Source organism: Sus scrofa, chromosome 1, assembly GCF_054392235.1.
Source record: "Sus scrofa isolate SSC_HxYL_T2T_F1_AM1 chromosome 1, Sscrofa_HxYL_maternal_Yorkshire_Landrace_v2.0, whole genome shotgun sequence".
Classification (NCBI taxonomy): Eukaryota; Metazoa; Chordata; class Mammalia; order Artiodactyla; family Suidae; genus Sus; species Sus scrofa.
In genome coordinates, this window is record NC_139383.1 from 151,118,624 (window position 1) to 151,377,416 (window position 258,793).

A 258,793-nucleotide genomic window follows, 5' to 3' on the forward strand; every position below is an offset into this window, starting at 1 on the left:
TTTAATCTTTAGCAAAGGCACCTGAGACTAAGTCAAAATCAACAAATATATGCTGAATGGATGAGTAGGTGGATGATGGATAAGTTAATAAGGACGGTATCTATTTGTTTAAGTTGTTATCTCTGGGGTTGTAGGGCAGTATATTTGATTTCAGATATACAAATAAAAGAGACTAGTCATGGCATAGTAAAGCAATGTTCTTTTTGGAATAGTAATAAATGATTAATAAAATTTATTATTTTTACATCAGTGTTGTATCTCTACCATTAGACTAACAAATCTGTAAGTTTCAAGAGGGCAGAGACTACATTTATAAATACAACTATGTCCACCAAATGAATTTGGAGCCCCACACTAATTTAGTATCATAATGTAGGAGCTCTCACTCACCATAGAGGGAAATCTATTACCCTGAGCTGCTTGCCAGAACCCCAGGAAGAAGCAGAGTTCCCTATCATAGGTCACACTTTGGGGTCAGGGTACCTAAATCCAACCTGGTTCTGCTGTGTGAGCCTCTCTTGGGTCTCAGTTTTCTTTCTGAAAATAGGGCTGGGCGTTCCTGTCATAGGAGTGGTGCTGGAGAGTAAATCAGATGACCAAGCACACTCAGCCCAGCTCAGAGGGCTCCACAAGTAACAGCCATCCCCATTCCCTCAGCAATCATCCTTCATAGCTCAATTTCATCTTACTGGTAATGATTTGTTGGTAATGACTGTACCTCTATGTACTTCTGAGTGGTCCCCAGGCCTTGTCTGATAAGCTCAAAGTAAACCTATAGGCAGTCTTAATAGAGAAACCTAATTAATTTCAGTTTTTAAAAAGTTAAGAGGGAATTCCTACTGTGGTGAAACAGGGTTGAAGGCATCTCTGCAGCACTGGAACACAGGTTTGATCCCTGGTCCATCACAGTGGATAAAGGATCTGGCACTGTTGGGAGTTCCTGTTATGGCTCAGCAGGTTAAGAACCTGACTAGTATCCATGAGGATACAGGTTCAATCCGGTGGCCTCTCTCAGTGGGTTAAGGATCTGGCATTGCCCTGAGCTGTGGTGTAGGTTGCAGACCCAGCTCGGATCCCATGTTGCTGTGGCTGTGGTATAGGCCGGCTGCTGCAGCTCCAAGTGGACCCCAAGCCTGGGAACTTCCATATGCCCAAGTGAGGCCCTGAAAAAAAAAAAAATCTGGCACTGTTGTAGCTGCATCATAGGTCACAACTGTGCCTCTATCTGATCCCTGGCTTGGGAACTCCATATGCTGCAGGGCAGTCGAAAAAAAGGAAAGAAAATTACAATGAGTTATTGTCTAAAAGAAGATACCATAAATAGAATAGACAGCCCAGAAATAAACCCACATATATATGGGTCAATTAATTTATGAGAACGGAGAAAGGATAGTTTCTTCAATAAATTGTATTGGGAAAAAAACTGGACAGCTACATACAAAAGAAGGAAACTGGAAGTTCAATGTGCTATCCATTGTGCCACAGAGTCACCCTCAAAAGAATGAAACTGGACCACTACCTTACACCATACATTAAAGTTAATTCAAGGGGAGTTCCCTGGTGGTCTAGTGGTTAGTACTCAGCCCTTTTGCCACTGTGAATTCAATCCCTGGCCTGGAAATTGAGATGCTGCATCAAGATGCTGCTCACTGTGGCAAAAAAAAAAAAAAAAAAGAAATGTTAACTCGAAATGGATTAAAGACTTGAACACAAGACCTGAAACCATAAAACTTACAGAAGAAAAGAGTAAGTTTCTTGACATGAATATTGATGATGATTTTTTTTTTTTTTGGATTTGAAACCAAAAGCAAAGACAACGAAAGCCAAAATAAACAAGTAAAACCACGTCAACCCAAAAAGATTCTGCACAATAAAGGAAATAAAGTAAAAACACAACCTATAGAATTGGAGAAAATATTGGCATATCATACATATGATAAGAGATACATATCCAAAATGTATTAAGAACTCGTACAATTCAAATAGCAAAAAAAAAAGTTCAGTTTTAAAATAGGCAGAAGATTTGAATAGACATTTTTTCAGAGAAGACACACAGATGGACAATAGATACATGGAAAGATGCTCAACATCACCAATCATAAGGAAAATGTAAATCAAAACTACAATGAGATGCCGCCTTACACCTATTAGAATGGCTATTATCAAAAAGACAAGAAATAGCAGGTGTTGGCGAGAGTATAGCATAAACAGAGCCTGTGATGGGAATGTAAATGGGTGCAGCCACTGTGGGGAAAACTATGGAGGTTCCTCAAAAAGTTAAAAATAGACCTACCATATTCTCTAGCAATTTCAATTCTTGGCAACAAAAACACTAATTTGAAAAAGTATATACACCTGTGTATTCATTGTAGCATTATTTACATGTGCCAAGATATAGAAACAATCTAAGTGTCCATGAATGAATGGATAAAGAAAATGTAACAGACACACGCACAGAGAGAGAGAGAGGAAAAAAAAACAGGTATTATTCAGCCGGGACAAAGAAGGAAATCTTGCCACCTTTGACAACTTGGGTGGACTTTTTTTTTTTCTTTTTTTTCTTTTTTTGTCTTTGCCTTTTCTTGAGCCGCTCCCGCCGTATATGGAGGTTCCCAGACTAGGGGTCTACTCAGAGCTGTAGCTACCGGCCTATGCCAGAGCCACAGCAACACGGGATCTGAGCCGCGTCTGCAACCTACACCACAGCTCACGGCAACGCTGGATCCTTAACCCACTGAGCAAGGCCAGGGATCAAACCCGCAACCTTGTGGTTCCTAGTCGGATTCGTTAACCACTGCGCCGTGATGGGAACTCCAGGGGTGGACTTTGAGGGCATCATACAAAGTGAAAAAAGTCAGAGAAAGACAAATGCCATGTGATCTCATTGATATATGGAACCTAAAACAAAACAAATCTCATAGATACAGAGAACAGACTGGTGCTTGTTAGAGGCAAGGGTGGGAAACGAGTGAAGTGGGTCAAAAAATACAAACTCCCAGTTATAAAATAAATGAGTCATGAGGATGTAATGTACAGCATGGTGACTATAGTTAATGATACAGTATTGCATATTTGAAAGTTGCTAAGAAAGTCTTAAAAATGCTCACCACACACACAAAAAATTTTTGCCATTGTGTATGATGATAGATGTTAACTAGACTTATAGTGGTCATTCTTTTGCAATATATTCAAATCATTATGTAGTACATTTGAAACTAATATGCTGTTTTATCATACCTCAACAACATATAATGTTAGACCTCAAGAGAAATAAATATATAAATAAGACAATTCCATAGACTTCAAGTCAAAAACCCCCATGTAATCCCTTAAAGCCCACCTCCTTTTGTCCATATTAAAATATCATTTTAGGAGTTCCTGTCGTGGTGCCGCAGAAACTAATCTGACTAGGAAACATAAGGTTGTGGGTTCGGTTCCTGGCCTCACTCAGGGGGTTAAGGATCTGGTGTTACTGTGAGCTGTGGTGTAGGTCGCAGACACAGCTCGGATCCAGCGTTGCTGTGGCTGCGGCGTAGGCTGGCGGCTGTAGCTCCAATTTGACCCCTAGCCTGGGAACCTCCGTATGCCATGAGTGCGGCCCTAAAAAGACAAAAATGAAATAAAATAAAATATCATATTACATTACATTATATCCCATAATAGTGTTTTTATAGGTACTGGAGTGTCTGAATACTTCAGATTGTCCCCCTTCTCCTGCCAATATGTCCCATAATAGTATAGTTCCAAGGATGGGATGGCAACTCTGCACCCTCTGCAGTGCCTGGTTCTACCCATGCCATAGCCCTCTGTTCCTAGAAACCACGTGTCTTTGCAGACAAGGATGGCACTAGAGGGCAGCACAGCCTCATGGACCCTTACTGGCTCCTTAAGCTCTAAAGGTTCAGGATTGCCTCCAAGTGCCAGAGATGTTTATCTCCAAGGACTACTCCTCAATAATGGCTCCTCCAGTACAGAAGATACTAGAAACAAAAGAGCCAAGCCCCTCTGGGCTGGAATTGGAGCTTTTCATCCCAGGGGAATGACTTGATGAGCATTCACATTAGCAATGTGCTCACCACCATGGAGACTGTGGGTGACAGACAGAGATCTCTGGCACCAGCAAAGTTGAGATGATTTGGAGTGGATGGTCTCAGTTCCTGGCAGCTTCACTTTCTATGCTGTCAAATCATCAAAAAAAATCACCAAAAAAAAAAAATTCATCCTCTTCCTCAATCTAAGCGGGAAAGGACATTGTTGACATATGGGGCATCCTTACAACATCCTCTCACCCAGCTGGCCTCTGAGAATAAGGCATTGCTCATTGCTTTATTATGTTGTCTAAAGCATGAATTCTCAGAAAATGTACATATATATACACACATATATACATACATACACATACAAATAAGGATACATATGTGTATGTATGTATATATACATAGCCAGTACACTTAACCGACAGAAGTTGGTGGTGGTTGAGCTTCATTATTGGAGTTTTCTGCTTTACCGCTCCATTTTACACTTTGCTCAGTGCAGTGATGTTGGTGATATTACCAAAGATGACAAAACAGTACATGCTAATCACTCAGAGTCACTTTGTCACCAGATATAGAAATGACTTTTTCAAATTCCAGCTATAATCCTCCCAAACCTCTCCTGAGGAAATGAATCATCATCACCAAACACAGAACTGACTGTTACTCTCCTTCAGTGACAAACAGGATCTGTCTTCTGCAGACCTCGTATGTGGTGGGCCTTGGCCTGGCTACAGTGCTTGCCACTCCCTTCCATTCCAGCCACCTGTAATCCTCTGGACCCTCTTTTCACTGACAGCACTGGTAGGAGACAAGTCTAGGTAGCTCTCCAAACCTATTGTAAGGAGAAACTGTTTTTCATTTCTGTAAAAATTTGAGGGCAGGACGGCTTCACTCCCTTCTTCCACAGCAAATTTCATCATGCCTCAAAGAGGAGGGTGGGCAGAAAGTCCATGAGTGGCAGCAAAGGGCCGGGAGAGCCAACCTACCCCAGGGTAGGTGGGCTGGGAGCCAACAACCATGCTTCACAACTACAGAGTAAAGGAAGACTCCTTTGCAAAGCAAGCTGAAGTTAAAAGGAAAGATATATGGTTCTTCAAAATGTCTGAGTCTAAGTAGGTCTCACATTCCATCCAATAGATGGCAGTAGCTACATATATATTTTTTTTAAATAAGCATCTAGAAGTCCAAGTTTCAGGAGAAAAAGATTACCAGTGAAATGAGATATAAAACCTTTCCATCCTCATCAAAAACTAAGTTCAACCCATCCTTCTTGAAGTAACATGGAATTAAAGCAAACAAACATCAAAAAAATAAAAAAGCAACCCACACCTACCTAAACACTACTAGATAGAATCAACACACAGCTCATTAATAATATGTTACAGGTTACAAGTATAACTAATAACTGATTTTGTGCTTTGTTTTGTGTGCTTTTTTATTAGGAGAATTAGAGGTTGTCCTGATTACTCTTGTCTGTTGACTTAGCTAGACTTCAGCTAGTGGTTGAAAATTTCTGTTTTCCACACACCAGCAGTCTTGAAGAAAAAAAAAAAAGGAAACCTCACAATTGCTTAAGCATTACCTAATTTATGGAGTTTATTACACTTGTGAGCATTACTTGTTTTCAAATTGAGAAAGCATTTATATTAAAAAGCAGTGCCTCTCTCTCCTTTGGGATTACACTTCACTTATTTGAGTTAGAGAAAAGTCAAGTAGATAATGTAATTTATCTCAATTGTAATTGCATTCTGATATTGATCAACTAGTAAAATATAAGCTTATGTTTGTGGTACTACAGAGAAAATACATTTCTGTAGCTCTTTCGAAAATTCTATTTCTATCCCCCAACTTTTTCTTCCTTTGCTCTATTCTTATCCATGATTTTCTCCATCTCTAGTATCATCATGCAGAGGAAAAAGGACGATCTATACCTGTTCCCCAGCAAACAGGTATTGCTTTGCATAAACAAACTGTGTCCCTCGGCAGCCACCCCAGGGAACTCACAGAGCCTCCTGGATATTTTATATTTTGGAGGGAAATGCAGAGACAGCTGTTAGACACTCGTAAACTGCTAGCTCAAAGTAAGTCAGCCTTAACATTATTTATTTTCTTCTGCTTACTTGAGATTTAATTTGCACTTCTTTTTCTAACTTCCAAAGATGTAAGTTCAGATGATCAATTTTAGGCCCTTCTTTTTTTAAATATATGCATTGAATGCTGTAAATTTTCCTCTAAGCAGTTTTCACTGCATTATAGAAATTTTGATAAGTTGTATTTTCATTTCATTCAAAATAATTATTTTAATTTCTCTTGAGATTTCTTCTTTGACCTGTGTGTTACTTTGAAGTGTGTTGTCAAATCTCCATGTAGTTGAGGTTTTGCAGCTACTTACTGTTACTGATATCTAGTTTATTTTATGCTCTGAAAGCAGACATTGTATGGTTCTTATTTGTTTAAATTTGTTAAGATGTATTTTATGGCCCCAAACATGGCCTATATATTGGTGAATATTCCGTTTGAGCTTGAGAAAACTGTCTAATATTGTGTTGTTGGACAAAGTAGTCTATAGATATCAATTAACATCCAGTTAACTAAGAGTATTGTTGAACACAACTATGTCCTTAATGATGTTCTGCCTGTTGAATCTGTCCTTTTCTGATAGAAAGATAGTAAAGTCTCCAGCTACAATGGGAGAGTCATTTACTTGTTCTCACAGTTCTATCAGTTTTGCTTCCAGTATTTGGATGCTCCATTGTTAGGCATATACATGCTAAGATTTGTTATGTCTTTTTGGACATAACATTTTTTTACGTAATGCCTGTCTTTATCTCTGAAGTCTAATTTATCTGCAATTAATATAGCTGCTCAGTCTTTTTTGATTAGTGTTACCATGGTATATCTTTCTCCATCTCTTTACTTTTAACCTATATACATCTTTATATTTAAAGTATATTTTTTGTAGACCATACATAAATGATTGCTTATTGACTCATTGGGATGAGCTCTGCCTTTTAGTTTGTATATTTTAGATCCATTTTCCTTCTCTCTAAAGAGCCACTTTTAACATTTTTTGTATGTCCTGTCTACTGGCAACAATTCCTTCCTTCTTTGTTTGTCTGAGAAAGTCTTTATTTCTCCTGCACTCTTAAAAGATAATTTTGCAGGGTACAGAATTGGTGACCTCACTTCTCTGATGGATCTGAAAAGAGTTGCTGTTTTTTTAGTTTGTTCAGTTCTTTGCTTGTTGTTAGAATGGATCAGTGACTTCTAAGTTCCTCACATTCAAGTCCTACACTCTTTTTTTAAATGTTATCTTTCTCTTATAAAAACAATGTAATTGATGGTCTACCCAGTTCACACATCTCCCCTGCCTCAGATTGTTCTATATGTGCAGAAGTAGTCTTTGGACAGCCCAACCCACACAAAGGGTGGGCACTAAGCTGAATGAGTCAGAAATTTCCACCCTAGGAACTGGGTTAGAGAAAGTCAGTCTCCCTGGGAGACTGTCTTTCATCTCCTTGTGAAGAGTAAAAAAAAGGAAATTGGTTTCCAGTTATTTTTCTAAAAATGAATGAATCATAGGACTTCCCTGGTAGTCTATTGGTTAAGATTTGACACTTTCACCACTGCAGCCAGGGTTCGGTCCCTGGTCTGGGAACTGAGATCCCACATCCAACTGCTGCTCACTATGGCTCCCCACTTTCTTGAAAAAGAATCAGAAAGTAAGAGTTGCAAGGCTCAGAATGATTTTCCTATTCTTGGGCCAGCACATCCTTATAATAGCCTCTCCTTTTCTACTCAGCTTCCCCAAGAAATATTTGTGCTGGATAAAGTAGTCTATAGATATTTCTATTTCTTATAACCAAGAAGTCAAATTCATTAGTCTGAATCTGTTCATAAGCTCAAGTGGGCATGAATACCACATTTCTGTATTGTCTAAGCTGGTGGCTCCAAGGTCTAGGTCTTCCCTAGCACCCAGACAATGGGAAAGCATCTGCTGCCAAGACCAGAGAAGTCAGGGTAGCCACACACACAATGCCAGGGAGCACCAACTGCATGAAGTTAATGGACGTAGTGAATACAAATTGTGTGGACATCACACAAACTGCTCTGGAAAGAAAGCAGAAAGACTGTTTCCTAGAAGAAAAAACTGTATCTAGAAGGAAACCAGAGACTCTGCCCAACTGCACAGGGACACATATCTAAGCAATTCTGAAGATAAGGAAGTGTAATTGCCCATGTCTTTTCCAAGTCTTCAGGGAAAAAAATATATATGTATATTAAAAATATATATTAAAAATATTAAAATATATGTATATATATTAAAATATATGTATATGTATAAATATATTTTAAATATAAAACATGTATATAGAATATGTATGAAAATATAAAAATATAAAATATTTTCTAAATATATAGGTAAAATCTATAAATTATAAAAATATAAATTTGATATATATAAATTATATATTTACTATGTATAAATTATAAAATATAAACTATAAATATAAAATACATGTGAAAATGTATATTTTAAAAATATATAAATATACATATGTAATGGCAGGTTACATGCAAGAAGAGAATTGCAATGAACTACAGGGAGGGAATATAAAGCATTTTGGAGTTTGAAGTCTCAGGAAAACATGAAGAGACTACAGGGTAAGTCTCTCAGTCCCACCAGGTTCTAGGCAACATTAATTTCTCCTCTTAGATCAGATACCATCATCCAGGAAAGGGAACGAGAAAGAGGCCAGTACATGGTGATGTCACCATGCAGGTTGTGGGACCTGCTCTCACCCAACCTCACCCCAGTGGCAGGATATTTAATTGAAACATTCATTTGTGTTTGGTCAATAAACAGTATTCCCTTCCTCCATTTTAATAGGAAGATGGGCCATGAGTCATCAAAAATGCTAGGAGGCTCTTCTCATTTCATAAGAACTACACACTCATTGGAAAGGTCATTCTTGGTATCTGAGAGGAGGTGGAGGCAGAGAAAAGAGCATTTATTAGTACTTCATTTTTCATGCTGGATAATTTCCATCATGTGGATATACCTCATTCTGTTTATCTTTTAATCACTTGATGTACATGTGGGTTGTTTCCAATTTTTGACTATTATGAATAACACTATTTTGAATATTCATGCAAAAATTTATATGGACATATGCTTTTATTTTTTCATTTTTCTTGTGTATATATCTGAAAGTAGAATTGGCAGGTCATACAGAAACTCTATGATTAACATTTTGAAAAACTACCAAATTATTTTCTGTACTATTTTAATTACACTGACAATGTATGAAGATTCCAGTTTCTCGGCATCCTTGCCAATACTGGTTTTTGTTTTCTTTTTTAATTTTAGCCAACCTAGTGGACACAAATAGGTATCTCATTGTGAATTTGATTTGCATTTCCTCAAAGAATACTGATTAATGCTGTTGAGAATCATGTTTTTATTGGTGACTTATGTATCTTCTTTGGAGAAATGTCTATTCAAATCCTTTCTTCATTTAAAAAATTAGACCGACCTTTTACAGTGGATTGTAAGCTTTCTTTATATATTCTGGACATAAGACTGTTACCAGGCATATGATTTGCAAATATATTCTCTCATTATGTGGGTAGTCTTTCCACTTTCTTGATGGTATACTTTGAAGCATAGAAGTTCTTATTTTTTGAAGTTAAAATTAGTTTAGGATTTATCATGTCAACTGAGAATAGAAATTGTTTTACTTTGTCCTGTCTACTCTGGACACTTACTGTTTTTTTAATTATAAGATAAATTTGCATGCTGCTTTTTAAACTGAAATATGGTTGATGTACAATATATAAATTACATGGGTACAATATACTGGTTCACAATTTTTAAAGGTTATACTCCATCTACAATTATTGTAAAATATTGGCTATATTCCCTGTGCCATACAATATATCCTTGTAACTTATTTTATACCTAATACTTTGTATCTCTTTATTCCCTTACCCATATCTTGCCCCTCCCTCCTTCTCTATCCTACTGGTAACCACTAGTATGTTCTCTATATCTGTGAGATTGTTTCTTTTTGTTAAATTCACTAGTTTGTTGCATTTTTTAGATTCCACGTATAAGTGATATCATACAGTATTTATTTGTCTTTCTCCCTCTGCCTCAATTAACTTGCTTGGCCTCCAAGGCCTTCCATGTTGTTGCAAATGGAAAAATTTCATTCTTTTTTATGGCTGAGTAGTATTCCATTGTTTACATATACCACAACTTCTTTATCATCATTCCATTGTTTACGTATACCACATCTTCCTTATTTATTCATCTGTTAATGGACACTTAGGTTGCTTCCACATCTTGCCAATCATCAATAATGCTGCTATGGAGGGAGAAAGAAAAAACCCCCAGAAAAACAGTTAAGTGATCATGAGATTCTCAGCCTCTAGGAAAAAGAATTTAGACTCTCGATGCTGAAGATGATGCAAGATATTGGAAATAAACTGGAGGCAAAGATGGATAACTTAGAGGAAACACTGAGAAAAGATAGATATAAAACTTAACAAGAAGAGATGCAAAATACAATACCTGAAATAAAAAATTCATAGAAGCAGCCAAGAGCAGAATACAGGAGGCAGAAGAACAAATAAGCGAGGCAGAGGACAGATTAGTGGAAATTCCGGATGCAGAAAAAAAAAAGAGAAAAAAGTTAGAAAACAAATGAAGAGAGTCTCAGAGAACTCTGGAACAACATTAAATGCACCAATATCTGTATTATAGGGGTACCAGAAGGAAAAGAGAGAGAGAGAGAAAGGAATAGAAAAATAATTGAAGAGATAATAGCCAAAAACTTCCATAACACGGGAAAGGAACCACTCACTCAAATTCAGGAAGCACAACAAGTACTGTATAAAATAAACCCAAGGAGGAACACCCTGAGACACATATTAATCAAACTGACCAGAATTAAAAACAAAGAGAAAATATTGAAAGCAGCTAGGGAAAAGAAACAAATGACATACAAGGGAACCCCAATAATATTATTGGCAGATTTTTCAGCAGAAACTCCGCAGGCCAGAAGGGAGGGGCATGATATACTTAATGTGAAGAAAGGGAAAAACCTCCAACCAAGATTACTTTACCCAGAAAGGCTCTCATTCAGATTTGAAGGAGAAATCCAAAGCTTCACAGAGAAGCAAAAGCTAAGAGAATTTAGCAACACTAAACCAGCTTTACAACAAATACTAAAGGAACATCTCTCAACAGAAAAGAAAAGGCCACAGCCAGAAACAAAAATACCACAAATGACAAGGCTCACCAGTAAAGGCATATATACAGTAAAGATACAAAATCATTGATGCACAATTATGCCACTAAAATCAGAAAGCATGAGAAGAGGAGGGTCCAAATGCAGGGCACTGGAGATGCACTTGCAATTAAGAGACCAACAACTTAAAACAATCTCATATATATATAGACTCATATTAAGACTTCAGAATAACTGCAAACAAAAAATCTAAAATTGATAAACACACAAATAAAAAATCAACTCAAATACAACACTAAAAATAGTCATCAAACCACGAAAGGAGAGAACAAGAGAAGAGGGGAAGAAAAAAGAGCAACAAAACCAAATCCAAAGCAATCAATAAAATGGCAATAAGAACATACATATCAATAATTACCTTAAATGTTAATGGACTAAATGCCCCAACCAAAAGACAGAGACTTGCTGAATGGATACAAAAACAAAACCCATATACATGCTGCCTTCAAGAGACCCACTTCACTTCTAGGGACACATACAAATTGAAAGTGAGAGGATGGAAGAAAATATTCTATGCAAATGGGAATCAAAAGAAAGCTGGAGTAGCAATACTCATATCAGACAAAATAGACTTTAAAATGAAGAATATTCTAAGGGACATGGAAGGTCATTACCTAATGATCAAAGCATCAATCCAAGGAGAAGCGATAACAATTTTAAATATCTACACACCCAACATAGGTTCACCACAATATATAAGGCAACTGCTAACAATCTTATTTCAAGGAGAAATCAACAATAACACAATAATAGTGGGGGACTTTAACACCCCACTTACAGCAATGGACAGGTCATCCAGACAGAAAATCAATAAGGAAACACAGGCACTGAATGAAGCATTAGACTAGATGGACTTAATAGATATTTATAGGACATTCCATCCAAAAGCAACAACACTCTTCTCAAGTGCACATGGAACATTCTCTAAGATGGATCACATCCTAGGCTATAGATCCAGCCTTGGCAACTTTAAGAAAATTGAAATCACATCAAGCATCTTTTCAGACCACAATGCTATACCACTGAAAATCAACAACAAGAAACAAACTGCAAAAAACACAAACACGTGGAGACTAAACAACATGCTACTAAACAACCAATGGATCACTGAAGAAATCAAAGAGGAAATTCAAAAATACCTGGAAGCAAATGGCAACAAAGATACAACCCTCCAAAACCTATGGGATGTAGCCAAAGCTTTTCTAAGAGGAAAGTTTATAGCAATACAAGCCCACCTCGGGAAACAAGAAAAAGCTCAAGTAAACAAGCTAACTTTACATCCAAAGAAGCTCCAGAGAGAAGAACAGACAAGACCTAAAGTTAGTAGAAGGAAAGAAATCATAAAGATCAGAGCAGAAATCAATGAACTAGAAACAAAGAAAACCATAGAAAAGATCAATGAAATGAAAAGCTGGTTCTTGGAAAAGATCAACAAATTGATAAACCCTTAGCCAGACTTATCAGGAAAAAAAGAGAGAGGATTCAAATCAATAAAATTAGAAATGAAAAAGGAGACGTAACAACACACATCACAGAAATACACAGGGTCATAAGAGACTGCTATATGCAACTATACGTCAATAAAACAAAAAACCCAGAAGAAATGGACAAATTCTTAGAAAAGTACAATCTTCCAAGACTAAACCAAGATACGACAAAAAAGATGAACCACCTAGTCACAAGTACTGAAATTGAAACTGTGATGAGAAAACTTCCAACAAACAAAAGTCCAGGACCAGATGGCTTCACAGGTGAATTCTATCAAACATTTAGAGAAGAGTTAATACCTATCCTTCTCTAATTATTTCAAAAAATTGCAGAGGAAGGGACACTCCCAAACTCATTCTATGAGGCCACCATCACCCGCATACCAAAACCAGACAAAGATACCCCCAAAAAAGAAAACTACAGGCCAATTACACTGATGAACATCGATGCAAAAATCCTCAACAAAATGCTAGCAAACCACATCCAACAATACATTACAAGGATTTGACATCATGACCAAGTGGGATTTATCCCAGGGATGCAAGTGTTCTTCAATATCCACAAATCAATCCATGTGATACACCACATTAACAAACTGAAGAATAAAAATCATATGATCCTCTCAGTAAACATGAAAAAGCCTTTGACAAAATCCAACACCCATTTCTTAGAAAAACCCTTCAGAAAGTGGGCATAGAAGGAACCTCCCTCAACATCATAAAGGCCATATATGACAAACCCACAGCTAACCTCATTCTCAATGGTGAAAAGCTGATAGAATTGCCGCTGAGATCAGGAACAAGACAAGGATGTCCACTCTCGCCACTACTCTTCAACGTAGTTTTGGAAGTCCTATCCATGGCAATCAGAGAAGTAAAAGAGATAAAGGCATCCAATTTGGAAAGGAAGAAGTAAAACCAGCACTATTTGCAGATGACATCATACTATACCTAGAGAATCCCAAAGACTCTACCACAAAACTGTTAGCGCTCATCCATGAATTTGGCAAAGTCACAGGATACAAAATTAACACACAGAAATTGACAGCATTTCTGTACACTAACAGTGAAAGATCAGCAAGAGAAATTAGGAAAGCAATCCCGTTTACCATCGCATCCAAAAGAATAAAATACCTAGGAGTAAACCTACCTAATGAGACACAAGATCTGTACTCTGAAAACTATAAGACACTGACGAAAGAAATCAAAGATGACACAAATAGGTGGAAAGACATACCATGCTCTTGGATTGGAAGAGTCAATATTATGAAAATGACTCTACTACCCAGGCAATCTATAGATTCAATGCAATCCCTATCAAATCACCAAGGACATTTTTCACAGACCTCGAACAAAATATTTTAAAGTTTGTTTGGAAGCACAACAGACCCAGAATAGCCAAAGACCTCCTGAAAAAGAAAAATGGAGCTGGAGGAACCTGGCTCCCTCACCTCAGACTACACTACAAACCTACAGTCATCAAAACCATATGGTCCTGGCACAAAGACAGAAATATAGATCAGTAGAACAGGATAGAAAGCCCCGAATTAGACCCACGCACCTACAGCCAACTAATCCATGACAAAGGAGGCAAGAAGATACAATGGAGAAAGGACAGCCCCTTCAATAAGTGGTGCTGAGAAAACTGGACAGCCACATGGAAAAGAATGAAATGAGAACACTCCCTAACACCATACACAAAAATAAACTCCAAATGGATTAAAGACGTAGATATAAGACCAGATACTATAAAACTCTTAGAGGAAAACATAGGCCAGACACTCTCCAACATAAACAACAGCAACATCTTCTCAGGTCCACCTCTTAGAGTAATGACAGTAAAAACAAAAATAAACAAATGGGACCTAATCAAACTGAAAAGTTTCTGCACAGCAAAGGAAACGCCAAACAAAACAAAAAGACAACCCACAGAATGGGAGAAAATCTTTGCAAATGAATTGACTGATGAGGGATTAATCTCCAAAATTTATAAACACCTCCCACTGCTCAATACCAAAGAAACAAAAAACCCCATCAAAAAATGGGCAGAAGTTCCAAACAGACAATTCTCCAAATAAGACATACGAATGGCCAAAAAACACATTAGAAAATGTTCAACATCCCTCATTATTAGAGAAATACAAATCAAAACCACTATGAGGTACCACCTTACCCCAGCCAGAATGGCCATCATCAAAAAGTCTACAGACAATAAGTGCTAGAGAGTGTATGGAGAAAAAGGAACCCTATTACACTGTTGGTGTGATTGTAAATTGGTGCAACCACTGTGGAAAACATTATGGAGATGCCTCAGAAAACTAAAAATACAACTACCTTTTGATCCAGCAATCCCACTCCTGGGCATCTATCCAGAGAACACCATGACTCGCAAAGACACATATACTCCAATGTTCATCGCAGCACTATATACAATAGCCAAGACATGGAAACAACCTCAATGTCCATTGACAGAGGAGTGGGTCTAGAAGATGTGGTACGTATACACAATGGGATATTACTCAGCCATTAAAGGGAGCAAAGTACCGGCATTTTTAGCAACATGGATGGACCTAAAAATTATCATGCTAAGGGAATTCAGTCAGACAATGAGACACCACTATGAAATGCTATTACTGATATGTGGAATCTGAAAAAAGGACAGAATGAATTTCTTTGCAGAACAGATACTGACTCACAGACTTTGAAAAACTTATGGTTTCCAAAGGAGACAGTTTGGGATGGGGGGGGGGGATGCACGGGGGTTGTGGGAAGGAAATCCTATAAAACTGCATTGTGATGATCATTGCACAACTATAAATGTAATAAATTCATTGAGTCATTAAAACAAAACAAAACGAAAAACAAATGATACCACCAATATGGCCACTGCAAGCTTCTAAAAAAAAAGAAAAAATGTTGCTATGAACACTGGGGTGCATGTATATTTTTGTATTCGTGTTCTTGTTTTTTTTCAGACATTTGCGTTGGGTGAGTCCCCACTGTGGTAAAGTAGTTGAAAAATCTGACTGCAGTGGCTCACGTCACTGCAGAGGTATGGGTTTTATCTCCAACCTGGAACAGTATTCTGAAGGATCTAGTTTTGCTGCAGCTGTGGCATGGGTCACAGCTCTGGCTCAGATTCCAGGAACTTCCATAGGCTGTATGGAAGTAGAATTTCTTGGTCATATTTCTTGACTAATTGTTCACACTATAACCTCCAGTAGAATATTGAATAGAAGTGGTGCTGTAAACATCCTTGTCTTGTGCATGATCTTAGGTGGAAGGCATTCAGTCATTCACCACTGAAAATGATTGTACCTGTAGGTTTTCCATAGGTCCCTTGGTTAGTTAAAGGGATTTGCATTCTATTCCTTATTTGTTGAATGCTTATTCAAGAAAGTCTGTTGGATTTTGTCAAATGCTTTTTCTGTATTTATTCAAATGATCATGTTGTTTTCATCCTTTATTCTATTAATGTGGTGTATTATATTGATTGACATTTTAAATTTTAAACCAGCATTATATTCTGGGGAAAATCTCATTGGTCATGGTGTATAATCCTTTTTATATATTGGTGGATCCAGATTGCTAATATTTTTGGAGGATTTTCATGTCAAAATTCTTGTGATGTCTTTGGTTTTTGTATCTGAATAATAATTGTCCTTGTTAAAATGAATAGGAAAAGTTTCCTTCTTTTTATTTATTTTCAAAGAGTTTCTGAGGGATAGGTATTATTCTTTGCATGTTTGGCAAAATTCACCAGTGAAGTCAACTAGGCCTGGAAATTTCTTTGTGAGAGGTTTTTAAATTACTAGTTCAATCTCTGTATTTTTTTACTAGATCTAGTCATATTTTCTATTTCTTCCTGAGTCAGTTTTGGCAGTTTGTGTCTTTCTAGGAATTTGTCCATTTCATCTAGTTTATCTAATTTATTGGCCTATAGTTTTCACAATATTCCTTTATAATGCTCTTTACTTCTGTAAGTTTTGTTCCTTATATTAAAACTTGAGTCTTCTCTCTTTTTTCTTGCTCAGTCTAGCTAATGGTTTGTAAATTAGATCTGTTTGTTTCACAGTGTTGTTCAAGAGTTCTATTTCCTTGTTGATCTACTCTCTGCTTTTTTGACCATTATTGAATGTGATGCTTCAAAAGAAGTCTCCAGCTATTGTTGGATTGTCTGTTTCTTCATTCTATTCTCTCAGTTTTGCTTCATGCACTTTAAGTTTTTGCTTTGGGGTCTTTCTTTCATATGTTTGCATATGTAGTTAATACTGTTATGCCTTCTTGAGGAATTAATGTTTTTGTCAGCATAAAATATACTTCTTTATAACAAGTTGTGTCTTAAAGTCTATTTTGTCTGTCATTGGCATAGACAGAGCACTATTTTGATTACTGCTTGCATTGTATATATTTTTCTTTCTTTTTTGTCTTTTTTTTTTTTTTTTTGCCTTTTTCTAGGGCCACTCCCGCGGCAAATGGAGGTTCCCAGGCTAGGGGTTGAATCCAAGCTGTAGCTGCTGGCCTATGCCAGAGCCACAGCAACGTGGGATCCGAGCCGCATCAGCAACCTACACCACAGCTCTTGGCAACACGGGATCCTTAACCCACTGAGTAAGGCCAGGGACTGAACCCACAACCTCATGGTTCCTATTGGATTCGTTAACCACTGCACCACGACAGGAACTCTGTTTTTTTGTTGTTGTCATCATCTTTTTTTTTTTTTTGCCTTTTTCTAGGGCCACTCCCGTGGCATAATGGAGGTTTCCAGGCTAGGGGTTGAATCGGAGCTGTAGCCACCAGCCTATGCCAGAGCCACAGCAACGCAGGATCTGAGCCATATCTGTGACCTACACCACAGCTCATGGCAACACTGGATCCTTAACACGCTGAACAAGGTCAGGGATCAAACCCACAACCTCATGGTTCCTAGTCAGATTTGTTAACCACTGCACCACAATGGGAACTCCATGCATTGTATATATTTTTCTATCCTTTCATTTTTAACCTGTTAGACCTTTTAAGTCTAAAATATCTTTTGTAGACAGAATAGAGTTAGGTTATATTTTTTTTAATTTTTCTTCCAGAGTCTGCCTTTTTTTTTTTTTTTTTTTTTTTGCTCAGTGTCTAATACATTTATATTTACTGTAATTACTAATAAGGTAAGGCTTATGTCTGCCATTTTACTATTTATTTTCTCTATGTTGTATATAATTTTTGTTTTGGTACTCTTTCTTACTGCCTTCTTTTATGTTAATATTTTCCAGGGTGCCATTTAAATCTCCTTATTGATGTTTTTGGGTTTTTGTTTGTTTGTTTGTTTGTTTCCTTTTTGGGACCACACCCACGGCATATGGAGGTTTCCAGACTGAGGGTGAAATCAGAGCTATAGCTGGCAGCCTATGCCACAGCCACAGCAACATCAGTTCTGAGCCATGTCTGTGACCTACACCACAGCTCACAGTAACGCCAGATCATTAACCTACTGAACAAGGCCAGGGATCAAACCCACAACCTCATGGTTTCTAGTCAGATTTGTTTCCACTCTGCCACAATGGGAACTCCTCCTTATTGATACTTTTACTGCATATTTTTAATCAGTTTTTGAGTGGTTAATAAATTGATTAACTTAAAACAATCTCATTCATATTAATATCAATATAATTTCAATTGCAGGCAAAAGGTTTGCTCCATTATAGCTCCATTCTCTCTTCCTTTGTGCGTTATTATCATATAAATTACATTTTATACATCAGAAGCTCATCAGCACAGTTTTATAATTGTTGCTTCATGAAGTTGTCATTTAAATCAGACAGGAGGAGTTCCCGTCGTGGCAAAGTGGTTAACGAAGCCAACTAGGAACCATGAGGTTGCGGGTTCGATCCCTGCCCTTGCTCAGTGGGTTAAGGATCTGGCGTTGCCATGAGCTGTGGTGTAGGTTGCAGACGCGGCTCAGATCCCGCATTGCTTGGCTCTGGAGTAGGCCGCTGGCTATGGCTCTGATTCGACCCCTAGCCTGGGAACCTCCGTATGCCGAGGGAGCAGCCCAAGAAGTGGCAAAAAGACAAAAAAAAAAAAATTAAAAAAAAAATAAATCAGACAGGAAAGGAAATGTTACAAAATCATATGGATTCAAGTTACTATCAAGGGTCCCTTAATTTTAACTGAAAGACTCCATTGTCATTTATTGTAGAGCAGATTTGCTAATGATGAACTCTCTGTTTTTATTTATCCATGGATGCTGTAATTTCTCCTTTATTTTTGAAGGATACTTTCTCTGTATATAGAAATGTTGATTGATATTCTTTTCTTTCAGCACTTTGAATATGTCACTTCACAGCTTCATTTTCCCATGGAGAGTCAGTCATTAACCTTACTGAGGATCACTGGTACCTGATGAATCATTTTTTTCTATCTCCAAAATTCTCTCTTTATCTTTTAACAACTTGACTGTGATATGTATAGTTGTAGATTTATTTCCGTTTATCTAATTTGACATTTTTGGGGTGTGTGCATAAGTGCTTTTTATTCAAATTTGTGAGTTTTTAACCATTATTTCCTCAGATATTCCTTCTACCCCTTTCTTTCTGTTCTCTCGGTAATTCTTATTGTGGATATGTTGGTATGCTTGATGGTGCCCCACAGGTTTTACAGCTCTGTTCAATTTTTTCCATTCTTTTATCTTTCCATTTCTCAGACCAGATAATTTAACTTGCCCAGTCTTCAAGTTCATTGATTCTGACACCTTAAACCTGAAGTTAAATTTCTCTAATGAATTTTTTCATTTAATTTATGGTATTTTTTCTTTCTAGAATTTCAATTTTGTCCTCTCTGTTGAGCTAGAAATTTGAGATTTGGTGAGAGACTATTCTCATACTTCCTTTTCATTATTTTTTCTTTTTAGGGCCACACCTATGACATATGGAGGTTCCCAGGCTAGGGGTCCAATCAGAGCTGCAGCCACCAGCCTAGCCACAGCCACAGAAGCACAGGATCAGAGCCACAGCTCATGGCAACACTGTATCCTTAACCCACTAAGCAAGGCCAGGGATGGAACCTGCATCCTCATGGTTCATTAACTGCTAAGCCATGACAGGAACTCCTCCTTTCATATTTAAACATGCTTTCCTTTAATTTTTTTTGAGCATATCTGTAATGGTTGATTTAAGGTTTTTGTTTAGTAAGTCTAGCTTTGGGGCTTCCTATTGACTGCTTTCTTCATGTATGAGTTGTACTTTCTTATTTCTTTGCATAACTTTGTATTTTTTGGTTGAAAACTGATCATTTTAAATAATATAATGTAGTAACTCTAGACATCATATTCTCCCCTCCCACACCCAAGTTTATTATTATTGTTGCTTGTTGCTGCTATTTGTTAATGTAGTGACTTGCATTCCTTGTAGTGTGCCAAGAATGTTGTATGCAAAGTGTCCTGTGTTGTGTGTGTAGGTTGGGGGGTATGGGGAGAAAAGTCTTCTTTCAATATCTGATAGTTTACAACTCTTTCTTAGCCTTCTCTAAAGGCCTCAAGGTCTTTCCCAAGCATGCACACATGCTTACACATTTTAGATCTCTGATAACAGGGTTTTTTTGGGTTTTTGGTTTTTAGGGCCACACCCACAGCATATGAAAGTTCCCGGGTTAGGGGCAGAATTGGAGCTACAGCTGCCGGCTAAGGCCACAGCCATAGCCACTGCATGGGGATCCGAGCTGCATCTGTGACCTACACCACAGTTCATGGCGACACTAGATTCCAGACCCACTGAGTGATGCCAGGGATCTAAACTACATCCTCATGGATACTAGTTGGTTTCGTTTCCACTGCACCACAGTGGGAACTCCAGAAGAGTTTTTTAAGACCCCTTTTGTCAAAATTCTGCCTGTCTGTGGTGCTGAATTGAAACACAGAGACAGAGTTTTGGGTAGAAGAGAAAAAATATTTTTATTGCTTTGCCAGGCAAAGGAGGCCACAGCAAGCTAGTGCCTTAAAGATGGTGCCCTCCACTGGGGAGAACTGCAGGAAGTTTTATAGTAAAAAGGAGAAAAACAGATTTTGGGATAAGAATCAGTGTTGAAGGCAAATATAAATTCTTCGTTCTTTGTGGGGGGTGGAATCTTTGGTCATCTAGGTTGGTGTCATGAGACCTTGGTAATCTTCTGGGTTATCACATCTGGATCTTTCCTAGAAATAAAAATACTTGAGAGAGGGGTATAGTGATTAGTGCTTAGGGGCAATGTAGGAAGGTCCCCAAAAGAAATATCATGTGCTTATAATTTGTGACTCACAGGCCGTTGTGCTCAGAGTGCCTATAGCTTGCCAGTGATTGTGTTTAGGGTACAATTAAGCCAGGGAGAAGAACAAGGAAGGACTCTAAGCATTTCAGTTTTTAACTAGTCATTTCTAAAAGAAGCATAAGGAATATAACTTTTCTCTTAGGAATATGAGGTGCCTACATCACTAAGGTGTCTTCTTCATTTTCCTGATTTTGATCTTTCTTTCAAGTTTTGACCAGGTTCTTTATGTACTAACTTGTATTGAAGTGTTGGGCAGTTGCAGTGTTAAGTAGTTGCTGCTGTTTGTTTTTGACAAATGTCCTGGGAATAGGATGTTCCCATAGAGCAAAACTCCAAGTCAGGTAAAATAACAATAATACCCTGAAAAATAGGGTTTTTCCAGGGAACTGTGAGACAAACCAAATAGTGACAATACTCTGAGGATGGGATTTTTAGGGAGCTCCAAACCTGTTCTCCTTCCTCCAATAGCCGCAAAGTTGCTGGCTTTGACAGCTACAGTGGTTGTAGGGTTGCTGGATTTCATGTTTACTGCCCAGCTGTGTGGAGGGAGAAGGGTTTAGATAGCATTACAAAGACACAAACTCTGCTGTTCTTACACATTTCCAGCAATTTTTCCTGAACAAACCCTCCTCATATTAATGCAAGACTCTGGTTAATTTTGAGTTCTTTTAAAGGTTGATTTTGACAGTTGTTGTCAGTGTGCTCATCACTCTTTTGGAGAGGTGCATTTGCAAAACGCCTCACTCTACCACTCCAGAAGTAAAATTTCAATTCGTTAAATTGTAAGAGAATAGAACCACAAAGCACATGCCTTTTACTTAATAAATGTGTGTTAAGCATCTAGTGTTTGCTGGACATTGGACTAGGTCCTGGAGATTTAAATGTGGGAAAGAAATAGTACTCTCAAATGTTCACCATTCACCAAAGAAATGAACACATGGATGGAGATAAGTGAGCTAAGAAAGGGATCAAATTTTCTCCTTCAGGACTAAAAGGGGTGTAATCTGGCCAGAGAATGTAGTAAAGGGGCTGACATGTCCACTTCTGTTTACACTTTGTGTAAGCCAGAGAAAGAGACCTATAGGGACACTGTGAACTTTGCCCACATTTTTGTAGTTTTTCACTTTATTTCTTTTTTTTTCACCTAGATGATAATAAAATTCTTAAAATTAAAAAGCCTACTATGTGCTTTGATCAGAAGAGCAGAAAAAGACCAGTAGATGTGGAAAAAGAAATTTATTCCATTGTTAGACTTAGGGGATACAGATACCTCAAGAATAAAGAGTAGGTGGTAGCAGCTGCAGAATAAAGATAGAAAGAGAGAAAAGATAATGGGTTTGATGCCCCAGGTGTCTTCAGTGGCAAACATGCTTAGGGACAGCCAGGGATGGGGATTTTGCTCCAGGGGCTTAACAGGCCAAGGTACCTGTGTTTCCCTGATTCAGAGGTCCATGTGTCATTTAATTTCATTTTAAAGTGATTTCCCTTCCAATTCAATATCGTAAAAAGGTGCAGGTTCCTTTGCCACAATTTGACAGAAAGTATGGGCTGTCCTTTCCTCAGTGCAAATTACATTGGGAGCATTAGAGAATGTCTCAAGGCCAGCTTAACCTAATAAACACCTCCTAGCAATAATACAAACGCTGTGGGTTTACCTAAGTGTTCCTATGGGAAGCTTCATTACTTTCCTCTAGGACGGTATCCAGTTTCCCTACCTGGAGGCTGTATTTGGTTTGGTGCAAGCTGAACTGATCCCCTCAGATCCCAAAACAAGCCGTAAGATGGAGACAGAATTTTGCAGACAGACAAAGAAATGCAAATACTACAGAAGGCACAAATTGGGGATAACCAAAGTCACAAAGTCAGTGCTGGAGTCTGTTTTGGAGGTGGTGTCTTAGTCCATTTGGGCTGCTGTAACAAAATATTAGAGACTAAGTGGCTTATAAATAACAGAAATTTCTGGAGTGCTGCAAAAATAATACCATTTGCAGCAACATGAATGGAACTACAGATTATCATACTAAGTGAAGCCTGAAACAGAAAGACAAAGTGCCATATGATATCATTTATATGTGGAATCTAAAATACAACACAAATCAACTTATTATGAAACAGAACAGACTCATAGACACAGAGCAGACTTGTGGTTACCAAGAGGTTGAGGTTTGGGGAGGGATGGAGTGGGAGTTTGGGATTAGCAGATGCAAACTATTATATAGGGAATGGATAAGCAACAAGGTCTTACTCTATAGCACAAGGAATTATATTCAATATCCTGAGATAAACTGTAATGGAAAAGAATATGAAAAAGAACACACACATATATATATACACACACACACATATACACAAAGATATGTGTAAAGAATGTGTATATACTACAAGAATGTATATATAAATATATATAGTTGAATCACTTTGCTGTACAGCAGAATTAACACAACATTGTAAATCAAAAATACCTCAATAACATTTTTTTAATTTTTAATTTTTATTTATTTTTAATTTAATTTTTTTATTACTTAATGAATTTTATTACATTTATAGGTGTAAAAATTTTTTTAAAAAAAGAAATTTCTGGAGTTCTGGAGGCTGGGATTCCAAGATCAGTGTGCCAGCACAGGCAGGTCCTGGTGTTTCAGATGCCAACCTCTTCCTGTGCCCTCACGTGGTGGAAAGGAAGGGAGGTCTCTTCAGCCTCTTTCATGAGGGCATTAATTTCATAATTAATGCAGAACACTCCCAAAGGCCCCCACTTCTTAATACCATCACATTGGGCTTTAGGTTTTGACACATAAATTTGGAGGGACACATTTAGATCATAGCAGGCAAAAACAAAAATAAAACTTTCCTTGAAGACAGCCCTCCCCCATTCTTCTACTGGAAAGCACACTATATTGCAAATGTCTTCATAGACCTCTCAGAGACTGTAATATAGACAGATGCTGCCAAATCAAAATTATGGATTCTCATTTCTCTTGAGTAAAACCCCATTTGTTATTTTAAATGAAGGAACACAATCTAAATTCATAAAATGTTTAATTTATGTAATTTTTAAGATGTATGGTTTTACACATTTCTAGTCCCCTCCGGGGCTATCAAGATTTGCCTTGATTTTTTTCTTTAAGCAAAATTCACTGCATAATAAGCCAGGTGATGTCGTGGTGACAAACAACGCCCAGATCTGCTCAGTTCGCACACAAAGGTTCCTGCTCATTTACATCACTCACATCACATGTTCTCCCAGCCCTGCGGGGGTTCGGCTCTGAGCTGTCATCATCCCCACTCTGGGACGTGGGCTGATGGAACAGCTGCCATCTGAAACATCGTCAACGATCACGACAGGGAAGAGTACGAAGCAGCTCCTCCTGGCTCTCAAAGCTTCCGCCTGTAAGTGACATTCATCATTGCTGCCTGCTTCTCATTAAGTAGGTGAGTCACAGGGAGAAACTGAATCTCAAAGAGGCCCTGGGTGTTGGGGAACAATGCACACCCAGCCTACCCCACACACCGTCACATGGTCTGTCCTGTGCCATTGCACACACTGGAGCTAGAGCTGCACAGCTAGACATGGACTTCCCCCACAGGTTTACAGTGCAGGAAAATACAAACAGGGCTCTGCAGAGACTTGTCCTCATACCTGGTGGGCGGGCAGAACCCAAAGTGGGTGGCCACCACGGCTAGTGGTCCAGCCCAGGAAGCTCCTTTGTCCCCATATGTCTGAGACTGCCCTCCTCCTCCCAGACACGTGGTAGCCCAGCTTGGGAAGCCTGTTCCACTCCCTCAGACTAAGAGGAAGTGGGAGTCCCAGCACCAGCAGACAAATCAAAAGACCGAAGACTAAAATATAACTGATTTGGAACCTCAGCCTGGAAAAGTAAGCCAGAACTTGAGAGCTAAACCTAAACAGGGTGACTGCCTGCTAAAATTTAAGGTTTAAATATGACCTGAGTCTCCTAACCCAATAGACAAAATGTCCAGGACACAATTAAAAAAATCATCTGTTATGCCAAGAACCATAAAAGTCACAACTTGAATGAGAAATGACAATAAATTGACATTAACACTGAGATGAATAAGATGTTGGAATTATCCAATAAGGATTTGTTTGTGTATTTTTTTTTTTTTTGTCTTTTGTCATTTTAGGGCCATACCACAACATATGAAGTTCCCAGTCCAGGGGTTGAGTTGGAGCTGCAACCGCCGGCCTACACCACAGACACAGCAAAGTGGGATCTGAGCCAGGTCTGCGACCTATACCACGGCTCATGGCAATGCTGGATCCTTACGCCACTGAGCAAGGCCAGGGACCAAACCCATGTCCTCATGGATACTAGTTGGGTTCATTAACCACCGAGCCACAATGGGAACTCTATGTTTGTGAATTTTTTAATTGAGGTATTATTAATTTACAATGTTGTGTTCATTTCTGCTATACAGCAATGTGATTCAATTACACACACACACACACACACACACACACACACACATTTCTTTTTATCCTTTTCCACTATGTTTTATCTCAGGATATTGAATATAGTCCCCTGTGTTATGCAGTAGGACCTTGTTGTTTATCCACTCTCTACATAAGAGTTTGCATCTACCAACTCCAAATTCCCAGTCCATCCCACTTTCCCCCACCTTGGTAACCACAAGTCTGTTCTCTATGTCTGTGCATCTGTTTCTATTTTGTAGATAGGTTCATTTGTGTCATATTTTAGATTCCACATATAAGTGATATCATATAGTATTTGTCTTTCTCTTTCTGTCATACTTCATTTAGTATAATAACTTTAGGTCCATCCATGTTACTATAAATGGCATTATTTCATTCTTTTTATGGCTGAGTAGTATTCCGTTGTATATATGCACCACATCTTTATCCATTCATCTGTCGATGGTCATACTGGTTGTTTCCATGTCTTGGCTGTTGTGAATAGTGCTGCTATGAACATAGAGGTGCATGTATCTTTTCAAATTAGAGTTTTTCTAGATATATGCCTAGGACTGGGATTGCTACATCATATGGTAGTTCTATTTTTAGTTTTTTGAGGAATCTCCATACTCCATAGTGACTACACCAACTTACACTGCCATCAATGTGGGAGGGTTTCCTTTTCTCCATACCCCTCCACATTTGCTATTTGTAGACTTTTTTATGATGGCCATTCTGCAATAAGGATTTTAAAATAGGTGCTGTAAAAATGCTTCAACAGTCAATAACAAAAATGATTACAAAATCTTAGCAAATAAGTAGAAATCACAAAAAAAGAACCAGGTGGAAATTAAAGAAGTGAAAAATATAATAGCAGAAAAAATTTAAAAACTCACTGGATGAGCTCAGCAGTAGGATGGTAATGAAAGGATAGAATCACTGAACTTGAGGAAATAATTTGCCCCATTTAAACAACCAATCTAAATGACAAGGAAAAATAGACTTCAAAAAATGAACTGAGTCTCAGAGATACATGGACTATTAAAAAAATTAACATTTCTGTCATTGGAGTACCAGAAAAAGAGGAAAAAGAAAAAGGATCCGAAAGAACTTATGGAGAAGTAATAACTGACAATTTCCCAAATTTGTTGATGCACACAAACCTATGGATTCAAGAAGGTGAACAGATCCCAAGCAGGATCAGCTGAAAGAAATCCATGCCATAAACAAAGCCAGAAATCTTGAAATCTTGAAAGGAGCTGAAAAGAAATGATGTGTTGTTACCTGGAGGGGAAAATATTACAATGACAGTCGAGCTCTCACCTGAAACAATGGAGCTAGAAAAATGTAGCACATTTTTCAAGCATTGAAAGGAAAAAAATTCAACCACAAACTATATCTGGGAACACTATCCTTTAGGAAAGAAAAAAAAATAAAAATATTTTCAGATGAAAGAAAACTAAAAGAATTTATTTGCTAGCAGACCTACCCTTACAGACTGGTTAAAGAAACTCATCAAAATGAAAGGAACTGATGAAAGAGGGAATCTCAGAGCATCAGGAAAGAATGAACAACAAAAATAACAGAAATGTGGGTTCAAACAAGAAACTAACCTTCTTCTCAAGGTTTTATAATTCATGTATTATCAATCATCAGTCATGTTTGGTTATTGAAATAATAATGTTAACACCACCTGATATTCAGGCCAGTGAAATTCAAAAGAGGATAAAGTAAAGAGATCTAGATAGCCCTGAAACTCCACAGTTAACACAAAGTAGTAAAATGTTGATACTAGTAGACTGTGACAAGTCACATATTTATATTTTATGCCCAGAGAAACCACTTTTTGAAAAAAAGCTGTACAAAGAAATATACTCAAAAATGCTGTATATACATCAAGACAGAATTTCAAAAACATTGTTCAAGTAACCCCATGGAGACAAGAAAAGAGAAAGAAAGGAAAAAGAACCAGTGAAACAAACACAAAACCAATAATGAAATGGCTGACTTAAGCATCAACATATAAATATAAATATTTACCTTTAATGTAAATGGTTTAAATACAGCCATAAAAGGAATTGGTAGAATAGATAAAAATAACATAATCCCTTTATATTTGTCTGGAAGAGACTCATTTCAAATATAGCATAGGTAGCTTGAATGAGTAAATGATTAAACATTTATCCATACCATGGATAACTATTCAGCAATTAAAAGGAACAATTGTAGATGTACACAATGACTTGAGTGGATCTCAAGAGAATTATTCTGCTCACAACATTGTAAATCAACTGCACTTCAAAAAAAAATTTTTTTTTTTTTTTTTGTCTTTTTGGCATTTCTTGGGCTGCTCCTGCAGCATATGGAGGTTCCCAGGCTAGGGGTCCAATCAGAGCTGTAGCCACCAGCCTATGCCAGAGCCACAACAACGTGGGATCCGAGCCACGTCTGCAACCTACACCACAGCTCACGACAACACCAGATCCTTAACCCACTGAGCAAGGGCAAGGATCAAACCTAAAACCTCATGGCTCCTAGTTGGATTCGTTAACCACTGCACCGTGACAGGAACTCCCCCAAAAAAATTTTTTAATGAAAAAAAAAAAGAAAAGAATTGTATTGCCTAAAAAAAATCCAGTCTCATATGCTACATACTGTATGATTCCATTTACATAATAGTTTTGAAATGACAATATTTTAGAAATGGAGAACAGAGGTTGCCAGGCGTTAGGGGCCCTATGGGGATGGGAAGGTGGAGAGTGAATGTGGTTATAAAACAACAACATGGGTGGTTCTAGTGATGATAAAATTTTTAGTATCTTGACGATGGCAGTGGATAAACAAATACACATAATAAAATTGTATGCAACTAAATACACACATACACAAATGAGTACAGCTAAAACCATGGAATTTGAAATAGACGGATTTTATCAATATCAATATCCTGGCTATTATCAATCCATTAACTTTGCAAAATATTAACATCAGGGAAAACTGGGAAAGTGAATAGGGGGTCTCTCTGTATTATTTCTTAAAACTGCATGTGAATCTATAATTATATTGATTAAATTTTCAATTGAAAGTAATTTGTAGGTTCAGTTGCTTTAAAGCACATGCATGTATGTGCAGGCATACCCCTAACCTCCTTCTCCCATCCCCCAGTAAAGCCCGCAATCTGCCCTTCTTATTGAAAGAGTATTTTCTTCCTGGGTATTCACACCTCTCATACTGTCCCTGCCCTCTCCTCTCAGGCATCTGTAGGAGTTTGAACAAAAAGAAGCCTCCAGGAAGCAGGCTTGACCCAAGGGTTTGGCCCCTTTTTTGTCCTCAGTTCTAGGTATGACTGATCCAGCCCTTTGGTTCTGAGTCAGCATGAATTGGCTCATTAAGTGCTGCAGTGTTAACACCACAGCACTGACTAAGCCCAAATTTGGCAAGCCAAGAGAGAAGAAGAGAACAGAGAGAGGAAAGCCAAGAAGCCCAGGAGGCAGGGTTGAGAATAAGGATTTAAAGCCAAAGCTGCACAAGGCAACTGAGCTGCTTTTACAGGTCTTTGAGGGCTGCTGGCTCCTTTCCTGGCAGCAGGAAACAACGGAAGGACCAACTGTTTGTTCAGTCACATCTTTGTGATTAATTATAAATTGTGTGCCGCAGGAACATATAGATGCCTTCCAGGACAAGCAGAAGGAAGACAGGTTTCCCCTGAGGCCACTGAAATTCTCCAGGAGTCTTAACAGGTTAGATCAGTGACTTGGTGTATACACAACTGTAGTGCAAGAACATCCCTAGGAGGATAGCATTGATATAAATCACCTTTATGCATTTGGTAATTTATTAATATTGACAGCCGTTATGGATATGATCTATTCAATCCACACTCCTTGATTAGGGCAGTATCCTCTGCAGTGTAGACATTGGTATAAGGCTGAGGACCTGGTCCTGGGAAACCACCACCAGACATAGGGGCTTCTCTAGGCTGATTCTGGCTGCAACCAGCACCTGTAAGGAGAAAGGAACAAGCAGATAAGGAGAAAAGGGAAGCATCATTGGCCTGTGAAATGGCATAATTCCTAATTTCCTCTCTATTTTTTTTTTTCTTTTTGCCATTTCTTGGGCCGCTCCCACGGCATATGGAGGTTCCCAGGCTAGGGGTCTAACTGGAGCTGTAGCCACTGGCCTACACCAGAGCTACAGGATGCCAGATCTGAGCCACATCTGCAACCTACACCACAGCTCACGGCAACACCAGATCCTTAACCCACTGAGCAAGGCCAGGGACCGAACCCGCAACCTCATGGTTCCTAGTCAGATTCGTTAACCACTGCACCACGACGGGAACTCTCTAGTTTCCTCTCTTTAAAACCTGTCTTGTTCTCCTGGCTTTTCTTGCCATTTCCGCCATCACTTTCATATCTACTCAGGCAGGACCCCATGGTCAGTCATTTTAAATCATTAGAATCTGTGGGATCTTACAAGTTTTGCTTTTCCAGCTTACCACCCTTTCCTTATCCAAGGATTTTGGAGGAAGTGACCAAAGCTCTGCTGTTTTGAGAGTTCCATGGTGGCCTAGCAGTTAAGGACCCAGTGTTGGATCAGCTAGGCTTCTATCCCTGACGCAGAAACTTCCTCGTGTCCAAGGCGTGGCCCCAAAAAGCACACACACAAAAAAATCTCTGCTGTTTTGATTCTCAGAATGTGTGCTTTGTTAATCTTTTCTTGATTTCGTTGTGCATGGCCTAAATGACTGCCCCAATCTTATGTCACCACCTCCAAGCCCCCAAGGATACACCTGCCTTTTCCCTTTTTTGTCGAATTTCCTGTCCTCCCAGTTTTGCAAAATGATCCACGACACCCAAGGAAAGAAAGCCTTCTCTCACTTCCCCTCTCTTCATCTCATATCACTTCTTATCTCTCTCATTCTTCCTTTTTCTTTCCTTTGCAGTCAGCCTCTACGTGGAGACCCAATCATCATTGCTCACATTGTTAGTCTCTCCCTTTCAGCCACAGCCTCCCCTTCCATTAACCACCAGACCAGGGTCCCTTGCAGCCTCCAACCCCTCAAACCTTGATTCCTTAGCCCTTGGAAGACAGTGTCCCCCTCCTTGCTCTGATGAAAAACTCTCCCCAGCATCTGTCACAGCAACATAAAAGCCATTCTCTGGCCTGGCTGTCTTAACCTGCCACTGCCTGGTGTCCACGTGCCTGAGCTTTCATGGACCTCTCCCTGGCCCTGCTTCCTGGGTGCTCTCCAGGCTCTCACACTTTTCAGATGAACTTGGCCTCTTCTCTATTATTTTATTTCTTCTTGCAGACCCCAGTTCATAAGCTCTTTTCAAGTTCTGTTTTTTGTGTTTTTTTTTTTTTTAATCTTTTTTTAGCTATTTCTTGGGCCGCTCCCGCGGCATATGGAGGTTCCCAGGCTAGGGGTTGAATCAGAGCTGTAGCCACTGGCCTACGCCAGAGCCATAGCAACTCGGGATCCGAGCAGTGTCTGCAACCTACACCACAGCTCAAGGCAACACCGGATCCTTAACCCACTGAGCAAGGGCAGGGATCGAACCCGCAACCTCATGGTTCCTAGTTGGATTCGTTAACCACTGTGCCACGACGGGAACTCCAGGAATTTCCCCTTTTCTGTGTGATCTTCCTTCACATCAGCTAGCAAAACTTCAGAGACGGCTGTAGACCTGGCTCCAGAGTCCGTGTCAGACTCTGGCCTCTGTCTCTGACCCAGTCCATTGTTCCCAGTTGTTTACTGAGCATCACCATCTGGATTGCTCTTTGGGAATGCAAGTCTTTGGTATCAAAGTCTGAACTTACTACCTTTCCTCCAAACTCTTTCTTACACTGTGAATCCTATTTCTGCTCCCATGACCAAATCCGGGGGTTGGGCACTCTGTCCCCTATATGTTCTTGGGGAGCACTGGGTCTTCATTACTCTAGTCCAGGCATCTAGGGCAAAGCCTAGTACATAGAAGTAGATGTTCAGTACATTTATGAATGATCCCTTGTCCTCAGCTGATCAGCTGTTAAGTCTTAGCAATGGGAATAGTTCACTTCCAACAATTCAGATAAATGTACAAAGGGCCTGGCTTGAGCTGGCAGCAATGCTGGAAATTGCAAGGATCAAAGAATTAAGTTGTGTAATCCTGTTCAGTTTGATACGATGATACCCGTAAGCATATTACAATGATTTTTAATATTTATTTTATTTCATATCCAGCCATTCTACCAAACTAGTTCTAGGCAAGTGATTCTCATGAGTTTTCTAGCCCTGTTATTTAGCAACAGTGGCCATTTACTTTCCTCTTTTGAATAATTATAGTTCTTATTTCTGTTTAATTTGTATTACATTTCAAATCATTTTTGAATCATAAAATAAACAAAAAAGTGCCCAGACTCTCAACCAGAGTGTCTCAACTGCTAAGAAAGCATCTCGAAGGGCAGATGTGACAATTCATTGATGTTTCTGTGGTGGGAAGCAGGTGTACATGAACTTTAGGTATCTAGACAGGCACCAGCTTTTTAAAAATGTCTTTTTAAGGGCTCCCTTCAAAACAGCAGTTAAGTCCCATCACCATTAACATTGTTAGGGAGTTCCCATTGTGGCTCAGTGGGTTAAAAACCCAACTAGTATCCATGAGGTTGCAGGTTCGATTCCTGGCCTCGCTCAGTAGGTTAAGGATCCAGTGTTGCCACAAGCTACAGTATAGGTCACAGACATGGCTTGGATCTGGCATTGCTATGCTGTGGTTTAGGCCAGCAGCTGCAGCTCCAATTTTACTCCTAGCTCTGGGAACTCCCATATGCCGTAGGTGCAGCCCTAAAAAGAAAAAAGTAAAATAAAATAAACACTGTTAGAAACAGTAACAATGTCCATTATGTACATTATTACCCAGTTGGATATTGTTATTGCCAGCAGATTTACATCCTCAAAGAAGGAAAGGTAAATGCAGCATCAGTGAGAACCATATAGGAACTGCATTTAGGAACCAGGATGGCTTAAGAAGGGATGCTCAGAGTCAAGCCCTCCAATCCAGGAGCCCTTCATTTCTAAGGGGACCCTAGAAATTACAGCTCCACATGGGAGGATGGCACCTAGTGGGTGCTCCCTTGGTTTCATTCATTTGTTCTGCAAAAACAAGCAAGCCATAAACCTAGAAAGATTTATTGTGATTATTCTGTAATCCCAGAGTAACATCAGCAGCACCATCTTTCTGTACAGAGGAAGAAACCACACTGTGGGATTTTTTTTTTTTAAGAATGAAATCATTAAAAACAAAAACTCCTGAAGGCCTTTCCAGCATGAAGATCAGCCACAGCAGCAAAAACTGCCAGGTACACTGCTTTGTTCCTAAGGAAAATGAAAACAGAGTGGGCAGGGTGGGTGTGGGGTACTGCTGACTCACACATTTTCTGCTTGCTCACTCAGGCATCCAGGCACAGAACCTGGAAACACTGGGGTCCTTGGTGGCCTCTGGCAAAACTGCTTTAATTCATTTGCTCTTTCTACAAGTAAGGCAACTACTGTATTCTAGGAACTGGGCTTGGTACAGTGATAACGAACACTAACACTACCCTTTTGAAGTTCTTAGTCTAGAGATAGTACAGATAAACAATTTTTAAAAAACGTATAAATTGGGAAACACATTTTCAAGGAAAAGAACAGGAGCTATAAGATGGCAATTAATATGGGCCATACTTTAAATCAGGTGAGCAGTAAAGGCCTCTCGCTAATATCCAATTGACAATCTGGGAGGAGGAAGCAGGGAGAGGGCATCATGGTCCAGGCAGCAGTAGTACAAAGGCCCCAGGGCAGAAAAGAGCTTTGCACATCAAAAAACTATAAGAAAGCCCAGGACTGCAGGGCAGCAAATGATAGGAAACAGGACAGGGCTGCGGGAGGGGAGGCAGCTGGCTGAGTCGTGCAGGGCTCTGGGGGCTTCACTGCAGGGTTTGGGTTTGGGTTGCTTGGTGGATTTTGTTTGTTTTAAGGGTAACAAGAGTATATGTGCCATAGTAGGAACAAACACTGAATTGCAGAAAACTGAAGAGTAGATGAGGGCAAAGAAATAGACAACCAACATGAGCTTATTTTTTGACGAGATCTTGCCTATAAAAGAATACAGAGCAAAAAGGTTGAGCAAGGATTCTTTTTTTAGTGGGGAAAGTTTGAACATACTTACAGACTGGGGCTGAGTCAGTAAAAATAAAATGAACGTGAATGGATGGCCTCTCTCCAGGGAGAAGGGAGTGTTTCTCAAAAAAGGCTACCAAACTCTGTGTGAGGAGCCCCTGGGAGGCTAGATAAAAATAAAAATCCCAGAGTTCCCTGTTCGCTCAGTGGGTTAAGGATCTGGTGTTAGAGTTCCAGCTGTGGTGCAGTGGGTTAAGAATCCATCTGCAGTGGTTCAGGTCGATATGGAGGAGTGGGCTCCATCCTCGACCTGGCACAATGGGTGAAAGGAGCCTTCATTGCCCAGCTGGGGCTTGCATTCAGTCCCTGGCTCATGAACTTCCATATTGTGCAGGTGTAGCCTTTTAAAAAAAGCATCTGGTGTTTTTACTGCTGTGGCATGGGTTCCTAGCCCAGGAACTTCTGCATGACAAGGGGGCAGTCAAAAAAATAAAAATAAAAATCCCTGGACAATACCCAACATTTGATAAATTTGATGAGAGTGATAAAGAAACAACAGTCATAAGTAATTCTAAGATCCCTGATTTGAGCGGCAGGATTGATGATGGAGTCAGTAATCAACACTGGGAATGAGGGACAGGAGCTAAGTTTGAATAGAAAATATCAGGAACCAGGGTTTGGATTCACTGAGCAAGATCTGAACCACAATGGAAACTGTAAATATGTATCAGGAGCTTGAGAGAGAGAGAGATGTGGGCTGGAGCTACAGATTTAGTGTAATTAAAGACAGAAGAGAATGTGTTTTAAAAGCTTTAAAACAATGAGGGGAAAGTACCATACACTATTCATTTAGAAATATTTTCACCCTGTTATCTAGCTCGCTATATAAAACCGAGTGAGCTCTTCCACGGTTTTGTCCAGCTCTTCCATGCCATCTGGATGGCAGCAGAACTAAGAGTGCCCAGCTCAGAGTTTGGAGCTGGATTTCTACAACTTTAGGAGCAGGGGAAAGTGCAGCCACAGTTGTGGGAGGGGAGGTGGGATCTGGCAAGGGTCGGATAAGATATATGGTCCCAGGCCAGCAGCCAAAGCCCAGGAGAAGTGGTTGTTTACCAGGACAAATGCAGAAGCCCACTTAGGGGACGGCTCTGGGGTTAGAACAAGGTCCCCAACCTCAGGCCCATGGATGGACTTTGAAAGTCCTTAAAGGTCTTAGAAAGATAAGCAAAACCAGGGATATCTGTGTAATTTTCCGGGAATATTTTTATATTTTACACATTCATATTTTATATTTTCAAAAGGTTCTTTTATTTAAAGCTTAAGGAACGCTGGAATGGGGGAAAGCTAGAACTTGGCTAGTGCACGGAGGGTTTCTGTCCCCACCTGCCTGGGCCCTCCTCCCCATATATACATCAGCCTTTTTTGGTTACCGACTGATTTCATATTTAAGCAACTTGTGAAGAGTCTGTTTATACAGATTTATGACTGGTTGGGGTTTTCTCAGACTTGAGTGAAAATGAAAGCTCTCAGTTCCTAGAGCTGAAAGCAGCTGTGGAAAGAAAAATTAATCTTTCCATTAAGATTTTTTTTTCAGGAGTTCCCTTGCGGCGCAGCAGGTTAAGGATCTGGTGTTGTCACTGCAGTAGCTTGGGTTGCTGCTGTGGCATGGGTTCAATCCCTGGGAACTTCCACATGCCGTGGGTGCAGCCAAAAAAAATTTTTTTTCAACATTTTCTACCAAGTTTGCCTTACTCTTAGTGGTTTTCTATTAAATGATAAAATATGAAAAAGTTATATCCAATTCTCAAACTGACAGGCTATACTATATTTCAGTTTTTCAGAAATGTCCTTAGAGAGAAGAATCAAAACAAAATTTTAATGATAGCTCCTTTTTGTAATTTTATTTTGTTTCTAAACTGCTTTATTGAAGTATATTTGACATATAAGAAGCTATAAATATTTATGCCTACAACTCGATGAATTTGGGGATAAGGATACCCCCCATGAAGCCATTATCAAGGCTATAAACATATCCACCTCTTCTCAATATTTCTTCCCATGTATTTAATATTACTATAAGTTTTTGAAGAAACAGCACTTAACATGAGATCTACTCTCTTAGCAACGGTTCAGTGTACAACACAGTATTGTTATCTACAGGCACTGTGCTATATAGTGAGTCTCCAGGACTTATTTATTTTGGAAAACTGAAACTTTTTAGCCCTTTTTCTTAATGAATTTATGAAAATTCTAATTTTATTCCATCACTAAAAAATGAACTGTTAGGGAGTTGCCATTGTGGCTCAGCGGTAACAAATCCAATAGTATCCATGAGAACTCCAGTTCAATCCTTGGCCTCGCTCAGTGGGTTAAGGATCCATTGAGGTAAGCTGTGGTGTCAGTTGCAGACCCGGATCGGATCTGGTGTTGCTGTGACTGTGGCCTAGGCAGGCAGCTGCAACTCCAATTCAACCCCTAGCCTGGAAACTCATATGCTGAGGGTATGGCCCTAAAAAAAAAAAAAATTTACAAATGACCAGAGAGGGAGTTCCCGTTGTGCCTCAGTGATTAATGAACCCAACTAGTACCCATGAGGTTGTAGGTTCAATCCCTGGCCTTGCTCAGTGGGTTAAGGATCCGGTGTTGCCGTGAGCCATGGTATAGGTGGCAGACACGGCTTGGATCTGACGTTGCTGTGTCTGTGGCGTAGGCCGGTGGCTATAGCTTCAATTAGACCCCTAGCCTGGGAACCTCCATATGCCACTGGAGCAGCCCTAGAAAATACAAAAGGCAAAAAAAAAAAAAAAAAAAAAAAAAAACAGAGAGGAAGTTCCCATCATGGCTCAGTGGTTAACAAACCTGACTAGTATCCATAAGGATGCCGGATCCATCCCTGGCCTCGCTTGGACATTGCCACGAGCTGTGGTGTAGGTCAAAGATGCAGCTCAGATCCAGCGTTGCTGTGGCTGTGGCTGAGGCCCGTGGCTACAGCTCTGATTTGACCCCTAGCCTTGGAACCTCTATATGCCTCAGGTGGGGCCCTAGAAAGACAAAAAAAAAAAAAATGACTGGTGAGGAGTTTCCTAGTGTCAGTAAGTTGAGGATCCAGTATTTTCACTGCTGTGTCTCATGTTCAATCCCTGGCCCAGGAACTTCCACATGCCACAGGTGCAGCAAAGAAAAACAAACAAACAAACAAAAAAACCCGGAGAATTAATAAATGCTTCAAAATATCAAATAGGTTGTTCTCCTGTTACCTCATATTTGGTACATGAAATATCTGCATTTTGGATATACCATCGAGCAGTTTTTGCCCAGCCCAGCTGTGGTACGTCACTGCCTGAGGAATTACTCCCAAGAGAAGAATTCATGGGCTGGCTCCCTTTATAAACACAAAAGTCATGCTGCAAACACTGAAAAGTCAATATGAATGCAATATGAATGCACAGCACCTTGTTTACAGTTTACAGTATAATTGCAAGCATTCTTTGGATCCAACACATTTGGATTTGAATGTTTTTACTGTTAGAATTGTGCTCCTGGTAAGTAAAAGCCTTATTAAATGGAGAGATTAACAATATTCCCTGGGGTATTGGGAGTCTGCTTCAAAAGCCACAGATATCACATAAGTATTTGAAAAAAAAAAAGTAAGTTTATTTTCTGGCACAAGTGTTATTCCTTAGCAACATCATTTACAAATATTTTCCATCAGTGCAATTTTGTAATCAAAGAGGTATTTTGAACTGTTTCCTAAGGTCTCACCTCACAGAGAGAAATAACATTAATTCATGTGTTTTGCTCATAAAAGTGCTATTCAATATGAGAAAAAAATACCTTTTAACTGAGAATAGTTCCACTTAGAATCATTTATTATTGGAAATTTGGGATGAAAATACACTTCTTTTTCTGGTAGAATAAAACAGAAATTATCCTATGAAACTAGAGATGCCTGTCCAATATAGCAGCCACTAGCCACATGTGGCTGTTTAAATTTAAATTACTTAAAATAAAAAGTAAATTAAAAATTCAGTTCCTTGGTCTCACTCACCACTTTTGAAGTGCTCAGTAGCCACCAGTGGCTCGTGCTGCTACGTTACACACTGCACAGACCATATCTACCATCTCAGCTCAATTTCTCAGTGCTGCTCTGGACATTAGATTTGACCTTGTGGCTCTACCCAGGTGGGCTACCTGGAAGGCTTGAGTTGTGTCACATTGCGGAGCCTCTACCAACTACACAATCAAGTTACCTGGGGAGTTTTTTCTTTATTTTATATTTTTAAAAATTTTATTGAAGTATAATTGATTTACAATGTTGCGTTAGGTTCTGCTGTATAGCAAGGTGGTATATAATATGTGTATATAATATCACATCTTCCTAATCCATTTTTCTTTTGATAGACACTTAAGTTGTTTCCATATCTTGGCTATTGTAAACAGCGCTGCAATGAACATCAGAGTGCGTGTATCTTTTTGAATTATGGTTTTCTCTGGATATGTGTCCAGGAATGAGATTGCTGGGTCATATGATAATTCTATTTTGGTTTTTTGAAGAACCGCCATACTATTCTCCAAAGTCCCTGACTTTCAATGGTTTGTCTTACAATGTTTTGGCTTTACCATGGTGCAGGAACTATACACAGTAGAAATTGTACTTTGCAGTTTGAATTTTGATCTTTCCTGGGCTAGTGATACATGGTGTGGCACTCCCTCATGCTGCTTGGGAGCAGCAGGGAGCCTAACCTTCCACTCAAACATTGAGAACACTTTATTAAACAGTAGGATTTGTGTTCGAAGATTTTGCCCAGCTGTACGCTAATGTAAGTGTTCTGAGCATATTTAAGGTAAGCTGGGCCAAGCTATGAAGTTCAAGTAGATTAGATACTGTAAGTGCATTTTCAACTTATAATGAGTTTATTGGGGCCATAACTTGGTGGGACAGCCACCAAGATAGACTAGTCAACCCTTGGTATTGAGAGGGATTGATTCTAGGATCCCCCACACCCACACAGCAGATACCCAAATCCAAGGATATTCAAGACTTTTATATAAAATGGCGTAGCATTTGCATATAACCTAGCACAGCCTCCCATATAATTTGTCATCTCTAGATTACTTATCATACCACATACAATGTAAATGCTATGTAAACAGTTGTCAGCACATGTGGCAAATTCAAGTTTTGCTTTGGAACTTTCTGGAATTTTTAGCTTTTTCTCCAATATTTTCTCTTTTTTTATTTTATTGAAGTATAGTTGATTTACAATGTTGTATTAATTTCTGCTCTAGGGAGAAGTGATTCAGTTATATATACAAACATACATATATTCTTTCACTTTATCATTATAGCTTATCTCAGGGTATTGGATATAGTTCTCTGTGTTATACAGTAGGATCTTGTTTATCCATCCTATATATAGTAGTTTTCATCTGCTAACCCCAACCTCCCACTCCAACCCTCCCCCAACCCCTCCCCTCTCCCTTGGCAACCACAGTCTGTTCTCTATGTTTATGAGCCATTTGTGTCATATTTTAAATTCCACATATAACTGATGTCATATGATATTTGTCTTTCTCTTTCTGACTTAATTCACTTAGTATGATAATCTCTAGGTGCATCCATGTTGCTTCCAATATTTTAGATCAGGGGTTGGCTGAATTAGCAGATGAAGAACGTGTGGATATGGAGGGCTGAATGTATATCCTGGGTCATAAAACAAACCTCAGTAAGTTTAAAAGAATCAAAATCATGCAGAGTTTATTCTCTGACCACAAAGAAATCCAACTAGAAGTCAGTAACAGAAAATTATGAGGCAAATCTCCTAAAATTTGGAAATTAAACAACATGCTTCTAAATAATCCATGGATGGAAGTTGAAGGCTCAGAGGAAGTTTTAAAAATACAAAGGACTGGGGGTTCCCTGGTGGCACAGCAGGTTAATGATCTGGTGTTGTCACTGCTGTGATTGGGTTGCTGCTATGGTGTGGGTTCAGTGCCTGGCTTTGGAACATCCACATGCCACAGGTGTGGCCAAAAAGAGAAAAAAAATACAGAGAAGGGAATGAAAATAAAAAGACAACATGTCAATATTTTTTGGCTGCCGCTGAGGTACTGCTGAGGGAAATTTATAATACTAAGTGAATTGAGAAAAAAAGTTCTCAAATCAATAATAGTAAGCTTCTGCCTCAAGAAATTAGAAAAAAATGAAAAACAAAATAAATCTAAAGCAAGCAGGAAAAAAGAAATATGAAAGAACCGAAATCAATGGAATTGAAAACAGAATGCAAGAGTCTGGGCTCATTGACATCATCCCTCTGATACACACCTCAGCTATCTGGGGCCAGTTAACTGTGCTTTTCCATCCTGAGTCCCCTTGGGGTATATCACTGGGGGTGGCTACAGTGACTGAGGGCTTTATGGTGGGAGTCCTGCCTCTATCCTGAGTTCCCTCAGGGCTCACCATCTGGGTGACTGAAATGTGATGACTGATAGCTGCAGCAGGCTCTGATTACTGATATGGCAGGCAACATTTTTTTCGTGGAAAGTGTGAGTACCAGTAAGTCATGTAGCACCTATTGTTTGCTATAGACCTTATAGTTTAGCAGCTAGAAAGAGAAAGCCCTGACCCCACCTTCAGAAAGGCCAAGGCCAAGTCCTATCTCCCTAGCCAACCTCATTCCCCAGCCCGGTGGTCTTGTAGTTGCACACTGGCCCTTGCAGAGGTGGCCTCCTGCTGTGGCAATTGTTGGCCAAGCCCTGGATTAGATGCATAGTCTTGTTCTGTGTCCTGGAGGATGAAAAATCACATCAAAAAGAAAGAGAAATAATTATACTCTGTGTTAAGTTCCAGAGGGAAATGACAGTGTGTCCCAAAAACAATGGGCCTCTTAAAGTCCCCAACAAGAAAGTAGAGTGTTCCTTGCTGTGAGGTGTTTCGAGGGGAAAACATAAAAACAAAAACTCTGGTCAAATAATTTTGGTCACTTCCAGCTAAAAAGATGTGAAGATTAACCTGAGGACATCTCAGGGCCCATGGTCAATGTCCTAGAGGGCTTCAAATGCCGGGGTCACCATTATCTGAGAGGATCTAACCCTGAGGTGATCCAGGGGCTGCTGGTGTGGAGAATGCAGTTGGGTTCCTCACATCTGGGCTTGGGATCACCACTCCAGTGGGAGGAGGCTGATGGTGTCAAGCCAACATAAGGTCTACATGCATTGATTGAACAGTAAATTTATTTGATTATTTAATTTTAGGACCACACCTGCGGCATATGGAATTTCCTGGGCCAGAAATTAAATCCAAACACTGAAGCTGGATCCTTTAATCCACTGTTCCTGGCAGGGGATGGAACCCTCCCCCTCTGCATTATGACACAAGCTGCTGCAGTTGGATTCTTAATCCACTGTGTAGAAACTTCTATAAATCACTCTCTCTCTCCTTTTTTTTTTTAACCAGCAACTTGAATGTTCATCCTGAGATGGAATATTGAAACACTGTGTTTGTCTGGCTTGTTTTCTGGGCTGTTTCTTTTGGTGGAAGGATACTAACTTTAGGGGGCAATGATACTGCCTTTGATTGGGATGGGACACACAGGGGTTACTGCAGCACACACATTACAAAACCAAGGTTAGTCAATACAATTAGGAGCAAAGTTCAGGGCAAACCTGTGTTCTCTATCTGGGAGGATAGCTGTGTTGTTTAAGTCAAAGATCAGAAAGATCCCTTCATCTTTGAAATCAGGGTCAGGCTCTGGAGCACACAGTGCCCTTTGCAAGCTGGCTGCCCTGATTCACTCCTCCAGCTTCATCAAATACTAGTGTCCCTCTTGCAGCCAGAGACAATGACTGCTTAGACTTGCCGGACTCTCTCCCACCTCCACGCCTCTTCACATGCTATTCTCGCGCCTACAGTGCCCTCCCGCCTCTCCTCTTCTTTGTAACTTGTCTCCAGTTTTCTGGGGCCAAGAAGTCTCCCCCGCCTCTCTGCTCTTTTGATCTTCCTCTCTGCTCTCACAGCAAGCCCAATGCTAACCTGCGTTCCTCTGAAAGATGAGATGGGATCTTTTAAATGTTGTCTCCCCAGCATCTAAAAGCGAATCTAGGGTAGAGTAGAAGATCAATAAATATATAGATGTGTGAATGCTCAAATACATTGTTTTCTCTATACTGGGGAAGTAGATCTCTTCAAAGATCTTTTCCTTCCTTGTTTGGAATGAATTACTGTGTTACTTTTATCATCAGAAAAGCATAATAATGTGACCATGTATTGCTTTTTCTAATCAGAGAAATTATTTTTAAACCAAAAATTTAAAAGGTAACCAATCACTGTAATCATTTATAACATTTTCAAAATTGGTCCTAAGACTGGATGATTATTTCAAGGTTTGTGGCATTTTTAATACTTAGGTTTCAAAATGTATTTTTCTAAAAACGAGAATAGGAATTCCTGTTGTGGCTCAGTGGGTTAAGAACCCGACTAGTATCCATGAGGATGTGAGCTTGATCCCACTTGCTCAGTGGGTTAAGGATCCAACATGGCTTCAAGTTATGATGTAGGCTGGCAGCTGCAGCTCTGATTCAACCCCTAGCCTGGGAACTTCCATATGCCACAGGTGCAGCTCTAAAAAAATATAAAAATAAAGACAAGAATATAAGAAATACTCTAGAGCACAGGGAACTATATCCAATCTCCTGGGATAGACCATGATGGAAAATAATTTTTTGTGTCTTTTTGGGGCTGCACCCATGGCATATGGAGGTTCCCAGGCTAGGGGTCAATTGGGGCTGCAGCTGCCAGTCTCCATCACAGCCAGAGCAACGCCAGATCCGAGCCTCATCTGTGACCTACACTGTAGCTTATGGCAATGCCAGATCCTTAATCCACTGAGCGGGGCCAGGGATCAAACCCATGTCCTCATGGATACGAGTCAGGTTATTTACCACTGAGCCACAATGGGAACTCTGGAAAATAATATTTTAAAAAAGGAAAAATAGAAATATTACAACTAAATCTTACTATATGACACAGCGTAAATGCATACCCACATAAATCTACCCTCTCTAACCTGAAATTTTCCTCATGGTCCTCACTGAGGATAAAGAATTTTGTTCCAAAAGCTGTTTTATTTTCTTTGAACACATCTTTTCTCTTTACTGTTCCATTTATGACATGTTCAAGTCACATCCTGGACAGTTCTTACCTATAAGGACTCTGAGAAGGTGCATGGTACTCGGGAATTTTGTGCTGTCAGGTAGATGTTAAACTTAGCCAACTGCTTTCTTAGAGTTTCTAAAATAAGTTTCTCTGATTACATCAACATCTTTTCACATGGCCTCATAGACTCATCTGCTGGCTCAAGAACAGACACCAGAATGACTTCCAGGATTTCGATGAAAAAGAACTCCAATTGCTCTGTTCTACAGAAGCTGCCACTGGCAGGCACAACCTCTATAATAAGGAACGTGGGCAAGGGTGGGCCCTGCTGAGTTGTCACTACAATGCCCCTTGAGGCAGTGATGCCTTTGTGGGCAGTCATTGCCTTGATTCAGTTCCCTCCTCTGAGATCTACTGATGTTTGACACTGTCACTGATTTAGACACACTGAGCTCTGTGCTTGCCCTGAACTTCACAAGTCACTGGGCACTGTAGCATTCAGGGAATAGCACCCTGAAGAGTAGTTTCTGTTTCTGGCAGTTCCATGATAGTTTTAGCATGAGTGTCGTGATATATCATTAACTTCTTGGCTTCTACTTAAAAATCCTCATCAGTACAAGCCAGCACAGCCAGGCCAGAAGTCACAACTCAGAGGGAGTACCAGCAGACACACCCTTCCCACATGCTTCTCTTGTCTGCTTTGTGAGCTGTTCCAGGCTGAATCCAGTGGAATTCTTTTGGGACTATTTCTGAAGGTGGAGAGAACATTAGACATCCAGCCTTCTCTCCTGGTTTCTGTGTCAGAGGCTGGTTGAGTTCTTTGGCAGAGGATCAAGGGACTGTTGTGCATTCTTCATAAGCTAAGATGACTGGGTGATGTCAGGGTTCATTCCTTGGGCACTGCTCTCAGCAATGTGCCAAACTCGATGGCCTCACCTGCTACTTCCTAAAATACATGCTGGGGACTCAGATCAGATTCTAGACTCTGGTCAAATCCAGTTAAAGTGACATTCCACATAATGCAAAACATCCCAAGATTTAGCTGCCAATCTAAAAGTGTATACATATTAGACACTATAGGATTTCAGTCCCCCAAGCTAATCTAGACAACACTTTGAGCTTCAGGAACTTCAAGACCTCATCCACTGGCATCACTCCCACATTTTACTTTATGCAAATTTTATGCTTACTTTTCTCTTTTTCTCCCATTGGGATATTTAATATTGGAGAAACTGTTTAGTCCTTATCAAACCAGTCTCCTGGAACCATGCCCCAATTATTCCCTTATTCCCTATTCTCCACCTGTACACGCAAAGGAGCTGACCTGACCGTTGCTGATCATGGCACCTCTGTCCTATGCCACTCATGGCCCTGTCACAAATGCAGCACCTGCCCCACCATGTACATGCCCTATGGAGATGCACCCTCCTTCTTCTCTCCCTCCAACAGTTCCAAGAACAATATAATAATTCATAATTCACAGTCATTGCACAGCTCCCTAGTACCATCTCCATGAGGCTGCATGAACAGAGTGGTCCTGATTCCAGGATCTCCTTCTAAACTGTAATGATTACTGCTTTCTTCACACCCCTTCTCCACTCAAAAATCTAGGCTTCTTAATTTCCACTGCTTAAATTTACATAATCATTTCATATCATGAGGGAAAAAATTAATATCTAATCATTTTGGACATAGATGTAATTTTTTTCTAGGGGCATTCTACTCTCTCTACAATAGCTTTACTGATTTAAGTACCTGGAGAAGCTCTGCTCTAAGGATGTTATATCTGTTCCTCTATAAATTATGTGCATATAATGCTTGCCCTTCAACTTAACTTGTTACTCTACATGATTTTTTTCCTTTTTTAAAAATTGAAGTACAGTTGATTTATAGTGTTGTGCAAATTTCTGCTGTACAGCAAAGTGACCCAGCCCTACATATACATACATTCCTTTTCTTGTATTATCTTCCATCGTGGTCTATCCTGAGAGACTGGATATAGTTACCTGTGCTATCAGTATGTTATCCTACATTATTGAATCATCAGCTTAAAATATTTTGAAGCTGTTTTTATCAGGTGCCTACATGTTTAGAACCAAGATAACAACTGGTGTGTTGAAATTTTTATCATTATTTAGTGACCTTTCCTATCTAATAATATATGAGTACTATTTAAGATCATAAGTATCAGTGGGGTTGGAGAGGGTCACAATGCAATGTGTCTTTTTTCCATTCTTATATTTCCAACTTTTACACATCCATGTGTTTTTCACTGTGGGTTTATTTTAGTTACATTTATTGACATTATAGACAGACTCGGATCTGTATAGCAGACAATGTCTTGTTTTGCACAGACTCATTATCAAATCAGAGTGTTTTGGGGGAATCTAATCTAACAAAACCTATTTTTATAGTCTCAGTTTATTATTTTAATTCTCTCCCATTTTTTCCATTATTTTAATTTATGTTTTACATTTGGAGGGATATTGATGTTTACTTTTCTTTCACTCCCCAAAAAGAAAGAACTTTAGCACACTTTCAAATATTTGAAACTCTTCACTCCTTATGTTGGTTATACCTGGATTTAAAATTCATAGTTATTATGGATGTATTTTTTTCTTTCTGTTTACTTTTTTTTTTTGGTTTTTAGGGCCACATTTTTGGCATATGGAGGCTCCCAGGCTAGGGGTCGAATCGGAGCTACAGCTGCTGGCCTAGACCACAGCCACAATGCTGGATCCTTAACCCGCTGAGCGAGGCCAGGCATTGAAACCTCATGGTTACTAGTCAGATTTGCCTCCTTTGCGCCACAACGGGAATTCCATCTTTGCTCTTATTTTTTAAAGACAACAATAAATTTTACTAATGTATGAAATCTTTTGTTCCCTCATATATCTCCTACAGCACCTCCTAGATTTTTCTTTCCACTTATACAAATACTTTACCCTTGTTTCCAATGCAGATCTTGTTTTGGCAAAACTTCTAAGGCCTTCTATGCCAGAGAATATCTTATCTGGTCTCCGAATTTATATGACCGCTTATTTGGATATAAAATTCTAGATTCTGGAGTTCCTGCTGTGATGCAATGGGTTAAGGATACAGCATTGTTTCAGCAGGGGCTCAGGTAGCAGCTGAGGCATGGGTTCGATCCCTGCCCCCAGGAACTTCCACATGCTGCAGATGTGACCAAAAAAATTAATAAATATAATTTTTAAATAAATAAAATTCTAGGCTCTAAGTTGTTTCCCTTGAATATGTTTAATACTCTACTTTATTGTATCCTTATATCTAGTTGATAGTGACAAATAAATCTTATATCAATCTGATTCTTGGGCTCAGCTGTGATTTGTTTTGTCTCTGAAGTCTTCTAATTTTTTTGCCTTTGATATCTTATGCTTTACTATAATGTGTCTGAATGTAAGCTTTTCTTTATCTTTCTTTGAGGGTACTCTATGAGGCCTTTGAAAGAGAGGTCTTTCATCTTTATTTAATTTGGGAAAATTTAATCTCTATTATTTCTTCAAATATTTTCTCATCTCCATTTATATTTTCTCTTTCTGGTACTCCTATTATCTGGATATTGACATTTCTATTTCTCTCCTCCATATATTTTTAAAAATTTTTTCGGTTCTCCCTCCGAGAAATTTCTTCAATCTGTCTTCTAATTCATTAAATCATTTCTCAGATGCATTCCAGTGAGTATATTCTTCAAGTACTATTTTTGATTCCTAATATTCCTGCCTGTTTTAAGACTTTTATTTTTCTGGTTTCTCATTTTTTGTCACTTAGTACGTTTATTGGGATAATTTGATTTATTTGTCCTCTTTTAATATTTCTACTTCTGACACAATCTATAGTTTTGAAATAATTGCGCTCCTCAAATGACTTCTTTTGGTGGAAGTACACTTAACATGAAAGTTTTAGCTAATCTGCCAGGCATTATAGAAAGTAAGACCCCATACCCCAACTTGCCTCAGCCCTGGTAAGGGAGTGAAATGTGTCCAGAGTGGAGAATTTTGAGTCCTAACCCTAATCTTTATCACTGTCCCCAGCAAGAAGTGCAGTTGGTTTTCTCGTAATCTTTCTACACTGGGTGGGGGGCGGGGGGGAGGGGTTTCTATAGTCATACCCTTTTGTCTTTTTTAGCCATACCTCCTGTCTTTGCTTATTGACGGCTCCCCCACAGCAGGGTCCAAAGGACACTTCCACTGATGTCTTTTCCGGGTGCTTGTTAAAAACGTGTTTTCCGGGCTCTGCTTCAGACTTACAAATCCAGACTCTGAGAGGATCCTGGGAAGCTGAATGTCAAACTATACAGGTGACTCTTACAGATGTTGACAATTCCATCATTGCCTATTCTTGCTATTAACTTTGCTCTCAGAAGCTTTGTTGAGAAAGTTGGAGGAGGATTTATAGTGTAGGACTAAACTGTATGACCGAAGTAAGGTTTGAAGGTGTTGATATCTTGTGTCTGTCCTATGCCTGGATGCCATTAGTATAAACAAGCAGAGGAAACCTGTGGAATGCACTTCTCCTGGAGTATTCAAAGGACATCAAGAATCTTAAATCTCATTTATTCCCATAATATTCTCTAGTGGGCAAATATAGTAATAGAACAAAAAGGAAAATAAAGCTTATTTTGTGTTGATGAATTATACTGTCTATGGAAGAATACAGTCAACCAAAAAGCTATCGAAGATCATAAAACTGGATTGTCATAAGAAAGCCTGGAGAACCTGGGACAGTGTTTGTGTAGTAGAAATGTTTGTCCTTGGTTCTTGATTCAAGCAGAAGCAGTTTACATTTACTACAAGAGTTTTCCTTGCAGCATTATGCGTTATATTCAAAGATAGAAAAGAACTCAGATGCCCATCAACAGTATGGTGGACTAGCAACATGTCCTACGTTTGCATTACATAACAATGGAAATTAACTACAGACCCGTGCCACAACAGGAATAAATCTCATAGTTTTGAGTGAAAGAAGGTTGACAGGCTTCTGATTCCATTTATACAAAGTTCAAAAAACAAAGAAAACTAAACTACAGTGTTAAGGAATTCAAACTTGACTGGCTCAAGTATAAAGAAATGCAAGAGAATTATCTCCATAAATGTCTTCTTTAGGTAAAAGAAAGGAGATTATGTCAAGTTTATATGTCACTCCTTACTGGCCAGGGAACTTGCCTGTTTACGCAAACAAGGGAGCTGAGGAAACTGTGTTTGGGCTTCATCAACAATTCTCACTGAAGGTCCTCCTTTCCTTGTATAATGGACGGCACAGGTTTGAAGTGAGCAATCAAAAATCTGCAAGGGTTTACTTATCACACCTCCCTCCTGAGGCCACATGTTTCTGAGAAAATGATTGATAGTGATTGTGGGTTGTTCTTCATGTGTACACATAACTTAATGTCACTTATGGGACTTAGGACTTTCTAACTTAACGTCCTCTTTCCCATCAATCATTCATAGGCTCGATTAATAGTTATGAGCATCTACCTAATGCCAGGCAGTTTTTCGGTGCTAGAGACATAGTATGTGGAAAAGACAAAGTTTCAACCTTCATAGAACTTGCAGTTTAGTAGGTGAGATGGGAAGATAAAAGGCAAATAATAAAAATTATTGATGTAATTTAAAGGAATGGTTAGACTAGGAAAAAAATGTACCAGGGAGACAAGGTAGAGGTAACAGTGTGTGTATGTAGGGGCGGCAGGGGTGGGGAATATGTTTTTTTTTTTTTATTTTTACAAGCTGGGGAAGGCCTCTATGAGGAGGTAATGTTCAAACAATGGAAATTTTCCATGATCTCCTTGCATATGCTATGATATGATTTTGTTCATTTGTTCACCATAGTCCATAGGGTTGTTCAAATAAACTGCTTATTTTTACTAGATCTACAGAGTGTGTATTATTCAGTCTCTGAATTAAGTGTGACTCTTATTTCATATTTGCCTTCAAACTAAGACCTGTGGGCCAGCTAGCTGTTTCCTTATGTCTACAAATGTACTTACTCTACAATGGCAGAGGTGAGTATTTGGGACAGAGGTCATACGGCCTAAAGCCTAAACTGTTTCTGTCAAGGCCTTTACAGAAAAAATTTTTTGGCACCTAGCTTAACTCATTGATTTTCAAATTTTATGCTATTTAAAGACATTGCTTTCCCTCTAAACACTGCGTTAGCTGCATTTAACTGGCTTTCATATGACCTACCATGTTACCATTCATTTCAAACAATTTTTTAATATTCAGTGTAGTTTGGAGTTCCCCTTGTGGCTCAGTGGATTAAGAACCTAACACGAGTATCCATGAGGATATGGGTTTGATCCCTGGCTTCACTCAGTGGGTTAAGGATCTGCAGTGTAGATTGCAAATGTGGCTCAGATCTGGCATTGCTGTTACTATGGCATAGGCTGGCAGCTGCAGCTCCGATTCAACCCCTAGCCCAGGAACCTCCATATGCCACAGGTGCGGCCCTAAAAAGAAAAAAATATGTACATTTAATGTGGTTTATCCTTTTATTCATGGGTTATTTAGAAGTGTGTTGTTTAATTGCCAAACTATTAAGGATTTGCCTATTTATCATTCTGTTCTTGAATTCTAGTTTAAACTCAAAGTGGTCAGAGAGCACACCTTAAATTTTTCTTTTGATCTGATTTATTTTTTATTATTTTATTATTTTATTATTTTATTTTACTTTGTTTTATTTTATTTTATTTTATTTTATTTTATTTTATTTTATTTTATTTTATTTTATTTTATTTTATTTTATTTTATTTTGTCTTTTCAGGGCTGCACCAAAGGCATATGGAAGTTCCCAGGCTAGGTGTCTAATCAGAGCTATAGTTACTGGCCTACGCCACAGCTCACGGCAACACCAGATCCTTAACCCACTGAGCGAGGCCAGGGATTAAACCCACAACATCATGGTCACTAGTCGGATTTGTTTCTGCTGTGCCAGGACAGGAACTCCCGATTTTTTTTTTAGACTTAATTTAGGGACCAGCATATGGTATATAAGTAACTGTTCCATGTGCACATAAAAAGAAAATTGATCAGCAGCTGTTAAGTGCAGTATTTTACATAGGTAAGTTAGATTAATTTTTTATCTTAATTTGGTTGCTCAAATATTTTATATCCTTGTTGTTGTTTTGTTTTTTGTTTTTTGTTTTTTTGTTTTTTTTTTGCTTTTTAGGGCCTCACCCACAGTATGTGGAGGTTCCCATGCTTGGGGTCCAATCAGAGCTATGGCTGCACGCCTATGCCACAGCCACAGCAATGCAGGATCCAAGCTGGATCTGAGACCTATACCACAGCTCACAGCAACACCAGATCCTTAACCCAGTGATAGAGGCCAGGAATCAAACCCATCACTTCATGGTTACTAGTCAGATTCATTTTCCCTGTGCCACAATGGGAACACCATATCCTTGTTGGTTTTTTGACTGCTATTTTAATGCTTATTGAGAGTGATGTATTAAAATCTCCAACTACTAATATATGATTTTTCAATCAATTTCTTCTAGTTCTGTTAAATTTTGTTTTATATATTTTGGAGTTATTAGGTACACGTAGGTGAAACAAGTGCAGAAAAATTTTAGGATGATTATCTATTTAGTTCATGTTTTTATTATTATGAAATGTTTCTGTTTTCTTCTAGTGATTTTTCTTGCCTCTTTCTATTTACATGATATAATTCTTTCTATGCTTTTACTTTCCATTTAACTGTGAACTTATATTTAAACTTCTTCTCTTACAAAGTAGCACATACTCAAGTCCTAGTTTTGTATCCAGTGTGAAAATCTCTGTCTTTAACTGGAATATTTAATTATTCATACATGATACAACTAAAAATAAATGGATTTAGGTCTCTGTTTTCTATTTAAACTATCTGTTCTTTGTTTTATATTTTTTGTCAGCAAGTTTCTTTTGTACTAGTCAAACTTTTGTTGTTATTCTATCTGTTGTCTCTATTAGCTATTCTCAAATATTTTGGTAGTTACCTAGAGATTTACAATGAATCCTTCTTTTACCAGTTAACCTTAAGGTAGTTATTTTCACCACCTTTTGAGCAATGCAAAAAAAAACTTTGCAACAATTTTAATTCATTTAATAGTCTCGTTTATTGTGTTATTGCTGTTGTATATTTTATTTTTATTTATCCCGCTTCAATCTGTGGATTGATAAGCTTTCAATAGTTAAAAGAAATTGTTGTTATTCTAGTTTTAAATATTCATTCTGCTTCATTTTTTCCACTTCTTTGCTGGAATTCACATTAAGCACAATGGTTGACTGTTTAGATTATTTGATTTCTTATTTCACATATATTTTATGCTCTCATCTTTATTTCCATTCTTCTTTTCTCTGTGCACTTTAGTTTGGATATATTTTATTGACCTATTTTTAGCGGCATTGTTCCTATCTTCTGCTATGTCTGGTTTCCTGCTAGATCCACCCAATAAGCTCTTGATTTTTGATATGATATTTTCACTTCTGCAATATGCATTTAATTTCTAGAAATATATATTCTAAAATATATATTTTATATTTTTATATTCTAATATACATATTAGAATATATAACTCTATAGTATAATATATATATTATAGAAAAAGTTTCAGGTCACTGTTGAAAATTTCCAACTTTTCATGTTGGTCTTTTCACCTCACATTAAAAAAAAAAAAAAGGTATTAATCATGGATGGTGCTCCTAGGCTTTTGGTTAAGAGACTGTAAAACTCCCATCTCCTCAAACCTGGAAATTTTGCCCTTTGTAAAAGATTCTGAAAGTAGCTATTATTTTACCCCATGTAGGGCCAAAATGTGGCCAATGTCATGAGGTTCAAAATCTAGGCCAATCATCTGTTTATTGCAGGCCTTTCTCTCTAACTGGAATTTTACACCATGAGACCATGGGAGATTCCATTCTGCCTTTCAGTTTCAGGTTTCTGGCCTCATACGCTGCCTCAGAAATCAGCCACTGTCCTATGAGGAAAACTAATATATATGTCAATTAAGTTGGATTTGCTAATTGTGTTATTCAAGTCTTCCATATGCTTATCAATTTTTAGTCTACTTGTTCATCTGCTACTAAAAGAAGTGTATTAACATATTCCACTCTGACTGTGGATTTGTCTGTTTATTTTTTAGTTGTGTCAGTTTTTGCTTTATATATTTTGAAACCATATTATTATATAATAAATATTTAGGTCAATTCTACCTTCCAGGTAACTTGAAATTTTCTTGTCAATGATGTATCCCTGTTTATCTCTATGTAGGGTTTTGCCCTTAAAGTTTTTCTTTGTATCCTTATATTTAAGATAATAGCACATAGTCAGGTTTTATTTTATTCAGCCTGACATATTTTTTCCTTTTCTGAAAAATTTAGTCCATTTCCATTTAATGTATTTACCTGCCAAATTATTTTTCTTCTTTTATTTTTCCATCTTTTATGTTTCTGTTTTCTCATTTTTCATGTATTATATTTAATTGATTAGTTTTATTATTGCATTTTTCACTCTAAATTTTGAAGTAGTTTTTTTCCCTACTATTCTGTAAGTACTGATACTGAAAGTAATAGTGCATCCTTGCTTTGTAACTTATTTTTTGTTTTTGTCATCTTTCTGGGCTCTGGCAGGATTGTGGAACACTTGAACTCCATTAACCCTCTCCAGACCTCTAAGTATCACTGTCATGTATTTTAATTCTATAAAGATTTCTAAATTCCACCAGATTTTGTTATTTTTTATCCATTCATCATCCATTTAAATTTGCCAGTTATATTTAAATCCTTCCTGAAGATACTAGGAATCCTTGGTGATCTTAATTAAATTTCCGACTTGCAATTTTTAAACTATCTTGGTTTACTTATGTTTGCCCTTATATGCAAGGTTTCATCCTTCTCAAAGCATGGGGCTTTTCAGTGACTCCAGCCATGATAGTTCTTGGATTCTAACTTTTGTCTAACTTTTGCCAAAGGGCTTACAAGTTTTTCAAAAGTGATGCTTATTTTTAGCCCCTTCTTCTGGTATTAAAAGCTCCCTGGCAAGAAGTTCCACATGCCAATTTCACCTCTCTATATTCCTGTTTATTCCCAGATACTTCTTGGCCTTCTGTTACCTTCAAGAATACACTCTTCCACTATAAAAGAATTTGAGGAGACTATGGAAAAGGGTTGGAGATTATTAGAGAGAGAGTGCTGCTAGAGGACTGCAGAGTGCTGCTTCCCTACTTCATCGTAAGTCAAGAGATGAAACTTGAGTCAACCATGTGGGGAGGGCAATGTGTCTCCTAGCCGTCTCACAGAGTGAACTGGTAGCTGATAGTTATGGGTGGGGTTATGTCCCTTCTGAAAACATACATTGAAGTCATAACCTCAGGACCTCAGTGTGTGATTTTGTTTGAAAAGAGGATCATTTCAGATGTACTTTGTTAAGATAAGGTGATACTGGAGTAGTGTGGTCCCCTAATCCAATATTACCACCGTCCGTATAAGATGATCAACTGAAGACATAGACACAGAGAGGGGGGGCCATGTGAAGACAGAGGCAATGACTAAATTATGCTGTCACCAGTAAAAGAACATCTGGGGCTACCAGATTCTCAAAGACTCAGGGAAGCCTATATACCCTTGGAGGCTTCAGAGAGAGCACCACACACTCAACACCTTGATTTCAGACTTTCAACCTCCAGAATCATGAGAAAATATTTGTGTGTTGTTTTAAGCCATTCAGCTTTTGGCACTTTATTCTGATATCCCTTGGAAACTAACACACTGATTTCTACTGAAAAATCTTAAAAGGGAAGCTGGTTGGCTAGCCACTCTGTGAGAAAGTGTGACTGGGTTGGATGACCTTCAGGCCTGTATTTCTTGGGAAAAAAATGGATAAACATTTCTCAGGGATTAGAAATGGGTCACACCTGACAAAAAGCTGGTGCAAGGTTATATCCTATCCAGGAGACCCACCAATATGTTAGGGGAACTCAACAACAGAGCAAAATCTCCAAATCTCAAGAACTAAAAAACAATAAACTGCAGAAGATATATTTGCCTGTATCAAAGTAGCTACAGGAGAGAGATCCTCAATGATGTGGATAAAGAGTCTCAAGCCAAACCACTAAAGTGTCCCTGAGATAGTCACTTTAAAAACTCCACATGTCTCAGGAAGCACTCATGCCACCTTGTAACAATATTAGGTAAGAATTCCCTACTTCTTTTTCTTGAGAGAAGTAAAAATTGAGATTTGAGAGGTAGAAGAAAGATCAGTAGAAGTTCAAGGTGATGAAGACAGAAGATGGAAACCACACCTCCTTTCCCAAGGCTGTCGGTCAGTCTTCAATAAACCTAAGTTGGAAGAAGAGGAGATTATGTCTCAACAATACAGTTTGGCATTTCTGATTGTTACCTTGGATCAGACATTTTAATTTTTTTTTTTTTTGTCTTTTTGTCTTTTCTAGGGCTGCACCTGCAGCATATAGAGGTTTCCAGGCTAGGGGTCTAATCAGAGCTGTAGCCACCAGCTTACTCCAGAGCCACAGCAACACAGGATACAAGCTGCATCCGCGACCTACACCACAGCTCACAACAATGCTGGATCCTTAACCCACTGAGCAAGGCCAGGGATCGAACACAAAATTTCATGGTTCCTAGTCGGATTCGCTAACCACTGAGTCACAATGGGAACTCTGAGACATTTTAATTATTAAACTGAGACTTTGGGGGGACTGGAGTGATCAAGGTATATTTTCTTACCTAAGAAGGACCTAAAGGGGGTGTTCCCATCGTGGCTCAGTGGTTAATGAATCCGACAAGGAACCATGAGGTCGTGGGTTAGATCCCTGGCCTTGCTCAGTGGGTTAAGGATCTGGCATTGCCGTGAGCTGTGATGTAGGTCGAAGACACAGCTCGGAACCCGCGTTGCTGTGGCTCTGGTGTAGGCCAGTGGCTACAGCTCCAATTAGACCCCTAGCCTGGGAACCTCCACATGCTGTGGTGTGGCCCTAGAAAAGGCAAAAAGACAAAAAAATAAAAAAAATAAAAAAATATGTTTCCTTCTTTGGCTGAATTGTCCTCCCCCACCCCACCCCCACCCCTGCACCCCAATTCATATATTGAAGCCCTAATATCCAGTACCTCAGGATGTAAATTTACTTGGTGATAGATCCTTTAAAGAGATGCTTAAGTTAAAATGAGACACTGGGAGTTCCCATCATGGCGCAGTGGTTAACGAATCCGACTAGGAACCATGAGGTTGTGGGTTCGGTCCCTGGCCTTGCTCAGTGGGTTAACGATCCGGCGTTGCCGTGAGTTGTGGTGTAGGTTGCAGACGCGGCTCAGATCCCGCGTTGCTGTGGCTCTGGCGTAGGCCAGTGGCTACAGCTCCGATTCGACCCCTAGCCTGGAAACCTCCATATGCCGCAGGAGCGGCCCAAGAAATAGCAACAACAACAACAACAACAACAACTACAACAACAACAACAACAACAACAAAAAAAAAATGAGACACTGGAGTTCTCTTGAGGTATGGTGCAGTGGGTTAAGTATTCAGCACTGTCACTCCAGTGGCTTGGGTTACTGCTGTGGTGTGGGTTCAATTCCTGGCCCAGGAACTTCCAAACTTCTATAGGCATGGGCAAAAAAAAAAAGATTCGCTATCCAATATGAATGATGTCCTCATAAGAAGAGGATATTTGGCAAATAGAGAAGCACCAAGGATGCACATGCATGGGGAAAAGACCCTGTAAGGACGTAGCAACAGGATGGCCATCTGCAAACAAAGAAAAAGAAAAAACCTGATGACACCCTGATCTTGAATTTCTAGTTTCCAGGACTGTGAGACAATACGTTTCTGCTATTTAAGCCACCTGGTCTGTGGTACTTTATTATGGCAGGCCTAGCAAACTAACATATCTTCCCGCGATACTCTATCCACATGGTCTGAATGACAGCTTCCATTGTCATTGAGATCTGATTCTCTTCATCACAGACCTACGGCAGGACACAGGCCAATCATGGCCCCAAGATATGGGTTTGGGACCCAAATTAGGACAATCAGAGATATTTTCTGTGATTTTTTTTTCAAACTGCAGCTGGGATAAAGGATCTCCAATTTCCTTTCAAAAATAGGTATCTAATCCATATACATTTTCCTCTCCATGATGGCATAGGACAAATGTTGTATTGCCATCAGGTGGCTTTTGCCTTTTTGAGGTCTCAAAGTTGTTCAGTCGTTCTTTGCTGTTGACAGATTAGGCATTCAGTACTAATTGTAGCCAGATCAGCCCAGTGAGGGTAATTTCATGTTATTGAGTCCATGCATAACCCCCACACTTGCTACATTGGCTGTTTGTTCATTAGTCCAGGGAGCAAGCACTGAGGTGGCCAAGGAAAAGAGGAAAAGCCTTTCCCACTGTGCTAGTTATCAGTTTGTTGCCTCAGCTCCACATTTACTCTTTTTGGTATGCTCTGTCAAATTGGACCTGGATCTTTTAAATTTCCTTTCTTCCTTCCTTCCTCCACTCCTTCCTTCCTTCTTTCCTTTCTCTTTCTTTCTTTCTCTCTTTCTTTCTATCTTTCTACCTTTCTTTCTTTCTTTCTTTCTGTTAAATTTTATGGCCACGTATGGAAGTTTCCAGGCCAGGTATTGATCCGAGCTACAGCAGCAATCTAAGCCACAGTTGTGGCAAGGTCGGATCCTTTAAACTACTATGCCTGCCTGGGATCAAACCAGTGCCTCCCCAGCAAACTGAGCCACTGCAGTTGGATTCTTAACCCACTGCACCACAGCAGGAATCCTCTGAATTTTCCTTCCTCCTTTCCTCCTTCCTTTCTTCCTTCCTTTCTTTCTTTTTTTTTCTCTCTCTCTTTCTTCCTTCCTTCCATTCTTTTGCTAGTTCGTACAGTATAAAGCTTTTCAGTAAAGGATACTGAAAAGGACATGGTTCTCAAGTGCTAACTTAGCGGGCTCCTGAAATGTGGGCAATTTCTCCATTGCCCAGTTCCTGCCATGCATTGTGATCGGCAGCCCAGTAACTTCATCAGCCTATTTTCCATTAGGTAGTGCCTCTGGTGGGATAACTTTCCTGAAGAGCAGAAAGTTCCATCAGCACAGCACCACAGCAGTTTCTCCACCATCCAGGGAACTATGGCTATGCCCTCTCCAACAGGGTCTGCCTTGTAACCTAGGGCCTCTTCCCTCAGCCCAGGGTCAGCAGATCTTCTCTTTATCTGCTATCCCTGTATCCTTTGGTCTTCTTTTCACTACTAATTAGTCAATCCCTTGTTATTCCAGTCTCTTATATAGTTAATATTTCTTTGCACTTTTAGGAATGTGAAGGGTTGAAACAACCCAGGCCTACTGAGTTGACCCATTCCTGCCCGGCAGGAAAAAATTTATAAAGAAATATTGCAAAAATCAGAAGGGATGAAGGGACAGCCTCTAGGTTAGGTTTCTGAGAACATTTCCCACAACCATTATCATAGACCTCACTTGCTAATGGAGATTTTATCCCTGCTAACCTGGACAAGACTATCTTTGCTGCAAATAGAAGGCTAATCCCTTTAGTAGGTGCACAGAAAGACAAAAGACTGAGAAATATAAGATTGTTTCAATTCCACATTGCGGCAGTAGAATTCAAAACCCTGGGATGTATCAAAGTGAAGGCAGGGTGTTCAAAAGAATTGGGGGCAGCTGCTAATGATTAACGTCAGATATTCCCTAAAATGGGTTATCGTTGTGTATAGGGATGAGGGGTGGGGGTGGGGAGTATCTGATAATTACCATTGAACTCACCCAAAGCTATTTGGTAAAAATTCAGGTTCCTGAGATTCATCTAAGACCTACTGAATCCCAGTCTATGGTGTTAAAGCTCTCCCATCCCCAAAGATTTTAATAAATTCCCTGGATTAGTCCAGTAGTAGAGGGTTTGAATTTCTGACTTTATAAATGCTCTGTTTTCCCTCAGATACTTTTTATTGCAAAATGATAAAGCCGAGGCAGAGTAATAGCAACTCATTGCCAGTGACAAGGTGAATGTGGAGCTACAACATGTAACAAGACCAGAATGCTAATTAGCAAGGCATGCCCTACAGGGTGGTCTTTGATATTCGCTAATCAATCACAACATCCATAAGAGAAAATGTAGGAGCAATTCATGAAGTGATTTAACTTAATCTGGATTGCAAAAGGAATTTGAAACTGGTGAACAAATACCAGGAAGATTCAAAAATCTTTCACCAAGTCCCAAGCTATAGTTAATTTCACAGACCCAGAGCCCCTTGAAAGAAATGGAGACCCTTAAGTAAGCAATTTCTGATAATATCACAGCTACAAACAGTGACTGTTCCTCCTAACATTTCCCACTCTGGGTTGCAGTCAGATACAAGGGCAACTGTGTGCTGGAGAAAAAGAGACCCAGGTCTTCCGTGGACACTTGGAACTAATACCGTGGCCCACTAAAAAGATAGGGAACTCTGAAAGTCAAAACGTGAAAAGAAAAAAAAAAAAAAAAAAGACTTGAGGCCTCTCCCTAGCTCTCAGTGGCTCATGAACACAAGCTAAAATTACTTTCCTACATCTTGAGAGAATAGTGGGACTAACCACCCTTAGCAATTGTCAGAATCCTTAATTGGCTCCCCAACCAGTGGAGCAAAGGCTATTATTGGATGAAAGACCAAGGGAAGCTATGGAGCTGCCTCTTTCCAATTAAACAGAAAAACATATCACTTTGAAAATGTCAAAGATCATACCACATTCAAAGTCTTGACATATATAGAAGTTGGTGATTCCTAGCAAATCTCCAGAGATCAAATACATCTTAATGATTGACAGCAGATTACTATAAATAGTGATTACAATTACAGTTGCTGCTCCAGGTATATTTTCTTTACCAGAACAAATACATAGTTCTTGGCTACAAGTACATAGTGATAGATCTGGAAGCTGATATTTTCTCTGTCTCAAGCACCAAAAAACATTGGAATAAATTCACTGTGTATGGCGGGAAGAGTGGGGATCCTTCTTTCCCTTACCTCAGGTCTACATATCTTCTACAACACCAGCACAACCTTCATAGGATTTGCTTATCTTATCATCTTCCAGGAAATCACCCTTGTCTGCTACATTGATGACATTATACCCAGAGAGACTGAAATCCTGGGAGTGGCAGATACCAAAGATGCTTGGGTAAGGCATAGAGGTAATAAAGAGAAAAATAATCCACCAAAATTTAGGGAGCTGACGCCTCAGTGACGTTTTCAAGGAGTCAGTGACTGAGGCATGTCTGAATATTCCTTCCAAAATGAAAGAAGGGTTTTTGTTCCTTGTACTTCCTACCACACTAAGAAAGACATAGAATGCTTGGAGCATCTCTGACTGGAGACCAAAACAATAGAATCCACAGCAGAAGTTATATTCCATAACTTGTCATAAGAAAATAATAATACATTCAGTGTGATTTCCCATAGTTTACATTTCTTTTAAGAATGATTTGTATAGAAACGGCTCCCTTCCTCCTCCACCTCATCCTCTTCCCAGTAACTAGCTGAAACTCTTGCATGTAAATTGGTATAGATAAATGATATTTCATGTAAAAAGGAAGGACTTTCCTGACATTTATCACCTGTAGGATGCTTGTTCTCAGTCAGAAACTGTAAGCCATGGTGAATCTGGAGTAGGCAGCAAATAATATTTATTTGCTATTCTGAAATTTTCCAATTAGCTTACTACATGGCCCTGAAAGAGACTAAATGCCAGATAAGGGACATTAAGTAGCTTCATGAACTGAATATCCACTGTGGACAATTATTTGATCTACCAAGCCATAAATTTGGCCATGCCCAACTGCACTCCAACATAAACTGGAAGCAGTTTATGTAAGATCAGAAGCCAGATAAATTAACCTGCCTGCTAACAATAGCTATGAACTCTGAACGTTAACAACAATAACATCAAAATGCCTGAGGGCTCTGGAGACTGAGCAAAGGTACATAAATTTGGAAAAAGAGCTGAAATTTGGAACAAGTGACCTGAAAGGAGACAGTTATCATTTTTTGCCACTTTACCCTGAGGGTAGCTAGAGTGAGGGAGATGGCAGTGTGGTGCAGGCAACAAAGGATAGAAAACTTGCTATCTTTTGGAAAGGAACCAATGAAAGGAGACCAAAGCAATCAGGGTCATCAGAGAATGAGGGGGAGCCTCATGATGAAAGGAGTCAGAGAAGAGGAATATCAAATTCCACGTTTAAACTCAGCCGTACTTTCTTGCTAATCCCTAAAACATGCATGGATGAAGCAAACTAAAAACTGTGTGCACATGCTCCTCACCTCAGGTATGACAACTTTCAGTTTGAGTCTACCCAAGTTAAATGCCTGCACTATTCAGAACAATATAACATAGAATCTTCACAACATGTCTTCCTAATATCCAGGATATAATATAAAACTATTTGATACGTGAAGTACCAGGAACATATGGCTTAGCCTCAGGGAAAAAGTAGTTGACAGATGCCACCCAGAGGTGACCCTAATATTATCAGACAAGGATTTAAAAACAGTGATTGTGCCTATGCTCAGTGAAGTAAAGGAAAATACACTTGCAATGAATGAAAAAAATAATAATATTTTTTAAAAAGAAAAGTACAGTATCTGAAATAAATTCACGGCATGGTTTGATAGCAGAATGGAGATGACAGAGTAAAAAGTCAATGAATCTGAAGATAAATCAACAGAAATTATCGGATATGAAGAAGAGAGATGAAAGAGATTGAAAAACAAATGGATAGAGTTTCAAAGACATGAAGGGCGATTTTAAAAGTCCTAATGTAAATAGAAAGATATCCAGTGCTCTTGAATTAGAAGAGTTAATATTGTTAAAATGAACATACAAGCCATCTACAGATTTAATGCTATTCCCTATCAAAATGACATTTTCCAGGGAACCAGAACAAATAATTCTAAAATTTATATGAAATCACAAAAGACTCTGAATTGCCAAAGCAATCTTAACAAAAAAAATGAACAAAGCTGGAGGTACAACCTCCCATATTTAAGACTATACTACAAAGCTATAATAATCAAACAACAGACAGACACATAGATCAATGGAAGAGAATAGAGAGACCAGAAATAAACACATGTACCTATTGTCAATTAAGGAGGCAAGAATATTCAATAGAGAAAAGATAGCTTTTTCTTTTCTTTCTCGCTCTCTGTCTTCTTTTCTTTACTTTTTTTCTTTCTCTCTCTCTCTCCCTCTTTTTTTTTTTTTTTTTTTCCGATTTTTAGGGCCATATCCATGGCATATGGAAGTTCCCAGGTTAGGGTCAAATTGGAGCTGCAGCAGCTGGCCTACACCACAGCCATAACAGCATGGGATCTGAGCCATGTCTGTGACCTACACCACAGCTCACAGCAACACCAGATCCTTAACCCACTGAGTGAGGCCAGGGATCAAACCTGAAAGCTCATGGATACTAGTGTTCAAGTTCTTGACCCACTGAGCCACAATAGGAATTCCAAGATAGACTTCTCAATGAGCAGTGCTGGAAAAACTGGACAGCCACATGTAAACCCATGAGCAACACAAGTGCCCACCAACATATGATTGGATTAAGAAGATTAAGTAAGCCTAGACACAGGTCCAGTCTGAGGCTCTGAAATAGTTGAGGTGCAATCTCACTCTACTCTCAAAATACAGATTTTTTTTCTTACCCTAATTTTGTACCTACTGATGCCAGTTGCAGCCTCAATGTCTCCTCTTGGTACTTGTTTCCAAATGCTGGTTGCTATGCATGTATCTTCTCAGCCCAGCATTGGAGGATTAAGAAGGATATTACGGTGCTTTCTTTTTTTTTTTTTTTTTTTTTGTCTTTTGTCTTTTTTGTTGTTGTTGTTGTTGTTATTGTTGCTATTTCTTGGGCCGCTCCCGCGGCATATGGAGGTTCCCAGGCTAGGGGTTGAATCGGAGCTGTAGCCACCGGCCTACGCCAGAGCCACAGCAACGCTGGATCCGAGCCGCGTCTGCAACCTACACCACAGCTCACGGCAACGCCGGATCGTTAACCCACTGAGCAAGGGCAGGGATCGAACCCGCAACCTCATGGTTCCTAGTTGGATTCGTTAACCACTGTGCCACGACGGGAACTCCTACGGTGCTTTCTTATAGTATTAATCTTAGGAACCCAGGCATGCCCAAATCCTGCCCTACCAATCTCTGTTACCTGAATACTACTCTTCTATTATGGTAATCAACCATGGAATCCTAACTAAAATAGAATCATAGCGTGTCTTTATTAACACACCTACATATTCCTCTAACTCTTAGAATAGATTCCAAAAAACGCTATATTAAAGCGTGAAGTTGAGACTATCATCCTTTATATGTAAACTACTGCCCAGGTTGTCTGCACACCCTGTCCTCACAGGAAAAGCCTGGTGGATGCTGCTGGGTCAGCCCTGGTCACACACAGACAGAGCCTGTGTGCTATATCTGGCCCTGTTAAGGGATCTGGGGTCTTATTCTCATCATTCCTTCCTATATTCCACTGTTTATCTTTCTAAAATAAACAGGACTTGATCATATACATAAAAACAGCAACAACAATAGAAATCTCTATTTAGTCTTTTTCCTAAATCAACCTAGTTTAAAAATGAGTTGTGTTTAATCAAGAAGGAAAAACTAGGCAGCTAAATTTCCGCTACAAGCAGACACTGAAGGATCCTCTGCTCTTGGACTACAGTGGAGCCTCTGGGTGGGGAGTGGGGGTGGGAGTAGGGTTATGGCAACCCCTTGGGACAGCCACCTGACCCCTTGGGGTCCCTCCTAACTGGGCTGGACACCTCTGGCCTGGGCGTTAGCGCTGAAGGTCTAGAGGCCAATCTATGGTATGAGGAAGGGAGTGAACCTGGAGTTTTGTAAATCAGCCTGGAGGAAAGTCCTGGAGCCCCTACAACCACAGTAGTGACTGCTTGGCATGTCAGTGAATTTGGGGTCCTGTAACTTTGACTAGAGACACGCTCCAGTTTGGAACTTCACAAGAGCACTATGTTTTGAAACCCGTAAAGACCTGGAAAAGAGCTCAGGTTCCTCATCCTTTCAAAAACATTACCCAGGCAGAAGTTTTTTTTTTTAAAAAAAGCCTCTCCTTTTTTTTTTTTGCAGGAGAGAAATTTTATTGGCAATTATCTCTTTCCTTGTTATACTACAGGGTGAAGCAGTGATTTTAAATAGTAAAAGCTGGTTTCTCTCCAAACTATTTTCACTGTGGATGGCAGGTCATTTCGAAACTTTTTTACAGAAGCGTAATACATTTATTAAACTGCTCACAGCTAATGCAGTTAAGATGTCTATAACCGCAGGGGCTTCACAACTTGCAGAACTACTTAACCAGGAAATGCTGGTAAAGGTGACTTCTATTAGTTTTAAAGCTAATAAGTCCAGTTTGAGCTGGTAACTTGGCCTCTGGTCAGCAGTCATTCAGTTTGAGAATTGTAGAAAATACTGCTGCCTCCCAGAATGTCCTGTTGAAATAACTGTGCCCTGAGCTTGGGCACAATGCAGCCTGCCGCAGTTCACTCCATTGCCTCAGCAGTCTCCTCACTGCCAAGGAAATGTCTTTGAAATGGTACTATATGTGGAAGCTGTCACCTTTGCGTTGGTTTTGGTTTGTTTGTTTTTCAGAAAACATCTGATTTACTGCAGCTAGTTGTGGAGTACATTGATCTTTTAGTTGTTCTAAGTCAATGCACGGGTCCCCCCTAACAGCCTACACGTAGTGATGTGGCTGGGATGCCACAGTGATAACATGTAAATGCTTGGAAAATCCCTGTGATCTTCATGGGTTTATGTTAGCAATCAGGGAGAGAAACTGAAGGGAGGGTGGGGAGCCACAAGGGTCTTCCAGAGCCAGGGGAAGCTGGGGTCACAATGCCCCTGCCAACACTCACTCCTGCAAAGGAACGGGCCCTGAGGGGTTGGGGGCCTTCAGTGGCTGCAGGTGGCATCTTTTCCTAGCAGGCCCCCCTTTTCAGAAGAAGTTTTATTTTTTGTGCACCTCAGCCAATTATGTGAATGAGTCTAATAGTGGGAAAAGCGTACTAGTTCTACAGGTTATCTTCTTAAAACAACACTGGTCATGATTTGACTTTTTTTTTATTCTTAAAGAAGAAGTGGTCAAAATTTATTAAAATAAAAATTTTTAAAAACCCACCCTGAGTTCAGTCCCTCTTACTGGTCAAGGCCCCATCATCCCAGCCTCTGGCCCCATCATCCAGCTCCTTTACACATACACAGCCTTAGACTTTTCCAACAAGTATTTATTAGTAGTCAAGCCATGATTCGGGATCCCAGGGTGGGAATCACCATGTACCCAGGTCCCCCTTCACCACCATGGGGAGAAAGATGGAGGACAGAGGAGGTGAGGGGGAGCCAGCTCAGATCTTCCCAGGAAACATGCCTTTTGCCTGACAGTCCTCCAGGCAGGAAATGGGGCAGAGGGACTTGCACACACACAGAGTCTTCACCCCCTTTAGCAGTCATTGCCTTCTCACAGCGGTGGAGGTCCAGGTAGTTCTGCCAGCAGTTCTCACTGGGGAAGCGGCTGTCAAAGGGAGAAATCTGATAGTTCTTGATTTTGGTCTTGATGTCTTCTTCAGTTTGGTCAAGCTATAAACAAGTAAGCATAAAAGCCTATGTAGAGTGAGATGGCTGGGACCCAAGAGGTTTCCCAAGTGAATGTATATATACCCGGGCACATGGAATAAGACACTGAGAGACAGAGCAGAGAAAAAGAGAGAATAATAACTTTTAACATATGATACACTGCCCTGCTAGTAAAAATAACCTAATGAGGGTCATACATATTTTTTTTGTTTTCATGTCTCATTACTGAAGTATAATGTTCATACTATGAAGTTCACTCATTTTAAGTGTACAATTACATGATTTTTAGTGAGCTAGTACAGGTGTGCAAACATCACCACCAAATAATTTTTAAAAAATTCTGTCACTCCACAAGGCTCTCTCATGTCTATTTGCAACCAATCCCTGCTCCCACTCCTAGCCCTAGGCAACGCCATATCCAAGCCATGTCTGCAACCTTCATGTCTGTCCCTTCAGTTTTGCCTTTTCTAGAAATTTTTTATAAACGGAATTCTACAATATACAGTTTTTTTCTTTTATCTCACTTCTGCCACTTTAGCAACAATGCTTTAACATTCATTCATGTTGTATGTACCAGTAATTTGTTCCTTTTTACATTGAGTAGCATTCTGTTGTACAGATATACCAATTGGTGGAAATTCACTTTGTTTCCTCTTGTGCTACTATGAATAATGTTGCATAAACATTCACATACAAGTCTGGGTGGGGATGCATGTTTTTATTTCTTATGGATGGAAACCTAGGAGCAGAATTGCTGGGTTATATGGTAAGCACATGTTTAACTTTTCAAGAAAGTTCCAAACTGCTTTCCAAAGTGGCTGAACCATTTTAAATACCCACCAGAAATGTTTCCACATCCTGGACACTTTATATTATTAGCCTTTGTGATTGTAGTCATCCTAGTAGGTGTGAGATGGTACCTCTTTGTGGTTTTTGAATATCCTGTGCTGTTAGACATTTGAATATTATATTTGGTGAAAGGGCTGTTCAAATATTTGGCCAATTTCAGAGTTCCAAACGTGGCGCAGTGGAAACGAATGCGACTAAGAACCATGAAGTTGAGGGTTCAATCCCTGGCCTTGCTCAATGGGTTAAGGATCCAGCATGGACGAGTTGTAGTACTTGGATATGGTGCTGCTGTGGCTGTGGCATAGGCCAGAAGCTGTAGCTCCAATTAGACCCCTAGCCTGGGAAACTCCATGTGCTGTGGGTGTGGTCCTAAGAAAAAAAAACTTGGCCAATTTCAAATTGGATTCTCTGTCCTCTTATTAGTGATTTGTAAGAGTTCTTTACAGGTTTTAAATATGTGCTTTATTGGGTATATAATTTGCAAATGTTGTCTCTAGTCTGTGGCTTCACTTTTCATTTTGCCAATGTTGAATTTTTTTTTTTTTGTCTTTTTTGTCTTTTCCAGGGCCACACCTGTGGCATATGGAGGTTCCCAGGCTAGGGGTCTAATCAGATCTGTAGCCACCGGCTTATGCCAGAGCCATGGCAATACCAAATCCAAGCCGCATCTGCAACCTACACCACAGCTCATGGCAACGCTAGATCCTTAACCCACCGAGTGAGGCCAGGGATTGAACCCACAACCTCATGGTTCCTAGTCGGATTCGTTAACCACTGAGCCATGAAGGGAACTCCTGCTAATGTTGAATTTTGATAAAATATTTTAAAATTTAATGACATTCAATTACTGTGTTTTTTTCTGTATTGTGCTTTTGGGGTCATCATATCAAAGATGTCTTTACCCATTTTGGGGACAAACTTTTTTCTCCTATGTTTTCTTCTAGAAGCTTTATAGTGTTAGCTCATAATTTAGGTCTATGATTCATTTTGAGTTAGTTTTTGTATATGGGATGAGGTAAGAGTATAAGTTCATATTTTGCCTATGTATATCCAATTGTCCCAAAATCATTAGATTAAAAGACTATGCTTTCCTCAATTGAATCGCTCCAGCACTTTTGCTGAAAATCAGTTGACTGTAAAAGTGAATTGATTTCTGGACTTTCTATTTTGATCCATCCATCTATATAAATCTATCCTTATATTAATAACCAAACTGTCTTGTTTACTTTAGCTTTACCATAAAATTTAAAACCAGGTAGTATACAAAAGAACAACCAAAAGAACCACTTTTCAAAAAATTATTTTGACTATCACAAATCCTTTGCATTTCCATATGAATTTTAGACAAATCTTGTTAATTCTGGTGTAAAAAAGTTTCATTGCATCCATAGATTGAGAGAATTGACATCTTAAGAAGATTGAATCTTTCAATCCATGATATATCTCTCCACTTATTTAGTTCTTGTTTAATTTCTTTTAGCAGTGTCTTATAGTTCCTAGTGTACCTGTCTTGCATTCCTTTTGTTAAATGTACCCTAGATATTTATTCACTGTGAATTTTAAAATCAGCATGCTAATTTCTACAAAATTCTGGGATTTTTAAAAATCACAATTGCATTGAATCTATACATTGATTTAAAAATAACTGACATCTTAAAAATGAGTCAACTAATCTGTAAAGATGGAATAAATTTCTATTTATTTAGAGGTCTTTAATTTCTTCCAGCAGTGTTTTATAATTTTTCATATTGAAGTTATATATCTCTTATTACATTTATTACTAAGTATTGTTGATTTTTCAATGGTATAATAAATAATATTTTTTTTAATTTTAATTTTCTAGTTTCTTGTTGCTAACAAAAAGCCCCATTGATTTTTATATATTGTCTGGGTTTCAAGCAATCTTGCTAAAGTCCTTACCAATTCTAAAAGTTGGTTTACAGGAGTTCCCGTCATGGCTCAGTGGTTAACGAATTGGACTAGGAACTATGACGTTGTGGGTTTGATCCCTGGCCTCGCTCAGTGGGTTAAGGATCCAGCATTGCTGAGAGCTGTGGTGAAGGTTGCAGACATGGCTCGGATCCCGAGTTGTGGCTGTGGTGTAGGCAGGTAGCTACAGCTCCGATTAGACCCCTAGCCTGGGAACCTCCATATGCTTCGGGTTCGGCCCTGAAAGGATAAAAGACAAAAAAATCAAATTAAATTTTTTAAAAAATTAAAAAATAAAAAAAGTTGGCTTACAGATTCATTTGGATTCTCTTTATTTATCAGAGTATATAATTTTGTCACCTATGAATAATAATAGTTTTACTTCTTCCTTCCTTTTTTGTTTTTTTTTTGGCTTTTTGTCTTTTCAGGGCTGCACTCGAGCATATGGAGGTTCCCAGGCCAGGGGTCCGACTGGAGCTGTAACTGCTGGCCTATGCCACAGGCACAGCAACACGAGATCCAAACCACGTCTGTGACCTACACCACAGCTCACGGCAATGCTGAATCCTTAACTCACTGAGCAAGGACAGGGATCGAACCCGCCACCTCATGGTTGCTAGTCAGATTTGTTTCTGCTGCACCACAATAGGAACTCCAATATTTCTTCCTTTCTAATTTGTATGCTTTCTATTTCTTTGTCTTGTCTTATTTCACTGGCTAGGACCTCTAGGAAAACAGAAATAATAAGAGTGAAAATCCTTGTCTTAATCATAATCTTGAAGGAATTTCCTAGTCTCTTGCCATCCAGGACAATTTTGGCTATAGCCCCTGACCAGTCAGCTAAGTCACTTGCTATTTCCCATGAGTCCATGTGTACCTATACCTTCTTTTTCCACTTAAAAATGGAAGACATACCACCCAAACCTCTACCCATTCAGAGGCTTTCCCCTACCTTTCATAATTTTTTCATTTTTCTGATCATTCCAACATAACAAGTTGACCCAGTGTGAATCAAGCTTAGATCTTTTTTCTTTGTTAGCTGGTCATAAGGAGTACTCTATTGGGTCAAAGTGTGAGTTAAGGGAGAGGGAACAGTATAACTGTGGTGAATAACATGAAGGTAGAGACAGATGTTCAACTTATTTGTAATGTTAGGATCTGCTTAAGCCTAATCCTGGATGTATCACTTCCACTGTTGTGATGAATTGATGCTAGTCCTACCTTATCTTATGACAACATTTTAAGAAAACATTATGGAAATAAAAGATGATCTGAATTTGAATGTTGAAAGGGGCCTTACTGTGAACTTGGAAAACTGGTCATCTCCAAATCATACCATACTAAAAACATTAGACATCAAAAATAAACAAAAATCTGGACTCCATGCTAAAAGACAAAGTTTTTTATAAAGGACAGAAAATCCAGCTGTCATCAGAACTTTTTTTTTTTTTTTTTTTTTTGGCTTTTTTAGGACGGAACCTGTGGCACATGGAAATTCCCAGGCTAGTGGTGGAATTGAAGCTGCAGCTGCCAGCCTACACCACAGCCACAGCAATGCCGGATCTGAGTTGCATCTGAGACCTACACCACAGCTCATGGCAATGCCAGATCCTTAACCCATTGAGCAAGGCCAGGAATAGAACCTGCATCCTCATAAATACTATTGTGCCAAAAACCAAAGAAATGTTAAGACTGACAGGGATTTGTCAAAAGGATACACAATTGGCTTGAGGGGCTCAAACTGACAAAATCTGGGAAAATTTGAGTGCCAAAAAGAATAGTGATGTAATGTATTATGTCATATTGAATAAAAAACGTAGCTTTGAATCCATCTTAGTACTAAAGAAAAGTGGTGGTTAGGAGGAAAAGTTCTTTACTGAAGAACACAACTAATAAATGTAGAAGGAATGGGAAAAATTATTATTGCATGATCACCAGTGTAAAGTTGATTCAGGCACTGGTCACTCATGGATGCTAAAACTAGTAGATAAAATATTGAAATATTTATTCAATTCTCAAAGTATCTCCACTCAGATTACTTATCAATACATACTAGTTGTCCACACTGAATGCCTGATTGATAATCCACCCCCCTTCCCTATTTTACTTCCTTACTTCTCTACCAATATTTTCTTGGAGGGGGGAGAGGAATCAGTTCCCAAAGAAACAGCTTTTGTATCAAAATCATTTTCTCAAGATTTGTTTCTGGGGAAACCCCAAATTAAGACAATTTCATCCATTCACCCATCCATTCATACACTGATTGAGCATTTATATTGTGCTAGGCACTGAGCCAAGTTCTTAGCAACATTTGGCCTCTTTATTCATCACATCATCATCTCCTTTATAGATGAAGATATTGAGGCTTAAAGAAGATAAGCAGCTGGCCCCAAATCACATAATGAGGACTGAGTACTGGAAGGGAGTGGTGGCCGGTCAGGTTGGTTGAGGCTCTCAGAAGCCCAGTTTTGAACTGAACAGTATGGAAAAGGAGATTTCTGTTAGGTAACAATTTAAGAATATTTTTCGTGTAACACTTTTAGAAAGCAATGAATAAAAGGGATGCCTTAACAATTAAGAAAACATTTCAATGAAAGATATTTTGAAATTCAAGAAATTTATCTTTGTTTTCTGGGAAAGCAGCAACACAAACACCACCTCCAGAGTTCCCTGGTGGCCTGACAGTTAAGGACTTGGTATTGTCACTGTTGTGGCTTGGGTTACTGCCATGTCTTGGGTTCTCAATACCTGGCACAGAAATTTCTGCAGGTCCTGGGCGAGGCAAAAACAAAACAAAACAAAAAGCCCATGAATATAAATATATATTTATATATAAACACACTAATGAATATAAATCCTAGCTTTGCTAGATTTTAGGTGTGGGACACGGGCAAGTTACTTATTTTAAGTCCAATTTCCTAATCCATAAAATAAGTAATACCGAAGATTGTTGTAAGAATCAGTAAGATTTATTTAAGCAACTAGCACTTAGTGGGTGCACAAATGAAATCTGTGGAAATAAACTCATTTCAGGAATTTGCATTAGGCACTGAAAATCGATGCAATCAGTATCATGCTTAGCAACATAAAATATTTTATGTCCTGAATAATATCTACACTACTATCTTAAAAAAACTTTTGTCTTTTTATGATAGCTTAATGTCAATGATAGTTTAATGTCACAAAACAAAAATAAAAACAACAACAAAAAGAAGGCAAGCTTTGTTTGAAGCAATACCAAAAAGTCCAATAGTAAATTTTATTATTTTGATAATTTTGTATTCTATTGTTAGTGTCAAGCAGAAATAAAAAAAATATTGCTTATCAATTGCAAACTATATTTATGGTTCTTCCCTTGACTGATATTTTCTTTAGTTGACATACCCTGAAGAAAAACAGTAAGTATAGTTGTCCGTACTATTTTTAATTACCAAGATTTTATTTAACCAATGCATTTCCTTGGATTTTAAAAAATTCTTAGAATTCCTATTAGAATCAGTATGATATGTATTTAAAAATGGTATTATACATATGAATTCAGTGAGAATGTAGCAACTGCTATTCAATAAAACTTCTCTTTTCCATCTACTCTCCAGTTGGGTAAGACAGGCAAATTGAGACTGAAATGACCACAGTCAAAGCAGGATTTAATGACTTCCAGGTTTTCGCTTGAATAGCTTAAGGCATCTTGGATATATGTGTGATTAGTGAAAATTGGTAGTTGAATAAATCATAGATAAGAGGATTCTATAGGTTATCTTGTTTACTATCTTAATTTTACACATAATAATACAAAGGTCCTGAAAGATTTAAAGGACATACCTTATTGCTTACTTATCAGAGTTCACAACTAAAATTTCTTATAATAAGTTAATTTGCCACATTTCTCTGTCTCCACTGAATATAGGCAGGCACCTCCTCACTTTTTTATCTATGATTGGCACAACTGAAAAGTGAAATATCCAAAGATACATTACTTTATCATACATTAGCTCATTTACTTTTTGAAGAATTAACAAGTTTTAGCCTCTAAGATACATACTGGGAACACAAAGCAAGCCAATAGCAACCTCTTCTTTCAAGGGACTTAAGGGGAGACAGAATAGGAAGCATGGCAGAATAGGAAGTATGTGAAAAGTGACATGATATGAAGAAGTGGCACAGAGGCATGAGCAACAACCCTGCTCAAAAAGATTAGAGAGGCTTCTCAGAGAAGGAGTCTGAACTCGTCTGTGAGACAAAACAACTGCAGGCAAAAGGGCCACAAATGACTTTTCAAGTGTGTAATACTTCCCCAGCAAGTGATCCCATCAAGGGTGTAGAAGGAAATGGGGCTGCGAGGCAGAGTCCATACCCAATGGGCCTTGTTCTTGGAGTTAGAACATTTTCTAGAAATCTATGAAGAGCCACTGATAGAGTCATGCAAGGGAGCAATGGGATTCGTATTTGTTTCTTTTAAAAACATTCCGGGAGTTCCCACTGTGGCTCAGTGGTTAACAAATCTGACTAGGAACTATGAGGTTGTGGGTTCGATCTCTGGCCTTGCTCAGTGGGTTAAGGATCTGGCGTTGCTGTGAGCAGACACAGCTTGGATCCTGAGTTGCTGTGGCTCTGGAGTAGGCTGGCGGCTATAGCTCCGATTAGACCCCCAGCCTGGGAACCTCCATATGCTGCAGCAGTGGCCCAAGAAATGGCAAAAAAAAAAAAAAAAAAAATCCATGATAAGGAGTTTCAGTAGGAAAGTACTGTAATAAGGAGTGTTGGGGATACAAGAATGAATAATATAATACGGCCCTGCCCTTCTAGAGCTTATATTCTGGTTCAAGTAAAATGGCAGCAGTGGGATAATACAGAAGGAAATGGATGTTACAATAATAATAATTACTGTATTACTACTACTAATAGTGCCTATTACCATATATTGAACATTTCCCATATACTAGGCACTAAACACATGTGCTGTCCCTTTTCACTCTTCATAGTAGCCCTATGAGGTCAGCACTATTGTTTTCCCTCCTTCACTGATGAGGAAACAGAGATTAATTGAATATTTATTTCAAGTTTCTATATCTGGTAAGTGGCAGAACTGGGATTTGCATGGGATAAAAAAGCTCACCTTTATTGAGCTTGTACTATGTACCCAGCATAAATGCTTTTATGTATATTAGCATTTAATCCTCGCAACAACCCAATTTTACAGATAAGAATACCAAATCACAGAGAGGTTTATGATCTTGCCTGGCATTTTTGTACTCACTAATAAATTGGGACCCCATGCTATTAACCACTTTGCTGCACTATCTAGTCCTAAAACCAATTCTTTTATAATTTGCCTCCTAACTGCCAGGAGAGTGGGAAAGAGGAAGCAATCTAGGATTACTAACATTATGATTAGGGAATGCCACAGATGGTAGAATCAACAATCAAGTCAAAGAATATAGGAAGAGCTGGTTTCATTCTCCCTTAACTACAGAAGTCTATCCAACTGCCTCCTTGATTTCTTCCTTTGGATATAAGGATACAAATTCAGCTGCAGTAAAAGGTATCTAGAATAACCATGGTGGATTATAGAAGACAGTAGGTATCTCACACCAACCTTTGAGCTGGTACACAAGCCTTGACCCAGGGAATCCTTTGGGACCCAACTTATTGCTCTATGATCCCTCCAACATAGCTCCCAACCATTTTAATTATCAGAAAGGGACAAAGGGAATGGAGGATCTCATTTCTTCCAGAGTATGATCTAGAGGTTGCTCACATTATTTTTGCTCACATTCCACTAGGCAGAACTTAGTGACATGGCCACACTTAGTTTATTATAGGCAGCAATGTATTTGGCTAGAAATTCCATTATCATGGAGAAGAGGAGAGTGCATATTAGGGGCCAACTAGCAATTAGTCTGTACTACAGACACATACGCATCTCAAAATTAACATTTGCATAACCCAATTCCTGCTGCTTTTCTAAAACCTGCTTCTCTCGACATTTCCAGTTAATGATGGAAAATTGGACAAATTCAGTAGTTCCATTGCAGACAGGTTGAATTTGGGGTGCCTGCAGAACATCTGGTACAGTTCTCCAATAAGGAGTTGAAGATATGTATCTGAAGTTGAGTAAGCTTAGTGTTCAAGACTCAGACTTGATTCCTGAATTATGTTAACTGATAGAGGAAAAGTAAAGGTAAGCAGTTATGTTGGAGACTGTCATGTGGCTGGTGAAGAGAACCAAAAGTGGAGAAGGTGAGCATTCTGCAGCAAAGACTTGAGGAAGAGTGGGTCACAGTAGGAGAGGATGGAAAATTCAGGGTGATGGAACCAAGGGGGCAGTCTCAAGCAGGTAGTGGGTTAAGTGTGGAAGGGTGCAAAGAGGTCAAATACTACAACTGAGAAGAACTTAACTTTTAAACTTGGCCATTATGCCATCACTGACATTAATACAAGTAATGCATATAGTAAAATGGGGGCTGGTGCTAAATTCCAGTAGCTGAAGAGAGACTTGGAATGAAATGGCAATGTGATAGCACTTTCAAAGAGAAAGGACAAAGTTAATAGAGGGAGAATTAATGAACAGCAGAGGGAATAACTGAGGGATTAAGAGTCTTAAGAAGCCCCCCCAACCCCATCTGCAAAATATATATATTAGCTGTAGAAAGGAAGACAAATGGCTCATACTTTGAGGAGATCAAGGGAGTACAAATTTGGGTAATCTGCAGGAATAAAGGTGAAGATGTGAAGGAATTAATGCTTGAAGTGTGTAATGCTAAACAATGATATATATAATGCTATTATCACCACTGTTATTACAAAGGACTAACATTTACTGAGCACTTAACCATATGCCAGGCAAATTCTTCAGGGAATTAATTTTGCTACAACAGTATTTCTTAAAATACTGAGAGCTACAGATAAACTGAAAGCTTAGTCTTTCTCAGTAGTTGAGTGGGCATGGCATTGGGGAAAATGGAGACCCCATTCTTGAAAGACACACAGACTTTCATGAGCACTGGGTCCCAGGGCAAAGCAAAGGCTCCATAGGAATCTGAGTCAAAACTGACTGCAGTTCTTGGAGGATCTCCTGGGAAAACAGGGGGTGACTGTGGCTTGCTGTGGGGGAAGGATATTGGCAGAAAAGTTCCTGGGAATATTCATCAGCAGTGCATTTCTCTAGAGGTGGCCATTTGGGGAAAATACGGCCCCACCCATCAGTGCTGAGAAGCCCCAGGACAAACAACAATCCAGGTGGGATCAAGCCCTGCCCCTCAGTAAACAGGCTGCCTAAAGACCCCCCAAGGCACACAACCCCTGCTAATCTCACCCAGACAAAGCCCCACCCACCAGAGGGATAGGAATCAGCCCCACCTTTCAGTGGTCAAGTACCAATCCCTCCCACTAGGAGGCCTAGAGCAAGCCCCCATACCAACTTCAGTCACAAGAGGGGCAGACACCAGAAGTAACAGAGGCCACAACTCTGTTTTTTCAAAAAGGACACCACAACAAAAACCTATAAAAATGAAAAGACAGGGAACTATAACTCAGATGAGGGAGAAAGAAAAAACCACAGAAAAACAGCTAAGTGATCATGAGATTCTCAGCCTCTAGGAAAAAGACTTTAGACAGTTGATGGTGAAGATGATGCAAGACATTGGAAATAAACTGGAGGCAAAGATGGATAATTTATAGGAAACACTGAGCAAAGAGATATAAGATATAAAACTTAAGAAAACAGAGATGCAAAATACAATAAATGAAATAAAAAATTCATTAGAAGCAGCCAATAGCAGAATACAGGAGGGAGAAGAATGAATGAGTGAGGTGGAGGAGATAGTGGAAATCACTATGCAGAACAGAAAAGAGAAAAAAGATTGAAAACAAATGAAGAGAGTCTCAGAACTTTGGGATAACGTTAAATGCACCAGGATCCATATTATGGGGTGCCAGAAGGAGATGAGAGAGAAAGGGACAGAAAAAATATTTGCAGAGATAATAGCCAAAAACTTCCATAACACGGGAAAGGAACCACTCGCTAAAATCCAGGAAGCACAACAAGTACCATGTAAAATAAACCCAAGGAGGAACACCCTGAGACACATATTAATCAAACTGACCAAAATTAAAGACAAAGAGAAAATATTGAAAGCAGCTAGGGAAAAGAAACAAATGACATACAAGGGAACCCCAATAATATTATTGACAGATTTTTCAGCAGAAACTCTGCAGGCCAGAAGGGAGGGGCATGATATACTTAATGTGAAGAAAGGAAAAAACCTCCAACCAAGATTACTTTACCCAGCAAGGCTGTCATTCAGACTTGAAGGAGAAATCCAAAGCTTCACAGAGAAGCAAAAGCTAAGAGAATTTAACAACACTATACCGGCTTTACAACAAATACTAAAGGAACTTTTCTAGACAGAAAAGGCCACAACAGAAACAAAAATACCACAAATGACAAGGCTCATCACTAAAGGTACATATACAGTAAAGATACGAAATCATCCATGCACAATTATGCCACCAAAATCAGAAAGCATGAGAAGAGGAGGGTCCAAATGCAGGACACTGGAGATGCACTTGCAATTAAGAGACCAACAACTTAAAACAATCTCGTATTTTTACAGACTCCTATATCAAAACTTCATGGCACCTGCAAACCAAAAATCTACAACTGATACACACACAAATAAAAATCAACTCAAATACAACACTAAAGATAGTCATCAAACCACGAAAGGAGAGAACAAGAGAAGAGGGGAAGAAAAAAGAACATCAAAACCAAATCCAAAGCAATCAATAAAATGGCAATAAGAACATACATATCAATAATTACCTTAAATGTTAATGGACTAAGTGCCCCAACCAAAAGACACAGACTGGCTGAATGGATACAAAACAAGACCCATATACACGCTGCCTTCAAGAAACCCACTTCACTTCTAGGGACACATATAAATTGAAAGTGAGAGGGTGGAAGAAAATATTCTATGCAAATGGGAATCAAAAGAAAGCTGGAGTAGCAATACTCATATCAGACAAAATAGACTTTAAAATGAAGAATATTTTAAGGGACAAGGAAGGTCACTACCTAATGATCAAGCATCAATCCATGAAGCTATAACAATTTAAAATATCTACGCACCCAACATAGGTTCACCACAATGTATAAGGCAACTGCTAACAACCTTAAAAGGACAAATCAACAATAACACAAGAATAGTGGGGGACTTTAACACCCCACTTATAGCAATGGACAGATCATCCAGACAGAAAATCAATAAGGAAACAAAGGCCCTGAGTGAAGCATTAGGGCCTCACTCTAATGCTTATCTAAATATCTATTAAGTAGACATTCCACCCAAAAGCAACAGAAGATACATTCTTCTCAAGTGCACATGGAACATTCTCTAAGATTGACCACATCCTGGGCTACAGATCCAGCCTTGGGAACTTTAAGAAAATTGAAATCATATCAAGCATCTTTTCTGACCAAACATTATTCTACTGGAAATGAACAAGAAAAAAAAAAAAACACAAACACATGGAGACTCAACAACATGCTACTAAACAACCAATGGATCACTGAAGAAATCAAAGAGGAAATACAAAAATACCTAGAAGCAAATGACAAGAAAGATACGATACTCCAAAATCTATGGGATGCAGCAAAAGCCATTCTAAGAGGAAAGTTTATAGCAATACAAGCCCACCTCAGGAAACAAGAAAAAGCTCAAGTAAATAAGCTAACTTTACATCTAAAGCAGCTTGAGAGAGAACAGACAAGACCTAAAGTTAGTAGAAGGAAAGAAATCATAAAGATCAGAGCAGAAATCAATGAAATAGAAACAGAGAAAACCATAGAAAAGATCCATGAAACAAAAAGCTGGTTCTTTGAAAAGTTCAACAAAATTGATAAACCCTTAGCCAGACTTATCAGGAGAAAAAGAGGACTCAAACAGACGATTTGCCAAAGAAGACATAAAGATAGCCAAAAAACACATGAAAAGACACTCAACATCACTAATTACTAGAGAAATGCAAATCAAAACTATTATGAGGTACCACCTTACACCAGCCAGAATGGTCATCATCAAAAAGTCTACAAACAATAGATGCTGGAGAGGGTGTGGAAAAAAGGGAACCCTATTACACTGTTGGTGGGAATGTAAAATTGGTGCAACTGCTGTGGAAAACAATATGGACATTCCCCAGAAAACTAAAAATAGAACTACCACTTGATCCAGCAATCCCACTCCTGGGCATCTATCCAGAGAAAACCATGACTCGAAAAGATATGTGTACCCCAGTGTTCACTGCAGCACTATATACAATAGCCAAGACATGGAAACCTAAAAGTCCATGGACAGAGGGGTAGCTCAACAAAATATTACTCAGCCATTAAAAGGAAAGAAATGTTGGCATTTGCAGTAACATGGACAGACCTAGAAATTAGCATGCTAAGTCAAGTCAGTCAGTCAATGAGACACCAACATCACATGGTATCACTTACATGTGGAATCTAAAAAAAGGAAACAAAGAATTTCTTTCCAGAACAGATACTGACTCACAGACTTTGAAAAACAGGTTGGGCGGTTGGCGGATGCACTGGAGGGTTTGGGATGGAAATGCTATAAAATTTGGTGTGATGATTGTTGTATACCTATAAATGTAATAAAATTGAGTAATTAAAAAAAATAAAAAAATATACTATATGCCTTGTTAAAAAATTGTTGAGTGGGCAGCATTTTGATACAACCTAAAAATGGCAACAGTAATTTTCTACCCACCATATCTGACCATCTTTTTATTTTCATTTTTTTGCATTTTAGGGCAGCACATGTTGCATATTTGATCCCAGGCTGGGGTAGAATTGGGGCTACAGCTGCTGGCCTACTACGCTACAGTTCACAGCAATGCCAGACCCTCAACTCATCGAGTGGGGCCAGGGATTGAACCCACATTCTCATGGATGCTAGTTAGATTCATTTCTGCTGAGGCACAACAGGAACTCCTATCTGACCACCTTTTTGTTACATTCTCTCCACTTATTCTTGATCCCAGGCGTATGCTAGGTAATGAATAATTGTTTTGCATTTAATTTGCTGTAATTCACATCGAAAAGAAATCTTGAGCATCAAAACAGCCCTGGAGTTCCCGTCGTGGCGCAGTGGTTAACGAATCCGACTAGGAACCATGAGGTTGCGGGTTCGGTCCCTGCCCTTGCTTAGTGGGTTAACGATCCGGCATTGCCGTGAGCTGTGGTGTAGGTCGCAGACGCGGCTTGGATCCTGCGTTGCTGTGGCTCTGGTGTAGGCCGGTGGCCACGGCTCCGATTCGACCCCTAGCCTGGGAACCTCCATGTGCCGCGGGAGCGGCCCAAGAAATAGCAAAAAAAAAAAAAAAAAACAGCCCTGCAGAAAAATCAACTTTATCAGCAATTTTAGGGCAAAATATTTCATTAAAAAAAGATTGAGGAGTTCTTGTTGTGCATCAGTGGTTAATGAATCCCACTAGGAACCACGAGGTTGCAGGTTCAGTCCCTGGCCTTGCTCAGTGGGTTAAGGATCCGGCGTTGCCGTGAGCTATGGTGTAGGTCACAGACATGGCTCGGATCCTGCATTGCTGTGGCTCTGGCGTAGGCCAGTGGCTACAGCTCCGATTCGACCCCTAGCCTGGGAACCTCCATATGCCGCACGGGAGTGGCCCTAGAAATGGCCAAAAAAAAAAAAAAAAAAAAAAAAAAAAGATTATGAGCATCAGAAGATATATAGTATTAGTTGAGTACTCCCATAATCACTACAGTGTTGGGTTATTCTGCAAAAAATATTGCTTTACTAGTGTGACTTCCTCTTGCACTCTGAGTTCTTGACAGTAAGGATGGGAATTGTTGATTTTTTACTGTTTTCCAAAGCCTGGCACAGTCCTGGGTAAATAGTGGAGGTTCAAAGTTTGTTAAAGGAATTAATCCATTAGGTTAAAAAAATTTAAATTGCTTTCACTTTACTCCCAAAATGAGATATTTAGAAACTATTGGGTCTCATTTTGAATAGACTAGTCTAAAAAATATACTACTTATTTAGTAGATACTTTGTTGTTTTTCTGGGAAAGCATACCTGAAAAAATATATGGATCTGACTTGGGGAAGAAAATTTTTTTTCATTGAAACTGATATATAAAGAGATGGAACACTATTAGTATTCTAAGGATTCCTAAAACGATTCACGCTGGTTATTTTTCCGAGGAAACACTTTGAAATTTGAAAATGGACAAGGCAGAAAGCACACTGGGTTCTTGAAACAAGTCTGACACCAGCAGTGTCACATATAAGAATACCTATTTAACATTAACAAGCTAAAAGGGCAATGGGTAATTTCTCCAGATTCCAAGGAGGAATTGGGGTTCTCCCTGATCTTAGCAAAGAACTGGCATTTAACTGACAATTAACTAAAAGTAGGTTTATTTCTCATGTCTTTAATTTTTTTTGGAACTCAGGGGTATCTTGCCACATTCAATATACCAGGTTATTATAAAATTACATTTCATTTATTCAGACAAATTTTACTTAAGAGAAAGTAGAATAGCTCAAAGTATCTACATATGCTTGATACTGCAGTTAACATTATGCTTTAATTATTCTAATAGTCTTTAAAGATTTTCATTTGTCTATTTTGATTTTATTCAAAGATAAATCCTTAAAAGATTGATTTTAATTAATCTCTTCCATAAAACATAACTGCAAATAGTGTCCAAATGAGGATGTGTAATGGGGGTAAATGAAAAAAGAATAAGGAATCGAATTACAATTGGACATGATTTAATACTGTCATTTATCATCACTTGTCCTAAAACAATTTAAATTCCACTAGCCTTTTCTTTCTTTTTTTTTTTTTTTTTTTGGTTGGGAAGCAGTATATATAAAAAAAAGATTCCCCCCACCTTTTTCTTCTTTTTTGTCCGCTCTGCAGCATATGGAGTTCCGCGGGCCAGGGATCAGATTCGAGCCACAGCTGTGGCAGCACTAGATCCCTAACCCACTGTGCCAGGCCAGGGATCAAACTTGCCTCCCAAAGCTCCAGGGACACCCCCGCTGATCCCACTGCACCACAGCGGGAACTCTTAAAAAAGATATTCTAAGAATGACAGCTGGATTCGCCGCAATGTATACTGTTGATATAAAAAGTTTGAATTTTATGGGCTTATCAGCCAAATTTCAAACCCTAAGAGTATGAATTGTTAGTGATCCCATTACAGTTTTGCTAGCAGGTGTTGCAGAGCCATTAAAAGGGAAAAAAAAAAAAAAAAAGAAACATTTCAAATAAAAGAGTGACCTTGGTACTAAGACTTGGTACTAAACATGGGTTCAGTCCTCATAATAATCAATTACCCTGAATCCGGCCTGGGTCAACCAAAAAGCCACTTTCTCCTTCTCGACAGCCTACCGAATGTCAAAACTGCGGAGATTGACATTCACCTTCTTGTAAACGAGTGACACATCGTGTGCTGGCAAAGGCCCTAAGCAGATGACCTTGGTCCCCCGAAAGCTGGTCCGCACTCTGGGGGTACCTCAGCAACGTTCACAAAAACAGCTCAGGGCGTAAAAGGGTTCGGGTCGGAGACCTAGTACAGGGAGGGTTCTGCCCCACAGAGGCTGCTATCAAAGCCCCCTCCGCGGACTTTCGGAGCCTATTTATCCCCTGACAAAACCGGGAGCGGTCCAACTTCAGGCACGTTCCTCGGCTGGGTAATCACGGGGCTCTCCTGAGGGCTCCAGGGGGTTTCCGGAGTGTACCGCTTTCTTTCTGGTGGACCACAGACTGCAGTGGCTCAAAAGATGTACAGTCAGCTCTTCCCAGCCCCAAAATGGCGACCGACCCTGGGAGGACTCCGAGAAGCCGCGAGCCACTTCCCCTTCCCAACTGCCCCTGCGCTGGCGACGACGGCAAGCAGGAAGGAGGCGGAGCTAGAGGTGGAGGGCGGGGCAGAGCGCTGCGCCCACCCGCGCGTACCCCGGCCCCGCCCTGCGTCCCTGCGTCCAGGCCTGGAGCCCTCGCCCGGCCGGCGGCGCGCGGTGTCTGCCGGGATACTCGGCCCGCCCAGCCTGTCCTCCCGGCTTGCGCCGCGACCGCGAGATCCGCGTTTTCCCAAGATGGTGGCGCTCGGCTCGGGGTGACTGCAGGAGAAGACAGCCTGAATCCCCTGCGCCAGAACCTCAACATACAGCCCTCCTCTCGCTCGCGCACCCCGCCTCCGCCTAGCCTTCTGCCGGTTCCGGCCCTCGCCCCCAGCCGCCGCAGCCGACTTGCGCTTCACCCCTCCCGACCCGGCACTCACTGCCGCGGGCGGCGGCGCGTCCCTCGGCTCATCCTCGGTGCCGTGCTCGTAGCAACTCGCACCTAGCCCCGACCAGGCGGGGTCCCGTAGCACCCCGTGTGCGGACAGGCAGCGGCGGAGCAGCGGCTGGCGACGAGCGCGGGGTTTTCTGCGGCCCCTGCGCCCCTTTTCCCGGCCTTGGTCTCCGGAGAAGGAAGCGCGGGTCCCGCATGAGCGCCGGCGGTGGCGGCAGCGAAAGGGAACGAGGCGGTGGCGGGCGGAGGCGGCGGGCGAGGGCGACGACGACCAGTGAGGCGGCTGCTGCTGCGAGGGCCGCAGCCCAGGCGCGGGGGCGACTACAGGTCAGTGTGGCTGAGGACGGGGCCTGGACGGGGAAAGACGGGGCCTGGGATGGGAAAGGCTAGGCGGCACCTCCCGTTGTCCCCTTTGCCTCCCAAGCTCTCTCCGGGACGGCTTTGGCGAGGGTATGGACGCCCCTTACCCCCGCCGGGGCTAGTGTTTGGGGTCCCATGGTCTGGAGGGTCCATGCCAGAAGTAGGCCTCTGCTAGCAGCGGCTGCTGCTGTCCTAACTGTCAGTCCTGGCGGGGCGCCGGAGGGAGGGTTTTGTCGCCTGAGGGGACGCGAGCGGGCCCGGGGCGGGGCGTGCAGGGCGTCGAGAGGTGGCCTTCCTTGGAGCGGGACTCGCCGAGCGGGTCTGGGCCCCAGGCTGCGAAGCGCTGGCGTTTTTCTTCTGAGGGAAGCTCTTTCTTGGTGTTCTTGAGGTTTTGGTCTTCATGATGAAGAAATATTCAGACGTGTGCTTGGGTGGGTTGAGCTTTTGGGGGTGGACTGGTGGGGACGGAGGGCGGATGAAATGATAAATCAAGCCCAAGGGTCGTGTTCACAGATTACTTATCGCGATTTTGAAATTAAACGTGAACTACGGTGTTTGCTGGGGACTGTTAAATGCAGCCTGTAAACAGTTGGCCTTTTTTCCCCCTCTTCTCCCAATTGAGAACATGAAAAGGGCTCGTTATAGTGTAGAGGTGTTTGTTGGTAAAATCAGAATTTAATGCGGCAAATGCTTTAGTGCATTAAAATGAAAAAAATAATATGGACGCTGCTTGATTAATCTTAGAATCCTCGAAGGATAATTTAATTTCCGAATTTTCTAAAACGTCCTCTGGATATGTTAAAATAGAAACATTACACAGGCTGTTTGGTATTATATTTACTAAGTGTCTAGGGTGCTGTTAAAAATGTAAACTAATGTCATATGGGATTTACAGTCCAAAGTTATCTCCATCAATTATGAAGGAATACAGGTATGAGCCATAATTTTGGATCATTCCACTACTTGTAATATTGAAAGACAAATTATTCCAGAATTGGGGGTTGGGGGTGGGAGAGAAGAGGGTTTGAAATGGAAGTGATCTAAGGTTTAGATGTACAGCTGTTAAAAAATGTGAAAGAAACTTGAGATACCCAATAAATCTTGTCAAATGAATTGGATAAGTAGGATAAGTGTTTATATTACACCTCTGACCAGTCAGTACCCTTATTTAAGAGATTATTTTGTAAACCATTTTAAAAAGTTTAGAATTTAGGAAGATAAAAAGAAGTGTAATAATTTTGGAATTAGATGCAGCTGGTAAATTCTGAGGTACTTTTCACATTTTTAGCGGAGTGAATACAATATTAATGATGGTGATGATAAGCCCAGGAATGACCAGAGGACCTTTAAAGAAACTAATCACGACAAAACAGAAACAAGAAGTAGCTTCAGGAAATGATGATCTCTGTTTACAAAATTAGAATGTAAACTGTGGAAATCTTATTGTGTCAATATTTTTAACTTTGGTGTGGTGAATAGCATGTTCACCATCCTCTGGCATTGCTGGGTTACTGAGAAGTTTACGCGGAGATACAAATTACAATGTTTTGATTCCTTTTTACAGGTTTTGGAATTGCCTTTATTTCATCTCTCTCAGATTTACACTTTTTTCATGGTTTGAAAAATAACTTCTTAAAATAAGGGTTCTTATTAGTCAAAAGGGAAAAAAGAAGACACATTCTCATTCCACTTGGCAGGTCCATTTAACAGGATTTATTGGGTACCTATATTGTCTTTGACATGTAACATATAATCAATTTTATTTCTTAAATTACAGATCATTTCTAAATAGCTCCTCCTCTCTTCCCTCCAAAAAGAATCTTCTCTCCCTTTAAAACAATTTTGGAATAATTTTCTTTTTCTCTCAACATGCAGTCAGTGGAATAATCTAAAACTACAGATCATACCTAACTTTTTCAACACAAGTACATGAAATAATATTTACAGGGGTCTGTTTTCTTAAATGATGGCTAGTTATGATCTCCAGTCATGTTTTGTCCTTTTGTTTAGACCTGTACTTGTATAGATTAAAATGTAGAAACATTACATTAAGTACATATGCAGCTGTTAAAAAATTAGTTTTCAGATTTTTATGAGTGAAGATAATTTTTCAGAAGTGATTTTTTTCAAGTAAAATACTTGGATAAGTCTTAGATACTCTTTATTTGGTGATTCAGGGCAACAAAGTTTTGGCTGATTTTGACAGTCCCTGTTTTCTCCCCACTGCAAATGTAAAAGTAAAGTATAAAAATCAAAGACATTATGGTATGTATTGTGGAAATAGTTTTGTAATTAGATCCTGCTTTAAATTCTGGCTTACCCTAGTTGTCTGACCCTTGACAAGTATCTTACTCTTGAGCTGCAAGTTTTGTCATCTGTAAAATGGAATAGTGAGACTAACTCAAGAGTTTTTAGGATTGAAGAATGTAAAATGCTTAACACATAGGCACTCAATAAGTATTATCCTTTGAAGTCTTCCTACCCAGTTTTTCTGAATGGTCTCAAAGCACTTTCTATACAGTGGACATATTATATTATCCTTTACATTGTTTTCTTGCTCATTGGTTTTGAACTCACTCTTTAAAGGCAGGGACTCCTGTATATACCAGCTAGTGCATTACCAGAGTATGAGTGAGTTAGTTATTAGTAAGTGGCCAGCTAACATTTATTGGATATCTGCTATAAATATCAAGGCTGAGCTAGGTGTAGGGGCCATAAAGACAAGACTCATGACTCTGTCTTTGGAAGCATATAGTCTGGTGAGTATCCCCGTAGCAGGGTTTTTTCTTTTTTTTTTGGGAAAACCCTGTCATATAATGGAGCCCCATTCTCCTGGTGCCCTTCCAAGACCTCCCATTCTCATCTCTTCTAAAGAAAATTGTTTTACTCCTTCCTAAAAACACTGTCAATGTTAGACACTTCATATCCTAATATCCTGGTCGCAGTCCACCACTCAGTATCTGGCACATAGTGTTTTAGTGTTCATATATATATATATATATAAACTTAGTTTAGCAGTTGCCTGTAAATACTCTGGGGTTTTTCTGGGGGTAAGTGTCATTCTATCTTCTGGTCATAAATTTATAGATTTTTTTAAGCCTGAGTAGGACTATCCTTGAGGTCAGTTACTCCAGTCATTTTACACCTGAGGAAATCTGAAGTGCAGAGCTTTAAAATGGTTTTTGTCCTTTCCTTCCTTCTCTCTCTCTCTCCCCTCCCTCTTTCTTTCTTCCTGCTTTCTTTCTTTTCTCCCCCCCCCACCTCCCCCCCTTTTTCCTGCCAGTACCCATGGCATATACAAGTTCCTGGGCCAGAGATCGAATGTGAGCCACAGCTGAGATGGGTCCTTAACCTGCTGTGCCAAAGCAGGAACTCAAAAATGGTTTCCTTAAAGTCAACAGATGGCAGAGCCAGGGCTGCAGTTTGAGCCTCAGGATTGTGCAAAATGGCACGTGTTCGTGTCCTACTTTTTGGCAGGAGTGTTATTTTGCTTTGAGAATACCTACTCACCTTTTGGAGTTACGTGTTTTCTGTGATATTAGTAGAAGGGAACTTTCAGCAAGATAACGATCAATGGACCTTTTTGGACTATAGCAGTTAGTGTAGGGGTTTTTTCTTCTAATAAAATAAAGTAAAATTGGAAGTCGTATTAATATACAAGCATATATTCTATGTCCAAAACATGAAATGTTTGAAATACTTAAAGATACTATATAAATAGTTTTTAAGTAAGATGACTTATTAATAAAATATATGATGGATTTCTTTGCCAACTTTTCATTTTCATTTAATCTCAGAAATGTTGCTTATAATGCTTTGCTCTAAGTTATCTTCAATGAGTAAATGCTGTTATGGATATTAAATCAAAAAGAAGATTATTAAGTATAAAGTCTATCTAAAAATTAAATAAGTCCAGTATACTTTTTTTTAATGAATGCTACTGTTTGCATATGAGATTTACTGACAGTTATTACTGTTTGATTTTAAGCCTTGCGACTGTGAATGCCCTAAAATTACATATAAAATTTTAATTGCCTCAGAGTCTCAAAAGGTTCTGTGAACAAAAGCCATCAAGAATCATTGGTTTCAAAAAGAAGTACTAACTCTAGTGTCAGACGATTGTGGGTTCATACTTTCTAGCTTCCTAGTTGGGCATGAATGAATAGGCCATTTAGCTTTCTAAGCCTTGTCTCTGTTCCTTCTATTAAATAAAAGTGATAATTGCTTTGTTTCAGGGGATTGTGTTTTTTAAATGGGAACATTCTCGAAAAAGTAGATTAATACTGCTGTATAAAGTGACATTATGGCTGATGTAGTGACTTGCCTAGGGAAACAAGTTGGTTACTTTTGACATCTCCTGTTACTGTGATAAATGGCAAGTGAATAAGGTTGATCGGAAAGGAAAAGAGGTTTTAGAAACTTGGAACCTTATTAGATACCATTATTCACGAAGTTCAATTTTAGGAATCCTCCAGAATCTCATACAAGATGTCATATGTGGATCGTAGAAGAGATTGCTCTAGTAAGACTTTATTAATTAAAAGTTAGCATCTATGCTGCATTTAAAAGCAAGGAGGTCATGTGTGAGCCCTTAACACTTAGACAAGCAGGGTGAAGTCTTCCTTCAAATGAAACTCTTGGCTTGGCCAATGTGGAGGCTACTGTGATGACTCTTAACAGTTCAGTGTGTTCTAGAAGTTGATCGTCTGTATCCTTTGGGATCAGTTGAGGTTAGTCAAGCTCAGATCCCTTTATGTAACAGAAATGAAACATTAGACATTTTTTTTTTGACCCCTCTCTTTGTGGTATGCAGGCTTGTAGCTCTTTTTAGTTCTTAATAGGTGTCCATTGTGTATACTTCTAGTAATTCAGAATGTTCCTGTTCACATTTGAGACAAGTAGTGCTGCACACAAATTACATGGCTAGGAGCTCAATGAAGATGCTACCAGTACTTCTACATATATTCTTTTCATTTGATGACTTTTGTCTCCTTGTATCAAAAAGAATGGCTTATCCATTTCAGGTTTCTAATAGACTTCTAACTTAGCCTTCTTCTTGAATGTGAGAAAGTAGCCTTAGGATTGCCCTTGTGAACTATAGCCAATATTCTAACTCATTTATTTTTATATATTATTTGATGCAGAATAAAAAATTATTATGAATTTTTTCCAAATTAAATGTTAAGACGCTACAAAAGAGAATAGACAGGTATGTACCACTCAGTGTGGACAAAGGTCACATTTTTTTCACTCCCTTGTAGTCTTAAAAGTGATATTCTTTTTCTCAGATGATACCTCTAGCACTGCAGAGGTATCACTCCCTTGTAGTCTTAAAAGCGATATTCTTTTTCTCAGATGATACCTCTAGCACTGCAGATACCACTACAGGATTTTTTTCATACTGGCCATAAATACTTTGCTATCTTTTATCATATATAAAGCATAATCCTGTTCTTTGGAAGGGAAAGGATGAAATGTCCAGCAATGTTTTCTATATAAAGCTAATGGGTCACAGGGAAAAATATGGGTTATTTTCGGCTTTTGATTATCTTAGTACTTTTTCTTAGGAATTCTATTTATTGTGCTTTGTGTGTACATGCGCCAGTATTGATAACCTTCCAGTGTACCATGAATAAAGACGTTAAAGTTTTGTTTTGGGAAATAAAAAAATACCTGTCTTTTGAGTCCCGATGTGATGTGTATACTAATTGATAAATCCTATTTCACATGAAGAATAACTAAGCAACATTTTTCTTCTCTAGTTTGCTGAAGTGAGCTGATAATGTGTTGTATTCCGTGTTGGTGATAGAAAACCATGCTGTTTAAGATAATTAAAATTGAGAGCTCCTAAGAAATGAAAGTTCCCTAATTACTTATGCTGCTTCATTCATACTCAGTTTTTTTACCTACTTTGCTATATTGCTGTATACTGAATGTTTATGTCCTCCTACCCCCCAAAAATTCTTATGTTGAAATTCTAACCCTCCTGATGTGTTGATATTTGATTGTGGGGCCTTTGGAAGGTGAACAGGTCATGAGATGAAGTCCTCAGAATGGCATTAGTGCCCTTTATAAGACTCTAAAGCGCTCCCTCACTTCTGCTCTATGAGGTTCCAGCCAGAGGACTACCATCTATGAACCAGGAAGCCGATTCTCACCAGCCATGGATTCTGCCCTGCTTTGATCTTGGACTTGCTAGGCTCCTAAACTGTGAGAAATAAATTTCTATTGTTTATACACCACCCAGTCTATGGTGTTTTGTTATATGAGCAGCCTAAATGCACTTGGACACGTATTAAACATATTTAAAGAACAGAGAGGGGAATTCGCGTTGTGGCACAGCAGAAGTGAATCTGATTAGTACCCATGATGAGTGTTTGATCCCTGGCCTCACTCAGTGGGTTAAGGATCTGGTATTGCCATGAGCTGTGGTGTAGATTACTGACGCGGCTTGGATCCTGTGTTACTGCGGCTTTGGTGTAGGCTTGTAGCTGTAGCTCCCATTCCACCCCTAGCCTGGGAACTCCACATTCCGTGGGTGCGGCCCTAAAAAGCAAACAAACACACACACAAAAAACAGGGAAAATGGAAAATTTAACAGGTAGAGTTTGGTAGCTAATACAAGGGTACATTGTGCTTGATAAAATGTAACTGCTTCTTAAATGTTGACTCTGATGTTGAAATGAGAACACTTTAAGTATATAATATGTTAAATGCTGATTTAACTTTAGACTTTTATATACATAAAAGTAGATTTCTGTATTTAAAATCATTTATTTAGATGTAATTATTGCCCAATGTATTATATTTCAAATTATCTCCAACATGAAAAAGTAAAATCTTCAGGTTTCATTTAACTCAGTAAAAAGTCTACCCCTTCCCCCAGTTCTTCTTCCATCTTTTGGGTAGATGATGGGTAGGGAGGGGTGACCTTAAAAATAGGTGATTCTCAGTTGGAAGACAGGTAGGTCACTTAATCTCAACTAAAATTAAACTATTTACTCCTGGATTGAAGATTCTATGTAAACAGTAAATATTTGCTCTCTGTCTCATTTTAGATTTGTAAGTTCTAGATGAAGACTACTTTTAGATATTCTGCTGTGGGCTAATGAACTCTAAGTATGATCAGGAACACTCTAGGCTTCAGCCAAAGACCCACTTTACTGCCTATGCTTGTGCTGAATTTGACAAGGCATTCCTGGGAGGGCATGTGTGCACATGTGTGTGCATGCACATCTATATTCCTTGCTGATAGCAGATCTTGAGAAATTGGGGCTGATCACTCACTATTCAGCCTACCAAGATTTTCTTTGAAGCAATCAAGATCTAATTCCCTTAAGTGATATTTTAACTGCCTAGTATGTGTTTAACATTGCCCTGACTGCAGGAGTATTTTATATTCTTATTCTGATATCTTTTCTTAGTTTTTTTAATAAAAGAAGTAGGTTGGATTAGATGATATCCAAGGTAGTTTTCAGCTTGGATATTATATGCTAATCTTTTTAAAAAATATGTATGTATGCATTTTAATTACAAAACACTTAAAATATAAATAACATAGCAAATACTCATTTACCTACCACCCAGATATGAATTATGCCGGTTTTGATCCTTTGAGGAAGCAGTGCAGTCTTACATAGTCAATTGTAGCAGTTTCACCCCAAGCCCTATATTACCCTCTCCCTACCCAAGCTAATAACTATCCTGAGGTGCTTGAGTTTCATATCCTTGTTTATACCTTTACTGTATATGTATACTTGTGTCCATAAGCAATATATACAGTGTTGGGTTTTGTGTTTTAAACTTTTAACAAAATGGTATTGCATTGTACATATCTTTCATCAGCTTTTTTTTTTAATATTTTTTGAGATGTTGATGCTTATAGATCTAGTTTGTTCAGTTTAGCTGCTATATGGTTAAACATGTATATTATATATCATTGCATAATATATAAAATGTATGTGTCCCACTACTAACAGATGTTTTGAGTTGTTTCCTTTTTTTGCTATTGTAAACAGTGCTGTAGTGCTCATTTTTACACATTTCTTTGTGTGGACTCGTGGAAGTGAGATTGTTGGGAAATAGATTGTGAATATATTTAACTTTACTAGATGTTGCTAAGTTCTTCTCTGAAATGGTTACGTCAGTGTATACTTTATCAGTAGTATATGGCATTTCTTTTTCCAGCATTCTAGCCCATACTGGAGATTGTCATATTTAAAAATTTATGCCAATTTGTGAGAGTGAAATGACATCTCATTTTAACTTACATTTCCTTGATTATTAATTCTGGGTGGTGTAATATATGGCTGTGAATTTTATTATTTTCTGTATGTTTTGAATGTTTCATAAGCTAATGTTTTAAAAAGAAAGTTAAGAGACATTTGTGTTGTAAAGGACCTTGGAGATCATCTCATTGAACCTTCTTGCTTTATAATGCAGCTAGGGAAGTTATGAGAATAAAAATAAAACATAAAATTCTACTTGCTGTCCATTGTGATACTCCCTTTGGGATACAGAATCAATTTTTGAAGTCAAACTCATGAGTCTTTTATGATTTGTGTTTTTTATTGATGAACCCCCCTTTTAATATTGTCTGCTGAGAGTTGAGATAGTTGAGGTTTTTGTTTTTTATTTTTTTTGCATTTAGTTCCATCTGGGAGGGAGTTAGGAATCAATTTTTTTTTTCATATGAAAAACAAGTCCCAACATTAAGTATTGAGTCCTTTCTCCATTAATTTTTTTTTCATCTTTTCGTCTTTTCGCGACATGTGGAGGTTCCCAGGCTAGGGATCTAATCGGAGCTGTAGCCACCGGCCTCTGCTAGAGCCACAGCAACGCCAGATCTGAACCGCGTCTTCGATCTACACTATAGCTCATGGCAATGCCAGATCCTTAACCCACTGAGCGAGGCCCAGGGATCAAACCTGCAACCTCATGGTTCCTAGTCAGATTTGTTAACCACTGCGCCATGATGGGAATTCCTCCATTAATTTTTTTTTTAATATTACTTGTATCATATGCCAAATGCTTGGGATTGATATTAGTTTCTTTATTCTTTTTAATTTTTGACTTTTTTTTTAACAGCAGTACTACATTGTTTTATTTCAAATAGCTTTATTTTAAGCTTCGAAATCTGTGGGTCAAAGCTTACCCCTTTTTCTTTTTCAGAACTTTCTTTTTTTTTCTTTTTTTTTTTTTTTTGGTCTTTTTGCTATTTCTTTGGGCCGCTCCCGCGGCATATGGAGGTTCCCAGGCTAGGGGTTGAATCGGAGCTGTAGCCACCGGCCTACGCCAGAGCCACAGCAACGCGGGATCTGAGCCGCGTCTGCAACCTACACCACAGCTCACGGCAACGCTGGATCGTTAACCCACTGAGCAAGGCCAGGAATCGAACCCGCGACCTCATGGTTCCTAGTCGGATTCGTTAACCACTGCGCCACGGTGGGAACTCCATTCAGAACTTTCTTGATTCTTCTTAGACTTTACTCTTCCATAATAATTTAAAACCAATATATTAAATTCCTTCAGGGATATTAATTGGAATTGCATTGAATACATAAATTAACTTGAGAATTGACATAGTTTATCTTGCCATTTATTCTTTTATATTTTATAATTTTCGTCATAAATGCTTTCTACACATACTTTATTAAGTTTATTCCTAGATACTATATATATATTCATTGTAAATAGGATCATTTTTCTATTACACTTGATCATTTGCTGGTGTTGATTTTGTATCAATTAACTTGGGTGAGCGTCATCAGTTCTCCATAGTTTATGATTCTTTTAGAGTATTGTGAACAAATAACAATTGTCTTTTATAGTGATCTTTTAAAAATACAAGTCTAACCTTGTTACGTTCTGTTTAAGATTATTCTCTGGCATTCCATTGCTTTTAGAATAAAATGCAGAATCCTTAATAGGTCAAAAAGGTCCCAGATGAGGAGTTCCTATCGTGGCTCAGTGGTTAACGAATCCATCTAGGAACCATGAGGTTGCGGGTTCGATCCCTGCCCTTGCTCAGTGGGTTAAGGATCCGGCATTGCCATGAGCTGTGGTGTAGGTCGCAGACGCGGCTCGGATCCCATGTTGCTGTGGCTCTGGTGTAGGCTGGCAGCTACAGTTTCGATTCAACCCCTAGCCTGGGAACCTCCGTATGCCGCGGGAGCGACCCAAGAAAATGGCAAAAAGACAAAAAAAAAAAAAAAGGTCCCATATGATCTGGATTCTCTTTGTCTCACATCCTTCTTTGTTCAGAACCATCAAGCAGTTCTGGCTTTTTTTTCAGTTTTTTTGAGCTATTCAGCCTCGTTCCCAACCTTTTGCCCAGTGCATTTCTGTCTACCTGGAAGACAGACGACAAATTTTACCTTTCCTGTAGGTCTCAGCCTTCTTCGAGGATCTCCTTGTACTTACTAATGTTGGGGCTTTCTGTCTTTTTTTTGTGCGTGCATGCGTGCGTGCGTGCGTGCGTGTGTGTGTGTGTGTTTGTGTGTCTTTTTGTCTTTTAGGGCCGCACCAGTGGCATATGGAGATTCCCAGACTAGGGGTCGAATCAGACCTGTAGCCTCTGACCTACGCCAGAACTACAGCCATGCAGGATCTGAGCCACGTCTGCAACTTACACCATAGCTCATGGCAACACCAGATCCGAAACCCACTGAACAAGGCCAGGGATCAAATCCGAATCCTCATGGATGCTATTCGGGTTCATTAACCACTGAGCCACAATGGGAACGCCCTTTTAGGGCTTTCTTGTATGATACAGTTATTGAATTCTGCTTTTCCTGATTAAGTGTTTATCTCTACTGAAATCAAATATTTTTTTTACTCTTGAGTTGAAGATTCAATGAGAAAAATGTCTCCTTTTTTTTTTCCATTTGCAGTTTCAGACATTTTTGAGTGTTGGATGAATGTTCATATACTGAGTGATCAGAATTGCACTTTTTATTTTCCAATTAGAGAAATATTACTCTAGTTGATAACTGCTCAAAAGAAAATTTGTAATTAGGCTACACTGAAATATTTTACTAGATAGTAATAGAAAATTAAATGTCCTCAGTGTTTAATATTTATATCCTTCAGGTATGTATGATCTTTAGAAAAACAACTCTATCTTTTAACAGATGCAGTTCAGTTCACTTAAAATTAAATGTTGCAAATTTTTTCATTTTTAAAAATTTTATTGAAGTATAGTTGATTTACAATGTTGTGATAATATGGTGTAAATTTTTAAAAAGTATTCTGAAGTTAAATTAGAAGCCAGTGGTCTTTTGTTGTCCTGAGCTCAGATTTTATTTTATGAATTTAGATGCTACATTTGATAGATGAAATATAATAAATTAAAATGGAAATGTGTGTGTGTGATTATTTCAGGGAAAATCCACCTACCTTTAATTCTTTTGGTATATTGCATTAGGAATTTTGTGTGTGTGTGTGTGTGTGTGCGCGCACGCGCGTGTGTGTGCGTGCTGAGTGCTAACATAATTCTAGGTTTAATTTTAGATTATGCTGTGCGTAAGATTGAACTCAATTTATCCATGTGCAAAAGAAATCCAGAGGAAAATTTCACAATAATAAATCATTGGAACTATATGTGTGGTGCATTTGCTTCTGTTTTCAGATGGTATAATTGTTGACTAGAGTAAGTGATTTATCATTAAAGCCAGGAAAACTGAAAAAATTCTGGTAATTTGGAAATTCTTAAGGGTCTCCATAGATTCATTTGAAATCTAAACTGAGATAAGATTTGCACTATTAGTAAGCCACTTAAGTAAACATTGGGGAAAGATAACATGTTAAATAGTGGCAGATTGTAAGTTTACCTTTCATAGTTTTTCAGGTAGGTAAATAAGCATAGTTTATTAGCTTTTGGAAATGTTCTTAGAACCCAGAGGGAAGGGGAGGGCCAAGAATCACATTGTAAGTTCAGTTCTCTTCCAATGCACAGCGATTGTGATCCCCAAATTCTACTCCTATATATAAATGTGACCATTCAGCCTAGATTTACCAGCAGATCCTCAATTTAAAATATTAGGTTTGGAGTTCCTGTTGTGGCTTAGTGGAAACGAATCTAGCTAGCACCCATAAGGACGCAGGTTCGATCCCTGGCCTCGCTCGGTGGGTTAAGGATCCAGTGTTGCTGTGAGCTCTGCTGTAGGTCGCAGACATAGCTCAGATCCCATGTTGCTGTGGCTGTGGTGTAGGCCAGTGGCTACAGCTCCAATTCAACCCCTAGCCTGGGACCCTCCATATGCTGCAAGTGAGGCCCAAAAGGGACCCCCACCCAAAAAAAAATTAGGTTATTCCCATTACTCATAAAGCTAGAAATTCTAGTGTTTTTGCATTTCCAGAGAGCCTCTTTTTTTGGGGGTGTGTGTCTTTTTTTAGGGCTGTACCCAGGGCATGTGGAAGTTCCCAGGCTAGGGGTCAAATCACAGTTGCAGCTGCCAGCCTAAGCCACAGCCACACCAATGTGGGATCCAAGCCATGTCTGTGACCTATGCTACAGCTCATGACAACACTGGATCCTTAACCCACTGAGCAGCACCAGGGTTGGAACCTGTGTCCTCATGGATACTGTTCGGGTTCAATACCACTGAGCCACGATGGGAACTCCCCCAGAGAGCCACTTATATTTCATGGTTGTCCATTTCCTCAAATATTTGTGTGTAGAATTAATTATTTTTGAGAATAAGGAAATACAGAAAAAATAGGTATTTTTAAAGTATAAAATGAAGTAGATGTTTTTCTATTCCTTAACCAGTTCTAAAACTTAATAACAGTTGTTATTTTTAAAGTATAAAAAGAAGCAAAAGTTTCCTCTTTAGCTGGTTCCAAAACTTAAATAGTTGTTAAATTTTAAGTGTAGAAAAACAAAAACACCTGGTGAATACCAAACAAATATCTCTGAATACAGTTACTTGTAGTTTTTTCCCTTTTGGGGGTGGTTTCTAAAAATTATGCTATACATTATTACTATAATTTCCAGCTTTTTTGAGATATAGTTCACATACCGTAAAACTCATCCCTTTTTTTTTTTCTTTTTGCCATTTCTAGGGCCGCTTCTGCGGCATATGGAGGTTCCCAGGCTAGGGGTTGAATTGGAGCTGTAGCCGCCGGCCTACACCAGAGCCACAGCAACGTGGGGTCCGAGCCGCATCTGTAACCTACACCACAACTCATGGCAACACTGGATCCTTAACCCACTGAGCAAGGCCAGGGATCGAACCTGCAACCTCACGTTTCCTGGTCAGATTCGTTTCCACTGTGCCACAACGGGAACTCCAGAACTCATCCTTTTAATGTGGGTTTCAGTATATTCAGTTGTGCCGCCATCGCTGTCTAATTTTTAGAACATTTTCATTCCCAAAAGAAACCCTGTGCCTATTAGTAGTAATTCACCCTGCTTCTTTACTTCTCGGCCCCTGGCAACCACTAATCTGCTTTCTTTCTTTATAAAGTTGCCTATTTTGGACATTTCATGTAAAGGGAATCATAAAATATGTGTCCTTTTGTGTATGGCTTCTTTTAAATAGTATTTTTGAGTTTCATTCATTGTATGATTAACATACTGTTATTCAGTCATCAGTTGATAATTGGATTATTTCCATTTTGTGGTTATTATGAATCATGTTAGGAACACTGATATATGAGCTTTTGTGTGGACATATGTATTCAATTTCTTGGATACATTCTGAGGAGTGAAACTACTGGGGCATAGCTAACTGTTTAACATTTTGAGGAACTCTTTTCCAAAGTGTTTGCAGAAATATATGAGGATATTTTTTCTGATTTTTCTACTTCCTTGACAGATTGATTATCAGACCATTTTATTTTAGCCATCTTGTGGATATGAAGATATGTTTGATTCTGATTTGCATTTGCTAAATGACTAATGATGATGAATGTCATTTTATGTGCTGATTGTCCATCTTTGGATATTTATTCAGATCCTTTACTATTTTAAAATTGGGTTATTTTTCTTTTTATTGTTGGCTTTTAAGTGTTTTTATGTGTTCTGGATATAAGTCCCTTATCAGATATATGATTTATAAATATTTCCCCCTAGTCTATAGGTTTTTTTTTTTTTTTTTTTTTCACTTTCATAATTGGTTCCTCTGAAGCACACAAGGTAAAAGTTTTGGTAAAGTCCAGTTTGTCTGTTTTACTTTTGTTGCCTTTGGTATTACTGTTTAAGAAACCACTGCCTAACCAAGGTCATAAATATTTATACCCGTTCTAAGAGTTTTGTATTTTTTTTGGGGGGGGGGTCTTTTTTCCTTTTCTAGGGTTGCTCCCAAGGCATATGGAGGTTCCCAGGCTAGGGGTCTAATCGGAGCTATAGTCACCGGCCTACTCAAGACCCACAGCAACAAAGGATCTGAACCTTGTTTGCGACCTACACCACAGCTTGTGGCAGCGATCCTTAACCCACTGAGCAAGGCCAGGGATCGAACCCACAACCTCGTGGTTCCTAGTCAGATTTGTTAACCACTGGGCCATGACGGGAACTCCCTAAGAGTTTTGTATTTTAAGGTCCTACATTTAGGTCTGCTGTCTGTTTCGAGTTAACTTTTGTAAACAGCATTATGTGAAGTAGGGCCCAACTTTATGTTTTTACATGTAGAGATCCAGTTGTCCTAGTACCATTGTTGAAAGGACTATCCTTTCCCATTGAATTGTCTTGGCACCCTTTTTGAAAATCAGTTGACCATAGGTCTAAGAATTTATTTGTGGACTCTCAGTTCTTTTTCATTGATCTGTGTGTCTATTCTTTAGCCACTAACACAAATTCTTGATTTCTGTAGATTTGTAGTAAGTTTTGAAATTGGGAAATGTGAATACTCAATCTTTGATTTTTTTTTGGCTATCTTGGTTCCTTGAATTTCTATGAACTTTAGGGTTTGCTTGTCAATTTCTGCAAAAAGCGCAGCTGGAATATTGATAAGGTTTGTGTTGAGTCGGTAGATCTATTTGAGGAGTCAGTTTTCCTTGTTATTACGTCTTTTGATCCATGAATATGGGTTCTCTTTCCATTTATTTAGGTCTTTTATTTTTGTGTGTGTGTTTTGTAGTTTTCATTGTACAGGTCTTATAGTTCTGTTCAAAAGAAATATATTTTATTATATATTCCAGAGATTTATTCTTTTTGATGTTATTGCTTGTGGAATTTTTCTTATTTTTATTTTCAGATTATTCATTGCTTGTGTATGGATTTTTGTCCTGAATTTATATTCTGTACAGCTTGGTTTTTTTCTCTTAACAATATGTTATAGAAATCTTTTCCATGTGAATTGCTACATGTGTATCTCTACCTCATTCACTTAACAGATGTTTATTGAGAACCCAAGTGTCATAGGCATTTTTCTAGATGCTAGTGGAGACAGCAGTGTACAAAATCTGCCAAAACTTTTGTTTTTATGGAACTTATATTTAGTAGGGAAAGAGGTATCATAAACATAAAAACAGGATATTTTGTATGTTGCATTGTGATTTTAAGGAGAAAAATAAAGGAAGTGAGATATAAAGCATGTGGGTGTGGAGGGGATGAGTGCAAGTTTTAGAGTGGCCAGAGAAAACTCACTGAGATGGTAACTTGAGTAAAGAACTGAAGGAACTATCCATCTGGATACCTGAGGGAAGAGCATTTCAGGCCAAGGATGTAGTGAGTAAGGAAACACCAAAGTGGGAGAGTGATATGTTTGAGGAAAAGTGAGTCAAAGAGAGAATGTAGGCTACGCATCATTTAGGCATAATGAAGAGTTTGACTTTTATCTTTGAATGGTATGGGAAGCCATTGAAGGTTTTTGAGCAGAGGACTGGAAGGGTCTGTCTTGGTGTAAAATTAGCAAGATCACTAACTGCTACGTTGAGTATGGGTTATTAAAGAGGAGAAGAGCAGAATCAGGAGACCAGTTTGTAGCTGTTATAGTAATACACATAGGAGGTGATGACGGTGGCTGGACACGGTGAGGCCAATGAGCTTGGTGAGAAGTGGTTGAATTACTAATATACGTTGAAATTACAATAAGTAGGATTTGGTAATAGGTCAGATATAAGTATGAAATGGAGGAGTAAAAGATGACAGGAATTTTGGCTAGAACAAATGAAGAATGGAGTTGAACAGTACTTTTTAATTACTGTGTTAAATCTGTGCATGATATCACATTCTCACATAGCTATAATTTTACCATATCAGCTTGGGGGGAAAAAAAAACCTCAAGAAAGGAAAAGAATGTTAGGTATGGAACATATGTGCTGGAGTAAAGTTGAGATAGAAGTTTATCAATCTTAAGATTTAAATCAGTCTTTAGAACTGAACTAGGAGCTAACTCAGAGTTTATAATATATAATAAAACTATTGTAGAATGTAGGGTGTTTTCCATTTTTGCTATTACAAATAATGGTACCTATTATTTCTGTAAGGTAAATTTCCATAAATAGGATTGATAGATATGAGGGTATATCAGCTTAAGAATTTGGTGGATACTGCTAATTACTCTTTAAAAAAACCTTTTTGAGCAAGTTTGATTCCCAACACATTGTGGGAATGCTGACTTACTTACTGTGTATTTCTTTTCACTATGTAATGTCTATTCATGAAATTTAAATTTTTTGATATGGATAGATCTGTTTTTTACGGTGTCTGAATTTCAGCATGGTTACAAAGACGATACAAAAATAATCTCATATTTTCTAGCACTTCTGTAAGGTTAGATTTACAGATTTTTATCAGAATACATTCAGCATATTTTTGAATATTATATGCTGTAGGTTTCGATTTGGATTGCATTTGGCATATTTTTGGATATAATGTAAAACTATCTATCTTTCACTTTTTTTCTACTTGGGCAGACAACTCTCTAGGCTACCTAAGGGATATGTTCCCCACTGATTTAAAATGTCACTTTTTAATTTACTAAGTTTTAATAAATTAAGAAAAAAGTGTACAGTTTGATGTATTTTGACATAGTATATGCCACCACTATCAGATATAGAATATTTGAATTACCCTGCAAAATCTCATTGTGTCCCTTTGTAGTCGTTCCTCCCTCTTGGCTCCAGAGGGAGGAATGACTACTGATCTGCTTATTAGTTGTTTTTTTTGTTTGTTTGTTTGTTTTTTTTTTTTACTCAGTGAATTGTACAGTGATCATCACAACCCAGTTTTATAGCATTTCCATCCCAAACCCCCAGCCCATTTCCCCCTGCCCCCCGCAGCCTGTCTCCTTTGGAAACCATAAGTTTTTCAAAGTCTGTGAGTCCTTGTATCAGTTCTGCAAAGAAGTTCATTGTGTCCTTTTTTCAGATTCCACATGTAAGTGATACCATGTGATGTTGGTGTCTCACTGTCTAACTTCACTTAGCATGCTAATTTCTAGGTCCATCCATGTTGCTGTAAATGCCAACATTTCTTTCCTTTTAATGGCTGAGTAATATTTTGTTGTGTATATGTACCACCTCTTCTTGAGCTACCCCTCTGTCCATGGACTTTTAGGTTTCCATGTCTTGGCTATTGTATATAGTGCTGCAGTGAACACTGGGGTACACATATCTTTTCGAGTCATGGTTTTCTCTGGATAGATGCCCAGGAGTGGGATTGCTGGATCAAGTGGTAGTTCTATTTTTAGTTTTCTGGGGAATGTCCATATTGTTTTCCACAGCAGTTGCACCAATTTTACATTCCCACCAACAGTGTAATAGGGTTCCCTTTTTTCCACACCCTCTCCAGCATCTATTGTTTGTAGACTTTTTGATGATGACCATTCTGGCTGGTGTAAGGTGGTACCTCATAATAGTTTTGATTTGCATTTCTCTAATAATTAGTGATGTTGAATGTCTTTTCATGTGTTTTTTGGCATTCAGTATGTCTTTTTTGGAGAATTGTCTGTTTAGATATTCGCCCTTTTTTTGATGGTTTTTTTTTTTTTTTTTTTTTTTGGTATTGAGCGGTAGGAGTTGTTTATAAATTTTGGAAATTAATCCCTTTTCAGTTGCTTCATTTGCATATATTTTCTCCCATTCTGGTTGGCTTTTCTTTTTGTTTAGGGTTTCCTTTGCTGTGCAGAAACTTTTAAGTTTAATTAGGTCCTATTTTTTTATTTTTGTTTTTATTGTCATTATTCTAGGAGGTGGATCTGAGAAGATACTGCTGTGGTTTATGTTGGAGAGTGTTTGGCCTATGTTTTCCTCTAAAAGTTTTATAGTATCTGCACTTATATTTAGGTCTTTAATCCATTTTGAGTTTATTTTTGTGTGTGGTGTTAGGAAGTGTTAAGCTATTGTGAATGAATAAAGGTACTCTTTGCATGTCTGTGGTATGAACATTTTTTCATTTCTATAGGTAAAGGCCTCCTTAAATTGGAATTATTGGATCTTGTGGTAATTCTATGTTAAATTTATAAAGAAGTGACAAACTTTTTTCTATTTTCCATACTGTTTTCCATTTTACATTCTTACCAGCAATGTATGAATTCCATTTCTTCCAAATCCTTGTCAGCACTTGATACTCTCAAATAAATTGTAGGCATTTTGAGGAGAGTGTAGTTATATCCAGTTGTGGTTTCTTTCTTTTTCTTTAAAATCTGCATAGCATAAAGTTTATCATTTTAACCATTTTAATTGTGCAGTTCAGTGGCATAAAATACATTCACATTGTGCAACCGTCACTCTTACCTGTTTTGAAGCTTGTTTGTCCTTACAAACTGAAACTCTGCCCATTAAACATTATCCCTCCAATTTCTCCTCCTCCCTCCAGCCCCTAGTAACCACTCTTGTACTTTCTGACTCTGTGAATTTGACTGTTCTGTGTACTCGTGTAAGGGGAATCATATATTTGTTCCTTTGCTTCTGGCTTATGTCACTGAGCATATTGTCCTCAAGGTTTACCTATGTTACAACATATATCAGAATTTCCTTCCTTTTTAAGACTGTGTGTATGCCACATTTTGCTTAACCATTCATTCACTGATGGACATTTGAGTTGCTTACTTCCTTTAGCTATTGTGAATAGTGCTGCAATGAACATGGATATACAAATAGATTTGTTCAAGTCCCTGCTTTCTCTTTTGTGCATATACCAAGGAATTGAATTGCCAGGTCATATGGCAATTCTGTGTCTAATTTTTTGAGGAACCAACATACCATATTCCATAGCAACCTTACCATTTTACCTTCCCACAGAGGTTCCAGTTTCTCCACATCTTTGCTAATACCTTGCTTATATCTTATTTTAAAAAATAATCACCATATAATGGTTGTGAGGTGTCATTGTGGTTTTGATTTACATTTCCCTGATGGCAGTGATATTGAAGTTGCCATGTATTTATTGGCCATGCATGTATCTTGTTTTATGAGTATCCAGATATTTTGCACATTCTTTTTCTTTTCAGGATATAAGTCCTTTTTTAAGCAGGGCGTGTATTCTGTATTATTACTGATTTTTAGGGGGATAATTAGTTAACTAGAGAGGAGTGTTGAAATCTTCAACTATAATTGTGAACATGCTCTGTTTTCTTTTAGTTCTCTTCATTTTTGTTTCATGTATTTTCAAGTTCTGTTAATAGGTGCATTCACATTTAGGAGTCTTAGATCTCCTGATAAATAGAGTCTTTATCATTAAGAAATGTTTGTGTTCTCTGGTAATGTTCCTTATCCTAAAGTGTGCTTGCTTTGTTTGGTATTAGGAAGCTATTCTTCCTTTCTTATGATTTCATGTTTACATATTATGTCTTTTGTTATCTCTTAGCTTTCAACTTATCTGTCATTGTATTTAATGTCTTTTAGCTAGTGTATAGTTGCGTCTTTTGATTTTTTACAACCCCTGTTTTTGTTTTTTTTTTTTTTTTGTATTTTTGCTATTTCTTGGGCCTCTCCCGCAGCATATGGAGGTTCCCAGGCTAGGGGTCTAATCGGAGCTGTAGCCACCGGCCCACGCCAGAGCCACAGCAACGCTGGATCTGAGCCACGTCTGCAACCTACATCACAGCTCACGGCAACGCTGGATCGTCAACCCACTGAGCAAGGCCAGGGATCAAACCTGCAACCTCACGGTTCCTAGTCGGATTCGTTAACCACTGCGCCACGACGGGAACTCCCCCCTGCTTTTTAATTTGAGTGTTCAGTCCATTCGTATTTATTGTAATTGTCAATGTGATTGGGTTGAAGGCTGTCAAGTTACTATTTGTTTTCTGGTTGTCCCATCTGTACTTCTTTTCCCTTCCTTTCCTGCTCTCTTTTGGATTGAGCATTTTTTTAGAAGTCTGTTTTATCTCCACTATTACCTTATAACTTTTTCCACAGTGGTTGCACTAGTATTTACTCTGTGTATCTTAGGTCATCTCAGTCCACCTTCAAAAACATTAGACCTATCATGAAAAAGCTGCAGTGAACAATTGTGTGAAAGTCTGTGTGGATACATACGGTTTCTTTTCTCTTGGGTAAATACCTAGGAGTGCAATTTGGGTTATAGGATAGTTGCCAGATCTTTCCTCCAAATTGATTGTTGTTTTATACTCTTAACCAACTGTTAAGAAAGTTCCCAGTTGCTCTACATCACTGGCAACACTTGAAAGTGTTGGTCTCTTCTAACTTAGCCATTCTCATAGATGTATAGTGGTTTAGCTTCATATTTTGAAGGATATTTTCACTTGACATATAATTCTAGGTTTACATTTTTCTTTAAACATTTGTTTCTAATGAGAAGTCTGTGGTTATACTAACTTTCTTCCTCTACATTTAGTCTTTTTTCCTCCCTCTGGAGTCTTTTGAAGATTTTCTCTTTATTGTTGTTTGATTATCCTGCTTAGGATTTGTTGTGTTTTGATTTTGTTTTGTTTTTTTAATCTGTGTGTTTATGTTTTCATCAAATTTGGAAAAGTGTCAGCTGTTATTTCTTCACTTTTTTTTTTTTTTTGGTCTTTTTGTCTTTTCTAGGGCCATTCCCGCGGCATATGGAGGTTCCCAGGCTAGGGGTCTAATTGGAGCTGTAGTCACCGGCCCACGCCAGAGCCACAGCAACTTGGGATCCGAGCCGGGTCTGCAACCTACACCACAGCTCACGGCAACCCCGGATCCTTAACCGACTGAGCAAGGCCAGGGATCAAACCCGCAGCCTCATGTTTCCTAGTCGGATTCGTTAACTACTGAGCCACTACGGGAACTCCATTCACATGTATTTTTTAAAGTTACTTCTTTCCCTCAACACTATCTCCTTTCCAGATACTCTGGTTACATGTATAATATTAAGACTATTTGATATTATAGTCAGGTCATCAACATTATTTTTAGTAATTTTTTTTTTTTTGTCTCTGTACTTCAATTTACTTTGTCTTATATTTCCCTGTCCTTTTTTTTTCTTGTAGTGTCAGATACTTTCGAGATAGTTTGAGTTTGCGTTTCTAGAAGTTCCATTTGATTTGTTTTCAGATACTCCTTTGAATCCTTGAGCATGTTTATAATAGCTATTTGAAAGTTGTCTACTGATTCCATCAATTCTTTCAATTTAGTCTATTGATTGGTTTTTCTGTTGATTATGGGTCATGTTTTCCTCTTTGTTTGCATATTTAGTAGTTTCCTCTTGGATCCTGAACATTGTAAAGTCTGTTATTGAGTGACTGGATTTTGTTGTTTTTCAGTTTGTTTTGGCAGCAGGCTAAGTAACTTGCTGGTCAGCTTGATCCCTTCAAGTCTGTTTTATTAGGGTATATCTTGAGAAGGCTTTAAGTCTAATAGCTACTACAAAGGCATGGCCCTTAGTTCTCTTCTAATTGTTCCCAGTATCAGCATATTCTCTTCACCCTGATTAGGAGGAGCTTGGGGATCTCCCAGTCTTGTATGAGTACTGGGAATATTTAAGCTTACAGCTTCAGTTTGTGTTGTCTTTCACTTTATTCACACACAGTTTATATAGTGGCAGGCTCAAAAGGACCCCCAAATGACAGATTTCTGGAGCCTTTTCTCTGCATAACTCCCCACTGTATGGCATCTGTCTTACAAACTGCACTCTCTTCAGCCTCCTTAACTCTTACTTCTTGCTTCTCCCTTCAGTGAAATTGCTTTCTTCTGACTAGGCTTCCCCTCCATTGACTCAGATTGAAAAGTTGGCTCTTGGGAGAAATTTGAGCATTGGAAGGGTTCACCTCATATCTTTTCTCATGGATTGCAGTCTCATACTGCCTGTTATCTAGGGTCTGAAAATAACTGTTTCATATATATGTTGTCCAATTTTCTTGTTTTTGACAAGAAGCAGTTTTTAAGATACTTAAGGATCTTTCTCTGGACTTACTTTCTCTTCCACTTGCATATTTTGTAATGCTCATATCATACTGGGCTTTTTGAAATAAACTTTTGATTGAGGTATAATATACATACAGAAGAGTATAAGTGTGAACATAGCTTGTTGAACTGTCACACAGTGAGCATACAGATTTAGCCAGCATTCAGATCAAGAAACAAAATCAGCTCCTCTGAAGATCTTTGTGCTCTCTTTCTCATACCTCTCTTTTCCCCAAGAGTAACCACTGCCGTGACTTCTAATAGCATAGATTAGATTTTTCTGTTTTTATATTTTATATGGTGTCAGTTACATTTGGTTGTGTCTGGCTTCTCTCACATCACATATTTTGAAATTCATCCACATGTAGTAGTAGGTTGCTTATGATTTCTGTATAGTACAGTTGACCCTTGAACAGTGTGGGGGGTTAGGGGTACCTATCCCCCTGCATAGTCAAATCTGCATATAACTTTATATTCAGCCCTGCAAACTTTACATCTCTGTGAATTCAACCAATTGCAGATAATGTGGTGCTATGTTAATGTACTCAAAGCCAGACAAAACCTTCCTTTTTAAAAAGATATTTATCCTGTGAAGTTTATTTTGTGAATATTGTCAAGTAGTGGAAGTGTAAAAATGAATGATACGTATATTTTCTAAGAGGGTGGTCTAGTCTGAGAGAAGAGGCTGGACTGGCAGGTTTTGGCCAAATTTCATATAGTTTCTTCTGAAATGTTTTTTGGAAGCAATTAAAAGCCAACAAAGGAATAATTGGAAGTGTTGGAGTGTGGGGGAATTTCTGAGGTAGAATTGGTGGCACTGGGAGAAGGGAGGGGCCTTTTCTTTAGAATATGACTCAAAATTTTCTAATTTGGGTGACTGGACTGGTAGTGTGGTACCATTACCTGCCAAGGTTTCTATTTTATTTTTATTTATTTATTTCTTTTTTGGTTTCCCTGTGGCATATGAAATTTCTGGCCCAGGAATCAGATTTGAGCCACATTTTCAATCCATGCTGCAGCTGCAGCAACACTGGATCCTTAACCCACTGTGCCAGGCTGGGGATCAAAGCTGTGTGCCAGCATTGCAGAGATGCTGCTGATCACATTGTGTCACAGTGGGAGCTCTCCAAGATTTTTCTTAGTATGTCTGGGATAAACCTTGTTCATGCCTCAAACTTGGTTTATGTGTTACTTCATGAAGAAGATCTTTTCTTTTACTCCAGACTAAGGCAGAATACTGTGTGTGTGTGTGTGTGTGTGTGTGTGTGTGTATTTATATGTGTTTGCATATGTGTGTGTGTATGTATATATTCATGCACTAGCGTATCCTGGCTCTTTCTTTATAACACTTAACTGTGCATCGCAGTGACCTTACTGTAGTTTTTATTATTTGTGCTCATTTCCCCTATCACATAGGGATAAGAGATTGTCTAATTTCTTTACCATTATGTCTTAATCCATTTAGTAGGCTCAAAATATAGCAGTCATTTTTTAAAAATTGAGATATAATTTGTTGTATTAGTTGTAGCTAGTACATATTCTTTGACCTTTAAGAATTTGAAGATTAACAACTATCAAATCATAGGCTGGTTAGGCTAAATGAAAATGATGGGGAGAAAATAACAGTCTGTAATGAGGAGGACAACAAGATAAGGTACATCAGGATGGAGGGAGGTTTTTTTCCCCTTGAACTAATTGAGTTTTTCTTTTCTTGTTTTATTTTGCTTTTTAGGTCTGCATGTGCAGCATATGGAAGTTCCCAGTCTGGGGGGTCACATCGGAGCTGCAGCTGCTGTCCTATGCCACAGCCATAGCAATGCAGGATCCGAGCTGTTTTTGGGATCTATACCACAGCTCATGTCAACACCGGATGCTTAACCCATTGAGTGAGGCCAAGGATTGAACATAAATGGATACCAGTCCGGTTTGTTACCCCAATGGGAACTCCTTGAGTGTGATTTTAGATGTTAATGAAATATCCAAGTGCATGTACCACTGGTATTTGAGAATAACAGGCTTATAACTCAAGAGCTAAAGGCTTAAAGATGTAGAGTTAGGGATCCTGAGTATAGAGGGGTGCTGTGCTATAGGAATAGTGGATGGTATTGCACAGAAAATTAATTTAGGTTAAGAAAAGGAGCTAGAGATAGAAACTTGTGGCTATGATGAGGAGTAGGAAGATGAACTAGCAGAAGATCTAATTGGTGTTGGAGGTAGAAGAGCACAGGCAGGTAGAGCATTGTGGCAGCCAGGAGAGGTGAGAAATAATAGTGTGAAATGCTGCAGATAAAAAGTAGGGTTAAGAAGTCAGGATTTAGAATGTACGGGAAGATGATGGCTAGTTTATAAGAAAATTTTTAGTATGTGGAAAGTTTTGTATGTTAGCATCTGAGCTAATATTTTTCAGGTCTTTCTGGGAATTAAAAAAGGAAGGCAAGAAAATGTTACTATAAAGAGTTAACGGGAGTTCCTGTCATAGCACAGTGGAAATGAATCCCTCTAGGAACCATGAGGTTGCAGGTTTGATCCCTGGCCTCAGTGGGTTAAGGATCTGGCATTGCTGTGGGCTGTGGTGTAGGTTGCAGACATGGCTTGGATTTAGCATTGCTGTGGCCATATTGTAGGCTGGCAGCTGTAGCTTCGATATGACCCCTAGCCTGGGAACCTCCATATGCTGCGGGTGGGGCCCTAAAAAGACGAAAAGACAAAATGGAGTTAATGGACACTCAGTGTAAGAGCACCTCAAAATATAAAGCAAGTGCTAACAGCCGTAAAAGGAGAAATAGACAGTAAAACAATAATAGTAGGTGACATCCAGATTATAGTAGGGGATCATCCAGGCAGAAAATCAGTAAGAAAACACAGGCCTTAAATGATACAATAGACCAGATAGACTTAATTGATATTTACAGACCATTCCATTCTAAAGCAGCAGGATACACATTCTTAACTGCACATGGAACATTCTCCAGGATAGACCACATCTTGGACCACAAATCAAGCCTCAGTAGATTTAAGAAAATCGAAGTCATATCAAGCATGTTTTCTTTTCACAACTCTGAGATTAGAAATCAATTACAAGGAAAAAAACTGCAGAAATCACAAACACGGGAAGGCTAAACAATATGCCACTAAACAACGAATGGATCACTGAAGGAATGAAAGAGGAAATCAGAAGATACCTAGAGACAAATGGCAGTGAAGGCACAATAGTCAATACCTATGGACACAGCAAAAGCAATTCTAAGAGGTAAGTTTATAGCAATACAAGCTTACCTCAGGAAACAAGTAAAATCTCAAATAAATAACCTAACCTTACACCTAAAGCAGCTAGAGAAAGAAGAACAAACAAAACCCAAAGTTAGTAGAAGGAAAGAAATGATAAAGATTGGAGCAGAAGTAAGTGAAATAGAGAAGAAGAAAATAGAAAAGATCAGTGAAACTAAAAACTGGTCCTTGGAATCAAAATTCAGCAAAATTGATAAACCTTTAGGCAGACTCATCAAGAAAAAAAAGGAGAGGACACAACTCAGTAAAATTAGAAATGAGGAGTTCCCGTCATGGCTCAGTAGCTAACGAATCCAACTAGGAACCATGAGGTTGCAAGTTTGCTTCCTGGCCTTGCTCAGTGGGTTAAGGATCCGGTATTGCTGTGAGCTGTGGTGTAGATTGCTTGGATCCTGCATTGCTGTGGCTCTGGTGTAGGCCCTTAGCCTGGGAACCTCCATATGCCACAGGTGTGGCCCTAGAAAAGGCAAAAAGACAAAAAAGAAAAAAAAAATGAAAAGTTACAGCTGATACCACAGAAATACAAAGAACGGATTATAAGAGACTACCACAAGCAATTATATGCCAATAAATGGACAACCTAGAAGAAATGGACAAATTCTCATAAAGGTACAACTTTCCAAGCCACAGCAGGAGCTGCGACATTTCTGTACACTGACAGTGAAGGATCAGAAAGAAATCAAGGAAACATTCCCATTGACCATTACATCAAAAATAATAAAATACTAGGAATAAACCTACCCAAGGAGGCAAAAGACATGTTCTCTGAAGATTATAAGAAGCTGTTGAAAGAAATCAGACGGCACAAACAGAATGAAAGATAAACCATGTTCTTGGATTGGAAGATTCAATATTGTCAAAATGGCTATATTACCCATGTCAATCAGTGCAATCACTGTCAAATTACCAAAGGCAGTTTTTAAGGAACTAGAACAAAAAGTTTTAAAATTTGTATGGAAACACAAAAGTCCCTGAATAGCCAAAGCAGTCCTGAGAATGAAAAGTGGAGCTGGAGGAATCAGGCTCCCTGATTTTAGACTGTGCTGCAAGGCTGCAATCATCAAAATAGTATGGTACTGGCACAAAGGCAGACACATAGATCAATGAAATAGGATAGAACACTCAGAAATAAACCCACAAAGCTGTCATCAACTAGTCTATGACAAAAGAGGCAAGAATATAAAAAAAGATAGTCTCTTCAGTAAGTAGGGCTGGGAAAATTGAACAGCTACATGTAAAAGAATGAAATTAGAACATTCTCTTACACCATTTACAAAAATAAGCCCAAAATGGATTAAAGACCTAAAGACTGGATACTATAAAATTCTTAGAAGAAAACATAAGCATAACACTCTTTGATATAAACTGCAGCAATGTCTTTTAGGATTCATCTAGAGTAATGAAAATTAAAAACAAAAAAAAATGGGATATAATTACAATTAAAGGTTTTGGGAGTTCCTGTTGTGCTCAGCAGGTTTAGGAACCAGCGTTGTCTCTGTGACGATGTGGATTTAATCCCTGGCCTTACCCAGTGGATTAAGGATCTAGTGTTGGTGTAAGCTGTGGCATAGATCACAGATAGTGGCTCGGATCTGGAGTTGCTGTGGTGCTGGTGTAGGCCCCAGCTGCAGCTCTGATTTGACCCCGGACCAGGAACTTCCATATGCTGCAGGTGTGGCCATAAAAAGAAGGAATACAAAAAACTTTTGCACAGCAAAAGAAACTATAAACAAAACAAAAAGAACTTAAAGAATGAGGGAACATATTCTCAAATGATGCAGTTGACAAGGGATTAATCTCCAAAATATGCAAGCAACTTATGTAGATTGATATAAAGAAACAACCCAGTCAAAAAATGGGCAGAAGATCTAAACTGACATTTCTCTAAAGACAGACAGACGGTCAAAAAGCACATGAAAAGATGTTCAACATTTGCTAATTATTAGAGAAATGCAAATAACTACAATATGGTATCACCTCATACCAGTCAGAATGGCCATCATCAAAAAAAGTCTACAAATAATAGGGAGTTCCTGTCGTGGCTCAGTGGTTAACGAATCTGACTAGGAACCATGAGGTTGCAGGTTCGATCCCTGGCCTAGCTCAGTGGGTTAAGGATCCGGCGTTGCCATGAGCTGTGGTGTGAGTCACAGATGTGTCTCAGATCCCGTGTTGCTGTGGCTCTGGCGTAGGCCAGCAGCTACAGCTCCAATTAGACCCCTAGCCTGGGAACCTCCATATGCCATGGGAGTGGCCCAAGAAATGGCAAAAAGACCAAAAAAAAAAAAAAAGCCTACAAATAGTAAATACTGGAGAAGGTGTGGAGAAAAGGGAACCTTCCTACATTGTTGGTAAGAATGTAAATTGGTACAACCACTGTGGAAAACAGTGTGGAGGTTCCTCAGAAAACTGAAAATAGAACTACCATATGATCCAGCAATCCCACTCCTGGGCATCTATCTGGAGAAAACTGTAATTCAAAAAGATACTTGCATCCCAGTGTTCATTGCAGCACTATTTACAATAGCCAAGACATGGAAGCAACCTAAATATCCATTGACAGAGAAATGGATTAAGAAGATAAGGTACATATACGTAGTGGGATACTACTCAGCCTTAAAAAAGAACAAAATAAATGCCATTTGCAGCAACATGGATGAACCAAGAGATTATTATATTAACATATATTACTTAGAGAAAGACAAACATCATATTTTATCACTTAAAGGTGGAATCTAAAGGATACAACAAACTTATTTGGAGAACAGCAGTAGATTTACAGACTTTGAGAAAAAAACTTATGGTTACCAAAGGGGACAGGTTGGGGGAGGGGTGAACTGGGGGTTTGGTATTTACATATGCACACTGTGGTATATGGAATGATTGGCCAGTGGGGAACTGCTGTAGAGTAAAGGGAGCTCTATCCCATATTTTGTGATAATCTATGTGAGAAAAGAATCTGAAAAAGAATGGATGTGTGTAGGTGTATAAACTGAATCAATTTGTTGTACAGCAGAAATTATCAAAACATTATAAATCGACTCTACTTCAATAAAGCTTAAAAATGATCAGAAAAAAATCAAGGAAACTGTCCCATTTACCATCACATCAAAAAGAATAACATACTTGGGAATAAACTTACCTAGAAAGGCAAAAGACCTGTATTCTGGAAACTATAAGATGCTGATGAAAGGAATCAGACTACACAAACAGAATGAAAGATATACCATGTTCTTGGTTTAGAAGAATCAATAATGTCAAAATGGCTATTCTGCACAAGTCATTCTGTGATTCATTGCAGTTCCTATCGAATTGCCAATGGCATTTTTCACAGAAGTAGAACAAACAGATTTCAGATGTGTATGGTAATACAGAAGATCCTGAATAGGCAAAACAATTCTGAGACAGAAAAATGGAGCTGGAGGCATCAGGTTCCTGGACTTCAGACTTCAGACTAAAAAGCTGCAGTGAACAAAACAGTGTGGTACTGGCACAAAACCAGAAATACAGATAGAAAGCACAGAAATAAACCCATGTATCTCTGGTCAATTAATCTTTGACAAAGGAGGCAAGAATATACAATGGAAAAAGACAGTCTCTTCAAAAGGTGGTGCTGGGAAAACTGGATAACTACATGTAAAAGAATGAAATTAGGACATTTTCTAACATCAGACACTAAAGTAAAATGGATTAAAGACCGGATACTTTAAAACGCTTAGAGGAAAACAGGCACAACACTCTGACATAAATTTCAACAGTGTCTTTTTTGATTCACCTCCTAGAGTAACGAAATTAAAACAAATAGGACCTGATTAAACTTTCACACAGCAAAGGAGACCATGAACAAAACAAAAAGACAACCCATAGAATGGGAGGAAATATTTGCAGACTAAGCAACTGAGAAGGTATAGATTAAATATACAAATATCTCATACAGATTTATTAAAAAAAGTAAACTAACCAATCAGAAAATGGGCAGAGGACCTAACTAGACATTTCTCCAAAGACAGACAGATGGCCAAAAAGCATATGCAAAGATACTCAACATCAGAGTTCTGTCGTGACTCAGTGCTTAACAAACCTGGCTAGTATCCATGTGGATGTGAATTTGATCCCTGGCCTTGCTCAGTGGTTAAGGATCTGGTGCCGATATGAGCTGTGGTGTAGGATTCAGACGTGGCTCAGATCTGGCATTGTTGTGGTGTAGGCTGGCAGCTGTGGCTCCAGTTTGACCTCTACTCTGGGAGCCTCTATATGCTGCAGGTACAGCCCTAAAAAGACAACAACAACAAAAAACTGAACTTTGACAGTTTGTTAGAGATATGCAAATCAAAACTACAGTGAGATATCACCTCATGCCAGTCAGAATGGCCATCATCAAAACAACTGTACAAGCAATAAATGCTGGAGGGGTGTGGAGAAAAGGGAACCCTCTTAACACTGTTGGTGGGAATGTAAATTGGCACAGCACTATGGAAAACAGTATGGAGTTTCCTTAAACAACTAAAAGTAGAATTACCATAGGTTCCAGCTATCCCATTCCTGGGCATGTATTTGGAGAAAACCATGACTTGAAAATTTACATGCACCCTAGTGTTCAGTGCAGCTCTGTTTAAAATAGCCAAGACATGGAAGCAACCTAAATGCTCATCAACTGAGGAATGGATAAAGAAGATGTGGTACATACATACAATGGAGTATTACTCAGCCATAAAAAGGAATAAAATAATGTCATTTGTAGCAATGTTGATGGACCCAAAGATTATCATATTAAGTGAAGAAAGTCAGAGAAAAACATCATGATTTGGCTTATATGTGGAATCTAAAAAATGATACAGATTAACTTATTTTCAGAACAGAAACAGACTCACAGACTTTGTAAAAATGTACGGTTACCAAAGGGGAAGGGTAGAGGGTGGGGGATGGTGGACAGGGAGTTTAGGAATGGCAAGGGCACATTTTTATTTATGGAATGGATTATCAGTGGGACTTGTATAGCACAGGGAAATCTACTCAGTGTTCTGTGGTAACTTGTATGGTAATGGATGTGTATATGTCTATATATATATATATACACACACACACACACATACATATATATATGGCAGAATCACTCTTCTGTACATCAGAAATTAATACAACATTATAAAACAACTGTACTTCAATAAAATTTTTAAGTGTTAATGGAGAGAATTATGCTGAATGTACTATGTGAAGGGAGTGTTTTTAGTCTTAACTATTGAATGGACTAGAATGAGGAGAACCTAAAGGCAGGAAGATTTAGGAAAGAAAGTTTTTGGAACAGGCTTTTGTTGTGACATTTACGAATGAACATGACTTAAGGAGTTTAAACAGTAGCTATCCCATAAATCAAAGCAATATAAATATGGTGTAAAAGAAAACAGGATAGCAGAGTGGACACAGTAAAAAAATGATAGAAATGGTAGTCTGTGAAATTAGTTTGGCCTAGGGTTAGAAGGAGATAAAGAAAATAGGCTATAGAGAGGAGATAAAGGACATGGCACATATAAGAATAAAAATTAGGTGTGTGTATCTGTGTGTATAGAGAGGGAGAGTGAGTGGAGACAACAGGTGGACTATTTTAAGGATAAGTGAAAAATGTTAAATGGACGTGTAGGTGTAGATTACTATAGGCATTTCTTATTGATTACATTTCTTAGTCTTAGATTATTAGATTGAGCCTTCTGTGGAGCTCGACATGGATATAAATAAAATAAAGGCAATAGGTCTGATGCAAGAGGGCTAATGATTAAATTTGTGGAGTGCAGCTAACATTTCTGGTGCTTTCACTTTATTTTGTATCATCATAGATTTGGTATATTCTATGATTGTGTGTTCCTAATTTTCTAAAGTATAGTTTCTCAAGTTGGGGTATGCATGTTACCTGAAATGTATGTTAGAAAATACAGATTTGGGAGTTCCCATTGTGGTGCAATGGGTTAATGATCTGGTTTGCCTCTGTGGAGGTGCTGGTTCAAACCCCAGTCTGGTGCAGTGGGTTAAGGATTGGTGTTGCTGAAGCCGTGGCATAGGTCGCAGCTCTGGCTCGGATTTGATCCCTTGCCCAGAACTTCCATATGCCATGGGGGTGTCCGAAAAAGAAAGAAAGAAAAAAAAAATACAGATTCGTGCACCCTCATTGTATGTACCGAATCACAATCTCTGGAGGTTGAGATCAAGTAAGTATCTGGATTTCTTACAGATTCTTCAGGTGATTGTATTATAAAATAGAATTTGAAATTCAATCCCCTAAGGTTTTACAACTTGGTTAATTAAAGAAAAAATTATATGCAGTGTATTCATTCTCTGCAGTCAGCCTGTAGGATGCTTGTTGGGTTTCTTGATTTGGCGGACTTGATTTCTTCATATATAATAAAAAGGAAATGTATTAAAAGACTTCAGTTTCTGTTCATCTGTGAAACACTGTATACGAGTTAAGAATTTACTCACTTGTGGTTATTTGGATGCATAAGCTTCAGAATTTGGTTTTTGGTAAGAGCTAAGTTTTGGTATATTAAGTGTTTGATTTAAGAAATAATAATTGCTACCATACATTTAGGCTCTGTTATGCTCCAGGTAGCACTGTCCTTACTTTTAAAACATTTTCTGTAATATTCACAACAACCTGACACCTAAGACTTACACGGCAAAGGACCTGCTCCTCCAAGAGTTAGTGGGCAAATGCCCACATACATTCCTAACAGCAGATGCTCAGCATATAGAATTTAATTCCAAACTTAATTGCTGTTAAGTGTCTGAAGGAATTAGAGGGATGAAGTCAAATGGTTTTCATGTATTTTCAGCCCTCTGGAAGGAAAGAGTAAAGAAATGGTAAGCAGTAAGCTCTTTAGATGACACTAGAAAACATAGTTTTGCCAGCTGAAAGCACTCAGGCCACAGAGACCTTTCCATGCATCCTGGCAATAGCAGCAGAAGCATTTGCCTCTTGATATGTTTTTGGTTATTCATAAATAGAACAACTGAATTTGCTTTTGTAACAAATTTTAGAAAAACATTTTTCTTTGTCATCTATCCAGTTGTTTGTGTAAAAAGAATTGAGTGAGGTGTTTTATATTTTAGGTTAAAAATCTGTAAGAGCCTGATTTTAGAATTCACCAGCTCCTCTGAAGTTTGGCGAAATATGGTATGTTTCTGTTTTATTTTTTGGAATTCAACATTGCATGTATATCCTAATGTCATGGTTAGAATAATGACAAATGTATTGAGCAAATTTGGGTGTCTGCCATTTTTAAAACATTGTACTAGGTGCTAAATCAGTATACTACAAGATAGACTGTATGAGGGATCCAGGTGGGATTCTGAAAGAGTTTTAGAAGAGGTTAGTGTGATATGAGAAGTAAAACAATTGTGCAAGAATATTGAGGGGGTAAGTTTGGCTCTTAGGCTATGGGTTAATAATAGCTTCCATTTGTTGGGCTCTTACTATGTGCCAGACACTGTTGTGAGTAATTTATGTTTGTTTATCCTCATGCCAGCCCCCTGAAATAGATACTACTGTTGTCTTAGTTCTGCTTATGTGGAAACTGAGGCTTAGAGAGGTTAAATAACTTGCCCAAGATTTTCCCTCTGGTAAGTGACCAAACAGGGACTTGATTCTGGACTGACTCTGGGATCTCTTTGCTCTGTTGAGCACTGTACCTCATGAAAAAGATGTAGAAGAGAGGACTGGCCTCAGTAATTTTCAAATATACATAGCTCTTCAGTGAATTGATTCAGTTCAGCTAATCAGTCAATTAAAAGGTATTTTGGCTTTCTCATTTTTAAGTTTACAGTTTGAAAAATTAGACTTGTTTAGCCCTTTTAAATCCATATACACTATTAGTCCTAGGAGAACCCCAAAGGGAACATTCCTTTCAGAGGCGCCTTACGTCTTTCCCATATGATCTCAGGAGTGGTATAGGTTTTTGTTAGGAAACATGTAGCTGTGATAGGAAAATATGGGAAATTTGGGCTATTTCTTCTAGGGATTATAAATTCCACTTAAAGCCATACCTCAGAGGTATTTCAGGTTTAGTTCTAGACCACTGCAATAAGGCAGATATTGAGGTAAAGCTAGTCATGTGGATTTTTTGGTTTCCTGGTGCATATAGAAGTTATATTTACACTGAGATGTAGTCTGTTAAGTGTGCTATAGCATTATGTCTAAGAAAACAGTGTACATACCTTAATTTAAAATACTTTATGCTGGAGTTCCCATTGTGGCGCAATGGTTAACAAATCCGACTAGGAACCATGAGGTTGCGGGTTCAGTCTCTGGCCTTGCTCAGTGGGCTAAGGATCCGGTGTTGCCGTGAGCTGTGGTGTAGGTTGCAGACACGGCTCGAATCCCGAGTTGCTGTGTCTCTGGCATAGGCCTGTGGCGACAGCTCCGATTCAACCCCTAGCCTGGGAACCTTCATATGCTGCGGGAGCAGCCCTAGAAAAGGCAAAAAGACAAATAAATAAATAAATAAATAAATAAAATACTTGATGCTAAAAAATGGTTACCATTATCTGAGGTGTCAATGAATTGTAGTAGTATCAAAAATTACTGATCACAGCTCACCATAACAAAATAATAATGATGGAAAAGTTTGAAATACTGCCAAGAATTACCAAAATGTGACACATAGATAGGAAGGGAACAAATACTGTTGGAAAGATAGTGCCAGTAGACTTGCTTGATTTAGGGCTGGCATAAACCTTCAGTTTGTAATAAAATACAATATCTATGAAGCACAATAAAATGAAGTATGCTTGTGTTGGAGTTCCCTAAAGTTACTTACTCATTCTTTTTTTTTTCTTTTTGGCTTTTTAGAGCCGAATCTGTGGCATATGGAATTCCTAGGCTTGGGGTTGAATCAGAGCTGCAGCTGCTGCAGGCCTCCACCACAGCCATAGCAGCACCAGATCCGAGCCATGTCTGTGACCTACATCACCACTCACAGCAACGCTGGATCCTTAACCCACTGAGCAAGGCCAGGTATTGAACTCCTGTCCTCATGGATACTAGTTGAGTTCATTACCAGTGAGCTACAATGGTCACTCCTACTTACGTGTTCTTAGTCCGACTCTCACCCTGGTCTGAATTTGTGGTCCAGGTTCATAGGTTGCAGAGGTATTGGCTCAAGCATTGATGTTTCATCCTTTCTCTTGAGGTTCTCATATACTTTGCTATTTTATCTTGGCTTCTGGATCTAAGTTAACTACCTTCTATGTTACTTGGAAGGTGTTCACTATCAAGGGTCTTTTTCTCTCTCTCCTAATTTTATCAGCTTTCTTTAATTTGCTTTTCACATTTGGCCTTGATATGTAGTTTGGTAGGGAAATCATGGAGGGAAAAATTAGTTATAGGAAATGAGCTCTTGATACTTGAATGTTTCAATGTATATGTTTTCCAGAACTACATTGTGATTAGGATACCTGTTAAATGTGAACCATGACGATCAGGAAAGTTCAGCTAAGGCCAAGTAAGGGGATCAAAAGATACTAGATTGAGGGAGGAGGAAATGTTTTGCTATTCTTTCTCATGAAATTATATTTCAGAGAATTTATGGCTGAGAAAAAAAGAGTAGAACACCTTTTCATGAAGTGCATGAGGGAATTTGACTAATGTTAGATGATTTTACTTAAATATAGAGTAAATAGGACTAGACTTGGTGCGTGTGTGTGTGTATATATATGTCTGTGTGTGTTTAGTGTGTAACTGTTCCATTAAGTGTTTGCTATCTGGGAAACCCTATTACTATTAGTCCTATTTAAACTATTGTTTTAATTATGGGGTCTCAATCCATATTTTAAATCTTTGCTCATTTCCATATATTTAAATCATGAAACTCAATAACAAAACTAAATGAAATCACAAAAAAATTAACTCTGGATAGGAAGTTAATAGATCTGGCTTCAATTAATACTGAAATCTTGGGCAAGTCAATTAACTGCTCTAAGGCTACTTAATTTTTTCTTTTTCTTTTAAAAAAATATCCTTTCTATAATATCTGCCCTGATTAGGTAGAGCCATAGTTGTCATGAGACTTAAAATACTGTTGTCCAAAGTGCTTTGTAAACTGTAACACTTCATAAATGTACAAGAGAGTATTACCACATTTTCTCAAGAAATTGTTTAAGAAAAAAAGTGCTGGAAAATAATCCTTAAAAGTATTTCTGTAATTATTCTTCTGATTAATGTTGCATTGGCACCTAATTTGAACCTTTGAAGATTATTTTTTGAACAATGAATTGGGTTTATATATTAAAGTGTTCTAACTAAAGATTTGTTTAATTTATTAGAGTTATTAAACCTACGCTCAGATCAAGTTAGCAGCTAGACTGGTGTGACTACCTGTTTTTAATCAGTGACTCAAAGCTGTGATCACCCTGATGTCACCGAATGGCCACAGCTTGTAAAAGGTAATTTTGAATGTTATTTTACAGCCTTTAAAAGGCTGTCATTGTAAAATACATGCTATTAAAAAAATGAAGAAAATGTATAGTTGGCAGGAATACTGACTGCTAAGAATAGGGGACCTGAGATTAACCTGCTTCTCCATTTAATCTTTCCTAAAATATTTTGTGTCTTTTCCCCAACCCTATCTGTGTGAGTAAACAGGAAAGTATTTCTAAAAATATTAAGTTTTTAAATGAACATTTTGTTATGAACATTATGAAAACTATGCATTTTAAGTGTGTTTTTTCTGTGATGAGAGTTTTATGTGGTGAGGGTAGTTTCTAACACTACTTGAGAAGTTTTTACAACTTTAATAAAACTAGTATACTTTTCTTTCCTAGAGAGTTACAGTGGAGGTAAAAGGAGTGGCTTGCAGGCTAGAGAAGCTGCACCTCGTATTATTGGAAGTGAGCCTCCATTTGAATTTTCTAGCTCATGATGCAGTATTCAGATCAGTGGGTATTTTGTGATCACATTTTCTGTGATCTAAATCAATGCCTAAAGTTGATCTCTTACATAATTTTTTATTTTCTAATGTTACTTGCTTATTATTTCAGTTTTAGATTTTCTTCTGATTTCTTAATTCTGACAAACTTTAGGTTAACCTAAGTGAACGGTTTTGCGGTTTTTTCTCTTTTTATTATATGTCCTGAATTTGGTGAAGTTACAAGTATGTATTGGATCTTTGTAAGAACTTGACAGTAGAGTAAAGAGACTTTTCAGGGGCTTAAGCTTAAAAAGTATTGTTAGATATTTTATAATTTTGAGAATTCGAATTCTTATTTTAGATTTTTTTGTAAATTATTTAGAATGTTATAAAGTACAATAAACAGAATGGCTAGAAGTTTATTTAGGCAGGTACTATTACTTTTATAACATTGCAGGATAAGAATTTCTGTTTCTGAATATATTCACTTTTCTCTTGATTGAAAAACAATTACCGTTTAAGGAGAAAACTATGCTAACCATGTTTAAAAGACCTATGATAGATTAAGGTAATACTCTTCAGTCCTTTCTTACTCTTTTGTTCTTATTGACTCAATTGGTTTAAATTACTTGGTTTGACTTATAAAGTGATTTTTGGTAGCTCGCTTTAATATATGTTAATATTAAATGATAATCTAGTATTTGATGACATTTTGATGCTGATATCTACATCCTCTTGTTTAGGGAACAGACATTGGAAAATAGATTATAGTCATTACCCTTTGATGTATTTTAACCTCTATCGCATTTCAGAATCTCAAAACTTTGCAGCAGTTACATATTATGCTTCTGAGACTCGGATTTGTTTTTCCTCTTGCTTGTGTCTTACCTTTTTGCGGTAGTATTTTAATGTCCCTGTCATTGTGTGCTCATTCCCCTCACTTCCCTGTTAATTTTGAAAGTTTTGCCGCCTACATGTTTGAAAGCTTCTAATCTGCCTCTCTTCCCTTAGTGCCAGCAGGTTTATTTTTTGTTTTGCAAGCCTGCTCTGCCTCCTTACAGTATGACATCTGATGCTGGAGGGTCGCACTTTCAAAAATGAGTCAGCTGGTACATGGGGTTACCATCACTTTTTAGCTCTTCTGTCTGAGAGATACAAGTTTGGAAGCAATCTTGGGGTACTTACCCACAAGGCTGGTGGAGACCAGGTGTGTCACAAAGGTGATTTGCTTGCTCCCTGGGGGAGAGGGTGGAGTGAAATTTTTGCATTCATGTCACTGCCAAATCACTGCCACCTCCAGCATGCCCCAATTTTTAGTTCTGATATAATTTTGTGCAAAATTGAAAATGTAAATATACTGCAAAGAAGATCTAAAATAAATATTTGAGCTGCTGGACTCCTTTTTTTATTTTTTATTTTTATTTTTTACATTCTTGTCCTTGGACCACTACAGTGAGGAGTTATTTTGAAAGTCTGATAAAGAAGTGCTTTTTTTAAAAGCTAAGAAATATGGAAAACATTTTTTTCTTTTCTGGTGGCTCTGATTTTAAGATTCTTTTGTTAAAGTTCAAAATTAGAAGTCTCAAGTCAGTGATAAATTTACAAATCAAGTCTTTTGTAATGTCAGATGAAAATTTAGCTTTTGTCATCTAAAAATACCTATTTTGTGAATTGAAAGTGTTAGAAATTAGTATTATATTGATTCACTTTACTGTGTGTTGATTGACTTTAATATGTGTTGATTGATGCTGGTTATAAAAGTGAATAGAGTAAACAGGAATTTATTTTTTTAATAGGGGTAAGGAAAATTGGTTCATGCCCCAAAATGAAAATAAAAGGCTTCTTAGTGCTTTAGAATTTCGAATATTTCTACTTAAGGTAGCAGAATATATTAAAAAAAAAGAAAAAAAAATAACTGGCAATTGTTTACAACAGAAGTCAATTCAGTTATCCACAACAAAATATTAATACTCAGGATGGTATGATATTGACAGGTATACATCCTGCCATTTTATTTTCAGGGAAAGCTGATTTCATTGTTGAACTAAGATAATCATGGTCAAAATGATAAATCTGACGTAAGTGTTTGAAAATTCCCTAAGGGTATTAGATTTAAATTTGAACTATTTTGGAGCAGAGGTTGCCAAACTTTCTTAAATGGGTAGATAATATTTTAGGCTTTGTGGGCTGCATGTTGCTGTCAGAGTTTCTGAGCTCTGCTCTTGTAATATAAATGAATAAGCTTGGTTCTGTGCCAGTACAGCTTTACAAAAATAGGCTGCTGACCCAGGCCTTAGTTTGTCATCCTAGGCAGTAGTTTGCTGATCCCTCATCTAAGGTTTGGGACTAAATACCCGAGAATACCTTTAATACTGTAGATAACCACTACTGGGCTATAGAAAGTTTCATAATTGTTTTTATTATAAATATTTGCCTTCGTGAATAATTACGATTTGTTATACTGGTTTGTATGTTGGTAACTAAATAAAGTGTTTACAGTTTCCTATCCTTAAAAAAATGAACTGAGTGTTAATTAGTCTAGCCCTTATAGTAAATGTATGGCAATCTCATCTGGTCACTTTTTTCTCATGTTGAAGTCTTTAATTACTTTTAAAACTGTTAACCATTAAATTTTGTTTTCAAATTTGTCTTCCAAAATAACATTTGCCTCCTTTTGGATTATGGAATACTTTGCTCAACTTTTCTCAATTGTGTTTTACAGATCATCAGGAGAACCTCAGTCTGACGACATTGAAGCTAGCCGAATGTAAGTATAACTTGGTGGAGGCTGTGGTGTCTTTTAACTTGTCCTAGATTGTATGAAAGTAATTTCCAGTTAAAAGAGAGTAATACTTAAAAAAGTAAATTGGGAGATGGATATAAGCATATCTTATGTATCACTTACCAAATAAATAACTTCTAAATCTTGGTAACATGTTACTAGATTTCTATTTCTAAATAAGATAATTGTATACCCCTGGATTCTTAGGTATTTTTGCTCACCTAGCAGTTTTGGGGAAATAGATGAGGAAAGAACTCAGTTTAACAATCTTTTTGTTGTTGTTGTTCTTTTTAGGGCAGCACCCATGGCATACGGAAGTTCCCTGTCTAGGGGTCAAATCTGAGCTGTAGCTGCCGGCCTGTGCCACAGCCATAGCAATGAAGGATCCGAGCAGTGTCTGTGGCCTACACCACAGCCTGCAGTAATGCTGGATCCTTTACCCACAGAGTTAGACCAGGGATTGAATACATGTCCTCGTGGATACTAGTTGAGATTGTTACTGCTAAGCCACAATAGGAACTCCTAACAATCATTTATTAAATGCATGCTGTGTATAAGGTATTGGGTACTGTGTTGTGGATACAAAGATTCATAAATTAGTTCCTAACCTACAGAAATTTAGTCTACTTAGTGCAAAAGACCCACAAGCAATTCCTCTCAATCCTTGTGGTGGAAGGATACCTAGGATGAAATGAGAACATAATAGTGTACAGGTATTTAGGCACACAGACACAACAGGGACCTAATCCAGATGGCAAGGAAATAGGGATGATCGGGGAAGGCTAAGTTAAGTTTTGAAGTGTGGCTGGAAGTTAGGTAGCACATTCTAGGCAGAAGCATGAGCAAAGTTATAAATCGTCATAGCGAATGTGGGAAACAGTAGGCAGTTGAGTTTTAGGAAAGGTAGGAAAACTGAAGGAGATAGTATTTGATAGGACTAATACTGCTCACATGCTATGTGAAGGGCCTTTGCCTATCTTTCATAGGTGTTTGAGAATCGATAAAGAATTTGCTAAGTTAGTACTTAGCTACAAGGCTAAGTTGTAATCTTGTTAGATGTATATTTTTAATAACTTTGGCAGGAGAAACGGAATTGAAGAGGAACCACATGGTGGTAAGGTGACCAGGGTTTCAGTCGGTGAGAGCCTTAACAAGGGTAGTGGTAATATTAAGGATTCAAGATTGAGTTTTCTGGAGTAAAGAAAAATATTTAGAAAGTGAAGTAAGTAAGAGTTCAGGGACTAGTTGTGAGAATTTAAGAAGTTTAGGATAACACAAGAGGTGGTAATTATTGAAGCAAGATTTTTGAGGTGGTAAGGGTTAGAGTGAAGAATATAGGGATTGCTCTTGAATAACAAAGTCTCTTATCTTCTGAAGCTGGAAGAAGGAGGTTAAGATGAATATGTGTTGACAAATATGTGATGTTAAATGTGTTGGTAGATAAGAATGGGAAACTCAAAAGTCATTCGTGCCTGAGCTATCAATTTTCTTAGTAAATTAGGTCACTTGTACCACTTGGTACTTCTTGATAGAGTGGTTTGATTATTGACTAAGTTTGGGAAGTACAGACTTAAACGGCATTTCTTTACTGAAAAATAATAGAAATCCTTTAAAATGCTGATGTACATTGTGCATTTCTAACAAGGAACTGTATAAAATACAGTTCTCAAATTTATATGTCTATGTAACCTTAAAATAATTTTTTTGTGATAAAATACACATAACAAAATTTGCAGTCTTTACTGTTTTCAGTTGTACAACCTAGTAGTATTAAGTACATCCATATTGTTGTCCACTCATCACCACCATCATTTCCATAACTTTTTTCATCTTGCACAACTGAAACTATACCTGTTAAACAATCACTGCCCATTCGCCCTTCTACCAGCCCCTGGCTACCACCATTCTACTTTCTGTCTCTGTGATTTTGATGACTCTACCTCATTTACTCTGAGCACCTGCATTGTTTGTCTTTTTGTGATTGGCTTATTTCACTCAGCATGATGTTAAGGTTTATCCATGTTGTAGCATATGTCAGAATTTTCTTCCTTTTTAGGGCTGAATAATCCATTGTATGTGTATAACATATTTTGTTTATCCATTCATCTGTTGATGGACATTCTGTTTTTAATTTTTTTGAGGAGCCTCCATTCTGCTTTCTACAGTGGCAGCACCATTTTAACATTCTGATTAGCAGTGCACAGAGGTTATAATTTCTCCACATTATCATCAACACTTGGAATTATCTGTTTTTTCATAGTCACTATCCTAATGGAAGTGAGGTAATATCTCTTTAGTTTTGGGACCATGAAACTTTTTAGGCAATATTTTTTAAATAGTTTTTGTGGTACACAGTGTTTGGTTAGGGGATTTGAGAAGACTGAAAACTTGGAAAGTTATTGGGGAAAATGAGTGAAGAAGTGGACCAAATATTTAGACTCTCATGCTGAAATTAGAAACCTAATCATACTTGTATTTTAAAGACTTTAATAGCTAGAAGATGATGCATGGTGTTTCAGGGTTGGCTGTTAGCAGAGCAGATGGGAAGTGGCATGTGTGTAGGGTGTTAACATTGGTGTAGTTGAATTTATGTCATTGGCAATGGCCATTGTTGGAAGGTTGTGTTGCTTGATGAAAGTGTTGGGTGGGTTACAAAAAGCTTGATGGTTCAAAGTATAAGTGAATCTCTTAGAAGAATAGATAATAGTAATCAGAACCCAAGTTAGTGATTGGCAGAAATAGAGAGGAAGTGAGGGACCCTCAAGTTAAAATGTCTAATATTTGGGGGGCTAGGGTCTTGGGATAGATCATATACACAGATACTGAAGTCACAATACCAATGATATAACTGGTACAAAATAAAGCCTTTAGTATGTGGGTAAAATTTACCAGAACAGAGAGGGAAGGAAGAAGGGATTTGGGTAGAGAACATGAGTTTCAAAGTATAAGTTGTATTTGTATTGTGCTTTGTTTTGTTTGGAGGGATGGGCATTGCTTATTTTTAATAGAGGGAAAATTAGAAAAATAATAGTGCACTTAGTGGTTTGATTGTCTATCAAGTGTACAAGGGTTGCAAGATAAAAAATGCCTTTGGGGGTAAATCAGGCTTTAGTGAAAGCAAAGAGGTTGAGTAACCATTATATAAAGCATTTGAAGATAGGTGACAGCCCGTATCATAAATGTGATTCTGGAGATCTTGGTGTGGGAGAGGTTAGATGGATGAATCAAGAGTAAAGAATGGAAAAGGAAAAGGGAAGATGAGACTTACATTTTGTGTTTTTGTTTTTGTTTGGCCACTCTGCGGCCTGTGGAGTTCCCAAGCTGGGGATCAGATCTTTCAGAGCTGCAGTTGCAATCTATGCCTCAGCTGTGACAACGCTGGATCCTTAACCTACTGTGCCGGGCCAGGGATTGAACCTGTGTCCCAGCACTCACAAGACTGCCAGTCTCATTGTGCCTGAGCGGGAACTCTGAGACTTGTATTTTGTAGTAAAAATCAGGGATTGCAAGGATGTGAAGCACGATAGGTATCACAAGGTTCCAGGTAAAACTCGATGTTAAAGTTCTCTTTAAGTAAGCTGCCATACTGTTTAACTTGCCCATGTTAAGGTAGAGTAACAGGAAATTCGATCTACCATGATGACTCCACAAAGATGTCTAAGGTTCTAGCTATAATTCTGAGACTATAGCTCTTAAGTTTTCATGTCTGCCACAATTTCTCAAATTCCTATACCCATAGAAATACTAACCAAGCAGTAGTTTAGTAAGATTTGTTCTACCTTAATCTTGCAAGTCTTGATTTACAAAATAGGTAATGAAAGATCCTTGGTTTTACTAAGAATTACCTAGTGTGTTTGATTAATGGTAACATCCTATATTTATTAAAAGTGTTTTTTTAACGCTTTGAGGTGCATTTGCATTTGACATCCTTTAACCAGAAAATAACTTGAGTACATTTAAAATAGTAATTTATATAAAAGTAAAAAATATGCCTGTTTGTTTTTAGGAATTCTTAGTGTCATCCTTTCCCAGAGTGTAGAAAATCAGTATAAGTTTTTAACTCCTACATGCTAATTTATAGTTAGCCTAGTAATAGAACTAACACAATAACTCAGATCTTTTTATTCATTTGTGTGTATTATCTACTTGGATTTTGTTTAAATTTTTATATGTATACCATGTAGTAGTTTTTTTCCACATATTAATTTAGACTTTAATTTTTTTAGTAATTTCAGAGCAATTTCTAACAACTTCAGATTTGTTATCTTTGATAATTGCTCCCCAACCCTGTCTCGGTCTCACACTTAGGCTGTGTTTTCAGGTGTGTAAGACAGTAAATAGAACCCAAGTTTAAATATATCAAGTGATTTATGTATTCAGTTATTTACTAGCAAGGCTTTTTTTTTCTTAAATGCTGGAGTGACCCAGAACCTAGTCCTCAGGCCATCATTATTCATTCTCTAGGTAAGAGCTTTACTATATATACTGTGACAACTTGCATATTTTCATCTCCACCTCTGACTTAGCTTCTGAATTGTAGACCCATATATCCAATAATTAGATGCCCGATTCTCAAACTTAAATCCAAAATAAAATAGAACAGTAAAATAGAACTCTTTTTGGTTTTCATCCTCTCAGATCTAGTTGTCTTGTAATTTTGTCAGTTTAGTCAATGGCAACTCTTTTTAGTTCCAGTGTATCCAAAACTTTGTTTTGGAAGCATCCTTGGTTTCTCTTTTCTCACTGTTTTTGGCAAACCCTCTTGACTCCACCTTTAAAATACTGATAACTCAACAACTTTTTTTTTTAAACACCGTTTCTTTCCATCTCTACCTCTCTGATTAAAGCCATCATCTTTTGCTAAAAATGAAATTCTTCCCAGTAGTTTTGCTACTTCCATGCTTACCTCTTAGAACGTATTTTCTGTGTAGCAGCCAGTGATTTTTTTTTTTTTTTTTTTTTTTTTTGCTTTTTAGAGCCGCACTGGCGGCATGTGGAGATTCCCAGGCTAGGGGTCCAATCAGAGCTACAGCTGCTGGCCTATGCCACAGCCACAGCCACGCCAGATCCGAGCCACATCTGCGACCTACACCACAGCTCACGGCAATGCTGGATCCCCAACCCTCTGAGCAAGGCCAGGGATCAAACCCACAACCTCATGGTTCCTAGTCGGATTCATTTCCGCTGAGCCACGATGGGAACTCCTCCATTCAGACAGAAGTTAAACCATGTTACTTATGCTTCAAGCCTTTCAAAGGTTTCTCATCTCTCCCAGAGTAAAATCAAAGAATGTGTAAGGCCTGTATAAGCTTTCTTTAACTTCTGTGACTTTCCATTTTCTCTTTGAAAATTCAGTAGTGAACCCACCTGGTGGTAGTGCTTGTCTGTCTTTGTCTACACTGGCTTTATGTGCTTGCCATTATTATGTTTGGTTGTTCTTAAGACTTGTGCCTGTTTTCTCTGACCCTTCTCTCTGATATCCACATGCTTCCTCTCTCACTTGCTTCAGAGCTCTCAAATGACAGCTTATCAGAAAGGCCTTCCTTCACCAATTTTCATCAAAGGATGGTTGTGTTCTGAATTCCCTGTTCCCCTTACTGTGCTATATTTATGAATAAAAATAAATAAGTAAATACTAGATGAATGAGTGAAATTACCACATTTATTTAAAATTTTTATCTCTACTCTTTTAATTCCCTTGCAGAAATGTAGGAAGAATTTTCTGGGATCAATAAACTGATAGATGTGTACTATATCTATAGCCTGTAGAACATCTTGAGCTCTTACAGTATGACAAGCCATTGGGCTCAGTACTGTACTTGCATTATATCATTTAGTAGGAGAGGTAAGCCTTTTAATCAGAATAGACTCTGTCCTCTGAAAGAGAATGTAGAGAATAAATATAGTTTCTTCATTAAATTTATGATTAAAATTCACTAGCGAACACATCCAGAGGTGGCGCTTTTTGTTTTAGGTGCTTTATTTTTTAATTGATTTATTATCTTTAGTCCTGTTCATTGTTTCTCTTTCTTCTTGTGAGTTTTGGCACATTGTGTCTTTCAAGGTATTGGTCTATCACATCTAGTTTATCAAACTGTGGTTGTAGAATTGTCCATAATATTCCTTTATTATTTAAATTTTCCCGTGCTTTATACCTGTGTGCCCTCTTTCATTTCTGACATTAGTAATTCTTGTCCCTTCTCTTTCCCTTAATCAGCCTGGCTGCAGTATTACCAGTTTTTTTTAATGATCTTTTCAAAGAACCAGCTTTTGATTATGTTGGTTTTTCTCTGTTGATTTTATTTTTCAATTTCATTCATTTCTGCTCTAATTTTTATTATTTTGTCTGCTTATTCTGGATTTTTTATTCTTATTTATTTATTTTTGCTACACTGTCCAGTGGCTTTATGTGGGATCTCAGTTCCCAGACTGGAGATTGAACCCTGGTATGCAGTGGTGAATGTGCTAAGACCTAACCACTAGACCACCAGGGAACTCCTTACTATGGATTTAATTTGCTGTTTTTCTAGTTTACTGAGGTGATCTTTTTAAAGATCTTCTTTTCTAATAAATGCATTCAAGCAAATTTCCCTCTAAACACTACTTTCACTGCATCCCAGAAATTTTGATAAGTCGTGTAATTTAGTTCAAAATGTTTTTTAGTTTCTCTTGGGATTTTTTTTCTTGGACTTGTGTTCTTTAGGAGTCTGTTGTTTAATCTCCATGTTTTGAGATTTTCCAGTTATATTTCTGTTAACTGATTTCTAGTTTAATTCTGTTGTAGTCAGAGTCTAGACATTGTATGGGTTCTATTCTTTTAAATGTATTGTTATGTCTTAAGGCCCAGAATGTGATTTGTCTTGGTCAGTGTTTTATGTGAGCTTGAGAAGAATGTGTAATATCCTGTTACTGGATGAAGTAGTCCTGAGATATCAATTATATCCAGTTGATAGATGGTGCCATTGAGTTCAACCATGTCCTTAATGATTTTCTTCCTGCTTAATCTGCCAATTCCTGATTAGAGAGACATTGAAGCCTCCAACTATGACAGTGGATTCCCCTGTTTTTCCTTGAAGTTCTGTCACTTTTTGCCACATATAATTTGATGTTCTTTTTAGGTGTATACACATTAAGGATTGCATTATCTTCTTCTTCTTTTTTTTTTTTTTTTCCGTCTTTACTAGGGCTGCACCTGCCGCATATGGAGGTTCCCAGTTTAGAGGTCTTATTGGAGCTGTAGCTCCCTGCCAGTGCCAGAGCCACAGCAACACAGGATCCGAGCCACGTCTGCGACCTATACTACGGCTATGGCAACGCCGGATCCTTAACCCACTGAGCAAGGCCAGGGATCGAACCCACAAACTCGTGGTTCCTAGTCAGATTCGTTAACCACTGAGCCACGATGGAAACTCCTGCAATATTTTCTTGAAGAAATGAGAAATCCTTTATGTAAAGTCCTTTATTAACCCTAACTTACTCTGCTTTGAATTCTGCTCTGGTGAAATTAATAGAGCTACTCTTGCTTTCTTTTGGTTATTATTGTCATCGTATATACTCATTTTCTATTTACTTTTAATTTACATGTGTCTTTATAGTTAAAGTATAGGCAGCTTATAGTTGGTCTTACTTTTTTTTTGATCTGCTCTGACAATCACTTATCTTTTGTTGGTACATTTAGGCCACTGATGCTTTAAACTGATTATTGATATGGTTGGGTTAATATCTAGTATGTTTGTGTTGCTTTTGGTTTTTGTTCCTATTTTTGTCTTCTGTTATTTTTCTTTCTTTTATGGTTTTACTTGAGCATATTATATGATTCCATTTTCTACCCTTTATTAGCATGTCAGTTATCCTATACTATTAATTTTCTCTAGTGGATGTCATAGTTTTCACTTATATCTTCTCCTAGTCCACTTTCAATAATGGGAATGTGAGTACCTTGTAAAAACAAAATAACCCTAAGTCCTTCCCCCATCCCACATATCATTGCTGTCATTCATTTCACTTACATATGGGCACATGCATGTGCTTGTGTGCACACACAAGTGGGCATTCATAACAAATACATAGTTGGTATTATTTTGAACAAGGTAGTATCTGTTAGGTCAGTTAAGATTAAGAAATGTAAAAGTTTTTATCTTACTTTTCATTTACTCCTTTTTCGGTTCTCTTCCTTTATGTTTAAATTTAAGTTTCTGATCTGTATGATTTTCCTTCTCTCTTAGGAACTTCTTTTAACATTTCTCGCAAGGCAGGCCTATTGACGACAAATTCTCTCAATTTTTGTTTGTCTGAGAATCCATTTCTCCCTCACTCTTGAAGATTAATTTCCCATGGTACAGAATTCTAGGTTGGTGTTTTTTTCTTTCTTTTTTTTTCTCTTCAGAACTCTAAATATTTCATTTCACTCTCCTTTCTGAGGAGAAGTCAGATATAATTCTAATTTTTTTTCTGTAGTTAAGAAGTTTTCCTCCTCTGGTTTCTTTCAGAACTTTATCTTTGATTATCTGTAGTTTGAAGATGACATGTCACAGCATAGGGTTTTGGGGGGCATTTATCTTGCTTGGTGTTTTCTGAGCTTCCTGGATCTATGGTCTGGTGTCTGATATTAATTTGGGGACATTCTTAGACATTGTTTCAAATGTCCTGATGATTTTTTCTTCACTTTTTTTGGTGTTCCCATTGTGTGTATGTTAAAATTTTTATAGCTGTCCCCCAGTCCTTGGATAGTCAGTTCTGTTTGTTATTAATCTTTGTTCTCTTTGCTCTTCAGTTTTTGAAGTTTCTTTTTTTTTTTTTTTTTTGTCTTTTGTTGTTGTTGTTGTTGCTATTTCTTGGGCCGCTCCCGCGGCATATGGAGGTTCCCAGGCTAGGGGTCGAATCGGAGCTGTAGCCACCGGCCTACGCCAGAGCCACAGCAACTCGGGATCCGAGCCGCGTCTGCAACCTACACCACAGCTCACGGCAACGCCGGATCGTTAACCCACTGGGCAAGGCCAGGGATTGAACCCGCAACCTCATGGTTCCTAGTCGGATTCGTTAACCACTGCGCCACGACGGGAACTCCTGAAGTTTCTGATGTTAATATCTTCAAGGTTTTTCCTCGGTTGTTTCCATTAAGCCTGTCAAGCCCGTCAAACATTTTAAAATTCTGTTACGGTGGGGTTTTTGTTTTTGTTTTCCCTTTTTTCGCCACCCCTTGGCATTTGGAGTTCCTAGCCCAGGGATCAAATCTCAGCTGTAGTTGTGACTTAACGCCACAGCTGCAGTGACACCAGATCCTTAACTGTGCTGGGCCAGGGATCAAACCTGTGTCCCACCACTCCAGAGACAACACCAATCCCATTGTGCCACAGTGGGAACTCCACAGTGTTTTGTTTTGTTTTTTTAATTTTTTGGCAGCGCCTGTGGCATGTAGAAGTTCTCAGGCCAGGGATTGAACCCGTTCCACAGTTGAAACTCAAGCCACTGCAGTGACAACTCCATATTCCTAACCCATTGGGTCACAAGAGAACTCCCCTGTTGCAGTGTTTTGATCTCTGCACTTGTTTTCTTTGGTTCTTAGGATATCCATTTCTCTGCTTATTACATTGTTCATGCTTTCTTACATGCTGCCTACTTTATCCTGGTATAGTTGGTTTAAATTTCTGGTATGATAATTCCAACATCCCTACTATGTCTAGTTCTTATGCTTGCTCTGTTTTTGCAAATAATGTTTTTTGTTTGTTTGTTTTGCTTTTTTGTATGTTTTGTCATTTTTTTCTTGATAGCTGGACATGATTTCCCAAGTGAAAGAAATTATTATTATTATTATTATTATTATAAATAAACCTTTAGTAATGTGATGGTGAGATGTAAGAAGAAAGGAAGCATTTGATAATATCCCAGGTGGTTAGGCTCTGGTAAACTGGTTTTGTCTGAGGATAGGCCTTGGTGAGAAGAACAGAGGGCTCTGTTATATCTCAGTGATTGCTTTTCCTCATCCCCTGCTGTATGCATGAGGGGATTTTTCCTAGTAGTTAGTGTCAGAATCTAGTTTAGCTTCTCAGGGTAAGGCTCACAAAAATTGTCGGGGCTCCCTTATCACTGGGCCCTCAGGAGTTTTCAACTCTTGACTTTATGGTAGGCCCAGGGAATTTGTCAGTAAGAGCTTCGATTTTCCTATTCTGTCACAGGTCCTGCTTGTGAATCTCTGCTTCAGTAGGCTGCGACTCCCTGCATTTGCCATTGTGTCCAATGTTAGGTGCAGCAGTTTGCTTTATGTCCCTTCTTCCTGTAGGAATCCAAGAACTCTTTTTGGTTTGTTTCAGTCTCTTCAGCTTTTTATTTGTAATTGGATTGGAGTACTGACTTCCTACCTCCTTATGTGTGAAACCAGAAATGAGAAGTTGAGATACAGCTTGGATGCTGTTTTCTGTATGGAGTGGGAAAAAATATTTCTGTATAACTTCCAACTTAAATATACTTACATGTGGTAAAAGCATTTATGGATTCAATAACATCGAATGCATTGTGAAGTAAAAGATACAAATCTCTTCAACCAAATAAAGACAACTCTTCTGTTTTCAAGAATCTCTCCTGTGAGTTCTGAAATCATGTTCTTATTCTCCAGATTGAGTCTTTGCATATTCTTTTGTATGATTCTAATATACTTAAAAAATTGGGAGGTATCCTGACATTTGTTTCCCTTTATGCTTAAGTACTAGAAAAAGGTAGGGTTAATTGACACTGATATTTAGACAGTATCAGGAGAGAAATTGAAGAATCTTCATTGAGGCTCTGACATTTGGTAGATTCTGAGAACATAACTGTAAATAAATTATTGGATCATGCGTCTCAAGGAGCTTAGCATGTAATTAATAAGCAGTTATGATAAATTATACTGAGAGTAGGTACAGGTTACTGTGGGAGCAACAGTCATGATCTTGAAAATGATACCTATGCTGAATCAGTATAAATGTAGAAATCATGGTGTTCTAGGTAGGAAGAAAACTTTTCTAAGACCTAGAACCAGGAGAGACAGCAGAACAAATTTCTCTGAACTGTAGAAATTTAGTCTTACTGGAATACACAGGAGATGGTAAATGGGGTGAAAAATGTAGCTGGAAGAAAAAGCCAGAATCATATAGTGAAATGCCTGGGTACTACAGAAAAGCCCTTGTTTTTCTCCTGGTACACATAGGAACTAATGAAAGGTGTTAAACCTAGAAGTGACATGAGTTAGTCTGTCCACTTTTCTACCGCAAAATATATGTATATGCCATTTTAAATAGAGGGAAACATACTCCTGGTTTAAGTTACAGGTGGATGAGATGAACTGCCTCTGGCCTTGTCTTAGAAGGCAAAATGAGCAAAATCCTGCTATTTGTTGAAGTATAATGAAAGGATTTTTAAAATCAGTGGGAGTGAATTTTGCCTTGGGGGTTGGAAGTTCCTGGGCAAAGGGTTCCACCCTGTGCAGCAGTCAGAGCCACTGCAATATCAACTGTGGATCCTTAACCCTCTGTGCCACAAGAAAAAGTCCCAGAATTTTACATTTTATTCATCATATCTTATATTAGTGGGAATAGTTTACAGTTTACTTCCTAGAATAATTGTGAGGTTTAAAAGACATAATGTACAAAAATCAGTACGTTATTGAATATTTATTTTATTTGTTATTTTAGGTTGTAGCACTACCCTCTATGCAGGTGCCCATACCAGAAACCTAGGTATTCAGTTTTTGCACTCATTTACCCCTAAAAACTACATCTTTTAAATATTTCTTGCATCAGTTTCTTCCTCTTTCCTGCTATTTCTACATTCTTTATACCTGGTCTATCATAGTAGTCATCACTGAACTGGATTGCCTGCTGCCGGTTTTGCCCATTTTGTTCCCAGTTTAGAAAATGGAATTACCATAAAGGGAGATCTGACTCTGACCTGCTGAAGATTCTTTAGTGTCTCCTAACCCTCCTAATGAAGGATGTGTGAATCTCTGATACTTCTTGCCAGATAGAGTATATGTGCATTTTTATGGGGAGAAATTTATTAGCTTTTGTAAGATTACTCCTGCTGGCTAAAATCTGAATTCCTTATCATGCCTTTATAAAGTCTCCTATAATTGGGCTTCTCCCTGCCTCTTCATATTTTTCGAGTCCTTCCTTGAACTTTATTCTGTTGAACTGCCTCCAGTTGTCCTAAGACCACATTCTCAAGCTCTTGTACCTTTGCTCACTTATTTCCTTATCTGAAACTGTCTTCCCACCATTTTTGTCATCAGTTCCTAGTCATCATTTGTGGTATATCATGGCTAAGTTGCCTTTTTTAGTATTGCCATACCTCTTGAGTCCCTATGATACTAAAATCTTCTGGCTTTCTTTTCCTTTAAACAATATGTTCCTTGAAGAAAGAGCTCATATGAAAATAAACCAGAGGACCTGAAATAGTACTGGTTTCTCAAGTATTTCTCAGTTATACTGAAGGAGACATTTGGAAATCACCAGGTACTGCTAAAGCCTTTGAAAATCAAAGTGTCTAATGGCTGATCCCTGGGGAGTATAAACATTTCTAGATCAGGAAGGGAAGTATCTGAGGAACAGCTAGAGAGAAAGGAGGAAAAGTAGGAGATAGTGTTCTAAAAACCCACAGTCAATAATTTCCAAAACGCCTATGTTTCTCAGCAAAAGTTAAGTAAAATAAGGAGTGAAAAGTGGTGACTTGGTGAGAACAACCAGCTACATCTACTAGATACAAGGCATTGGAAGCCTTGATTTGTTTGTTTGTTTGTTTTTGTTTTGTTTTTGTCTTTTCCTAGGGCTACACCCGTGGCATATGGAGGTTCCCAGGCTAGAGGTCGAATCAGAGCTACAGCTGCGGGCCTACGCCGCAGCCACAGCAATGCAGGATCTGAGCTGTGTCTGCGACCTACACCACAGCTCACGGCAACGCTGGATCCTTAAACCCACTGAGCGAGGCCAGGGATCAAACCCACAACCTCATGGTTCCTAGTCAGGTTCATTACCACTGAGCCATGATGGGAGCTCCTTGATTTGTTTAATACACATTGTTACTCTAGTTCTCCACTAATGCTTCCGGACTGTTTCTGTTATTTTTTCTGAATTAGAATCCCTGTTCCTTTGAGGCTGTGCTTTCTGACCATGTCATCCTCTGTCTTTCTTCTCAGGCTTTGAAGAACTCATACTTTGCTACTGCAGATCTCCTGCTATCCTTTGTTTCGATGATTAACCCTTTAATATCTCAATCCCTCAACCACTTTATCTTCAAAAACCTTCACCTCTGCTTCCTGCTTCTTCCCATTCCCATGGGCATGTGACCCTGAATTGTTTTACCCCTGAAACCTTTAATTAAAACACTCAACTCTGGTTGTAGACTTTGTGTGCTTTCTTACTTTCTTACTGCTGTCTTCCAGCCTCAACTTTCTGGTTCCTGGTACTCCTGACATGAATTGGTTCAGACCCAGAAGTTTGAATAGATTGTATTCTATAGGTTGCCTTTTCACTCTGTTCTTTCCTTTGCTATTTTTTAAGTTTGATATTGTCCCACTTAGCTATTTTTGCTTTTGTTGTCTCTGTTTTGGTGTCTTATCAAAAAATTCATTGCCAAAATCAAATGTCTGAAACTTTCCCCCTATTTTTTCTTCTAGAAATTTGGTAGTTTCAGGTCATGTAACCTAGGCCTTTAATCCATTTTGAATTAACTTTTGTATATAGTATAAGGGTCCAACTTCATTCTTTTGCATATGAATAAATATTCAGCACCATTTGTTGAAGAGATTGTCCTTTCCCCGTTTTGTACCCTTAGCACTTTTGTTGAAATCATTTGACTATATGCGTAAGAGTTTATTTCTGGGTTCTCTGTTCTGTTCCATTGATCTGTATGTCTTGTCTTAATGCCTATACCAACCATTTTGATTACTATAGCTTTGTAAAGTTGTAAAATCAGGAATTTTGAGGCCTCGGATTGATTTTCTTTCTCTAGATTGTTTTTTGCAGTTTGGGGTCATTTGAGATTCCATATGAATTTTAGGATTTTTTTTTTTCTATTTCTGAAAAAATCTCATTGGGATTTCTATATGGACTGAATTGAATCTGTAGATTGCTTTGAGTAGAATAGACATTTTAACAGTATTAATTAAGTCTTCCAGTCCATGAACACAGGTTATCTTTCCATTTGTTGATATTGTCTTTAGTTTCTTTCAGCTATATTTTGTAACTTTCAGTGTACAAGTCTTCTGCCTCCTTGGTTAAGTCTATTCATAAGTATTTTATTTTTGATGGTATTGTAAATGGAATTATTTTCTTAATTTTCAGATCATTCATGATTAGTTTATAGAAACAACTGGTTTTTGCATGTTGATTTTTGAATTCTGAAACTTTACTGGATTCATTTTTTAGTTCTAACAGTTTTTTTGCTTGTGGGCTCTTAAGAGCTTCCTGCATATTCATTGCATCCTTCAAACAGATAATTTTGTTTCTTCCTTTCCTGTTTGGATGCCTTCATTTATTTTTCTTGCCTGATTGCTCTAAGATTTCCGGTACTATGTTGAATAGAAGTGGTGAGAGTGGGAATGGCATCCTTGCCTTGTTCTGATCTTAAATGGAAAGCATTTTTTCCAAGTTTACACCACTGAGTATTATCTTGACTGTGGGCTTTTGTATATGGCCTTGATTATTTTGAGGTAAATTCCTTTTGTGTCTAGCTTGTTGACTTGTTATGAAGGAGTTTTTGGCAAATGCTTTTTCTGTACCAGTTCGGATGATCATGTTATTTTTGTCCTTCATTTTGGTAATTTGGTATATGACATTGATTTTCATAAGATGAAGCATCCTTACATTCCAAGAATAAATCCCATTTTGATGATATATAATCTCCTTTTAAGATTCTACTTGCTATTAATTTATTGACTTTGCATCAGTATTCATCAGGGATATTGGTCTGTATTTTTTCTTATATCTCTGTGTCATTTTTGTATCACGATAATGCTGGCCTCATAAGTAAGTTTGGAAGTGTTCCCTTCTTTTCATTTTTTTGGGAAGAGTTTGAGAAGAATTGGTGTTAATTCTTCTTTAAATCTTTGGTGGAATTCTCCATTGAAGCTGTCTGGTCTTGGGCCTTTGTAGAAATATATTGATTTTTTTTCTAAGTCAATTTGTTGGTCTCATGATCCTTTTTATTTTTGTGGTATCAGTTATAACTTATCTTGTTTTACTTATGTTTTTTTTTTTTTTTTTTTTTTTTAATGGCTGCGCCCAGGGCATGCAGAAGTTCCCAGGCCAGGGATCAAACCTGAGCCACAACAGTGACAACACCAGAACCTTAATCTGCTGAGCCACCAGGGAACTCCCATTTCAGATTTTGTTATTTGAGTCTTTTCTCATTTTTCTTGGTCTAGAAAGTGATTTGTTGATTTCCTTAAAATTCTCCAAAAACAGCTGTTGGTGTCAATGATTATTCTTTTGTTTTTTTTTTGTTTTTTTTTTTTTTTTTTTGTCTTTTTTGCTATTTCTTGGGCCGCTCCCGCGGCATATGGAGGTTCCCAGGCTAGGGGTCTAATCGGAGCTGTAGCTACTGGCCTACGCCAGAGCCACAGCAACGTGGGATCCGAGCCGTGTCTGCAACCTACACCACAGCTCACGGCAACGCCGGATCATTAACCCACTGAGCAAGGGCAGGGACCGAACCCGCAACCTCATGGTTCCTAGTCGGATTCGTTAACCACTGCGCCACGACGGGAACTCCTCAATGATTATTCTTATTTGTCCCTATCCTCTATTTTGTTTCTCTGTGATTTTTATTGTCTCCCTCCTTTTGCTAACTTTGCATTTGTTTTTCTCATTCTTTAAGTTCCAAAGTTAGGTTGTTGATTTGAGGTCTTTTTTTTTTTTTTTTTTTTTTTTTTTTTTAAGTGGGTGTTTACCACTATAAACTTCCCTCATAGTACCACTTCTCCTGCATCCTGTACATTTTACTATATTATGTTTTATTATCATTTACCTCGAGATATTTTCTAGTTCCTCTTCTGATTTCTTCTTTTTTTTCTCGTCTTTTCTAGGGCTGCACCTGTGGCATGTGGAGGTTCCCAGGCTAGGAGTCTCATCAGAGCTGTAGCCACTGGCCTATGCCAGAGCCACTGCAACTCAGGGTCTGAGCCGGATCCTTGACCCACTGAGCGAGGCCAGGGAATGAACCCTCAATCTTATGGGTCCTAGTTGGATTTGTTAACCACTGAGCCACGACTGGAACTCCCTGATTTCTTCTTTGACACCATTGATTGTTCAAGATGGTTGTTTGATTTCCACATATTGTGGATGTTCGGGTTTTCCTTTGGGAGTTTGATTTCTAACTTCATTCCATTGTGGTTGGAAAAGATACTTGGTATGATTTCCACCTCTTAACTTTTGTTAAGACTTGTTTTGTGGTTTGATATGTGATCTTTCCTGGAAAATGTCCTGTGTGCAATTGAGAAAATACAGATTCTGCTGATCTCCTGGGGAGTGTTGTTTATTTGTCTGTTAGGTCCATTTGGTCCATTATGATGTTCAGGTCTTCTGTTTCCTAAGTGATTCTCTGTCTGGTTGATATATCCATTATTAAATGAAGAACTTAAATGTCCTACTATAATTTTGCTACTATATGTTTCTCCCTTTGATTCTGTCAGTGTTGGCTTCATATATATTTTGTGCTTTGCTGTTAGGTGCGTATATATTTATAATTGCAATATCTTCTGGTGCATTGATCCTTTTGTTATTACATAATGTGTCCTTTGTTTCTTATGACAGCTTTTGACTCAAAAGTCTGGGGTTTTTTTTGTTTTTTTTTTGATTGAAATATATGTATATATGGCCACCTCTACGCACATTCAGTTTTTACTTGATATATGGCCAACTCTGCTCCCGTTCAGTTATTTTACTTGGATGGAATGTCTTTTTCCATTCCTTAACTTTCAGCTGTGTGTGTCCTTTAAAGTAATTCTCTTGTAGACAGCATTTAGTTGAGTCTTTTTTAAAATTCACTAAACCATTTATCCATTCTCTGTCTTGACTGGGGAGTTTAATCCATTTACATTTAAAGTAAGTACTGATGGAGAAGGACATAACTCTTGCTATTTTGTTATTTGATTTTTATATATTTTGTAGTTTTTTTCCCTCTTTTTCTCTGTGCATCTTCCTTTGTGTTTTGTTGATTTTTTTTTTTTTTTGCAGTGATGTGGTTTAATTCCTTTCCTTTCTCTCGTGCATCTTCTTTTTTTCTTTTTCTTTTTCTTTTTCTTTTTTTTTTTTGGCTTTTGCCTTTTCTAGAGCTGCTTCCCACAGCATATGGAGGTTCCCAGGCTAGGGGTCTAATTGGAGCTGTAGCCACTGGCCTACACCAGAGCCACAGCAACGCGGGTTCCGAGCTGTGTCTTCGACCTACATCACAGCTCACGGCAATGCCAGATCCTTAACCCACTGAGCAAGGCCAGGGATTGAACCCGCAACCTCATGGTTCCTAGTCAGATTCTTTAACCACTGCGCCATGACAGGAACTCCTTGTGCATCTTCTATAAGTATTTTCTTTGTGGTTATCATAGGAATTACATAAAAATCTTATAATTGTATTGATATATTTTAAACTGATAACAATTTCAATTGCTTACAAAAATTTCACTTATTTGTGTATTTTCCTTTTTATTATTGATGACACAAATCATACTTCTTTATGTCTTGTATCCATTAACATAGTTGAGTTTTTAAAAATGTTTATATCTTTTAAATCTCTGCTTGAATTAAAAGTGATTTACTCACCACCGTTACATTATTATATGATTCTGTATTCTGTAAATTTACCTTTATCAGAGAGCTTTACATTTTCATATGCTGTTGTGTTTTGTGTCCTTTTGTTTCAAGTTAGTTGTAGGACTCCCTTTTCCATTTCTTGTAAGACAGGTTTAATGGTGAGGGTCTACCTCAGCCTTTGTTCATGCTTGGAGGTCTTTATTTCTCCTTCATTTTAGGGGAATTTAAAAGTCAGTTTTGCCAGATAAGTGTTTTTGGGTGTAAGTTATTTTTTTCAGCACTGTGAATATGTCATCCCAGTCCTTTCTGGCCTGCAGGGTTTCTGCTGAAAAATATGCTGTAATTCCTTTTTTTAAAGGGCTGCACCCACAGCATTTGGAAGTTCCCAAGCTAAGGGTTGAATTGGAGCTACAGCTGCCAGCCTACGCCACAGCCATAGTAACGCCGGATCCAAACCACATCTACAACCTATACCATAGCTCACGGCAGTGCTGGATCCCTGACCACCTGAGTGGGGCCAGGGTACAAACCTGTACCCTCATGGATACTAGTCACATTCATTTCCTCTGCACTACAAGGGGAACTCCAAATATGCTATCATTCTAGTATCTTCCTTGTACATGACCAATTGTTTACCTTTTGCTTTCAAGATTTGTACAGCTTGATTTTAATGCATGTCAGTGTGAGCCTCTTTGGGTTCATCCCAGTTAGAGTCCTTTGAGCTTCTTAAAATTAGATATTTGCTTTCTTCCTCAGATTTGGGAAGCATTTGGTCATTGTTTTTTCAAATCAGCTGTCTACCTTGTTCTCTCTTCTGCTGATATTCCCCTAGTGCATATATTGGTTAGCTTGATGATATCCATTATATCCTTAAGGCTTATTTCACTTTTTTCCCCTCTGACTGAAGAATTACAAAGTTCATTGATTCACCCATTAAGTTCATTGTTTCTTTTCTGCTTGATCAGATCTGCTGTTGATCCCTTCTTGTGAATTTTTCATTTGTCCTTGTATTCTTCAACTCTAGAAGTTTTGTGTTGTGTTTTGTTTTGTTTTGGCCACGGCTTGATGGGGGAATCTCAGTTCCCAGATCAGAGATTGAACCCCGGGTCACAGTGGTGTAAGCACAGAGTCCAAACTAGCATTTGGTTCTTGTTTTATGTCTTATTTTTGATCTTTTCATTTTGTTCATGCATCACGATTTCATCTCATTTTCTCTTTGTGTTCTGTTGTAGTACATTGAGTATCCTTAAGTCAATTATGCTGAATTTTTTGTCACATAATTCATAGCTCTCTGTTTCTTTAAGGTCATTTTCTAGACCTTATTTTGTTCACTTGACTGGGCCATGATTATCTGTATTTTTTATGGACCTTGTTTTTTTGTTGGTTTTAGTGAATTTTGCATTTGGAAAACAGCTTCTCTCAAGAAGATTTGTATCTTTATCGACTGCCTTTGTAGATGTGAAGATCACTATCATTCATCCTAACTAGAGATTCTTGGTACCTCTAGAACCTTTTAGGGGCATCTTCTCTAGACCTGTGCTTGTAATTTCCCAATTGAAGAGATTTATTTGTTTCTTTTTTATTTTATTTTATTTTATTTTTGTCTTTTTGCCTTTTCTAGGGCCGCTGTCACGGCATATGGAGATTCCCAGGCTAGTGGTCTAATTGCAGCCGTAGCCACCAGCCTATGCCAGAGCCACAGCAACGCGGGATCTGAGCCGTGTCTGCGACCTACACCACAGCTCACGGCAACACTGGATCCTTAACCCACTGAGCAAGGCCAGGGATCGAACCCGCAACCTCATCGTTCCTAGTCGGATTCGTTAACCACTGCGCCACGATGGGAACTCCTATTCTTTTCTTTTTTAATAGCTTATAATAAATACAGTATTTTGCTGTCTCTTGTGTCTTTCTGTAGCACTTGAGGTTCTTTGGAGCTATAGCAAGCCAGGGAACTGTGTTTTATTTCTGTAGCCCCTACCCATCCAGCATATGCTAGTTCCATCAGTTCTCTGAGGCAAGACAGAAACTTGTCCCTTGGGCAGTTCCCTCAGAAAACTATAATGTCAGACATAATTCTTCTCTCTTCTTTTGTTCCCAAGGGAGACTCTGTAAGTTGGACTTTTCATCGCTGTTGTGAACTGTGCCAACTTGGGGAAGCAGTTGAAGCAAATGATATTTGTATCAAATATCAACTAGATAAAAATTTGACAACTTTGATAAAAATTTTGACAACTTTTTTTTTTTTTTTTTTTGGCTTTTTGCTATTTCTTTGGGCCGCTTCTGCGGCATATGGAGGTTCCCAGGCTAGGGGTCTAATCGGAGCTGTAGCCACCGGCCTACGCCAGAGCCACAGCAACGCGGGATCCGAGCCGCGTCTGCAACCTACACCACAGCTCACGGCAACGCCGGATCTTTAACCCACTGAGCAAGGGCAGGGATCGAACCCGCAACCTCATGGTTCCTAGTCGGATTCGTTAACTACTGCGCCATGACGGGAACTCCCCAACTTTTCTTAAATAAAACTTTCTTTTGTGAAAACTATATCTTATTCTGTAGGATCATGGTAATAGTTTATAGTCGAAATAATCTAATAATTCACTCAATTCCATTGTAACAGGCCTTATTGTAGCTGTGTCACAATTTTTCTTTGTCCGATTTATATCTATAAGGCCTAATACTATCTAGGATACCATTAGTCTTTTTTTTTTTTTTTTTTTTTTTTGACTTTTTTATTTTAGGGCCTCACCTGCAGCATATGGAGGTCCCAGGCTAGGGGTGGAATGGGAGCTACAGTTACCAGCCTACACCACAGCCATAGCAACGTGGGATCTGAGCCCCATCTGCGACCTACACCACAGCTCACGGCAATGCCGGATAATCCACTAAATGAGGTCTGGGATCGAACCTTAGTTCTCATGAATGCTAGTCATATTTGCTTCTGCTGAGCCACAGTGGGAACTCCCATTGGTCATTCTTAAAAAATTTTTTATGTTAAATAACACTTTGGGGAATGGGGCAGAGTATTTACAAAGACAGCATCTTAGAAGGAACAAAGCTATTCCACTTACTTTGAGACTCGTAAGCAGTGATTATTAACTTTGTAGACTGTTTATACAAGCCGTGAGCCCTTTCTGTTTTATCTTTGTCTTCTTGATTCTCACATTTTTCTTTGACATCATTTTTTTTTTTTTTTTTCTTGTCTTTTTGCCTTTTATAGGGCCACTTCCTATGGCATATGGAGGTTCCCAGGCTACGGGTCGAATTGGAGCTGTAGCCGCCAGCCTACGCCAGAGCCACAGCAACACAGGATCTGAGCTGCATCTGTTAACCACTGCTCCACGACGGGAGCTCCCTGACTTCATTTTCAATTAAAGCCCTTCTACTTAACATTCATATGTCCTTTTGATCTTTGCCTTTTTATCTTCTTTCATTATTCTGTGCTTGGCCCACTAGTAGTTTCTCTGTTGCATGTCACAGTTACAATTCCTTATAAGTTCTGTCATTTTTAATTCTAACTCCAATCTTGTTTGTTCATTGTTTGGATATATCTTCACTTTCTGACAGGTCCTGCTTCTATGTCTTAATCTCCTTTTTTCTTGTATTCATTGTTTATTTTCTAATTGCCTATTAAATTCAACCTAAGATCCTTTTCAATTTCCATCTCTTATATTTTGGGCTGTTTTGGTAGTTATAACTCCAGTGGTTTGCCATTCATATAGGAACATTAAGCCTTCTTCCCTAGTATGTTTGGTTTTTTTTTTGTTTTTTTTGTTTTTTTTGTCTTTTTGCCTTTTCTAGGGCTGCTCCTGTGGCATATGGAGATTCCCAGGCTAAGGGGTCTAATTGGAGCTGTAGCCACCGGCCTACGCCAGAGCCACAGCAACATGGGATCTGAGCCGTGTCTGTGACCTACACCACAGCTCACGTCAACGCTGGATCCTTAACCCACTGAGCAAGGCCAGGGATCGAACCTGCCTCATGGTTCCTAGTCAGATTCGTTAACCACTGCGCCATGACGGGAACTCCCCCCTAGTATGTTTTTTTGACAGGCAGATTTAGTTGCTGCACACAATATGTCAGTGTGTAACTTTTTTAAAATCATTATTATTATAGAATTTTGTTGTTTGTTTTTATTTTTTGTTAAGTGCTAGACTGTTCCATAAACAGATTTAAAGTCAGCAAGTGTGGTGATAGTGCCTTTGATGTTGACAGTGGTTTTCCTTTTTCTGCCACTGAGAGCTGAAACTACTTCTTTTTTTCCCCCTTTTTCCCTTTTTGGCAACCCCATGGCATATGGAGTTCCCAGACCAGGGATCAGATCCAAACCACAGTTGCACTCTATGCTGCATCTATAGCAATGCTGGATCCTTAACCTGGTGTGGTAGGCTGGGGATCAAACCTGCATCCCAGTATTCCAGAGACATCACCAATCCCATTGTGCCTCATGGGAATTACTGAAACCATTTCTTCTGCCTTTTGATATGTTCCCTAAGAATCTGCAATATGGTAAGAGTATTTTCTGCCAGGGTTTTATTTGGAAAACTTCCAAACATGCAGGTAAATTGAAAGAATTTCACATTGATACTGTATGCCTGTCATTTAGATTCTACCTTTAGTGATTTTGCTTTATCGCATATTCAACCTTCTGTTCATTAATCCATCTTTTTCTCCCCCATGTACCGCAGAGTTAATTGCTGACCTAAGCATACTACCCTCTAAGGTGAAACCATTTTTAAAAAGATTTCTGCCAAGTTTTCTAGAGTAACTCTGGCCCTCTGTATATGGTTTATTCCGTAGAACATTTGTTTGTAGGACTGTCTCACTGATTCAGTCATAGAAATAAAAGAATTCAGTGGACAGTATTGTCTGTTTTAAATGTGTAAGTAATCTCAAGAGCACTCTCTCACTAGGTCTCATTTGACTTGATCTGATAAGAAAAACATCATTTTATGAAAAAATCAAGATATTATAAAGTAATTTTTTTCTTTTTTGCATAGAAGAAAAGTCAGTGAAATGTGAGGAAATTACAGAAAGTAAGCCATTGCTTCTTTTCTTGCGGTTTTGAATGACAAATAAGGTGTCACTAAGGGACACAATCAGGAAAAGGCCTCTCTTCATTTCTTTCCTTTTTTCTATCTCATTTTTTTCCCTCTGTTTTCTCTCCTCCTTTTTTCTTCTTTACCTTTCTTTTTCCCTCTGTCCTCTCTTTCGCTTTCTAATCATACTTGGGAAAAGTTACGATTTCACTGCATTGATTTGCTGAGGGAAAAGAAAGAGTGAGAAGACCATGTGATTGAATGGAAGTGTCACTGGAGGGTAGAGTGTACAGTCTCTAAATTAAGAGTTGGGAAGTTTTTTCTGTAAAGGCCAGGTGGTATTTATTTTAGGCTCTGCAGGCTATACAGTCTCTGTTAAAACTGTTCCACTCTGCTGTTGTAGTGTGAAAACAGTGATAGTATGTAAATAAATGAGGTTAACTATGTTCTGCTAAAACTTTTTGGATGCTGAAATGTGAATTTCCCATGTAATTTCTATATGTCACAAAATATTCTCTTATGGACTTTTTCAACTATTTTAAGTTGCAGAAACCATTCTTAGCTTGCAAGCTATAAGAAACAGGTGGCACATGAGATTTGGTCCATGAGCTATGATTTGGCGACTCTTAATGTATAGGGATTAATCTTGTACAAGTTATGTACCAAAATGTCATTATTAGTGTACACTTTCCCAACTTCAAGCCTTTTTTAATATGCTCTAAATTAGATGGAGATACAGAATAATCTGCACACAGATTATTAATCTGTACACAGGGTGTCACCAGAGTGAGGAGAGTAGAAAAATGCTTGGTGGTGTTGATTCCACTGATGACATGGAGGTTCGCCTTTCAGTCCTGGCTTCCTTTTAGTCCTGTCTCTCAGTCTAGCTGCTATTTCTGTGTCTTGGGGCAGAGAAGCAGATCAAATGTAGAAACCTATTCTTATTAAATCTGTCTTAGTGGTTTTAAAAGCCCAAGTTTCAAAGTCAAACTTGGGTCCAATCTCTTATTAGATATGGGACTTGTTATGTAATTGATCTGAGCATCAGCAGAATAAAGAAAGTTAAATAGCACTAATTCATAGATTTGTGAGTTTGGTAACAACAGTAGCTAACATGTGGTGCTTACTTTGTGCCATGCAGTGTTCTGAGCACTTTAACTCATTGAATTCTCTCACAGCCATATTAATTCTTATGTACATCATCATTTTTAAGATGAGGAAATTGAAATATGGGAAGGCTAGGTAAAGTCGTTCAAGGTTACACATAAGTTATTAAGTGACTGAGGCAGTGAGTGAACTTGGGCAGTCTGGCCTCAGAGTTTTAACTTCTAGGGTTTACTGCCTTCTAAAGTGAGAACCTCTGTAAAGTACCTAGCATGTCAGTCCTTAACAAATTATAGTTATATTAAATTTACAGAATTTAGTGGTACCTGTTCTTCAAGAAACTTGTATTCTTGTGTGATGCCAAATATTCATAAATATGAAATTCAGATTATGATTTTTCAGGTAGTATTTTAATTTTTTCACAGTATTTCTGGGATATTCTAACATACAAGTTTTTTGTACCACTATTGTTAATTATTTTGAAATGTGTCACCTTCTATAAGACAGTATAGTGTAAACAACTTAGATTCTGAAGCCAGAAGACCTCGAGACTCCTATTCTCATCCTAGTTATGCACTTTCCTTTGTGTGACCTTGAATATGTGATTTGACTCCATTCTGTCTTCTTTTCTGGCTGTGGACTGATGATAATCCTCAAAGTCATGGGATTCAAATGAGATAACCCATGTCACAGTGCCTAACACTGTGTCCAGTATGTTAGCAGGCATTCAACAAATGCTGGTTCCTTGCTCATCTTTCTGTTACAGATTTGGAATTGAAAGGAGTCTTAAAGATGAGAAACTGAGGCCCAGAGAATTACTTGTACAGATAGTACAGCTACTTTGAGGCTTAAAGCCGGTGTTCTAATTTTTCAGTCTATTCCTCTTTTACTGTTCACAGTTCTTTATGCATTACATTCATATTATGCATTACTGAGATTTTTTGGTGTTTTTAGGACAAAACCTGACATTCTTATTAAGAAAGAGTGTTTTGGTATTTTAATTTTTGAAATTAATCTTTACAAAAATCATATAGACAGTTTAGTAAATGTTGAGACCATTCAAATCATGTATATGAAATTTTAAGACCACTGACATTTTTTAACACTTTGAAATAAAAATGCCTTGTGCTGTATTCACTACTTTTTAACTGACTTTTCCAATTAAGAGATCAATTAATGATCTATGCCAAGTTCAGATCTTGATAATTTTTATTCCATTATGTGAATGGTGATCAGTTTATTTTAGTTATCTATTGTTGGACATGTCAGTTTTTTTCTGAGATTTTATAGAAACAGCACATTTTAGCAAATATTCCTGTTATTTCCCAAAAATGGACTCTCTGGTTTATATGGTTTGTCCTCTGATTAATTTTTGAGACTTTTGATACATGTTCATTATTTTTCTTCCGAAAGGAAATATATTCTCCCTAGGCAAAGCTATTGCATTTTGGAAGAATATGGTATAAATCTTTTAGAGTCTATATTTCTCTTTCTTTACATGTCACATTTTTAATAATTTGCACAATGATATACCTGGAATGGTGTATTTTAATTTTCAGAAGTAGAGTTGTTTATAGTTACATATAATAAAATATCTCAAATCATGTTCATGCAGTTTCTAAGTGCGTTTAGTGGGTTTTCTTTTTTCTATTTGCATGCAATGAGTGGTAAATTTGCAAGTACATCTGAAAAACAGAGCAACAGAATGAACTGAATGTGTTTGAGTTATTAATGTTTGTCACTTGCCCTTGGTAGTTTAGAGACAAAGTCCTACTTTTGAGACAAAGTTGGACTTATTAGTGTCTATTTATTATTTGTCTTCTTGTTCAGTTTCTCATGATTAACAAGATGTATCTCACGATTAACAAGATGTAAACTCTAATGCCATTTGCCATTTAGTCCTACATGTTTGTCAGATAATTGTAGGGACATTTTAAGAATTAAATTGGGTTAATTACTTTTAAATTAGCTTTAATTATTTGTAGTTTTTATTCCTATATACATATTTGAAACCGAAAGGAATAGTTATGAATTACGGGTTTTTTTTGGGTCTAATAGATTACTCGTTATACTCTCATATCAGTAGTGGAAGTATAGATCTTAAGAGCTGAATATATATTTGAGATGGTGTAGTCCAGCTTCTTGCTTGATGATATAATCCCTTGTTTAGTATCCTTGCCAGCTCTGATAGAGAAGCCATAATAGAACATTAATCCACATACTTTTAAGTTCACAAAGCAAGAGGAATATAAGATTTTGCTCTAAATATTTAAAATATTCCATGTTCAATGCCATGGTAGTAATGAGGAACTTCTTTTGAGTTCAAGATTGTATGTTTTGAGCCACTTTCTTGCAGTATAACATAAGCTTTGATATTTTACTTATAATTTCTTTTTAAATCCCCCGTATTTAGATAATTGGTAGGGACCCTTTTTTGGTCCATACAGAGATTCTGTGTTAACTATAAATCAAGTATTTACAGACTATTGAAACAAAATGTTGATTATATAAAGGAAAGCTGGATTTACATTTTCAGTAGACTCTTTTTTAATGTTGGTTTTTAAAGTGATAAAATATCAAAAATTTTAGCTGTAAAACTTGTGATTTTTAGTTGTTATGCTTAACAAAGAACATCAAACAAACCCCTCTCCCCTTTTTAAAGTCCAGAGAAAAGCATACTAAAACAGTGATTTTGAGAAGCATTGTTATTCTTTATCATAATATCTTAGGAAATAACTGTCAAATATTTCACCAGTTAAAAAAGTTTTATGTAAATAGTGAATCTCCATTTTCTACACCTCATCTTAATATGCAAGTTTATTACTTCAGTGCCTGACTAACTTTGGCCTTGCTAATGATCTTTGGAGCTTTGTATCTGAGAGCTGTACTAATCACTGTGCTTGTTTGAATGTTTGGTACAGGAAGCGAGCAGCTGCAAAGCATCTAATAGAACGCTACTACCACCAGTTAACTGAAGGCTGTGGAAATGAGGCCTGCACGAATGAGTTTTGTGCTTCCTGTCCAACTTTTCGTCGTATGGATAACAATGCAGCAGCTATTAAAGCCCTTGAGCTTTATAAGATTAATGCAAAACTCTGTGATCCTCATCCCTCCAAGAAAGGAGCAAGCTCAGCTTACCTTGAAAACTCTAAAGGTGCCCCTAACAACTGCTCTGACATAAAAATGAACAGGAAGAAAGGACAAGGAGCAAGAGATGATTTTAAAGGTAAGATGTTCTGTTTTTAATTGAGAATTAAAAAATTTGTCAAGTGTTGTTCTTTTGCTTATTTTGTCTAATTATGTGACCTTAGGGCATGGTAGTATAATGGAATCAATTTTTTTTTTTTTTATGGTAAAGGGCAGAATTAATAACTGAGTTAATGATTTAACTATATTTTACTGTTCTGATCATCTCTAAATAGAAGCAGGTTATATTCCCAAAAGTTCTTTTGTTACTGGATTGATTGGAACTTTTAAGTATTTTTAAATATTTAAATATAGTGAAGGGTAGGTAATCACCTAAAATAGGCCACAAAGTCTATTAAATTTTAGAATAGCTGCACTAAATATCTGGCATGCATTTTGGAACCCAAGTACTATGTGGTGAAAGAAACAAAAAGAGGAATTGGTGATCTTTTTGTATTTCTGAAGGCAAGGCAAAATGTTGTAATAGTTACCTGAGAAACAATTCAGTTTTTTCCTCTAATGTTCTCTTCCCATATCCTGCTCATCTTCTCCCAGGCATTTGGCACACTCATACTGCCAAGAATCATTACTGACACCCCTACCAGAAGTAATCATATTTTAAAAGAGGAAGCTTTTCGTGTAGGGCATATATATAAGTTAGAGAACACCTGAAAAGGTAACATCATTTGAATCAAGTTTAAAGTAGTGAAATGGAATTATGTTACATCTTCTACAAGTTTCCACAATAAAGTTGTTTTCATACTTTCTACAGCTTTATTGAATTAAAATGTGTATTTTTATTTCATAAATTTGCTCACATAGTGGATAAATAAGTGAACACTGTCAGTATGTGTACTGTGGGAGTTGCATTGACTCCAATATACACACGTTTCCCCAGCAAGTGTACACTACCAGAACAGCATGTCTGTCTTGGCACAGTTGAATGCAGCAAGCCATTAGGGGTTATAGTACAGGATGGATGTACCCACCTTGATTTTGGCTATGTGCTTCATCTTACAGGTACTTACTGAGTGATTATGCCCAGTCTTTGTGTACTGTTTTAGCTTAAGTCTGTATAATTTAGCAGTTGATTATAGTTATTCCAGTATCTACACTCTTCCCCACCCTATTTTGCCTGTAATATTCTGTATTTACAATAGTATATTTCTAGTAGGAATTATAAAACTGCATTAGTACTTTTATTTTGAATGTTAATTATATTTGTTAGCTCTCATTATACAGTTTCATGTGTTGAATAGTCCACCACAAACTCTGTTTTTGCAAAGGAAATTGTGTATAAATTTGTAAGTTATTTTTCAGATACACCTATATCACAAAGTATACAGGTATATCATACAAAAATGTTTATTGTTTTCTCAGTAGAGCAACTTTTTATTGATACCCAAATGTTATGAATGTTTGTACTCTAAATGCAGTGTTTTTTTAACTAAGTTGTACTTATGTCTATAAAACTCAGTTTAACATTTCAAAAAAAAAAAAACCACGCTATGTGAATAAAGTACACATAAAAGTACACTATGTGGATAAAGTGCACATTTTATATATAATTAGTAGAATGTCAAAATCACTTGAAGATGTTCTGAGGAGCATGACATGTCAAAGGGTGTGTGGGTCTAAAATGTTGATATTTCTAAGATAAGCCATGTTATGTATGCAAACCAACTCTGTTAACAGCTTTATAAATTGATGGTTAGGAAGCAGAGTGTTTTACATCCGAACCGGATAGTTATAAATGATAAATTTTAACTGTGTATTGGTTACACTTTAGGAAGTTAGATAAGGGTTTTTTTTTTTTTTTCACCTTTGCATTGTTTTTTTAAAAAAGTATTATAATTTTTTTCCAATTAAAATAATGGGAAATAAGCTCCCAGTTAGCAGTTTTCACACTTTTTTGGAAAAGATTACTGATGTTTAGCAGAAGATGCCTGTATATCCTTAAAAGAACAAGCCTGAGGATTTGTTCTTAAAGAGTTAGGGCCATAAAAGACAGTGTTGACAATCCAGTAGCAAAGACCAAAGAGTAGATTTGTGGTGTGATAAAATCTGGTATTTTTGCACTTCAGCTTTTAGAAGCTGTTCATTGACCACTTGCATTTTCTGTTGTCTTTCAATATGAAGCAAATATTAAAGGGAAGGTAGAAATCATATTAAGAAATTTATATTATATATGTTGTACAGTTAAGAATCCATTTGTCACAATGAAGATAGGATTACTTATTTGATGGTAAATTATCCTCTGATTAAGTATTTGATGACAGTTACATCACACTTGATTAATGTGGTAGATTAATATTTTTGTTAGTAATACTGTTTGACCAATATAATCTTAAAGTTAGTACAAAAATGTATCATTTGTTCTCCTTCCTGAAAAATAACATACCTGAATAGTTTATTCAAAACAACAGAATTCTTTGGGACACAGCATTTGTATTTCTTCCATAGTTTGATAGTTTTTATTAGTCTGTATCGTAGTACCTTATGAAAAGTGGTCTCAAAATATCTGTATATCCTTTTTTTTTTTAATTTGAAGGACAGTTTTATAATTTGTAGAGATCTGTATAGTCTTTGGATAATTTGAAAGTGATGATACTAGTGTATTTTGTATATCTGCTAATAAAAATAGTTTTGTTTTGTTTTTTTCTACTCAGAGTATAAGTTAGTCATGTTTGCCTCATTTAGCAGGACAGTAAACTCTTAGAAGTCCACCAGTAGACTTCCACTTAGGTCACTGGCAGACCTCTGTCGCATGCTGTGCCCCAAGTGTACGTGAAGATTGGAATACTAGTGTTCAATTTTCATAGTTTCTATCATAACAACACATCAGGGTAAAGGTGGTGAATAGATTTGGAGTTAGCTAACTTCAAGTGTCTGCCCAGAAATATTAGAGAGCTGTAGGGAAGAGAGCAGTTTCAGAGCCTCACATGTCAGGTATGGAATGATATTAGCACTTCTTTTGGAGTTAGAGGTAATCACAACAGAAAATTAAAGTTGACATAGCTATGCAAACTAAACTGGTGTGACTCAGGACACAAAAACATTGAACATAGACATAGACCCCTTTCTGTTGGGAATGAGGTCATGTGGTTGGTTGGTAGAGGTATTTGTGTTCTTTTAGTAATTGGTTAGTCTTAACCTGTCAAACATTTGGGTACTTTGAGTAATACCAAACATGCTTTATAGTCATTAGGATCACAAAAAAACATATACACACACAAATACATGGATCATTCAGATTAGGAATTATTTCTGCCTAGTACATTTATTCTTCCCTTTGCTATTAGAATTGATTTGTAAAGTGAAATTTGATTATCTACTATTTAAAAGCTATTTTCACTTACTCCTTTTATTAATGAAGTTATTTGACTTAAAGGATTGAAATGTTTTTTCTCTATTTTCATTTAAAATGCAATCATTTGTTTATTATATGCAATAAATTATTGACTGTTAAAAACATTGTATTTTATTCACAGTTATCTGATATTCATGCAAGTCATAACAGAAAAAATAGTGTTATTGAGGTATATTTCTCAGCTTTGGTAGGTGAATTTTGTAATTACATAGTCTTAGTGAGAGAATGCAGGGTGGGGTTTTTTGTTTTCAGGATTTTTTTGATAATAGATCGTGAGAGTGAGTGCATTATATAGCTAAGCTAATTTTAATTTTCTAATTGTTGGTTTTTTTCTTCTTTTTAAATTTGAAACTCAGTAAGTGCCCAGTAGTTTTATGATATAAGTTGTCTGATCTACAAATTGCCCGTTGGGATGTACTACTCTTTGAGTTTGAATGTTGTACATTTTTTTCATTTTTAGTTACTGTAGTCAGTGCCTTCTTTGAAAAAGTCAAACATTATGAAGGCTTAAATTAAACTGCACAACATAAACATTTGAGGAGTTTTAGAAAACATGTTAAATTCGTTTTTATGTGTGTGCTTGTATTTTCTTCTCGAGTAAGAAAAGTGTAAGAGAGGGAACACATTGAGTTTTTGTTTTTGTAATGTATTCATCCATCTAGTGGCACTTCCCTTAAGTTCTCATGTGTTCCAGAAACTCCAAACTCACTCTTTAAAGATTTCTTTCAAGGGAGTATACATTACAGATTTAGCTTTCATTGTTAAAGAGAATGAGAGCCATAGGTGCGTCTGAAAGGGAATAGTGGCAGATATATAAAAGCAATCTAATGGCAAAAGCTGATAATGGAGGCCTGAGCCACTGTCTTTAAAGATAGATGTTAAGGGAAAGTAGGATGAATCCCAGCAAAGGGCAGCAAACTCACCCTTGCAGCAAGTCATCCATGGCTCTAGAGATTTTTACCTTAAAAAATCTTTGAAGTGTTCTCTCCTTTGTTTCTTCTGTGATTTCATCAGAATTACAGCTTGTTAGCATGACTTTAACTCTGAAAATGTAAAATAAATTGATATTCGGTCTGGCCTTTCTTTGCCTCCTGTCATTTTTGCTTTGTATGGTGTTACTACTTTATGGGGAAGAATGGATATAATAGAAAATCATAATAAAAATCCCATGGATTTAAATACTACGAGCTGCAAAAACTGGTAATATATCATCTCTTGGGGAGAGATGGTCATTACTTGTATATTAAAAGACTCTGAAGGCAAGATGGGAAAGTGAAAGGCTTCTATACTCCTGAGAATCAGCTAGACTGCAATATTAGGTAGACCCTAGAAAGAACACTAGTTTTTAGAAACAGTGGAAATTTATTTCTAGTTTATCTAATAGCCATAATCTTCTAGATTGGCAGAGTTCTGTTTCATGTAGTCATTCAGTGATCCAGCTGTAATGGCACTGTTATTTTCAACACACAATTTTCAGAACTATCCCGGGGGCATCATCCCATTATCCAGAAGGAGACAGTAGTGCTTAATCTCAAAAAGTTGGGAAGGCTGGAGAATATGTCCAACTCTATGCCTAGGGAGGATGGGGCCTACTTAGTAATCTGTTTTCCTTATCTGCTCATAAATTGCCTTCTAACCACTTTATTTTTTTCTTTATTGCCCTGTAACTATTTCCTGTTGCTGTGTAAGATTTGTTCCAACCCGATAACTGGATGCAGATAGCAGTGTCTGTCAACTTCAAAGCTTATGGGAAATGGCATATTAATTCTTTTCGATCACCCAAAGAATGGCCAACCTGGAAAAAACTAAAAAGACTCAAAAGGGAACTAGTTTGATTTTAGTACAAGAGCTGGTCTGAAAGATGATGCTGAAGAAACCTTTCTTAGAACTTTGCCTTTCTAGTTTTTTGAAAACATAGTGAAATAAGAAAGAAACCTCTCAGAAGAATAATAGTGATTCTGCTGTAAAGCTAGGTTGTAAGAGGTATATTGTGATGAATCAACACATGATATCAGTTCATATTTACAGTTAAAGCTGCATGTTACTGTGTAGCATGATTGTGAAGAGAGTTTGAGCTCATTAAAAGCTATTACTTAAAGAATATGAAAGAATGTATAATGCTTTTACTATTAGTAGTTCATTGAAAAAATAGGTAAGCATATTTTGCTTGTTGAACCTAATAAAGTATTAGATACTTTTTAAAAGGAATTATAAATCATAAATGGTATTGAGTGCAAAATGTTTGGCTATTTTATTTTTCACTAGAACTTATTAAAAGAAAGAAAAATATATATATATATAAAATGAAAATAAATGTTCTCTTTTTTCTAATTTTCTAGATGTGACTTACCTAACAGAGGAGACAGTATATGAAATTCTTGAATTATGTAGAGAGAGAGAGGATTATTCCCCTTTAATTCGTGTTATTGGAAGAGTTTTTTCAAGTGCTGAGGCATTGGTTCAGAGCTTTCGAAAAGTCAAACAGCACACCAAGGAAGAATTGAAATCTCTTCAAGGAAAGGATGAAGACAAAGATGAAGATGAAAAGGAAAAGGCTGCATGTTCTGCTGCAGCTATGGAAGAAGATTCAGAAGCATCTTCCTCAAGGATAAGTGATGGCTCACAAGGAGATAACAACTTACAAAAATTAGGCCCTGATGATGTGTCTGTGGATATTGAGGCCATTAGACGGGTCTACATCAGATTGCTCTCTAATGAAAAAATAGAAACTGCATTTCTCAACGCACTTGTATATTTGTCACCTAATGTGGAATGTGACTTGACGTATCACAATGTATACTCCCGAGATCCTAATTATCTGAATTTATTCATTATCGTTATGGAGAATAGAAATCTCCACAGCCCTGAATATCTGGAAATGGCTTTGCCCTTATTTTGCAAAGCAATGAGTAAGCTACCCCTCGCTGCCCAAGGAAAACTGGTTAGACTGTGGTCTAAATACAATGCAGACCAGATCCGGAGAATGATGGAAACGTTTCAGCAACTTATTACATACAAAGTCATAAGCACTGACTTCAACAATCGAAATCTAGTAAATGATGATGATGCTATTGTTGCTGCTTCCAAGTGCTTGAAAATGGTTTACTATGCAAATGTAGTGGGAGGGGAAGTAGACACAAATCATAATGAAGAAGATGATGAGGAGCCCATTCCTGAGTCCAGTGAATTGACGCTTCAGGAGCTATTGGGAGAAGAAAGAAGGAACAAGAAAGGTCCTCGAGTGGACCCACTGGAAACTGAACTTGGTGTTAAAACTCTGGATTGTCGAAAACCACTTATCCCTTTTGAAGAGTTTATTAATGAACCACTGAATGATGTTCTAGAAATGGATAAAGATTATACTTTTTTCAAAGTAGAAACAGAGAACAAATTCTCATTTATGACATGTCCCTTTATATTGAATGCTGTCACAAAGAATTTGGGATTATATTATGACAATAGAATTCGTATGTACAGTGAACGAAGAATCACTGTTCTCTACAGCTTAGTTCAAGGACAGCAGTTGAATCCATATTTGAGACTCAAAGTCAGACGTGACCATATCATAGATGATGCTCTTGTCCGGGTAAGTCGCACTGCAGTTTAAAAATTAGTACCAGATCAGATATCTAAGCATGGGGAGACTGTGATATGGTTTAGTGAATTCATTTTATAAGTGACATTTTGGCGGGGGGGGGGGAATTATGTATGTGATAATACAGCATAGGGACACGTGGATTTCTCTTTTTTTTTTTTTTTTTTTTTGTAGGTATAAGTATTATACTTTTGTTGTTCCTGTGCAAGTTTTTGAGTGTTTCACAAAGTATTGGTTGTCCTTTGTAATGGTCACTGTCTCTTTGTAAAACAATAAATTTTCTAAATCTTGACAACTCCAAAAGTTTCCTCATTCAGAAGAGACATGGATGTTCCAGAGCACAGGAACAAGGGGGCTTTATTATTCCCAGTAATAAGCATGGATGTCAGGTCTCAGTAGGGAGAGTGGTAGAATAAAACCACACTATAAAATAATAAGTAGTGTCTAAAAATTCCATCATACACAATTGAGAGTTGCATTATTATGAGGCTAATGAAGTAACCTGGGCAGATGATGTGTGCTGTTAGTAAGAGTAGCTGGTAAGACTCAGCAGGAGCTGAGTCACTCAGAATGTCCCTGTATGGCACAGTCCAACTGTGTTGTTTAAATATACATATGGACTATGCTGGGTCTTGGAGTTGGTTGGACATCCTGGGAAAACAGCAGCTATTCCAGGAGTCTTGTAATTAATGCTGCCTGTATCATCAGCCCAATCCAAGGAAATTGAGCTGGGAGAATACTGGAAATGTAAGAACTACCTTTTAGAGTCCTGTTTCTCCAGAGGGGTTGCTTTTGTTCATTCCTTCCTTCCACAGAAAATAAGTATTTTAGTGCCCCTATTTAAGAATGTAAGCTTGGCCGGAAGACAGAAACCAGTTGTCCATCACATTTTCCCAATATTTACATTTATCATAGGTTCTTTATCACAAGGTTTTATTATATTTATAAATTAGATATACCCAGCATACTAGTTCTTTTTCATCAACTTCAAGTAAAATTTAATGCCAACTAAAGTTAAGATATGGTCAGTCTTCTGTACTAATAATGGAAGAGAACCCATGACACAGATAACTAGGAAGTAATGATATTTATTTAAAAATATACTTAGTTTTAGAATGGATTTGTCTAAATCTAAGAATTTGCAAGACTGTAAACCAGTAGAAGACATTGTTTGACATCTCAGAAATTTAAGTTGCTGTGTTCTGTGCTTATTTGTTACTGTTTGTTTTTAAATACCGCATGTGTTTAGAGTGTAGAAAAAAGATTCTACATTAAAAAGCAACTCAGGCAGTTTTTCATCAGAGACAGAATGGAGCAGTGATTGCTTAAGAGTAATTATCATTGCTTGCTTTATGGTACCCTTTTTATTTATTTTTTTCGTAGTTTTGAGTTATATGAATGATTAATTACCTAATATACATAATAACTGACCATCAGGCAGCCAGTAACTTATATTTCATAGTTTCCATAGAATGGTGGGGTATTATATAAGGACGTGATGATGCTTTATGGAAAGCATGCTGAGGTCTGTGTATGAATTTCCATTGTTGGAGCAGAGCTACAAACCCAAAACTATACATTTTATGTTTGGCTTTTTGGGTTGGGATATTTTCATCTGTTTCCAGCAAAACCTATACCTGGCCTTTAAAAACCATGAGATTACTCTGTAATATTCAATCCAGATTTTTTTTTAAAATAGTCCTCATGGAGTTCCCATTGTGGTGCAGTGGTTAACGAATCTGACTAGGAACCATGAGGTTGCAGGTTTGATCCCTGGCCTTGCTCAGTGGGTTAAGGATTCAGCGTTGCTGTGAGCTGTGGTGTAGGTCAGCAGATGCGGCTCAGATCCCGTGTTGCTGTGGCTCTGGCGTAGGCCGGTGGCTGCAGCTCTGATTCGACCCCTAGCCTGGGAACTTGCGTATGCTGCGGGAGCGGCCCTAGAAAAGACAAAAAGACAAAAAAACAAAAAAATAAGAATAGTCCTCTTGACTAATCTGCTTTCTCAGAAATCTGTTGACCCTTATTCTCTCTCCCTGCCCCCTTCCCATCCCCTCCACCCCAGTAAAGACAGACTAAGATCCAACAAAAGTTTAGGTGCTTGTTCTATTTTAAAAATTAATCCTGTGGAATTTTGAGGAAACAACCATTTTGGTTTGTAAGGACTTTTTTAAGCAGGTGTTAAGGTAAAATTAACTGTGAGCTTTTATTTATTTATTTATTTATTTATTTATTTATTTATTTGCTTTATATGGCTGCACTCATCTCAAATGGAGGTTCCCAGGGTAGGGGTTGTTTTCCCTGTGGTGTATGGAATTGGGGCCAGGAATCATATCTGAACCACATTTTTGACCTACACTGCAGCTGTGGCAACACTGGATCCTTAACCCACTGTGCCAGGCTGGGGATCAAACCTGTATCCCAGCATTGCAGAGATGCTACTAATTACATCGTGCCACGTGGGAACTCCCCAGGGTTTTTCTTAATATGTCTGGGATAAATGTTGTTCATGCCTCAAACTTGGTTTATATGTTACTTCATGAAGAAGGTCTTTCCTTTTACTCCAGACTAAGGTAGAATACTATATATATATACATAGCTACATATCTATATAAACACATGCACTAGCATATCCTGTTTTTTTCTTTACAACACTTAACTGTGCATCATGGTGACCTAACTAACTGAGTTTTTTATTATTTGTGCTCATTTCCCCCATCACATAAGGATAAGAAATTGTCTGATTTCTTTACCATTATGTCTTAATCTATTTCGTAGGTTCAAAATATAGCAGTCATTTTTAAAAAATTGAGATATAATTCATTGTATTAGTTTTAGCTAGTATATATTCTTTGAATGACTTTTAAGAATTTTAAGGTTAACAACTCTCAAATTGTAGGCTGGTTAGGGTAAATAAAAATGAATGGGAAAAAAAAACAGTCTGTATAATGAGGACAACAAGATAAGGTACATCAGGATGGAGGAAGCTTTTTTTTTTTTTTTTTTTTTTTCTCTCCCAATAATTGAATGTTTCTTTTCTTCTTTTTTCTTTTGCTTTTTAGGGCCTCATGTGCAGCATATGGAAGTTCCCAGTCTAGGGGGTTGAATTGGAGCTGCAGCTGCCAGCTTAGCCATAGACACAGAAATGCCAGATCTGAGCCACGTCTGCGACCTACACCACAGCTCATGGCAACGCTGGATACTTAACCCACTGAGCAAGGCCAGGGATTGAACCCACAACCTCATGGTTCCTAGTCAGATTTTGTTTCTACTGTACCATGACGGGAACTCCAACTGTGAGCTTTTAAATTAAGCTAACAAATTGTTTTTTAGTGAGTTCTGCTTAATTATGTCAAAGCTAAATCATTTGTCAAAGCTAATCATTTGTCTTGTTGTAAATCAGGATTCACTTAATATCAGTACTTCAATATTACCACTACAGAAATCCTTTATGTGAGGCACTTTGCTAAGTGGTAGAAATATAAAGATGAATCATGACTACTTAGGAACTTCTTACAGGTACACTCTAAACAGATTTTACTCAACTTTCTCCCTCCTCTCCACCCACCTCTTTCTCCCTCCCTTCCTTCCTGCTTTCTTAACACAGTGAGAAAAGGTTTAAGGCGGGGGGCATCAAAATAGGTCTTGGGAAGCAGATTAAAAATTTTGCCTGTTTTTTGGAAATATGCATAGCAGATGATTATGATAACATCATAGTATTTCAGTAACAAAAAAGTAGTTTCAGGTCATCCTCTCATTGTGCACTCTTAAAAGTACTGATGGATTTTTAACATCTTATTGTCAAAGGAGCTACTTTACCTTTTTAAAGTCTCATCCTTTTATATCACAGTTTGAAAAACAAAGTAAACCTATTGACCACTTTCTTGTGACCTTATAAGTTTGTACTATAGAGTGGGATCAGGAAGAGAAGAGGGAATGAGAAACTTTGTGGCGAGCTCAATATTAATAGTTAAATAATTAAGGTTATAGGGTCTTAGACTTTAAGAATTAAAAAGGAGCCTTGGAGCCCATTAGCTCTACTCAGTTTATAACTGAGTCTTGGGAAATAGTGACTACATATACAGCACTCTTAAGTATATTTTCTTTTGGGTCTTATTTTTCAGTTAATTGTAAGACTGGCTTGGAGGGGGAGAGAGATTTAGTAACTTCAATTAATAGTTATATATATATTTTTAAAGAAAAGTATATTCATTGTTTCATGTGGCATGTAATTCAAACCAGAACAGCAAATTGTTTCCTAACTAGAGTTTTTAGAGGAACTATGTTTTGATGACAATAGAAGTACTAGTTTTACAGTATTTTATCAAGCCTGAAATGCCATTCACTGGTTGTAGGATACACTATTACTTTGTTATTACTAAAAAGAAAAAAATTTTGCTAGTTTAGCTTTGAGATGCTGTCAATTTTATGTTATAATCTTATTTCAGAGATGTTAAAATATGAAAACAGTAAAGTAAATTTTAAGAATCAATGTAATATAAAGGTTGTTCTTTCACAGATAGGTGTCTCAGAATCATTTAAGAACTACCCACCCCCACATCCTTAAATTGCTGGACTATTTCTTCTTTGGATTTATTTTCACTAATTTTGTTGTTCCTTAGGAAATAGTTCAGTTATTAATGAGCTCAGAACTCAACTTCCATTTGAATGGAAACTATCCTAATGTGATGAATTTTTTATAGTATTTTGCTATAACATTTATCTATTTGTGTGTTCTTTTAAAAAGTAGATAATTTGTCATTTTTCCTTAGACAAAGACTCTCCAAGAGAAGAGGATGCAAAACAATTTTTCAGTTACTTTTTATGTTAAGAGATTGAGTGTGGGAATGAGTGTTGTGGAAGACATTGCCATCTATGAGGTGTCCCAAACTGCTTTCACGTATTAATGAGAGATTTGTTTAAAAATAAAAAATTCTAAGGTTCTGCCCTCTAGAGATTCTGATTAGAAGCTCTGCTGTGTAGTCTAGGAATCTATATTTTTGGTAGTACTCACCAGATATTCTGATAAAGCCAGACTGCAAATCAATATTTGGGAGCTGGCTTTTGGTACAGTTTATATATCCATATTTATGAAGCCATTTTTATATACAAGCACATGTTTAGGAACTGACAGGCTTTTAGGTGATGCTGAGGACAGCAGTCTTAGGGTAGGGTTGACGGTGTAAGACTTTGGTGCAGATTAGTCAAGGAGACCTAGAATTTTGAGTAGAAATCTGAAGACCAAAAGAAATGACTGTGAAAGAATTGGATAAGAAAGTCCAAAAAATAAGAATTAGAACAGATTAAAGATGATAGGTGCAAATGACAAGTCCTATGTAGCCAAGAGATTGTGCTCAATCTCTTTTAAAAACCACTGCCCATTTTTTCTCTAGGTCCCCAGCATTTTCCTTTGCAGACACCCTTAGTTATTATTGAAATAGAACTTGATTCTTTTACTTATTAATTGACCTACAGTACTTTAAAAATAAGATTATTCTGTGCTGCTTTGGGTATGTTTAATTGTATCTTACACATTCACTCTATTGTGGCTAATGCAATAGCCATTATAGTTCCTTAAGATTTATTCTAATCGAAATGAAGAACTTCATGCCTGATTTATGTCCTTTAAGTAGAACAAGAGAATGAAGTAGATCTATATAGACTCTCAGCACCATATACTAATTTAAAACAATGAAACTGGTCAAACTCCTTGGTGTTACATGTGAGGAACATGAAACGCAGATTCTGGCCTGCAGAAAATAATGGCAGAATTGGAGGTAGAACTCAGGGTTCCTGGTCTCCTAGGCAGATATGATTATATGATTTGGCTGTTAACCAAACATCTGATCCTCATATTTAAGATAAAAAACTTACTCAAGGCTAAATATATTTGGATAGTCGAAAACTCTTCTAGTCAGTTGTTGCAGTATAATCACTAGCAAAGTGATTAACCATAGGGTCTTATTGACTGTGGCAGTTTAAGCCAGCCATTCTTAGGGATCCTAGGCATTCCTAAGTATTCGGTCTATTTTATCTGAATACTACTACTTTACTTAAATATCCATACCATTAAAGAATTTTTTTTAACTATGGATAAGGATAGATTTGACATGAATAATAAATAGCCCGAAATACTGTAACATTTTTTAGGGTGAGGTTTTTGTTCGACTCTTATAAATACAGCAAATACGATACTCTTATATTGAGATGTGATCCTACCTAGGTATTCCGGGAATGCTTTGATTTGGTCATTTTGTTTAAAAAAATGATCTTTAAGATTTCATCATCATGGCCGATTAAAAGTTTTGAAATTAAAAATCATTTTATCTAACAATTGATGAAATCAAGATCTTATTAAGAAGAGGAAGTCGTATAAAGAAGAGGTAGATATCATCACATCCAGTCTTTTTAAATTTTCCCCAGTGGTCTGTCTTTTGCCAGTCTCCATATTAAATTAATATAAAATATACTCTATTTTAAGAAAATCTACATAAAAATCCAGATCTGTATACTAAATTTAATTAAGGAATGCACGCAAATTCTCCTTTTCCGAGTGTTCATTGGTATATTCTAATTTCCAGATATCCTCCTGGCATTCAAGATAACTTTTGATTTTAAAAATTCAGTCTTAAATGATATGTGTATATTACACAAAGTGATGTTTACTATTTAGTTCTTTTCTCTAGTTAAACAATGGATTGGAAATGGTTGATTTTTAAGAAAAATAAAAATAAATGCAGCCCCTTAATGGCCTTTGTCAAAATAATTATTGCTAAACTTGATAATATGTGTTTGTTACCACAATTGAAAGTAATTTTTTATTATTTATTTATTTATTTTTTGTCTTTTTGCCTTTTCTAGGGCCGCTCCCACAGCATATGGAAGTTCCCAGGCTAGGGGTCTAATCGGAGCTGTAGCCACCGGCCTACGCCACAGCCACAGCAACACGGGATCCGAGCCGCGTCTGCCATCTACAACACAGCTCTCAGCAACGCCGGATCCTTAGCCCACTGAGCAAGGCCAGGGATCGAACCCGCAAACTCAGGGTTCCTAGTCGGATTCGTTAACCACTGCGCCACGACGGGAACTCCTGAAAGTAATTTTTTAAAAAGGTAGGCTACCCATGTCATAAGTGATACCATATTTTATAGAACCACTTGATATATCTGAGAATTATAATCTAAAATAAAAACTGATGGGAGATTTTCATCCACAGAGTTCACTTGCCACGTGTTTTTCAAATCATCCTTTTACAGATATATGAATATATCCTAATTCTAAAAACTATGTATATTTGTTGTAAAAAAAGTTTGAAATATATAGAATAGCATAAAGAAGAACATGAAAATCACTCAACTCTTTTATAAAAGGTTATTTCTAGTCATTGAGAAAAGGCAGTAAAGCCTAGTAAAGAGCTTGCTGCCTGTATTAAAATTTGTTCTACCATTTACTGTCTGACTTGAGCAAGTTTATGAATCTCATTACATAAGGCTATACATCTGTAAAATGAGGTTAATAATGTTACTGACCTGATAAGTTTCTTGTGAAAATTAAACAAGTTTATATATGTAAAGTGCCATGGCATATTAAGTGCTATATATTGTTTTGTTAATGCTGGAATATTTTTGTTCTGTAATATCTGAGTCATTAAGTTTTCAGCCAAATCTGAAAAAAATTTTAGAACCAATAAAATAAAAGTAAAATAACAAGATAGTGCTTATAAATAATTGTTGTGTAGGGAGTTCATCCAGGTGCTTCATATGCATTAATTTATTTATTAATATATTTTTTCTAATTTTATAGATGAAACTAAAAGAGAGCTAAAGTTACTTGTTTACAGTTATAATAATAGAATATATTGTATTCTTTTGACATTCAAAGTAGAGAAGGGAAAGTGAAGATTTGTGGGAATGGATAAACATGTAATATTTTATTAAGAGTAAAGATAAATTTGCTCCATTTGTCATATGAAGTGTCTTGGGTGGAGCTAAGACTAGAATACAAGGCTTCTGAATTCTGTAACACCATATCCTTAAAAAGGGATCAGTCACATGATGATGAGTCACCTCTGAGTTATGTATGTTAATGAGGCAGAAACATAGGACACATAATTAAATAACAGATAATCATTTTTTATTCCCACCTTAGAATACCTTGTGCTTGATAGCAAGTTTGTTTTTGTGTTATTAAGGGCACACATAAACATTGGCATACATTCCTACAAAACCTAGGCAGGTGGGACCTGGGAGAAGGAAACTAGTAATGGGTTTCATGGCAATATGGGATGTTGGCCTGATGGGTAAACCTCATTTGAGCTATGATAATACTATTTTAATTCTCACAATTCCTTATAGCCAGTGGCTTGAAACAGGTTTCTAACTAGAACAATTTTTTGCCCAAAGTTATTTTCAAAATTTGGGACTAGGCCATAAAATCAGATTGAGAATCTTTTGTTCAGAGAGCAAAGTTGCTTTAAAAGGTAGCAGTATGAGGAGTTTCCATCGTGGCACAGTGGTTAATGAATCCGACTAGGAACCATGAGGTCGAGGGTTTGATCCCTGGCCTTGCTCAGTGGGTTAAGGATCCAGCGTTGCTGTGAGCTGTGGTTAGGTCACAGACGCAGCTCGGATCCCGTGTTGATGTGGCTCTGGCATAGGCCAGTGGCTATAGCTCTGATTAGACCCCTAGCCTGGGAACCTCCATATGCCATGGGAAACGGCCCTAGAAAAAGGCAAAAAGACAGGGGAAAAAAAAAAAGTAACATGATGTGTTAATAATACCACCAATCGAGAACTCTTTCCTGTACATTCTTTCTTATTAAGCTGTTAGAATTTTGCAGTTTTTTTTTTTTCTTTGTAGACAGGAAACTGAGGCTTAACTGAGTTGCTTGCTAAAGTTAAAAGGTTAAAAATTATGTTAAGAACATTGTAAAGCAACTGTACTCCAATATAAAATAAAAAAACTTTTTAAAGATATATGATACCTAAAAAAATAATTGCTGTTAAGTGATAGTTCATACTAGTAGAGTATTTGATTCAGTCTTTCCACAACAACACTGTCTCAAAAATAAATTATCTTAATACAACTTGGCATAAAAATTAATTTGTAAATGATAGAGACCACTGTTGTACCGATTAGAATCACAGAATCCAAGGGTTGAATATATCCAAGACATCATTTTGGCCTTTGTTCAAATATTTTTGATTGCAACCCCTAGTAAGAGATAATTTTTCATAGCATTCCAGTACTTATGTGCATATCAGTCTGTACATATAATTGAAACAAAAGTCTCACCAAACAGTAGATACCATTACTATGTGGAATAAATACATTTTGTTTTTTTTCCCCCATTTGGTTTGCATTAAGTTGATTGGACTACCCAGTAATGAATCGCAGTTGACAGCGTGAAAAACATTGGTTTAGGGCAACTGACCTGAATCAAGAATTTATGAGATTTTATTTTTTATAGACACTCTGATATCCAGACTAGGGCTGTAATCTAAAGTAATTAAGACTGAGTGTAGTACATTTACTCTGACGATATTTGGATTGCTCAAAAAAAATTTAAAAAGTTCTAGTTGGAATAGTAGCAAAAACCTGAATACCGTTAAATATATTCTGTCTGTTTGGGCAAATTTAAAGTCAGTTTAGCAAAATTGACCAATTTTGATCATCAAAGGTGGATCAGGCATGCTGTTAGTAAATTTCAGATACATAAGACAAATTGCAGTATAAATATTTCACAGAACATAGTGTTGATTTTATGATTAATCTCATGATAGCTGAGATTAGTCATGAGATATATTATTACACAGATACAAAAGGTATTTGGCAAAGACTTATGGTTGAAGAAATGTTGGAACTGGGGTTTGATAACTTAGTGAAAAGTTAAGAGTAAAGATGTGAGCAAGTATATATGTCTCATTGGCTTTCAAACAAAAGTGGATATTAAATATGTTCTAATCTGTTAAAATACTTTATGCTAAGTGCTATTATTCTCAAACTGCTTTTCTATTCAGTGTATTTTTTCTTAATTGAAATTTTATTTATGATTTAATAGATATTAAGACTTAATTCTTAAATTTTTGTTCTGATAAACATAAAGAACCACTAGTGAACGATCTTGAAGTCAAACTTACATACACCACTGTTTTTTCTGAAATAATTTGAGTAGTCATTTAGGCATTTTTGCTATCTTGACTTCCTTCCATGTCTTAAACTTACAGCCTAGGTTTGTTACATACATAATTAACAAAATCTAATTCTTATTTTCTGTATTGTTAATTTCATAATTAATCAGTAATTAGAAAGTAACTCCTTTAGAATTTTATGCTGGTTTGTTTTCTGTCCTATTTTTCCATTATTGGTGCAGTTGGATCTTTGGTTCCACTGGCTTTTTACCAGTTTGCATCCTGTTTACATTTCAAACACATCAAAAGCAATATCTTTTGTCTGCTCCCTACCCCTATACCTTATTTTTATTTTGCTTTCATCCTAATACTGGCATTCATCTTCTTTTCATTTTATCTTTTCACTCACTAGCTAGAGATGATCGCTATGGAAAATCCTGCAGACTTGAAGAAACAGTTGTATGTGGAATTTGAAGGAGAACAAGGCGTTGATGAGGGAGGTGTTTCCAAAGAATTTTTTCAGCTGGTTGTAGAGGAAATCTTCAATCCAGATATTGGTAAATATTTTTGAATTAAGAATCTGTTTACCTAGGTTTGTAAATATTTTCAGTTATGAAGAGGAATAGAAGGAGATTTTGGTATGGATTACCCAGAATCACAAATAATGACTGAATATTGGGGCTTAGGGAATTGATCCTGCATCATTAATTTATTCAAGTTTGTATATTACTTAGCTAAATATTTTAATATGGGACGTTATCTCTTAGGTAAATAAAATAAAAAATACTTCAGAATGATAGAGTAGAACAATTGAAATTTTTTGCTCTTTTTTAGTCTAAAATATTCATCAAACTCACAGCATTTCTGAAATAAGAGTTTCATAGAATGTTGAGAATGTCTCATAAGTATATCATGCTCAGAGTTTGGGAACAGTGTCTGATATCACATTAATTTGGTTTACTTGCTTCAGGATTTCTTGGGTTTAATATTGTAATGTTCCAAACTTTTTGAACTCCAGAATCCTTTTTTTTTCACCCTACCTCTAATAGTATCTGCTTCCTAGAATAGTTTTCTTTGAACACAGTTTGGGAAAGACTGATCTATAATATGTCAGTCTGAAAGTGAAGAATTTGAATTTCACTGATAGACAAAGTTGGCAAAGTAGGACAGGAAAAAGATAACAGCTTCTTGGATAGTGTTCTTAACTGGATAATTCTGAACTTATTCAATTTCTGCATTTTAACTGATTATTGGGTTTGCTTTTAAAATTGAATGCTTAACAGAGGAAAGTAATTCCTCTAAAGATCGTAACTGTGAAGAGTGCAGCATAGAATAATGCAGATCATTTCTCTTATTTGAGAATTAATTTGTTAAAGCCTGCTGATTTTCAGTATGTACATTGAATTGACTTCTCTGTAATTGTTCTTAATCTACTTGTAAATGGAAGTAAACATTTTGAGTTCATAACAAATACAGTTAAGACCTGTGTCTGTACTCTAACTACTAATGTTTATTAATAATCAGAAGGCTATGGCATTTGTTCAAAGTAAACATAAAACCAGCCCTTGAAATAGAAAAGAAAATTAACTTATAAGCTTCCTGACTTTGTTTGTTGAATTTTAATTCTCATGTATCTAAAAAGTTAAGCGTTAGTTGTAAGTTACATTTATATTACACGCAGAAATACTTTTAAGGAAAAAATACACATCAAACAGTTTCACTTGATAGTAAAGCAATTGAAATGATGGCAGTAGAAATAACAAAATGGAGTATTTTAGAAGAGCCACCTTTTATGGACCAAAATGGAATCTCCTTGGACTCTTAAGATTATTAGAGTATTATCTTTCATACAAAGTTGAGAGTAGTGACCTGTGTAATTCACATTCTGAATAAGTTGTAGTTTATTGCTCTTGAGACCAAGAGGATGCATTTGTTATATTTCATCAGACTTATTAACTGTAATTATTTTTAACTGTTCTTGACCCTGTTAATACCATATTTATTATTAAATGAAGTTTTTAGCAATTCAATGGATATTACAACTTAGGCCTGTAATAAAGAAGTTGGAAATAAACTGGTATTCAAATATGATTTAGATAATTTATAAGGTGTTATTTCATGAATATTACTTGCATTAGAAAAATGTCTTAGCTTAATTCATGTTATTATGATCAAGGGGACGTAAGTTCATTTTATGTTTAACTTAAATGTGAAGATGAAGATATTTTTTAAAAAAATCTTATACATTGATTTACATACATGCTCTGTTGATTTCTAAAGTTTGTTCTATTGGAAATGCCCCTTTTCCAGACCTAATTCTTAAAATATTTTCATTCAGTTTCACCGTAGCAACTGAAAAAACATTTTAGCAAAATGGAAAAGGTTGGTAACTCAATTAAAATATCATTTAACCTTTATCCTAGGTATTTCTTGAATGGGGAGAAGAAATCTACTTTAGTAATGGTTATTCAGACTCCTATTTTTAAATGAGTGATACAAAAAAAGTTACCAAGCTTGTGTTTTAAATAGTGAAGGCCATGTGAAACTGAAAGAAGACTACAAATAGAAACTACTTCTGTTCTACTTATTGGCTCACAATAAATGGCTTTGGGTTTTTAATATAATCTAAGTTTATCAAGTTTACCTGAGTTTCATTAGTTGGCATCATTTGACTTTACTTGAAAGGTGCTGGAAAAACTACATGGAACCATTGTGCAATTTTGAAAAAACAAACTTTTCCTTAATGAAATTCAGAATTATTTTTAAAACACTGCATGTAGATTACATATGTTTCTATAAGCAAAACATTTTGAAAGTGTCGTAGCCTTTTTTCCTTTTGTTTTACATTTATTTTTTAACCATTCAGTGGTAAAAGTATGAGTGAAAATTAACTTTTTATTTGTTTTAGTAGATTAGAGAATTTCAATTTAATGAACATTTTCCCTGACTTCTTAGAAAATGCCACCAAAATGGTTTATTGTTTTATTTCTCTGGCTTCTTAAAAATATATGTTATCACTTGTCACAATTTATAACATTCATATATAATTTGCACTTTGGTTTCTTAAATGCTAATGTAATAGAGAAAAAAATGTTTGAATACCTGGTACATATAAGTTTACCTATGTGATTTTTATTTTTTATATTTTATATGTATAAATATTTCTTCATCAGTCTAATAAAATGTAAAACTAATATATTTTTTAAAATCATTTCTTATAGGTATGTTCACATATGATGAATCTACAAAATTGTTTTGGTTTAATCCATCCTCTTTTGAAACTGAGGGTCAGTTCACTCTGATTGGCATAGTACTGGGTCTGGCTATTTACAATAACTGTATACTGGATGTACATTTTCCCATGGTTGTCTACAGGAAGCTAATGGGGAAAAAAGGAACTTTTCGTGACTTGGGAGACTCTCACCCTGTAAGTCTTTGGTAATTTTTTATTCTCTCTTTCAGAGTTTATTTAAAAGCAAACATGAAGTTTAATTTATAGAAAAAATTTAAAGCTTTCACTTGGAATGTTTGTTAAAATTTATACCTAGTAAGATAAAGTTGTTTTAACCTGGGTGAAGTACCGTAAACATGTTATAACATAAAGGGGAAATTTATTATATATTGCTTTCAACAAGCTGGCTTTGTAAGATTGATTCTGTATAAAATCACATGAGATAGCCTGGTTATATCAGAGCTTCCTTGAGTAAAGGGGTTTGGTGGCTACAGTTAGTGTCTTTGTTTCTCTCCTCAGCCCCTTCCTAACCTTGAAACACCTCTGAGGTTCTCAGCACAGTGTGAGATCCACTGCTAAACAGGTGTTGTGAAGTTTCTCAGCAGAGAGCTGGACATCAGCAATGACTGGCCATGTTTAGCTTCTGTACTGTAAACTTTTGGAGGCCTGGCAGGGTTACTATCTTTGCTTTAATTCTTATTGTTAAAGGTGGTGTTGTTTTTTAAATTCTTTCACCAAGAAGAGTGATACAAACTGTTGTATTTTGTAGTTTTGTGATAGCCTTAATTTTCCATTTCTGATTGTTAGGTTCTATATCAGAGTTTAAAAGACTTACTGGAGTATGAAGGAAGTGTGGAAGATGATATGATGATCACTTTCCAGATATCTCAGACAGATCTTTTTGGTAATCCAATGATGTATGATCTAAAGGAAAATGGTGATAAAATTCCAATTACAAATGAGAACAGGAAGGTAATGTTTTTGTGTTATCTTTGTCTTTTGTTTCTTTATTAACAGAATTTTAAAGCATATATGCTTGTGATTTTTTTTTTTTCAATCCATACAGAGAAGTCCTGTAACCAAGTTCTTATAAGTGAGATAACTGCAGTTTTCTAAATCTTGGCTATAAATAAGCTGGTGTGAGGGCATATAGTTGGTCACTGAACAACTGTGGAGAAAGAGGACATGAGTAGGAGATGGTGAAGGGAAGTATAGTGTGATTATAAAGCAGGATTCAGGATGTTTCTCATGTTAGGCTGTAGGAGGGGAACCAGGCCTCATAATTAATGTCCTTATCATCAGGTGAACTGTAATTGATTTAATGTACACACAAATATATGTGCCTTAAGGACACTTATGGATATTTATTTATTTTAAGAGCTACACTTGTGGCATGTGGAAGTTCTCAGGCTAGGAGTCACATCGGAGCTGCAGCTGCTAGCCTACACCACAGCCACAGCAATGTTCATTCCGAGCCATGGGTGCAACCTACACCACAGCTCATGGCAATGCTGGATCCTTAACACACTTAGTGAGGCCAGGAATCGAACCCTCATCCTCATGGATACTACTTGGGTTTGTTACCACTGAGCCACAGTGGGAACTCCCTTGAAAACTATTCTTTAAATCAGTTTTGTGTTTTCTATTGACTAGAAGAGTTTGCATCTGGAAACAGAAAAACAGAACATAATGTGAAAATTATGAGATATATAAACCTTTTAAAAGCCTGTCTATTTTAATACAATTTTTGATAAAATATTATATTCACTGTTAGGATATAGAGTATATTTTCCATGTATGATTTGCTATATTAGCTTTTGCATCAAGTAAAATACCAATATTTTTGTTAAAATGGATACAGTAGGTTGCTTCCCAAATATTCTAGAATAGAAAACATGAGAATTTGAGGTTTGTTCATATTTAATACATTGTACTCTATTAAAAATGTTAGCTTTTATATGTTGATGTATACCTAGTCTAAACGTCTGTGTGTTTGCATACCTAAGGGAACCTCAGAATTGTATCAGTTTTGCCCAGCTTCATATTCAATCTTGTTTAATATCAAAACTGAAACTTACGTATATTATTAGTTTATTGTGTACTTGGCCTTTTTATAGTTTAATACTATCTGTTAGTCCAGTAGTTGCGTTTTGGTTATATAGCATATTATGACATTCTTGTGGTTAATGTTTTCTGCAGGAATTTGTCAATCTCTATTCTGACTACATTCTCAATAAATCAGTAGAAAAACAGTTCAAGGCTTTTCGGAGAGGTTTTCATATGGTGACCAATGAATCTCCCTTAAAGTACTTATTCAGACCAGAGGAAATTGAATTGCTTATATGTGGAAGCCGGGTAAGAAAGCAGAGGTCTGCAAAGTGTCATGTATTGATTTGTTTGTAATGATGTGATATAGAAGATGTTAAGACATATTTTCTTGAATTTGCAGAATCTAGATTTCCAAGCATTAGAAGAAACTACAGAATATGATGGTGGCTATACCAGGGACTCTGTTGTGATTAGGTGAGATGTTTAATTTTTAAAAGGAAGATTTAATTCATCTAAGGGTTGTGTGTGCTTTATGTTTTAGATCTTTACTTCCAGGTTTTACATCCCAAATAAGCAAACTCATAAGTTCTCAATCTATAAAATTAGAAGTGTATTTGTAATATAATTGCCATATTTTATTTTTAATTTTGTGATTTATTTCCTGAATGATATGTTTGCATTTTTTCTTCTGCAATGGGGGTATAAAAGTGTATAATATTCCTAGTGATTTTGATTAGAATGTGCTTACTACTGGCTGGAAGATGATGAAAATAGAACTACCACTTCTGAATATTTCTCCTTTCTTTTGAACTCTGTGAAATGTTACTTACGCTTATGAACCACACTTTGTGTGAAATAGTACATTCTTTAATCCTTATAACATGGCAAGATACATACCAGAATTTTTGTTTTACATCTGAAGAAACTGAGCTCCACATTCTCAGAGGAAGTAGCAGAGATTCCCAGTCTTAACTGCTTTCAAGCAAATGCTCTTGCTATGTACTATCTCTCTCTCTCTTTTTTTTTTTAACTACGATGTCAGATACTGAAAGACATGGGTTTCCTCCTCCCCTGCTAAGAGTGATAAAAGGGGACAAAGATGCTCTTTGGCAGTCAACTGGTGGAGTGAGATGAGAGGGTATTCCTGGAGGTTGTCTCTGAAGGTTATTGCTCTAAGACTCATGTATGTGAAAACTATAGTGAATATCTGTTGCACCTAGAAGTAAATAATATTTTGTTATGTAATTTATATTACATTGTTTTCTTTTGTTCTGTTATTTATTTTGTTTTCTTCATTCTGATTTGTAGGAAGTTACTGGTGTTTCCTCTCTTTAGCACTCTTTGTCATTTCTAGCAGAAGTCCTGGAACTTATTTTTAGCAACCACTGTTCTGCTGTTTACTTGAAGTTTCAAAGGTGACCCATAAAAGAATTGAGATAATGTTGTAAGAGGATAACCTCACTTGTGAGTCATAGTATTATCACAGCAGTATGTCCATTAGTGATGTTATTGATTGCAGATAGTTATGACTTTGTAGCGTATTAATGTTTCTCTGAGAATAATTAAAGACACCTTGTGCTGTTCTTTATGGAGAAGTTATTAAATTAAGAAAAATTAAGGTCTTAATTTTATTTCTATCTTTTATAACAATATAATTCCTGTTAGATATCTATCTTAAGATCCTATGATTGCATAGTTTGAAGGGCATATTAGTACTATGTGAAATGATAGCGCAGTGATAGCTTCCAACTCATTCTCACAGTTAATGATATTCTGAAAAATCTTTTACGATAAAATTCAACTTCTTAGTTTTGTCAACGTAAATGTGAAAAAATTCATTAAATAGAGTCTACAGCCAGTCAGAAGTTGAAGACTTAGAGTAGTGACTACATAGTACCAGGGGAAAGTGGCAATATTAGTATCTTGGTTGGGATTTATTTCACGTAAAGCATTCAGAGTTCATTAAAATGAAATAAATTAAAAACTTTGGGGGAGTTACCATTGTGGCTCAGTGGAAACAAACCTGACTAGTATCCATGAGGATGCAGGTTCAATCCCTGGCATCGCTCAGTGGGTCAGGAATCTGGCGTTGCCATGAGCTGTGGTGTAGGTTGCAGGTGTGGTTCGGACCTGGTGTTGTTGTGGCTGTGGTGTAGCTCTGATTTGACCCTTGGCCCTGGAACTGCCATATGCTACAGGTGTGACCCTAAAAAGCAAAAAAACAAAAACAAAAACAAAAAAAACCCACAAAACTTTGTTTAATACATTTTAACTAAATAGTAGCAGCATAACACTTACACACCGCTAGAAATAAAGGTGTTAATTTTTATTATAAAAATATAATTCTGCTGAAACTTTTACCAATAATAAAATATTGCAAATAATTTATTCAAAAAACCCTGTTTTAAAAATATGAATGTTTAAAAGTATAGTATTATTAAAACTGAGTGTGAAATGTTGAGTCACAAGCAAGTTTTTGTGTATATGGTTTCCAGTTGCTGATTAATAAGCTCTGCCTGATTTTATTTGTTTGACTACTAAGAAACTTGGAGATACTTTTAGATACCTCTTCCACTTTTTGGGGGTGAAAGTCAGGGACTGCGGCTTCTTTTGAAGTGATAGTTCTAGATTCAAACTTGACACCACTCCCTACCCCACTCTATTGATGTGATTAACTCCATTGAATTTTTCTATATTGTTAATCAATCTTCCATTCCTAGATAGATTCCCTCTTACTTGTGGTCCTTTAATTTATAAATATTTTGCTAACATTTTAAGAATTTTTTTTCTTTATCAGATAATCATCATGTTCAAGTTTAACATGAAGGTCTTGGCATACTTTTTGTGGATTGTGGTTCCACTGGTAAATTCAGTTTTCAGGACCTTTGTGGTGCTATTCTGGTCTGCTTAATTTATTTCATTCCACTGGGGCTTCTTCCACGGGTCCTTGATTGTTACTTAAAGAGGGTGAAATGAGCTTCCTTGCCAGGCAGAGCTCTGTGTTATATCAGACCCATGGAGCTGCAGAGTGCTTCCTGATTTGAAAAAAAATGTTTTCTTCTCATTCTACATATATACCTGTGATTTTTTTTCATCAGTAGGTGCTATTTGATTACTATGAAAAATAGTGCTATTTGAAAAGGCTTGATAAAATGTATTTAAATATTTTAAAGTAGGAAGTTCATGTAAAAATTTCAAAAATGACAATTGAGTTTGGCTTTTTAGTTATTTTTTGCCTTTTTCTGAATATTTTTTTTAAACTTAGGGATTTTTACATATATAATGTCTTTCACAGTCATTCTTTATGATATCCAAATTGTTTTTAACATAACACCATTAAATTTTGAAAATTTTACCTCACCTTAAACATTCTTAAGCCTAGATCTGAAATAAGCCATTTTTATAAGAAATCATTGGGAATGGCATTTGAAAGTGAATTTGGAGTATAAGGTGTTTTTTCTGTTTTTTTGTTTTGTCTTTTCTAGGACTGCACCTGTCGCATATGGAAATTCCCAGGCTAGAGGTTTAATCGGCACTGTAGCTGCTGGCCTACACCACTGCTCACGGTAACACTGGATCTTTAACCCAACCCACTGAGCTAGGCCAGGGATCGAACCCGCAACCTTGTGGTTTCTAGTTGGATTTGTTTTTTTGTTTGTTTTTTTTGTTTTTTTTGTCTTTTTGCCATTTCTTGGGCCGCTCCTGCGGCACATGGAGGTTCCCAGGCTAGGGGTCGAATCAGAGCTGTAGCCACTGGCCTACGCCAGAGCCACAGCAACGTGGGATCTGAGCCGTGTCTGCAACCTACACCACAGCTCATGGCAACGCCGGATCGTCAACCCACTGAGCAAGGGCAGGGACCGAACCCGCAACCTCATGGTTCCTAGTCGGATTCGTTAACCACTGCGCCACGACGGGAACTCCTCTAGTCGGATTTGTTAACCACTGAGCTGTGATGGGAACTCCCAAGTAAAAGGTTTTGACCTTTGCTGTTAAATACATCGTTTATAGGCCTTTTTTCAGGGGGTAGAGCTAGGAAGAAATTTTTTTCCATTATATCCTGGAAATCATCCCATATCAGTACAGGGATGTCTTCCACACTTCTTTTGTAAGGCTGAATACTGTCATATTGTGTAGATGGACATAGTGTCTGTTTCCAACCCTTTGCTATTAGAGGTAATATCATTGAATCATTTTATATGGATTATTCTATACATATGTTAATGCATCATTAAATTACTTAAAGTGAGATTGTTGCACCAAATGCCCTAAAAATTGCCAAATCCTCCTTCATAGCAATTGTGACATTTTTCCACTCCAACCAGTAATCTCTATCTAGTTTCCTACAGTTTCCCCTAATTTGTTTGCCTATCTGCCAGTTGAGAAATGGCATTAGAGTGGAGTTATAATTTGTGTTTTCCTCATTATGAATGAGGGTACGTATTTTTTCATATACTTAAGACCTATTTATATTTTTTATAGCATTGCTTATTTTGCTGCTTGGTCATTGTCATTTTTAGAATCTTTATATTAGGGAGATTAGCATTTGGATAAATTTGCAATTATTTTTTCCTAGTTATTTGTCTTTTGACTTTATTTACAGGTTTTTTTCTTTTTGGCAAATGAAAACTATTATGTTTTTGAAGTTAAATATTATGTATTTCCTTTTTTAAAATATTTATTTACTTGTTTCTGACCTCCTATGTACATAGTTGAAATTTTAGTCATATTGCTTTTCTTTTGGTTACCCTATAAATTAACCTTATTTCCAAGTTTATTTTGCTTATTTTTGAGTGTTCTCAATTCTGTTTCAGATTTGTCTGTCACTGATTTTCATATATGCTTATGTGGTCCAGTGCCTTGTGTTTGATAAGGGCTATTTTCATCAGCTACTTTTATCCCTTTACAGCTAGAAGCACTTCTGCCTCCCAGGGTGTCCTGTATCCCTTTCAGGCAAAATGTCTTCTTGAGACTGCCATTTTGGGTCCAAGATACTTTTCCTGTTGAAGTGCTTTAATAATCTGCGTTTATTAGTAGTACCCTTTTGGGGTGAATCTTAGCCTGTGTTATTCTGCACACCCCACAATTCCACATATCGGTTGCTACACTCTGCTAGTGTGGGCTCAGGTGTATATAAACTTCAGTTTACATGTCAGTTTGAGTTTGCTGCTGTATTTTCCTAGTTTTAACTTAGGTATAGATTATGGGTGATTTTTGTTGTATGTTCTCTCCTTTTTGTCCTGGTTAGGTTTTAGGAGATGTGAATGGGATGTGATTCATGCAGCTACCACTTTTTTTTTTGGTCGTCTTTTCTAAGGCCGCTCCCGCGGCATGTGGAGATTCCCAGGCTAGAGGTCTAATTGGAGCTGTAGCCACCGGCCTATGCTAGAGCCACAGCAACGCGGGACCCGAGCCGTGTCTTCGACCTACACCATAGCCCACAGCAACACCAGATCCTTAACCCACTGAGTGAGGCCATGGATCGAACCCACAACCTCATGGATCCTAGTCAGATTCATTAAGAGCCACGACGGGAACGCCACAGCTACCACTTTAATGTAGAAATACAGTAGCTCCTTTTTCATTTGCCGTTTTCTAAACAGTTGCATTCTTAATTCAGAATTTTAATATAAAACATAACACTTCTAGGAAGAGAAGAATTTTGTTCAGTAAAAGTGTTTTCATTATATAAATTGATAGTAACCCTAATATTTTAAGTTCTAATTTTTTAGGAAAAAATACAAACAGCACCTTAGTAATATAGCTGGACTAGTCACAGTGACCACTGCTGATCTCCTACTTCCTTCAGAATGTGTCTCCTCCACTCAGGAGTACCTGTTGGTCTGCCTCTTAAGGTGGTGCGGATTCACTTAGGCTTTAGAACAGTCCTGCAGGATGAGGAGGCTTCCGTGCCCTGACAGAGGGCTCTGGGCTACAGCAGACTTGGTTTTTCTTGCCAGTCACCCAAATGGAATTTCCTAAACTGTGGTATGATTTCTCCTTCCTGAGAAATATGCCTATATATTCCATGTCCAATTTCCTTTTCAACTTTGTTTGTTTGTCTAGATGAGTTTGTAAGAACTGAGGGTGGGGAGGATATTAGAGTGTCAGGGAAGGGAAGTGGTAAGATATTAGAAAGTGATCAGAATTCTAATAAAGCTGCTAACCTTTGTGAGAAGCCATGGCATTTCACCAACAAAAATACCAGCACTTTAGTAATAGAAATGATATACTGGAATACTAGAATATCAAAAACTAGAATTGTAGTTATGGATGTAGGAAGTGTGATGTTCTCTGCCAAGATTTTGGAAAGAATTTTTCAAATAAATATTCAAATGCATGCTCACCAATTGAAAATATTTTTAATTGTTTTCTAAAATCTTAAAAGTTTTTATCCAAGAATTAGTGTATATGTTAAATTTACGGATAATTTATTGCTCAAACAAGCATGCCAAGATTCTCTTGATGAGCTTGCATTTTGTTTTTAGAGTAAGTAAAACAAGCATCATTATAACATGACTTCTACAACACAGGTTTTAGGAATTCTAGGGATTAAATTATTCTCTTAAAACAACTGCATATGGCAGAAGTATCAGAATAATTTCCTCATCCTCCTTCCATACCACACACTGTTGATAAAAATGTTCTAGTTTGTATAAAAATTGTATACTTTTGTATTAGTACTTTTAGATGTATGGGTTGGTTTTTTGTTTGTTTTTCTTTTCCTTTTCTTCTGTCACTCATCTGTGTCACTTTTCCCCCAAATTGTGCAGGGACAAAACGAATAAAGAAGGAAGGCTAAATAAAATACAGACACCTGAAGACATCTAGAATTAATTTTTCAGAGTATATATTTCCTTTTAGTCATCTTCAGTTTTACAGGATTTGGTTTCGGATTTTGTCTTTTGTTCTTTACTGATTATATATTGTGAATATACCATAGTTTAATAATTTTCTCTTGTTGGACAGTTAGGTTTACCAGTTTTTACTGTTGAAGGTGATGTAATGATGAAATAAGCTTTTATATTAAAAAAAAACAAAAAAAAACAAACTGTTTTCCCTAAGGTAAGTTTGCATAAGTAGAATTCCTGGGTCCTAGATCACCAGGAATAATCTTTAGGGTACCTGATATTAACTTCCAAACTGTCTCTTATTATGGTTTTAATGCAAATCATAAATTTATAATGAATTCCAAACTAAAAAATCAGTTTTTTATCTTTTCTTATTAGGGAGTTCTGGGAAATCGTTCATTCATTTACAGATGAACAGAAAAGACTCTTCTTGCAGTTTACAACTGGCACAGACAGGGCACCTGTGGGCGGACTAGGAAAATTAAAGATGATTATAGCCAAAAATGGCCCAGACACAGAAAGGTAATTATTAAATTCTGACTATCTACAGAAAACTTTACATTCCATGCCACACATGTGAACTGTCCAGAAGCTTCTGAGCACTTTTGCAATTTTATATAGAAATGTCCAAATCACATCAAACATTAGTTAAAATTATTATGGAATTCACTTGATTTGGAATTTGTTAAATTGGTATGATTCATTTAATGGGCTGAAAAATTTTAATTGAAAGCCGTGTTATGTCATCTATTTAGAATGGTCAAACCGAGGCTCAGGAGATTGTCTGTTCAGTCCTAGATTATGCTAGAATCCTTAGTTTTGTAATCCTTCCATTTAATTGTGTTTTCTCTCCATTGTTTTAAATTAACATTTGATTTGTAGCAACCAAATAAATACACTATATGAGCATTAGTGTATTTAATAGTTTGTGTAGAAACATTTCTGTTAGTTTTCTGCATTATTTAATATTATTTGCTATTATCTGTGTTATTTGGTATTAATGTAAATTTATTTTTTATCAAATCATTTACATAGTCATACAGGAATATATCTAGTATGCATTAAAGAGCCCAGACTTTGAATTTTTGAAAACGAAGTTTGAATCAGTTATCTCCACCTTTGAGTAAGTTTCTTAACTTCTCAGTGACTTCAGCTCTATAGTGGGGAAACTGACATCTACTCTGTAGGTTTATTGTGAGAAAATTTAGTTAATTGAACTCTCAGGGTTCCGTGACCTAAAACAGTAACCTGGTATGTACTAACAAATTTGTGAATACCGTGTGTTATCATCAGCCACTGTCATCATCATTAGCATTGAGTAATTTATAAGATAAACTGATATTTAGTAGTTGCATGGCAAAAAACAAAAAGTTTATGACTTGCATTAATGTGTAGCCTGCAGTCAACCCATCTCAACATATATACCATCTAAAGTAGGATCATTTAATATTGAGCATATTTCCCATGACTTATTTTCCTATTTTTCCCCTTTCTCTCTATATAGGTTACCTACATCTCATACTTGCTTTAATGTCCTTTTACTTCCGGAATATTCAAGCAAAGAAAAACTTAAAGAGAGATTGTTGAAGGCCATCACTTATGCCAAAGGATTTGGCATGCTGTAAAAAAAAAAAAAAAAAAAAAAAATTAAAAAAAAAGGAAAAAGAAAAAAGAAATTTAAAATTTTAATAAATATAACAAAAGGGATAACATTGGTGGTGATAGTGTCCCAGTACAAAAAGGCTGTAAAATAGTGAACCACAGTAGTCACCTATGTCTGTGCCTCCCTTCTTTATTGGGGATATGTGGGCTGGAACAGCAGATTTCAGCTACTTATATGAACAAATCCTTTATTATTATTATTATTTTTTTCTGTGTGAAAGTGTTACTTATTCTTTCACTTGTATGTACAGAGAGGTTTTCTGAATATTTATTTTAAGGGTTAAATCACTTTTGCTTGTGTTTATTACTGCTTGAGGTTGAGCCTTTTTGCATATTTAAAAAATATATACCAACAAACTACTCTCCCAAGGAAAATATTGCCACCATTTGTAGACCTTGTAACCCTTTCAAGTATGTGCTATTTTTTGTCCCTGTATCTAACTCAAATCAGGAGCTGTATTTTTTTTTTTTTTTTAACAATTTGCTTTTGAAACTTGAAGTCTTGGAAACAGTGTGATGCAATTGCTGCTGTTCTAGTCCCCAAAGAGTTTTCTGTGCAAAAATCTTAAAATCAATAAAGATGGAAGGGAGAACTTGGAATGTTTAAATGCAGCCCTCAGAACTTTACTTTAGTAACAGCACAACAAAGTAAAAACAACTCATGCCACAGTATGTCTTCTTCATGTGTCTTGCAATGACCTGTTTCAGTAGCCAATCCTCTTTCTTAGTATATGAAAGGACAGGGATTTGTTGTTGTTGTTGTTGTTATTGTTGTTGTTGTTTTTTAAGTTTACTAGGGAAAAGTGCATTTGGCCAAAAGAATGGTAGTCAAACCTTTTGCAAGAAAGTTAGGAAGTTTGTTTATTATAAACATAAAAGCATGTGAAAGTGCACTTAAAATGAATTTTTTATTGTATTACCCGCATTTTTAATAGACAATCCAAAGTCTTCCCTTCATGTTGCCATCATCTTGTCTAATCAGCCATTTTATCAAGGCACATGATCAGTGTTGGAACACAATGGAAAGGATGGCTACTGTGCCTTGTTTTACTTAATCATACCGTAAGCAGAGACCTGGAAGTGAGTGGGACTGTTACTCTTAAGTCCTATTTACATTGTCTATCCCCAAAGATTAAATTTTATTCCAAAAAGTAAATGTTAAATATTACTTTCATGTACTTTGGAAAAGTACAGGCAAGTTTAAATTACTGGATATTCAGAAGTAAGTAGTTTCCCCTTTTTTAGTCTTCTGTGTCTGTGATGTTAATTTCTTTTATTGCAGTATAAAATAAATGGATTATGTATTTTTAACTAAGGAGAGACATATTGATATATCCTTTTATTACAAGCTGTAGCTCATGTGCTGAGCTTGTGCCTCTATGATTGTTATAACTGACTATGACAGATCAATCTGATGATTTGTTTGAAATTGGCAGGAAAAATACAGCTTTCAAATCATTGGAGAGGGAAAGAGGATGTCTTTCAGAATAATTTTAATTCTTTTAGTAATTGAGACTTAACTGTTGTGTACCATAATGCTAAATAAAACAGTGCCGTTTTTCACCATAATTTAGTGGAAGAAGAAGACAGTGCTTTCCATATTGTGATAAGGTAACATGAGGTTTTTCTGGGCCAGCCTTTAGAACACTGTTAAGGTATGTACACTACTTTGATGCAAGAGACTCTCATGCTACTACAGTCATCTGAAAAAGCTTCTCATTCCTGTGCTTCTTGTGTATAATGAAAGTGAGAAGAAGAGAAATCAAATACTCTGGGGGCGTTTTATATAATAAATTCGTGAAGAAATTTGTGTTCTTCGGTTCTCAAGTTTTATTATCACTACAGTATTGAAGTCTACAATTGTAATAACATCTGTGTGAAGTTTTGGAATGGTAATTGAGTATAGGTTATCAGATATAGAATTCACGTCAAATAGACTTTTAACCAAGAGTTGAAAATAAACCTACCCTTAAAAATATTTTAAGAGAAGAATTTATTGGTTGTCTATACTAACTCCTCTCATTTGCTTAGTAACTAATTATTCTGGGCATGTTACCACTTCTCTTATCATTATCTCCTTTTCACAACTGTTTATAAGAATGTCACTGAATAGTATCCTAAGGAAGAGAAAAAAAAGAATATTTTACTAATAGCTGTTACTCCCTGTACTCCAGATGTCACATATAGTTTTTTGCCTAGATACTCTGTTACATATTTTGGTTTTCTGTGAATCAGCCCACAATCACCAGGAAGCTCTGGAGGAAAAAAATAAACCATAAACTAAATTAATTGGTTTCCAAATAAAATACAAACTTTCTGTTATTTATCGTTATTATAGAATATTTCAAACGTGGCCTGTAGCCAAACTTTTCTGGAGTCTGGAGCTTCAGCATGAGTTGGATTTTCACCTACTTTCATGGACTGTGCTTAATTGTGTGATACAATCCAGTGACCACTTCCTGAGCTTTATTTTGGGATACATACCTATGTGGGGAGATGTATGAAATGAGGCTTTAAGTAGAACTTGCTGATGGTATTCATTTCCCCATTGACACAGATAATCTTATTAAAAGGACAGATGGTTATAATCTGGCAACAACACTCTGTTGCCATAAGAACATGACTGTACTGAGATTTCAGGACCCTTTAAGGATTTTTTTTCCCCAAGAATTTCAGGCAAACTGTCAGGAAGAAGGAGTGTTTTGCCAGGGCTACTCTATCTGTAGTCATGATCCCCTTACTGTTTCCCTTAAGTATATCTTTTTACCTTTCACCAGCTTCTAAGGTCCATCTCTTCCCTCCCTGCCCCTTCCCTGAGCTACCAGAGAATTCAGAAATAAAGTTACATTTGTTCCTTCTCTTGTCTTCTTTTACTCACACTGTTAGTGTATAAAGAATTTCCTGGGGAGACTAGTGAGTGTTGCTAGTGCAGAGTCCCAAGACTCTTCCTATTCAAGTCCAGTAAGTTGGCATTTTATTAACCACTGTAGGATAATTTTGGTGCATATGTCTCCCTATGAGAAATGCTGCTAAACCATTGCTGAGCCACTGAAAATGCTCTTCTGAAATATATTCAGCCTCTTACTTGCCAGTAAGAACTCTAACCTTGGCAGCACCCTGAACTTGGTTCAGCTGCTACCCTGACTGTTCTTTTTTCAGTTGGATGGATACTACTATAATTCTACTTAAAGTTCAGGTCTAATATTTGCCCAGTTCTGTCTGGTCAACCTCAAGCCCTCCTAAAGATTCTCCCCTAAATCTGTGTCTTCTGTTTAGTCCCTGTCCCTAGGATATCTGGTACCTCAAAATTAATACACTAAAAAATGAAAGTTATCCTGTGGCTCCACCTACCATTTACAATTGTCACAGCTTATATTTGTTCTTTCCCCTTCAGATCTCTCGAGTTGTACCACCTCCATTATACTTCCTTTCAGCCCCCTGACCCCCTGACTCGCCTGGATACTCCTAGTAGCCCTAATTCATATCCCTAACATCCTCTTCCACTCTTTTTCATTCTACTAAAAACACATTTTTTGCTAATTTAAATATTCTATGCCTCAACACTTCTTCCCCTTTGAATAAATCTCCAAGCTGTTGGTATTCCAGAGCCCTCCATAGGCTGGGACGTACCTAGCACCTGCTTTTCCAATTTTGCTGTCAGTTACAGGAATATCCTCCCTAAATCTCCACCTACATCTTCATTTACTGTGCTTATTTCATATTTCTTAAATAACTTTAAAAGCCAAAATTTTAAAAGTCCCTCACCCATAAAGACCTCATCAACCCCCATGTGCCTCTAATCTGACAGCAGTCCATACTTCTGTGGTAGTACTTGTTTGGTGGGGCACATTGTTTGAACAGTGAGAAATAACTGGGACTCACCCCTCCCTTTAAATATTACCTGGTATTTGGGCAGATTCTTGTGAGGGTCGTTTATCATTGTCTCTCTCCCATGTAGTAGTTACATAAAGACAAAGGATTAGCTCAATTTTTCTGCTGGCTTTTCAGAGTCACTACGTTATGAATGATTGAAAATGATTAAGCAAGCCGTAGAATGTTCAGTGAAGTGTCTCTTTTTTACCAAAGATGGCTGCTATCTCCCCATATCCCTCAGAAAGGTTTTGATTTTTAAATATTTGAATAATGATTAAAGCACTGGTTCCTGAAGAAAGTGGCTCCCCAAAATAACTGGCTCTGTCATTTCAGTCCATAAAAAGGTAGATTACTAAGGGGAAAGGATGAAGAGGACAAAGTCCTTGAAAGCAAGATTTCTCTGCGACTTCCTCAGTCCTGCTTTTTGGATGTGCGCTGGCAGCCAGGAGCCTCTGTAGAGTGAGCCCCTATGGTTACACCCTTCTCCCAGTGGAAATGGGAGCAGGTGTCTTAAACCATCCTGATGTTGCCAATCTCCCAAATATCACAGAGTAATTCTCTGTGAAATCCTGTGTTTTTTATGCTAAAGGAAGCTCTTATCATGATGAATGCCTGCTTCTCCAAAACTGTGTATAACTGTTGCTACAAACTGATGCCTAAATCTGGATTCTTAGATGCAGCTGAACAGGAACTGGAATAATTATCCTAGGTGTTTTCCTGTCTCCTGTGAACTTTAGAAAATGGGATGGGCATGTGTCTGGCTAAAATAGAGTACAGTGGTTAAGGGTGCAACCTTCAGAGTTGGATGATTGGGTATCAGTCTTTGCCCTGCCCTTCCCTCGGCTTGGATTGTTATATCCAAGCCTACCTGACTGCTGGTTATCTAGACTCAGTGAAGTTAAGATACAGATGTTAGCTAACCTGATACATGACAGAAAAGGAAATCCATTGAGAGGTTGTAGATGTTTGTCATGATTTATTTATTTTGCAGGAATTGACCCTCACCTACCTCAAAATGGAGAAGGGGTTCTTTCCCACATCTTTGTTTTTTCAATTAGGATGATAATTCACTTAACAGAATTTACCCTTTTAAAGTATACAGTTAGTGGCTTTTAGAATATTCACAAAACTGCAGCCATCACCATTGTGTTGTGTTTTCATTACTGCAGAAGGAAAAAAATCTTGTATGCATTAAAAGTGACTATTCCTTCCCACCCTCCAAGCCCTAAGGACAAATCTACTTAACTACTGTTTTGTCTGTAGACTTACTTGAGACATTCCATACCATTAGAATTATATAACATGTGGCCTTTTATGTTTGGCTTTTTTCACTTAGAACAATGTTTTAAAGGTGCATCTGTGTTGTAGCATGTATCAATACTTAATTTCTTTTTATGGCTGAATAATATTATATTGATATAACATTTTTGTTCATTTGGTAGATATTTGTGTTGTTTTCATTTTGGGGCTGTTACAAATACTATTGTGAACGAGTTTTTATGTGGACATGTTTTCATTTCTATTGATTATGTACATAGGAATGGAATTGCTGGGTCATATGCCCAGTCCTTTTGAGGAACTGCCAGCTGTTTTCCAAAGTGGCTGTACTTTTTTGCATTACTACCAGTGCTATGTGAATTCTAATTGCTCCACATCCTGGCCAACATTTATTAATCTGACTTTGATTTTAACCATCCTAGTGGGAGTCAAATGGTATCTCAGGGTTTTGATTTGCATGTTCCTAATGACTGATGATGTTGCACATATTAGCTTGTGGTTTTGGCCATTTGATCATTTTTAGAGAAGTGTCTATTCAGAACTTTTCTCTGTTTTGTGTTTGAGTTGTCTTTTTATTACCAAGTTCTTTATTCTGAATACAAGTCCCTTACCAGATAAGTTATTTGGAAATATTTTCTTTCATTCTTTGGATAATATTTTCACTTTATAGCTGATGTCCTTTGAAGTACAAAAGATTTTAATTTTGGTGATGTCCAAGTTTATTTTGTAGTTTGTGCTTTTTGTGTCATATCTAAAAAGTCTTAAGTGTCTTATAGTTTTAGCTCTTATATTTAGGTCTTTAATTCACTTTGGAAGGGTACAAAATGAAGCCAATTTCACTTTTTGGCATGTAATTAACCAGTTGTCTAAGCACCAGTTTTTGAGCCACTGTTATTTCCCCTGAATGGTATTGGTACTCTTATGGAGAAATAATTAACCATAAATAGACTTTATTTCTGGGCTCTCAGTTTCATTCCATTGACCTATATGTCACTTCTTATGCTGATACTGTATTGTCTTGATTACTATAGTTTTGTGTAGTAAGTTTTTAATTTGGGATGTGAGTCTTCCAACTTTGCTCTTTTTCAAGGTCAGTTTCGCTATTCTGGGATCCCTTGCAATTTCATGTGAATTTTAAGGTCAGCTTATCAATTTCTACAAAACAGGCAGCTGGAATTTTGATAGAGATTGTGTTGAATCTGTAGATCAATTTAGAAAATATCATTAATTTAACAATATAAAGGTTTCCAATTCATGAACATGGATGTCTTTGCATTTATTTAGGTCTTCAATTTTTTAATTGATGTTTTATAGATTTCAAGCTTAGATTTCCTTGGTTAAATATTTTCCTAAATGTTTTATTCTTTTTGATACTATTATAAACAACTATTTCATTTTCAGTTTCATTTTTGGGTTGTTTGTTGCTAGTTTGTAGAAATACAAGTAATTTTTGCATGTTAATAATTTATCCTATAGGTTTTCTGAACTAGTTTATTTGTTGTTTTTTCTTTATTTTTTGATGCCTTTGGATTTTCTATATCCAAGATTATGTATCTGCAAATAGAAAGTTTTATTTCTTTCTTTTTCACTCTGGATTCTTTTTTTTTCTTTTCTTTTTTTTAATTTTTTTTTCCCCCTAAGTACTCTGGCTAGCACCTCTATTCCAGTATTGAATAGAAGTGGCAAGAACAGATATCTTAGTCTGGATTTTAGGAGGAAAGCATTCAGTCTTTCACCATTGAGTGTGATACTAACAGTAGGTTTTTCATGGATGCTTCAAGTTGAAATTTTTTTTGTTGTTCCTAGTTTGTTGAGTGTTGGATTTTGTCAGATGTTTCTTCTGTGTCTATTAAGATGGTCGTGTGATTTTTGTCCTTTATTTTATTCACAGAAAAATATTGATGGGTTTTGGTATATTGTGCCAACTTTGCATTCCTGGGATAATCCTACATGTCCATGGTACACAAACCTTTTTATATGCTGCTGGATTCGAATTGCTAGTATTTTGTTTGGAATGTGCATCTGTGTTCATAAGAAATAGTAGTTTGTGGTATTCTTGTTAAATCTTTCGATGTTTTTGATATCAGGGACATTCTGGTCTCATAGAATGAGTTGGGGGGCTTCCCTTCATCTTAAACTCAATGAAGTATGTTTCATGTGAACCTGTGGCCTTGACTCTTTAATCCACTTATGGACCTTGTCCCTATGATCTTAGATCTTGGGGATTCTTCCTGGAAAGGGTCCTTTGGTAAGATAGGCTGAAGGCAGATAAATAAAAGGCACATCTACCAATGATGAGGCCGAGTGTAGGGCTCAAAAAGATTGATAAGATTGGAACAGAAAAGATCATGAGTGACCTTGTAGGCATACCAGGCACTTTGGATATTGAAATGCAAAGATGATTAATTTCACATTTTATGAAGGAACTGGAGGAGCATAAGTGCCCTGTGGCCTTTTGTAGTTAGGAGACTAGTGCTGTAATCCTAGAAAGGCATATTAAGAGCCTGAGGATAGAAGGGATGGCACAGTCTAAAAGACATGTCAGGGGCTGGCACGAGGTAACTGATTAGATATTCTTGGAAGAGCCAAGGCGTCAAAGACAACTCTGGTTTGGCTGACTGGATAGGTAGTGGTGGTGTTGGGATCTACAGGGAAAAGGAGCAGGGTTTGGAGGGAATGTTAGTACAGCTGGGTCATGTTTTAGTTCAGGTGTCTGAGAGATATGCAAGTGGAGCTGTTCACAAGCAGTTAAAGAAATACAGATCTTAAAAAAAGGCCTACATATAAGATTATAATGTATGACTTCATTATAGATGAACCCATAGTCACCAGGGAAAGGTAATAAAAGGAGGGAAAAAGAACATGGACAGAATCCCTGGAAAATGCTAGCATTTAAGAGTTACACAAGGGACTCTTAGTAAAGGAAAATGAAAAACAAGTTTTATTTGCTTGTTTTTGTGCTCCACTAGAAACCAAGCTTCATGCAGGCAGACTTTCTTGGTCATGGCTATGCCTTCAGTATCTACAGCTGAATGAAAACAAGGTTTATGGAACATATATTTACTTTCATCACCGGAAGATAAATTAACTGAAAACACTTCAAGACTTTTGAAATGTGATATGTATTAACTCAAAAATCATTAATTGCAGCAAATGTCCACCTTTCAGCACTCATCACTGCCTTAACACTGTTGGGTTTGACCCCCTTATCAGTGGGTCAGAAAGTTCACAGGGGTTAGATCAAATCTGTTTTTCGAGGCAGCCTAAGAATGCAACTTTGCCCTGGAGATAATCACCAAGGGTAGGAAACTAACCTCCAAGTACTTCAAGCTGAGAATTAGCAGGAGAATCCTAGCTCACCACAGCTACAGTGTATACTTGGGCCTGTCAAATGGAAGTTAGCCCATTAACTCAAAATGCATTTCAGAATTACCCCTGTGCCCTTGCATCCTGCACCTAAAACCAGAGAAAATGCCATTTGCCTTCAATATCTATTGTTGATAGGACTGAAATATTTTTCAAATTTAAACTATTCTCCAGAATGTTCATCATAATTCTAAATAGCCTTTCATTGTATATCTTTTTGCTTACTTCATTATTGCCCAACTTTCTCCTTAAATTCTCCATGGGAGTAGGAATGTGTCTTTTTTCTTCACCCCAGTGTTCAGTTTGTTGAATGAATGCATGAATGAAATTTGTAAAATCAAAGGTTTGTCAACTGGACTTCCAGATCGCCACAGAAACTGCCAGTAAAAGTAGTATAAGAGTTATTCTTGCATGTAAAGAGGGATCTTGAATGGAGCTTTTCTGGCATTCAAGTTCATCTGTTCATTCTGGCATCCCACTGTTCATAGCCATATATTGCTCTTATGAATGTAGCTGGTTTTGGAAACCAGTTTTTCGTATATTCTTAAGAAGGTGGTGAGTAAACAGTCACATTTTCCTAAGTAACTGTAGTTTTATGAGAGCTTCTTTATTTCTCTCTAGCCCATTCCCCACCTCTCCTTCCCCACTCTAAAATCACACTTGTAATCCCCTTGTTTATGTAAAGGTGGCTTTGTGTTTCATATCACAACCACTGATGTGCTTTCAATAGGTCCATGCAAGTAACTTATAGAGGAAATTAGTAAAATTCACACTGAATCCACATGAAGTGCATGCAGTCGTTTGGGACAGTGCAAACCATTTCAGGGGACAGGAGTAGCGTCTGCCTGCAGATCTGATTTCACAGGTGACATTAAGCCAGCACTAACTTAGCCATGTGCTATATAACATGAATTCCACTTTCTTAGGTCATCTTTGCTGTCATCATGGGACTTAAATATTTAGGAAATGCATGAAAATAATAGAGCCCTACCATTCATTATTCATATAAATGTAAAAGTACCACATCTATATATATTTGACATATGACCATCTAGTTGATAACGAAAAATTTTAACTGCTGATACTACCTCAGAAAAAAAGTCTGAAATGTTAACTGACTCCTGAAAGGACAAGAGATTGAATATGTTTTATTTTGCTCAGGAGCAGCCATCCAATATCTACTTTTGTGACAAGACAGTTGTCAAGCTGTGAAGCACTTTACTCAAGATTATTCTGGTCATTATATTATATAAATTTAAATAAAGCTGGAAACCAGAGCCTCCCCCTTCCACTCAGTGCTCTTGCCACATCATCAGGCCATGTCAGCCTGCTTCGGTCAGCATTTCTTTGCTTAACTAAATGTAAAAAGCTCCCCATAGGGCTTGCCTGCCACAGACAGGGTGCAGAGGGAGAAGAGAGAAAGAGCGAGATCTCATAATTTTCAAGTCAACTAGTTTTCATTTGTTTGGTTTTATTGTAAAAGCTTAGAAACTAGAGCAAGGTTCTTATTCCTGTTCCCTCCCCATGCCCCTGAAGAAACAAATTTGCTAACATTCCCCAAATTATTGTCTTTTACTCTCTTTTTACAGTAAGAGCATTACTGGCAAAAAGTTTCCCAGAATCATGTTCCTCTTAGATATTCCTCCTTGATGCGGAGACGAAGGCTTGCGTGGGAAGCTCCAGACGCGCGGGCCCAGCCCAGCCTGCTCTTCCTCTGCTACTCGTGCTTGCTGCTTGTCTCCGTGTCTCCATTTGAAGGGCTTCAGGTCCACTTTCTTACTGTTAAATCCTGCCTTGATTGTCATATTTTTATAGAAGAGGAAAAGCATTTTCTCCCTGAGTTCCGGAGCAGTCTTGAGGTCAGGGGTAAGATTTTTCTTGGTAAGTATTAAGAAGTAGTTGTGGATTGATAACGGGGTGGAAAGGGGAAGGGTGCTTTAGGAAAAAAGATGTTTGTTCTTGGTGATGGAATTGCTTCCAGTTTGTTTTCTGATCTCTTCGAGAACAGTTTTCTGCCTTCTTCCTGCACCCTGTGTTCTGATTCCTGGAGCATGCAGTATTGCTTCATGGCCTTTCTCCCATGGGCTGTGCAAAGTGTAATCTTGAAAGAGAAAACATGTGGGCTGTGGTAGACTTTGGATTCTGTCTTCCATAAACTTGGCTTTCTCACTCATGAGAAACTCCTGCATTAAGCTGTCTTGGATCTGGGTCAGCAGTACCTGGTCCATTTGTACATTCTCTGGGCCATGTGGGTTGTTCCTGGGTCTTGGCCTTTTCTTCTTGGAGTGCTCCCCACTCCTTTCTCCATAGACTATGTATTTAAGAAGCTTGCCTTTTGATTTCCTGCTGATGGCTGGATCTTGGAGGTGACTCTGCATAGTCTTCGAGGGCCTGGTGGGGGAGTCTTTCACCATCGCTTCTCCCTGCAGTGGTGGCCTGCTGTCCACAGGAAGCTGTCTCGGTTTTGCTCCCTGCTCTGGATTATCCAGAGATGCTACAGATAAAACCAGAGCTGATTTGCCCTCCCCTCTGGAGGGAGACCACCTTATTTTTTCACATGTCCTCCTACTTTCATCCTCGGAGTGTGGCTTTAAGGTTGCCCTAGAAGCTGTGGGTGGGTAAATCCTGTCCTTGTCCAGGCCAGCTCCAAAGAGAACTGTGCTCTTTTCCCAGCCTCTCCTGTTCTGCACTATCGCCTTCACTGCTGCCTCACTGTCATCCACCAAGGTGGTGGTGTAGTTAGACAACTTATTCCTAGAGGTAAGACGTTTGACCAGGTCCTTGTTGCCTAGTAACTGTGCATGTGCCAGCTCTGACCTTTGGAGCTTTGAGTGGCATTTTTTATAAAAGGCTTTCTGCTCCATTAGCCAGGCGTTAGCTTCATATTTCTTCATGGAGTCCAGAAAACTGAGTTTCTTTTTCAGCATATTCTCTTCTTTCCAGTTGAAGGACAGAATTGAGTAGGATTTCTCTGTTTCCATAAGCTTTATATTCTCTCCAAGTATGGAATAGCGCCTGTTTCCCTGATTCTTGGTGCTGTCCAGCAAGCTCTGATTGTCACTCTGTTGATGGTTTTTCCATGAGCTGCCCAGTTGGGTCTGGGGATCCGACATCTCTCCCCTTACCTGGGGACCTGGCAGCCAACATGCTGTCAGCAGACCTGTGAGGGAACTCAGTGACCTGTGGGCACTGTGACCACAGGGTTCTATTCTAGGCTCCAGCGTTTGTTGTTAAGAACTCTGGATGATCAAGGCATAGAGTCTGGTGGCCAAGCACTTCTAAGGACAGAGGTCCTAAGAGGCTTCTCCACTGATCTGTTTACCACAGGTCTGGTTTCCACCTGAGAATTGTCCCCATTCCAAGGGGAAGGAGGCTTAACAGCCATACACCCTGTCTTTCTCTGAGTGATAGGACTTGAATTGGCAGGGGCAGGGATGAAAGGCCCCATGTGTTCACTTTTCAGTCTATTATAACTGTTAGAAATTTCTTAATTTTAGTTCCCCCTCTCCCTCGCAGGTGGTATTAGGAAGTTTTTAATAAGATTATTAACAGAGATAATGAGATTTAGAAGTATAATCTAATAGGAAAACTTTTATGTAAGTGGTAGAAAAAATACTTTTTATGGTTTTATTGTATGACTCAAGGATGAAATTGGTTAATTGGGTGAAGTTGGGCCATTTCTTTAATTGTGTTAATAATATATTCTTCAAATTTAAGGGGGGTGGTAGGAAGGAAGGTGGTAGAGGAGGAAGAAAAAGAAAAGATAATGAACAAGGATAACTTTATTGAAGGCACATCAGCTGTTGACAGTCTGTCCCTGGATCTTGAGCTCAACAAATGTGGGCCTAACCACAGACCTTTTCTAGGTAGCCTCAGACAGGGTGACAGCAGGGTGGGTCACAAAACCTGCTAGATGGTGATGGTGCCAGCCTGCAGAAGCTCCCAGTTTCTAATTCTGGTATTCCTCAAACCATAGCCCAATTTACATAAGCACCTTAAAATAACTTGCTGCATTTGTTCCACCAGGAATTTAAGTGTGTTTATGACCACTTTACAACTCAGAATGTTACTTGTTAGAGATTCTTTCTCTCTCTCTCTCTCTCTCTCTCTCTCTCTCTCTCTCTCTCTCTCTCTCTCTTTTGGTGGCTGCACCAACAGCATGTGGAAGTTCTCAGGCCGGGAATCGAACCCATGCCACAACTGGGACTTGAGCCACTGCAGTGACAATGCTAAATCCTTAAACCACTGCACCACAAGGGAACTCCTAGGATTTCCTTTTTTTTAAATGACTTATCTTTTTAACAACTACAGCCTTCCTCTCCTTAGGGATCCATTGATTGTTGCCCATGTAGTGTGTAAATCATCTGTCCCCTTACTCTTCCTTTTATCCCACTTACTTCCGTTTCCCAATCCATCCTAAACTCTCCTCAAGACCAGCACATTCACAACCTCTTTTATGCAAACATTATATACCTGAAGTAGTGCTGAGACTTCTTCAGCACATCATACCTTCTCAAAATCTTAGACTTCCTCTGTGTTTGTTCCCCTTAAGAGTTAACTGCTTTCATAAACTTTGTTGTATAACACAACACATTGATAGCTCTCTCACCTACCCAGATCTTATCCTTTTACTTATACAAATACCAATGTACCCTAAATATTAGTGAAATTAAATTTTATAAGTGATTTGTGATTTTTAATTAGAAAATATATAAATGTGAGTTTTCATGAACTCAGGTTCTCCTCCCCCCCCCCCCCCCCAATATCCAGGCCACCTTCTCTCAATGGTTATCATTCAGTTTGGAGGGCTGACCTCAGAACTATGCCCAGCCACAGGGGTAGATAGATACATCTAAGCCAATCTGGATAATGCCACCTGCCTTGCCACAGTGGTTGGCTTAGGTTGGGACCAGCCAAAACTATTAAGGGCCTCTCAGATAAGACAGGATGTTTACTGTGGCTTGGGGAAAAGAGCATGTTTCCTCTGACATGGATTTTGGGAAGCAACATGCAGCCTGAACAAGAAAGCATTTTGTTCCAGTGGCTGTTGACTCCAACTGGTGTCATCAGCCTTCCTACACCCAAGGCATCTAGCCTTGAGATGATGGTGACCCATGGATGGTTGTGTAGAGAAGCAGAACCCAGATTTTAAATCACATTGCTGAGCCATTTCATCAAATCATCCCAGAAGTCTTTAGCTAACAATATCTTACTGACATAAATTCTTACTCAGCAAAGTATCAGAACTTCTTGGTAGGGGGAAGTGACTTTGTGAGAATGATGTTGGCCCATTTCACAATGTAGAAGAAGTTCCTTCTTTTACCTCACTGACCTTAAGTATCAGGACAGCCATCACAATGGTTTGGTGGTTGAGTTGTTTTATTGCAACTGGTGAAAGGGCTGAATTTATCCAGTTATTCCTTTAGACTCTTCTCCCTCAGGATTGTTTTCCCTATCCTGAGCCCCCTAAAAGTTAGAGGTGCTAGTTTGTTTTACAGTCAACGGGGCCCATCCAGAATAATCTTCAAATATTTAACAATGTGGCCCCAATCAATTGGAATAGATGCCAGTTTTAAACAGCCATCACAACTAAGAACGCATCTTCACCTAAAACACCACTGCCTTTAATAATATATGTTTTATAAGTATTATAAGGCTCTTAAACTATACACTGTGATAGGTATAATATTACTTGAAGGTAGACTGTAATAAAGAGGTATATATAAACCCTAAAGCAACCACTAAATTAACAAGCAGAGTTGTAATTAATAAGACAATAAAGCAGAGTCCTAGAAAATGGTTGTCATGGGGTTGAATTGTGTCCCCCTCCAAAAGATACCCCTGGTATCTGAATTTGACCTTATTGGGAAATAAGATCTTTGCAGATGTAATTAATTTAGATGAGATCATTAGGATGTGACCTACTTCAGTGTGACTTTAGTCCTTATTAGAAGATGAGAACAGGACACATAGGGGAAGAATGGCCATGTGACAGTGGAGGTAGAGATTGGAGAAATGCATCTAAAAGCCAAAGAATGCCAAGGCTTGCTGGAAAAAGTATCAGAAGGTAAAAGAGGCAAGAAGGATTCTTGCATATAGGTTTCAAATGTCTAGCCTCCCAAACTGTGAGACAATATATTTCTGTTGTTTTCAGTTACCTGGTTGGTAGTACTTTTTTACATTAGCCCTAGGAAATGAATACAATGCTTAACCCAAAAGAAGGCAGAAAAGAAAACAAACAAAAAAGGAACTAATAAGATAAATACAACCAAATGTTAATATTAGCTGTAATAATCATATCAAATGTAAATCATGTAAAAACTACAGTGAAAAGGCAGAGAATATTAGACTGGATTTTTTTTAAAAAGACACACCTATGTATATTGTACAGGAAATGTACTTCAAATACAAAGACAATAGGTTAAAACTAAGATGGAAATAGATACACCATGCTAACACTAATCAAGGAAATCTAGAATGACTATGTTAATACCAGCAACATATGTTTCAGAGCAAAGCATGTTAGGAGGGTATATAATAAAGTTTTACTTTATAATCATAAAGGAGTCAATTTAACAAGAGGACATATCAATCTGAAGGGTTTATGTATCTAACAAACTTTGAAAATACTTGAAGTGAAAATTGATAGGAATGCAAGGAAAGAAAATAGAAAAATCCACAAAATCAGAGATTTTAATACATCTTTTTGTTATTGATAGAAAAAAATAAGGTTATTGGAGACTTGAGTAGTAATTTGCCACTTTGACTTTAGTGATATTTCTGGAACATTCCATATAATAGCAGAATGCACATAAATTTCAAGTGAATGAGATATTCACCAAGATAGACCATATCGTGGGCCATTAAACAAGGATCAGTATACTTAAAGGTGAATATGGAATAGTGACTTTAGCAAAATGGTGAACTAGGAAGCTCTGAACTTTTGTTATCCCATGGAGACGTAAGAGAAGAACCAGAAACTGGCTAAAATAACCTTGTAGTAGCTCTGGAAATCAGGCAAAAGTCTATAGCAACCAAGCAAATGCTCAGTTGAAAAATCACATTCAAATGATAGAAAGTTTTATGGCTTTTTTTACTCACATTTGCCACAACAACTCCCTGATGTGGTGTGGTCTTGCTCTGGAGAAGGTGAAAGCTCAATTTCCAATTCCCACCTTTAAACTAGAGGAAAGAGAACAGCAGCATTATTTGCAGCATTCTGGCCTGCTCCCCTCCCTACGCCCTTTCAGGGGGCTTCCTGAAGGACTGGTCTCACCTAACTCAGGCCTCAGAGAAAAGTGGCAGCCAGTGGTGGTGAAAGTTGCAATGATTCTATAGATGTGCAGACATCCAGAGCAATATGTTAGGGGTGAAGACCATCTAGACCCCTGAGGAGAAGCTGAGGTGAGACTCTGGGAAAATTGAGGAAGTCATACACAGGAGTTGCCGTCATGGCACAGCGGAAATGAATCCAATTAGGAACCATGATGTTGCAGGTTTGATCCCTGGCTTTGCTCAGTGGGTTAAAGATTCAGCATTGCCATGAGCTGTGGTGTAGGTCACAGATGCAGCTTGGATCTAGTATTGCTGTGGCTCTGGCATAGGCCGGCATCAACAGCTCTGATTAGACCCCTAGGCTGGGAACCTCCATTTGCCAAAAGTGTCACCCTAAAAGGACAAAAGACCAAAAAAACAACACCCAAAAAAGTTGTAGATAAAATAAATGCTCTGAGAAGAACTTAAGATTTTATCTCAGCTGATTCCCTAGGGTCAGAGCATGACCAGCTAAACAGTGAAGGACTTCTCTGGCACAGATACAGTCTACAAAGTCTGGGAAAGCTGGCAATCTGTTTTGCAAATTTTTAACCAAGAGAACTTTAAAGTCATACAAAGAGATGTATGGACAATTCAAAGAAAGAAAATAAATTGGCAGAAACCACCTCTGAAGAAGTATAGACATTGGACTTACTAAATAAAGACTTTAAAGGAACTGTCTTAAATATTTTCAAATAGCTAAAGCAACCCCCCCTCCAAAAAAAAAAAAAAAACTGAAAGAAATAGGAAGTTACATATGAACAAAGTGAGAATACCAACAAAGAGAATTATGAAGGACCAAAAAGAGATTCTGGAACTGAAAAATATAACTGAATTGAAAAATTTACCAGAAGGTTTCAACAGCAGGTTTAATAAGGCAGAAGAAAAAATTATCAAACTTGAAGGCAGGACAATTGAGATAAGTCTGTGGAACAGAAGAAAAAAAAGAAGTGAGCAGAACCTAAAGTACTTGTGAACTATCATCAAATAAACCAATATAGACATTATGGGATTCTTGTATGGAAAAGAGAAATCATTTGAAGAAATAATGGCTGAAAACTACTCAAATTTGTTGAAAGGCATTAAACTATAAATCTAAGAATCCTAACTGTAAAAGTTTAAAGGGACTTGTGTCAAGACATAATTTGTCAAAAGACAATTTTGAAAGTAGCAAGAGAGAAGCAACTCATCACGTACAAGGGATCTTCAATAAAATCAGGTGAATTACTTCAACAAAAATCTTGGTGTGCAGAATGCCAAGGAATGATATATTTAAAAGGCTGACAGGGAAAAACAAAAACCTATCAACTAATTTTTCAATATGCAGCCAAACTGTCCTTTAAAAAATGGAGAAATTATGACTTTCTCAAATAAACAAAAGCTGACAAAGTTGATTATCATTAAACCTGCTCTATGAGAAATGATAAAAGCAGTCCATCTGGCTGAAATGAAAGGACACAAATAATTCAAAGCCATATAAAAATATGAAAATCTCTGGTAAGAGTAGATACATAGACAAATATAAATATGTCTAAGAGTATCTAAAGGATTCTACAATAAAGGCAACTCAATTAAATAATGGAAATAGTACTCAGACATTTCTCCAAATAATATGTACCAGTGACCATGAACTGCATGAGTAAATGCTCCTCATCATTATTTGTTAGGGAAATACAAATCAAAACCATGAGGTAACACTACACTCCCCCAAGATGCCTATAATCAAAAGATGGAAATTAGCAAATGATGAGAATGTGGAGAAATCAACCCTCATCCATTGCGAGTGGGATATAAAATGAGGCAGCCACTGTGGAGAACATTTTGGCAGTTCCAAAATATAAAATTAAAATGTGACCAATTAATTCCTCTAATATCCCCAAATTGAAATTTCAAGCAAAAATCCATATGTCAAATGTTTATAGCAGCCCTAGTCACAGAAATTAAGATGTGGGGAAAATCCAAATGTTTATCAATGAATGGTTAAACAAAATGTGGAATATGCATACCATGTAATATTCAGTTATAAAAAGGAATGAAAGGGATACATGCTACAACATGGAAGAACCTCAAAAACATTATGCTAAGTTTTTAAAGAAGGCACATACAAAAGGCCACATTTTATATGATTCCATTTATGTGAAAATGAATTGGTAAATCTGTGAAGGCAGAAAGCAGATTACTGGTTGTCAGGGGCTGTGAGAATGGAATGAAGATTGCTTAATGGACATGGGGTTTCCTTTTAGAGTAATAAAATATTTGGTAATTAGATAGAGGTGGTAGTTGCACAAAGTTGTTAATGTACTAAATGCCATTAAATTTTACACTTTTAAATGGTTCATTTTATGTTATGTGACTTTTACCATAGTAATAAAAAATAATACTCAAGGCGTACATGTTTCCAGGCTACAAGGGGATTAAATTAGAAATCAGTAACAGAAAAATCTCTGGAAAATCATGGATATTTGAAATTAGTTACCAAACTCACACACAAATCAAAAGAAAAATTAAGATGAATTTTGAACTAAATGAGAACATAAAAATTTGTTGAATTTCATCAAGGTAATTAGGACAAAATTTATAGCACTAAGCATCTATATTAGAAAAGAAGAAAGGTCTCAAATGATGACATCAGCTTCCATCTCAACAAACTATGAAAGGAAGAACATATAAAATCCAAAATAAGCAGAAGAAAGGAAATAATAAAGATCAGAGCAGAAATCAATGAAATATAAAACAAAAAATGATAAAGTCAGTGTAACAAAGTTTGTTCTTTGAGAAAAATTAAAATTGACAAACTTTAAGCCTAATTGATCAGGGTAAAAATGAAGACACAAATTAGCATTTTAAAGACTAAAAATGTTGACCTCACTTCAGATTCTACTGATAATGAAAGAACAAGTGAATATTGTGAACATTTTGTCAGTAAATTCACTGATTTTGCCTATCAATGGTAAATCTCAAGTTATCTGGAAAGAAACACACATGGTACCAGCATCTTAACAGTACTTACTAGGAAAGCCAACCTGATTAATTTCTTCATATGAACACTTTAAAAATCAGTGTGATCAATTTTATCCTCTCATTTTTATTCAAATTAATTATCAGAATGTAAATTATTATAAATAAAACTTTGATTTATCTAAATGGCACTTTTCAGAACATCTGAACCTTAGTATACAAATTTTGCTTTAAGATTAATAATATTTAAGTGACTGCAAATGAAAGGCTATCCTGGTATGGCTGTCAGTATTAAATGCTACTGCAGTGTTTGATTTACTGAAACGTCTGTGTTCAAAAGAGAATTTCTTGACCTGTCCTAAAGACATCAACTGTTAGTCCCCTACTAACACATTATATGTTAGTATTCCTAGGAAATGTATTAGCTAATATTTGAACTATTTTGATGGTATATTTGAAACTTTCTGTTGAGATACACATGTAGAAAAGAGCATGCACTATAATTGTACAGCTTAAAAATTTGCCATGTAACAGCAACTAATCAACACACTGGTTAAGATACTTTCATAAGTAAAAGTGCTATTATGCTAGTCATACTCTGCTACTATATCTGAATCCTATACTATTGTAGAGTAATAATATGAGCAATTTACTGAATATATACCATGCATCAGTGTGCTGTCATACTCTTGATTGAGACAGTATTCCTGACTTCGTGGCTATGTCAATCTACTAATAGTAAGAAATATGCAAATAAGAATTTGTGAGAACATAATTTTAAAAGTAAAAACATACCCCATTGTTCTTGGTGTTCGTTTGCGTGCTCAAAGGTCTGTTAATTATTGAAGTTCTAGGGTTCATTTCAATTTCTGGCTAAGCCAATTTCCTTTTTGATCTATGAGTACTTTTAGGTTATTACTCATTCCTTTAGAATTATCTTCTGTGGTTTTAGAGATAAATATAAATAAGTAATACATAGTAAGTACAAATGCAAGTACTAATTGATAGAGTTTCTGAAGAACTTTCTCAAGAAAAAAATTACCTTTCCTTTGTTTTTCAAAAGAATATTGCAATTTTCATCATATAAAAACTTCCCAGCCTTGAAAAGATCTAGCAAAATTTCACATTATAACTTTCTTTTCTTTTTTTTTCTTTTGCTTTTTAGGGCCACATCCATGGCATATGGAGGTTTCCAGGCTAGGGGTCAAATCAGAGCTGTAGCTGCCAGCCTAGGCCATGGCCACAGCAATGTGGGACCTGACTTGTGTCCGCAACCTACACCACAGCTGTCGGCAACACTGGATCCCTAACCCACTGAGCAAGGCCAGGGATCGAACCTGCAACCTCATGGTTACTAATTGGATTTGCTTCTGCTGTGCCACAGTGGGAACTCCCACATATAACTTTCCATGTTACAAAAGTAAGTAATTTTTATGCTAATCAAGAAATACTGAAGTAGAAACAATATAGTGCAGTATAACCACAAAGTCCTGTGAATTATGGAGTCTCCTTAAATCCCAGCAATTAAACAGATAAGGAAAATATTTTGATAATATAATATTTTGGTACATTTGGATTTTACTACAATAATTTTTGATTGAATATGAAATTGACAAAAATATTCTCTAAAAGTCTCTACATTTCCCATCAAAGCAGAAAAGAGTTAAAATGGAAGAAGAAATTACACAGATTCAATAATGTAAGTGACCTTGGCGAGGGTCTCAGAAAAAGGACACATCAAAATATTCTCAAAAAACCCTCTCAAAAAGATAAACAGAGACCTCAGGACCTGGCAAAGAGCATATGACATATGAATTTCAAATAGCTACTCACCCTTATTCTCTGAAGTGGAAGACCTCATTCCAGTCTTTCTAGCTCAGCAAAACATGACAGAAAGGAAAGACAGTCTAAGAAAATAATCAATAGTAAAAATAACTAAAATTCACTTCTCTTACCATTATTTAATATATGCATGCAGTGTTCCCTTCTTTTAGTCCAACATTAATGAGACTTTCAATACCTGTCACAGCTGCTTGTCCCCTTCTAATTCAATGTTTTCCATTTTCTCATTTTATTCAAGTATACAGTTATGTATAGTCATATTTATGACTCTTGGTTCTACTGAGCAAAATGAAGTAAAATGGGTCACTGATCATAAAGGTGCATATTGCCTTACATGTAGAAATGAATACCCTTTTCATTGAGAAAGAAAAAAGTGTTCTGACAGTGGTATTATGTTGTTTCTAAGAGGTCACCAAAGAGAGCCAGGCTCTGAGAGTCTTATTTGTCCTATTAGAAGGGGCATTCATCTGGACCTCAGATTGACATCTGGAATGAGTCTCTCAGCATCCTCAGACAGTTGTGCTCATCATCGATCCAGACAAGCACCCTCCCAACAAATAAGCATTTCCATAGCCAGGCTTATTTCCTTTAGGCTTATCTATTGCGTCATGAATAAAGAACAATATGTGGTATTAAATAATGGAATTCTTATATTAATAGCCTGGGAAAATGTGACCTTGGATTGTCCTAAAAATTACATCAAATCTATTGGGAAAATAAAAATAACTATAAATTTGAAGAGTAAATAATGTATCAAAATTATATGTAGTATAATTACAGTACAAATAAAAGTAGAAGCAACTATATTCTGAATGTTCCAGATAAAGATTATAAACATCAATGTTTAGCATACTTGCATTTCACTACAAGATTATTGTTTGTCATCCAGTATAAAATGGTGAAAAGGAAATATGGCAATGACTCCGAAATTATTCAGGTTATTATTTTTAAAAATGGAAGAAACACTAAAATTCCTTTAACCATATAGAGACATTCACAAGAAAAAAATATATATCAAAAATAGGAGTTCCTGTTGTGGCTCAGTGGTTAACAAATCCGACTAGGAACCATGAGGTTGCGGGTTCAATCCCTGCCCTTACTCAGTGGGTTAACGATTTGGCGTTGCCGTGAGCTGTGGTGTAGGTTGCAGATTCGGCTCAGATCCCGCGTTGCTGTGGCTCTGGCGTAGGCCGGTGGCTACATCTCTGATTCGACCCCTAGCCTGGGAACCTCCATATGCCGCGGGAGCGGCCCAAGAAATAGCAAAAAGACAAAAAAAGATATATATATTATTCCTTGAGTCTCTGAAATAATGACCTCACAGACTTTAACAACTGACATCACTAGTCATAAAACACAAGAATTTCAAATTACCAGAATAGCTGCTCACTTTCCTTCCATGAAAGTAATTTGTTCACTTGAAAGAAGAGTAACATTTTGTAGTTTTGACCTACAGCATAACATTACAAAGAAAAATAGATCAGATCATACAATGCATTAAATTAATTAAAAATAAAACGTTGGTTTCATTTAAATTAATCATATAAAAATTTAATCATATAAGCATTCCTTGACACAAAATCAGTTTTTTGATCCATTGTAACCCATGCCATTTCATTTATTCACTTATTTCCTCTCTGAGTTCTTTATTTAGTAAGTAGCCAATAATGCTCTCTACTGAACTATTAAAATAAGTGACACAGCAGTTATCTCAAATGGAAAATTGTAAAATTGTATTTAACCTAATCAAGACTATATAAATACCTTGCTATGTAAAAAATATCCTGTGATGAACAAAATGCAAGGCATATGATTGGTGTACTGTGATATTATTGAGGTTATCAGTCAAGCCAGTTCTGAGAGTTTTGTCTTATTGTAAGACCACTCAGCTGGATCTCAGTAACCTCAATACTTATGCTCATCCTTGATCCAGGCAGGTTAACTATGAACTAATAAGCACACCTTACACCACACTAATGCTCTTGACAATTTACCACTTGCATTCAGCTTATAGTAGAAATGGCGCAGGTGGACATTTGACTTGATTTTAGTAACTGGGTTTATAATGGCAACTTCAGAAGCGTCCCAGCATCCTTCTGTTTAGAGTCAAACATGAAGTGATTATTGCAGTGTGGCAGTTTTTAATGCTGATATATTTATGCAGTATGATAGGAACAATCAGTAGTTAACTGTGCACTTGGGTTATATCATTTAAGATTACTAAAGTATGTGAAGTATATACAATGTGATAATCCCATCTGATAGAAGAAGTCACATTCAATGTGAATCCATATCTTCCTTGTCAAAGAAGATATGCATTCATATCAAAACCATATGATAAAAACCTCTACAAAACAACGGGAAACAACAAAATGGCAATAGGTACATAGCTATCAATAATTAATTATAATGACCTAAATGTTTCAATCAAAAGATATTCTGCGAACAGAAACAAAGCTGAAGTAGCAATACTTATATAAGACAAGATAGACTTTAAAACAAAAGCTGTAACAAGAGATGAAGAAGGGCATTGTAATGATAAAGAAATAAACCTAACAAGATATAATAATTGAAAATATCTATGCATTTGAAATGGGCCCATCTAAATACATAAAGCAAATATTAACAAACAAGCAAATTGACAGTAACAATAAGTGCACAGGTCTTTAACACCACCATTACCTCAATGGACAGATCATCTAGACAGAAAATCAATAAGGAAATACTGGGCTTAAATTAATCATTAGATCGGGTGCACTTAATGGATATATGTAGAATATTCCATGCAAAAGCCACAGATTACATTCTTTTCAAACCACATAGAACATTCTCTGCAATAGATCCCATGCTAGGCCACCAAAAAAGTCTCAATAAATTTAAGAAAGTTGAAGTTACATTAAGTATTTTTTTCCAACCACAATGATAGCAATTACAAGGAAAAAGACTGCAAAACCCACAAACACATGGAGTCTAAACTATATGATACTAAATAGCCAAAGAGATAATAAAAATAGACCTGGAGACAAAGGAAAATGTAAACACGACACAACTTTCCAAAATCTTAGCAACAAAAGCAGTTATAAGTGGGAAGTTTGAAGTGACACAAGCCTACTTTAGGAAATAAACAAATATTAAAGAGTATAACTATACCTAAAGGAATTAGAGAAAGAACAAACTTAAAAGTTATTAAAAATGAAATAAGAAAGAGCAGAAATAAATAAAATAGGGCCCAAAAAAGTAGAAAGTTCAATGAAACAAAGAATCATCAAGAGAGCAGACCTGGAATTCCTGCTGTGGTGCAGTGGGTTAAGAATCTGACTGCAGTGGCTTGGGTCACTGTGGAATTGCAGTTTCAGTCCTAAACGTGGTACGTTGGTTAGGGATCCTGCATTGCCACAGCTGTGGTATAGGTCACAACTGAGTCTTGGATTTGATCTCTAGCCTAAGAACTTCCATATGCCATGGCATAGCCATTGAAAAAAAGAGAGCAAACCCAAATAAAACCAGTAATAAAAATGAAAAGTGGAGTTCCCGTCGTGGCGCAGTGGTTAACGAATCCGACTAGGAACCATGAGCTTGCGGGTTCGGTCCCTGCCCTTGCTCAGTGGGTTAACGATCCGGCGTTGCCGTGAGCTGTGGTATAGGTTGCAGACGCGGCTCGGATCCCGCGTTGCTGTGGCTCTGGTGTAGGCTGGTGGCTACAGCTCCGATTCGACCCCTAGCCTGGGAACCTCCATATGCTGCAGGAGCGGCCCAAGAAATAGCAACAACAACAACAACAACAATAACAAAAAAAAAAAAAAAAGACAAAAGACAAAAAATAAAAAATAAAAAATAAATAAATAAAAAATAAAATAAAAAAAAATAAAAATGAAAAGTTACAATCAACATCACAGAAATGCCAAAGACTATAAGAGATAACTATGAACCAATAAAACAGAAAGCCTAGAAGAAATTAATAAATTCCTAGAAACATACAGTCTGCCAAGACTGAATCAAGAGGAAATAGAAAATATAAGCATCTAATAACCATTAATAAAATTGAATCAGTAATTTAAAAATTCCTAACAAAAGACAAGGACCAGATGGCTTTATGGGTGATTTCTACAAAACACTGAAACATTTAATGAAAAGTTAATGCTTAACTTCTCAAACTTTAAGGAATTAAATAGGAAGGGGTACTGTCAAACCCATTCTACAAGGACAGCATTACCTTGATACCAAAACCAAAGACACTACAGAGAAAAAGGAATATTACAGGTCAACATTACTGATAAACATGGATACAAAAATTACCAACAAAAATTAGCAAACCAAATTCAGCAATATACCAAAAGGGTCACACTTGAACATAATCAAGTGGGATGCAAGGATGGGTCAGTATTCACAAATCAGTGTGATACTCCTCCTCATAAAATTGAGAAAAAATCATATGACCTCAATAGATACACAGAAATCTTTTGACAAAAGTCATCTTCCGTTTGAGATAAAATGCATGAGTTCCCATTGTGGCTTAGCAGAAATTAAACTAATATTCACGAGGGTGTGGGTTTGATCCCTGGCCTCACTCAGTGAGTTAAGGATCCATCACTGCTGCAAGCTGTGGTATAGGTCTTAAATGAGGCCCACATCCTGTGTTGCTGTGGCTGTGGGGTAGGCCAGCAGCTGCAGCTCTGATTCAACCCCTAGTATAGGAACTTCCATATGCCACAGGTGCAGCCCTAAAAAGAAAAAAAAAATACAAATAAATTAAGTATAGAGGTAACATAACTCAACATAATAAAGGTCATTTATGATAAACGCACAACTAACAACATATTCAATGGTGCAAAACTGAAACCATCTCTAAGATCAAATGCCCAACCTTGCCACTTTTGTTTGGCATAATATTGGAAGTCCTAGCCACAGCAGTCTAAAAATAAAAAATAAAAGGAAACTAAATTGGAAAGAAAGAAATCTGTCACTGTAGATGACATGATACTATATGTAGAAAATCCTGAAGATGCCTCCAAACAACTACTAGAACTCCAATGACTTCAGTAAAGTTGCAGGATACAAAATTAATATACAGAAATCTCTTGCACTTCTATACACTGATAATTATATGAAAGAAATTAAGGAAAACAATTGAGTTCTCTTTGTGGCACAGCAAAAATGAATCTAACAAGTATCCATGAAGATGTGGGTTCAATCCCTGGCCTTGCTCAGTGGGTTAAGGATCTGGAATTGCTGTGAGCTGTGGTGTAGGTCACAGATGTGGCTTCGACCCCATGTTGCTGTGGCTATGGTGTAGGCTGGCAGCTGCAGCCCCAATTCAACCCCTAGCCTGGGAACTTTCATATGCCGTGGGTGTGGCCCTAAAAACCAAAAAAAAAAAAAAAAGCAAAAGAAAGAGAAAACTATTGAGTTTATAATTGCATCAAAAAAGAATAAAATATCCAAGCAAAAAATTCAGCCAAGGAGGTAAAAATTTGTATTTGAAAAACTATAAGACATTGATGAAAGCAATTGAACATGACCCAAATAAATGGAAATATACTCCCTACTTATATATATTGGAAGAATTAATATTTTTAAGTGACCATACTACCCAAGCCAATCTTAGATTCAATGCAATCCCTATCAAAATACCAAGGGCATTTTTTACAGAACTAGAACAAATAATCCTAAAACTTGATTGGAAACTTTAAAGATCCCAAATAGCCAAAACAATCCTGAGAAAAATAACAAAGTTTGATGTATCATGGTACCTAATTTCAAACTATACTGCAAAGGTACAGTAATCAAAACAATATGGTACTGACACAAAAAGAGACACAAAGATTATAGAATATAATAGCCCAGAAGTAAGCTCATGCTTATAAGGTAAATTAATCTACAATAAAGGAAGCAAGAATATAGAGTAGGAGAAAAGACACCCTCTTCAATAAAGAGTTTTGGGAAAACTAGACTGCTACATGCAAAAAATAAATAAAAATAAAACTGGGCCACTTTCTCACATTATACACAAAAATAAATTCTAAATTAATTAAAGACATAGATGTAAGGCTGCAAGCCATAAAACTAGGAGAAAACCTAGACAGTACACTCTTTGACATTATTCTTAAGATTATTTTTTGGATCAGGCAAGGGAAACAAAGCCAAAATTTAAAAATAAGGGACTACATTAAGATAAAAGCTTTGCATAGAGAAGAGAATTGGAAACAAAACAAAAAGGCAGCCTAATGAATGGTAGAATATTTTTTTCAAATTATATACCTAATAAGGAGTTAATATCCAAAGTATTCAACAAATTTATACAACCAAACATCAAATAAAACCACCCAGGTTAAAAATGAGCAGAATACCTGAATGGACATTTTTCCAAAGAAGATATACAGGTGGCCAACAGGTACATGAAAAGATGCTCAACATCACTAATCAGGGAAATTCAAATAAAAAACAACAAGAGTTACCATTGCACACCTATCAGAATAACATTAAATAAGCAAAAGACAACAAATAAGTGTTGGCAAGGATGTGGTGAAAAGTGAACTCTCATGCATTGTTGGTGGGGTTGCATAAGAAATCTGGTCAATAGCATTGTATTGACTTCATATGATGATGAGTGGTTGCTAGATTTGTGGTGGTTATTCCATAATAAAGTGTCAAACAACTATTTTTACACTTGATACTAACATAATATTGTACATCAAGTGTATTTCAACAAAAAATAAAACATTAAAAGCTACAGGCATTAAAGAAGTATGTTACTGGCATAAAGACAAACATATAGATTGATTGAACAGAATAGAGAGCCCAGAACTAACACCATATGTTTAGTAGAAGGTCAACTAGGAGCTAAGAATACACAATTTCAACCAATAATGATAGGAAAATTTGATCACCACATGCAGAAGCATGAAACTGGAAACCCTTCAGAGAAAACATGAGCAAAACGGTTCTTGATGTTGGTTTTGGCCATAATTTTTTGGATATGGTACTAAAAGCACCACCAACAAAATTAAAAATAAACAAGTGGGACTACATCACATTAAAAATCTGCACAGCAAACAACTAATAAATTGAAAAGACAACCTATAGAATGGGAGAATATATTTGCAAATTATATATCAGATAAATGATTAATATACAAATGTGTAAGGAACTCATATAGCTAAATAGCAGTCATCATTTTCATCATCATCCAATTAAAAATAGGCAAAATACCTGAATAGATATTTTTCCAAAGAAGACAAACAAATGGAAAAGGAGGTCAGTGTCACTAATCATCAGGGAAATGCAAATCAAAGCAACAATGAGATATTACCACTATGGAAAGTAGTATGGAGGTTTCTCAAAAATTTTTAAATAGATTACTATATGATCCAAAAATCTTGATCCAAAAATCTTACTCCCAAGTATATATCCGAAGGAAATGAAATTGAAGAGATGTTGTAGAAATAATATTGTAGCATTATTTGCAACAAGATACAAAAATACTGTCCACTGATAGATGAATTGGAAAAGAAAATCTATATATGTATAAAATAAAGAGATACTATTCAGCCATAAAAGAATAAAATTCTTCCATTTGTAACAATATTGATGAACGTGTAGGGAAGTATGCTAAAAAAATAACATGTAGGATCTTTAAAAGAGCCAATTTTGTAGAAATAGAGAATAGAATGCCAGGGGCTAGAGTGGAGGGGGAATTAGAAGATATAGGTCAAAGGGTACAAACTTTCAGATGTAAGATTAGTAAATCCTGAGGATCTAATATACAGCATGGTGAGTACAGGTAAGAATACAGTAGTGTATACTGGAAATTTGGTGAAAGATTTTACACATTTTCCACACACACAAACACACACACAAATTAACTGTGTGAGGTGATTGGTATGTTAATTATCTGGATCACAATATTTGTTTTCAATGTATAGTGTATCAAATCATCATGTTGTACACCTAAAATTTATATCATTATATTCATCAATTATTATTCAATAATTCTGGAAAAAAGAAAAGTGCGCATTGATCTGAACTATTGAACTACTCACTGATATATTCATTTTGTCTTGAAAATTCTCACCAGAAATTGTTTCCTTAAACCCTCATGTCGGAGTAACCTGGAGACTGGAACATTTATTATAACACTCCTCTGTAGCTACCAGGTGTTTCAGGAAATTGAGAGTTCATTTTTTCATCATTATTCACTTTGGCATAATAGTAGTCAAGGATGAGAACTATTCTCTCATGTATGTATTGTTCATGTGGATTATTCTATAATTTCTACCCAACAAATATTATTCTTACTCTAAAAAATTCAAAATACTTATGGTGTAGACTAGAGATAAATCCATCATGGACATAACCACATTTATTTGACAAGTCCTTGGATACATCTTCAAGGATGCACTATCAAGAACAATAATAATTAATCACATCATGTACTGTCTTTTCTAGGGAAAGAAGTAAAGCAACATAAATGTCAGAAACTTTAAAAGTGATATCAGCCTGCATGTATTTTATTCAAAATCACATATCAAAGACAAAATACATGAACCTCAAACTTGAGGCCACAATTGCCTGGGTCTCTTATTGTGAGTAGTTCATCAATAATTAAAATATATCACAACACCCTCAAAATATAACAGAAATGAATTTGTCTAAAGATTTTTAGCTTAAAATAAATATGACCATAGGATCACAAAACTTCCCAAATTTTAATCAAATCAAAATGAAAATTTTCTCATAAGGATCTTATGGAGTAGGCCAGTTATTTATGAGAAGAAAACCCATTATAATATTTATTCTTCTCATCTGAATGAAGCTAATTATCATAAAGCCATGTTTTCATGGCTTTTTAAAAAATTTTAGAGCCACCATATGGTATATCAGTACCATCACTTACATAAAGTCATAGATTGACATATCAATTATCAACCAGACATGCAGAAAGGAAAATGAGAACTAAACACACTAAGGCATTAGTATCAAAATTCCAGAGAATTAAAAACCAAAGAGCACTAAAATCAAATATTTGGAAAATTCTTGGCAATTAGGATCAGATATTAAGAATTTATTCAAGAAAAATTAGGTTTTATCTAAAAACACAAATCATGGCTCTTCACAAATATACATTTCACTTTTGGAAAGCTCTTACCAGGAATGGAAAGCTTTCATTTCAGTGTGCAAGTAAACAGTATTTGGCTAGATTGAATGGAAAAACAATCCAAAAACTCATCTTACTAAAAAGACTTTATGGGGAAAAAAGATGGACATTATTCAATGATTAGATACAAAGCTTTTAGATGTACATAACCTATGTATGACATTCCTTTGTATCTTCAAGAGAAATATTTTAAACTCACAAAAAGTACCATTAATTATTCAATAATTGATTCATTCAACAAAGGAAGATTAAAGAATAGAGAACTTCCCACTGCCTCTTCTTTGTGAAAATAATGGGTGATAGTCAGGAGTCCCTGGGCTGGAACTCTAGCTCATAAAATGAGGCTGTGAAGTCCCATGGAATTTATGTTTCAAAAGCAGTTATCTGGAGACAAGCTCAAGAGCTCACCATGAGTCAACCTGGCAAAGACCTGTAGGGAAATTTTCAGATAGGGGACCAGAGCTATCATTTGTTTGTTTGGTGTCCTCATATATAGCCCATGCATGCCCGCCCACCAAAAAAAAGAGCAACGAACTATACCCTTTTCAGCCCACATCCTGGGGACACCCCTTTACTTTGGGCCTCACTTTAGCCTAACAATGGAGATGATTCAAGAGCTCCCAAGGCCTCTGAACAGCCTTTGAAGGAAAGTACACTCAGAAGTTATTTCTGAAGCTCCCTTTGTGGCTCAGTGGTAATGAACCTGACTAGTATCCAGGAGGACATGTGTTTGATCCCTGGCCCTACCTCAGTGGGTTGGGGATCTGGCATTATTGTGAGCTGCAGGGTGGGTCACAGACATGGCTCAGACCCTGCATTGCTACAGCTGTGGTATAGGCTGACATCTGCAGCTCTGATTCCACCCCTAGCTTGGGAACTTCCATATTCCACAGGTGTGGTCCTAAAAAGAAAAAAAAGTAGTTTCTCCTTTGGAGGGTGCCATCAGTGTCTTGTAGAGAGAAAGAACTCCACCAGAAATGCAATGGGCCTGACTAGGTGAAGGAAGATAATTCAAAAGACTGATCAAGAACAATGGGATACTCCAAAACACCTTGGGTGGACAAATTAATATTGTAAAAATGGCCATACTAAAGCAATCTATAGATTCAATGCAATCCCTATCAAGTTACCCATGACATTTTTCACAGAACTAGAACAAAAAAATCCGAAAATTTGTATGGAACCATAAAAGACCCAGAATTGCCAAAGCAATCTTGAGGAACAAAAACAAAGCAGGAGAAATAATTCTTCCAGACTTCAAACAATATTACAAAGCCACAGTCATCAAAACAGTGTGGTACTGGTACCAAAACAGACATACAGACTAATGGAACAGAATAGAACCCGAAATAAACCCAGACACCTACGGTCAATTAATCCTTGACAAAGGAGGCAAGAATATAAAATGGGAAAAAGACAATTTTTTCAGCAAGTGATAATGGGAAACCTGGACAGCTGCATGTAAATCAATGAAACTGGAACACACCCTTGCACCATGCACAAAAATAAACTCAAAATGGCTAAAAGACTTAAATGTAAGACAAAACACCACCAAACCCCTAGAAGAGAACATAGGCAAAACATTCTCTGACATCAACCTTACAAATGTTTTCTCAGGTCAGTCTCCCATGGCAATAGAATTAAAAGCAAAAATAAAGAAATGGGACCTAATCAAACTGACAAGCTTTTGCACAGCAGAGGAAACTTATGTATGTATTTAAAAAGACAACCTATGGAATGGGAGAAAATAGTTTCAAGTGATGCAACTGACAAGGGCTTAATCTCTAAAATATACAAACAACTTAGACAACTCAACAGCAAAAAAGCCAACAAGCCAATTGAAAAATGGGCAAAAGACCTGAATAACATTTCTCTAAAGAAGATATAGAGATGGCTAACAAGCACGTGAAAAAATGCTCCACATCACTAATTATTAGAGAAATGAAAATCAAAATACTTTGAGGTACCACCTCACACCAGTCAGAATGGCCATCATTGATAAATTTATGAATAACAAATGCTGGAGAGGGTGTGGAGAAAAGGGACCCCTCCTACACTGTTGGTGGGAATGTAAATTAGTACAACCAATATGGAAAACAGTACAAGATACCTCAGAAAACTAAATATAGAACTACCATATGACCCATCAGCCCCACTCTTAGGCATATATCTGGAAAAAAACTTTCCTTGAAACAGACACATGCACCCATATGCTCATTGCAGCACTATTCACAATAACCAAGACTGGAGTTCCCGTTGTGGCGCAGTGGTTAACGAATCCGACTAGGAACCATGAGGTTGCGGGTTCGATCCCTGCCCTATGCTCAGTGGGTTAACGATCCGGCATTGCCGTGAGCTGTGGTGTAGGTTGCAGACGCGGCTCGGATCCCGCGTTGCTGTGGCTCTGGCATAGGCCGGTTGCTACAGCTCCGATTCAACCCCTAGCCTGGGAACCTCCATATGCCACAGGAGCGGCCCAAGAAATAGCAACAACAACAACAACAAAAAAGAAGACAAAAGACAAAAAATAAAAAAAAAAAAACAATAACCAAGACATGAAAACAACCTAAATGTCCATTGACAGGTGAATGGATTAAGAAGAGGCAGTATATATGCATAGTGGAATACTACTCAGCCATAAAAAAGAATAAAATAATGCCTTTTGCAGCAACATGGATGGAACTAGAAACTCTCATACTAAGTGAAAAAGGTCAGAAAGAGAAAGACAAATACCATGTGATATTACTTATATCTGGAATCTAATATATGACACAAATGAACCTTTCCACAGAAAAGAAACTCATGGACATGGAGAACAGATATGTGGTTGCCAAGGGGGAGGGGGAGGGAGTGGGATGGACTGGGAATCTGGGGTTAATAGATGCAGACTATTGCCTTTGGAATGGATAAGTAATGAGATCCTTCTGTATAGCACTGGGAACTATATCTAGTCACTGATGATGAAGCATGATGGAGGGTAATGTGAGAAAAAGAATGTATATATGTATGTGTGACTGGGTCAATTTGCTGTACAACAGAAAATTGACAGAACACTGTAAACCAGCCATAATGGAAAAAATAAAAATCCTTTAAAAAAAATAACAATGGACATCACCAAAGCCCTATCAATGCTTAGGGTCTTCCCTTCAGCTTCCTCAGCAGTTAGCAGCATGTAGCAGCTAAGACCTGGGGGGAAGGGTTCATGCCTGCATCTCACTGAATCCAGGAATAGGGATTGATCATGTCCTATTGAAGGTTTTTGGGAGACTGCAAAGCACACACAAAATTGACCATACTTTCAGTAGATCAGCATTCTAGGCCTTGAGGTGTGTAGAGACCTGTGTAAATGTTCCCTCCATAGGGGACCTGTGAATAAAACATGGACTCCATTTCACATCTGATTAGAATTCAGGTATAACAAAAAAAATTTAGGGCCAGAGATCATAGCCTATAGAAATATTTAAAAAGAAGTCATTGAACAATCAGTATTGAGGTTCGGGGGGGGGAATCAAACTATGTTTTACTGATTTGAGGTAGGGCTACATGTTCTTTGGGGTCAGTACATGGGGAAAAAACATCAATTTGCCTCAGTTATTTAGGCCATGGTGAAACTCTTGGCCAAAAGCCTTCTAGAAAGACACAAACAGAAGGGAAAGAGCTAAGGAAAGGGCCCACGTAAGCCTCCAGGCAGTGCAACCAGGTATTAGAAAAGAAATCTGAAAACAAGAGATGTGTTGCACACGTAGAAGAACATAGGTAATGTAGATTCTCAAGGGCTTTACTCAAGGAAAAGGGTGCCTCAACACCCAAATTCCATGCTTCTAGGAGACACAGAAGAACATACAGGCTCCTGTCCTCAGATTGCAGCCTCCATTAAGCCTCAGCTGACTGCTAATGAGAATCATTTTATATCATCAACTTTCTTCATGACAATATGATTTTTCATCATTGACCCAACCAAGGGATTCCCAGTACATCCCTGCACTGGCACCTGAGTATGTTAATCTCAGATGCTTTCTTCAAATGAGGATATTCAAGGGGATGTGACTGTCTGTCTATTCCAGGTGCTAGACAAATGATGACATGGATTGCTTCCAGGCAGCAGGACATATTCAGAGCTTCCTCTTGAAATTTTGTGTAACTAGAGAGGAGAAAGGACAGCTGTGAGAACTCCTAATTCATTCTTTCAGAGGTCGAGGGCCATGAGTTCTATACCTTCGTCCATCCAATGATGATCTAAGAAATACATAGAAGAACACAAAGATCTACAAATGCACTTACACAGAGACATCAACACCTAACTGAAATGCAAACCTACGTATTGAACTCTCTACTTCCAAAAGTCCTTGTCTCCCTAGCACCTTGATTTTCTTCCTATTTAAATACATACATACAAAAAATAAAAGAATGTGTGGTTCAGTGGAGGAGTAGATGAATGAATACATCAACAATGTGTCAGTGCATGAAGAATCAATATAGGACAACAGAAAGAAGGCAGATGTGCATTTGTTGTCTACCCAACAGAAGGCCTGGCACAGGATTTTCTTGGTTGACCAAACACTATGGTAGCATCTAGGTGAACTGAGATATCTGTATAGGCTTGCTATTGGACTGTGTAAGCAATGGGGTAGAGGGGACCAATAGGACATTGGGCTTGGCCTCTTGCATGGGAACACACAGAAAAGGGGGCTGTGAAATACCACGGAATCTATGCTCAAGGAAGCAGATATCTGAAGATGTGCAGCCCATAGGCTCACAACCAGTCAACCAGGCAAAGCCCTGTATTGGGACTTTCATGCCAGGGCCAAGGGCTAAGTTTCATTGGTTCTGTGTGCCCACCCATAGCTCTCCAGTGAGCCTCAAACAACAGCAAAGCCACTCCTCCCACCTAAACCCACACCCTGGGCCACCTCTGTACATTGGACAAACAGAGCCACTCAATGGAAATGATACCATGGCTATGAAGGGCTCTCCACAAAATTTTAAAAAGTACACTCAGAAATGTTTTCTCCTCTGGTGGGTATCCTACTTGAAGGCAGTATCTCCCAGAGTGTAGGAATGCCACATAAACTGCAATGGCAGGATTGGGCAAAGCAAAACATTATCAAAGGGACCATCAGGAATCACTGACTTCACAAAGGGTCCAAGATCCCTGAAACTTACCTGGACAAGCCCTATAGAAGCACAAGGGCTGCCCCTCAGAACTTTTAATAGCCACTAACTTCTCCAAGCTAAGACCCTGGGGTTCATGCCTATATGTCATGTTCTCCAGGCATAAGATAGGAATTCTCTCTACCCAAGGTTCTTGGGACACATCAAGGCACACGCCACAAGTGCCTTCCCTTCAGTGTAACAGTGATATCAGAGGGCTGTGTGAATGTTGCCCAGGGACAAGCAAAAAAAAAAAAAAGTGCCATTGCCAATCTGATTAAAATTAAGGCCTAAGGAGCTTTCAGTGAAAGAGCTCCTACAAGGGAGAGGTAATACTTAAAGAGAAATGATGCTTTTTTGGTGTTGAAGTTCAAAAAAGACCTCTCTACCCTTTACTGATTTGAGGAGGTTGTCCCCCACCAAGAGTCCAATGTCCTCTGGGGTCTGACTTTAGGGAGAAAACACAATTTCAGTTATTAAAGTGAAGGTTGATTTCTTATGACAACTTACTGACAGACAAAATCTTAAGGGAAAGAACAAAAAAAAATATGTAACCTAGGGGCAGTAAAAGAGGGAAAAGGAGACAGCCCAAAAGAGAAGTTTTAGACCATGGAATCTCATAGAAACAATAGAGTCCCAAAGATACCCCTTACTTCCTAGGGGAAAGAGTGCCTCTACACACAAATTCCATGGTTCTAGAACACACAAAGTGATGAAATCATACTACCCTTGCTTAGCCACATCAAGGGGACCTCAAATTGATGGTGTTGAGAATGATTGCTTAAAAAATATAGTTAGGTTAGAATGCCTTTGATATTTCAGAGAAGCCAAAATACACACACACAAAATTTTATAATGAAATGTTGAAAAACAAGAAAAGAATGATTTAAATCAAATCATTACAAAAATTCAGTTTCTTTTGAAAATGAATAGTGATTTCATTGAAGAAATGCATGCTAGGCAAAAAGAAGAAAATCAAAAATAAAGATAGAAAAAGGAATGGGATAAGTCAAGTATGCAGCATTGCTAGAATAACAGATATAGTTATTAAACACAAAAAGCATAGCATGTGAATCTGATAGCCAAAACATGTATGGTGGGTTTTACCTTCAATCTCTTCAGAAAAAGAAGCTTATCCAAGCAAAGACACAATACACAGGTTCAAAATTGTGTGACAAAATCTATAAATATGGTCAAGGTTCTCCAAAACAGAAGAAATGGGAGTAATTAAACTATAAAAGCCAGGTGGCAATTCCCTCAGGAAATCATAAATACCTGCCTCAAAGGTACATAGAACACTGGCCCTGTTACAGTGAGAGACAAGGGACAAGTGCCAGTGGTGAGGGCTTCCTACTACCCCTGGTCTGCACAATGAGTCTCTTGAACACAACCTCTGCCTCTCCTCACACTTGGGTCCAGAGCCTGGGTCCTGCTCTTGACTGGGGCCCACCCATGCCCCTCCTTGGAGATGACACCATAGCTGGGCAGCAATCCCCCAGCCTTCTTTTGAATTTTCACTCAGAAATGTGCTTTAGCCAGCAAGGGGTCTTCCAAGAAGGCCATATCCTACCAGAGGGCCAGCAGGCCACCTGAACAGGGATGGGCTCCCTGTCCTTAAATGCTGTAAAAGGACAATTAAGGCACCAGCAGCATCTCCCAAAGCACACCATCCTTCATGTCAATATGAGTTCTCATCATTGACCCAACCAAGGCACTCGGCAGGTAAACAGTAACCAGTACCTGAGGATGCTTGCCTCATGTGCTTCCTGCCAATGAGGATAAGCCACAGGACATGAGCTTCTGTCTTTTCCTGGTGCTGTATCAAGGCTGACCCAACCTGCCCCATGAACAGCAGGTGCCATTCAGATTGTCCTCTAGAGGAAGAATTGTGCCTAGACGTGTGTCAGAAAGATGTGAAAACCCGAAGGCCATCCCCTGAGGGGTCGTGGTGTCCTGTAGGCTCTAGCTCCCCATACCCTGGAGAGAGCTAAGAGAAGCCAATGACCAATGAAATACATTCATGAACTCCCACTCGACCAAATGGCAATGGGCACCTGACCATGGAGATGGCAACACTGGCCTGGAATGCAAAGTTTCCTCAAAAACTCTCTATAGCTCTACCACATACTGTCATCCAGCCCCATATCCTCTCTAATCATGCATTTCTCCCTTCCTTCATCCCTACCAGTCATCTAAGATCAAGAAAAATATGAACTTGAATGAAAAACTATGAGCTCTCTGGCTGTGTATGACCTCCAGCTCTTCCCTAGACTAAATCTACCCTAAAGGAGTTCCCGTCATGGCACAGTAGAAATGAATCTGACTAGGATCCGTGAGGACTGAGGTTCAATCCCTGGCCTCGCTCAGTGCATTAAGTATCCAGCGTTGCTATGAGCTATGGTGTAGGTAGCAGATGCGCCTTGGATCTGGCATTGTCATGGCTATAGTTTAGGCCAGCAGCTACAGCTGCGATTCAACCCCTGGCCTGGGGACTTCCATATGCCGCAGGTGCAGCCCTAAAAAAAAAAAAAAAGCAAAAAAAGCAAAAAAAACCCCAAATAAATAAATAAATACATAAATAAACAAACAACACAAATAAATCTACCCTCAAGTGTAGGTATTTGCCACCATGAAGGCTAGAGTATCATAGGCTCTGAGTGCAATTCTAGATGAGGAGTTCCAAAAAAAGAAAAAAAAAATGATGTGGACACCTGGACCTGTGAATGAATGAGCCATGAATAAAATTCATTGGTGCAGGAAGAACTGGGTCATCAAGAGAGGATACCCCCAGAGAAAGCACAAGGCCACTGTTGGCCTCCCAGGCTGAAGGCCTGATGCAAAGGCCTCCAGGCCGCACAATCCCTAAGGAGCTTCCTGGGGAAAATAAGAGATTCCTGGGTGTTCCATCCTGGTTGCTACCCTTCAGGGAGTGTTGCTGGGACTTGGAGCTTGGACACTTGCTGGGGCAGAGAAAGAGTGAAGGTGGCTGGGAAGGGCTTTGGAATCTCCACTTCAGGGAGCACAGAATGGTGACCAGCCCAGCCTTTCACCACGAGATGATGTAACAAGTCCTCTAGTGAAAGGTTCAGGCCAGAAACAAGGGCCAAGTGCCATTGGTGTGGGCTTCCTACTACCCCTGACCTGCCCAATGGCCTGCTCCTCACTGCCTCTCCTCACACTTGGGTCCAGAGCCTGGGGCCTGCCCTTGACTGGGGGGCCGCCAGTGCTCCTCAGTGGAGATGATGCCATGGCTGTGCAGCTCTCCCACATCCTTCTTTTGAACCTGTACTCAGAAATGTGCTCTTGGCTAGAGGGCCAGCAGGCCACCTGAACAGGGATGGGCACCCTACCCTCAAACAAATGCTGTTCAAGGACCATCTGGGCACCGGCAGCATCTCCCAAAGCACATGGTCCTTGAAGCTGACCTAGTCACATTGTGCAACTGCCTGGGTGGCACTTCAGTTCTATTCAGAGCCAGCAGCATCAAGGTGTGATGTCTGCATCACACCTTGTCCAGTCCAGCTCCATGATACTTCTTGAACCAAGGTCCCTGTTGGACCACAAAGCACAAACCCTGTGTGGTCTTCCCTCAAGGAGAACATCAGCCTTTTGGGCATCAAGGTATACAGAGACCTGTGGCCCTGTTCTCCAGGAAGTTCTGTGGGAAACCTGACTTCTGAGATCCATCAAACAGGAATTCCACTCTAAGCCCCAGCTCTTCAGGTCCAGCATTTTATCTCGGGTGAGAAGCTACCACTAGAGAATTTAGCCCTCCTGCAGAACTCAGGTACATGCTGTGAGCCCTCTGCTCCCCCTCCCCCTCACTGAGGAGAGCCTGGCCTCCCCTTGGTCATAGGTCTGCTGGGGACTGGGTCTGAGGCAAAATATTGCCACTCACCTGGAAAGATTCAGGCCCTGGTGGAATATTGGCTCAAGGATCTGGATGGAAGACACAAGCCCAGGAGCAAGTGCTAAGGGCAGGCCCTGCCGATTGGCTCTTGGCCTGGGCAGTGAGAGATTGTAGAAAAGCCAAAACCTGAGGCATGTCTTGGCCACGGTTCAGCTCAAGTTCCCCCTTGAGCCTCAAGGGCTGATGTCCTAGGATAGACGTGCTTCCATGCCCAAATCATGGGGCTCTAAAAGGTCAGAAGAACACCCCCTCCTCCTGCCCTTGGCCTGCCACCTCCATCAGGCCTCAGTGTAATCCTATTGAGCATGATTTTTAAGTCATCATCTTTCTTCATATCAATGTGAGTTCTTATCATCAACCTGAGCTAGGCACTCGGCAGGCAACCAGAAAGTGGCACCTGAAGACGCTTAACTCATGTGCTCCCTGCCAATGAGGATGATCCACAGGACATGCGTTCTTTGTGTCAGCTGGGCCAAGGCTGACACAACTTGACCCTTGGACAGCAGGTCACATTCACGTCTTCTTTAAGTGGAAGAGATGTGCCTAGAGGATTGTCAGAGAGAGGTGAGAACACAAAGTCTGTCACCTGAGGTGTCCTGGTGTCCCACAGGCTCTACCTCCCCTCACTCCAGTCAGAACTAAAAGAAGCCAACGACCAACGAAATCCATCCAAGAAACCCCCACCCCCAAATGGTAATTGGCACCTTACCATGATGTGGCAACACTGGCCTGCAATGCATAGATACCTCCAGAATTCTCTAGAGCTCTACCACCTTCTTTCACCTCCTGCCACCATGTTTCTCTCCAAAAATACATTTATTCCTTCCTTCCTCATACCAATCATCTAAGATTAAGAAAAAAATTTGTGGACCCCTGGGCCTGTGGTTGAAGGAGGCTGTGAATAAAAGATGTCAGTGCAGGAAGATTTGGGTCATCAAGAGAGGACACCCCTAGAGAAAGCAGAAGACAATTGTTGGTCTTCCAGACAGAATGCCTGATGCAAAGGCCTCCTGGCCCACTGATCCATAACTAGGTGCTTGGGAAAAAGAAGAGATCACTAGGGGTTCAATCCTGGCCACTGCCTTCCTGGGAGTGTTGGTAGGATATGGAGCTTGGACACTTGCCAGGTGAGAGACAGAATGAAGGAGGCTGGGAAGGCCTTTGGGATCTCCACTTCAGGGAGCAGAAAAGTGTGACCTGCCCAGCCTTTAACCCTGAGATGATCCAAGGAATCCTTCAGTGAAATCTTAAGGCCAGGGACAAGGGCCAGGTGCCATCAGTACAGGCTTCCTACTACACCTGACCTGCCCAGGCTCCTTTGTACACAACCACTGCCTCTCCTCACACTTGGGTCCAGAGCCTTGGACCTGCCCTCAACTGGGGGCAACCAGTGCCCCTCTGTGGAGATGATGCTATGGCTAGACAGCTCTCCCACAGCCTTCTTTTGAACTTATACTCAGAAATGTGCTCTTGCCAGGAGGGAGCCTTCCAAGAAGGCCAGCTGATCAGGGATGGGCACCCTGGCATTAAACAAATGCTGTCCAAGGGCCATTTGGGCACCGGAGGCTTCTCCCAAAGCACACAGTCCTTGAAGTGGAAATAGCCACATTGCGTGACTGCCCTGGGATGCTCTTCAGCTCTATCCAGAGCCAGCAGCATCTCCCACAGACATCAGTTCCAATTTAGATCTTCATCTAGGGGAAGTGTTGTGCCTAGAGTAGCATCAGACTGATGTGAGAACCCAAAGTCCATCCCCCGAAGGGTCATGGTGTTCCACAGTCTCCACCTCCCTGTACCCCAGAGAGAGCTAATTGATGCCAACAATGGAAGAAATACATCCAAGAACACCTTCACCCCCAAAAGCAATGGATACCTGACCACAGAGACATCAACACCAGACTGCAATGCATAGCTACCTCAAGAATTCCCTAGAGCTCTACCACCTTATCTCACATCCCACCCCCATATTCTCTCCAACCATGCTTTTCTCCTTTCCTTCCTTTTTTCCCACCAGTCACCTAAGATCAAAGAAACAAGTTATGAATGCCCGGACAATGGATAAACTAGGCAGCGAATAAAAGGCATCTATGCATGAAGAACCATGTCATCAAGAGAGGATGACCTCAGAGAAAGCAGAAGACCATTGATCTGCCCTGCAGAAGGTCTGACACAAAGGTCCTGGTTGGCCAATCCCTAAGGAGCTGCCTGGGAAAAGAGGAGATTTTTATGGGTTCTATCCTGGTCGCTGCCTACCAGGGAGAGTTGGTGGGACATGGGCCTTGGACAATTGTCAGTGCAGAGAGAGAGTGAAGGCAGCTGGGAAAGCCTTTGGGATCTCCACTTCAGGGAGCAGAGAAGGGTGAACTGCCTCGCCTTTCACTCTAAGGTGATCCAAAGAGTCCTCTAGGGACAAGGGCCAATTGCCATTGGTGTGAACTTCCTACTACACCTTACCTGCCCAACGGCTGACTTGAACAAAACCACTGACTCTCTTAACACTTGGGTCCATAGCCTGTGTCCTCCCCCACCTGGGGCCACCAGTGCCCCTCTGTGGAAAGGACGCCATGGCTGGGCATCTCTCCATCATCCTTCTTTTAAACCTACACTCAGAAATGTGCTCTAGATGGGAAGGGGCCTTCAAGGAAGGCCATGTCCTCCCAGAGGGCTAGCAGGCCACCTGATCAGGGATGGGCACCCTGTCCTCAAATGAATGCTGTCCAAGGACTATTCAGGCACTGGCAGCATCTCCCAAAGCACACAGTCCTTGAAGTGGACCTAGCCAAGTTGTGCAACTGCTCTGGGCTGGCCCTTCAGCTCTATAAAGAGCCAGCATCATCTCCCCCTGTTGGGATATCAGGGACACGCGGATGCTTGCACTGCATGCTCCCAAGGGTGCTCCATGATACTTCCAGAATTAAGGTCCCCGTGGGACCTCAAAACGCAATTGTGTGTGGTCTTCCCTTGAAGGGGACATCAGCCTTTTCAACCTCAAGGCGTAGGGAGACCCTTGGCCCTGTTCTCCATGAAGCCAGGGGGGTATCTCTGACCTCTCCGGTGCATTACATGGGATTTCCAATTCAAGACCTGAGTCCTCATGTGTGGCATGCTTATCTTGGGTGATTAGCTTCTGCCAGAGTAATCAGCTTCCTGCAGTATTGAGGGACCCACTGAGAACACTCCCCTCCCAGACCACTTACTGAAGAGAGCCTGGCCTCCCCTTGTCCTAGGTCTACTGGGGACAGGCTCTGAAGACAGATTGCCATTCACCTGGAAGGGTTCAGGCCCTGGTGGAATCTTGGATTGAGGGTCCGACTGAAAGACACAGGCCAGGAGCAAGAGCTAAGGATAGGCCCTGGAGACTGGCTCTTGGTCTTGGCACTAAGGGTGGGGGTGGGAGTTGCAGAAAAGCCAAAACTTGTGGCATGTTCTGGCCATGGTTCAGCCCAATTTCCTGCTTAAGCCCCAAGGGCTGACGTCCAGGGATAGGTGTGCACCCATGCCCAAATCATGGGGCTTTAAAATGGTCAGAAGGACACACCTTCCACCTGCCCCTGGCCTGCCGCCTCCATCAGGTCTTAGTGTAATCCTATTGAGCATGACTTTTTTTTTTTTTTGTCTTTTTGCCTTTTCTAGGGCCACTTCTGCAGTATATGGAGGTTCCCAAGCTAGGGGTTGAATTGAAGCCGTAGCCACCAGCCTACGCCAGAGCCACAGCAATGCAGGATCCGAGCCGCATCTGCAACCTTCACCACAGCTCATGGCAATGCTGGGTCCTTAACCCACTGAGCAAGGCCAGAGATCGAACCCGCAACCTCATGGTTCCCAGTCGGATTCATTAACCACTGCGCCACAACGGGAACTCCTGAGCATGATTTTTAAGTCATCATCTCTCTTCATGTCAGTATGAGTTCTCATCATTGACCTGAGCAAGGCATTCAGCAGAAAACCGGGAGGCAGCATGCTTACCTCACATGCTTCTTGCCAATGAGGATACGCCACAGGACACAAGTTCCTGTCTTTTCCTTGTGCTGGACCAAGGCTGACTCAACCTTCCCCATAGACAGCAGGTCCCATTCAGATCTTTGCCTGGGGAAGAGTTGTGCCTAGAGGAGTGAAGGACAGAAGTGAGAACCATCCACTGAAGAGTAGGGGTGTCCTGCAGTCTCTACCTCCCCACACCCTGGAGAGAGCTAAGAGAAGTCAATGACAGACAAAATATATCCGGGAACCCCCACCCCAAATGGCAATGAGCACCCAACCAAGAAGAAGGTGAAATTGGCCTGGCCTGGAATACATAGCTACATCAAGAACTCTCTACAGCTCTTGCACCTTCTCTCAACTTCCACCCCTATATTCTCTCCAACTATGCATTTCTCCCTTCCTTCCTTCCTTTCTACCCATCATCTAAGACCAAGAAAAAATGTCATGGATACCTGGAGCACTGGATGAAAAAGGCCATGAAAAAAAGGAATTGGCACATGAAGAATTGGGTCATCAAGAGAGGATGCCACCAGAGAAAGCATAGACCATTGTTGGTCTGCCTGGCAGTAGGCCTGACACAGAGGTCTCCTAGCCAACCAATCCCTAAGAGCTGCCTGGGAAAAAGAAGAGATTCCTAGGAATTTCGTCTTGGTCGCTGCCCACCAGGGAGTGTTAGTGGGAAATGGGGCTTGGGTGTGGTCATAGTAGAGAGAGTGAAGGCAGCTGGGATGGCCTTTGGGATCTCCACTTCAGGAAGAAGAGAAGGGTGACATGCCCAGCCTTTCTCCCTGAGACAATCTGATGAGTACTCTTGGGAAAAGTTCAGGCCAGAGGCAAGGGCCAAGTGCCGTCAGTGCAGGCTTCCTGCTACCACTGACCTGCACAATGGCACCCTGCAACACAAACTCTCCCTCTCCTCATACTTGGGTCCAGAGCCTGGGGCCTGCCCTCAACTGGGGGCCACCCATGCCCCTCCTTGGAGATGACGCCATGGCTGGGCAGCTCTTCCCCAGTCTTCTTTTGAACTTACACTCAGAAATGTGCTCTTGCCAGGAGGGGGCTTTCTGGGAAGGCTGTGTCCTCCCAGAGGGCCAGCAGGCCACCTGATCAGGGATGGGTACCCTTCACTCAAACACATCCTGTCCAAGAACAATTCGGGCACCTGGAGCATCTCCCGAATCACACCATCCTTGAGGCAGCCCTAGCCACATTGTGTGACTGCCCTGGGCTGGACCTCCAGCTCTATACATTGCCAGCAGCATCTCCCCCTGCTGGGATACCATGGATGCATGGACACCTTCATCACACCCTCCTAGGCCAGCTCCATGATACTTACTGAACCAAGGTCCCTCTGGGACCTCAAAGCACAAACACCATGTGGCCTTCACTAGTGTAGGACATCAGCCTTTTCAGCCTCAAAGTGTACAGAGACTTTGGCACTGTTCTCCAGAGAGTCAGTGTGGGAACCCTGACCTCTCAGGACCATCAGACAGGATTTCCATTCCAAGCCCTGACTCCTCAGATCAAGCATGCCTATGTCAAGCGAGAAGTTACCACTGGAACCTTCAGCCTTCCTATGGGATCGATGGACATGCTGGGACCCCTCCCTCTCCTCTTCACTGAGTAGAGCCTGGCCTCCACTTGGTCCCAGGACCCCAAGGAACTGGATCTGAAGCCAAAGATTGCCACTCACCTGGAAATATTCATGCCCTGGTGGAATCTTGGCTTGAGGGTCCGACTGAAGACATGAGCCCAGGAGCAAGAGCTAAAAGCAGGCCCCAAAATGTGGCTCCTTGCCTGGTCAGCTGGGGATTGCAGAAAAACCAAAACCTAGGGCATGTCAAGGCTGCGGTTCAGCCCAGTTCCCACTTGAGCATCAAGGGCTGTAGTACATGGATTGGTGTGCTTCCATGCCCAAATTATGGGACTTTAAAAGAGTCAGAAGGACACCCATGCCTCCTGGCCCTGGTCTTTTGCCTCCATCTGGCCTCAGCGTAATCCTATTGGGCATGATTTTTAAGTCATCATCTCTCTTCATGTCAATATGAGTTCTCATCATCGACCCAAGCAAGGCACTCAGCAGGCAACTGGGATGTGGCATCTGAGGACACTTAACTCACATGGTTCCTGCCAATGAGGATAAACCACAGAATACAAGTTCCTGTCTTTTCTTGTGCTGAACCAAGGTTGACTCACAGGTCCCATTCAGATCTTCGTCTAGGGGAAGAGTTGTGCCTAGAGGAGCAAAGGACAGAGGTGAGAACCCAAAGTCCATCCACTGAGGGGTGGTTGTGTCCTGTAGGCTCCACCTTCCTGCACCCCAGAGAGAGCTAAAAGAAGCCAACGACAGACAAAATACATCCAGGAACCCCCATGCCCCCAAATGGTAATGGGCACCTGACCACAGAGATGGCTAAATTGGCCTGGAATATATCAAGTACTCTCTATGGCTCTATCACCTTCTCTCACCTCCTGCCCCCATATCCTCTCCAAGCTTGGATTTCTTTCTTCCTTCCTACCCATCATCTAAGATCAAGAAAAAATGTTGTATATTCCAGGAGCCCTGGATGAAAGAGGGTATGAATAAAGGTATTGGTGCATGAAGAATCATGTCATCAAGAGAGGACACCCCCAGAGAAAGCAGTAGACCATTGTGGGTCTCCCTTGCATAGGCCTAATGCAAAGGCATCCTGGCTGACCAATCCCTAAGGAGCTGGCTGGGGAAAAGAAGAGATTCCTAGGGATTACATCCTGGTTGCTGCCTGCCAGGGAGTGTTGGTGGGATGTGGGGCTTGGACACTTACTTTCTGGGGCAGAGAGAGAGAGAGTGAAGGCAGCTAGGAAAGCCTTTGAGATCTCTACTTCGAGGAGCAGAGAAGGGTGATACACCTAGCCTTTCTCCCAGAGATGATCTGATAAGTCCTCTTGGGAAAGTTTCAGGCCGGGGGCAAGGGCCAAATGCTATTGGTGTGGGCTTCCTACTACCCCTGATCTGCACTACAGAGCCCTTGAACACAACCTCTGCTTCTTCTCAGACTTGGATCCAGAGCCTGGGGCGTTGCCTCGACTGGGGGCTGCCAGTGCCCCTCCTTGGAGATGACACCATGGCTGAGCAGCTCTCCCCCAGCCTTCTTTTGAACCTATACTCAGAAATGTGCTCTTGCCAGGAGGGGGCCTTCCAAGAAGACCGTGTCTGATCAGGGATCGGCACCCTGCCCTCAAACACATGCTGTCCATGCCTTCATTGCACCCTCCCCAGGCCAGCTCTGTGATACTTCCTGAACCAAGTTTCCTCTGGGACCTCAAAAAACAATGTATGGCCTTTCCCTTGAGGAGAACATCAGCCTTTTCAGCCACAAGGTATACAGAGACCTTTGCACTGTTCTCCATGGAGTCAGTGTGGGAACCTCTGACCTCTTAGGACCATCAGATAGGATTTCTGATCCAAGCCCGACTCCTCAGGTCCAGCATGCTTATCTCAGGTGGAAAGCTACGACAGGAGTTTTCAGCCCTCCTGCAGGATTGACAGACATGCCAGGATCCCCCCCCTCCCCCATTCTCACTCACACAGGAGAGCTCAGCCTCCTTTTCCTCCAAGATCTGCTGGGGACTGTGTCCGAGGTCACCTGGAAGGCTTGAGGCCCTGGTGGAATCTTGGTCCGAGGGTCCGACTAAAAGACAGAAGCCCAGGAACAAGAGCTAAGATTAGGTCCTGATGACCAGCTCTGGCCTGTTCAGTTGGTGATTGTGGAAAAGCCAAAACCTGGGGCATGTCCTGGCCGTGGTTCAACCCAAGTTCCCACTCAAGCCTCAAGGGCTGATGTCCATGGATATGCATGTTCTATACTATAATCATGAGGCTCTAAGAGGGTCAGAAAGACACTCCTACATCCTGCCCCTGGCCAGCTGCCTACATTGAGCCTCAGCATAATCCTATTGAGCATGATTTTAAGTCATCATTTCCAATCATGTTAGTATGAGTTCTCATTATTGACCTGACCAAGGCAGGCACTGGGCAGGCAATTCCTGGATCCTGGCAGGAACTATCACCTGAGGATGCTTACCTCACGTTCTTCCTGCCAGTGAGGATAAGCCACAGGACACAAATTCTTCTCTTTTCCTAGTGCTGCACCAAGGCTGACTTATCCTGCCCCATGGACATTAGGTCCCATTTAGATATTCCTCTAGGGATGTTTAGTGCCTAGACTGGCTTTGGACTGATGTGAGAGTCTGAAGTCCATCCCCCAAGTGGTCATGGCATCTCACAGGCTCTACCTCCCTGGACCCTATAGGGAGCTCAGATAAGCCAACTACCTCTGAAATACATCCATGACACCATTCCCCCAAATGGCAAAGGGCAGCTGACCACTGAGATGGCAGCATCACTGGCCTGGACTTCATAGCTACCTCATGAACTCTTTAAGCCTTACACCTTCTCTCACTTCCCTCCCACAAACCCACTCCAACCATACATTTCTCCATTCCTTTCTTCCTTTCTACCAATCATCTAAGATCAAGAAAAAAAAAAGCCGTGGATGCCTGAATCTGAGGATGAAGGAGGCCAGAATACAGGGCATCAGCACAGAAGAATCAGGTCATCAAGAGAGGTTGTCCCCAGACAAAGCAGAAGAACAATGTTGATCTGCCCTGAAGAAGGCCTGACTCAAAGGCCTCTTGGCTGTCCCATCTCTAAAGAGCTGCCTGGGGAAAAGAGGAGATTCCTAGGGGTTCCATCCTGGTCACTGCCCACCAGGGAGTGTTGGTGGGATGTGGGGCTTGGACACTTGCCAAGGCAGTGAGAGAGCGAGGGCGGCTGGGAAGGCCTTTGGGATCTCCACCTCAGGGAGCAGAGAAGGGCACACACCCAGCCTTTCTCTCCAAGACAATCTAATGAGTCTTCTTGGGGGAAAGTTCAAGCCAGGGACAAGGGCCAAGTACCATTGGTATAGGCTTCCTACTACCCCTGACCTGCACAATGCCCCTCTTGAACACAACCTCCACCTCTCCTCACACTAGGTTCCAGAGCCTGGGGCCTGCCCTTAACTGGGGCTACCAGTGCTCCTCCTTGGAGATGACACCATGGTTGGGCAGCTCTCCCCCAGCCTTCTTTTGAACGTACACTCAGAAATGTACTCTTGCTGGGAGAGAGCCTTCCCAGAAGGCTATGTCCTCCCAGAGCCCCACCTGGCAACCTGATCAGGGATGGGTGCCCTGCCCTCAGACTAATGCTCTCCAAGGACCCTTTGTGCACTCTCACCTTTTCCCAAAGCACAAAGTCCTTTAAGTCTACCTAGCCACCTTGTGGGGTTGCCCTGGACTGGCCCTTCAGCTCTATGCAGAGCCAGTAACGTCTCCCCCTGCTGGGACATCAGGGACACGTTGATGCCTTCATGGCACCCGCTCCAGGCTGCCCCATATTCCTTCCTGAACCAAGTTCTTTGTGGGACCTCAAGGCACACATCCATGTGGCCTTCGATCGAGGAGGACATCAGCCTTTTCAGCCTCAACCTTGGCCCTCTTCTCCATGGATCCAATATGAGATCCCTGACCTCCCAAGATCATCAGACTGATTTCCATTCCAATTCCATTTTCTTCTGGGCTGGCATGCTTATTTCTGGTGAGAAGATACTGTTGGAGTAATCAGTCCTCCTGTGGGATTGACAGACATGCCTGGACCCCTCCCTCTTCTCCTCCCCCTTACTGAGGAGAGCCCAGCCTCCTCTTGCTCCCAGGTGCCCTGGGGACTGGGCCTGAGGCCAAAAACTGCCACTCACCTGGAAGGCTTCAGGCCCTGGTGGAATCATGGCTCAAGTCTGAATGAAATTCAGTCCTTGAATTGGTCCTAGGAAAATTGTATAGATCTTTGGGCTTGCCCTTCCTCTCTCCTTAGAGCCAGCACCACCTGCCCAAGCTGGGACTTGTATCAGAGACCAAAGATATTCACTCACCTGGAATGCTTCAGGACATGGTGAAACCTTGTCTTGACTGTCAGACTGAAAAACATGATGCTAAGAGAAGGAGCTAAGGGAAACCTTGCTGACAACCTTTGGGCTTGGGCTTTGGGGAGCTGAAGAAAAGCCCAAACCAGAGGCATGTCCTTGTCCTGGTCATGTGGAAGCCATGCTAGAGCCACTAAGGCTGTTTTTCAGGGATGGGGTGCTTCCATGCCCAAATCCCATAGTTCTAAAAAGGGAAGATAGATCCTCTTACCTCCTGCTTTTGGACTGTCACCTCCATTGGCCCTCAGTGTATTCCTACTGAGCATGATTTTAAGTAATTACCTCTCTTCATGTCATAGTGAGTTCTCAGCACTTACCCTATCAAGGCACTTGGCCAGCATCCAGAAACTGGCACCTTAGGAACCTTACTTCATGAGCTTCTCTCCAGTGTGTATAACCTACAGGTCCTATGTTTACGTCATTTTCTTGGGCAGGATGAAGGCTGATTGTCCCTGGATTGCCCCACAGACAGCAAGCCCATTTCAGATCTTGCTTTAAGGGGTAAGCTCTTCCTAGAGGTGGTTTGGACAGCTGTGAAGACAAGTCCATTTCTTGAGGTATCATGCCCATGGAGGCCATACCTACCCACAATCAGTGAAGAGCTACAATATGCTGACAAAATAATCACAGAACAACCAGATTGAACAACCTGTCTATACATGGAGACAGAAACACCTACCTGAAATGCCTACTTGCATAGTGAAATTTTTACATTCCTCTCTACCTTTTTCCCACCTTGCTTCGCCTTTCCTATGTACTTAATTACTATTAAATATGTGTTAGCTTGGAAGAGCAAATCATTGAGGTCACAAATAACATATTAATGTATGGAAACATGTTATACCCATAGATGTCTCCAGTGGGAAGGCAAACGTAATTTGTTTTCCACTCATCTGACATTCTTTTGTGAGGTCCCTTGGGTGACCAAACACTGTGGTGGTTTCTTTGGGAATGTGTGACTTTAGAGTGGGCTCTATCATATTCACTGCCAGGTATCACGGACAAATGTGATTGGGCCTGGAAACTCACCGAAAAGTTGGCTGTGATTTGGAATCAAGCTCAATGAATCATTTATCTAGAGACCATCCGCTCATGTGTTATCCGTGGGTCAATCAGGCAAAGTCCAAGAGGAGGTTTAGGCCAGGAACAAGGGCCAAATCCATTCGTTCTGCACTTCCACCAATGTACTGCCCTCTATTCCCAAACAATGTCAAGGCTACATCTCATTCCTCTGTCCACCTCCTGAAGCCACCCCTCTACTTCCAGTAAACAGAGGTTTTTCATGGAGATGATACATCATAGCTACCAATGGCTCTCCACAGCCTTTTGGTACAATACACGCAGTACAGTTTCTCCTCTGTTGGGTGCCCTCGCTGAAAAGAGTGCCTTCTGGAGAGGAAGTTTGCCACATGATTGCAAAGGGCCCAACAAGACTTAGCAAAATACATCAAAAAGCCCACTTGTAACATTTGTATTATCAAGAGTCCAGTAGCCCTGAAACTATCCTGGCCAAGTCCTATGGACGCTAAGGGGATACCCTTCAGCTCTCTCAATAGCTAACAGCAGCTTCCAGCTAAAACTCTATGCCAGGTTGATGCCTGCATCTCACCATCTCTGGGCCTGGGGTATAATGTTTTTATGCCCTAGTTCCTTGGGGAATGTCAAGGCACACACCTAAGGTGGCTGACCATTTTGGGCATAAGCCTCATCAGCCCCAAAGATTACAGAGACCCTTGCTAATGTTCTCCATAGAGAAACAGTAGAAAGTATTGCCTCCATTTACAATCTGATTAGATTTCTGTTCTAATGACAGGCATTTCAGTGCCCAAGATTCTCTCCCATTTGTGATGACACTGTAGGAGATATTAGCCCTCCTTTGTGATTGAGGGACCTGCAAGGAGCCCCTCCTCTTTACAGAGATAAGGCAGGCTTCCCCTATAGTCCAATGTCCTTTGGGGCCTTTGTCTAAGAGCAAAATATTCACTCACCTGGATTTCTTCAGGCAGTGGTGAATACCTTGATTGAGAGTCTTGCTGAAAGACACAATTCCAAGAAAGAGAGCTAAGAAAAGGCCCCACATACAGACTCCGGGCCAGGGGACTTGGTATCAGGAACACAGAATAAAACATGATCATGTTCTTGCCACGTGGAGCCCCATCCTCATGTTGGAGTTCCAAGGGCTGTTCTCCAGGGATAGCATGCCTCCATGCCTGAATCCCATTTCTCTACAAGAAGCAGAATGATCCTACACCTGCTACCCTGGATTGCCACCTTTATTTGGCCCCAGTATAATACCATTGGTTTTTGGGTCATCATCTCTATGCCAATATGAGATATCTTTATCAACCCAAATAAGGCACTCTCCACACATCCCAGAACTGGCACCCGAGTATGCTTGCCTCACATGGCTTTCTAAAAATGAGGATACCCAAAAGGAAACTTTTTTCTGTTTATTCTAGGTGCTGGATGAAGCAGTATGGATTGCTTCAGGGGCAGTAGGCCAAATTCAGATCTTCCTCAAGGGGATGTTTTCTGGCTAGAGTGGAGTCACACCTCCACTCCTAGTCCATCTTTTGAAGGATGTTGGATCGTGAGTGCTATGCCTTCATGAATCCAATGATGACACAGACATATCAGTGAGGATACATTTAGGAACATACAACAAATACAGTTATACACAGGGATATAAACACTAAAGGGAAATCCATACCTGCCTACTGAACTGTCCCTCTTCCTCTCTCCCTTCCTTCTTTTTTCCTATTTTTTTTCTCCCTTTTTATTTACATGCATACTAGCGGGATACAAAAGAACATGTGCAAGAATGGTGGAGTGGATATTTGAGGCCATGAATAATGTGTCAGTACATGAAGAAGTTATGCATCAATAAAGAACTCCAAAGAGAATGTAGAGGTGAGTTGGTTGTCCACCAAGCAGAAGGATTGGGTGCAGGCTTCTCAGCTGATCAAACACTCTGGAGGTGTCTGGAAGACCAGAGACATTCCTTCTGGTCTGTGCATGTAATTGGGATCAGTGGGTCATTGTGGTCACCTCTTTCTCAGGGACAGGCAAAAAACATGCCTGTGAAGACCCATATAATCCATGCTTGAGGAAACAGCGAAGCCTGACCACTCTTGGTCACTCCATTAGTCATGAGGGAAAACCCTGCATAAGACTTTTAGGTCTGGAACATGGGTCTTCCCATGGGCCCCAAACACCAACTATTCTACTCCTCCCTCCTTTGTACACTCCTTAGGTCTACCCATCTACTTCAGGCAAACTCGGCATCTCCGTCTTGATGGACATGATAAAGCATTACTCCAAAGGACTCTACAGTGCTTTTTTTTAAAAGTAAGTGTTTTAAAGAGGTGTTTTCTCCTCTGGAAAGTGCCATTTTTAAAGGTTGTTTCTCCAGGGGGGGAAGAATCCCAAATGAAGCACAAGGGGTCCAAACCCATCAAAGTGCCCATAGGAACCACTGGCATCACCAAGAGACCAGGATCCCTGAAACTGACCTGTCTAAGCCTTATGGATGCTCAGAGGCTGCCCTTCAGCTTTCTGACTAGCCAGGAGCACCTATCATCTAAGACCTGGTGCCTGAGTTAATTCTTGCATCTCACCATTTGCAGGCCTGCAGCTTGATCCTTCCCAACTCAAGGTTCTTGGGAGACTGCCAGGCCACAACGGAGGTGGCCATTCCTTCAGTATATCAGCCTTATCAGTCTCAGGGTGTTCAGAGACCCTTAGAGAAATTTCCCAAGGGGAGGAAATATTGCCTCCATTGCCAATTTAATTAGAATTTAGATCTATCAACATTCTTTTTCTTGCCTGAGATCATATCTGGTTAGTGATGGCACTGTAATAGAGATCAGCCTTTCTTTGGTATTGAGGGTCTTGAAAGGTCTCTTTCCTTTGTATTAAGGTGAGAATGTCTCTCCCATAGTCTAATGTCCTCTGGGGCTTGGGTAAAAGGCCAAAGATATACATTCACCTGTAATTCTTCAGGCCATGGTGAAACCTTGGCTTAAGCATCTTACCAAAACACACAACCCCAAGAGAAAGAGCAAGGGAAGGCCCTGCAAATGGCCTCTTGGGGCAGGGAAATTGGGATCAAAGTAAAAGCTGACAACATGTACATGTCCTGGCCACATAGAAGCCCATGGTCACAGTAGAATTGTAAAAGCTGTCCTGCAGAAATAGGGTTCCTCTATGCCCAAATCCCATGGTTCTAGATGGGGCAGAAAAATTCCTGGCCTCCTGCCCCTGGACTGCCTCTTCCATTGGGCTTCAGCATAGTCCTATTTGGCATGATTTTCAGGTCACCATCTCTCTTTAAAATAATATACTTTTTTTTTTTTTTTATCTTTTGAGGGCTGCACCTGCAGCATATGGAGGTTCTCAGGCTAGGGATCGAATCAGAGCTGTAGCCGCTGGCCTATGCCAGAGCCACAGCAATGTGGGATCTGAGCCATGTCTGCAAACTACACCACAGCTCATGGCAATGCTGGATCCATAACCCACTGAGTGAGACCAAGGATCGAACCCCTGCAACCTCATGGTTACTAGCCGAGTTCATTAACCACTGAGCCAGGATGGAAACTCCCATAAAATAATATACATTTTAATTGCACAGCCAGTTATTGCATTATCATATGTCATTTCTTTTTGTCTCCAGCATGCCAACCCCTAGATATTTTAAAATTAACAATATGGCGAACATTTATTTAATAATATTTTGGTAGAATTCAACTCAATACTTTTTTCGGTATTTTCGGCATCTGAATAATTTTTCATTCTTTTCATTACTTATTTTCTCACTTTAAGACAGATTTCAAAGTGAATATCTTCATATTTCTGTCATGAATCTTATTGCTTCTTTTCTTAGTGATAATTATGGTTAATTTTGACTTTTTTAATAGTTTCATTTACTTTTTTTTTTCTTGGAGAAGTAAAACAGTTATACATTTTTCAAAAACTTCTGCATGCCTTCAGTTGTTTGGAATCATGAGATCATTACATTGATCAATTTATTCTATTAATAGCTACTTTATGTTGGTATCTCTGCATTTTTTCATTGCATATGAACTGCCTAAAATCTTATTCTTAAAGCCACATAATTTTTTTTTTTTTTTGTCTTTTTAGGGCTGCAAACATGGCATGTGGAGGTTCGCAGGCTGGGGTCCAATTGGAGCTGTAGCTGCCGGCCACAGCCACAGGACTGTGGGATCCGAGCTGCATTTGTGATCTACACCACATCTCCTGGCAATGCCTAATGCTTAACCTACTGAGCAAGGCAAGGGATCGAACACGCATCCTCATGGATACTAGTCGGGTTCATTAACTGCTGATCCACAACAGGAACTCCAAAGCCACATAAGTTTTTGACCACAAATCAGATACACTTGTAACTGTGGTATTTTAGTATATAATTTTAAATTAATATAGAGCCTTTTTGAACATGGATAGTAATCCCTGTTATATTGAATGTCCTCTTAAATATCTTATCAACTTGAAATCTACACAACAAATAAAATTCAATAATCTATGTAAATGTGTCTTTTATACACTCAGAGAAAGCCACACTACAGAGTGGGATCCAGAGGTAAAAAAATCTATCATATTATTTCTATTCATTTTCATTCCAAAATATTGTATTTGCCCATGAGAATTTCTTCAAGTTGGTCAGACACTCATTTGAGATAAAGAGTAAATATTTCTAATTCCATACCACTAGCCTATTCACATATAAATTAGAATCTTCTGGCATCATTTGTATCATATTCTTTATTATATGATGCATTTGGTACATATCATGACCTGTAATTTTGAATATTTTTAAATTTTAAGTTTAAAATTTTAGTTCCTTAACAGCACAACTGCTAAATTTCAAATCCTCTTTTTAATGGCATTTTCCTTCAGATATGGGAGATACTTTAGTGTTTCAAAGTAGCCCAAAGTGACTTTTAGAATGCCCTAAAATTATAAAAATATCATTCTCGATTACTGTGGTTTTGTAATATTGCCTGAAGTCTGGGAGAGAGATGCCTCCTGCTTGGTTTTTGTTCTTCAGAATTTCTTTGGCAATTCTGGGTCTTTTGTGCTTCCATATAAAGTTTTGGATTGTTTGATCTAGTTCTGTGAAAAATCTCATCAGTAATTTGATAGGGATTGCATTGAATCTGTAGATTGCTTTGGGTAGTATGGCCATTTTTACAATATTAATTTTTCCAACCCAGGAGCATGGAATATCTTTCCATTTCTTTACTTCTTTACTTCTTCTTTAATTTCCTTGATTAATGTTTTATAGTTCTCAGCATATTAAGTCCTTTACCTCCTTAGTCAGGTATATTCCCAGGTATTTGATTTTTGGGGGTGCAATTTAAAAAGGTATTGCATTTCATCATGTTTTTTGAATTATCTTAAGCAGTGCATTGCAGACCAGTGAATCTAAATTTCTCAACTTCAATATTGTTAATTTCATATTAATATAAAACTTTTACTTATAAGTTTTCATCAAGTAGGTCGGTCACTTAGTCAACAGAAAATTCCATTTTCCTGTTCCATTTACCTTCTGCTTAAACCTTTTTGCCTTTGGAGTGCATCTTAACCAATCATCAGTGTTCTATTTGGAGTATAACTATCACCATGGCAAACTAAACACTAATCATCAATGCAGTTTTGCATCCCTTGGTTGAATGTCTTATTCAAAGCCACATTGAGAGAAAAGCAGTGGATTAAGCCCTCTATGTACTTTACTATTAAAAATTGTAAATCTCTGAAACAAAGTTTACAGGATGATTGCTTTTTTTTTTTTTTTTTTTTTACTTTTGAGAGCATATACAGGTTTGATTCCTATGAGTTTCTTTTAAGATATTATTGTATCAAGCCACAAATAAAATGCCTATAGAGGAAATATGATTCCATATATATTCCCTGTATTGTCAGCTAGGTTTATCTCCATCAAAATTCTATTGGTTATGATTTTCAGGTCATCATTTCACCTCAGGACAATAAGTTATCATCACTGACCCACACCATGACACTCCACAAGCACATGGACACTTGAACCTGAATATACGTACCAGTCAATTATTGTAGCAATATGGGCTGGCATTTAGACATATTAAGTGGTATACACCTGACTCACATTAATTCTCCAAGGCTGCAGGCCAAATTGTGATCTTCCTCTGTACTCATTATTTAAGTACACAGGAGTAGGACACGTATTAAAACTTAAATCTCTCATGGAACATGGCTCTTTATTGCTTTTCCTTAATGGAATAATACTGTTTATACTCAGAAAATGATGCATTATGGAGACTGTAGACTATTTATAACCGTACAGTAGAATAACACAGAACATAGGTTTCTTTGGAGAACTACTCAGAAGCTGTCAGGAAAACACAAGAGCATTCCAATGATCATCCGTTTTATATATAAAAAGTGCCATACCAGTAACATTTGGCATTGTCTTTTGCATATGAACTCTCTTAAATGACACCCCCTTAGCCACATGAAGTTCAGGGTTTACAAATCAAGTATCAAGCTACTGGGAATAGTATTCGTTTTCAGGCAGCCTCCATCATTCATCGCATATACATTATTATACTGAAAATAACTCGTTAATGTGATACTAACACACTGAAAATCACATATTAGTTTTTTCATTAATATAATAAACTTTAGATTTAATAAGAATAGAAAATTACTGAGTCTGATTTTAATCATGTTGGAAGAATATTTCATTTATTAAAATTTATCCAATGACCCATTCAATATTATAGAGATATTGCTCTAGTCATTTTTAGATACCTAGATGATTATTAGACATTGATCTAGATCTAGATACCAGTTAATCAAAATTTTATTAATTTTAATAATACCTAATTCAAATAATAAGCAAATATTTTTGTCATAAGATTACATTAAGTATACTGGCAATCAATAAGAAACCCTGTATCAATATTAATGTTGACCAAATAAACAAACCTAACTGCTTTGGGGTGAAACTTCTCTAGTCTTTTGACCTATTTTGAATAAATTTATGACTAAGGCTACCACATTCCAATTAATGTGAAGGTTTAACTCTTAGCAGTATATTTCCCTGTAATCCATAAAGAAAGAAAAAGAGCCAAGAATAGAACCCCAATATGCAACACTATTATTAGGAATTATAAATCATTAAACAAAACTTAATGAATGAATATTTGTTTTTTCACTTATAAGCACGTAGATTGGTTTAGATACACATTTTTCTTAAGGTTCCTTTGACTCAATTCAAATCTATCTCTTTGAAGGACAGGCACCATCTAACATATTAGTTTCACATATGTGTAGGTGAAAACATATGCCCTTTAGTGAATTAGTTTTATTAGTTTTGTTTTCAGAAGTTTTGAGCTGAAACTGACAATTTTCAGCTCTTCTGTCTATAATATGATTAATCTTTTCACAACATTAATCTCTCCATAGATAGTAACATGCCCGGCATCTAATTGTTGCCTTAAGTAGGTGCAATCTTGTATTCCAGTACTAATAAGTGTATACTGCAGTCGTTGAATAACTAGTTCAATTATAGAAGCGAAGGCTTGTGAAAAATATTTAGCTACCTTTTTTGCAGCAGGGTTTCATTCCTCAATGTCCAATTCCAATTTTTTTTTCTCAATTCCACTTTTACTTTTCTCTAGTGCTATATTCTGTCTTAGGTTTTGATTCCACCCTGTTGGCATCTGAATTACATATTTCTGCAATTGTCTGAAGGCATTAGTATGTTTGTTAGTATTTTTATATCAATAGGGTTTGCAATTGTAGTCCCAGCTTCTCTTTACTTATAAATATGGTATTAATATATCTCTTTTAGTTTAATCATGACACTGTTTTAATCCTATTGTAAAAATGTTTAACAATGATAAAGCCTATTCCACACAAGTAGAATTGAATTGACTCAAATGAGCAGCAAGAACATTTAAGGATATGGTCCATTTAATGATCTGGAAAACCTTAAGTATGAGGATTGGAGACTCCTGAGTTTTAAACAGAGTAGGCTAATTTTTACTGGACAATATATTTCAGGACTTTTGAAGGAAATATCCTTTATGATTTGGGCTAGGATATTTCTTCCTCATTGTATATTCATTTCAGTTTTGTTAAACTGGACTATAATGGCTATAAAAAATAGAGATCAGTTGGAGTTTTGTGTTATTGTTTAGGAACTTTCTATTTGAATGTACTTTCATTAAGTTTGATTGGTTAAAATTGTCTTCCATTTAGTATATTCAATAACACAAAAGGTGATATTTAAGATTATTTTATTTGGGTAAAATTGATTAGTCTGGGGACTTGACATTTTTCATTTCTTCTAAATTTAAACAATCCAGTTGGTGAGTCTTAAGTATTATGACAAAATAGGTACTTCTTGAGTCCTTGTTCCATATTCAGAACATTTGTAGTCAATTCAATCCCTTGGCATTAAGATACTAATTTTAAAGGAAGAAATTATTTTACTATAAGCTTCATGTTCAACTCATATGAAATAGAGTAAGTAACAAAATTATAATGGTCAAAATAATTATGAAGTAACAAAGAAATCTGTCGCTGCAACTGTCTGATCATTAGAGAAGCTTTCTCTGCAGCCAGCATATTATTTTAAGTTACTCTCTAGAGCATTTAATCTTAAGGTTACTAATGGGAATCGTAGTCCATTCAGTCATAGATGTTGGTTTCACAAGAGAAGCGTGCGTCCTCTTGGGTTTCCTCTTCACCTTAATAGTAGTGTGAATTATCAAAAACACCTGGCAAGATTCTGTCTGGTGTGATGAATATCAGTCTGATATTGGAATAATTTCATACATACCAGGTCTCCTGCTCAAAATTGATGACAAACCTCCTCAGAGGGATTTTTCCAGCATCTGACCACATGATGGCAAAATTGGTACAGGGAAGCCCACAAATGGGAAGCCCGTGATATGTATACTCATGACTGCTTTTTATTTATTAGATAATAGGTTAGGCTTAAACCCTAAATTCAAATATTTTCAAATTCAATTTGAGAAATACCTTTCTTACTAGAGGGAGTTAATCTAATTTTTAATGAAACTAATGGTAAGGCTTTGGGCCACTGGATGTTTGAGTGGTTTGATATAATTTAGCCAAATAAATTTTTAGGGTATGATTCATTCATTCCAAATGTTCAGGAACCAGAGGCAATAAAGAATAGGCAAATTTTGAGTATTTGGATAATATTACAAAACTCCTAAATTACTACAAATATAGAGAATTCCAAACGTTAAGATCATTTAATTTAGTATGTTGTTTCCCACTGAGCATCAGTTGTAGCCAATGGAAACAGGTCTGGCCATTTAAATATTATACTCAGCACTACTAAAAATATTTAATACCTTCTAAATTTGTAAGCTTGAAAAAGTCCATTTGACATCCTATTGCAGGTAAGTTTGGCCTTAAATGGCTTCCTTAAGTGCTACCTAAAAGTATATTTTTCAAACAACACATGTTTATATTAGTTCCTGAATTATTTAGTCCTATATACTTTTTGTGAGATTCCAAAATATTTAGCATATTCTTTCTATTTGAAGGAGTTTGTCAATGGCATGAAAAAGCTATCCAAGCATAAAATTGGGATAAAAATATTCTCATAATGTAATTTCCATTCTACCATGGTATTCTTATTTACCCTTGACTTATAATTTTCTAATTCTTATAGAGCTAGATATTTCTGAAATTATGAATAGCAATTTCTGGATAGAAGAAATAGATATTTAATTTTTCCTGTCTAAAATTTAGTAGATTTTTTCAAAGCTTGGAATGAAAATTCTTTCTTAAAAAAGATTCTTTTTTTCCAGTATGAGTTATACAATCAATAATATAAATCTGTTAGAGAATTTTCAATGACTCTAATACACTGGTAGTTCGTGTCTCATGTATTGTTTTAGTTCTTGTCAGCATTTGAAAGTCTCTATCTATTCTTTCAAAGTTGGCTGGTTGCGTAACAGACCACAAGTGTATTTATTATCAGCATAGATTTTCATTTTAAGACTGAAGGCTAATCTAAGGTAATATTGTCAAGATGGCAAAAATAGGCATCCTTAGCCCTAGTCCCCTCACGGAAAAATAATTCCACAACTATACACAAATGAAAATGTCAGGGATAATACCTTAGTAAGCCAGTGGAGCACACATCAGATAATCACATCAAAAAAGGGTTAAACATTTCACTTTGTACATATCACCCCTTCCCTGAGCTGGAATAGCAACATACTGAGAAGGATCTCCTTGGCCTATGAATTTTCCACCTGGGGAAAAAGAAACTAAGACATATGTCCAACTTCCCCAGTGTTTCAGGTTATTATCTGAGAGGCCCACTTCTCTCTTATCTTACATGGCTACTGAAGGAATTGGTATTAGCATACCGCCTGAACAAATAGGAACAAGGAAAAAATACATAGGCCCAGAGCATCTGGTACTACTGTCTTGACAGGATCCCTGTCCTTCCAACAGCAAACTTGCCCAACCAGGGCCCTTACGACAACAGTGCTAGAACAAAGAATCCTCCACCAGCCCCACCCAGTCAGTGAGCCAAGCTTGCAGCCCTGCCTGACTATAAGGCCCAGCCAACACTTGCCCCTGACACAGAGTGATCTCACTCAATTTCAGAGCATTGGCTTGCCTTACCTGTCCACATATGCCAAGAAGTGGCCTTCCCAGAATCCCAGGCTGAGCTTACTGATGGATGATTTTCCTTCCCAAGCCAAGGTCTACTGACTTGAAGTGACTACTTCCTCAAATGTGAAGACACTAATGCAAGAATATAAGCATCATAAAGAATCAGATTCATGTAGCAGCACCAAAGGAAACCAATAAATTCATAGTAACTAAACCTAAAGGAATGGATATCTACATATAGCCTGATGGAGAACTCAAAATAATTGTTTTACAGAAGCTTGGGAAACTAAAAGAGAAGACACCAGTTTTTTAAAAAAACTGAATAAAAAATACACAAACAAAATGTCAAAGAAACAGAAACACTAAGAAAAAACGAAGCAGAAATCCTAGAGCTAAAGAATAACATCACTGCACTAAAATTTTCAATAGTGAACTTCAGCAACATATTCCAAACAGAAAAAAGAAGTAGTGAACTTGAAGACAAGTCATTTAAAATTATTCAGTCAGAGGGACAAAAAAATAATTTTAAAAAGAAGTAACAGCATCACATGAAACAATATTTGCATTATCAGAATTCCTGGAGAAGAGAAAGAGAAAGGGAGAGAATTTTTATTTAAATAGTGGCTGAAAGTGTCCCAAACTTGCATAGAGAAATGGAATTCATGAAGCTCAAGAGCCACCAAAAAGACTGAGCCCAATCTAGTCTATACCAAGACATGTTATAGTTAAATTGTCAGAGTCAAAGACAAAGAGAGAACTCTGAAATCAGCAAAAAAAAAAAAAAAAGTGACTCATCATACACAAGGGAATTCATATATTAGTGTAATAGGATTTATCAACAGGAATTTTTTTTTTTTTTTTTGCCATTTCTTGGGCTGCTTTCACGGCATATGGAGGTTCTCAGGCTAGGGGTCTAACCAGAGCTGTAGCTGCCAGCTTACGCCAGAGCCACAGCAACGCAGGATCCGAGCCGCGTCTGCGACCTACACCACAGCTCACGGCAACGCTGGATCGTCAACCCACTGAGCAAGGGCAGGGATCGAACCTGCAACCTCATGGTTCCTAGTCAGATTCGTTAACCACTGCGCCACGACGGGAACTCCAGGAGTCTTTTATTTTTTTTCTTTTCTGGGGCCACACCCATGGCATATGGAGATTCCCAGGCTAGGGGTCTAATCGGAGCTGTAGCCGCTGGCCTACGCCACAGCCACAGCAGCATGGGATCCGAGCTGTGTCTGTGACCTACACCACAGCTCATGGCAATGCTGGATCCTTAACCCACTGAGCAAGGCCAGGGATCAAACCCACAACCTCATGGTTCCTAGTCAGATTTGTTAACCACTGAGCCACAGTGGGAACTCCCCAGCAGGAATCTTGTAGTCCAGGAGATAAAAGAATGACATATTCAAAATACTGAAAGGAAAAAAAAAATCTCGCCAACCAAGAATATTACTAGTAAACCGGTAAAACTGTCCTTTAACAATAGAGGTGAGATTAAGACTTTACCAGTTAAACAAAAAAAAATTGAGGGAGCTTATCACCACTAGACCTCCTTTATAAGAAGTGTTCAAGGGCTGTCTTCAAGTTGAAATAAACAAAAGCAAAAGTTTATGAAAGTACACAGCAGGTCCATTTTTAACAGATTATCAAGCACATCAGTATACAAGATATATTCTTCTAAGGGGCTACCTGTTTACATAGGAACTTCAGAGGGTACAGAACTGGTAGAAGGTCATCCAGAAACATCCATACCTTGGATGTTTTCCAGGTTAAACAACAAAGGGAGTAGAAATTGCGGAATCCATGGCTTTAGTACCCAGAAGAAAGGATTGGAAAAGTCTGAGATGGGGAAAAGTAACAGAAAAGTCTATTTCATTTCCAGTTCTAAGGTTCTCTCGTGTCAATTTGGTTTATTATTTTTCACCATTTGCCAATCATTTTCCGTCTGATTTCCTGGGGTGGGGAAGATTCTCTTGAGGTGATGGTAAAATTTTAGAGATAGATTGTATGCCTTGAATCTTAGTCTCTTTCAGCATTCTTTTTTCCAATGTCTTGACTTTTCGTTAGTGAATTATTGACTTTCCATTAGGGTATGCATTCTTTGTTGAGGGCCTCAGATAATGTTGTGTTCCCTTATAAATAATTATAACTAGGTAGATAAACTGCATCTTAAGTTTCTTCTACATATTTTATCAAAGCTGGTTGTAGCCGCCACTATCTGAGAAACCATTTGTTCTTTCCATCAAACTACTTTTTCTCTTACTTATATATTTTTTGTCTTTTTAGGGCCACACCCACAACATATGGAGGTTCCCAGGCTAAGGGTCTAATCAGAGCTGTAGCTGCTGGCCTATGCCACAGCCACAGCAATGCCAGATCCTCAACCCACTAAGTGGGGCCAGGGATTGAAACCGCAACCTCATGGTTCCTAGTCCGATTCGTTTCTGCTGTGCCACGACAGGAACTTCCATCTTACTTGTATTTGAATTCTTAGCAAAAAAAAATGACATAAAATTGGGGGGGGTTTCAAGGTCTATTCTGATCTTCATATGTATTTATAGTTGTAACCTTAGGAAGTGCTTCAGTGAACTGTAATTAAACACAATGAAGGACTCAGCTTCTGAGTGCAGGATTTAGCTGAGTCTCTCAGTTTACCTTCTGCAGAAAATTTTCAAGGAATCTTGTCAGTAGTGCTTTATGCTAAGTTTCTAAGGTACAAAGAACAGAATAGTCTGAGTTGTTGGAGAAAGTGCGCAGTTGGATTCCTGACAACTTAGAATTCCCTAGTGTGGAGAGGTTACCATTTTGCTTTCTTTGTGCCTGTTTCATCAGTCAAAGAAAGTCAAATAGACAACAATTTGTATAGCAGCCAGCATGCAGACCCATGTAAATGTTTGTAGACTGAAAACAAAGTACAGAACACCTCAGGTAATTTTTGTGGATCTCTTAGAGCACTAGGGGGAGGGCATATGGGCTTTTAACATTTTCAGTATCTGCAGCAGTCCTTAATACATTCTAATAGGCATTTGAGTTGCTGGAGTTACAAAAGTATAGGGCCAATATTCTTCATATTTAAATGAAAAATAAATTAGTTTCTATGATACAGCAGTTCCCATTTTGTCATTTAATAGCATGACTGTTTTTTAATCCCCTTCTTCCAGGTCACTAGGCAAACTCTGTACAACCTGATACTTTCGCTCTACAACACAGATTCTTAATAAAATTTTCAATGACTTCTCACTCTTTTTTTAAAATCATATCTGTTTCCATAGCTTTGTTTCACATAACCTTGAACATTCCTATATCCCTTCCCAAGAATGGCACCCATGCTGGGGATTAGCATAATTTTTATGTCATCAAATCTCAAGACACAAGTTATGGCACTCCACCAATACATTTATTTGATCCTAAAAAGTCTAACCAAGATTGCCTTAAAAATCTGTGCCAAAGTGGACTGGGGTTTGGGTAGATTCAGTGAAGTTAATCTGGTTAGCTTTTATGTGTCCCTAGTGTAGGTGGGCATAAAGTCGTCTTTCTCAGTAGACTTTATCTAAGGGGACAGGAGTATGACAGTAGTCAAAAATGAAAACTATATTTTATGACTACTTTTCCTAAAAAGTAAATAAGATACCAGGAAGATCCTAATTTTATTCATTTTTACATCCACAGGAAAATAAATATCTGGACTTCAAGGATTCACAATTGTCAGGATCCTCGAATAGTCAGAATCCAAAAATAATACACAAATGTAAAACATTAAAACCCTGAAATAATATGAAAGTATTGAATTTGTCTACTTGGGCATTTAGAACCAACAAAATATTGCACCATAGAAATGATACTGTTGAATCACAAAACTTTCTCGATTTTCAGTAAACAAACTCAAATAAAAAGTAAAATTCGGAGTTTCCGTCGCAGCGCAGTGGTTAACGAATCCGACTAGGAACCATGAGGTTGTGGGTTCGATCCCTGGCCTTGCTCAGTGGATTGACGATCCGGCGTTGCTGTGAGCTGTGGTGTAGGTTGCAGACGCAGCTCGGATCCCGCGTTGCTGTGGCTCTGGTGTAGGCCGGTGGCTAAAGCTCCGATTGGACCCCTAGCCTGGGAACCTCCATATGCCGCGGGAGCTGCCCAAGAAATGGCAAAAAAAAAAAAAAAAGTAAAATTCTCCTGATGAGGATCATTATATATGTATATGATCATACACACACACACACACACACACACGCGCACACACACACACACACACACACACACATGACTCATGGAGAAAAATAACCCATAATATATGTATATTGACTGAAAGAATAAACCTAAATGCCCTAGATTAAGTCTTTTACTAGTTTTAAGTCTATTTTGCATTTCTCAGTTATCAAAGGCAGCCTAAGCTACATAATACATAGACGAGGTAAAAGAGAGTTGATGTATAATTTCCAAAAAAAAGAGAATAAAAGACTAAAATCTGCTTAGTATAAAAGAAATCATTGCTCACCTGAAAGGAGACATAAACACGTGGATGAAAGGTTTCTCCCATGGGATTTATTATCTGAAGCCCATAGAGTTTCTACTCCAGTGAATCTAGGAACCCCCACTCCCACTTCACAATCCAGGATTTTTATCTCTTCTAGGCCCCAGTGTAATTCAATTAAACATACTTTTTGTGTAATCACATCTCAAGACAAGTTGCCCTCATTCACACAAACCACGGCACCACCCTCAACTACTACTTCTTGGTCCTGTAATCTCTTACCGGGGATGACATCTTTAAATTCTAGTCCCAAGTAGATGGGAGATCTGAGAGGTTCAGTATGAGACAACTGAGTAGTTAATGGTGCCCAGGGGAATTGGGCTAAATAGTCCTATTCCTGATTTGTCTTTATCTGTGAGGACAGGATTAGGGCAGTAGTCAAAGATGAAACATATTTCATGTTTGCATTGTTCAAATGTTCCTCTGTGATATCTACAGGAAGGATATTACTTAAAAAGGGGGGCGCATTCCTTTGTATATGGACCAGTGATTCACCAAACACAGTCAAATCAAAGCAAATAAGATATCTTGGCTTCAAGAAATTGTCAGGGCCTTTATGCTGAAATAAAGTCTTAGTGTTAACCAGCTTTTGGCTGTAGCTTCCAGGAAGCCAGGACAGAAAACCAAACCAAACCAAACCAAACCAAACCGAACCAAACCAATGGCATTATTCATAACATATATTTTCCACTTAAAATAAATCTAATGAAGCCACATGATAGAAGCTAGATATTGGTATCAGGCTGCTTATAATTTTATTCAGTTTCACTTATCATGAACAAAGCATACACTTGACTCTCAAACCTCTGTCTGCAAATGCCATTGTCCTTCAACTGTGAGTAGTTCATTTCTGATGCACAAATATTACAACATTTTAGTAAATTCAACATAATCTAACAAATGAATGTATCTCTATATAAATTTAGAACCAGCTAAATAATGTACCATGTAAATAATACTAATTAATTATAAGATTTCTCAAATTCAATCAAAGCAAAGCTCAGGCACAAAAATTTTTTTCTTATGCGAATCATATCATCAATATAAGCACTCATGGAGAAGAATTAGCCATAGTAATATCCCCGTTCCCTTAAAAAATGAACCTAAATATCTTAAATGCTAGTCATTTTTAGTCCAGAAGTCTATCTGGAATTATAGCTCTCTCATATCACTAAAATAAGTGAGGGTCCAGGTTAATTTTCATTTTTGGTAATTCTTATTCTACCTGTACTTCATACCTGTTACTACTGCAGGTTCTTTTTTTTCAACTCAGCTCTGAGAACTGTGGATAAGTTATTTCTGTGCTAAAGAATTGTTTTGAATTAGCTATGTAGCTTGTTATTCCACACTACATAGGTAGTTATTATCCAGTACTGTGCAACCAGAATTTGGTAAAGCAGAATTGTGCTTATCATTCAGCTGCAGCAAATGTGGTCATTCTGGGTGTGGTCACTCACCTTTTCCCCAGAATTCCCTTGCATGAGTGAAGCTTTTATACTCAGCTCCCTGACATGATGAGATCATTTAATATTCCCAGGATAAGAGAAAGTACTGAAGACAGCTCCCCTGTTGAGGCTCTCTCTCATCTGCTATTCTAGCCTTTCCAGTGTTATTTCCCCAGGATCTATCTGTTATTTCATTGTGTACATATTCTGAGGTCTACCTATCCCTTTCACTTTTGATGGGAACTTTTTCAATGTTTTTGCTGTTAGAATTGGTGCCACGATAAGCATTTCATGGGTAGGTATTTTGGGGCATACATGTATGAATTTTTCTTGCACCTGGGAATATGTTTGTGGAATCAGTCTAAGAGTATTCTAAATAGATGCATAACTCGATTTTTAAATTTTTATATATCCTAATGAGTGTTTACGGTTTGAATGTTCTTTTCTCTAATGGCTAATGATTTTGAGTACCTTTACACATTATTAGCCATTTGGATATCCTCCTTTGTGAGATCCCTGCTTAAATGTCTTCTCTCTCACTATTTGACATGTAAAAGTTTACTATGTCTTATATATATGGTCTTTCAGTGAATATACATTTTTATAAACAAAAGTTTTAATTTTGTAAAGCAGAATTTTAGTTTTGATGCAAACCAATGAACCAATTTTTCCTTTATGGTTAGAGCTGTTATTCAATTTTAATTATTTGTATTCACCAAAATCATGATACTAGTCTTCTATGCCATGTTCAAGTATTTTTATTTTTTGCTTTTTAGGTGTCTGTATTACACCTAAAAATTGTTTCTCTGCATGGTTTGAAAATGAACTTAATTTTTTCATATTGATCTTTAATAAACCTAGCATCAAATATTGAACAGACCATCCTGTCTTCATTATGCAAGAGTGTCACCTTCACTGTGGCTCTGGTGTAGGCTGGTGACTACAGCTCCGATTAGACCCCTAGCCTGGGAACCTCCATATGCCACGGGGGCGGCTCAAGAAAAGGCAAAAAGACCAAAAAAAAAAAAGTGTCACTTTTATTATAAATCAAGTAATCATATGTCTCTTGATCTGTTTGTGAAGTCTATTTTTTTCCCATTAGGTTAGTTTTCTATCTTTTGTCAGTACACACAGTCTTAACTACCGTAACCTTGTAAAAGAATTTGAAATTTTGTCATCTAATTTGTGAAACTTTATTCATTTTAGTCAAGACAACTTTGGCTCTTCTTGGCTCTTGGCACTATATATAATCCTTGAAATCAGACTGACATCTTCCAAAGCACCTAATGGGATTTGGATTTGGAATGCTATTGCATCAAACATTTAAAATTAATTTAGGAGAGAATTAACAACTCTATATAATCAAATCTGTCAATATGAATATGTTATATATCTTCACTTGTAAGATATTACTTCTTTTTAATAATGTTTTGTTATATGTAGATCTTTTCCTATATAATTTATATTTCTGATGTTCCTGAAAATGTTACATTTAAAAATAATTATTTGTTTGTTATTTTACATAACATTTTTTCATTGTACTTAATTGCTTATTAATACAGAAACTTTGATATTAACTTTAAATTAATTTAATTAACTAATTTTATTTCAAACCACTTTGTGATATATAGAGGTATATACTAACATACACATAGGTATAGACACAATTTCGTTGTCTACAAATAATGAAATTTATATATACCTTTCCATTTCTAATCCTTACATAACTGTTTTTCCTTTTCCATGACTTACTGCCCTAGAATATCCAGTATAGTGTTGAATAGAAATAGTAACAGAAAATTTGTTTTATTCCCAATCTCAGGAAAAAAAAATCTTTCAATAGCTCTATTATCAATGATTTTTTTTTGTAAATACATTTTCTCTCACTAAAGAATTTTGTTTAATTCCCAGTTCTCTTAGATTTATGAGAAATAGGTTTTGTGTATAATCAAATATTTCTTATTTTTGAGATGATCATATTTCCCCTTCTCTTTTGTTATTATAATTACACTGTATAATTACACTGAATAATTTTAATTTCTTAAAATTAATTTAGAATAATTTTAGATTTGTTTTAAAAACTTGTGAAAATAGCACAGAGATTTACCAAATATCCCATACACCATTTCACATATTATTACCATCTTATTTTAGAATGGCATTTTTGTCGCATGACTGGTTGATATTGGTACATTGTTACTGAGTCTACACTTTTTTCATGTTTCCACTGTTTTTCTCCTGGTGACCTGCTACTGTTCTGTGATCCCATGTAGGATGCTACAATTTGCTATCATGTCTACTTAGGATCCTCATGACTGTGACACTATCTCAGATTTTCCTTGTCTTGATGGTTCCCATTGCTGAGGAGAACTAGTCAAATGTTTTGCAGAGTGTCTATCAAGTGGGATTTGTCTAGTTATTGTTTCATAATTATACTAGGATTATGGATTTTGGGGAGGATAAAGTACCATTCTCATCCTGTTATGCCAAGGGTACATTCTATCAGTATGACTCACCACTATTTATATTAGCTTCAATTATCTGGCTGAATAGTATTTGTCAGGCTTCTTCACTGTAAAGTTATTTTTCCTCCCACCTGCCGTTTTCATACTGCACTCTTGGCAAGGAAGTCACAATGCACAGACCACACTTGAGGAGTTAGGAGTTATGTTGCACTTCCCTGAAGTCAAAGTATCTACAAAATTTATTTTTAACTCTTCTACACAAGACATTTGTCTATACTCCCAATTTATTTATTCACTTTTATATTAGTGTGGATTCATGGATAATTATTTTATACTTTGAGTTGTAATCCAATACTACGCTATTTATTTTGCCCAAAGTGTTCCAGCATTGACCAATGGAATCTTTCAGTTGGCTCCTGTCATTTTGACATCTTGGCATGCTTCCATCAATATGTGTGTGTGAAAGAGAGAGGGGGAGTGAGAGGGAGGGAGGGGGGAAGGTGTGGAGAGAGAGAATTTAGCACTTCCTTACTTTCTAGTCCTCCAAGATGCTTCAGGCTCATCTTTTATGTTTCCTGTCCATTCATAGAATCAGCCATTTTTAAAGAATCTCTGGTTTGTGTTATTGGGGATTGATATCAGAAACCAAGATATGGGTTCTATGCCTGCCTGTTGTTACTAGATTATTGCTACTTCTAAGATTTCTCAACTTATAGAGTAAGGTATCTTACTGCCAGTTTTTGGTAATTATGAATAAATATGTTATAAATACTCATGTGCTAGATTTTGTGTGGACCTGTTTTCGACTCATTTGGGTAAGTACCTAGGAGGAAGAAACTGCCACACTGTCTTTCAGCATTGCTGTACTATTTTTCATTCTTACCACCAAAAATGATAGTTTTTGTTGCTTTCATTTTCACCAATAATTGGCATTGTCAGTTCTTTGGGTTTTAGCCATTCTCCTAGGTATATAGTATAGCTGTATCTTTTCATTTAGTTTGCATCTCCCTAATGACAGATAAGGTAGAACATCATCTTTACATATGGACACTTGTCATCTGCATATTTCTGTGGTGAGGTGTCTCTCAGATCTTTTCATCTATTTTATTATATTGTTTATTTATTTATTTATTTATTTATTTATTTGTCTTTTGTCTTTTTAGGGCCACACCCGCAGCATATGGAGGTTCCCAGGCTAGGGGTCTAATCAGAGCTGTTGCTGCCGGCCTTCGCCAGAGCCACAGCAGTGCCAGATCTGAGCTGCGTCTGTGACCTAAACCATAGCTCCTGGCAACACTGGATCCTCAACCCACTGAGCAAGGCCAGGGATCGAACCCGCAAACTCATGGTTCTTAGTTGGATTCATTTCCACTGTGCCATGACAGGAACTCCTTTTCGTCTATTTTAAAATAGGTTGTTTTCTTATTGCTGAATTTTAAGAGCTTTGTAAAATATATTTGGATAGAAGACCTTTATCAGATTTGTTTTTAAAATGTTTCTCCCAATATTTATTTTTCATTAACATAACAACGTCTCTCTTTTAATAAATTTCAACTTATTTTTTTCTGGCATTGTATCTAAAAACTCATCACAAAACCCAATGTCACAAATATTATCTCCTGTGTTTACTTATAGAAGTTTTACAGTTTTACATTTCATAGTTTTATGGTTTCTTTTTAGTTAATTTTTATGTAACATGTAAGGTTTGTGTCTAGGTCCCTTTCGCATATGGACATTTCTTGTTCTAGAATCATTTATTGAAAAGACAATTCTTTATGCATTGAAATGCCTTTGAACTCCTGTCCAAGATCATTTAATTATAATTGTCTGTATCTTCTGGATTCTGTACTATTGATCTATATCTATTTATTTGCCAATGTCATGCTATCTTGATGATGGTAGTCTTACAGTAAGTGTTTTAATATAAGATAGAGTCCTCCAAATTTGTTCTTCTTTGGTCTTGGATTGGCTAACTCTAGTTCTTTTGGCTTTCCATATAAACATTAAAATTAGTTTGTTGATATCTACCAAAAAAACTTCCTGGAGTTTTGAATAAGTTTGCATCATATCTATAGATAAAGTTGGGAAGAATTGACTTGACAATATTGAGTTTTTAAACTCATGAACATTGTCTATCCCATTATTTACATTTTTGTTATCTTTTATCAGAATTTTGTACTTTATGCCTTTAGATTACACATACACACACACATATATTTGATGTATACCTAACTTTTTAACTGAAACTGTAGATGAAATTTTAAAATTATTTAAATTCCAATTCCTCATAACTGGTATATAAAAAGCACTTGACTTTTTTATATCAACCTTGTATCATTTACCCTCATTATATTCATTTATCTCATTCAATTCCAGGAGGTTTTGCTTTGTTTTGCTTTGTAGATTCTCTGGGATTCTCATGTTGTCTCTGAATAAAACCAGTTTTATTTCTCTCATTTTCAATTTGTATGCCTCTTAACATTTTTTTCTTGTCTTATTGCACTAGGTAAGACTTCCAGAATGATGTTGCATAGAAGTGATGCAAGAAGACATTCTTACCCTTTTCCTGAAATTAGAATAAAGTCTCTCATCAGGAAGTAAGATGTTAGCTATAGGGCTTTTTGTAGATGTTTTTTATCAAATTGAGAAAATTTCCCTGCATTGATAGTTTACTGAGAGTTTTTTTGATCATAAATTAATACTGGATTTTGTCAAATGTTTTTACAGCATCTATTGACATGGTTATATGCTTTTTCATTTGTAGCCTTTTGATGTGATGAATTACATTAGTTAATTTTTAAATGTTGAAAAGGCCTTCCATACCTAGAATAAAGTTCACTTTGTTGTGGTGTTCAATTTTTTCTTATACATTGTTGGATTTAATTTGCTAATTTTTTTGAGAATGTTCTTGACATATTGGTCTGTAATTTTTCTTTTTCTTTTTCTTTTTCTTTTTTTTGTCTTTTTGCCATTTCTTGGGCCGCTCCCGCGGCATATGGAGGTTCCCAGGCTAGGGGTCGAATTGGAGCTGTAGCCACCAGCCTACGCCAGAGCCACAGCAACGCGGGATCCAAGCCACATCTGCATCCCACACCACAGCTCACGGCAATGTTGGATCCTTAACCCAATGAGCAAGGCCAGGAATGGAACCCGTAACCTCATGGTCCCTAGTTGGATTCATTAACCACTGAGCAACGACGGGAACTCCTGTAATTTTTCTTTATCATGTCTTTATCTGGTTATAGTGTTAGGAAAATACTGATTTAATTGTAGTGAATTAGCAAGTGTCTCCCCTCTTTCTATTTTCTGCAAGCAATGTTGGAAGACTGGTATTATTTCTTCCTATAATATTGGCAAAATTCACCAGTAAAATTAACTGGGCTTAGTGTTTTCTTTTTTTGAAAGTTATAGATTTAATTACTTTAATAGATTTAGGGGTATTCAGGATATTTATTTCTTCTTGCCTGAGTATTGGTAGTTTGTCTTTTGAGTAATTGGTCTATTTCATCTAAATTATCCAATTGGGAGCATAGAGTTTATAGTATTCTGTTATTATTCTTTTAATATCCAGAAACTAATGACTTTTATTTCTGACCTCTGTCATTTGTGTCTTCTCTTTTTCTTTGCTTAGCCTGTTTAGAGTTTTAGCAATAACATATTCTAATTATTGTTATTAATCTTCTTCTATTTGCTTTGGGCTTAAAGTGTTCTTTATTTTTCTAAGGTAAAAGTTTAGATTATGGATTTGTGCCTTTTAAAATTTCTAGCATATAAATTTAACGTTACTTTTTTTCTGTAAGCAATATTTTATTTTATTTTAGTTTTGCTGTGCCCACAGCATATAGAAGCACCCAAACCAGGGACTGAACCCACCCCAAAGCAATGACCCAAGCCACTGCAATGACAATGCCAGATCCTTAACCCACTGAACCACAAGAGAATTCCTGTAAGCAATGATTTAGCTGAATCTGACATATTATAATAAGTAGTATTTTCATGTTGACTTCATTCAAAATATTTTAAAATTTCTCTAACGATTTGTTCTTTGATATATCTGTTAATTAGAAGTGTATTGTTATAGTCTAAATATTTGGAGATTTCCCACTGTATCTTTATTGACTACTAGTTTTATCCCATTGTTGCTTTATATATCTTCTCATCTTTTATATTTTTAACGTCTGTTTTATGGAACATAATGTGATCTATTTTAGTGGCTGTTCCATTTGAACTTTAGAAAATGTGCTCTCCTTTTGATGGATGAAGTTATCTATAAGGATGAGCCAAACAAATTGGTAGTGCTCTTTAAAACACTGATATCCTTACTGTTTTTCTACTTGCTTGATCAATTACTGCCAGAGGTGTGTTGAAGACTCCAACTGTAATAGTGGATTTGACTACTTCTACTTTTAGTTCTTTCAACTTTTACCTCATGTATTTTGATGCTGTATTGTTAAGGACATACATGGTTTTGATTGTTATGTGCTCTTTAAGAATATATCCTTTATCTGTTAACATGCCTGATTATCTTCATACCTGATAATCTACCTTCCGTGCTCTTAAGTTGGCTTTGTCTGAAATCAAATTTCTAGCTATCTTTTGATTAGGTTTAGCATGATATGTCTTTCTCAATCTTTTTACACTATTCCACCTAAGTCTTTAATTTTAAAGTAAGTTTCTTATGTTTAGTTGAGTCTTTTCCTCTACTCATTCTAACAATCTCTGTTTATCTTATTTATTTATTTTTTGCTTTTTTAGGGCCGCACCTGTGGCATGTGAAGGTTCCCAGGCTAGGGGTCGAATCCAAGCTGTAGCTGACAACCTACAGCACAGCCACAGCAACGTGGGATCCAAGCCATATCTGCGACTTACACCACAGCTCACAGCAACACTAGATTCTTAACCCACTGAGCGAGGCCAGGGATCAAAGCTGCATCCTCATGGTTGCTAGTCAGATTCATTAACCACTGAGCCATATGGGAACTTCGAATCTCTGTATTTTAAAATAATTATTAATATTATTGAATTAATATCTCCCATTAATATTGTTGAATTTGTAATTTTTTAATAGTCATTGCCTTACTCTGTTTTTTTATCTCCCAATTTTACTGCCTTCTCTGCCTTTAGTTGACATTTTTACATTATTCCATTTTATCTCCTCTATCATTCTTAAAATGTTTTTTCCTTTGGTTTCCCTAGAACTTAAAGTAAATATTTTCAACTAACCCAAACTCACTTTCTAATTACACTATACCAATCATGTTTATGTACAGGTTTCTTATATCAGAGTATTCTCAGTTTCTCCTTCCCATCTCTGTGACACTGCTATCATTTATTTCAATATCTATATGCCATAATCACCCAATTTTTGCTACAATTATTACTTTAAATATTTTTAAGATTAGTTAGGATAATGGAAATAATAATTTTATCTCATTTTTCCAATACCTTTTTTTCAAAAAAAAAAAACAACAGAGATCTAAGTTTCTGACCTGAATAATTTTCCTTCTTCCTGAAGAATTTCTAACATTTCTTATAGGGCAGGTCTTTGACAAAAATCCCCCCATTTTTGGTTTGTCTGAGAATCTTTATTTTTCCTGAACTTTTAAAGAATAGTTTTGCTAGATATAGATTTCTAGGTAGATTTTTCTCCTGCGACATTTTAAGTATTTCATTTCACTATCTTTCAACCTTTATCACTTTTGATAGGTCCAGTGTAATTCACTGTAATTCTCTACTGGTAAACTATTTGGGGTATTTTTTTAGCTTCTTTCAAGATTTTCTCTTTGTCTTTGGTTTTCTTCATTTGAATATGATATGCTAGGCTTTACTGTTATTATTGTCCACTTGTGTGCCTTTGTGTGTTTTGCATTTTTTTTTCTGCTTTGTGTTCTCTCAGCTTCCTACAACTGTGGCTTGATGGCTGTTATTCATTTTGAAAGATCATTCGACCATTATTACTTTGAAACTTTCTTCTGCTCCATACTCTCTCTCTCTTCTCATTCCAGTTTTCCAGTTATGCCTGTTACACTTTAAAAAATTGTTCAACGGTTCTTGAATGGCTGTTTTTCAATTAATTTTTCTCTTTGTATTTTGTTTCATGAAATGTCTATTAGACATACTTCAATATCACTGAATTTTTCCCCTCTATTTTGTTGAATCTAGTGATGAGCCTGTTGAAGGCATTCCTCATTTAGGTAACAGTGTTTTATTTATTTATTTATTTTTATTTCAAGGATTTCCTATTGGTTCTTATAGTCTTCCCTTCTCTGCTTATATAATCTATCTATTCTTGCATGATGACTTATTTTTCCATAAGAGCTCTTAACATATTAATCATAGTTATTTTAAATTCTCTATTTGATAATTCAACATCTGTGTGCTGAGTGTGGTTCCACTAATTGTTTTGTATTTTCGGACTTTTTTTCCTGTCATATAACATGTGCTGTAATTTTGTTGTTGTTGTTTAACTGTATCAAGTATTAGGAAATGAGATACATAAATTTTTAGTGTGAGATTTATGATAACATAACTAGGAGTTGTATTGTTTAATGTTCACTGTTGCCAGAGGTATCAGAAGTGTTAAATTCCTTTAGTGTGATTTTGTTTTGTTTTGTTTCTTCTTTTCAAGCTGGGTTTCCCTAAGTGCCCCTGAGAGAGTTCCTATCTTGCAGCTCTTTCAGCTGTAATCCACTATTATTATAGTATGTCTATTGGTGGTATGGTAAACTGGTAGGAGAGTTGAGTGATCCACAACATTTTGAATAAATCTATTTTTCTGTGTCCATATTTTAGGATACTGTGACTTTCGTAAGTATGTCTTCACTATCATAGTTGTTTTTCTCCTTGTCCCTTACTCTTTTCCCTGACTCTAGAGTGCCCAATCTATTTCCTGGAAACACTGACATCTACTGAAAAAGGAGTATGTGTGTTTGTGTGTGTATGTATGTTTGCTGATTGGTGACATAGAATGGCAAGAGGCCAGAGTTAGAGGAATGCCTTTCCCCCAAGTGTGATAATACTTCACCCTGCTTTCCCTGAAGATTAGGCTTTTGTTATGGAAAATTCTTTGTGTGTATTTCACAATGATCATTCTCTCCCCACCCCCATTCCAGAGTCATAAGGAGGTCTTGAGTGTCTTTCTCAAATCTTTATCATGAGAAACATTTCTGTAGGTAAAGCACATAAAAGTGTGAGAATTCCCAGAAGTTTCTCCCTTTCACTCTAGTTGACATTCATTCTAGCTATCCATCTAAATTGCCATTTAACTTTTCCTACCAATTTGTAGCTTCTGTTTCAACTAAGCAGATCTCACCTGTATCTCACTGGATGACTCTATCTCTCCAGATATTGGGGCGGCAGTTTTCCTTGCAGCTTCAGGTCTCTGACGGATCCAAGGGAATCATTTTTTTTTTTCAGTTTTCTCATCTTTATCTTGTTGTAAGGACAGAAATACTGACTTCCAAGCTCTTCACATGTCAGAGTTGAAACCAGATGTCTTAAATGAATTTTTGAATGTGAAAGAAAATCTTTCATTAAATAAATAAATCCCAAATGGTTCTGAGTCATTAGTTTTGACATATTTTATGTAATTTGATTTACCATTTTTGCATTTAGGGTGTTTGCATCTATATTCATAGTAGTCGTATTCCATAAATTCTTTTTTATAGAATTAAAATCAGATTTAATTAGGAGAATTAAACTATTCTGAGAAAATGAGAATAGTATGTTTTTCCTTAAAAACTTGTAAAAATCCACTAGTAGGAATATTTATGCCTGGAGTGTTCTTGTTTAAAAAGGTTTTCACTTTGGATTTGTACAGCCCAAATTATATTTTCTGTTTTAAATTTTTTTTCACGAATTGTGTTTTTAAGTAAATATCCCATTTTGTTGATACAGTAGACTTTTAACAATATTAACTGCACAGACCCACATATACATAGAATTTTTTTCCCAATAAATACATACTACAGTACTGAAGGATACCTGGTTGGCTGAATCTGTGGATATGGATCCCTGGATGCAGAACCACTGATACATAGTACTGACTATAAAGTTATACACAGATTTTAAACTAGGGAGGGGAGACTTGCTTGCATCCCTAATCTGTTTTTCAATGATCAACCGTATTATTTTAATTATTGACAAAAATATTACTCTTCAAATGTTCTATATGTTTAAAAAATTTTAATTTAGGAAAAATGGCAATCATCTTCAAAGGCAGATACAAACATCTAGATTACTATAAACACTGGTCTATGTTCCCACTTTAATGTTCCCTGTGCTTTTCCAGGTTTTGATGGTGAGATTTTTTAAAATGACACCTTTGCCTGAAGGACATTATCCACATGTATAAAAATGCTCCTCATTCTACTTTCGTTTGATAGAACTACCTAGTACTTAGAAAGCTGCAAAAGTGGTCAAAACTGGTTTTAAATTAAATCTCCACAGTTAGCAAACCCTACTGGAGCTGACCTGTTTTCTAATCTTTTCAATCATATCTATTTGGCTTTAATCAAATCAACCCCATCCAATCGGCTCCATTTTTGCCTTGATCTACCCAAAATACTGCTTATTATAAATTTAACCTAAATTCCATTCCTCCTCAAAATTCTATATTACTTTGTTTTGTTTTTTTTCTCCGAAAGAAAAAAGTTGACATTTCTCATGCATGACATTTCTCATGGTGAGGGAGACCTCACCAGACCAATAATTTGAAGTAAATTTAATAGTTGATTTTCAAATTTAATTTTTTTCACAATTAGGTAATTTGTCATTAGTATGGTAAAGGACACAAACAAAAATCTCTATGCTCAACATGCCTATATTCTAGCAAGAAGATAGGCACTCATTAAAAATATCAAATAATGTACTTTGTATTAGATAATAAGTGCTAAAAGTCATGAAAAGGGATACAAAAAACTTAATTCAGGAAAAAATTTAATATGGGAAAAAAGCTAGAATGAGAAATAGTCACATTATCAGATCTCCAGCACTTCACTAAACATCTTGAATTTTCTAATAAAGACAAAATCAGATAGAGACAAAACTACATCCTTTTATCCCAGATACCTGTAAACATTAAATACACTGGGAAAATAATTGTCCTGTATTAGGGGAAAAAATGAAGTAAGTAATCAATCAGTTTCCTTCAAGTGTTTATCAAGCAACCAACCACCCATTTTACCCTTAAAGCCAAAAGGAAAATTTTCTTTAAGTGTTTTTTTTTTTTTTAATTTATTTTTTCGTCTTTCTGTCTTTTTAGGGCCACACCAGTAGCATATGGAATTTCCCAGGCTAGGGGTCCAATTGGAGCTGTAGCTGCCAGTAACGCTAGATCTGAGCCACGTCTGTGACCTACACTGCAGCTCACAGCAATGCCGAATCCTTAACCCACTGAGCGAGGCCAGGAATCAAACCTGTGTCCTCATGGATGCCAGTCAGGTTTGCTAACTGCTGAGCCATGATGGGAACTCCCTTCTTTAAGTATTAAAGGATAAACTTGCAAATTATAATCATGATACAGGTTCTATCAGTTTTAAACGCTACCACTATTGCACACTATTATACAACTTGTTCCTCAAAAATGACAAAGTATTCTGGTGGTAGACGTCTCAGATGTTCTCTGTGTTCCAGTATATCAAAAATCACCCTCAGACTTTAACAAAGTTACCTTCTTTCTTTCACTGTAATACCACCTCTGCTTACCTGAGAGGTAGAGGTTTGTTGTACACTCGGTATTATAAACTAAACACTCTCTGAATGGTCTAGGCCTTGCATCCCTGAGGACTCCCTACCTCATAAAGAGCCAATAGATAATTTTGAAATTGATTTACTGCTACTTTTGCAGCTAAGTTGAGCCCAAATTGAAGATCTCAAGGAAGTGTACAGCATTTCTGTACACAAGAATGTCTGCTAATATAGGTAGGATTATTTGTGCTAACCCCAGTAAGGTTTAAATGTATCCATCTAAATTCCTATCAAAATTTGTACAGTATCTTCTAAAACCAGGAACTAAAAAGAACTAAAAACACAAGCCAGAAACTTGTACCAGTCATTATAATACTTCTACCTTCCAATTCCAAAAATCTACTTGGCAGAGATAAAGATTTGTTTAGGACCTCAGCACCATAAATAGAATCATTATTTCCTATTTCTCTAAGGTACCACACCCAAATACCATTTTATTTTCAGTGACTCCTTGAGGTACTGTATTTTATAGTGGTAGATTCATGCTCTAGTTTTTTGTAAGTGTCACTTTGGATCAAAATAGTCTATATTTCTTCATTCAGAAAAACAACAGCATATTTGTACTATGTCTCAAGGCAAAATATATCCATAAGGCAGAACTCATTACACTCCACAGATCTGATCAGTTAAAGAGAGATAAGAGAATGATATAGAGTGATAATAAATATACTTCAAATGTAGTCCATGATTTTGGAATTCTTTGCAAATAGACAGGGTTCTCAGCAGAATCCTCAATTAAGAATGGCCAGTAAATTAAGTAATTTTAGAGTGCTCTTTAGTTTCCTAAAGAGGTGGCTATTATAAAAGTAAACACTCATACAAAAGAGGAGACCACGTAAGCTAAAGGAAATGCCCCAGCAGGCTACTCACTAAGATCCTGTC

General features: G+C 38.0%; 1 protein-coding gene and 9 non-coding genes across 20 annotated transcripts; 1 reads left to right on the forward strand and 9 right to left on the reverse strand.

Annotated features, from left to right (window-relative positions):
- The first annotated feature begins 81,359 nt into the window (after positions 1–81,359).
- On the forward strand, positions 81,360–181,470 carry UBE3A (ubiquitin protein ligase E3A). Of its 11 annotated transcripts, none has more exons than XM_084997609.1 (15): positions 81,880–81,953; positions 114,660–114,723; positions 117,870–117,989; positions 118,368–118,433; positions 119,590–119,673; positions 121,176–121,220; positions 148,077–148,381; positions 154,051–155,297; positions 165,846–165,990; positions 168,655–168,860; positions 169,473–169,637; positions 170,865–171,020; positions 171,115–171,188; positions 177,944–178,087; positions 179,070–181,205. In XM_084997609.1, coding segments are annotated over exons 6-15 (2,565 nt in total). In that variant the 5' UTR covers positions 81,880–81,953; positions 114,660–114,723; positions 117,870–117,989; positions 118,368–118,433; positions 119,590–119,673; positions 121,176–121,218; the 3' UTR covers positions 179,191–181,205.
- Positions 181,471–200,327: 18,857 nt separating this feature from the next.
- LOC146406435 (small nucleolar RNA SNORD109A) lies at positions 200,328–200,394 on the reverse strand. Its single transcript, XR_014832485.1, has one exon. It is a non-coding gene; the product is annotated as a small nucleolar RNA SNORD109A (small nucleolar RNA).
- Positions 200,395–212,887: 12,493 nt separating this feature from the next.
- On the reverse strand, positions 212,888–212,967 carry LOC146406436 (small nucleolar RNA SNORD115). The gene has a single exon (XR_014832800.1). It is a non-coding gene; the product is annotated as a small nucleolar RNA SNORD115 (small nucleolar RNA).
- A 5,386-nt stretch (positions 212,968–218,353) lies between these two features.
- LOC146406437 (small nucleolar RNA SNORD115) lies at positions 218,354–218,434 on the reverse strand. The gene has a single exon (XR_014832784.1). It is a non-coding gene; the product is annotated as a small nucleolar RNA SNORD115 (small nucleolar RNA).
- Positions 218,435–221,917: 3,483 nt separating this feature from the next.
- LOC146406438 (small nucleolar RNA SNORD115) lies at positions 221,918–221,996 on the reverse strand. The gene has a single exon (XR_014832787.1). It is a non-coding gene; the product is annotated as a small nucleolar RNA SNORD115 (small nucleolar RNA).
- Positions 221,997–224,038: 2,042 nt separating this feature from the next.
- LOC146406439 (small nucleolar RNA SNORD115) lies at positions 224,039–224,119 on the reverse strand. The gene has a single exon (XR_014832781.1). It is a non-coding gene; the product is annotated as a small nucleolar RNA SNORD115 (small nucleolar RNA).
- Positions 224,120–225,971: 1,852 nt separating this feature from the next.
- On the reverse strand, positions 225,972–226,051 carry LOC146406440 (small nucleolar RNA SNORD115). Its single transcript, XR_014832785.1, has one exon. It is a non-coding gene; the product is annotated as a small nucleolar RNA SNORD115 (small nucleolar RNA).
- Positions 226,052–228,292: 2,241 nt separating this feature from the next.
- Positions 228,293–228,372, reverse strand: LOC146406441 (small nucleolar RNA SNORD115). Its single transcript, XR_014832791.1, has one exon. It is a non-coding gene; the product is annotated as a small nucleolar RNA SNORD115 (small nucleolar RNA).
- Positions 228,373–232,332: 3,960 nt separating this feature from the next.
- Positions 232,333–232,415, reverse strand: LOC146406442 (small nucleolar RNA SNORD115). The gene has a single exon (XR_014832803.1). It is a non-coding gene; the product is annotated as a small nucleolar RNA SNORD115 (small nucleolar RNA).
- A 2,582-nt stretch (positions 232,416–234,997) lies between these two features.
- On the reverse strand, positions 234,998–235,081 carry LOC146406443 (small nucleolar RNA SNORD115). Its single transcript, XR_014832802.1, has one exon. It is a non-coding gene; the product is annotated as a small nucleolar RNA SNORD115 (small nucleolar RNA).
- Between the last annotated feature and the right edge of the window lie 23,712 nt (positions 235,082–258,793).

Coding starts and splice junctions, on each gene's coding strand:
- UBE3A (XM_084997436.1), top strand. Junction 148,382..154,050: donor AGCAAGAGATGATTTTAAAG/GTAAGATGTTCT, acceptor CTAATTTTCTAG/ATGTGACTTACCTAACAGAG. Junction 155,298..165,845: donor TAGATGATGCTCTTGTCCGG/GTAAGTCGCACT, acceptor TTCACTCACTAG/CTAGAGATGATCGCTATGGA.